This window comes from Nicrophorus vespilloides, unplaced genomic scaffold, assembly GCF_001412225.1.
Source record: "Nicrophorus vespilloides isolate i.1.1-1 unplaced genomic scaffold, Nicve_v1.0, whole genome shotgun sequence".
In the NCBI taxonomy this organism is placed as follows: domain Eukaryota; kingdom Metazoa; phylum Arthropoda; class Insecta; order Coleoptera; family Silphidae; genus Nicrophorus; species Nicrophorus vespilloides.
Genome location: NW_017099576.1, coordinates 1 through 281,885, shown reverse-complemented (window position 1 = coordinate 281,885; position 281,885 = coordinate 1). Strand labels below are relative to the sequence as shown.

The 281,885-nt window shown below is 29.4% G+C and overlaps 28 protein-coding genes and 1 long non-coding RNA gene across 59 annotated transcripts; 14 read left to right on the top strand and 15 right to left on the bottom strand.

Annotated features, from left to right (window-relative positions):
* Window positions 1-2,090: 2,090 nt before the first annotated feature.
* LOC108564774 (larval cuticle protein A2B-like) lies at window positions 2,091-9,572 on the bottom strand. 2 transcript variants are annotated; one of them, XM_017923888.1, is made up of 3 exons: window positions 9,197-9,572; window positions 2,709-2,930; window positions 2,091-2,632 (listed from the first exon to the last, which is right to left on the bottom strand). In XM_017923888.1, the coding sequence occupies exons 1-3, from the start codon at window positions 9,401-9,403 to the stop codon at window positions 2,282-2,284; spliced, it is 780 nt and encodes a 259-aa protein (XP_017779377.1). In that variant the 5' UTR covers window positions 9,404-9,572; the 3' UTR covers window positions 2,091-2,281. The 2 variants fall into 2 exon arrangements, with proteins under 2 accessions (XP_017779377.1, XP_017779378.1); XM_017923889.1 differs by lacking the exon at window positions 9,197-9,572 and adding an exon at window positions 5,450-5,616.
* Window positions 9,573-25,648: 16,076 nt separating this feature from the next.
* LOC108564775 (cuticle protein 18.6-like) lies at window positions 25,649-30,478 on the bottom strand. Its single transcript, XM_017923890.1, has 3 exons — window positions 30,327-30,478; window positions 27,279-27,449; window positions 25,649-26,023 (listed from the first exon to the last, which is right to left on the bottom strand). Exons 1-3 carry the CDS (start codon window positions 30,339-30,341, stop codon window positions 25,772-25,774), a joined length of 438 nt encoding a protein of 145 aa, XP_017779379.1. The 5' UTR covers window positions 30,342-30,478; the 3' UTR covers window positions 25,649-25,771.
* A 4,838-nt stretch (window positions 30,479-35,316) lies between these two features.
* On the bottom strand, window positions 35,317-35,965 carry LOC108564770 (cuticle protein 21-like). The gene is made up of 2 exons (XM_017923883.1): window positions 35,670-35,965; window positions 35,317-35,572 (listed from the first exon to the last, which is right to left on the bottom strand). The coding sequence occupies exons 1-2, from the start codon at window positions 35,963-35,965 to the stop codon at window positions 35,317-35,319; spliced, it is 552 nt and encodes a 183-aa protein (XP_017779372.1).
* A 22,061-nt stretch (window positions 35,966-58,026) lies between these two features.
* Window positions 58,027-62,447, bottom strand: LOC108564784 (adult-specific cuticular protein ACP-20-like). 2 transcript variants are annotated; one of them, XM_017923915.1, is made up of 3 exons: window positions 62,368-62,447; window positions 61,981-62,106; window positions 58,027-58,706 (listed from the first exon to the last, which is right to left on the bottom strand). In XM_017923915.1, exons 2-3 carry the CDS (start codon window positions 62,062-62,064, stop codon window positions 58,431-58,433), a joined length of 360 nt encoding a protein of 119 aa, XP_017779404.1. In that variant the 5' UTR covers window positions 62,065-62,106; window positions 62,368-62,447; the 3' UTR covers window positions 58,027-58,430. The 2 variants fall into 2 exon arrangements, with proteins under 2 accessions (XP_017779404.1, XP_017779403.1); XM_017923914.1 differs by lacking the exon at window positions 62,368-62,447 and adding an exon at window positions 62,202-62,344.
* An 18,885-nt stretch (window positions 62,448-81,332) lies between these two features.
* Window positions 81,333-82,298, bottom strand: LOC108564785 (cuticle protein 19-like). Its single transcript, XM_017923916.1, has 3 exons — window positions 82,247-82,298; window positions 82,040-82,189; window positions 81,333-81,969 (listed from the first exon to the last, which is right to left on the bottom strand). The coding sequence occupies exons 1-3, from the start codon at window positions 82,268-82,270 to the stop codon at window positions 81,775-81,777; spliced, it is 369 nt and encodes a 122-aa protein (XP_017779405.1). The 5' UTR covers window positions 82,271-82,298; the 3' UTR covers window positions 81,333-81,774.
* A 5,479-nt stretch (window positions 82,299-87,777) lies between these two features.
* On the top strand, window positions 87,778-91,764 carry LOC108564782 (bifunctional heparan sulfate N-deacetylase/N-sulfotransferase-like). 3 transcript variants are annotated; one of them, XM_017923908.1, is made up of 6 exons: window positions 87,778-88,119; window positions 88,189-89,418; window positions 89,484-89,646; window positions 90,399-90,581; window positions 90,646-91,319; window positions 91,382-91,764. In XM_017923908.1, the coding sequence occupies exons 1-6, from the start codon at window positions 87,869-87,871 to the stop codon at window positions 91,608-91,610; spliced, it is 2,730 nt and encodes a 909-aa protein (XP_017779397.1). In that variant the 5' UTR covers window positions 87,778-87,868; the 3' UTR covers window positions 91,611-91,764. The 3 variants fall into 3 exon arrangements, with proteins under 3 accessions (XP_017779397.1, XP_017779396.1, XP_017779395.1); XM_017923907.1 differs by having other exon boundaries at window positions 88,177-89,418; XM_017923906.1 differs by having other exon boundaries at window positions 88,168-89,418.
* Window positions 91,765-93,964: 2,200 nt separating this feature from the next.
* On the top strand, window positions 93,965-99,452 carry LOC108564783 (bifunctional heparan sulfate N-deacetylase/N-sulfotransferase-like). 4 transcript variants are annotated; one of them, XM_017923911.1, is made up of 9 exons: window positions 93,974-94,034; window positions 94,104-94,266; window positions 94,537-94,635; window positions 95,521-96,023; window positions 96,082-97,323; window positions 97,389-97,551; window positions 97,704-97,886; window positions 97,951-98,624; window positions 98,687-99,452. In XM_017923911.1, the coding sequence occupies exons 4-9, from the start codon at window positions 95,791-95,793 to the stop codon at window positions 98,913-98,915; spliced, it is 2,724 nt and encodes a 907-aa protein (XP_017779400.1). In that variant the 5' UTR covers window positions 93,974-94,034; window positions 94,104-94,266; window positions 94,537-94,635; window positions 95,521-95,790; the 3' UTR covers window positions 98,916-99,452. The 4 variants fall into 4 exon arrangements, with proteins under 4 accessions (XP_017779402.1, XP_017779400.1, XP_017779401.1 ...); XM_017923912.1 differs by lacking the exon at window positions 94,537-94,635; XM_017923913.1 differs by lacking the exons at window positions 94,104-94,266; window positions 94,537-94,635 and having other exon boundaries at window positions 93,965-94,034.
* A 129-nt stretch (window positions 99,453-99,581) lies between these two features.
* On the bottom strand, window positions 99,582-100,255 carry LOC108564776 (protein FAM32A). Its single transcript, XM_017923891.1, has 3 exons — window positions 100,166-100,255; window positions 99,892-100,098; window positions 99,582-99,835 (listed from the first exon to the last, which is right to left on the bottom strand). Exons 2-3 carry the CDS (start codon window positions 100,096-100,098, stop codon window positions 99,713-99,715), a joined length of 330 nt encoding a protein of 109 aa, XP_017779380.1. The 5' UTR covers window positions 100,166-100,255; the 3' UTR covers window positions 99,582-99,712.
* Window positions 100,256-101,589: 1,334 nt separating this feature from the next.
* Window positions 101,590-101,943, top strand: LOC108564778. The gene is made up of 3 exons (XR_001891160.1): window positions 101,590-101,665; window positions 101,724-101,805; window positions 101,862-101,943. It is a non-coding gene; the product is annotated as an uncharacterized LOC108564778 (long non-coding RNA).
* A 1,920-nt stretch (window positions 101,944-103,863) lies between these two features.
* LOC108564790 (stromal cell-derived factor 2) lies at window positions 103,864-104,917 on the top strand. The gene is made up of 3 exons (XM_017923920.1): window positions 103,864-104,019; window positions 104,150-104,512; window positions 104,573-104,917. Exons 1-3 carry the CDS (start codon window positions 103,947-103,949, stop codon window positions 104,797-104,799), a joined length of 663 nt encoding a protein of 220 aa, XP_017779409.1. The 5' UTR covers window positions 103,864-103,946; the 3' UTR covers window positions 104,800-104,917.
* Window positions 104,918-105,141: 224 nt separating this feature from the next.
* LOC108564789 (fumarate hydratase, mitochondrial-like) lies at window positions 105,142-108,594 on the top strand. Its single transcript, XM_017923919.1, has 4 exons — window positions 105,142-105,345; window positions 106,886-107,011; window positions 107,173-107,936; window positions 107,993-108,594. The coding sequence occupies exons 1-4, from the start codon at window positions 105,247-105,249 to the stop codon at window positions 108,495-108,497; spliced, it is 1,494 nt and encodes a 497-aa protein (XP_017779408.1). The 5' UTR covers window positions 105,142-105,246; the 3' UTR covers window positions 108,498-108,594.
* LOC108564787 (inter alpha-trypsin inhibitor, heavy chain 4-like) lies at window positions 108,589-112,040 on the bottom strand. Its single transcript, XM_017923918.1, has 9 exons — window positions 111,948-112,040; window positions 111,309-111,439; window positions 111,015-111,257; window positions 110,192-110,959; window positions 109,896-110,138; window positions 109,457-109,845; window positions 109,204-109,406; window positions 108,908-109,150; window positions 108,589-108,831 (listed from the first exon to the last, which is right to left on the bottom strand). Exons 2-9 carry the CDS (start codon window positions 111,426-111,428, stop codon window positions 108,614-108,616), a joined length of 2,427 nt encoding a protein of 808 aa, XP_017779407.1. The 5' UTR covers window positions 111,429-111,439; window positions 111,948-112,040; the 3' UTR covers window positions 108,589-108,613.
* Window positions 112,041-113,226: 1,186 nt separating this feature from the next.
* LOC108564791 (inter-alpha-trypsin inhibitor heavy chain H3-like) lies at window positions 113,227-124,135 on the bottom strand. Of its 4 annotated transcripts, XM_017923921.1 has the most exons (14): window positions 124,001-124,135; window positions 118,290-118,380; window positions 116,641-116,774; window positions 116,343-116,585; window positions 115,524-116,288; window positions 115,227-115,469; window positions 114,782-115,170; window positions 114,528-114,721; window positions 114,438-114,473; window positions 114,184-114,219; window positions 114,009-114,062; window positions 113,551-113,871; window positions 113,333-113,498; window positions 113,227-113,272 (listed from the first exon to the last, which is right to left on the bottom strand). In XM_017923921.1, exons 3-14 carry the CDS (start codon window positions 116,767-116,769, stop codon window positions 113,239-113,241), a joined length of 2,610 nt encoding a protein of 869 aa, XP_017779410.1. In that variant the 5' UTR covers window positions 116,770-116,774; window positions 118,290-118,380; window positions 124,001-124,135; the 3' UTR covers window positions 113,227-113,238. The 4 variants fall into 4 exon arrangements, with proteins under 4 accessions (XP_017779410.1, XP_017779412.1, XP_017779413.1 ...); XM_017923923.1 differs by lacking the exon at window positions 114,184-114,219; XM_017923924.1 differs by lacking the exon at window positions 114,009-114,062 and having other exon boundaries at window positions 124,001-124,134.
* Window positions 124,136-124,841: 706 nt separating this feature from the next.
* LOC108564800 (cAMP-dependent protein kinase inhibitor beta-like) lies at window positions 124,842-126,424 on the top strand. 2 transcript variants are annotated; one of them, XM_017923939.1, is made up of 3 exons: window positions 124,842-125,049; window positions 125,133-125,232; window positions 125,651-126,424. In XM_017923939.1, exons 1-3 carry the CDS (start codon window positions 125,047-125,049, stop codon window positions 125,932-125,934), a joined length of 387 nt encoding a protein of 128 aa, XP_017779428.1. In that variant the 5' UTR covers window positions 124,842-125,046; the 3' UTR covers window positions 125,935-126,424. The 2 variants fall into 2 exon arrangements, with proteins under 2 accessions (XP_017779428.1, XP_017779429.1); XM_017923940.1 differs by having other exon boundaries at window positions 125,105-125,232; window positions 125,651-126,416.
* Window positions 126,425-126,648: 224 nt separating this feature from the next.
* On the bottom strand, window positions 126,649-129,388 carry LOC108564799 (transmembrane and TPR repeat-containing protein 4-like). Its single transcript, XM_017923938.1, has 9 exons — window positions 129,281-129,388; window positions 128,996-129,222; window positions 128,373-128,943; window positions 128,110-128,312; window positions 127,878-128,055; window positions 127,494-127,810; window positions 127,293-127,434; window positions 126,942-127,239; window positions 126,649-126,883 (listed from the first exon to the last, which is right to left on the bottom strand). Exons 1-9 carry the CDS (start codon window positions 129,281-129,283, stop codon window positions 126,747-126,749), a joined length of 2,076 nt encoding a protein of 691 aa, XP_017779427.1. The 5' UTR covers window positions 129,284-129,388; the 3' UTR covers window positions 126,649-126,746.
* A 2,916-nt stretch (window positions 129,389-132,304) lies between these two features.
* On the top strand, window positions 132,305-137,266 carry LOC108564794 (Y-box factor homolog). 2 transcript variants are annotated; one of them, XM_017923928.1, is made up of 7 exons: window positions 132,305-132,459; window positions 134,306-134,369; window positions 134,646-134,679; window positions 135,419-135,662; window positions 135,721-136,106; window positions 136,762-136,794; window positions 136,938-137,266. In XM_017923928.1, exons 1-7 carry the CDS (start codon window positions 132,399-132,401, stop codon window positions 136,980-136,982), a joined length of 867 nt encoding a protein of 288 aa, XP_017779417.1. In that variant the 5' UTR covers window positions 132,305-132,398; the 3' UTR covers window positions 136,983-137,266. The 2 variants fall into 2 exon arrangements, with proteins under 2 accessions (XP_017779417.1, XP_017779418.1); XM_017923929.1 differs by lacking the exon at window positions 136,762-136,794.
* A 6,021-nt stretch (window positions 137,267-143,287) lies between these two features.
* Window positions 143,288-144,994, top strand: LOC108564786 (actin, acrosomal process isoform-like). Its single transcript, XM_017923917.1, has 3 exons — window positions 143,288-143,434; window positions 143,797-143,930; window positions 143,990-144,994. Exons 2-3 carry the CDS (start codon window positions 143,805-143,807, stop codon window positions 144,992-144,994), a joined length of 1,131 nt encoding a protein of 376 aa, XP_017779406.1. The 5' UTR covers window positions 143,288-143,434; window positions 143,797-143,804.
* Window positions 144,995-145,441: 447 nt separating this feature from the next.
* Window positions 145,442-148,739, bottom strand: LOC108564795 (male-specific lethal 1 homolog). Of its 4 annotated transcripts, XM_017923933.1 has the most exons (9): window positions 148,245-148,739; window positions 148,097-148,172; window positions 147,570-147,928; window positions 147,206-147,458; window positions 146,819-147,148; window positions 146,624-146,760; window positions 146,446-146,570; window positions 146,177-146,383; window positions 145,447-146,122 (listed from the first exon to the last, which is right to left on the bottom strand). In XM_017923933.1, the coding sequence occupies exons 3-9, from the start codon at window positions 147,882-147,884 to the stop codon at window positions 146,032-146,034; spliced, it is 1,458 nt and encodes a 485-aa protein (XP_017779422.1). In that variant the 5' UTR covers window positions 147,885-147,928; window positions 148,097-148,172; window positions 148,245-148,739; the 3' UTR covers window positions 145,447-146,031. The 4 variants fall into 4 exon arrangements, with proteins under 4 accessions (XP_017779421.1, XP_017779422.1, XP_017779419.1 ...); XM_017923932.1 differs by lacking the exon at window positions 148,097-148,172 and having other exon boundaries at window positions 145,442-146,113; XM_017923930.1 differs by lacking the exon at window positions 148,097-148,172.
* Window positions 148,740-148,823: 84 nt separating this feature from the next.
* LOC108564797 (transmembrane protein 256 homolog) lies at window positions 148,824-149,656 on the top strand. 2 transcript variants are annotated; one of them, XM_017923935.1, is made up of 3 exons: window positions 148,824-149,016; window positions 149,116-149,370; window positions 149,423-149,656. In XM_017923935.1, the coding sequence occupies exons 1-3, from the start codon at window positions 148,930-148,932 to the stop codon at window positions 149,564-149,566; spliced, it is 486 nt and encodes a 161-aa protein (XP_017779424.1). In that variant the 5' UTR covers window positions 148,824-148,929; the 3' UTR covers window positions 149,567-149,656. The 2 variants fall into 2 exon arrangements, with proteins under 2 accessions (XP_017779424.1, XP_017779423.1); XM_017923934.1 differs by having other exon boundaries at window positions 148,829-149,016; window positions 149,086-149,370.
* Window positions 149,657-149,690: 34 nt separating this feature from the next.
* On the bottom strand, window positions 149,691-150,156 carry LOC108564798. The gene has a single exon (XM_017923937.1). It carries the CDS (start codon window positions 150,004-150,006, stop codon window positions 149,740-149,742), a length of 267 nt encoding a protein of 88 aa, XP_017779426.1. The 5' UTR covers window positions 150,007-150,156; the 3' UTR covers window positions 149,691-149,739.
* Window positions 150,157-150,669: 513 nt separating this feature from the next.
* Window positions 150,670-153,497, top strand: LOC108564801 (serine/threonine-protein kinase PAK 1). Of its 2 annotated transcripts, XM_017923941.1 has the most exons (9): window positions 150,670-150,984; window positions 151,146-151,417; window positions 151,560-151,571; window positions 151,714-151,882; window positions 151,937-152,106; window positions 152,169-152,847; window positions 152,903-153,018; window positions 153,073-153,291; window positions 153,350-153,497. In XM_017923941.1, the coding sequence occupies exons 2-9, from the start codon at window positions 151,151-151,153 to the stop codon at window positions 153,431-153,433; spliced, it is 1,716 nt and encodes a 571-aa protein (XP_017779430.1). In that variant the 5' UTR covers window positions 150,670-150,984; window positions 151,146-151,150; the 3' UTR covers window positions 153,434-153,497. The 2 variants fall into 2 exon arrangements, with proteins under 2 accessions (XP_017779430.1, XP_017779431.1); XM_017923942.1 differs by lacking the exon at window positions 151,560-151,571.
* Window positions 153,498-155,150: 1,653 nt separating this feature from the next.
* On the top strand, window positions 155,151-182,030 carry LOC108564802. Of its 2 annotated transcripts, none has more exons than XM_017923943.1 (4): window positions 155,151-155,377; window positions 179,701-179,801; window positions 181,029-181,429; window positions 181,687-182,030. In XM_017923943.1, the coding sequence occupies exons 1-4, from the start codon at window positions 155,310-155,312 to the stop codon at window positions 181,843-181,845; spliced, it is 729 nt and encodes a 242-aa protein (XP_017779432.1). In that variant the 5' UTR covers window positions 155,151-155,309; the 3' UTR covers window positions 181,846-182,030. The 2 variants fall into 2 exon arrangements, with proteins under 2 accessions (XP_017779432.1, XP_017779434.1); XM_017923945.1 differs by lacking the exon at window positions 155,151-155,377 and adding an exon at window positions 172,560-172,935 and having other exon boundaries at window positions 181,687-181,845.
* Window positions 182,031-185,120: 3,090 nt separating this feature from the next.
* Window positions 185,121-187,291, bottom strand: LOC108564771. Of its 2 annotated transcripts, none has more exons than XM_017923885.1 (2): window positions 186,782-186,850; window positions 185,121-186,628 (listed from the first exon to the last, which is right to left on the bottom strand). In XM_017923885.1, exon 2 carries the CDS (start codon window positions 186,626-186,628, stop codon window positions 185,348-185,350), a length of 1,281 nt encoding a protein of 426 aa, XP_017779374.1. In that variant the 5' UTR covers window positions 186,782-186,850; the 3' UTR covers window positions 185,121-185,347. The 2 variants fall into 2 exon arrangements, with proteins under 2 accessions (XP_017779374.1, XP_017779373.1); XM_017923884.1 differs by lacking the exon at window positions 186,782-186,850 and adding an exon at window positions 186,864-187,291 and having other exon boundaries at window positions 185,126-186,628.
* A 1,119-nt stretch (window positions 187,292-188,410) lies between these two features.
* On the top strand, window positions 188,411-189,861 carry LOC108564773 (ATP synthase mitochondrial F1 complex assembly factor 2). The gene is made up of 6 exons (XM_017923887.1): window positions 188,411-188,571; window positions 188,639-188,832; window positions 188,889-188,999; window positions 189,064-189,244; window positions 189,519-189,634; window positions 189,689-189,861. The coding sequence occupies exons 1-6, from the start codon at window positions 188,421-188,423 to the stop codon at window positions 189,827-189,829; spliced, it is 894 nt and encodes a 297-aa protein (XP_017779376.1). The 5' UTR covers window positions 188,411-188,420; the 3' UTR covers window positions 189,830-189,861.
* On the bottom strand, window positions 189,847-191,292 carry LOC108564772. The gene is made up of 5 exons (XM_017923886.1): window positions 191,034-191,292; window positions 190,663-190,982; window positions 190,516-190,612; window positions 190,308-190,461; window positions 189,847-190,253 (listed from the first exon to the last, which is right to left on the bottom strand). The coding sequence occupies exons 1-5, from the start codon at window positions 191,218-191,220 to the stop codon at window positions 189,869-189,871; spliced, it is 1,143 nt and encodes a 380-aa protein (XP_017779375.1). The 5' UTR covers window positions 191,221-191,292; the 3' UTR covers window positions 189,847-189,868.
* Window positions 191,293-191,492: 200 nt separating this feature from the next.
* LOC108564793 (conserved oligomeric Golgi complex subunit 5) lies at window positions 191,493-194,439 on the top strand. The gene is made up of 11 exons (XM_017923927.1): window positions 191,493-191,579; window positions 191,633-191,883; window positions 191,936-192,098; window positions 192,154-192,314; window positions 192,367-192,606; window positions 192,656-193,011; window positions 193,065-193,198; window positions 193,252-193,440; window positions 193,495-193,684; window positions 193,801-194,178; window positions 194,230-194,439. Exons 1-11 carry the CDS (start codon window positions 191,537-191,539, stop codon window positions 194,354-194,356), a joined length of 2,232 nt encoding a protein of 743 aa, XP_017779416.1. The 5' UTR covers window positions 191,493-191,536; the 3' UTR covers window positions 194,357-194,439.
* A 77-nt stretch (window positions 194,440-194,516) lies between these two features.
* Window positions 194,517-197,100, bottom strand: LOC108564792 (elongation factor G, mitochondrial). The gene is made up of 3 exons (XM_017923926.1): window positions 196,926-197,100; window positions 195,045-196,872; window positions 194,517-194,984 (listed from the first exon to the last, which is right to left on the bottom strand). Exons 1-3 carry the CDS (start codon window positions 196,998-197,000, stop codon window positions 194,629-194,631), a joined length of 2,259 nt encoding a protein of 752 aa, XP_017779415.1. The 5' UTR covers window positions 197,001-197,100; the 3' UTR covers window positions 194,517-194,628.
* A 510-nt stretch (window positions 197,101-197,610) lies between these two features.
* LOC108564779 (sodium bicarbonate cotransporter 3) lies at window positions 197,611-279,406 on the top strand. Of its 12 annotated transcripts, XM_017923896.1 has the most exons (17): window positions 206,659-206,906; window positions 221,836-221,925; window positions 242,541-242,627; window positions 266,859-266,981; window positions 267,389-267,442; window positions 268,040-268,507; window positions 268,678-268,797; window positions 272,293-272,798; window positions 272,859-273,434; window positions 273,493-273,651; window positions 273,712-273,861; window positions 273,918-274,580; window positions 274,657-274,890; window positions 276,966-277,159; window positions 277,228-277,345; window positions 277,664-277,685; window positions 279,120-279,406. In XM_017923896.1, exons 2-17 carry the CDS (start codon window positions 221,895-221,897, stop codon window positions 279,122-279,124), a joined length of 3,510 nt encoding a protein of 1,169 aa, XP_017779385.1. In that variant the 5' UTR covers window positions 206,659-206,906; window positions 221,836-221,894; the 3' UTR covers window positions 279,125-279,406. The 12 variants fall into 12 exon arrangements, with proteins under 12 accessions (XP_017779383.1, XP_017779385.1, XP_017779382.1 ...); XM_017923893.1 differs by lacking the exon at window positions 277,664-277,685 and having other exon boundaries at window positions 221,843-221,925; XM_017923899.1 differs by lacking the exons at window positions 268,678-268,797; window positions 277,664-277,685 and adding an exon at window positions 271,952-272,026.
* Window positions 244,049-245,444, bottom strand: LOC108564780 (actin, muscle-like). The gene has a single exon (XM_017923905.1). It carries the CDS (start codon window positions 245,354-245,356, stop codon window positions 244,226-244,228), a length of 1,131 nt encoding a protein of 376 aa, XP_017779394.1. The 5' UTR covers window positions 245,357-245,444; the 3' UTR covers window positions 244,049-244,225.
* Window positions 279,407-281,885: the final 2,479 nt, after the last annotated feature.

Sequence of the window (281,885 nt, the reverse complement as noted above, 5' to 3'; positions counted from 1 at the left end):
TTCTCTGACTATTTTTCAGATCTTGATGTATAAACTGTGAATTGTGTTGTAGATTCTTTTAAATGTGAAATTACTAACATACCAGAACAACCTCCAGGTTTGGCAGAGGCAATTTTTGAACTTCCATCCAATACTGTATTCAATCTTTTTGGTTGTGAACTTCGATCCAATACTGAAGCACGTATTCAATTTGAGACCAAAGCAAATCTGTCGTCTTTTTGGTTGTCAAAGGCTGCAAAGGCTTTCAAAATTGCACATGAGGAGGCTGTAAAAAAATTGCGTATTGCCATTTGCAACAACCTACCTTTGTGAACAAGGCTTTTCCACTCTAATGAACATAAAAACGAAAAACAGAAATCGATTAAACGCCAAGACTGTATTCAAATTGCTCTTACATCAAAATAGTCCCAATTTTAAAGTAATTATATCAAACATGAAGCAACATCATTTTTCCAAAACCTGAAGGAGGAAAGTTTTCAATTAATTTTGTTTGTTCCAATTATAGAATTTTATTTTGTTTGTCTATTACTATTTGTTACTATTTTCATGTAACTCTTTTTTATAAATATGTAAATTAATTCAATAAATAATGTTTATTTAAAACTTACATTGATTGTTTTCTATTCAGGATGGGGGGGGGGTAATATCGATTTACGCAATAATATTTTGGGGTAATGGTTAAAAAAGTTCCCCGACCGCTGATCTAACTACATCTTGAATGCGGTTATTTCTTTTAGGGGCGGTGACACACTTTTGAATATAAATGTTAAGGCATTATTATAATTTTCTAAAAAATCTACAGGAAAGACGAATTACCAATTATTTTTTGTTGATATGCCAAGGGATAAATCTTGATAGTTTATACCATCCCATGTTGATTCAATTGACGAAGTTGTTGTCTAAAAAATTAAGAATTTCTAGACCCCCAAAGAGTTAATATAATAAACGCGCTTTAGCCATTATCTTTCTGTAAAAATATTGTTTCGTTTTTGTTATTGGAAATTTACTTTACTTTACTTTCTACCATCATTTTTACATTCTTTTATATTAATGTATTTGATATTTTTTTAATTGACATTCTTCTATCGACATTATTTATATTATATATGATATTTCTTCTCTGAAAACTGCTGATTTCTAAAATCATTTTTTTTAAATATGCATTATTACTTTTTAACATTAATGAACATAGCAATAAAATTAAAATAAAACAATATATACGCAACGTTATGCATTATTCAACACGAGTACTACATTTTTCCACAAGTATTTATACAAACGTATATCATAATTTAGAACAGAGGTTTGTAGAGCAGACATATTATTTATGTTTTATGTTGCAATAATTATATAATTATTCGTAAGATTTTTTTTATTTATACATTACTTAAATAATTACGGTTGGAAATTCATTTAAAAATTTATAAACTACATATTCTTTTATTAAATATTTGTTTTTGATTAATTGAATAATGTGATTTTTTGTCATAAATATAATTGCTTGATATCTTTAACAATATAAGTAAATACTGATTTAAATTTAATTTCATGTACAGTAATCATTTGGAATACATTAATATCTTCTAATTATTTGAAATTGTTGGCTAATAAAGTTCAATTTATAGATATCAATATTATATATAAAGTATTATTTTATTGTTGATATTCACTGTTTTTTTTTTGTATAATTAGGTATATAATGAAAAATAATAGTATTTTCCATTCAGTACACATTATTGGAATACATAAAAATGATTTTAGATAAGGTGAATAAAATATTGGTATTTTTGACATAAACATTTTATTTTTATATTATATAATAATACATTTATACAGGAAGAACACATACACAGTTTGGGGACACTGCTTTGTACACTTAAAAATACAAACATTTAATTACAAAGAAGTAAATAGAAGATAGATGGATAATCCGCGATAGTCTTGGCCATTGTCATAACTAGTTATGTCATAGAGAGAAAAAAATATATACGTATAAATAAGAAAATACTTCGAACGTTTAAATTACATGTATATGTATATAAAATAAAATATTATGTAAGAAACATTATAAAATGTAAAAATATGTTGATACGAAAAGCGTAAAGTGATTGTGTCGAGTACCAATGTTGATTGTGATTAAAGTAAATTATATAATTATAAATAATTGCGTCGAATCTGACACACCTCATATGTTTTGAAACAATGAGACGTTACAAAATGCACAGGGACAAATATATAATTTACTTTAATTGTTTTTGCAGTGAGTTTTGGTCGTGTCTTCCTAGTAATGATGACCGTAGCCGCCGATTCCAGCGTGACCGTAAGCACCCAAACCTTGTCCAGCGTAACCGTGTCCAGCGTAAGCGCCGATCGGAGCAACAACTGGGGCGGCGTGAACAACGGGAGCGGCGTGGACGGGGGCGGCATGAACAGATGGACCAATCTTCTTGACAACAGCGTTGAAACCGTTATGGTCATCGGCGACGTAATCGACGACCCTCACGGAACCGTCTGGTTCGGCTACGGTGTACGACCCCTTAACGACATCACCGTCGCGGCTCTCGTGTTGTGACTTGTGATCACCGGTCAGACCATCAGCGACTCCGTAGTTGTACGAGTATTTTGGATGGGCCTAAATAGATGCATTCAGTTTAGAAACGTGTTTTTGTTTAAGTTAATCTTATTTCGTTATGCATGGTTGGACTTACATAATAGTCGACGTCATGACCTCCTCCGTGTCCTCCGGCATATCCTAATCCAACTGGGGCTGCTGCCACGGCTATGGGAGCGGCCGCGTATCCGTGACCTGCGTATCCTCCAAGCCCAAGACCAAGTCCTGGTCCTCCCAAACCATGACCGATTCCTGCATAGCTCAAGGCTGGAGCAATTCCTGCATGGGCTGCGGCCACGGTGAGGGCAAACATCGTGATCTGAAATTCAATTTTATTACTTATTACTGAAAAATACAAATAAATAGATGGCATATAACGCTATTATACGTACAACACGCAAAAATACTTAAAAATTTTGAGTCATTGTGAATTTAGCCTATACGTATTTCTTAGAGAATATTGCGACTTCATCTTAGACTATTTCAAAGAACTCAAGCATATTGATTTGTGAACTATAATCGTTAAATAGTTACTATCATTTTGAAATACATTTATATAATTTTGTACTAAAGTTTGTAATATTTTTCCGTATATTTTGTTATTTATAATTAATTTTATTCAATGTCTTTGAATTTAATAAATACAATGATTTCTTTGTATTTTATACTTAGTTTTGTAATTATTTATGAAATAATTATTGTTTAGTGTATTAAATATGAATATTAATAATTCTATTAAAAGGCAAGAACAACTAACATTATACTAAACTTCTATATTTGAAAACTTTTACAAACTTTTGTTCATATATTTATAATACTACCTTTACATATGAATGCGTGAAATTAGTATAAAAAATAATAAATTTTCCATGAAATTAAAACTTTTTTTCTATAATGATCATTCAATTCAAATTGTCATTTATGCTGATAAATAAATAGAATTTTAAATCAGATCTGTAATTAAGTGTATATGTCTTTTATAATATTAAAATACTAAAGGCAATTTTATAAAATATTATCGTAAATTGGTACCTAATTTGAATATATCTGTAATTCCGATTTTCCTATTTTAGTAACGTGTATTTGTCTTATGCAAATTTATCCATTAATGGAGTAGCATGCATTTAACTTAGCAAATATTGATTCTCCGGCGAACAGTAAACCATGGTAGAAAATCATTTGCTTCCTAAAAGCTAAAGGCTAAAACACGAAATGCCACACACACTAGTAATTGCATGTTCTACACATCAACAAACACAACGTACCAGTGACATTTCACCATTTAGGGCTTAATTGTAAGGCACTCTAATTTAACATGATAATTATACAGCACTGTTACAAGATACATTTGGAAGTTAATGTAAAACGTAAATATGTTTGGTATCATCATTTTTACTTTTGCAAATTACATATATTTGATTAAGATTTCTTTACATACATTTTTAGTTTCTTTACATAAATTAGAGTATTATAACTTGCTTTATAAAAAAATATAAATGCATCAATACTTCGCATAGTCCTGGAAATTGGTTCCGCTAATATCCCGAACTATTTGAATCCGAACTAATCGAGGAACTAAATATTTTCCTGTATTTAAAATATTGTTAATACACGCAAAAGATTTACTACTGATGAAAGCAAATACATTTAAATAAAATTATTTTAAGTTATCAGATAAATGTTTATTTTAATAAATGGAAATTAATAAACAATTTATTTGTCAGTCATTTATTTATTCATACGAAATATTTTAATTCAAATAAATATTTATATTATTATTTATTGCATTAATAATTATTGATGAGTTTTATGAAATTAAATAATACACAATATTAAATTATTCTGACAAAATTTAAATGAAAATAATCCTTGTGAAATTTGTTTGAATCAATAATGTACGCATTTCAATTAAGTATAAATCCTATTATGACTAATAGTTTGAAATTACAACAGTGATGCTAATTATCTCGGTTGTTATTGTGCTGGATCTAAAGAGCTTATGGAAAAGACAATGGAAGTTCTAATGATTAGCCAATTAATTTTTCATATTTTTTCATAAATTCAATTTCCCCATTTACATATCGACAATGGATGCAAACCAACGATTACGATGCCCGGTGTCAATAATTATCATAATTGCGTAGCCTTTTTTCCAACTTAATTGCTGCAAATTGCGTGATGCGGATGAGATCTTTGGTAACGCTCTCACAGTACACCAATTATCGGATTATTAACAAATATACAACAATAACAAACTTTCTTTCACGTTGCAAAGCTACCAACCAACGCACGACCCTGGGAAGAAATTAGTTCCGTGCATTTCCAATCAAGACCATTTAAAAAGATTTCGTCTTCGTTAAACGCTGACTTCGCCTCGACAAATCTTTAATTAAAATGCCTTTCAAGAGAAAAAAAAATGCTCGATTCTTTGACGGGAAAGTTAAATTAAGTTTGTAATTTCTCTAATTACGCTTTAATTCAGATTGATGCAAAGAGCCGTTCCATCGCAATTTTTTTTTGTCTTTTTCTCCCTTTCATCGGCATAAAAATTAGTCGAATTACATAATGCCATTTCGTAGCTTAGAGTTTACTTATTTTTTTCTTCAGTAGATTTGTTGCGTGATGTCACAAAAGAATGCATTTCCAGTGGTTCGGTATGCATTTAGGACGGTGTGCGCCTTTTAAGGATGACGGTAAAAAGTCTTTGTTGTTGCGAGAGAAATCACGATGTCGACGTTACGTAATTGAGTTGTGCGATATGATGGTAATAAGGTCTTGGTCGGCGGTAGCAAAATTTATTAATGAAATTATTGATTGTGTGTGCTTTGGTTCGCTCACCGGGGTCGTGATATATCAACTGGATGTGTCCACCCTATCACATGCACGATTCCATTATGGTAATGCGAAATACCAACACGGACTGCACTAACTTGACACTAACTCAGCCGTGAAAAAGGATAGAGCAGCAAAACATCGATGCACATTGCACGCTCCATTGACGCCACATTGATATACAACATCTTCATGCACCTATCATGACGTTACATAACGCCGTGCGATGTTGTTATATAACGCCCTCCGAGTGTCATGAATAATTCTTCGATAAAATGAAACAATTTCAAACCTAATCGACCAAACTTTAAATTATCTTTTTAAATTTGATTTTGACAATACAAAGCTGTCACATAAAAACGGTTGTCAATCTAAATTTATAAGCAGAATTATAGAATACGTCAAAGCAGCAACTCTAATTTGTTTATATTATTTACACTTTGTTACATATTTTTTTAAAAATTAACAAATGAATAATTCTTTTTTTTTCTCATAATTAAGTTAAATTATGTAAATTTCATTAATATTATAATTAATATATAGTTGAGTTTATATTATTTAATCTATCTAGAATTGGGTTATTATTTAACTTAATTGATTTGCACAAAGCTCATGATTTGTTTTTTTTTTTTGAAAAATTAAGAAATAAACTTATTTGGAGAACTTAGGAAACGGGGGCATTTACATGTCAATCGACATGTAAATGCACTTGCAGTTATCTTCTTGAATAACAGCCTCACAACTCAACGACAGAACGGCTTCAAAACCACTGGATTTCCCAAGTTAGTTTTCAACTTGTCAAGTTAAATTATCAATAGAGAAGTAAATTACTGAATATTCAAACAAGATAGATTATAAATAAAAATATTCTAAATTGTAGAACACAACTTGAAGTATAATTTATAATAAAGTAAATATATGTATAATTAATTATTGTAAACGATATAAAATTAACTGCGTAAAATTATTGCACGCATTGAATTAAATAACAAATATTTCAAATTTTATGGTATGAATGAATATTTGTTACACAAGAAGATGATTAAGAAAAATAATGAATTCAATGGAAAATGTCGCAAGTTTCCGGCAACAACACAATCGATATATTCCTACCGCCCACTTCTTGATTACATAGTTATATTTATGCTTCCAAAAGGTATCCAATCCTCGATTTTCTCCGTCTGAACAGTCTGAACACTAAATCCTCGCCGTGCCAATTATTCCCGTCGTTGCGCAACGCAACATTACATATTGTATTTAAATGAAATCGAACGCTCGGGTTTCACAAACTGGAGCCCATATGCCCCGATCTATCCGAGTGCAACAATTAAGGCTACCAGTGTTTTTCTCTATTTTCGGACCTTAATATTGTAAATTGTTGACTTTCGAGGCACGCCTATTTACCACAGAGCGATTACATGATTTACCTGGGACAAATCCAGGCCAAAAAAATCTATACCAGCTAAATACCAATACCAGTCACTCATCTGATATACTTTTACCCATAAACATTATTGACATTCAATCTTAGATAATTTATTCGCTCAACGGATTCAGGTTAATTCCTTTACTAAATTCCGGCAAGTAAATCGCGAACCGAACGTTATGTGCGCATATCCAATCAATATCTATTTTTTTTATTTTCTCTCTCAAATAGTCGCATTTTTTATTGATTTCGTTTGTTGTAAAAGAAAGAGCGTAAAACTTTATATAAAACAATAAAACACGCATTAAATAAAACGAGAGACAGTTTTATACATCTCGAGATTTGAATTTAACATGTAACGTTTATAGTATAATAAAATTCGTTTCTTTCGATGTTCTCTAAACGTGAAAACAAATTTACAATCTGTTTGACATATTTTAATATGTTTCTCATTAAATTTTAAAATTATATAAATTTCTTTTAAATAATATAAATCATTATATTATTAATAATTATACTGTTCCATTATCCATATGTTTAATATATTTGAATATTCTATGCATATTTAATGAATGTTTTGAAATCAATATAAATATAAACTTTATGTTTATCAATTTTAATAGAATAATTTATTAAATACCCAGAATGAAACCGGACTAATCGAGGAATTTAAAATTAAACTGCAGAAAAAGAAATTTTCAAATTCGGACTATATTGAATCCAAATTGATAGAAGCATATAAGCATAGTGCGCTTATTGTGTATATATCTTCGAAAAAAATAATATACTTATTTAAAACTGTACTTATTTTATTTAATTAAATTTTATATTGGATTTTAAAAACACACTCCGAATATAATACTGAAATTTATTAACTAACTAATAAACAGAGGGCAGAAAATATAAGATAATTCAGTATTGCTTTCGAGAGTCTCTGTTTCTAAGATAGTATATGTTTGTTTTGCTTTTTCTGTGTAAATCTTCGTTGTCGACTTCCGCTTGTTTACTTGTTCCTAGTTTGCAGCGGGAATTAAATATATTAATATTTCATGTCTTCGTTCCGCTCCATTAGTTCTGGCGTTGTAGCACCAAGTTTTGAACTACCGGTAATAAACAATCGATTTTATAAGAATTCAACGTTTAAATGGCACTCTCTTTGCCACCTAAAGATTCAAGTTTATGATTTCGATTTCGTGTTTTCCGTACAATATAGTAAATTTATATAACAATATCATTGTTGTTATTTCATCTTAAAATACATATATACATATACTTACAATTTTGTTTTCTACATGAACGGAATTTTCAAATACTGAGATTATAAATTTAATTTTATAATAAAATTTGATGAAAGAAATATATTTAAAATATTGAGTAAAAGTTTTCCACAAAAAAAATAATTATTTCCTATTTAATATAAGAATTATATGTACATTGTACATTATTATATACAATATGCACGTTATATTTTAATAAATATAATCATATATACAAAACTTGTGATTAAAGAATATTATATAATCAAGTAAAATTATTATGAAATATGCAACTTTATTTTATTATTCGCATAAAATTTTATCTCAAAATGAATAAATATATCTTATTTATTATAAATATAACTCATTAATTAAATTGCATTTGGTATGTGCAAGAAATTTAAATTTGAGAAAATGTATAAAACGTAATATTTGTTATAAGTTTGTATATTTTTTTTGTTGGATTCTTATGAATTTGTTGTACTTAACATTGCATGCCGTGAAGAAAGTTTTGATCTATTATCTCTTGGTACTATTTTTTTGATATTTCTTTTACATTTTTACTACATTGTATAGCATGTAAACACATGGTTGTGCAATGTTTATTTGTTGCGTGAAATCGTTAAATTGTTTAGTAACTGTAAATTGCACGTCAATTTAAATTACTTACGTAGTAAACACGAGTGTTTAATGTATAGTTCTTTTTCTTCAAATTTTATAATTCTTTTTGTCATGCAAGTATGTATTATTGTTTTTTTTATGTGATTAATAAATAAATTGTTTAATTTATTAATTAATAATAAATGATTAAAATACGTTTATTCATTATAATTATAGATATTTTTTTATTATAAAACAAATATTTCACACTGAACATTTTTTAATTAAATATATTTGGGTATGTATGCTTTAAATTTCCTAAATATTTCAATTATATATTAAAAATCGTATTGCTTACAAATTCCATATATTTTTTTTTTAATGTAAATATTTGTTATTAATATATTTCTTTTATTTATTAAAAAAATATGTTTATACGAAATAAATGTACGTAAAAACAGTAGGACTTACCTTAAAGAAAGCCATTGTAGTAATGTGTATAGAGTGCCTAGAATTCGTGGATTCTGTTTTCTTGTGCGATACACAATTGTTACTAATCCTCAATCCCCATCCCTGCCCGGTATTTATACCACAAACCCAACTACTTCGCTCTATTCCTTCAAGGTTCCTCCATCCGCACTTTTTACTTATCGGTTTCGAAAAATCCACAAATCCCATTCTACACACTCCACTCCGCTCAGTTATGCCTACCTACCTACCTTACAGCCGTTTTCGTTGCATGCATGTACCCATTTCGATGTAAGCATTTTAATAAGGTTGAACGCCGAACAACTTTTTGATTAAACTATCCAATTGGTACCTTTAATTCATTCACACTTCATTGATCTTTAAAATACAACATTTCCTGTAAGTTTTTTTACTTTTTAATCATAGTATATTCTTGCGCAGCGTCGGAGAATTACATTAATTGAACGCAGTCTTGAACTTTTCAGGATCAATTTAATTCGCAGTTGATGCATTAATCTCACAATGTATTTCATTTAAATCGTAACAACGTCATTGCTTTTACGAAATAATATTACTTTTTATATCTAAAATAGATAAAATATGACTTATTCAAAAATATCTATTGTTTATTGATAGATTTTATGAATTAATAATAATAATTTATTGGCCATACATCAATACATAAGAAAAAAAAGTACATTCTATACATATAAATAAATAAATTCTAACATAAAATAAAAAAATATATATATTAATAGATAAACTTTGTGTGATTTTTTTTTATATTTTATAATTTATGAGATAAAGGCGGCTCTTTCAAATTCATAAATACATTTTGAAATCGGACTAAAAACATACAAAAACCGCACAAAAAGAAAATATAGGTATAAAGGACAAAAAAGTGAAAATTCGTGTATATAAAAATAATTTTGTGTATCCATTTTTTGGATTTTATTTTTATTTTGCCTATTTAACCCTCTAAGGACTACTGCTACATATATATACCATTCAGTTTTAAGCCAGGTCTAAGGGAATTTTGTATTTTATCAGATTATATTAAGTACACAACCATTTAGTGTGGTTTATCGCCATTTTCTTTAAAATTAAATATATTTTGAAATTTTCTAACCGGACAATAATGGATTACAAAATGTTTTTTATTGTTACATATAAATATATTAAAATACAATTAAAAATTTATTCAAAATCAGAAAACTTTTTGAGAAGTGAAAACGAAGAGAAGGAACTTGACCATTAGAAAATCGTTCCTAGAATTTTCGTAATATTCAAGAATTTCATTACAAGAATGCTATGATATCGAGAAAGCTGAAGATGTTTATGATGTTTTTAAATTTATAAAAGAAATATATTTTTTATAATTCTTATAAATAACAACTTTTATTATTTTTTTTTAAATAAATTTCATAATCTAGTGGCCAGAAATATAAAATAGTCATAATGAAATATAAATAATAATCACTAAAACTGTGATTTAATAAATAAAAAATATTAACAAGGGTAAGGGTTTAACAAAAAATGCAATCAATTTTATTTTGATTTAAATCTCTCGTGTTTTACTTTTTGATCTGGTGTTAAGTCCATTTACTACCTAACTTTGAATTATTATATTGTATTATCATAATCTTAGAGATTACATTAAATAGTAAATAGTAAATCTACAATATATCATAAAATTAACAGTGTTACTTTATGTACATAACATTTGAATCTATCCTATTCTTGTTTTCATACTCTATATATAGTAATACCTCTAGGTAATTGGATTTGCTGATATCACAGACTGATTTAAGACATTAATAAAACCGCATAAAAATAAACAGTACAAAATGAGCCTTGATTGTATACCGATGTATACTATTTTTTAGAATTTATTTTGATGTTGTTCAATCTAAATTTAGTGAATATTTATTTATTGTTGTTTTTGGTATTTGGATCTTTATAATAATTTATTGTTTAATTGAAGAAATTGAACAGTCAAAACATGTTAAGGTTGTATTAATTTATTTGTTTGTATGGAACATGCAGTCATTAAAGATATTGTTAATTATTTATTATTACTATCATTTGATGATAACAGCATTAAAAAATATTGTGTCACGCATAAATACAAAGCTGGTGAAAGTTTCTTGCATCTCAAGTATTTTATACATAATGGCCTAATTATAAGCAAATAAAACTAGCCTTGTGTTTCTCACATCTGATAACCTTATTATGTAAATGATATAAATTATCTTGAAATTATTATTCATAAAATCTTGAATTTTAAACAATACACTTAATATTTATAGGTAATTACTTAAATTATTTCAGTCAATAAACAAGACATTTAATTAATTACTCATATTGGCACGTGAGAAAATAATAATTTTATTATTTAATTATTACAAAAAAGTATACATAAAATCATATAACACCTCACTCAATAAGTTCGTAGGATGACTAATAAAACAACAACTTATGGACAATATTCGACTTTATTCATCAACATAGTCTCCTTCAAGAGTGATACATTCATTTCAACGCTTCTCTAACATGTTGATACCTTTCTTGTAGAACGGTCAGCTGACGGCCGTTTTGACTATGGAGTGTAGTGGTAGATCCAAGTTTCATCCATTGTTACACGCATGAAAAAATCCTTTTTATTTCGCTTCAACAGCTCCAAACAGCTCGTTGTTGTTATTGGTCCACTTTGAGCTTGGTACCCATTTCGAACAAAGCTTTCTCATGATCAAAATGGTGAATACACTGCCTTCTGATATCTTCAGGGTGTCAGCTATCGTACAACTTCAATCTACTATCGGTCAAAACCATTCTGTGGACTTTTTTTTTATATTTTCTGCAACAATTGCCGAATTTGGGCGACCAGAGCATTCAGCATAATTTGTGTCTGTACGACCAGCTTTAAATCAGCAAACCACGTCTCTACTATTTGTTTCGACGGAGAAGAGTCCCCATAACAGTTATCAAGCCATTGCTTGTTATATGGATTTGTCGATATAGACGTTCTATATGTCATCCTTCGAACTTATTATGTGAAGTTTTATTTAATTGTAATTTTAGAGGTTTAGGGTTTGTTGTGAAATGTTCAAACCGTACTATAGTGAATCCGCATTAATCGAGGCTTCATTACGTGAGGTTGTGCTATACTCAATTATTAAATATTATAATCAATAAAAATATATATAATGAATGATTTATACTTGAAAAATATAGTAATATTTTTAATTATTGTAAAAATCATGCAATTAATAGTACTCAATGCAATGCAAAAAATTAATTAATATTTCCTCAATAAATTATTAAAAAAATTATAATACCTACTTGTATTAAATGAAGCAATTTATTGTTCTTTTTATTCTTAAAAATTATTGCGAATAAACAGCGAATTCGCAAAGTTACCTAAACATAATTGTTTTAATTTTTTTCATTGTTATAGATTGGAAAGGCTGAACTGGATTTAATTGTGCTGTTGCAAGTGGAAAACATAATTGCCATTTAATTAACTTGCCAATCTGTGAGCGGGATTGAAAATTTAATTCGGTTTCGAAACTGCATGTTTTAAATTGTATATCATTTAGTTTCTTTGTAGATTCATATCCGATTGTATTTGTAAAGAGTTTTTTATATAAATTATAACATTGGGAATCAATGTGGCATTCATTCATTTGAATTGCAACATTGCATTACAATAATGAGAATAATAGGTTAACACATGTAATACAATAACTCTGTCGGCCGGCCGTGTCTATTTGCATGCCCATTGTAGGCAAACAGATTTTTTACCAATTACAAATGCATGTGGCATTTGACAAATGCACGACAGACAGGTCGTTCCAAATTTGATTTACAACAAACTTGCATTGGCCAATTCTTATCCTCTATAGCTATTATTTCTTCACAAAATTTATAAATAATAATATAAGTTTATTACCAGTATACATCCAACATTAATAATCTTTATTAGTTACAATGCAACCAAAGGGCTATCGACCTAAGTCTTTCTACCCATAAATCCAATTATATCCATATAACACTGTATTATGTTTCTAAAAAAAAGTAGTCTTGCGCGAAATCGTATTTTACAAAATATATAACTGAATTGCTTTATAATATTACATAATTTTTCCTTGGGCAAAATATCATCATCTTCTGAGCTTTCTTCAAAACTTTAGATTTAAGATTCATCTTAATTTCACTGCTTTATTCTTTGTAATAAAATGCTGTTATTTTTTATTGATAGCTTTTAGCTGAAAGATTTGTTTAAATATACTTTCAATCGAACGATTTGCATTTAGAAGTGAGAATTTTTGCGCATAATGTATATCTTTTTATGCTTTTTATGGTTAAATTTTGAACTTTATTGTTTCCAACTGTACTTTATAATTTTCTGAAATCAGTTCGTTTCTCCCAGATGCTATTTCTTTCATAATTATGAGTATACAATTATTCATTCTTAAATCAAATGTTAAATGTGGATTTTTTTCAAAAAATATAGTATAGAAATACCGTATTATTTAAAATTATATTTATTATTTTTTTAAATTTCGTTTAGCGTTTAGGATGCGTTTCGAGTAGTCCGCGTTAATCGAGGTTTTTTTTTATATAGATCACTGAATTAATAAAATTCATAATATTTTATTATTAATTTTAAAAATTTTAAATTATACTTATCTTACCATACTTTTTCATGGTTATTACTTTTATTTATATTAAATTCCGTATTACTGACTGCATACATTTGAAAAAATACCTACCTACTTACAAATACTTTTCAATGCATCACAATTATTTAATAAAAAACGACAAAAGAAACAAATGCAACAAAACAGATCCAAAAATATTATATTTTATTAAAGAAATTAACATTTTTTGTTTGGACAGTAATTTATTTAATCATTTTTATCTCCCTGTAATAAGTTAGTGCATTTAGAATTTTGTTCGTAAGTCCGGGAGTAAGTAGGGGTAAGTTCCATATTTAATGTTTTGTTAATTATATAGGGTTATATTTGTATATTGATATACAGTGGAACCTCGATTAAATTCGTTAAATCCAAAATTTTCGGATTTTTACTCGTATAGTAAAACATATTCAAAAATATACATAATATTAAAAATGATGTAGCAGGCGCGCAATCCGGGACTTCTCTTCTCATCGTCACACATTGTGCGAAACATTGCATTTTTCTTACAATTCATTTTGCTCTTTAAGCGAAATGCTCGTTATGTGAGGTGCTCATTAAGCGAGGTTCCATATTTGATTATGTTTATAATATTTATGTATAGTCTACTTTTCCAAAATTTCTCAGAATTTTAGGCGAAAAAACTTTTCAATATTTGTTTACGACTACATTAAAGTTCTTTTTATTAAAAAAATTCTACAAATTCCTGAATATGATATCATAAGGTGCAATTTCTGATAAATATAACTCCAATATTTTGTGTCAAATAGAGATAAAAATACTGACACCTGGAATAGTCGTGACGACAATCTTCCTATTAACTAATTCTGAACGTTGTCTTTAATTCATACAGTTTCGATCAAAAATTGTCTGAATTTATCGACTGGTTGTTTGATAGGAGATCATACAATCTGTATTAGTTCTTAATATCTTTAAATTTTACCCAATATATAGCATGACTTTCATTTGATGAAGATCGGTTTTTTACGGTGGATTAATGGTGGATTAATTCACTTACTCCATAATCTTTTTCGTACAACATTATTAGAAATGTCATCACCATTATTCAATTTAAAATTGGGTTTGTACTGCAAATTTCAAAACTTTACAAAATATTCGTGGATGGTGGTTTTTGATATCTCTACTAATTCATTTTGTCATCATCATTAGTTTTTAAAGCTGAAATCATTAACTCTAAACTTAGCGTATCACTTGCGATCAGATCTTTTAGCTAAAGCACCAATAAATTGTCTAATTGTCTTTGTTTTATTCCATCTTCAAGAAAATACGATATTATAATTATTATACTAAAATGAATTATGAATCGTATTGGCATTGTAATACTACACCTTGTGTCAACAATAAAGCCCATAGATAAACTTGAATGCATATCAGATCGAAATAAAAAAAAACTATTTTCATATTTAAAGTGATATAATTCAAAAAGGTGTGAGAAATAAACAACGAAGACTTTACATATTTCATCAGGATTAGTAACATTAGTGATCACTTGAATATATTCGAAATGTTTTACAAATTTTAATCAATTTGAAACATATGGTTTCAAATTATAGGAAAAAAAGAACCAAAATAAGAATATTTGTTTTCTGTTATTCTTGTTGCCTCAACTCAATATCTGGAATTATGACTCATACACCAAGCGCATCTCTAGATGCAGACTAGATCAGGCACATTATGGTGTACTATTATCATAAAACTATGCCTTGAACTTTTAGTTATAATAATTGAAGAGCTGACAGTAATATAATCTTGATCCGACACTGAACTTACCCGATTATGGGATTAATTTTCACTAGAATGAAAAAATAATGTAAATTTATGACAAATTAATTATTAAAATATTAACACAAGAAATATATTTAAAATGAAAATAAAGCATTATGATAATATATCCTAATGTAAGTTATATTTATGTATAATAAATTAATTATAAATTATGTATTATTTCAAAACATTTAAAATTAATTTAAGTTTTATTTTTTATAAATCAGAAGTTAAAGTTTCATACTTTTTTATGGTAAATAATTATCAAATCAATAGATAAACAATGATAGATATATTTGATTCAAATTCTTGTTTTGTTTGTAACGTTTTTCCACAGTTACTAATAAATATTATTATTTATTATGTTTTATTAACAAAATAATATAATATGTGTGATAAAAAGTTAATAAAATATGAAGTTTAAATAAAAAAAAGAAATACATTAATATTTATATGAGTGATATAACTATATGTATGCGAACTGCGAAGATGCTCGTCGATCCATACCGTCCATAATAATATAAATTCAGTTTCCTGCTATGGGAAATGGAAAATGCTGCTATGAATTCATTACGTTATTAAACACTGTTTAATGAGCAAGAAAATGCGATAATTGTCAAATTATAACGAGATTTGTATAACGAAGCATGGGAAAGTGCGATTCATTCATGTGCAGTTTAGAGACGTGTGAGAAATATTACAAAACGATGGCGATTGAGAATTTTAACGAGCAGCAGAGAACTCATAGCGAAAATTTGCCCTTTAACCGAGGCTAACCAATTAGATTTGCCGTAAATTTGAGAATAATTACTTCAATACTTTCATGAATTACACATTTTTTTGCTTCTGAGATTCTAGCAAAACAATTAAAGAGTGGAATGGAAACTAATGTTCCGGAGCTTCGTGACCGACCGAAGACTGTGCACGCCTATATATGAAGGCCAAAATCAATGAAAGGCATCCTAAGTTCATCAAATTTCCTGGTGCATTCATTACCGGACAAACAAAGTCCGTTTTGCAATGCACCGGACGAAATATTGATCAATACCATCATGACACATTTACGTATCTCTAATAGTAAATAAAGAAAACGAGAGAGAAAAATGAAGCAACAGTAATTAGTTTGTATTTAATAATGAAAATGTAATTGTTAGCATGACGAGGAGATTTGATGGTCAAGAACGTTTTAAATAGTAATAAATAGATTTAGGAAAGGGAACGAAAAGGAAATTACGTGCAGAATTTTACTTTCTAGCCCGAATTTAACATTGAAATATTTATGCGATTGTTATGTAATTGTTGTTTTACGCATGTGCCGAGTACGGTTTTCGGTTCTTTTTAATGCTTCCCGCTTGTGTCTGTTACTTACTGGACCAAATAATAGCAACACATACACATTTATGTAACAAAAAGCGACCAAAATGACAATACGCTTCGAGCAAAGTCCTGATTTTTTTTCTATTTCAGGCGCTGCGGTCCGTTGTGAAATTGTTTTTGATTTATTTCAGTGAATAATTCGAATGCACAATTACTGCTAAAACATGATAATCTAATTACCGGCATGCACATGCTTACTTAAATGTAGAGCACTTTGTAACCAGTATTTCTATAGTTCTAAAAATAGACCAATTTGTGGAGAAAATTACTAGGTTGAGTTACATGATTCATTTTCAAAAGATCATAAAAATTAATGTGATTAAAAACATAATTTTCATGAATGTACGTACTTTGCACTTTAAAATTCCAGATAATTAATACATATCTTAATATGTTGCAAAGTTCATTACTAAAAAAGATTTTTTAAATAATTTATTAAGAAATTATTATTTTTTTAAGTGTGTAATTATTTATGTTGAATAACATAAGATGTAAAATTTATATAAATACATGTTATAATAATAACTTTTATAGTCAAAATTATACAAAACTAAATACAAATCAATACTTACAATTTATTTACAACATAGTGCGGCTTCGATTGGTGCGGTTTCACTACAATCTAGTTTGAAAATTTAAAAAGTAAATTATGTTACATTATGTATATTAGTAGACTCAATTTTATTTTCGTGTGGTTAATTTTGTATGTATTAGGTTTTTCAACAATAAAATATAAAATTGTGAATGTTTTTTAATCTATTTTTTAATGCTTCTTATTTAGGTAACATTAATTGTGTAAAAGGAACAAAAGGATATTGATCTAATTCTGCCCTTTTTTTAGTATTATATAATTCAATATTCATATTTATTTTGTATTTTATTTCAATAAATCAGATTCCCATACGGATGGATAAGTTTAATGATTATATAAGAGTAACCTGGATTCCGTGTAAGGTTAGAAAAGTTTGATACATTTCCAATTACATAAAAGTATTTCCAATGTAATAACACTTCTAAATGCCATGTAATTCTGAATCTACGGCAACGGATGTTTCTGTAATATGCACAGCAAACACTAATTCAGACTCGAATATTGCATCAAGAATCCTTATAATGTTGACGTTCCACTAAATTACCGCTGATGTTGCAATTTAATAAAGTAATTTGGTTCTTCTTGCATTCAGGAAAAAAAAGTACAAGTGTTCCATGCTGCTGAAGTTCCATGCTATTTAATATTTTGGTCATAACAAGATTAATATGATCATCATTATTATGTCGTTAAGAATTATCTCAGTCTATAACGTTGCATCTATGAAACAATTAATTAAACATTAGAAATGTGTTAATTGCAACATTGAATTTATTATGTGTAGATATTTAATAAGCAAAAATTATAATTAGTTTATTAATCAAACTTAATCTAACTTAAATTAAATATATGTCATAAGTCTATAGTGTTTTCTTAGTTCCAATGTAACATTAATTTACAATCCTTATGTGGAATTAAAAATATTAAATTCCAATTTAAAGACAGCACCCGATAATCATCCAATACAATATGGTTAGAAATGGTACCAGAAGAAGAACATAACATCAAAAAAAATAAAATAAAGTTATACAAATACCTCAATCAATACGTTTTCAAAATGTTGATGAAGAGGATGCTAGAAATTGAATGAATTGATGATGATACTTGTTATTATATTTTTCTCTGAAACTGATGGTTCTCTTAACGAAGTAATATCGTAGAATGCGTAATATTCATTAATCGAGGTATAACTATACCTGGTTCAATATATTATTATAATATTTTTCAAATATTTTTGATAAATCAGAAATGTCGGAAGTTTTAATAAATAGTTTTCATGAAATATTTCACACTTAACAACATATGATTTAATTTTAAAATATTTTCCGCATTTAGTCTTTATATGATTAATTAAATACGATTAATAATATACATTATGCATAGTAAATAATAGGGTTGTTCGGTTTTTGAAAACCGGTTTTTAGAAAAGCGAGTTATGAGCCTAGACTTAAAATATAAAAATTAATTAATTATTTTAATTATTTGATAAAAATGTTTACACAAAATCGTCTATGTTACGTGAATTGAAAACATGAAAACTGAAATTAGTTGTAGTAAAGTTTTTAGTTAATTTACAAAATCCACAGACGTTTAGAAAAATCAATTGATAAATATCTTCAAGAACCTAAAGATGTAAATTTTGAAGGTACAGAGAGAAGAACGAATAATTTGGATAATTATTTTTATATTTCTGTAAATTTGGTATGTGCAATAGATCCATGTGAGCTATAAAAAATCAGTTGTAAAAATCCTTTTTCTGTGTTTTTTTTTTAATTCGAAAAGCGTTTAAAACCGGATTTCATGAAAAGTTGAGATTTTGTATAAACCTTAGTAAATAATATACATTATTTTACATTATCAGGAGTTAATATATCAATACTGAAAAGTAAGAGGAGTACATAATTCAACAAACTGCCACTTTTCGAATTCAAGAAAGTTCTAGCTTCAATATTTAGTGCAAATTTTTGCGTACTTTTTATTAATAACACGACTTGATAAAGATTTTTGTTAATCTTCAGTCAAAAAATAAAACACTTTTACACATTTTGTTGTTGAATAATTAAATACTCAACATTATCGTAAACTATTATTCGAATACTTAGTATTATTTCTCTGAATTTGAACTAGTGTCTTATTGTCGTAAGAGCATCTAAGGTGCACATAAGATTATCAATTAAATTGTTTTCCAAACAACAAAAAAATGTAAATATCATAATGAAAACATCATCATAATTTAAGTTTACCTATACACATGAAAATTTTGAGTCATTAAATTGAATGAATGAATGAATGAAGTTCGAATATAAAATTAAAATATAGTGATGTAAATTATTAGGGAAAAAGATTAGTATCATGCATTTAAACATTTCTTACATTAAAAAAAAACACTTTTAGTATTTTCTAGTAAGGATGCCATTCATACAAGCAGCAAAAATTACTTTTGTATTAATGACTTAAGTTTTATATTTCAAATACGTTACATTTGACAACATAAGATAAACAGAAAATTTGATAATATATAAATTGTAAAAGGTTTTTATCCCCAATGTTTGATCTATCCTGTATGTTTGATGTGCAGATTTAAAATGTATACGTTGGTTTCGTTAGACGTTAGATCAAAGGGCCTCACCAAATATTTATGAGCAGAATGTTATGAATTTCATACACTTCTTTACTAGCATCAAAATAAGGTGCAATAATATGAGAAGTCACAGTTTGTTTATTATTCTAGATCATAAGTTTAAGATTTAAATATATAACTGAGATATACATGTGTTTCCAATTTTAGTCTTTGGTTGTTTTGAAGATTATTAATTATTGTATTTTAAATACTGTATTCAAATATTGGTAAAATTATCGACTATTCAAAGCAGATTTTTACTAGCTGATATTTATTGTCAATAGTTAATATTAAGTTTATTAAAAAATAATTAGTATATTTATGTATGAATGAGTTCTATCATTGGTTAATTGTAAATTATACTTAATTATTTACAAAATATAAATGTGCCTGAAAATATATGATCAAAAGTATTATATTATAATGTTGGGGATTTTTTTATATCGAAAGTTCGTTATCAGAGGTAACATAATAACTGTTGTTTTTGTTACCTGTGATAACGAAGTTTCGGTATAAAAAGAAGTCCGCAATTTCAAGAACCCTAAAAAAATAAAACTTCAGGCCAATTTTCATGGCATTGGTATTTTTAATCTCTGAAAACTTAACAAAGTAATTAAATACTTTAATTTGATGAGATTATAAGTATTTCTTCCTTAAATAATATTATAATAAAAATTGTTGCAGATAATGTTGAAAATAAACTATTCAATAGAAAAATAATCTTATTTATAATATAATATATTTTAATTTGTCTATAAATGATATTTAGTCGGTGAGTTTTGTTAATACATCTAGTCCAACTACCATAAATTCTTGTATATTGTGCAATTAGTCAATAAAATTATGGTTATACAATCATGCAATTATAACTAATTTAATGTAATTGCAATTTCATTAAATTTAAACTGCAGAGAAACGAAATTCAGTTCGAAATAGCGTCGGAATGCAAATTATTGGATCGAGATAAATTACTTAATTGTGTAAAATAGCATTAGAGATTTGATCGAGATTTATCCTCGTCGAGCAGATTTAATGAGTCAAACATAAAGGAATGTCGTGTGGCGAAAGCACTCTGTACTTAATACAACCAACTAGGACGCAAAATAATTCCTAATTCTCGTTGCCAAACCGGGTGCATTGTCTATTTATTATGGATAAATGAATAAATTTCAAACCGCTCCCACTTTAAAGGCAACCTCATTTTTACCTAGCATCGCATCCTATGCCTCCCCCGCTCATTATTATAAATAAAAGCCGATCGAAATATAGGGCGCAATCGTGACTCCTAAACCAGACAATTTACAATGACAATAAATAAATATACCCACATTAACCAACTTCTTTATTATACCCACAACATCTGCAAATACACTTAACTCATGATACAAATAAAATTAAAATAAAATAACTTGATTCCGATCGTAACTAACGTCCCCTCTTGCTCTCTATCTCAAGTTGTTCAGATTCTGAAGGTGTGGGTCTTTCGCACAGAAAATGCTTATGAAACTGATACCATTTCGGAATCGAATTTATCGGAAGATTAAGAGCTTCGATACGGCGCAATTTTCCAACCAGCTCGGTAACCTCTCACCTTCGTACCGCTCCAACAACGTGACTGAAACATATCTTTCTGCACAATACACGCCAACTTGCATCTCTTATTTTCGTTATTGGTTTTCGTTGCTTCTATAAAAAGCACGAAATACATACAATCTAGGATTTGCTGCGGGAGTTGCGTAATGCCCGTGATTCATGGAAATTGTATAGATATCAAGGACTCCTCCGCATCAGAATTCCTCTCATTACGGAAGAACTAACGAAAGTGTTTAAAAATGCAATTGGAATACTGCAATGCCAATATAAAAAAACACATTATTGAGAATTGCGGATTCATGCAATTTAGCTAAGGTCATTCCGAGCTCAGGGCAATTAAACTTAAAGAAACAATTGTATTATTTTTTTATTTATTGCCGTTAGCGATTTTAATACAACTTTAAAAAGTAATAGAAACCATGAGAACAGTCAGAAGACTACAGCAGAAGATCATAACAGAATGATAGTATAGGAGACAATCTTTTATGCACAATTTAAATTAAAATTTATTTTTATTATTATACAAAAATATAAGCAAAAATATATTTTGTATTAATCCATTTAATTTCAATTATCCTTTAAGTATTTGCATATATTTTTTTACAAAGCAATCTATCTACAATCATAAAAAAAAAACAGATAACATGCTCTAATTCTGGGCTTAATAATGAAAAAAATTAACGTATAGGGAGTTATTTCTTTTAACACTTATGGCTTAATAATAACATTTAATTAGAAATTAGAAAACTAAGCTCTTATCCTAACAAGGGTTTCTAAATCTTCTACTGAAAACCTATCATCTTCTGCATTTACTAAATGAATATCATTTTCATTCACATTTTCTAAACCTATCGATATTGAACATTATTTTGAACAATACTTGAAATCACAAACTTTGTTATAACAGTGTTATGAAAGGTAACGCTAATCGAGGTATACTTTAGTCACACTCAGAATATTTATATAAAGATTTCCGCATTGGTTTTGACAATATTTATAAAAGATTTTAAAATTTTATTTGGAGATGATATTTTTTGCAGCTTTTGGAAAGTTTTAGATGTAATTTCAGTAAATTGCAGAGATTAAATAATATGAATATTAATTACTACAGCTATGAATTATCTTTATCTTTACTCTTATTATATTTAATAAAATGTGATATTAATAATAATGATTATAAATCTGTACTCAGAAATAAAATAATTTGAAATATAAATATTATATGATAAATGAAATAATTGAATTACTCTGGACAAAAAATATATTAATTTTATGAATAAAGTGAAAGATTAAAAACAAATATCAACAGCAAATGCAATTAATTCCAGTATCATTTAATTAAGCAGTATAAAACTAATAATGTATATTGTGAACACACGACTATCGACGTTGACGTAAGCAGTGCGTTTAATAACGTTATTAACTGCGTTATTTCTGCAGATGCAAAAGAAGATTGTCAATGCAAATGAAGCGGATGAACTTTATTTTCCTTCTAATTGGAATGCGAGTTTTTCTGCTGCTCGTTTTCTCTCATCTTCTGCTACTTATTCTTATTTTTTTTTGCAATGTTGCATCTTCTTCTCAACTACCTTATTTTTTTCTGCCTTTTTGCATTGCATTTGAATGTTGCGGTTTTGCTTAACCGCACTGCGCAGCGATTCATTCTGATCTCGTTACTGGGCAACGGTGACCTTTCCAATGCACAATTGACATTAGAACTAACTATAGGGAAAATCGATATATTTTAGTACTACGTGATTATTGTATTAATACAGAATATTCCAATTATGTAAACACTAAATATTTTTCAATAAAACGTATATAGTAATTGAAACTATAATAGTAGAAAACATTTCTCATTAACCGAGTCGATCAATTCATTATCCGAACATGAATTTATCCAAACATAGAAATCTTTTGCGAATGTGTTTGTTAACCGATGAACAAAGTAATAGCTTGCATAATGCGGGTGATTTTAATAATTCAGGAATAATTTTGTGTACTATTTTTTTAGAGCTTATTTTTATTTTTTCAATTAAAATTTAGTTTGTCTTTAAGTTTTCTAAAGTAGTATATTTAATTCGCACTGATAGAAGTTGCATCTAAATATTAGTAAATAATATCAATATTTATATTTATGCAAGAGTTACGATTATTACTTATTTGACATACAAACTTTGTTTATTAATTGACAACAATTTAAAATAATAATAAACATTAGAAAAACGTGTTTTTGTAAAAATATATAATAGTGCATATGGTAAAAACCCATATAATCTCACAAATATCCTTGACATTAAAATGTAGTAAATGTGTAGTACATAACAAAAATCATCCATGATTTCAATAATCTTTTAATTATAAAAATAATGTTATTTATAAATTATTTTGGATAAATATATTAAAAGTATATTTAAAACACAGTTGAAATAACAACATTTGTATATAATGTAAATCATTAATAAAATAGTAAATAGTGATTTGTGTGTTTGGACAAACCCATGTTCGGATAATGAGTTCCCACCGATCGGTTAACGAACATATTAGATTGTCGTTTCACGGATTATATTCGTTAACTGATCTTCCACTGTATTACTTTGAAAATCTAATGTTTACTCTTATATTAAATGTAGAAATGTATTCTACTTAATCTCTTGTTAATCACCTATCCAACAATTTCAACACACTTTTCTAATTTCTTAATATTATATTCCCCGAGAATAAATATGTGGTAAATAAAAACGAAATATATTGTTAAAAAACTTCAAATTTTCATGCATATACAAATGATGAGCAGGGGTTAATTCTAACTAACACTGTTAGTTGAGATTTTTTATATCCATAGCTAAAATAGAATATAATTTGAAGAAAATCAATTATATATTTTTTTTTATTTGATTTTAAAATTATTGCTTGGATTACTTTTTCAAAGCATTAAAATATTCAAGATCCAATAATGAAACATTTCTATATCAAACAATCTAGAAACAAAAAACATGTTTGATGATATTATCGTTTTATACTTAAAATATTGGAATTTAAACTCTCAAAGAACAGGCAAACTTTTACAAACACTTTGTTTATATTACAGATTTATATGTTTTTTGTAAAAATAAATACATTTATTAATTAATAGACAGAAGGTAAATTTCATCCTAATTCAATTTATTAGTTAGATATACATATTGACTTAATATATGTTCCAAATCCAATAATTGTTTTAATGTATTAATATATATACAATTATATAAAACAACTAATCAAATTATATCAAAAATACCGAATTAGTATGTTCAATTGAGTAATCATAAATTTAAGAATTACGTAATCCATATTCATATAATTTGGTATAATCCATTATAAAAATATATATTTTTTTAATACGGAAATAATAAATATTATTATTTATTTAATTAAGCAAAAGTAAAATAATTCAAATTGCAAATTGTATATAATTTATTTATTATATATTCTTGTTAGGTAAATAAAGACTAGTGTAGAAAACAATAACAAATTTTGAATACTAAATAGATTAAAATAAAAAACATAACAAATTTCTTCAACTATAATAAGTAATTATTCTCTTATAGATTATACGCTTTCATTAATAAACTAAAAGTACTTCATCTTATATGAATTAAGCAACAGATACAAATGAAACATGATTGTGCTAATGATAAACTATTACCACTAATTATTCAATCGATAACGAATAAAGCATCGCTTAGGCATTTATAATAAATACAAAGCTAGGTAAGAATGTATAAATTATTATAAATTAAAATTGCGGCAATCTTACTAAATACTTTAACGATTACAGTTGTAAATACTATAAGTAGTAGTGTTTTGTGTATAACAATCCGTAATTGTGACATATGAATTAAATTAAATGTTGTTAGTTATTTTGGTATGGATTATTGGTATTCGTAATGTTGTTGCTGCTGTTGAGATTCTTCCTGGCGTTTGATTGGTGCCGATTTGTGGACGACGGCATTGAAACCGCTGTGTTTGTCAGCTGTGTAGTCGACGGTGCGGATGGTACCATCTGGTTCAACCACGGAGTAACTGCCCTTGACGACATCACCATCTCTGGATTCCTGCTGCGATTTGATATCGCCGGTGTGGTAATCGTTCACTCCATATTTATATACGTATTTTGGTGGTGCCTAAAATATTAAAATGTTTTTATAAAAAGTATTATACAAAAAAAATATATTTAATCAAATATAAATTATTTAGTCATGCTTATAGAAGAATAACAAACAATGGAATTTAAAATACTTTAGAAATGTTGGTTGCCTACTTGAACTTATAGAATTATTAAATATGAATAGTACGATCTATTTGCGAATTAGTTTCCTTTTAAATTGTATAACCATCATCTTGATATTTAATGCATTAATACACAATGTCCGTTTTACTAGAATCCTAATTTTGTCCAAATGAAATACCTCTTATACATTGCGTATCTTTCGTAATTCATCAAATTATGTTGTTTTTTGAATTATTCATTTGAAAGATTTTACATTTTTCTTGGAATATGTATGTATCTTCTACTAGACGAGAGTCTTTTGGTAAGATCTTCTATCCAAATTCAATCCCGGCACACTTTTTAAAATTACGTATTTATTTCCTGACGGGTAATCGGACTGCCGAACTGTTTGAGGACCTTAAAACGGCATAAAAATAAACAGCACAAAAAGAAACTTTTAATTTATACAGGAAAAAGCCGATAGTTTATGCATAAAAATATATTTGTGTACTATTTTCTTCGATTTTTTATCTATTTTGCTCAATTACAATTGCGTTTATTTTGAAATTTTCAAGTTAATCCGCATTGATCAAAGTCGCACTATGCGAAGTATTACTGTATTACTTTTGTAAAACAAACAATATTAATTATTATTAGTAGTACAGTTGTAAATAATGAAAATCTAAAGGTAAGTCTGTATTTAAATGAAATAAACACAGAGACTTCTCTATACAAAAGAAGATGAAAAACGATCATTTATGTATACAAAAATATTTTGTGTACTAGTTCTTGAGAATTTAGTTTATTTTGAAATTTCTAAAAAGTACTATAATATTGCTGTATACGATTTATAATCATACTTATATTCATTATTATTACTTTATTAGATTGTATTGTATATTGTTATTGCCTTATTTATTTCATAATTTATGATGAGCCAACATAAAAAGTATTTCAATATGTGATAATTATAAATTTTAAAAGTTTGAGGAAAGAAATAATTAACATCGAATAAACTGAAATTTTTAGATAAATATAACTTTTGCTCTAGTTAAAAAGAAATACAAATTCTATTAATGAAAGTAAATTCTTTTCATAACATACACAAAAAAAAAATATTGTTACTTGATATTTTTTTATTAACATTTTTATTAAACAAATGTACTTACATAATAATCTACGTGATGATCATATTCTATTCCTTTGCTTTCAGCTTCAGTTTCTTGCTGTCCCGCATCGTTTTCCTCATAAGCAACTTCCTGTTGCTCTTCGTGCTGTGGATATTGAACCAAAGGCGATGCGAATGCAGCATTGACAATGACCAAACTCACGAGCGCAAACTGTAATAAATATTAATATATAAAATATTTGCAAAGAACTTTTTGCTAAAACTTATAAAAAAATGTAATATAATACGAGTTCATTGAACATTACGAGATATAACAAGTTTTATATAAATATCATATATTTCTTAGGCTTTCTTCACCAATAGATAATTTATTACATTAATTAAATATTAATTGAATTTATTATACTAAAATGTTGATTACTGGCAGTTAACAATAGTAATATTACTTAATAAACATATAGTTACAAGTAAATTCTGTTATTTTGTAATGTTGTATTTCGACTTAAAAATAATATCCTAACTAGAGTTTGTCGGTTTTTTAAAACTCTGTTTAGAAAAGCCGTTTTTTAAGAAGAAGAAATGTATATGATCCGAAAGCTGGTTTTATCCAACTTGAAAACAGGTTTCCACCAATATCTAGCACTGTTTGAAACCAGACTAATCGAAAATTTTAAAACGGCATAAAAATATACAGCATTAAAAGAGACTTGAAAGTATACAGGGAAAAGCCGATAAAAACATATTTGTGTACTATTTTTTAGAATTTATTTCACACTTCATTTCAAATTGCGATTGTTTAACAATTGTCAAATCGTACTATAATACATCTTCATTGATCGAAGCCGCACTACGCTAGGAATTTTTGTATTACTTTTGTATCTATGTGTCTGTTAGAAAAAAATCTTAATTATTATTACTAGTTCAGTTATAAATAATGAAAATCTAAAGGTAAGTCTATATTTAAATGAAATTCGAAATAAAACGTTTCTTATTATGTATATGTAATTCAAAGTTTTTATAGTTATACTGAGTAGTAATTATTAAATAATTATAAACTTGCTTTTATCTTTCGTAATCTATATTTATCTGCGTTTATGACTCATTGTTTATGATTATGTTAATGAAACGAAAGCGGCTTTAATCGACGATGTGTATACCGTGAATTCTCTCGAATGAAAGCGAAGATGAAAGTGATATTAAAACTGGCAGAGATTGCTTCCGTGAATGCAAAATAACACAGCTGATACAATCTATAGCATCCATACCTATCAGATATCAAGGTGATACTGGACACATCATATTTCATTTAATATCTATGTATAAAGTACTACAAACGTTATATTTTAATTCATAACAATATATAAGTTACAAATAGCTTTTTGTAAAAGTTATTTTTTTCGGAGATAGAAGCCGTAATAAGCGCAATTTACTTACATATTTACTATATTCTAATGTTGAACACTTTTTCGTTCAAAGCTAATTATTTATTAGTGCAATTCTAAGCGCCGAATAGAGCTCGTACTATACGTATATATATTAGCTTGTGTTTTATAGAAAATTATTCATAATTATTTGTCCATTTCAATGGTAACGTTGAACAATTTATTACGCTTTATATTCAATTAAATGACATATCCAAAACTACATTGGTTATTATTTATCAACAATTAAGTAAAATATAAAAAAACATATGAAGAGTAAGTTAGAAAGTATATATCAATATATACATATAAGAAAGTACCTATTTTTTATTAATATATACTGAACAAGAGGAAAGTAAAAATTGCAAAAGAAAACTAATTAGCAGCAATATTTACATTTATTAGATTATTAATCTTGTTATTAACCTTGCTATTTTTCAATTGAATTTCCTGTGTGGACATTTTTTAAGCTCTTAAATATAGTCTATTAACATTTAAATTAATAAATATAAGGCAATTTTTTTTAATCATATAAAGGGAGATACTTTGGCTAAACTTGTGGCCAAAATATATGTTTAAATAAATAAAAGTAGTTTATTAATATTTATCAATGCTAAATCTTCCAGTCACTATTTAATTTTGCAATTTGAGGGTCAACATTTCTCATATGCACTAGACACAATGTCTAAAGCAGAGGTCGCCAACCTTTTTGACCTAACGGACTACAAAACTCAATATTTAAAATCTCGCAGACTACTTAAAAATACAAGAATATTAAGTTTGAGCCTTTTTCGATACTGTCTAAATAAATTTATAATATTTATAATCCTCAAGAATTTTATTTTTACTCCACTTGGAGTAGTTGAAACTGAACCGCTCATATCAATTACTAAATTTATCTTAAAAGTACTTTATAAGAATAAAACTTCAACAAATAGTTTTGGATATAACAATGATAAGATGACTTGTTTTTCCTGGAAAACAAAAATAATTTTAAAACTTTGTTACCTGAACATGTTTAAACTAAAAAAAAATATATTTTCCTTTAAACACATTAAAACTAGGTTGCCTATAAATTTTTATTAAATTTCAGCAATACTTTCAATAAAAAAAAAGATGTACTTTACCCTCAGACTATTTTAAACTTAAATCGGATAATAGGTCAATTATAGTGATATTCTAATTTCAGATTACAAAAACACAAGCAATATTATTTTACAAATTTAATTTGCATACAATTTTTCAAGTGACAAATATTATTTGAATTTAGGGTTATACTCACTACAATATAGAAATTACTTTAAAGTACCAATAGGTATTTAGGTCTATTTCATATCTCTGTATATAATCTAAATATCTATTAAACGTGTTTTGATTGTTGCTCAATTATTGTTCTTGCAATATTCTTACAAGACTAATATAATTAGAATATATTCCTTGATTTCTTAAAAAATATATATTTTTAATATAAACATGATAAACAACAATGTCTTCAATTTATATGTAATATAATTAATGCTCAATTAATGCCTCAAAAAAATATCTCCAATTGTAACAAATAATTCAATTATGTACTATTATTAATATGCACAAATAAACTAGTTAAAAAAAGATAAAATGAGCAAAAGAACTATTATTATGTAAGTACTAGAGCTAATTATCATTACCTTAAAGAAAGCCATGTTCGTACAGATTTCTATTTGGAATTGATTATCGGAAACACTGGATCGATTTGGTAATGCCAATCTTCCTTCCTATTTGTGTCGTTTTATTTATTTTATTTTTTACTTTATTATGTTTTCTCTCCTGTTCTGGTATAAACTGGTAGAACAGCAACAATAACTGAATGAGGAGAAATTTCCGCGATTGCTTTATATATGCTTTCTTAGTTCCCATCCCGATGAGACGGCTTTATGTAAGCCGGATGCAGTGGACGGAGAGGGCGATGAAAGTATTGCAACGAAAAGTGGTCAGGTGGTGTGGATGCGGATTAGAGAAATGTTTCTACCACAATTTTCAACCATATACATCTGTGCCAAACGGCACTTGATCTAGGATCAGCAATCCTGTAGGGCGTCCACTCCATTTCGTATTCAACGCCATCCATCAAATGGACTAAATTTATTAGTCGAACGAACATATACGCTACATATACTTCCGACATCGCTGTTTATGGCAAATTCACGCAAATTTCCACTTAAAGAAAGTTTTTTTAGTTCAAAGTTAAGCCGTTTCATTTGAATAATATAGCACATGAATCTAATGGTTTATGATTTATAGCAATGGAAATTATTATATGGTTAGCATTAAAATTATTTCGATTATTAAATACAATGCGTTTTGTTATTTTATTGTAATATTTCTATTCTACATCAAATTATATAAATGAATAGGTAATACGAAATTATTTTATATAATCAATATATTTCATTAAAATTATGATATTAGAATATCAAAGATTATATAAATCATTCTATTATTTGGAACTAACATGAAATAGTATTAAAATTTCAATGAACTTGGTAAATGCGTTAACAGGAAGTATTTGAAACAACTTCACTCACTACAGGTATTTTTTACTAAGAGATTATATTTTCTTGCGTATTTTATATTGCTGATTGTTACAGTATAGTCAGTAGTTTTTATTTGACGACTTTGTCAGTATGAAATGCTTTTTCTATTATCAGAATGAGAAGATCAATCTAAACCAGTGGTCCCAAACTTATTTGGGCTACAGCCCTCTTTTCAGAAAAAATATTACTCAGTGCCCCTTGGAAATTATTATTTCTTTAATTTCAATAGCAATTAAACAGAAAGATATGCTCTCAGCGGGGGGGCAAAATATGTACTGTGTATGGAGAAGATGCCGTCAATAAACTTAGACCGTTGAAGGTTTCTGATGACCATTTTTACAAAGTAGATTATTTAGAACAATTGTCATTTATTTGTATTTTCGCCAAATTCAGTAAATGAAAAAGTTTTTTGGAGACATTCAAATTTACTTTGAGAACTTTTTTTGTTAAAAAAAAACTGGCGAAAACTTGGATATAATTTTGACCTATAAATATGTTAAATAAATAATAGTTATCAGTGTTATCATTTGATAGATTTTTTGAAGATAGAAAAACGAAATCATTCATACATTAAATACAACTCATTTTAAATTATTAAAATCATCCACATATGCATTATTTTACTTCCTGATATTTTAATTATAAAGGAGTAAAGATTCGATGTTATTAGACAAGAAAGTAGATAAGCGGCTCATTAATAAGAAAATAAGAAATAATGAATCGATATTATATACTTATATTATTAAATGAGTCATTGAAATCGATTGAGCAAACCGTACAAAAAGAAATTTAGTTAAATCAGATCTCACATAAGCTTATTAGGAATGGGTTTTTCTCTTTTCAATTTGGCGAAAGTGATTTTGGACTGAATCCAAGTCAGGAAATGTGTGTCCAATTTTAAATTGCACTTTCAATTTCAGTTACCTCGCGTATTTTTTTTATTATTATTTTGTTGTCCATCGACCTTTTCTATCTTCTCATAAACCATACACATACATTTCATTCTGAGTAAAAAAAAATGAAATATGAAAGCACACGCGTTCCGAATGCCAAAAGATGGTCTCAACGTATTACATACATTCAATGTGCAAATTTGCAAAGCAGTGAATCCCCTTTAACATTGACTTTCTGTAGTGTAATTAACGATGAACATATGGTTGCACATCTGCTTCTTTATACATAAAAAAATGCATAATGACCATAATGTTTGTGGAAAGTGAAATTTCAACGTTTAGAAATTTGTTTCGATTTTAAATTATCGATATTTCTTCATCGTTATTTTCGAAGTATCATTTTTTAAGTTTAGTCCGGGTAATCGATTTCCGGACTATTTAAAACCATACTAATCAAGGAACTATTGACAAAAAAAAACAAAGAAAAATAATTGAATATATAAATGGGAACGAAACAATCAATTTTGTTCAATAAAATATAATTTGTATTGAAATTTGAATTGATCAAAATTGAACTATGCAAATTATTTCTGTACTCTATTCAATATTCTTTTTGTGAATGAAGGAAACTTGAATGTCCGGGAAAAACGTTTTAGGAATTATGAACAAGTGAGTAAAACATTCGTAACGGTGTTCGTAACAATCGAGGCTGCGGGTTTTCTTCCTCTTTTAGAATGAAAACAATCGTTGTTCTGATCTGTATCTGTATGTGATTAATAATTCATTTCCCTACAGTGTGTTTATCTCCTAGTGGAAATAAACTCGAGTGAAAAAGAAGCACGAAAGATGCAAATTTCACGTACATTAAACATAATGTGTATGTAAATTTTAGCAGAATATTACTTTTAATTATACTTCACTTGTATACGGTAATAAGTAGCTACAATTAAGCTAAATTAAGAAGAATTTAAATGATTTTACACTTACAGTTTTTATCTGCATAACACATATGAGTTCTTACTGTATATGATATTTCTAGAGATATGTTATTTCCTAAGAGATATTTCTTTCATAAATTTTTACAGAAAATTTCATATGTAAGGAACACAATCTTAGTTATATTTTATACTGATAAATACGAATCAAATTTAGTGACAGTTTAACAAAGCAACGTTGATGCAAGTTATTCAAAGCAATAAGATTCTGAAAAAAATAAATTATTATTACTCCAACTTTGAACAAATAAACCATAGTTTTCTAACGAAAAATGATTTCAATGTAGAATTCACTTAATTACTGAAATATACTTAAAGATCGTGGTTTCCTAATATATTTACAATTATTTTTATCTTCTAGATGTAAATTAAACTTATATTAGACGTTCAGAATACAACAAACTCATATATAGTAAAATATAAATTATTATGAATTTTTTAGATCAATTTTATATATATTTCTTGTTTCTTTTTAAGAAAGTTTGAAAATTCAATCTCAATTTAATTTAATAGATTATATTTTGAAAAACGATAAAATCTTCAAATTATTCATATTTCTTAATTTCAATACAAATTAAATATTATACGAGATGGTAATTTTCTAATAATTTAAATTGTATAACAATTTATTATAAAAATTACTAGTAATATTTATTTTATAAATGGTTTATTGGTTATTTTTTATCGATTGACGTTCACTATTAAACAAATATGAACCTGTCATATACATTTTATTTGTCTTGTTTTGAGTGAATAATTGTCAAAATTGTTATCTGTTCGTACATATATAATAAAAAAAGTAAACATGGCAGCAGCAGCAACAGAAGATATCGATTCAATGTACAATTGCAACATCTGTAATCGCATTTTCCAATTGCAATATATGTACGCTTGCTACCACGGCCATTACCTGTGCAGAAAATGCTACAAACGCGTTTACTATAAAGGTCTCAACAGCCTCAACAATAATTCAAGTTCAACTAGGAATAATAATGTTCGCAGGGAAAGAGAAGAAATGTCCGCACGGCAGTTGCAACGCTATGATGATGAGAAATAGAGAAGTGGAAGACAGCGGAGGAGAACCAATCGAGCGATCAAAGTTAATGTTCCCAAATCCTAGTATTTACATGAAGCACAGCAACTACGTGAACAAATCCTTGTTAAGCTTGGCCACGATCTACAAGCCAAGTATCTTTAATTTAGGCTCTAAAAAGTATTATACAAATAATTGCAAGAGTTCACCATAACCTATAAATTCGTAGGCCCATCCAATGCCCACATCACGACTGCAATAAAACAATAGCGGTTTCTTCTCTGGACTCGCATTTCGAGCACGACCACAAACGCGTAGCTTCGATAATCACGGAACTGGAGGTGCGGAACGGGCTGGAATTCAATTTCAGGGATTTATACAGCAACGTCAGAGCCCTGTGCTTGGTTCTCATCAATCTCGACGACAAATCAGACGGACCCCTGTAAATTAATTACGGTATTCTATAAATGCGAACAAAAGTAATGATGGCATTTGTCGTGTAGGGATTTGGAGATTTTGCCGGCAACACCTGAGGAACACGAAATGCGAGCTGAAAGGTAAATCGATTAATTACTTAGTTTCGCTTGAGTTGCTTAAAGTTACTGGGATTTCCGGTATTGCGAATGCTATGTAGTTTCAGATCGTACAGCAGCAAAATGTCGCAGCCGATGACCATTCCGAAGCCGTTTTTTATCGTGATGGCTGCCAAAGTGACGGCTAACGATTACACCGAAGACGACGAGGAAGAGGAGCCCGATTACGGCTTCTCTCCTATAGATCGCATCATATTTTACGTGACTTCAAATATTGCTACTAATTACAGCTATACAATAGCCGTATCGACATCGGATCAGTCGATACGGGTGAAGTATTACGGACCTCTGCTTACCATGAACGAGAATTATAAGAAATTGTGCGCCGAGGGGAAAGGCTTGATCTTGAACAACAAGCAGGTTGATGGCATGGGATCATGCGGTAATAGGAACGTTTCTTTGGACGTTATTATTCACGAACGAGGCATGGATAGCTACGACTCAGATTAACGTGATGACCGTTGCTATGGCTTATAGATATATATTTTAGATAAAAATAAATACAATAAATTACATTTTTTCTTAATAAATAGTAATATGAATATATGGCACTGTATGGCAGCCGGTGGATTAGTATAGTGGCGTGTAGTAGAATTGGTAGTACTGATTTGGTACAGGAACCGCAGCCCTCGCCAAATTGTTGCTGACCACGTAGTTCTCCTCTTTGTTATTGAAGGTAGCTCGGTTCAGATTTGTGCGATCGACGTAATTAGGTTGCACATACTTCCTCGTGTCCTCCCCTTTCACCTGAGCATCTGCAATTTCTTGCTCGACGTTCACTTTGATCGGCTTCAGGTCACCTCTCGATCTCGTTTCAACTGTTGCTCTGCAATCGGAATGGAAGAAGAACATAAATGTAGAAAGAGTGTGTGTGCATCTGTTTGCATTGTTGCGAGTTGTTGTGACTCGGATTGTTCACTGACCTGTAACCTAGAGCGTCTGCGATGTAATTAACTATGTTCACGTTGCCGTCGGGCGTAACGTAGCCGTAGCTTCCTCGCACCGTCCCATTGGGATGCCTTTCCTCGTGTCGGAATTGCACGTTGTCGGTTTCTGGGTCTTCGATGTCGTATCCGAACGCATAACTTCCTGGGCCCTCCGGCTCCGGCTCGTAGTAATTCTCCCAATCCGCCAAGCTCAAACGACCCGCGGGACCCTTGCTACGGCCCTCCGGGTATGCACTCGGCATACTCCTTGACGGCGCTGCCCAAACAACCATGCTCAACAGCAACACAACCTAAATCAAAGTCATCACATTACTAAACTTGTTTCCTATTATAAATTAAATTTAAGGATCCCACAGAACAACTTTTATACACTGAAGCAGAGTAATATATGTGAACGTTGGCCTGTGTATTGCTCGATCATATTAAAGATCACCTAGAAAATCATTCAACTAAATCCTTTTATATTCATTGAATTAATTATATTACTTGTTTAGCCAAATTATATTCCATGATTTGGCTAAACAAGTATTTATCCTAAATAAATGAACGAAGAAAATCTAAATAGTTAATAATATTATATTTGGCATAATAATATAATAATTTTATTTATGAGTAAATCATTTATATAGTATAGATAAACATGTTTGAGCATAGTATGTTGCTGGATTTAATACCGTACAGTGTGCCGTGAGGTACAAAATTATTGATGTATTTATAGTGTACATTAAAAATGAAATATAAATTGAAATACGAATAATTATTTAATAAACGTCATATATAGTCTCTTATTATATTAAATATGAATGGGTATTGTGTAATTAAAATTAATTTGTCATTGTTTTATTACAAATTGTTGAGAAAGTTGTTAATGAATTACTATGAACGAAGTTTTTCTTAGAAAAATTATAATTAAAAAAGAATACATTTACAATAATTGCAGAAAAGAAACTAACAATTACTGACAATATTAAATAATTATCTGCATAACAACTTGAATTGTTAAGCTTTCACTTACTGCTACTTTTTTTCAATTTTAAGAACTTATTATTATATCTAAAACAATCGTGCAATTCACAATATTCTGCAAATATTTGTCACTTTTGGTTAATTAATCATTAATATAAATGTATAGATCAAACTTTGAAGGTGGTTGACCTACTATTACCGTTGAAGCATTTCCCATTTTTGCAGTCAATACACTTTTAATTACAACAATAAATACGTTCCCACTCGAACCTACGCATTTCGTACCAGAAATCCGCAGTTTCCATAATCTGAATTTGAAATGATTTTGTTCGCCAAATTATAAATTCGACAATAACTTAACTTAACCAAAATATTTAGAATATTGATTCATGCTATTAAATTAATATATTTAAATTATATATTATGTTATTTTTATACCTTTTATAAGTACCACCATAAAAAAATATGTTTTATATCAAATTAATTACAAATTTATTACTCTCATTAATGATATCAATCGAGGTTCGTTGCTGCACATGTATTATTATAAAACATCTTTCCAGCGCATTCGGATCTTCAGTAGATTAGTTCCATGGTATTATTATTATGCAACATCTTAACGATGCATCTAATATTACTAATTTAGATTTAATGCATTTTAAAACGCCCATTAAAAAAACAAATAGAGTGGATTCGTTCGTCTGTTGAAGATCGCGTAAAAAATCACTTATGCCGCATCTTATCGATTTTGTGCAATCTGTTGTAAAACATTATGTAAATTAACCGTAAAAAAAGAATATTGCATGATATTTAATGGCTTTAAATTAATGTTAGACATCTTTATTTCTTATGAAGTAAGCGTATTTCGCTATAATTGTTCTTTGATTGGGTAATAATTAAAGTCTATCTATGAAGCAAATAATAATAAATATACATAATTAATAATGACATATAATAAATTATCTCATTTTTAAATAAACTATGGAAAGTAAAGTAATTAATTGTATATATAAATGCTTATAATTTTAATAAATTAAAACAATTGCAATTGTCATACAAAAAACATAAAATAAACAAAAGTACACAATTACTTTATAATTCCAATGATAAAAAAATATGATTTTCTGCTAATTTTAAAATTTAATAGTTTTTATAAAGTATATATGGACAATAAGAAATAAATATTTAATTACATTATTTAGATACATACTATAGAATTCATGTTGTTGAACATTTTTCAATGAGGATATACACTCTTAGAGCTCAAAGTGTACTGGTAATATATAGAAAACTTCACGTATTACCTGCTTCGTATACTCCAATAACCGGATATTCGAGGAGTATCCTCGGAAATTTGGAATCAACCATAAATGAGATCACGCAAGATAACTTTACAAATTTAATTTTGTTACTTTTTTTATATATATATATAAAATTAAATACATGAATATACATTTCTGGTGTATTTCATATTGATGACGCTCCTCTTCTGTAGTTCTTTTTGTAATCACAGGCAGTGGCGGACTAAATATAGTTGGGGCCCATAAGCAAATTATTTTGACTTTAGTAATTTTTTTTTTGCTTAGCCTTAGCTTAGTGATTTGTTTATGTAGTAACAATTTATATAGTTGAAGTAGTTTTTTTTTTATTTTTGATTATATCTGATTCTTTTCTTATATAACCTAGTGTCTTAATATATTCTATAATGCCGTACAATAGTATACCATGATACAAATATACAAGGTACACCAGAGAATATATTAACAGTCACCAAGGCACCAAATGAGACAAGTGCAAAATCTTGAGGTTAAGAAAATGAAATATTAAAATATGTACTATTCAGAACATATGCTTATCTTTGGTAATAATTCAATAAGTCATGATATGATATAATACATAATATCAATGATGTTTATCTTGGTATATGAACATTTAGTAGTGTAGATACCAAGATAGACTAGAGTCACATACATAATGTTCTGGCTATTTGCCTACTCGACAACACTGAAACCACAAACAGGCTGAAGCATTGCAAACCACTAGATTTAGTATATACATTTAAGTAATTAATGTTCAAAATCATCATAATGGTAACTATCCAAATAAATTTACTCAATGTTCACATTGATGAACATATTGTGAATAAAATTATTACGACATAAAAAAATCTTGGTATTTGATACTTAATGTTTGTCAAAAATTTAACGGATGTAGGATGTACCTCGTATAATTGTATCATGCGAGTATAATACTATTCAGAATATTTTTTTGACCTGACATCACTTATTCTTCTGGTATGGGTGTCAATATTAATATATAAATTTAGTTGATTTAATTGTTTTATATGAGTAATATATAAGTATAAATATGTTGCTTTTTATGGATATTTTGAGTCCTCATGTCCTGTATATACTTGACAAATTTGTTTCTAAACATTATTATTTTGTAGTTTTGTTTCTTAGCATCTATTACTACAACTCCACCATTATAAATTGTTATTAGCCGCCACTGGTGAAACATTCTATCATGAAGCAGTTATAAGTAAAGAAAATAGTTTTTTTTTTACAAATTTTTTATGATTTTGATATTATCCATAATTAAAATATAAAACTAATATGTTGGTCCATAAAACTTCATTCTTCAAAGAAAAAAATATATAATAACTATATATTACCACAATAATTATATTATTATTTTTTTATTATGTTCACCTTATGTATCACATTATTTTATTGTAAAAAAAACAATGTTCAATAAGAATATGCCTATTGTTCGAAGACTATTATTTTGTATCGTATAAAATATCATTGTTAATATAAACAACTAGTTTCAAGAATGATTTATTACAAATTTATTTTTATACGGTAATATTCATTCATGTTAATAAATACGTTTCAGTTTTTTCTTTATTATTATATTCACTATGAAACTAATTAAAGTCGCATAAAACTTAACGAACAGACTTATACTGTACTAATAACCATTAGAAATCTTGAGATGTGCAGGAAATCTAATTATCATAACAATTAGAACGCCTAATTTGAGCCTGCTTTAATATCGTTCTTTTAATACGTTTCCATTCGTTCAACTTTATTTATCATCATTATCATTCAAGACGACCCACGTCCGAACAATATAATTATCATCTTCCTATACCAATAAAAAGGCATCAATTTAGTTATTAAATACAGATTAATAGCAATGGAACGTATTATTCGATAATTACATTAACAGTTACTGGTTCTCCAATAAATTATCCATCCTCGAGTCTGTTCGAGCATTCGTGAACATTTCGGTAGCGCGAATAAATAGCGTTTTTTCACTTGTAAGAAATAAATTTCACGGCATTTTAACATGGTCCTTTTATAGGCAAGGCAATAAATTTCGAAACAACTCTCGGCGACGATTAAATTACTATAAATATTTCGAGAAGAGCTAGAAAATAAGGAGGAAAAAGGAACCGGCGTAGGTGGATTATTCAAATCACACGTCCGACCATTATATTTTAATTTGCCACTTTTATTGTCGCTCGATTAATTTATGTGCACCGTAATTACCATTTAAAATAAATTTTAATTGAAATCATTAGAAAATGTCGCCGTTTCAACAATTTAGATGTCTGTGTCAAAATATTGGTTATAAATTCATATATTTATTATCCGTATTATTGCTTGTTTTACATATTTTCCAAAAGTTTATTTACATATAAATATGCTGTATCTAATTTCTATTGCATTTTTCATATAAACTTTTCATTTAAGTAATAAGAGAAGTTTCATCTTATTCGTAAATTCAAGCAAAAAAAAACATAAAATACAGAAAGTGTTAAATAATTCATTTCAACAATATTTATACACAAATACTATAAATAATAGGTAATCAAAATTCATGGAGATGAGTCTTTTATGGTTAAAAAAATCAAAACATGATACTCCAGTATTTTTATTGCTACATCACTTGAAAAACACGTGTGTATCAAATATCAATTCGATACAAAGTTATCCAGATTATTTATTCTTTGGAATGCTTTAACCATTGTTTCCCAAACTGTGGGCTGCGGTGCCCCGGGGCGCCGTGTATGTATTACAAAATTCTGATATATTAATATAAAATTCGCCCTGAGATAAACCAACGTTCTTCTGCCTTCGGGCGCCGAAAAATAATTCTGATATATTAAGGGCGCCGCAAACTGAAAACGTTTGGGAACCCCTGCTTTACATTATTTTATTTATTATTTGTTGTTTACTCAACAATTGATGATATTTTTTGATTATATACAGAAACTTTATTTGAAATCTGTTACTTATACTGATCAATATCTTTATCGTAAACCTCCAATTAATGAATCAAGAGCAATCAATATCTAAAACTTTTCTTGATACTTTATTCATATTCAACCCACAAGGCTCTATTCATGCTCATTGCATTAAAATTATTTCATTATTTTAAACGTATTTTAATACAAAGATTCACTCAAAGGCAAAATATATAACGTTAAATTTCAATACATAATTATTAATAAAATGGAATCAAAACAATTAAGAATATCTTCATTAAAAAATTGTTTATAAATTAAATTACACATTTTCAATGTGATATTTGGCAACGAATAGAAACTATACCTGCTTAGATCTCGTCGTAATTCGCTAATTTACGTGTATGTTATAATGGAATTTTCGTATTCCGTGTTACAGTATTATTAATTCAATAAAATGGAGCAACCCACATGCCAACTGTTAATGTATCAGCGCCGAAAAACCGTTCCATTTTCTTTGTTTGCATACGAATTTGGTAATACAAAAATAACATATTAGCGCAACACAATCGATACAGAATGAATAGACACGATTCATTATTTATAAATTCATCATGATTTAAATATACACTTAATAATAACAGTATTTAAAATTAATTTAATTAATAGACATTAAATATATTCATAGTTTTCTTATTCATTAAGCTACAAATTATATTAACGATATTATAATGTCAAATTTTTAAATTACGCTTTGCGATAATAAGAAATGTATATATGTACTATTTTATTTTCTTCATTTTTATTTGAATGTCTTTGCATATTAAATTAATATTAATGATTAAATACTTAATTATATATTACATGATGATGAAACTATGATTAAATTATAATAATTTTATGACATTTAAAATACAAATAATAATATTTATTAAACAGAACTTATTGAGTGAGGTGTTATCACTCAATAAGTTCGTAGGATAACATGAAGCCTCTATCGAAAAATGGCAGGAAGTACCAACCTTCAGACACTACAAGTTACAGTGGTTTTAGTGACGCTACTTTTGTAATTTTCAAAACAATGAAAAAATCTGAATTTCCTGTGTTGATAAAACATTACTTTTTTATGAGAATAATAGCATTCAAGCAAAGCAATGGCTTGATAAGTGTTATGGGGACTCTTCTCGGTCGAGACAAATGGTAGAGACGTGGTTTGCTGATTTTAAATTTGCCCAAATTCGGCAATTATTGCTGAAAACATAAAAAAGTCCACAAAATGGTTTTGGCCGATCGAAAATTGATGTTGCGTGATTCAGCTGACACTCTGAATATATCAGAAGGCAGTGTATTCACGATTTTGCATGAACATTTGATTATGAGAAAGCTTTATTCGATATGGATACCGCGTTCAAGTTCAAAGTGGATCAAAAACAACAACGAGTTAATGATACTGAGTTGTTTGGAGGTGTTGAAGCAAAATAAAATTTTCCGGCCAAAGATAAATCATTCTACAAGAAAGGTATCGAAATGTTAGAGAAGCGTTGGTACGAACGTATCACTCTTGGAAGGGACTATGTTCATGAATAAAAACAAACAAACATATTGAGTGAGGTGTTACATAAAAAGAAATATAATCATAACTAAATTAAAAAAAAAACTATTACAAAGACGATACTCTACATTTTAAAAGAATATGCAAATGTTTTATTTAATACGTTTTTGTACGTTCATGCAAAGACCTACAGAACAATTACTTTTTCTATTTTCATCGATTACTGTTGATCATACAATTATTGATTATATATTTATTATTTTATTGTCAGTTTATTACTTTTTTAAAGTCTATAAAATATGTCAGCGAGAAACGATAAATTTAACGGAATCGTCAGATTTTATAGTTCTTTTTTACATTTTTCAATATAAGTGGGAATGTAAAAAAATAGCTGTAAAATGTTCGCGTTAATTTTATTGGAATTTATTTGCAATGCGGTCAATAGCCCTTAACAATAGTTAAGTTTTAATACAGCACTATATGAGATATGCATAGTGCGACTCTGATCTGTCCTGATTTACTATAATCATGTTTGAAAATTTCAAAACAAACTAAATTTTAATTGTGTAAATTAGATATAAATTCTAAAAAATGAGTATATTCCTGAATTAAACCGGTTTCAAACACTCCGGGAAATTAGTGGAACCTATTAACCGCAATATGCGAAGTATTGCTGTGTAATATATAATAATAAAATTTTAATTATTATGTTTTCTTACGCATTAAATCTGTTAAAATCAATAATAATTTTGGTGTATCTCAGTGCGAATATTATGTGTTATTTTATATTTTTTCTTGCTTTTTTTTATATTTGTATAATATGAAAAAATGGTTTGATTTACTGAAAAAAATAGTTATTTATGTCAATTTTATAATCTGTTTATTCTAAAAACATATATATTTGTAATTATCACAATTTGAATAATGATTATGGACTACTTTTTAAATGTAGGGTGCCATTAAAGTTATTTACATGATAAATGTTCACCAAATTAATAACAATTTTCACCAATTATTGACCATATGGCGCAAAGCTATTACAAATGACATCTAATAAGCATTGAAATCATTAAAAAAGTTATTTATGCTTTGTGTTCACTAATAAATTAATTAAAATTTAAATTTAATTGCGTTGAAATCCACAACGAAATGACCTCTTATAAATCAGCTGGATTTAAATAATCGGAGTGTATTTATTTGGTTTTCTGTAGATCTATCCAATTGTGGTTAGGCCTACACTCTTTTTAGCCATAAGTGTTACATAAATTAAGACAATTCGGCGAAGGAGGAGGAATGTGGGGAAAAACAATGTGCTGAGAGGACCAAACACGTCGTTATGTACCGTGTCTGTAATGCGCGAATTTGTACACCAAACAGGAACTGGGACCCATCAACAATTCCAAACACACCACAAATGGACAAATTTTTCTGTATTGTCCACACAACATTCATTCACATCCAACAAATTCTATATTATCCTATTAATAATTTATTTAGTTCGGCAGAAAAACCAACCTGTTGAAAACTATATGTAAATTTAAATTGTTATTTATTGTACAATAAATAAATTCAACATATTCCATTAATTATTGAAAATTAATTATATTTGCTTAACAAAATAATTGCACGGAACAATAATCAAAACTGTATATTATATCAATATATTTGTTAAATTAAATTGAATGATTTTATTAATAGAAAAGTAAATACATCAATATCTCGTATAGTCTGACTTCGGATTCACTACGTTATGGTTTAAAAATTACAATTGATAAACTAAATATAAATTCTAAAAATTAGTACAATAAAAATAATTGTTTGATTTTTTAGTTTGGTTATGTTTTTACTGTTTTATAGTCCTCGATTAGTCAGGTTTCAAAAGTCTGGGATATTGTCGGAACAGATAACCCGGACTATGCGAGGAATTGTTGTATATTGAGATTAAATTCAGAAAAATAAATGTTGCCTAATAATGTTTCGAAAAGCAATACAAAAACATTATCAAATACAGCAATACCTCGAAGAGTGCGTCTTCGATTAGTGCTGAATATGCACTAAACTAAAACAAACTAAACTAAATATTCAATGAACAAAATGCAAACAATTATACACAAAAAAAAAATTTTTTGATTTAGTTCCTCGATTAATACGGTATCAAATAGAGATACCATTTATCCGTCCTATACGAGATACAGCAATATCTCGCATTGCACGGATTATTCGGCCAAATAAATGAACTAGATATAATTCAGGTTTTGAGTCATAAAAGACAATTTACATTTTATTTAACATCCATATATAACTTAAGTTTCCATTATATTTAGTGTCTATCGTATTTAATTCTATGGTTTCATTTGAATATTTAAATTAAGTGTTTCCAGCCATCATCATTAGTTAATATAAGCGGACCTTGTTTTACATCGTCAAATATTACAAAAAAAGGATATTAAACCTTTAGATTCATATCTATAATATTTAATTTATAAAACATATATATAATAAATTATAGTTTCATACTTTTTTAGACCCAAATTATTTATTTTTAAAAATGACGTCAATGAAGTTGTTGACGTTCCATATCATATGAAAATTAATCAAAGTCTGTAATATGACCAAACAAATATTGTTAATTATAGTAAACAATATATTCTTAATATTATATAAAATGCTAAATGTAACCAATTAAAAATATGTCTAAAGAAATTGGTTTCCTTTACATTTCTTATATACAACAATTCATTACATTAGAGCAATATTTTTGATTAATTTGCTATATTTATGTGTTATATTCCAAGCCTGTAGTAATATTTTATGTTATTTTTTTATATGTTTGTTTACTTTCTCGAATAAATATCATTAAGCTTTTTTATTATATCATTACATTATGTTATATGTATGTTATTTCTTATTAGAAAACTATCATTAACATAAAATAAAAGCATATTACGAATGTCTGAATTCAATTAGTTATTTTCAATTGTAAATCTTAACTATATTTAAATACCTCACATAGTACGGTAATCATTTCCGCCAATATCCGGAAACTATATACATACAAAAATATACTGTTTGGATATAGATTTGACTGATTAAAGTTTAAAAAAAACATAATTTATTTATATTTTTAACAATTTATTTTTTCTTTGTTTTCTTTGAATTTTTTATTGAAACCAGACTATAGTGAATCCAGAATGTTTGATACCGCACTATGCGAAGTATTGCTGTATTATTTTGTTGATAATTATTAAATATGATTTTTATATGTACTTACTCAAAGCACAAATTATAAACACGGATAAACAAGACAAATTATGATTTTTTAATTTAATTAACATCATTATATTTTAATAGACGGATGTACATATGTGTGATACCAAAAACAATTTCGATTTGTTTGACTTATAAACAACAAAAGTAGGCAATTTACTTTGTCGGATGAACAATCACATTTATCGTGAGTGGAATTTTGATGTAATTGCGTTGGAAGAGGAAAAAAACAACCACTTTGGTAATACGTGAGAATAATCGTAAATAATTACACGTTCTAGATTTTTTCTTCTATACGTATTCTATAATTCTTACTACGGGATTCACTACGAGAAGACTAATAATTTTAATTATCAACTAACATTAAACCGTATCCATTTTTCTATAATTGGGAAAGAATAAATACATAATTTGGGTCTTTGACCTGTGTTACAATCATCACCAACTGTACAGGAATACCTCGTATAGTACGGGTATCTGGGTTCCGAGAATATCCCGAACTATTTGAAACCATACAAATTGAAAACTACAACACTATATACAAATAAACAGAACTTCTCTGTATAGAAAAAGAATTTATTTTAGTTTTTCTTTTAGAATTTATTTATATTTTGCTTAAAATATGTACTAATCGAAACCGCACTATGCGAGCTATCACTGTATAAAAACATTATCTTCTAAGATAAAAAAATATGAAGTAGATCATAATTAAAGCATAATTATAAGTTGATCATATAATTGAGGATATTGAAAATAATAATTCCAAAGATTTTATATAAATTGAAGGAAAATAGTTCAATAAATTAAAACTATTCCATGAATTAACATATGTGCATTAAATTATAATCATTATTAATTTCATACATATATTTTAGTTCTAGTAAAATATTATTTTTTTCAGAAAATAAATAAGTTCTACAATAACTTCTTGACAGATTTTAAATTATTATGTTTGTGCGAAATAGTTGAATTGTAATATATTAAAATAAAAATACTTCTTTTATTCTCACTTCTAAAAATGACAAAAATAGTAGGGTAATGACAAGAAAATAGTAAAATACAAGAAAATATTATATATAGAACTTTTTTCTCATTATTTCTTTTATTATAATTTTTTCTAAATATTGAATTCTATAATTCAAAGTTAATTTTGCATTTTATAATAAATACAAATATTTTTCATAGATGATTTGTATAAATATTGTAATATATTTTATAATAAATATTATAAAAAACTAAAAAAAACTATTTTATGAATAGAAACTTACATATGATTTAAAGATTGTGTTCATCGTGGTGGAAATATTTTCTTAGGCTGCAATATTTTTCTTGGTACTGTGGTTAATGTGGTATGTTGTTTGGTACTAAACTTTCTGCAAAGGACAATTATACCAACATACACAGACGAATGTTTGTTAATATATGCCTGGTTTGCTCCTACCATTGAAAAGAAGTGGTGGTAGGAACCAGATTAGAACAGACCAAATTAATACGAAAAAAAAACTATATGCGAGAGCATGAATACATGTGTGTATATGCGTGTTATGTGTAGAGGAACACTCAGTGTTCTTTTGGAACTGTACATTCCGAAAAGGACCTGGTCTAATTCATATACGATATTTTTGTATGACTTTCTTAGATAAGAGCTGGATTTAAATTGACATGTAATAAATTTATATATATGGAAAACAATATAAAAATCGTTATAGTTTTACGATTTTACATCCTGTTTCATCACAAGTAACTTTAAATTATATAATAAAGATAATGTTTGATAGACTTTTATGTATTTTAATAAAGATGTTTATTATTACAAAACAAATAAAATTTATTAACAGTTATATTTCAATTTAAAATAATTTATAATAATATCATTATTACTAATAAATAAAATTACTTTTATATAATATTTAATAATGAATATGTGAAGTACGTGATGAAACATATAATTTGTAATAAATCTATAAAACCTCAGCATATGTATATTATTTCTATATAATATTCTTTGTCGTCTTTAAAATATTAATTATGTCCAAAATAATATTTAAATTTCATATATCCTTTGTATATTAACTAAATACATATGTTTTACATTGTCAACATTTCATAGAAGCTTTCCATAAAAGTCACGCATCGAAATTAGTTTGTATAAATTTATGTAAAAACAATGAATCAAATTTATTAGATGAATTTATAATTATTGTTATTAACTAATTTAATAATTATTTTCATGAATAATATTTTCAAATGTAAATAGAGATTGAGAGAATAATAATTTTAATTAAATAATTGATTATTAAGTGAATATTAGTTTAATGTAATTGTGTAGATCAGAAATTCAGTAATAAGAACACTTATTGTATGTTATTTTTTTGTATGCAATAATAAATATTATTATGAAATATAAAACCAAGTAGGCCGTTTTATGATGGTCGATTTTATGATCTCTTTAAAATTTACCAAAAATACGGAAAACACAAAATTAAAGTCAGTGATATTTTATTACACAGCAAAGTGGAGAAAGAATGATAAAAAACGCAAAAAAAAACATTAAAAAAACAACATCGAACATTTATAGATAAGATGTGATAAATTATATAAACTATAATCTTAATTGCAATAATCTGTAAACTTATCTTTTTCTTAATGTTATTATTGTCACATCTTAAAGTACGTACAAAATACTTACCTAATAGTATATGAAATACAAACTACACTAAATAAAACAAATCGGAAATCTACATGTGCTTAAGTAAGTAACCATAAACATGCTGTGGTTTGATCAGATTATCGACACATATTGGGTTTTATTGGAGTACAATGCAAAATAAATTGTATGAAAAATGGCTCCAAAATGAAACCCTTTATCGTATATTTCATTAGTTTATATGGGGAAAATTGTTTCACTATACGAGTAAAATTCCGGAAATTTTAGATCGTGCTATGCTCGTTAAGCAAGAGGTTCTTCCACTGTATATACAAAAATCGACTTAAAAAAAATCGGTATTCGAATCTACACTTTTCTAAACGTTCTGTGTATTTTGTAAATTAAGGAGAAGTGTTACTAAAACCTTAGAAAAACTAATACCCGATGTTTTGACCCTAGAAAAAATATCCGGTTTTCAAATTACATAAATTTCCTCAATAAATCGGTTTTCAAAAACCGGCAAACTTTAGTTCAAATACTATGAGCAGTAATTACGAATTACTTATTCTTTTTTTATTCTGTATAATTGTTATAATAACAATGACTAACATTCCTTTAATATCCATAAATGTATTTACTTCTTTGATTTCTTCTTTAATCATTTAAACTCTGGACAATAAAAATAATTATTATTTTAAATAATTAATAATTATTCAATTGATAATATGATCTTAGTGTTTTTCTTAATTACAGAAACAATGAGAAATGAATAAATCATTCGTTATGTGCGAACACCGTGTAATTGAAATTTATTTTTTTTTTCTCGATGGATTAAAATTAATTATTTCGAGGAGCCTTAAAACAAATGCTAGTTAAACATTTCAGAGTTTATTGCCATCGAAAGTGGGCGTCGAAAATATTTAAGTATTTGATTATTAATTAAACATATTTAAAAATTCATAACTACAAGCAATTAATTCCGAAATACAGGAGAGTTAACAAGATGTTTTAGCAGTTTACATTCGTTTTAACAACAAAAAAATAATAATAAATCAAGGCAACATAATTTAATTTACAACTATAAATATTGTGTACATATATTTTAGTTAAAATAATGTCCAATAATCTATAGTTTACTTATAAAGAAATAGAAATGAAACGTATTTGTATAATCATAACAAAAATTATAAAATAATATAATAATTACAACAGAAAGTCATAAATATTTACAATTATCTTTCTCTATTTACATGTTTATTTTTTGTAAGTTGTTAATTATTACAATAAATATTATAAAATTACTTAAATTGACGGAAATACTAATTTCTTTATTTGTATATAAAATCGTTGCTTTTCATGATTTATGTAATTAACATTTATTTAGACTTATTCTTTTTTTTATTATAATTGCATTTTTTTTCTTATATTTCTTACCAATAAATCATTAATAATAAACATAGTTTGCTGTACGCATACATAAAAAGAAAATAATTTTTATTACATAAATAATTACAAACGAAAAAGAATTAATTTAGAGAATATAAAAATAATCACGGCTATTGACCGTACGTCTTTCCGCGCACAAAAATGTAAGGTCATCAACTTAAAAATACATTCCATTCATTGAAATATTCCAAATTAATTTATACACAATTAGTACAAAAAATATGATGGAAATTAATAATTAAAAGTAATTAAATTTCAAAATATTCGGCAAAAAATATTAAGGCAGAAAAACCTATGGTCAGTATCACTTTGCAACTATTCAATTTAGTTTTATAGTTCTTATGTTATTTTGTTAAGTTTGTATTATGGTTGTTGCAATACATATTATATAAGAAATATAAGATATAAGAAATATATAAGAAATATTAGATTTTAGATTCTGTTTATTTAGATCAATATTATTGAAAAGTAGATTTTACTGAAATATATTTTTAACTATATATTTCAAACTATAAATGACATCAAGCTATTCAAGATATTAAAAACTAATCATATTCAGATAATAAAAAAGTAATAATTTCATGACACAATTTTGAATATACAAATAGTTTCTTCTATAATTACAAAATGTATTGATTATTTTGATCTAAGTTTTTATCATTTAATCTCTTTGTTAATTATAAGTCATCTTTTTATATATTAAAAATAATGTAAAACAAAATTTTATAGCATTTCTTCAATCTGATAATAAAACATTTGTTTACTAAAATGTTTGGTGTGTATTTTCTTGGAACTCTGGACATTTTGTAATTTATTAACAAACTGAAAGATTAATTTAAAAAAAAAATGAATTATTCATATTTCCTTACATATAATGAAGAATGTAAGTTACAAAAAGGCTGATTAATATCAACACAGTTGATGACAATCAGAAAGAAAGCCATCTTCCTTTCAACGCTAAAAAAAAATCTGACCGTTGCCGGTGAGTCAGACGTCCAAATTTAGCGTGTTTTTATTGAAGATAGGGCGTCTTGCAAATAAACTCTTCGATTTTATAGATACCATTCGACTATAGATTTATTAAAACAATGGCCCGATGATGTCAGTTGTTTCGATGAAACAACGTTCATCATTAAATATTTGTGTATAATTTATTGCGTTAAGAGCGCAAATACTGACAGCTTAGTGGGTGTCATTTAATTACTACAGCCCAGATAGTACTCGCACTCGTTCCATTTGGCTATGAAACAAAAGCTCATATTTGGACCGTTAACTTGATTTATCGTATATAGATGATATACGTATTTTATTGCCGTGATATTTTTCAATCCTGCACGGGATTCGAATTTAGCTCACATGGATCGCCGCTGCTGATGCAGTGCTTCCAGTTAAGAAAAGTGAAACAAAAAAAAGTAGAAACCTAGTAATTTGATGCACCGTACACACACACACAAATGCCTCTCATCTTATAATTATAACTGATTTTAATGTATTCTCTTGTACGTTATTTTATTTTAATGGTCGACTTGATGATGCAGCCATTAAAATTACTTACAATATTCCATCATTATTTCTCCTCTGGTTACGTTTTTATTTTATTTCTTTTTATATTTCTTCAGATCATCATCAAGCCTTTTTTTCTTTCTCTCTCAATCTCGTTTTGCTTCGCTTTAGAAACCTACTCAATATTTTGACCATTCGGCTGCCCACAAAGCCACACATTTCCGTCTTCAATCTCCCGAACTAATTAATTGCCAATCGCTTCTCTTCCATACAAATTACATTTACAGTTAGACAGGAGGAAAGTGCGAAACGATGTCCGCTCCAGGGTAAAGCCTAATAAGTGAAACACTACGACCTACACGGATCTGTTTATATGTGGATATGGACACATCGGAATTGCTTTTTAATAAATTGTAAATCGCCTAATTTATTGCACTAATAGTCAAAAAGCAATAAATTGGTTTACGATTTTTCACCTACGCACCAATAATTTCGTTTCTATTCCTTATGACAAGAAACCAGAAATTGCGTATTTGTATAAATATATTTTATTTGCATATTGATCACATTTTTTTTGTACGTTTTAATTAATTGAACAAATTTAATTCATTTTTTTTATTTAGAAACTTTTTTAATTAGATAAATAAAACAATTAACAAGCTAATAAAATAAGAACAAATTAACAGAATTATATTTTTTTTTTCTTATTATTCTTAATAAATTAATTCGATAAAATATAATCGTTTCATTGAATTTTCTTCTATTTTTTCATTTACAAAATTAAAATATATAAAGAGCAGATGCTTGCTTTAACTAATTATTATCGAAATTCTTATAATATCGATTCATAGTTGCGTATTTTTTTATATTTGATAATATAATCAATATTCAGCTTAGAAAATTTAAAAGAATTTCTTTATGGTGAATTAATTTTCATGCTAAATTAATAATTAAAAATGACAAAGTTTTTGTAAACAAGATTTCTATTTTTAATTATGCATTTTTCCATTAATTTTGTTGTTCAAACTATGCACAATACTGACATCTTTCATCTAACATGCAGGTGTTCATCCATGTTTGTTATAATTAATATAAATAAATATTATCATTATTTGGATCAATAATTAAACAATTTATAATTTATATGAAAACAAATAAAGTACCTACTTGTTAAATTTTAAATAAAGTCATATCACTAAAATCATCAGCTGCTTGAAAAATATATATATATTATATATTTGCTTGTTTAATAACGTGGAAACTTAATGCCTAAAACATCTATAAAATATTACCTTAGCGTTAAACGGGGTCTTACTGATATTTGTTTGCCGTATTTTCTTGCAAATTAAATACTATATTCCATACAAAAATTATTACATTCAATTTAAATTATTTAAAAAAATAGCAATAAATTTAAAAAAAATATATTGAGAGATTAGAAATAATGGTATCCAAATGACAACGAAAATGTTTATGAAATGCGTTTGTTATTAATAGGAATATTTAGAAAAACTGTTTAACAAAGAAATCACGACGACAAGAAACAAGTGCGTTTATATATTTTTAGTAAACATGATCAAGTTTTGTTTTTAAGTAAATAAATATGAAATTAAAAAATCCGTATTTTTAAATATTATAAATGTGTCATTTTTATATATTCAAGTTTTTCTTTTTAAGTTTATAATTTTTCCAATCAAAATGCCTAAGAAAGATTATTAGGGCCCCATGGTTGGTCAGGAATAAACAAATACACGAAGATCTTCATATAGATATGGTCGAAGATACAATACCAACATTTAGTAGTAGATACCAAGATAGACTGGAGTTACATACTAATGTTCTGGCTATTGGCCTACTCTACAACAGTGAAACCACAAATAGGCTGAAGCATTGCAAACCACTAGATTTAGTATATAGGGAAAGATTATTAAACGATGTATAATTTAATACTAACTTGTTAAAAAAATAATACAAATAATTAATATAATGAAACTAAAAAATAATTAAAAATGTAATGAGTAAATTAACAAATTGTAGATTACTCTATATATTGTTTTCAAATGAAAACATTATATCTAGTTATGTAAAAAACAACCAGACTTACTATATGACTCGTTTTTATGAAAGTAATATAAGTCCACTATTGAAAAAAAATGAGTTAATAGTAATTTTAGTAAGATATACATATATATAATCATACTTTCAATACAGCACGATATTTTGATAAAGTAATCAAAATCATTTTAAATATAAAATGTTATCGCAAAAATGTTAACCCTTAATTATCGCGTTGTATGTAAAATTCACTTACACCACTTTCGTCAATTTATGGTCTTTTTGTCAGACAGATGGCCAGAAAAAAAGAGAACTTTCTTAAAATACCGACTCATATTTTATTATTTGTTTGTTCAGGAGATGGACTTATCGACCAAAAAGTGATCTAATGAAATCGAGCTACTATAGAAAGTTTTTTAACTGTTTACAAAACACATGCTCATCATAATATCACGAAATTAAGGTCAGAAATATTACAAATTAATCAAACAAATTACAGATGTAGTTTTAGTACATGGTGTACAGTTTGTTACGACTATCATGAGATCAATATAAATCATCTTATTTGTTTAGGAAATATCAAATATTCATGATTAGCTATAATATATTTCTTGTTGTATATTGATTACATATTTTTTTTTTAAATATAACAATAATTTCCATTACATAATATTCCTTTAGTAATTAATAATACTCCATTAGAAGGAAGATCAAAATATGTGGGTGTTATGAACGTTTACGGTATAAATGCTTAAAAATCAAAGTACACCAGGAAGCGTTGAAGAAGGTTTTAGCCGTTTCCTGCTTTTTCCATACATTCTCTATAATATCTTCTCGTTGCTAATTACTAATTATCAATGATGTAATAAAATGAAAGAAAAAATAATCATTACGTATAAAGCACAAATAGTCCCTCTTTACTTATTCGAAACAGTTGTATCAAATTGTTCGGATATTTGTTCAAAAATCAAATATTTATCACAGACATTATTTTATTTTAAAATTATACATTCGTTCGATTCAGTGTTTATCCGTATTTCAGATCTAATAAAATGGTGGTCGAATGGTTAAGTCATCTTTCTTACATAGTTGTGAGCGCTGGTCCTTTTCGAGCCTTACGAGGCCCTTTGTGAGCACTCTCGGTGCTTGTAGCTATTAATGAATGATGTTCATCATATATATACCCTCCAGCCAAATTAATGGATAATAACAGTGTTAAGGATAGCGGCAGAAGCGCAATAGTGGAATCGCACAACAAATTTGTAAAAAGAAGAAAATAAAGGTAAAACTTCCATTGGGAATTTACTCAATGTTCACAGGAATAAATATATATTATTTAATTCCAAATTAAATAAATATTATAATATTTTCAATTATATAAATGTTTAACAATAATATTACCATTTTATAAACCATATTGTAATAAAAAATAATGACAAAAACTAAAAAAAACACTTGAAATAAATAAATTTTCAGTTAATTATTATTAAAATTTAAGAAAAAAATGCTGACAATCAACTTAAGACTTATGTAACTATATCATGTGACGTATTGATAAAGTAATGAATATTTTTTAAATTTCTTATACTTATTTATTATTTATAAAAAACATAAATATGGGGGAAGAAATCTACTACATTTTTGTATCTACTGTATATACTATATTTTTTTTGTAATATTCAAGACAATATTCTATCATCCTTTCTGTGTTTATTGCTGCTAATCTTGAGAAGTTTTTTTTTAATAAAGAATAATTATCAGGGGCGACTAAGCAGAATGGTTAAGTCGCTCTTCCCACGATCGAACCGGCAACGATTTGGTCAAGCCATGCACATTGATGAATAAAACAGATTATGAATAAAATTATACGACATAAAAAAAAATCAATTATTATTGATATAAATCCCTTTGGCTCTATTTCTACCCCTTTTCGGGTTAAAAGGCCACCACAATTTTTTGTTGGTTTTGAGGATCGAACCAACTTTGTTGTATCAGATTATCGTGAGGAGTTTTGTTGGATAATAAAAATATAGATTTCTTAAGTAGCTTTCTTAGGCACAACAATATACAATAATGTGAAGAAAATTGCCTACATAGATTTTAAATTTAAAAGTGGTGATGACTTTCTATTTCATTTTTATTTTCATTTCAGAATTATAAAACATTGATTATTAATCACCTCTACATTCTTGATTTCTCTATCAATTATACTATAATTGATATAAATGTATGTACAATAATGAAAATTATACTATGACTTACAAAAAAACTCATGTGATATTTATTATGGTATATTTATATCAATGTAAATATTTATAATAAATATTGTACCTTGATAATTTGTCCTTACCTTCATAGCCATTTCTGTATGCAATATTTGTAGATACAAATATATATATACATATTTTCTAAAAAAAAAGTTCATTTGAAATATGCGTTTATTTCATTCAAATTGTTAAAGATCGCAGAAATGGCTTTGTGGTTGTTTGTGTTTCAAGTAAATATTTTACTGAATCAACAAATTTGGACACAATAGTGTGAAGGGGGCGCGACAGCCCCAGGCGCATCAAGTGTATGGGCGCCCACGGCGCAAGTAATAGTAATATTTTTGGTGGGAAGCGGGTGCAAATGAATTATTTTACTTCTTTGATGATATTGTATTCCTTAGTCATATTTAAACATGATTTATACTTAATGTATATTTTTATAATAAAAACATAATTACCCCACTTGCAAGTTGCATTTTTATGGATTTGACATTCATACAGATAAGTAGCAACGATAACAATTTTGCAAGTAAGTCATTCTTCTTATAATGCAATCGTAGTTCTCAGAATAGTGATAGAGAATGACGTAAACCTAAAGAGATATTAACAGGAATGAAATCATCATGTAATTCTATTTCTAAATTCAAAGTAATTGATATAAACTCATTAAATATATTTATTTATCAACACCAAAGACGTCACGTTCTTAATTAACTATTTTTTACAATATTCTATTAAAATGATCTGTTGATCTTATTTTCTTATCAGTTTTATTTACTTTTAAAATTGATAAAGATAACTTGTTTATATATGAGTAGCTCAAATATGACCATGAAATTTATTGCAATCGGAAATAATTGAATTTGTATTTGACCAATAAAGCAAAGTAAATAATTTTGTCAAATAAAAAATATACAACATGAATAATACGTTTGATTCTCACCTACATTTCTAACCTTAGTATCTTCAAAAATATTTGTTTTCATTCTCATTTCTTTACTTAAAAAAATGCATTTATCTAAGATTTTAAAGTTCTAAACTTTATTATTATATATATGAAAACTTTATGTTTGCTTTGAAGGACTTTTGACAATGTTATGATTTATTCTTTATACGATGCCACTCCATAGGGCACTGAAAGTATGATATTATTTCAAAAAAAAAGAGTAAGCTGATGACATCCAAAATAAGTTGTCACTTCAAATCTTTATAGAATAAAAAAAATAAAGATAATGAGCATAGTGAATTCTGGCTTCAAACATTCGCCCAATTGACCGGACATAACATATTTTACTATTGTATTTCCATCAAGGAAATTTGAATTTCATAGTGTTAATTGCTTAACAAAAAGCAAGTGTCAGAATTGGTTTAAAAATCAGTTCTGCAGATATTTCACTTAAACACAACCAACGTTCAGGTCGACCTACTGAAGATTATGATGACTAAATCAAAGTCATGATTAAATCGGAAAGTCATATGCAAAAGATTGCAAGAATCTCGACATTCGCATGAACGAAAAATATTCACTTAACACAAAAAATATTTGCAAAATCCATCTCAAACGCAATGAAAGTTTCACTGGTGATGGAAATTGTAACTTCTACAATAATATCAATTGAAAACGATCATGATCCAAGTTTGATGAACCAGTACAAACCACATGCAGGAAGATTAATTACATCAAAAAAGATCATGCTATCAATTTGGTTACAAATGTTTTGTGTAAACATTCAAATGATATCAACTAATGAAACTTGATGATTACAGAAAAATTGCCAGATTCGCTAATTCTGTGCGAAAATGACCAATAATTACAAAAACTATTTCGATTAGAAACTTTAAACTAGGAAAGGAAGAATATGAATACAGCCAAACAACAAATCTTAAATTTACAAACTTTATGTGCCTTAGACAATTTATGAATGTGAATAATAAATAATGGGTTGAAAAATTCAATTTGTATTATGTAAGAATGAGAATACGTTTGGGTAGAGAATTAGAATTATATTTTTACAGAATAATTTTGAGCATTGCTTTTTTAGAAATATTTAAATAATTTTGGAAATTTTAAGAATAATTTTTGATTTGATGAATACTCTAGTGAAGATGATACGATAATATAGAGAGAATATTGATGAATATAGTAAATTATAATACTTTCCGCTCTTTACTAAATCCCAATCATTTTGATCAATGAAGTCATTGATCCTTGTAATCGATGGTTGTTGGAAACCAGTGAGAAAATATAAAAAGAATAATAAACAAATCTTTCAAATAATAAAAATATCTTTAATGATTAAACACATACAAAAATAAAGAACTAAATATAATAATAATTACAACAATAATACAAATGAATATAAAACTATATGTATGTAATATATATGATGTGAATATGTGTAAACCCAATGGTATGTCATGTAAATACAGTATGTATTATTTACAGCGCATTCCAATAGATTGTTTCAATGTGGATGAATACTACTTTATATGACAAGAGGAAGTGAGTAGCACGCGAATAGACGTGAAGAAAATTTTTAAAAACTGCACATGATAAAAAAATAACAACAAAAGAATACGAAGATTTGCGAAAATAGTTTTTCAAGAGATCTTTACAAGAGAAGTAATGCGAAGTGTTGGTGAAACAATATTAAAGTATCATCGATAAGATCACGTTATCAGATAATTGATAATGAGTTATGGTATGAGTTGTGAATAAATAAATAGCTTTTTCCATTCAAAGCCTGTGGTATGATGATAGAAGCGATGTTAGACATTTTCAGTAGTGGTGACCTCCTCCTCCGTAATGAGCTGCTGCTACGGGAATTGCGACCTTCTGAACCTGGGGATGAACTGCGTGGCCGGATTTGGTCACGACCGCATTGAATCCATTATGGTGATCGGCTGTGTATTTGACATTGCGAACGGTACCATCAGGTTCCACCAAGGAGTATTCTCCCTTAACAACATCTCCGTCGCGTTCCTCTACCTGCGACTTCTGATCTCCGGTGTGATGATCTTCCACTCCGTACTTGAACGCGTATTTCGGATAAGCCTAGAAATAAAAATGCAAAGAGCAGCAATTACTTCGCTTGCAATTACTTCCTCATTTATTTAATAATCCTTTCGAAATCGCCTTAAATGCAGCTTCGTGTCTCGTTCGATTTCTTGCTGCTGCCACCGTGCATAGAAAGTTCACACGCACTGATTATTCAATGAATCCCAGCTTACATCACCAAAGAACCTTTTTTCTGCAAACCTACCGAGCCTCAGCCCTCAGCGGAGGAGAAAGGCGAAGCCGAATCGTTTGCAGTTGGCATTCGAGCATTTTTCATGCACTGTTTTGATTTATGTCGGTCCGGAATTTAATAGCAAACGCAGCTCATTACGGTACTCCCTAATGGCCGTACTTTATAGCTCTAATTTTTTTCAATTTTTCCTCAAGCAAATACCCGTTTATTTTGCATTCGCTTCTTGATTGCTGCAATGTCCAGATTGGGATTATGGAAGCATAAATGTGAATTGGAATTTGCACGGCGCGGAATGCCGTTAAGCTACGTTTCTGGTAAACGCTCCAAATTTGGAGAGTTAGCTTTTATTGGAGGATTATCAACTATTACGCGACCCATTACCGCTTCCTCAATTTTTACGCAAATTATACATTGCCATTGTAATCGTTGCGCAATCGCGGCGAATCTCCACGAAATTTATGTAACCGCAAAGTGCATAAGTTCACGCTTCCTCTGCTACCGCTACTTTCCTCGCTTCCAGACGGAAAATTGTTTCTCATTTTTCATACGGCGGTAATAGCTGTATTACGTATACTACTTTATTAAGTTAATGCGACATGCTTGGAGATGAAAAGCGCTAGAGTGAAAATGAGAAAAGTATAATGCGTCTAATAAAGTCGAACAACTGGGCGAAGCCAGATGATATTATAATATGCAGACTCCACAAATTTCACGTAACTGCATTTATTTATATATACAGCACCAAACAAGATACCGATTATATAACACTGAAGCCTCGACAGTTCAAAATTTAATAAAACGAAAACTCTACTTTCCTTCTTCTAAATTTCAAATTTACTTTTGCCATAATATTAATATATTATTAATACTATTTTGACATTAGTATGAATCAATATAAAATTAATGTTTTCTTTTATTCTATACTTATTTATCTCTAATTATTTGAGTCATTAAATATAAAATAATTTACAGTGTATATAAAATCAAATAGTATATATAAATACTTAACCTATAATATTTAATAATCAATTTCAATCATTTTCTTTTACAAAAATAAACTACATCGGCAATAATTCGCTCTCTATTATTGATAGCTATAGAGAAACACTATTAGAAAGTGAAACAAAACATTATTTGTCTTCTAATTGATTCAATTATAGAAACAAAAATCACATAAAACAAATTTACCAACTCAATTCAAGTCGTTTTAAATTAATATAATGGAAACAATTACACATAATTAGAACTTACGCTTTAATTCTATCAATTGGAAATTGCACATATATTTTATATTTAATATACAATAAATATTGTTTTTATATATTAAATATGTGGATAACGATAAAGTAAGTAAAATATGTAATATGTCTGGAAAAGATAATTATGTTTTGTAAAAAAAATATTTAGATTTTGATAACGATAACGATAATATCCAAAACTTAAATGATGTATGCGTTGTAGCAATTGAACAACTGTTTTATTGATATTCAATTAATTCAAAACCGCAATTGTCTTTGCATGCTTATTTATGCATAATGAGCATCTGAACAAATCAGAAAGCTATTAACTAAATTGCCTCCCAATATTGAGCATACGCGGAAGCAGAAAATTATGAAATTTCCCACAAGATTAATTGTTGAGACAACCGATCGCATCGGAATTTCAGCTCCTTTAAGTGCACGTTGCGTAACAGTAAGAGTAATGTGGATGGTATACTTTAAGAACTTTTCTGGGTAGCAGCTGAGGAATTTCTATCAAATATTTATTGTCATAGTTTATAAATGTTATTGCTCAATGCTTTAATTACCAATCAACATTTTAACGATCATTGGAATATTACTTCATTCCATTTTTATTCCACGTATTGAAACTGTATAATTTTGCAATCATTATACAATTTGCTTACGAATATTTAGTTTTTATCTATTTTATGTATATCAACTTATATTATTTTAGGTTTACCGGAAATAAAACATTACTAAACCATAAAAAATATATTACAATTATTATAAAATTCGTAATAACTAAAATTATCAATTTTCAAAGTTTCAAATATATAACATATTTATTTTAATGACTTTACTATATATTTTTAGTAACATCAAAGTAGATTATAGCAATAGTCTATAATATTAATAGGTTGGTTATGACAATTAATTCTCTTCTGTACGGATCTTATCGACCTATTATTTAGCAAGTACACCAGAATATTTGGTTGAGTTATTATTCTAGTTTGATTTATGTATTGGCTCCAGTCGGGTTTGAATATGTAATGTATTTTATGATATAAACAAACAAAAATATTTATCAATCAATACTTTTCAAATACAAATAAACATTAGTAATTAATTTACTTTTAAATAATATAAAGTGATATAAATTAAGTCATGGTTTATTAAATTTTGCAAAATGTATATATATATATATATATATCATTTTGTTTTAGTTATTATTTAGAAAATGTATTTGAACGTGTATTTGTACTAATGATTTGAGTTAATATTATTTCATTCTAATGATCAAATTAAAACTATTTGAGTACTTAAAAAAATGTTTCACTTAATAAATTAATCTTATAATTGGATAAATATTTTCCATCGTTAGATTAATTAATTTAGTTGGTATTCAATGTAATTCCATTGAGCGACGACATGTTTTTGTATTAATATTGAACTATCCGAGATGAAATTAATATTTGGTTTGGGTAATTGCGTTTTGCGGTTATTAAGGGTGTTCAGTGGAACGTCCCGCGAGGACTAAACCCGATGATCTGTATGTTCATCGGATACCGAAATCCCACCCCTCAAAATTTCAGCTGATATTAGCATTCGATATATCATATTTAATCAGCGACAAATCAAATCGTCCGTCCAACCCCCCCTATCATTATTTAACACCCCCGGCCGTTTGCAAATAAAAAATCCATCGAATTAAAACGCTTTGCGTGTTCCCCAGTTCCAATTCCGAGTGAAATATTAATGTAGTCTATTGATTTTATTAAATATTTGCCCCGACTCTACTCGACTCAACTCGTGCACGATGAGGTAATATGGTTTTCGAGTAAATACAATTACTTACAACGGGTTCGGCTTCAATTTTATGGATCGGCGCAGCAATGACCGCATGTCCTCCACCATACAAACCATGACCATGCTGGGGCATGCAGCTGGCCAAGCTAACGATCAAACAAACCACTAATGTCACCTGCAACAAATTATTAATTATCAATCTACCTGACTATACCGATTGAGAAGAGAAAAGAAAGTTGAAACACTGCACTCGACTCATTGTTTATTTACCTTCATTTTACTGAATGTGTATTTTTTTACTAAGTAAATATCAATAGGTATATTATGGCTTTGGGCAAGTCTGGCAAAGCTAGAGCAAAGCTGTACTAGTTCGTCTGTTTAAAGTGAAACTCTGTATTACTACTGCTCTTCCAAAGTTTCGAATTTATATACTCACAATCCCCTATACGAGTATTCCCTCACCCGAGTCAGAAATCCTCTCCTCGCATGTATGTGTTTACAATCTAAAAAAGCAACAAAAGGGAAAATGCATGCATTTGCGAGCAAGAAAGAGGGATAAAAAGTAAAACGCGACGTTAGAGAGAAGCGATACATGGAATATATATATGTACGCGTTTGCGAGTGCTCCAATTTTTCACTTGCCAATTTCTGTTTCGAAATCTCGGAAATGCAAATTTTATTGACATTGGCTCATTCACGACTTGCAATTTGCGACTGCGCCCGTAATCTGGCTTCTCTTTACGCCCTTTAATCTTTTCCTTTAATTAGCATGCCGCACATGGCGAACTCGAGGAAAGGGATTTGCGCAACGGACGTGCAAATAATTAATTGCCTTCCGGAGAAAACCCAAAGAAATTGATGTTTTTGTAAAGGATTCAATCACAATCTATTGCAGCAGCATCTGAATGGAGCACACGATCTGCATAATCGAAACTATTATATAACTATGCTCTCGTGTAATATCTAATACAATTTGATTTATTAAAATAGCGTAGTTTTCTAAATATATCTACTTCTTTAAAATTAAGGTTTTCACAAAATAAATAAACCGTTTATAAATAAATATACATTGGAATCTCGTATAACGAGAATAATTCATTCCAGAATCTTACTCGTAACGCAAAAAACTCATTAAGCAAAACAATAATGCGTTCTATGTCAAAAAAATACTCTTCTTCTCTTTAATTTATTTTTTTATACTGTTTACTTGCGTCTTTTTCATCGCAGAAATTGCATAAAGTAGTTAAATTGTGCACAAAACAATCACACAATATATGTTTGAACACAAATCCAAGAGTCTCCTCATCACTTGTTATGCGCTCATTAATCGAATCAATTATATTACAATTTATTTTGCTTGTGGAACGAATTACTCGTTATACGAAATACTGGTTAAGCAAGGTTCTACTGTATATAGCTTGGTCTGTAGCACTTTACATTTTTTATAAATATGTTGGAAAAACTGCGGTCATTTGTTTATTATTAATATATATTTATAATATTAGTAAATACATTTACGTAATATTTTACCAAGGTAATCCGCACTTTACGACCTATCTTCTTAACGATCACTCGTACCTACGACCAATCCAGTTTCAACCTGTAATATGAATAAATTTAAAGTTTGTGGCATAATTTGTCGCAATATATTAATTTTAAATTAAAAAAAAAAGAAACATTAAAATTATTTATATTACTAGGATACCTGTTTTGTAATAATAAAATGGTCCAACTTTGTATGTAAATATTTAACTAGAAATCTTTTAAAACTTAAAAAATTAGTATATAAATAAAGTGTCGTAAATGTATACAATTGCCAAAACTATGTTCCTCGAAACACTTACGCAGAAAGTTATTAGGTGTTCCGTGAAAACGTTGAAAGAAATAATTACTAAATAAATAATTAATGTTTTTCTCTTTTTTTAATGTTATTGATAATGGTGCTCCCTAAAAATTTCTGGATTTAAGAAGTGTTCAGTTGCAGGAAAATTTTGGGAAACCCTGGCCTAAAATATCAATACAGCCAAGAAGCCTGAAGTGTAAAATGCATTTTATACAGCTTGTTGGGAATTATATATGTTTCCTTGTAAGAAGTGACCCAATGCTTGAAAATTATGAGAGTCAGTTGGTGCAAAGTCTGATGAATAAGGTGAGTGACAGTGTTTACAAGTCCTGCTCCTGCAGTTTGACTAACATGTGGTTAAGCATAGTTCTGCAAGAGGTATGGCCTGTCTTTATTCACCAATATTGACAACTTAATCCAAGATCCCTAAATGAATATTAGCAAAATCGCTTTTCAGATTATAATCAAGTAATATTTGTCTTTCTTTTATCGTTACCACAATAATTTTGTTTTAACCAATATCCTAAATTTTGCAAGTTTGATATAATAACAGTAATAATTTATGGAAAAAATAACTGTAGGTAATTTTTTGTGTCCGCTCAGTTGATTTTATTTCATGTTTCACTCTACTCTGTTTCCATTCTTCCATTTGTCAGTTTTCTTTGTCACATCAAGTTATTTTCATTTCTTCTGCACCATATTCATAGTATCATATGTTTCACTGTGTGTCTGTTCATTATCAGCTCAATTCATTTTCATTTATTTTGTTACATTCATTGTATCACATGTTTTTATGTTTGTTTTAGTAAAAAAATAATATCTGAAGGCTGAAAGAGGGGAAAGTCCATACTGGTCTCACTAATTTGTAATAACCTTTATATACTTTTTTTAAATAATAAAATTTATTAAAATGGAGTCTTTCTGACCTAAATAATGTATTATAATTATATTTCTCTAATAATAAGTATGCGTACCAAATTATTATTTGAGAATGTTTTGATAATAGAACATTACAACAGTATTATATCAATAACTAAATAACTAATTTTATTATTTTTAATAGAATTTGAGAAGTTGTGCAATAAATGCAATTTCAATTATTTTAATTAATAAACAAGATATTTTTGGATTATTAGTTATATCGACAATTTCTTGTTTTATTTATATCGCATACTTAACCTCAATATGATAGATTGGTAAGGCTATTTAGATTAGCAGGAAATTGTAGAATTGAAGGACTGGAATCTGTTTTCTAACCATGTCAGTTTATGTTAGTTTATTTATAATTCATTTATTTACATTGGTTCGAAGAAAAAACACGTTTTTGAAGATTATCAATATGTACGCTGCGACATAAATATTATACAAAATTAATTATAGCAGGCTGTGCAACCATAAAATGCAAGAAAATTTCTAATTTTAACATAAAACGACTATAAATTTGTTCTGGCACTTGCAGTTAGCGTAACAAATGCATTCAATTTTTTTTCATGTCCTCACGTAACTAACGTGGAAAATGCAAGTGCCGCAATATTACCGAGATCTTAACACTGTTTACATATATAGAAAATGGTATTAAAAGTTGTATATTTTTTTGCTTGTGATTTTTCTTCGTAAATAAATAGATCCCCGTCGTGCTGTATTTCATAAGTCACTTTTACCGTTAGGTAACAGATGTTTATTAATTTGAAATCTCGATTAGCAATTAATATTTAATAAAATATTTTGTAATACTTCACATCCGTAGCGATTCAATATTGGTAACGAGTTCACGTGCAGCACATTTGAAAGGAAAAGGCAATATTTTAGAAAAATGTATACATTATTTATGGACTAATTCTGAAAATTTTTATTGCATTATTCTATCATTTGTAAAATTTTAAAAAATGTTTATAATTATAAAATTACATAAATAATAACAAAGAAAAAATATGACAAAAGACATAGCGTTAAACGAAACAGATTTATAGATCATTTTATCATTAAGCAAATGTTGGTAGCAGGTGATAGCAACCAAAACTCTTGTTCTTGTTTTGTACTCCTGTCAAAATTTGGATCTTTCGCTACAATTTTATCAACGGTTTCTATTATCGTTTCTAAATTTTCTGTAGCAAGTTCTTTTGGTTCATCGTCTTTAGAATCACTATTTCGCGTTCTTCAATTATTCTGCCAGTTCTTGAAGGTCGCTCTTGGCAAGTCCTTCACATCTGCAGTACTCCTTAATATCCTGCTCATCTACATCTCAAAAAAGCATAGATTACGGGGAAGCACAGGGGCTATAATCGTATTATATACGAATCAATGAAATGCTGCGATAATTTGAATTATAGAAAAGCAGCGTTAATCGAGGCAGCGATGTTTTATTGTACATTGAAAAGTTTTAAGAAATGAACAGTTAACTTACACACAAAATGAAAATATCTGTCTAAACTTGATTCCTGTGCTGCTTTAATTGTATTATATTGTAACAATTTCAAATTCCTACTGAAAATCACTCAGTAATTTCTGCTATAAACTATTATTTATCTTAAAATTTCTACTACTCTTTCATTAATAAGTAATATTTTTTTCATAAAACTATATGACAAATTAGTTTTATCTAATCTATTTGCAATGTTAATGATTTAATATATAAATATTTGAGTACATTAAACTGAAAGCAGGTGAAAAATTGAAAAATAATAGTAGCATTATTGTTCAATTTTCGGATGATCAGAATTTTCCTATAAAGAAAGCAGCACAATGTTTCATCTTCATAGATTCATTTTCGTTTTAACTCTCACTTTTCAAGTATGGGAAAGTAGATGTACGCATTATATAAACTTTTTTAATCCATTTTCTTTCTTTAATTTTATTGCAATATCCAAAGTTGAGCCTATTCCGCAGCATGGTAAAAAACATCTTAAATGAAGCAATACCTTGCATAGTACGGATTAACTGTAGTAAAGTTTAAAAATTTCAAATGAAATTTAAGTTGAGCAAAAGAACACATATTCTCTTTTTGTACTTTTTGTACGAGTTTAAAGACCTAATTAGACAGGTTTCAAATAGTGCGGGATATTGGTGGAACCGATCACCTGCTCTATGAGATGTATATTCGATTATAACTTCTTTAATAATAAATAAATAAAATGTAAGTAATAAATACTTGATATTATTCGTATACGAGAGTGCAGATACATTATTCATAAAATAAATTATACAAACCCATCGCTTCTTCGAAGCTCTTAACATTGTAATTGTGGTCACATCACTTCCTACATTTTTTATCGCAGAGCTTTCGACCATCTTTATACCATCGTCTGATTTATGGCAACGTTACATAACAAATTCCTTAATTGAGCCGTTTCGTGGGTGAAAGAAAGAGTCGTATTTATTTTAAGACGCTAAGCTATAATACAAAAAAATAGCAATATACCATTTAAAACAACTATTAAGCCTTAAATGAATTGCCAAGTATCTTCTTCAAGTTACAATTCTTTCGTTTTAGACAGAGCTGTTCTTATTTCAAAATAGTTTCGATCTGCGATAGTCTGTTTCACTGCGTTGCGTAAGTTGTTTTTGTTTCTACCTAATCTTTTCTTCTTGGGAATCGAAAGTTCTAACTGGAAAATAAAAGAAATAAGAAGGCGATCTCCGGGGACGCGTTTCAGTCGAAATAGTCTTTTCCTTATGGCTTGATTTGAATGCGAACGGGGAAAGAAACAAAAGGAGGATCCGCGGACGGCGGGCGGTGAGAATAAAAAAGAAAAGAAGGAATATAAACGGTTGAAGAGAAGGTAAAGTAAGGCCATGCAAAGTGTATGCAAATCGACAATTGACCAGACGAGTGTATCGTCGCCTGCCTGATAACTTCCTGCATTTCTCCGGTTACTGGAGAGTTCTGTTGTTTTGATGTACATACACCTAGTCTAGATTAAGTGGTTTTATTTGTTGGTTAATTCATGAAAGGACACACGTCGACCGGCGAATGCGTTTACCATAAAGCTCCCCAGAATGAAAAGGGAAAGTGAAGTTTGATACGTCGGCGCAAATAATAAGGAGAAAAAAAGGAAAGAACGCAAGAATAAAAAAAAAGATTGAAAATGGAGTGATACACCGGCAAAAGAAAATAATAATTGTGGAGCAGACAGCAACAGGACCGTATTCAGATTACTTTGGAACTGCATATGCAAATTATGAAACTTCTTATGATATACACTTGAAATCTACATTCATATATTCATAATTTCTGATTATTTTAAATCAACTTAAAAACCTCTAACATTGATATTCAGTGTCATTAAATGTATTCATAGTCTGTCATTGTATTTACTTTCAGGAATATTTCTTATTTGAAAAAGCAATTTATTAAACTTTTTGTTAAAGCTTCTGTACTTATGAAAATTATTTTTAAAATCTGCATTACAGGTATTCAATGATCAGCATATTAAAATTCTAATCTTCAGTAATGTGGGAATGATTTGTATTTTTATTTATACATCAATATTTCTTCATTGTTTTAACAAAATTTGAATAAACGCTAAATTTTATTACTGTATTAAACACAGTTCACATTTTTTATTTTATTTGTAATTATCGACATATTATTGTCATAGACTTTAAAAATCTACTTTTCAATAAAGTAGAGATGACTAGTATTTTTTATGTATTCTCTATACTACCATGCTTCGGTTAAGGTAACCTGGTTATGAAGCCTCGATATAACGAAAGTCCAGATTCAATCTTTAAATTTAATTTGGCCACATTATGGTCAGAACTTGTACTAGAAGAAGAAAATAGCATTCAAGAAATTAGTAATGAAGATATCTTGATGATTGATTGACCAATAGTTTTCGAAAATAACGATGATGATGAAGATTTTATGACATTTATTAAATTATTTCACTGAAAGAAAACTTAGTTATCAACAAAGACAAAGAAAATGAAGATGAAATTAAAAAAGTTCCTACCGTAAAAATGTTAACAGCCAAAAATGACATTGAAAAAGTTTTCTGATTTAGAAAGAATTGTTATTCTTAAGCAAAACTGCTAAATGCAATAACTCTTTATAAACATTTATTAAATGAATGAAAATATTACACAAACAATTGCATTTAAAATGAAATTTCTCTTTGTTATTGTTCGAAAATAAAAGCTTTTCATCTTTATGAAGAAACATATCCCCACTCTGTTCATAGTCTTTTTAGCTCTGAAAACGAAGTTTTGCTTACAAAAGTAATTTCGTGGAACGCATTCTATTCGTTAATTGAGGTATGACTGTATTTTAAATATATATTGAACCTATCAGATAAAATTATCTAAATATAATTCATAAATTGAAACAAGATATTCTATTTTATAAGTAAACCTACATTTCATTTAGGTCTTAGATTTCATTTATTCAGCATTTAGCAATATTGCAAGTATTAATTTGGAATTTTACACTTTAGTCATTAATAATTTATATAATTGTTGCAAAGAAATTTTGCATATTCTATATTTAAATATTTTTTAAATTATTTTGTAAATGTACATTCTCAACTTAAGATTTGAAATAATATTATACAAGAGTTGTGCAAACATATATAACGTTAAAATTAAAGAAAACATCTTATTTAAAATAAAAGAGAGGAAAGAAATGGCTAAGTTGTCTATTGAATGAAAAATATCTTACGATATAAGGAAAAGGAAGAGCAAATTACCACATGCAGTCAGTATATGAGTGGGAAGTTTGCCAATGAACTGTATAGAGAAACAAAAAGAAACTTGAAGCATTGCATGGAATACCTAATGATGTTAATTAAGAAATGGAAGTATATATCAAGAGTTCCAATAAATTATAGCGGCAATTCCCGGTCCCATAAAATACTTAAAATAGACGATCTGTTTAATTTACTTTAAAGTGTTTATTTCTAGCAGTAACGAATTTCTTCATCTTTCAGACCATCCATCAGTTTTTTTTTTTAATAGTTGATACAATTAATACTTGTAAATAATACCGGGTACAAACATTCCAAACAAGTTGTTTTAATTGATAATTTGTCAGAATGAAAATGTTAAATAACACGTAATATTAAATTATATATATTTTTTATTATGTTCTTTATAACAATGATAATTTATTAATTTAGAAAATTTGAATTAAATTTGATTGTTGGGTTCCCACATCGGTCACTGATTAATAGCAAATTTAATTATCAAGAAATACTGTCAATATTTATAACATACATTTTTTATATTGTTCTCTTTTTGCTTGAAAATAAACCTTAATATATAATTCCTATATCAGTTCATAATATCATTTAACTTATTAAGCAAAGACAAATTTATCAAAGAATGTTGCAATAATAATATTTTTTTTATAGAATACAGGAGTCCCTGAATATACGCGATTTTCTGTTCCACGTGTATATTTTTACGCGAATGAAAATCGCGTAAATAAAGTCTGTAAGTACAATAAAAAAATATATGTTTTGGAAATACATACTTATTTCATTTAGCTTAACATAAAATAATTATAACATTTTAGAAAACAAGAGTAAATTTTATTAGGTGTCACTATCGCTATTTAAAACAAACAATATTTTCGTTATAATTGCCATAAACTCATCATCTTCATAGCTGGAAATATTTAGAAGTTCGACTTCATTATCATTATTAATGTGAATTTTTCGTATAATTTTATCAATATTTTCTTTTACTAAGTTTTCATAAATTTGCTGATATTCGCTGCAATGTTTTGTGTACATTGATCTGAACAATCAATAAAGACTGATGAGTTTTTGCAAAACGTAAAAATTGGGCCCCGTTATTTATTTAAATGAAATACCGCGTAAATACAGTTCTAATTTACGCGTAATAAAAAATAGTACCGCGTTAATTCAGGGACTGTATCTGCCATAAAAGATAATGTAAATATCAGAAAATAGTTTCACGTAGCATACTCGGTTCTGCTTATATAATTTTACTAATACCATCTTTTAGTATTTTACAATAGTTCTTTAAGAATGTCAAACAATCTTTATCCAAAAACAAACAGTGAATATTTTTTCTAGATCTAGGTTGATGATGTTAACAAGTCTATTAACATTATCCATTGTCTTATGTTTATAATTAATGTGAAATTGATGACTAGTTTATTTATAGGTTGTAGAATGAATTAACCATAAGACGCACCTTTTCACATAGAAATCGATTCAAAATTGGAGTACGTTTTATAGTTCTGTCTACCTTATCGACCGAAAAATACGGTACTTTTGTAATATCCATAAAAGATTTATCGACCATAAGACTTACTTTATTATACGGCTAGATTATAACCGGATGATTTTTCGAATAACTTTCCAACAAATTAATTGAGTCTCTCAAAGTGTTGAAACCGGTCCTGCATATTATATATACACATATCTATCGAAGTAGACACGCCGTGGTAGATCTAGATCGCGTCTACCTAGACCAAATATATATATACTTGCACATTTCTTCTTGCAAATATAAATAAAATAACGTCCATTGTATAAAATATACGCGCCAACGGTGTTGGATAATGAAAAGACAAGTTCTATATTTGCGCTCGTGAATGTACCTGAGGCCACTTCCTAATGCTGCGAACTCACGTAAAAGCCTGCTACCACCGGTCCCATTAGATTATCTATCCGTAATTTAATTGAACACAAGCGAAATGTGGTCCGCTGCTGCTGCATTTTAAAACCGCCTGCCTCTCCTCCGCCACCTCCTCATCCATTCTGCACGTCGGACGCTTGGTTACGTAACGCGTGCGTTACGTTACGTTGCATTCCCTCCCGACCGTCCGTGTATCATTATTTACGCCGGTTTGCCCACCACATACATGCATACCTCTCCTGCCTACTAAGGCAGGCCAGGCCTCCTCCATCCTCAATTTGCTCCATCAACAAAAAAACGATACGTGATCTACTTTTTCCCTTAATTCTCTGCTTCTAGCATATTTGGAGCGGATATATATTATATGTAACTTTCGTATCCAATTCGAATACAAAAACAAAAAATAGAGTAAATTACCCGAATGGTTGGAAACATATCGAAATATACAACTGTTGAGTACATATGCGCTGCATATTCATTAACGTCCAATCATTTGTTTTTATAGGAATTTAGACAAATATGGCACAATAGACTTAATCACATGTTATTATTTATGTTTCCACTATTCTAAAATACCATTAAATTATAGTTTACATCATATGACACATAGTATTTTTTATTAAAATTAACAATAAATAATAATAATCTTTATTGTTATAGTCATGTAAAATAAAACACTCATTCAATAACAATAATAATCAATAAATTTATAAATGTTTTAATTCATATTGTAGTTGTATGTATACTTTTTGAATTTAACAAAAAGATATTTATAGTACAGGTATCCTCCAACTTACGAACTAGTTCCGTTCCAAAGAGTTGTTCGTAAGTCGGGGGAATTTTAAAAATTCAAAAATATACTTATTTTATCACACTTTATCATGATTTTTACTTTTATATATGTTAAATTCCGTATTACTAAAAATAGATTAAAATAAACAAAATACTTACATACAAATACTTTTCAATATAGACATCACAATTATTTAATAACAAATCCAACAAAACAGATAGTACATCTTCCAAAAATATTATATTTTATTAAATAAATTATCAATTTTTGTTTGGTCTGTTTATTTTTTATCACTATATAACACCTTGTAACAAGTTAGAGCTTTTAGAATTTTGTTCGTAAGTCGGGGGATACCTGTATTTGCAATAATAAGTTAAAAAAATACTGCAAGGTTGTTATTAACAAATAATAAAATACATTCCGATACAGTGACTCAGCACTCAATTGCACTTTGACAGTAATAATATAATTTAATTACCATCATCAACATAAAACACAGTTACTATATTGTGCACAATGCAACAAAAAAATAAAATAATATTATTTAAAGAAAGAGCTATAAAAGAATTATGTGTATTTCTTAAGAAGCAATAGATTTACTTAAAAAAAAACTATAACTCATTTGAAGCTGCTATTCGCTATAAATTAAATAATATAGAAATACAGTCGATTCCGCTAATCGGAACACATCGGGATCCCGATTAAACGGAATATTCTCCTGAAAAAATGAAGTAAATTTGTTTTATTTCCTTAGTTTTGTTTCCGTTCTTTATGATTTGTCCCTAATAACCGGTCTTCCAATTAAGCGGAATGGACTATATTTCTTTATTGATTTTATCATATAGTAAATCTAAGAATAAAATATAGCAACTAGATATTCAAGCAATTAATATATTTACTAGATACTTAAATATTCAATACATTAGTTAATGAATTTTATAAATACATTTTATTGATAAATTTAAATATTATCATATTATGTTTTTTTCACTTATTATGCAATGACTGTTATAATAAATATTATTATTAAAGTTTCTTATATTCAATTTTCAAGAAAATATAAAAATTAAATTTAGTTTGAGCAAAAAGTCAATGGTTTTTAGGTCAAATTAAGTCAAATACAAATTTGTAAATGATTCATGAATTTATTTATAAAATTTATTAAGAGCAGGTAAATATCGAAAGAAAAATGTATATATGTATAACAAAAGATTACGTCAACACATAGATATTAATTAATATGCATTTACCAATAATAATAATGTCTATTTAGCAATAACTACTATGAAATATGTGACACGTGCATAAGTTACAACATAGGAAAATATTAAATATATTTTTAAATGTATATATTTGTTATTTTATAATGAATTTATGAAAATACCGGTATTGCGCTATTAAAGAGTATATATTTTGAAAATGAGAACGAAAGTAAAATGAAATCGCGATATGAAATTACAATTTACAACATCTTTATAATTGTATATTACTTTGTCATGCATAAATTCTACAATATACTACAATATTTTTTTTTCCTTTCTTTGGAGGCATCGACAACTAGGTCATTATTAGGCCATTATACGTACATGCATATCCACGCAGTGTTAAAAATGTTAAAATGAACACAAACGAATAAATAAATAGATAAATAAATTGAAGACATAGGGAGTTAAGCAATCTGAATTGATAAGAAATTTACAACAATGAAACAAGGGATCCAACAGTTAGCGTTAGAACTAGAGTTTAAATCCAGTATTGAATTTGAAAGGCAAATTTTATCTGCAAATGACGTAGATTTTATAATTAGTGATGTCAATATGAAGATGTTGGAGGATTTTCATATCTCCATGGTAAATCAGGTAGAAACTGTCAAAGCTGAGATATGCGCTCTCAGAGAGAAAATCAAGTCTCTTAGAAAAATTCTTGATGAGGATTTACAAGGCTATTTTTTTCCTCCAAAAATAACCCGGAAGTAATTAATATGATCAAACTAGACAGTACAAGACAGACCACTTATTAAAATTGTTCAAAAGATCACAAAAGAATAAATAACATAAATTGGTTAAAATAATACCTAAAACCACGGTTGACCCAGCACCCTCAACACCGACCAATCCGTCCGTGAACACCAGCAAGGACTCAGAATGCCCCCAGTAATCTCCTCGAAGACCGCCATATAAGTATCCAGAGATGCGCTCCCCCTGTTGAACTGATGCAAGCTCAGACAGACATCAGGACAAAGCAGCCACGGAGGATAATTACTGGATACATTCTGGGCAGATGCAAATTCAGTCGTCCACTCAGCTCGTGGGCACGAACAGCGACGGGTCTTGTGGCCTACGTGCGTATTTCTCGTATTTGTCAATGTCATTGAAGAGGGAACTGTTGATATGTTTCGGGTTAGACAGCATCGCCACTTCGTAGCGCAGGAGGAAGCGGTTACGCCTATACACCAAAGACGGCAGGCCTGAGAGCGAGGTACGATAAGCCACCATTGCAAACTTTATTCCCTAAGTGTGAATGGTGTCCAGCAATTTCAGGGCAGATCTACGTGCCAAATAGTACACGACACATCCATAATCCATCCTGGATAGAATCAGTCCCGGCACTACGATAGAAGCACGTCAGAGTTTGCACCCGGTGGTAATCGCTTCTTCCAGCCTTCTTGTTATAAAAGGGATGGTATCTCCTGCTGTGTATATTGTCGTCGACATACAAGCATCAATCAATCGATGCGAATAACGCAACGCTCGACGTCGAACCCTGCGGAATACCATTTTGCAGTGTGTGCAGCTCAGAGAACGACAATCCGACGCGGACCCTGAAGAATCGCCGTGATAGAAATGATTCTCTGAAACCCCACTCGTGCAATTTTTGTATGATTTGATACCTCCAGGTTATATCAAAAGCCTTTTCTATGTCGCAGAAAATAGCAACCATGTGCTTCCTTTACAAAAAAGTGTCCTGGGGCGCATTCTCGAGAGGAACCAGGGACCTGCCTGGTGCTCTGCTATTAATCCACGGAATTCCATGAACCATATAAGTCTATTGCTCCAATATTTTGCTGAGACAGGAGATTGGACGGTAACTGGATGGGAGACTCAAATCCTTTCCATATTTTAACACAGGTACAATTATGGCTTCTCTCCGCGTTTCGGGGTAGATTCCTTTCATGCAAATGAGGTTGTATATTTCTAGGAGTCTTACCATTCCACGCGGCGGTAGTCTTCTGATCAGATCGCTTGGCACATCGTCCATACTCGAAGCGTTGCTCCTGGATAATTTAATAGCAGCATATAACTCCACCGCAGAGAAAGGCCAATTGTATTGTTGGTTCTCAATGTCTCCTCGAGAGCAACCTCGAGCATTGGATTTTTGTACAGAAAATCTGGATTGTATTTGGAATCACTGCTGCTGGACTGAAATGAGCGAGGTTTTCATTTGTAGGATGGTTCTTAAATTTGTTCAGTGCTTACTTCTTCAAACTTATTGCCTCTCTAAAGTGTTCATTCCACCAAGGCAACGACCTTCTAAGCGATCGGTTCTTTTTCTGGAGATATTAATTTCAGCAGATCGTGTAATGCTGTCAATACAGTCCTTTACTGTTATATCAATATTATATGAAAGGTCAGGAATAACTAAATTATCATAGTAATCACTTCCATATAGTGAGTCAAGGGGATGCCACCTAAGATCTGGAGCGTTGGTCAACAAAATGTTAAGTCTATGGACGAGAAAGAGCCGTTGGCTGCGTAGAAATGAGTCGATGAAGTTGAATTTAGCAAGATTGCATTAGATTCGTCAAGCATCCGCTCAACAAAAGCTTCTCTAGGATCTCTCTGTATTGAACCCCACATCAGGTTATGTGCATTAAAATCTCCAAGAAGTAAATAAGGTGGAGCAAGCTGACCTCTGTAACGTTCTTTCCTTTCAACTGCTCTAGTATTACCTCTTGCATAAAATTGAGTAAATCAGGACAGTATATTACTCCTTTGCTTTAGCGTTTTATGCGGAATTACTTCTACCGCCAGATCTCCGAAAGTTATTAACGATACTAGTCTGCCAGATTGTTTGTTAGTGGAGAACTATACTAATAATCCTTCCCTTATTTTCTTTGCCGACTTTACTTCTCCAATTATTCCATAGATGGTATTTTCAATTTAAAACGGATTAATCTTGTCTAAATTGGTACCATCCATTTTTTAATGATAAGGAACCGTAGTTGTAACACCACCGTCTCCAAATCACCAACTTTTCCCTTTTTTTTTGGAGGTGGGAACCTCACTTGTTTTTTTCTTTAGGCTACCATTTGAATTCCACGAGTAGGCTCGCAAAAGATGTCAACTGCAGTTCACCAAGTATCTGGAGGCCACCATTCAAGACCCACTATTGCAGGGCCATACACCTCTCAGCACTGTACGGATAACACTTTGGGTTTCAGATTTTTGAAAACATTTACTCCTTACAAAAAGTGGTAACTGATAGCGTCGACATTCGAGCCCGGTTTTTAACAGAAGATAAGTTTTTGTCAATTTGCGTTCCATATGAAACAGCAAGTCATCTTCACGGTCGTTCTCTGCTTAATTATGGTTTTAATTTAAAGTTTACCCTTGTCTTCCCATTATTGTTGTATCACAAGAATACTGCCCCTCCACTAAGATGCCATCTCTAACAAGACGACCTCTCACAGAGAGGACGCCATCAAACCAAAACTCGAACGAGTATCGGGAGCGCACACAAAACACGTGCCTTCTCCACATCGAACTCGTTATTCTGATACCGTCAACGTTCAAGCCCGATTTTTAACAGAAGATTAGTTTTTGTCATTTTCCACTTATTTTTCACTTATTTGTATTATTTTCATTTATTTTTCACTTATATTACTAGATAAATAAAGTTTATAATTTTTCCAAAACACATAATATGTAAACTTTGTTAATTATTTAATAAATGTAACGTTGAAACTACTGTTCGCCTTTTATATCTCGCATTATATAAAAAGCAACATCAACAAAAAAAAACTAATTGTTGAGAATAAAATGAACTTTTGAAAAGTGTATTTTCCGTAGAGCAGTGCTAAAAAAAGTGCAGCAGAGTGTGGTGACTTTAAATGGGAGCTATGAAAACCAATTATATTTAATTAACGCAGACGGCCTTTAACAAAATGAATCCTTTTCGCTACTGCCGCCGCTCGTAAAAGCCGTTTGCTGGCGTTTTTAACGAGTTTAAGTAGTTATTTTCCGTATTTTCAGCTCTAATTGCTTTGTTACGCCCCGGCTGTCAGATTATCATGACATCTGCACACATTCTGACTGCATTATAAGTTCACGCATCACATAATTACGCAATTTGTATACGGAATGCATAGGAAAACGACAATGACAGAAGTGAATACCAGAAGATGCTCAGCATATTTTAAATACCGATGCGAAATGCAAGCCGTTTTCTATACATACTTAACGAGTAGACAAGGAAATGCAGAACTGTAATTATGTCAACTATTTACTACTTAATTTGATTTAATTTCTCAATTTTATTTTACTTTTTTATTTATATAAACAACTGAATTTATACTGGAAAATAATAAAGAAATATAAATTCCAAAAGTAGAAATAAATTAAAACTTTTATAAATTTATAAATAAACCTTGAAAAGATTTTTTTTTACATATTTTAAAATTAAATTATCCACAATAGTAAGAAATTCAATAGAGAAAAATAACTGAAATGTTTATTAAACACTTCAAAGCTATTAATTGTTTAATAATTTGTTGCCGTCAGTAAATTTCTATAGTGGAAGCAACAAGATATGATTATTGTTATTTTACTATGAATGTAAGAAAAAATATATATTTTAACCTTAAAATATAATTGCCTTTCCTATAAGATAACAATCTAATGGAGCTTCATATTCAATGAAAGCCGTAAGCACAGAAAGAAAGTATGAGTGGGTGACTTTACAGGCAAAAGAAGATGGAAAGTTAACCAGGAAGTTAATGAGATTGAAAATGAAATTATAAAACACGAAAGCAGTGCATTATGTAACGGACTTCACTGTATAAGCTAATGTAAGCTAAATTTTGATTGACACTTTTAAACATTTTTAATTAGACATTTTTATCCCAAATAGAAATTAACTATTGTAACTAATAAATATTATTATTATTAGAAATGTCATCAAAATTGTAATAAATTTGTATATTATCAAATTATATATTTCGAATCTGATATTTATATTGTATTGATGCTGTGGTGCACACAACATCCGATGGAATTTTCCATCCATAATCATCTGGTAATAAAAAGCTTGTCTACATAGCAAATATGTTCCCTTCCTAGAACCACATGCATTTTCTATAGAACATACTCTTCATCTGTCTCTTGTAACTTCCTGTGCCACCTTTTAGGACACCCTTAGGACCCTCTGTAATATCTACTTAACATCCTTTTTTCGTCGACTAACAACATCTACAAGCAGCACTCCATACAACATGATCAATGTGACTGTCTACGAGTGGAAAATCACCTTGACGTTAGGAATTCTGCAAAAATAGAAGCAAATATAAAATAATTTGTTTTTATATAATAGTCTATCTTTAAAATTAGAATTATAACTCAATGTTCAAATTATAATACAGAAATAAATACAACTAACAATCAAACTTGAGAATAATAATATTTATTGAAGCATTTAAACGTATAAAATCATAAAGTTAACATTAAACATACTTCGTAAATTATTTTGTTTCATTACGTTAATCTGTATTATTATAAACCTTTCCCATATTATAATTATCTATTCACACCTAACACATAATAGCATATGGCCATACCGTATAATCCAGATGGTCATTTTCTACAAAATTAGTGTGATCTATTATCTATTACTCATTATAATAATAAAGTATAATTAAATTATGGTGATTCATTCTGGTGATTCACTTCCATACAAATAATGAAAAAACTTTATCAAGCTGTACACCCTACTATAATGTAAACACGAATATCAGGGGGAACTAACAACTCAATATTTTTGGTCGATCGTAAATAATTGAAAAAACTTATTATTTCAAATGTGACGCTAGTAACACAAGACAAAAAAATAAACTATATTTCAATTTCAACAATCATATCACACTATTTATGCATAAAATTCGATCCCAGTCGCTTTTTAAATAGAAAAGTTTTAAGAATAAACAACGTTGGACGATCTTGATATTTATATATGACAAAATTATATGTCAGCAGCATCTGTAACTATAAGAAATATATAATATTTTAAGTCCATTCATACTAATATATAAAATTAATTTAATTTACATATATCTTTACAAAATTTTAAAAAGATATTTTTTAAATATTTCAATTTCATTAAGATTGTTTCTTAAATTTTACACATTAAATTCTAAATATAAACAATAGCAAATAGACTTTTTACATCTATTAAACATAATTACTAATATTCTCAGCTTTTTATGTTTACGTAACCATTCATAGAACACACAATGAATTAATAGTTATGTATGACGTAGATTACATTTTCTTCAACGACCAACACGTATTTTATATTTATGTTTGTATTTTTTAGTTCTTAGTCTTGTAGCCAAGGGTGACCTAAGAATTTGGCACCTGTGGACTTCTAAGAATAATGCGCCTCTGTTTATAAGTTATAGCCCTTGGTTCTCTTATGGTCAGGGTGGCCCTGCATATTCATTTTACAATGTGCATAATCTAACTTGGTTTAAATAATGCCTAATAGTTTTCGATAGATTCCGTAAGTTAATGCACCGTGCTGACAATTTTAAATTTGTAGTATTTACCAAAATGTACACTGTTTTAGGATTTTTTGTATGAAATCAATAAGTGTTATTTGAATCTAGGTAATAATTTCATAATCAATTTTAACTAACATAGATTTTGTATATTAAGAGTTTTTTTTTTAATGTAGGTATCACTAGTATTCTCCTAATATCAAAATAATTAATATAATACTAATAATATATATTGTTGTATCCCGGGATTGAAATATCTCTGGACACTGTGAAATATTTCGTAATTATGTCGTTGTGAAATCCAAGTGATATTTTTAGTAATAGGCTAGATAAAAGTCATTGAACACAAATAATAATATATATCAACACTATAAATATGAGTTCTTAAACTAACTTCCAGTTACTAACTCGTAGCTTGGGTTACCCTTCTAAAACTAAGACTAGCTACTAGCTAGGACTAACTTTGTATTACATAAACATCCTATTTTATTGTAGGGAATTAACAAAGTGGGAGTACAATATTTAGTAAGGGAAGATAGTATATAATCATTAAGTGTTTAGGGAGATGTATATATTTGTAGTCATTATCGAATGGCTTTCTGTGTACAACAGTAGTCTTTACATGATGATTAACAATAGTGATTAAGAATAGTCATTATACATTGATTAGTTAGAATCCACTTAAGTGGAATTTGTACATTAAGAAGTACGTAAACATACATATACATGCATACAATAATAAGGATTAAACCTTTGCGGACGAGAGGCGACTCTCGGTCGCCACAACGTTTCTGCAAAAAAACTTAGAAGGAAGATCGCTATCATCACGGTCGCTTGGCAAACATGGTCCAACGTCACAAAATTATATTATATATGTAAAAAAATTCGGCTCGTCCTGCTACCTGACCCGGCTGAAAAATCGTCGTCCGCAAAGGGTTAATATAATAACTGTCAAACGTGAATAAATACATATAAATAAAATCATAACCAAACCGTTACAAAGGGCTACTGATCATATATCATTCCGCCTAATTAACATATTTAACATATTACCGGTGTATTCAATATTTTAGGTAGAAAGAATCAATACGATTGTGAGTAGAAACATTTTTTTTTATTTTACACTTTTTTGTCTCTAATTATTTAAGAATTATTTCAATTCTTTTTAAATACATTTTATCAAGTAATGTTTTATTCATTTGAATTGGGGTAAGTTTATCAGATTAAATAATAAAAACAATTTGTAATATATTTATTAATTATTAGATAATATGACGTTATAATTAATATATAATAATATGAGATAGATCACATTGAGAGAATGCATGCAAGTAAATTTTATTTATTTAATTTCTCTAAAGATTTAATATATGTTAATGATATGTTCACCTTGATTGATTTAATTGCAAATGCAAATGTTTTGTTTTTACGTGCAAGTGAATAATTAATGATCGAGACAATCTCGTATTCGAATTCATGTATTCATATTGGAGAGACATAAGAGACCCAAACTGGGTATAGATACGCGTTCAACATTCGTAATAGTTAATTTGTATTGTTTGTGTTTCAGCTTTTGGTTGGATTCAATTAATAAACTAGCAATTTATAATCACAGTTAGTGTTCGTGTAAACGAAGACGACGACGACGGTAAAGGCAAGCGTCCTCAGATCTCCTTACAATTCCGTGAAGCTACTGCACAATACGTTAATTGTTTACGGTTTCTTGCTCTTTTATTTTTTTTGTATGTTATTCATCTCGTTATGGCTGTGGCTTTTGTCGTGCTATTATTATCTTGTCATTTCGCGTCGTTGCAAAATTAATATAGTGTCACTAATGATACTCTACTGTCGCTCGGAATCCGTTCTTCGCATCAGCTGTGTATCGCACCACACGCATGCTTCCATCAGCTTGAAGAACTTTATATTCCCCTTGGACTGCATCGCCGAGACGAGTCTGACGATGTTGCTGGTCATTACCAGTTGAAGGATCTTTCACCCCATAGGAGTAACTGTAATCCGGCTTCGCCTTTCATCCACGAAAACAGGTAAATTAAATTAATTCGCTTATTTTGCTAGAACTTCCAACTTTAACTCACCACGTAATCGAGCTTATCCTTCACGTAAACTTCGCGTATTTGTCCGCTCACCGGTCCACTAAAGTTATGGTACGAGTAAGCACCTGATGCTGACGCATCATCTTCCTTGACCTCGACCGCTGTACATCCGACCAACGCGAAAACCAATACCTAAAACTCATTTATTGTAAATTACACAGATAGTACGCTTAAAAATGTTTCAAATACAATTGCCGAAACAAGGGAATTCATTTTGTTCTGAATGCAGATCACCGACTGATTAAACTGATTATCCACCATCAGTCTTATATAGTTGCAAAAAGCGATCCCAAATCCGGAAACGAATTGATTTCGTGATTGCGTTATTCTGTTCTGTTTCTCAAACGTTCTTTGGGCTAAAGCGTGTATAACGATTATTATATGGATGGAAAATGATTTTTGCCATTCGATAAACAAAACGCGCCAATGATTATAAATAAGCAAGCATCCAATGTAAACCGCAAGGATTATATAAAACAGGCCGTGCATGACTTGATCCAAAAGCGAAACCCATTGATGATTGCTCGACGATTTCCTATGCAATATTAAATAATATTTTGATGCAATTGATTTCTTAAAGGGAGCTGCGTTTTGCAATATCTTTAGTCTAGAGTTCCATTCAATTCCGGCTTCAAAGGCATATTTCACCTGTAAACTTAAGTAATTGAAAAAAAATTCTTTGATCTCGATGAACATAAAACTAAAAGAAGTATCAAAAATAATTAGTAAATTAATTATAGATGTATTTACAAAATCTAAATATTTATAATATTAGTAATATTTTGAAACCATTAAAATTAAACTTATAGTTTTGAATACTTCATATTTAATTGTCATCAAAAGGATAAATAATTTACAATTAATATTGACAAAATATATAAGGAATAAAGTTATCAATATATTAATAATATTTAATAAAGATGAATGTACTAAGTTTGATTAAAAACTTATGATTCAAATTAAAACTTATTCGATTTGAATACATAATACGGATGTAAATTTTCATTAATATTCAATTTATTTTGCGACAGGTTAATAACCTGTACCTGCCATAATTTAACAATTAAATGTATATTCATATTCACATTAATATTTTTAGTAAAATTTATTTGCATATATAACAAAATTATATAAAGTTATAATTACCAAAAACTGACTGAAGTTGAAAAGCTGTAGTACATAATAAATTTGATTTATTTACTAGTTTAAATTGATATTAATTTTGTATTATAATACGTTTCACAAAATAAACTGACAGTCCCAAAGAAACTTTATAATCATACTTAGTTTCACTTCATAGAAATTGATAATGCTATCACAAATTAGATATTTTGATTTTAGAGAATCTATTATAAAGTAATCTAATACTTATTATAGATCAATAGAATATTATATAAAAAATATATTATTAACGTAATATACATAACATGATAGAATAGGAAAAAATCTTTCTTATGCTTCACTGATTTTATCAATGTGGAAACATAAAAAATAAGAAATATTATTTTTATCAAATTCTATATACATTTTTCTTTAGTCCGTCATATAATTGATAAAGTTTTTTTATTACATTGATTGCAATTCAGTAATTTTAAAATTTGATTTAATTACAATATATTTATGTATATAGATAATTTATAAATAATTTCATTAAAAAAATACATAATAAACATAATAATTTATATTATACTATTTCTTCCTCTCTTAACGCAGTCGTTTGAAAACGTTTTAGAAAAAGTATGGCGTAAATGTGTACAATTATTTCTACGTTATATAATTTTTAAAACAACACCTCACTCAATAAGTTCGTAGGATGATTAATAAAACAACAACTTTTGGGCAATATTCGACTTTATTCATCAACAAGTTTCCTTCAATACATTCATCTCAACGCTTCTCTAACTATTCGATACCTTTCTTGCATCAAAATACGCTTCAGGTACGGCAATCACTTTTTAAATCTTCAAACAGGTAGTAGTCGCTGGCCAGATCTGGAGAATACGGTGGACGAGGGAGCAATTCAAAGCGCAATTCGTGCATTTTTGCCATCGTTTTGATTGACTTGTGACACGGTGCATTGTCATGGTGAAAGAGCACATTTTTCTTCTTCATTTGTGGTCGTTTTTTCGCAATTAATTTCTTCAAACACACCAATACGCCATATAATATTCGTTAATGATAGTTTTTCCTTTCTCAAAGTAATCAATGAATAAAATTCCATGCGCATGAAATTTGATATTGATGAAATTTCGATTTTACGAAGAAATTAAATTTCTTCTTACTCTAACTAATTGCACCGTTGGTGCTCTCAATCTAATTCTGGATCAAAATCTGAATATCTTTTGTCAATAAATTGTGTTGAAAGGGAACGAAAAAGTATTCATATGATGGCGGCATATACTCTCAAGACATATCTGTTAAAATATTTATTGTGTCTTCCTTTTGATGTACTATTTATGGCTACATGGAATGAAAAACATTTTTTTTGTCAGTTAGACCATACATATTTCTACGCGAATTACAAACAGTATACTTTTTAGTAATTACAAAGAAGACAGAACACAATCAATTCGTCTGAAAAAGCGATCGTTTGCGGTATATATCAATAGAAATATTATTGTAATATTAATTAAAACAAATAAAGAATTATGAAATTGAAATGGAACAACAATTTGTTTTATAGTCCCACTGAGAAATCATCTATATTATATGCAATAAATTGAATCTTTGTATAAAATTCATGCCGAATGAGTATGCAACCAAACGTACCTAAAAATCGAAGTGACGGGAATTCGTTGCAGCGGGTTTAGTTCAGTTCAACATAGGACGAAAAGCAGCGCGTGTGCCGAGGAAGGGTCAGTGTCAAACCGATTGTGAAACTTGACAGTTGGTGTTGTTGTAGTCCGAGTGTTGTTCAACTTGTAAATTGTGAAGCAAATTTGTTTGTGTGCGGCCCACAGATTGTTGTTAGCATGGAAACGAGCTGAAAGTCAAGTGGAATTAGTATGGAACTGTTATAAATAAACATCACGATGCAAAGGCTTTATTAATGCGGTGAGTTCGTGCTTTCGAGTGAAGAGAAAATAGTCTGTATTACATGTATATACACAGCACACACACAGAGGCAGCATTTAAAACAACTTTGATTTGTTTGGGAGGCTGTGTAACATTAACCTTGCGAGATCATTATCAATTGGATTTCAGTTGAATAAGCACACTGTGCTAAGTAAAGTAGACCAGGTTTGTTGAAACTATTGTTTATATTGATAGTTAGTATACTTGCATTACTTAAGTTGTTTTTTATTTTACCATTTGTACCATTCTAATGTAAGCTGTAAATATGTAACTAAAAACTGGTGGACTCCCTAAGCAGTGTGTGTGTCTGCATGCCTTAAATAGCTCATAAAGTGGGCTATTGTCTGTGGGAAACAACATGTGTTTCACATTTGGGGTAAGGTTAATTGGCCCTTAAACTTTTTTAATTATCCAAATATATACACAAATTATCTTTTAAATATTTATTAAAAAGAAATTCAGCTTTTTAATATTTGAAAGCAGGCCAAAATATTTCCATTTCTAGTATCAACGAGATACAATATATATTTTTTGCAGTCAAAGTTCACACATCATAAATTCACAAACAATTCCCCCCGCGTGGGGCTTTTGACTATCAACTAACGTACATACGTTTATTTTATGAATTCTTATATTTAGATTATGATCTCATCATTTGAGAAGAAATTTTTCTTCGTTTTTGCGCAAAATATTGCTCCTCTAACTTATATATTTCAAATATAATTACAATCTAATTTTGATTACGAGATATGAGAAATTATTTAATTCCAATACATTATTAAAAATCAAACACTATAAGATTTAGTGTATATACTTAGATATGGAATGTAGTAATGGAAATTTTATATCTTGTTGTTTTTATATAAATTCGTCTCTTGATAGATAGCCTTGACGAAAGAATTCGCGTTGCATTATTTATGTTATAAATTTAAATATTTGCAATAATTTGTAACACAAATAACATGCATTTATGCCTTATTCATGTTATTCTGTCTCGCCTCATTCTCAGATAGCGGTGTAAAGTAAGTTAATACCGAGTTTAACACTGCTTTTATATTCAATGTTTAATAATAAATAATAATAAAGTACATGAACAATACACAATTGTAATTTAGTTTTATATTTCCTGGAAATTGGTATTGGTAATGGCTGTAAGGACCTACGGTTCGTTGCAATTGTTCAGATATTTTTTTATTTCAAACTTTTGTTTGTGTATTTATTTATGTTATTGTATGTTTATTGCAATAAATATTGTTATTATTTTAAAATTATTTTAAATTTATCCTCGTCAGTATTGTTTGGATGCACAATTATAATTAACTGATTTTTTCCCATCCATTTATGTGGATATTTTGATTTCATATTATGTATGTATGTTGTATTCAAAGAGTCGAACTGGAACCGAACCCTAAACCGAAATTAACTGCAACGGGAATGTAAAATTGTTCAATTTAAAAAGCAAAACTGGAAAAAAAAAATAACGGTATTTTTCTGCTGACATTTTCGGCATTGAAACTTATTTTGACTGATAAAAGAATTAATCTATCAGAGGCAAATCTATCTATTAATTATTAATTTTCATTTTAAATTTTCCATATTATTTTATTCAACTGAATGAACTAGTTATTTTTTATTGTTTTTTTTTATAAGAAAAAAGTTTGTTTTTCCTTTTCCTGTTACTTATTATTTTTGTAAGGGAAAAGATATTATTTATTAACGTTTTTTCTTTTTTTTAATTGTGATTATATGAACTGTGTCATTAATTATTTTTGTATTTTTTCTCCTAATTTGTTAGAGTTTTATTTTATATATGTGCAATGTTTTTGTATTTCTTAAATATGCACATTCCAAAATTGTATTTTGTTTTCGTTTTTAACAATAAAGTAAACAATTTTTAATTTTAATTAAAATTTAATTTTATAATTTAAAACAAGAATAAAAAGGTTTAAATTTTGGTTTATTTACACCAAAATTTAAACTGGTAGACATTTGATTGATACTCGTCTTGATTTATAATTTTAATTAATATAAATTGTTTTTTTTTTTTCGATTTTAATTTTAATGAATGAAATTTTTAAACGAACCGAAACAGGTACGGAAATTTCGGTTTGACTCTCTGGTTGTAATAATTGAAATAAATCAATATATTTATATTTGAGTTTTTTTACTTATTTACCCATTTACATAATTTTAAAATGATCCCATTCGGCGATGATTTGGTTTGCTTTCAACAATTGTATAAAATAATGTAATTTCGCGTTTGCAATTCAGACGACTTATCAATTTAGGTCAATAGACTTTGAAATATCAAAACACAAACGTTGCTAATCTCACTTGCAGCACGTCCTCTACATCCTTTCATCCAGATAATGATGACCAGTGCTCATTTTTCTCTTTGTTTCAGATATAATTTCATTCTTTCTTCAACCTGCATAAAAGTCGAAAAGAAATGTATTTAAAAAACTCTCTTGTAATCCTCTCAGCAAAATATGAATACGAGGGGGAATGAGGAATACGATTTCGAACTGTGGAAGCATTTCAAGTGGAGACTGCAGCGCATTTTGTTATGAGGACAGTGAAATAAATAAGCAGCATTCCAAATAATAATAATAAATAGAAGGAAAAAAATATATAGATAAATATTAATTTTTTATACGTGTATTTTGTTATTTTACATTTTACAATACTGTGCCATACATTTGTTTAATTTGAAAAATATCGTGCTTTTTTCGTGGGATGACTAATTTTAAGATGAATATTGACAAATTGCGATTACCTCTGCTCGGCAAGGAAGCCACCATCAAGCGAAAAAAGAATTGCATGACGCAATGCCTAAGGAATTGGATACCGACCAGGCTTTTCCCGCACCGAATCAGCAATTTGAAGATTTTAATCCTAGCCGTTTTAATTGTAGTTTTAATTATTATACCCATTTACTATTATCGGTTGTCACAATTCGATTTGAAGTACATCAACATCAATTACAGGTTCGTTATTATCATGTTGTGATTGTTGTTATGAGAAGTTGTTAATAGTATGTCTAGTTTTCATCGCAGCACCAGGCCTACTCCGAACATAAGATGTAGCATGATAAACGGACCGAGGCTGCCGCAGAACCACGATCACAAAACTGAGGCTCGATTACGGAGCGATCCGAAGGTATTAGTTTTCGTAGAAACAATGTATTCGAAGCTTGGCAAGGATATCGCCGAGCTTTTGGTTCATACGCGAATCAAATACAAAATCGAGGTGGCCGGGAAGAGTGTCCCAGTTTTGACGAGCCTCGATAAAGGAAAATACGGCGTTATTGTTTTCGAAAACTTAAACAAATACCTTCAGATGGATAAATGGAATCGGGAGCTTCTAGATAAATATTGCCGGGAGTATTTCGTCGGGATTATAGGATTTATAAATCCCAGCGAAGAGACATTGGTCGGCGCTGAACTGAAAGGTTTCCCGATTTTCATACATACGAACATCCAGTTGAAGGATGCGGCGTTAAACGCCGCTTCTCAGATATTAAGGCTGACTCGTCCCGGGGAGACGGTGTGGGGTCCATTGCCTGGCGATGATTGGACGATTTTTCAAGCCAATCACTCTACTTATGAGCCTCTCGAATGGGCCCATAAGATTGATGATTACGGACACGAAGGTTTGATGAAAACCCCATTGACAACGATAGTTCAGGACCACGGCCTCTTCGATAATATTCAACGCGTGATCTTCGGTTCTGGTCTGAAGTTCTGGCTCCACCGACTTTTATTCCTCGACTCTTTAAGCTACCTCAGTCATGGACAACTAAGTTTATCTTTGGAAAGGAAGTTTTTAATTGACATAGATGACATATTTGTCGGCGATAAAGGCACTAGAATTAAACCTGAAGATGTCAGTGCAATGCTTTCTACACAGCGAAGAATCCAGAATATGGTACCCGGATTCAAATTCAATCTAGGGTTTTCCGGCAAATACTACCAGCATGGAAATCCTGATGAAGACAAAGGCGATGATTTAATTCTTGAAAATATAGATGAGTTCAGATGGTTTAGCCACATGTGGAACCACCAGCAACCCCATCTGTACGACAATCTGACCCAACTGATAGACGATATGAATTTAAATAAAAATTTCGCTAAAGAAAAGGGTATACCGTTTGATTCAGGTTATTCTGTTTCGCCGCATCATTCCGGAGTTTATCCAGCTCACGAACTGCTCTACACTGCTTGGAAAAGGGTTTGGAACATTCGTGTTACCTCAACTGAAGAATATCCGCATTTGAGGCCGGCAAGGTAAATGTTTGAGTTCTCCTAAACCAATTTATCCATTGCTTAATTACTTTATCCTCTTCGTTTAGATTGCGCCGCGGATTTATACATCGCAATATAATGGTGCTACCTAGGCAAACCTGCGGACTATTCACGCACACTATTTACATAGATAAGTATCCTGGTGGCAGAGATAAATTGGATGAATCCATACAAGGTGGTGAACTCTTTCAGACAATAGTATATAATCCCGTAAGTTGCACATGCTACTTTTACTTCACTATTTTCACATTTTTTATTTATAAATAAAGTTCAACAATCCATTGCTATTTTATGTTTCATTTTCAAAACTAACATATTGTGATATTCTTTATTTAATTATTATACATATATTATTAGTATATCAGTAACACATAATTTAAAAATCATTCTATTTAATGAAAAACATTTAATTAGACTTTTATTTATTTCCGCAATTTTATATTATTTCTACACATATAGTTGTATTAATTATATTTTGAAATTGTAATTCTAAGCAGAAAGTCAATAGTCTCATAATTATCAATTAATTATGTGTATATTATAATTATTAATGAATTGTACATTAAGTTTTTTTTATGCCGTATAATTTTATTCACAATCTGTTCATTTATGTGGTTAAACTTGTGTTCTTAAGCAACTTATAAATATTTACATAAACGTTATTCAAATAAAAACATACTGAATCATTGCTATCACACAAATTTTGATACATTTTTTTATTATTGAAAGTTCAAATATTTGATTCTCAAATTCTGAATGATTTTTTCTTTAATAATTTGTAAATAATAAATATGTATATATATATGCGGAGAGACTGCGGTTAATAACCCTTCATATTTTGTTATACAATAAATTTTGTTTATTATTTATTTACAATTTTTTATTGGCGTCAAAATGGCTTTACATCTAAGTTTTTCTGCTTATGTTTGATTTTAAATTTATTATATTTTTTGTATTTGTAGATAAATATTTTTATGACCCATATGTCGAATTATGGAAACGACAGACTTGCCTTATATACATTTGAATCAGTGATTAAATTTCTGCAATGTTGGACCAACATAAAACTAAGTTCGGACACGCCTCTGCAATTAGCAGAAAGCTACTTCAAACTCTACCCTGAAGAGACTGACCCTATTTGGGGGGTAATTATAATACACTTATTGTTTGCAAATTATTTCTTTATTCACAATATTTTTCTTTGCGCAGAACCCGTGCGATGATCCTAAACATCAAAAAATATGGTCTAAAAATAAATCATGCGATTCACTGCCAAAGTTTTTAGTTATCGGACCGCAGAAGACGGGAACCACGGCCTTATACACATTCCTCTCAATCCATCCATCGATCGCCAGCAATCTACCGAGTACAGAAACTTTCGAGGAAATACAATTCTTCAACGCTAATAATTATTACAAAGGTCTCGATTGGTATATGAATTTCTTTCCGGTGGACGTAAACTCCTCGCGCTACATGTTCGAGAAAAGTGCCACGTACTTTGACGGAGATTTAGTGCCCAAAAGGGTGCACGCGCTCCTACCTCATACCAAACTTGTCACCATACTGATATCACCTGCCAAACGGGCGTATTCTTGGTATCAGCACATCAAAGCACACGGAGACACGATTGCTAATAATTACAGTTTCCATCAAGTTATTACTGCCGGTGACACTGCCCCAAAGCCGCTCAGAGAGTTGCGGAATCGTTGTCTGAACCCCGGAAAGTATTCGCAGCATTTGGAGAGGTGGCTCACGTATTTCCCGCCTCAACAACTGCATATCATTGACGGCGAAATCCTGAAATCTAATCCCATTGAAGTTATGGACGAACTGCAGAAGTTCCTGAAGATAACACCGCAATTTAACTATACCGGACATTTGAGGTAAAATGAACACCAATCGAGTTTATTTTCTAATAATTAAGTTTGATTTATGATGATTTCAGGTACGACGAGAAGAAAAAGTTTTATTGCCAAGTGCTAAACGGAGAGCGTACTAAGTGTTTGGGCAAGTCTAAAGGTCGACATTATCCTCCTATGGAGGAGAAATCTTTAAAATTGCTTCAACGTTACTATTTAAGTCACAATACGGCACTGGTGAAATTGCTGAAACGCATTGGCATGCGGAATGTCCCTCAATGGCTACAGGACGACCTGACTGATTCCCCGACGTGAGTCGCCCATCGGTCCTATACTGGCAGTATTTGTCACTGTTGTGAGACAAACAGTATTAGATTTTTAACAAACAGAAACAATTTGGTACTTAAACCCGACTAACGTGAAATAATTACATTACATAAAAGTCAATATTTCAAGAATGATAAAAAAAGGAAGTCAAGCGATTCTAAACATTTCTATTGATAATATAACTTATAATGGTAGGACTTCAATCTTTATTTTTTGTCGGTGTTTATATCAAATCCACACTATAAGCATATTAACGCATGAAGCGGAAATTAGGAAATCAATATATGTGATCATTGTATATTTAAAATATTTATTTTTTAATTTATATGTATTTATATATATTTTTAAAATGTTATCCGTTTACAACTCAAATAAGAGAAGCAGCATCGCATTAATCATCCAGTTGGCAGAATTGATTTATTCAACATCACTAAAAAGCAATACTCATATTTTTCATTCGTTAAATAATGGTGCAACGCGAAATCAAACCAAAGAACAGTTTTTATATCCATCACTTAATGAAATGCAATGCTATAGGGGTCCAATTTGCCATGCTATTTGACATATCAGCATTGAATTGAAACAAGACAAAATACATAAAAACAATTCTTCTCTTTAATTTCAACGTTAATAGTTACCATGTAAAAAGCTTAAATGAATGTTTATAAGATTAGAAAATAAAATTGTATTTTTGGTTGAACATACTTAATTTAAACCAAATCCATTTGAACACACCAATTGTAAATAATTGCGTGTTATATGTTATTAAGCGCACAATTCGTGTTTTGTAAAGGGCATATCTGGATAAGGTATCTGAATGTTAATATATACTTTCCTTGATGTTCCTTCAAAAAGTAGTATTAATAATTGTTGTTATTAACTCAATCATTGTTTATTTACATTGTTGCATGTCATTTTCCCCAAAGAAGTTACTGTAAATATATGTAAAAAAAAGTAAGTTGGAATAAAAATAGATTAACCATAAATATAATAATTAGAATAATACAATATTTACAAATAAAATTTCTATTTAGTCCAGGATATTTGGGTATATCAAAGTGTTCAGCTAAGTTGTCCAAGTGTTGGTGTTGGTCTTTATTCAATATCCTTTTGGTTTGCTACCAAATAAAAAATAAGTTAATTTTGATTGCATGAATACATTCATTACACTAACTTTAAATCCTCTTCTGCCTGATTTACTCCGAACATATCCTATCAGCCAGGCGTAAATTATGCTCATTAGCCAAATGTGCTGCTCCACAATGAAGACAACTCCTGGGCAACTTATCTCTGGGCTCTTACATATGACTTTGGTGTGTACGTACAACTCCACCGATCTTCCATTATGAAAGATAATAGAAAGAATTAGAACGTACTTGGGACTACCGTCCTCGTTCATAGTCCTCAGATTGATTCTATCTATTCTAGTAGCGTCCGCACACCTAATCTCCTCAATCATCTGCGTTTGAGAAAATTCCCTCTAATGATAGATATCCCTGCAACAAGATGCGAAGGAATTTCATTTTTCGGAAATGCGGATGTGAGGAAAGCGTTAGATATTATTTCTTTTTTAACTTGTTGCCCATAGCCATGGACCAAATGGTAGACTCATTATTCTCCGCATGTTCCAAGTTTATTGTAAACGGTCCTATATCATTATTATAAAAAAATAGTTTACTTCCTATTCAGCTTTGCAATTTCCACAATTACATCTATGATCAGAGATGTGCTTTGCATAGTTTTACCGTTTGTTAGTGTATTTATTTGCTGCTAAAATCAGCGGTATTTTGCTCCTCATTTCTTGCTACATTTTTATTATTAATAACAATAAATTATTATTAATTTATTTGATTTTGTTGAATTATTCATAATAAATACCTAAACATTATGAAATAATCTCAAATACAATTATATTATTATTTTTTTAAATTTATTATTAATAACTATTTAAAAGTGACCATGCTCCGGAATAATTTAAAAATGTTATTGTACACATTTTCTATACAGTCGGGATTATGGTTGCCGGGATTTCGAACGTCGGGATTTTGATTGACAGTATTTAGGTTGTAGGGCTTGCGATTGTCACCGCTCCAGGACACACGTGTACTCTTGGTTGCTCGAGACAAAGTTGGAAATTGAATTGAAACATCATTATCCTGGAATTCCTCAAATGATCAGTCTTTCAATCCAACTGGGAAAATAAATTATAAAAGTAATTTATTTCTATGTGGATGATGAATCACTTTTTTTTTAATTGCCTGATACAATAAATTCTATGCTAAAAAAGTATAATAGAATCTAACATTCATGTTGAATTGGTATGCAACCAAACCAAACGTACACACGACCAGGGGGCCTATACTATGAATTAGGTCCCTCTGATTTTGATTTCGACATTGATAAAACAAACAAGTAAGTAACATTTCTTCAATTATTCTTTCTATATATATGTATGTACAATTAATGCACGTTGTGAATTAGGATGGTTTACAATTGTTGCGTCCAAGGATGTTTAACTAAAGAAGACGACAAAATAGGGTTGAGGAAATTTCCACCCATTGATTCTTTCTTATTTAAACAGTGGAAAGTTACTACAAGGAACGATTCGCTAAAACCTTGACGATCTGTATATAAGGGAAAGAGAGTATGTAATCTTTATTTTACTGCAGAAATAAGTATTGTTGCTTATAGTACCAGAACTATTCACAACAATATTATTGCTTTGGATCAACTGTATAATAAAACAGTACAAGTTGAGACTTAATTGAATACCCATATAGAAGATATGGAATAGATAGTGCATGTTATTAAGAATGGTGGTTTAAAAAAATCTGGAACAGATTGTAAAATTTGACATTCGATGTTCGAGTGTTGTTCAACTTGTAAATTGTGAATCTAATCTGTTTGTGTACAGCCCACAGATTGTTGTTAGGATGGAAACGAGCTAAGTCAAGTGTACTTAGTATGGAATTGTTATAAATAAACATCAGAATGTAGAGGCTTTATTAATGTGGTGAGTCTGTGCTTTTTAATAGAAAGAAAATAGTCTGTATTTCATGTATATACATTGCACACACACACAGAGTCAACATTTAAAACAACTTTGATTTGTTTGTGAGGCTGTGTAACATTAACCTTGCAAGATAATTATCAATTGGATTTCAGATTTAAGTACAACTTGCTAAGTAAAGTAGATCAGATTTATTGAAACTATTGTTTATTTAATAGTATATTTGCATTACTTAAGTTTTTTTTTTGAGAGACGTGTTGCATTATTTATGTTATAAATTTGAATATTTGCAATAATTTGTAACATAAATAACATGCATTTATGCCTTATTCATGTTATTCCGTCTCGCCTCGTCCTCAGATCGCGATGTAAAATATGTTAATACCGAGTTTAACACTGCTTCTATATTTAATGTTAAATAATTAGAAAGCACATGAATAATGCACAATTACCTAATTTTTCATATATTTTTTATTTCATTTTGTTACAATAAATATTGTTAATTAAATCTGGTCAGCATTGTCAACATTTTTTTGCTTCTAGTTAACAATGCACAATTGTAATTTTGTATTATAACTAACTGTAATTTTTTCCATTTATTTAAGTAATTTTATATTGTTAAATCACATTATGTATGCTGCAAGTATATAGAATTTTATTGAAATAGATTTCAATAAAATACAATCCCAATCGGCGATGATTCGGTTAGCTTTCAACAATTGTATAAAATAATGTAATTTCACATTTGCTATTCAGATGACTTATGAATTTAGGTCAACAGACTTTGAAATATCAAAACACAAACGTTGCTAATCTCACTGCAGCACGTCCCCTATATCTTTTCTTCCAGATAATGATGACCAGAGCTAATTATTCTTTTTGTTGCAGATATAATTTCTCTATAATAGTCGAAAAGAAATGTATTTGCAAAACTCTTGCAACCTTCTCAACAAAATATGAAAACCAGGAACAATGAGGAATGCGATTTGGAACAGTGGAAGATTTTCTAAGTGGAGACTTCAGCATATTTCGTTATGAGGCGACTGTGAAATAAATAAGCAGCATTCCAAATAATAATGAAAATTGAAGGAAAACAATATATAGATATATATTTATTTTTTATACGTGTATTTTTTACAAATCGTGCTTTTTCGTGGGATGACTAATTTTAAAATGAATATTGACAAATTGCGGAAACCTCTACTCGGCAAGGAGGCGACCGTCAAGCGTAAAAAGAACTGCATAACGCAATGCTTAAGGAATTGGATATCGAATAGGTTCTTCCCGCGCCGAATCAATTGGAAGATTTCAATCTTAGCCGTTTTAATTTTAATTACACTTATATACTATTATCGGTTGTCGCAGTTCGATTTGAAGTACATCAATTACAGGTTTGTTAATATAATGTGGTAGTTTTTATTGGAGAAGTTGTTAATAGTATGTTTATAGTTTTCATCGCAGCACCAGGCCTACTCCGAATATAAGATGTAGCAGGCTGAACGGGCCCAGGCTACCCCAGAACCACGATCATAAAACTGATGCGCGATTGCGGAGTGATCCGAAGGTATTAGTATTTGTCGAAACAATGTATTCGAAGCTGGGCAAGGACATCGCCGAGCTTTTGGTTCATACGAGAATTAAATACAAAATTGAGGTGGTCGGGAAGAGTGTCCCAGTTTTGACGAGCCTCGATAAAGGAAAATACGGCGTTATTGTTTTCGAAGACTTGAACAAATACCTTCAGATGGATAAATGGAATCGAGAGCTTCTAGATAAATATTGCCGGGAGTATTTCGTCGGGATTATAGGATTTATAAATCCCAGCGAAGAGACATTGGTCGGCGCTGAACTGAAAGGTTTCCCGATTTTTATACACACGAACATCCAGTTGAAGGATGCGGCCTTAAACGCCGCCTCTCAGATATTAAGGTTGACTCGGCCTGGGGGGACGATGTGGGGTACATTGCCTGGCGATGATTGGACGATTTTTCAAGCCAATCACTCTACTTATGAGCCTCTCGAATGGGCCCATAAGATTGATGATTACGGACACGAAGGTTTGATGAAAACCCCATTGACAACGATAGTTCAGGACCACGGCCTCTTCGATAATATTCAACGCGTGATCTTCGGTTCTGGTCTGAAGTTCTGGCTCCACCGACTTTTATTCCTCGACTCTTTAAGCTACCTCAGTCATGGACAACTAAGTTTATCTTTGGAAAGGAAGTTTTTAATTGACATAGATGACATATTTGTCGGCGATAAAGGCACTAGAATTAAACCTGAAGATGTCAGTGCAATGCTTTCTACACAGCGAAGAATCCAGAATATGGTACCCGGATTCAAATTCAATCTAGGGTTTTCCGGCAAATACTACCAGCATGGAAATCCTGATGAAGACAAAGGCGATGATTTAATTCTTGAAAATATAGATGAGTTCAGATGGTTTAGCCACATGTGGAACCACCAGCAACCCCATCTGTACGACAATCTGACCCAACTGATAGACGATATGAATTTAAATAAAAATTTCGCTGAAGAAAAGGGTATACCGTTTGATTCCGGATATTCTGTTTCGCCGCATCATTCCGGAGTTTATCCAGCTCACGAACTGCTCTACACTGCTTGGAAAAATGTTTGGAACATTCGTGTTACATCAACTGAGGAATATCCTCATTTGAGACCGGCAAGGTAAATGTTTGAGTTCTCCTAAACCAATTTATCCATTGCTTAATTACTTTTTACTCTTCGTTTAGATTGCGCCGCGGATTTATACATCGCAATATAATGGTGCTACCTAGGCAAACCTGCGGACTATTCACCCACACTATTTACATAGATAAATATCCTGGTGGCAGAGATAAATTGGATGAATCCATACAAGGTGGTGAACTCTTTCAGACAATAGTATATAATCCCGTAAGTTGCAGATACTACTTTTACTTCATTATTTTCTCATTTTTTATTTATAAATATCGTCGAAATGGCTATATACCTAAGTTTGTCTACCAGTAAATAATATTTGTGCTTATGTTTGATTTTAAATTTACTATATATTTTTATATTTGTAGATAAATATTTTTATGACCCATATGTCGAATTATGGAAACGACAGACTGGCCTTATATACATTTGAATCAGTGATCAAATTTGTGCAATGTTGGACCAACATAAGACTAAGTTCAGACACGCCTCTGCAAATAGCAGAAAACTACTTCAAGCTCTACCCTGAAGAGACTGACCCTATTTGGGGGGTAATTATACACTTATTATTTGCAAATTATTTCTTTATTCACAATATTTTTTTTCTTTGTGTAGAACCCTTGCGATGATCCTAAACATCAAAAAATATGGTCTAAAAATAAATCATGCGATTCACTGCCAAAGTTTTTAGTTATCGGACCGCAGAAGACAGGAACCACGGCCTTATACACATTCCTCTCAATCCATCCATCGATCGCCAGCAATCTGCCGAGTACAGAAACGTTCGAGGAAATACAATTCTTCAACGCTAATAATTATTACAAAGGTCTCGATTGGTATATGGATTTCTTTCCGGTGGACGTAAATTCCTCGCACTACATGTTCGAGAAAAGTGCCACGTACTTTGACGGAGATTTAGTGCCCAAAAGGGTGCACGCGCTCTTACCTCATACCAAGCTTGTCACCATACTGATATCACCTGCCAAACGGGCATATTCTTGGTATCAGCACATCAAAGCACACGGAGACACGATTGCTAATAATTACAGTTTCCATCAAGTTATTACTGCCGGTGACACTGCCCCAAAGCCGCTCAGAGAGTTGCGGAATCGTTGTCTGAACCCCGGAAAGTATTCGCAGCATTTGGAGAGGTGGCTCACGTATTTCCCGCCTCAACAACTGCATATCATTGACGGTGAAATCTTAAAATCTAATCCTATTGAAATTATGGATGAGTTGCAGAAGTTCCTGAAGATAACACCGCAATTTAACTATACCGGACATCTGAGGTAAAATGAACACCAATCGAGTTTATTTTCTAATAATTAAATTTGATTTATGATAACTTCAGGTACGACGAGATGAAAAAGTTTTATTGCCAAGTGCTAAACGGAGAGCGTACTAAGTGTTTGGGCAAATCTAAAGGCCGACATTATCCTCCTATGGAGGAGAAATCTTTAAAATTGCTTCAACGGTACTTTTTAAGTCACAATACGGCACTTGTGAAATTGCTGAAACGCATTGGCATGCGTAATGTCCCTCAATGGCTACAGGACGACCTGACTGATTCCCCGACGTGAGTCGCCCATATACTGGCAGTATTTGTCACTGTTGTGAGGCAAACATATTTAAATAACTTATAATGGAAGGACTTCAATCCTTTTTTTGGTCCGTGTTTATAACAATTCCACATTATAAGTATATAAACGCATGAAGCGGAAATTAGGATATGAATATATGTGATCATTGTATATTTAAAATATTTATTTTTTAATTTGTATGTATTTATATATATATTTTTAAAATGTTATCCGTTTACAACTCAAATAAGAGAAGCAGCGTCGCATTAATCATCCAGTTGGCAGAATTGATTTATCACTAAAAAGCAATACTACTAATATTTTTATATCCATCACTTAATAAAATGTAATGCTATAGGGGTCCAATTTGCCATGCTATTTGCCATATCAGAATTGAATTGAAACAAGACAAAATACATTAAAACAATTCTTTTCTTTAATTTCAACGTTAATAGTTACCATGTAAAAAGCTTAAATGAATGTTTATAAGATTAGAAAATGAAATTATATTTTTGGTTGAACATACTTGATTGAAACTAAATTCATTTGAACACACCAATTGTAATTTTCAAATAATTGTGTGTTATATTTAGATATTTGAATGTTAATGTTATACTTATCTTAATGTTCCTTCAAAAAGCAATCTTGATAATTGTTATTAACATATTCTTTATTTACTTGATTGCATGTCGTTTTCCCCAAAGAAGTTAATGTAAATAAAAGTAAGTTTTTAATAAAAATAGATTAACAATAAATATAATTAGATTAATACCATATTTATAAATAAAATATAATTTCTATTTAGTCCACGAGACCTTGGGTATATCAAAGTGTTCAGTTAAGCTGTCCAAGTGTTGGTTAAATTTTTCCACTCTCTCTTTATGAGTCATACAGGCTTTTTCCAATATCCTCTTGGTTTGCTACCAAAAATAATATAAGTTAATATTGATTGCATGACAATTTTTAAATATGTTACATTTTTTTCTTGCATCTTTTTAAAAGCTAATTCAGCTTTGGTTCTTTTTGAATCAGATGATTCTTCTGGCTTCTGAGGTACTGATTCAGCAACCATTGAGACCTGATCTAATAGATTTTTATCTTTCTTCTTTTTCTTCTTAATGCTAGAGTCTCCTTTCATCTTCATCTTATCTTTTACTACAAGCTCATATGGGTCTTCAGCCATCTACAAATTTAGAAATCCATTTATGCTTTAGATTAAGTACATATACAAAATATAGTAATATTATTACCCAAAATATTGACTTTTGTACTAATCAAGCGAAGATTATTTGTTTATTATTAAACGTCAAATTATTCTAGATTCCAAAAATAATTATATTATTTGTATTCATTTGCCAACCTTAGGAAAACTATAAATCAATATGAATGTAGTTTGGTAGTGTTGAAAGCAGTTGAAAGACTAACTTGAAAATATGTTTAAAAGTTATTTTTTAATGATAATTGTATGATATATTTACTATAGCAATTGGAAAGAAAAAGATTACTATATAAAATTAAAAAAAAGGAAATATTTTATCAAATCTTATTCCAGATGTAACAAACTTAAATAAATCATTATTTTTCATTGATCTAAACATATCTTTAACAAAATATAGATTCAAATATCTTCACATTTTATCGCCATTGATTTCAGGCAAAACATGTACTACATGTTGTTCAAATTTAGTACTATAATAAAATATCAGAGGTAAAATGATCACATGCAGACCTGTAGATTCACATATATATATATTAGTTTTTGAAACATGTGAAATAAAAGATATTTTTAGTTGAGTACACTCATACAACTTTTATTTAACAGGCTGAAATATTAGTGACAACGTCCAAATCATCCCATTATATATCATAGAGATTTGACAATTTGTCAGATTTTGTCAAATTTCAGTTAATTTAAACAATGAATTGTGAATGCAGCCAATAAAAAATGCCAAAGCCTAGTTTTTGTTGCTTATGCTTTGGCCTTCGGAAAGCTGATTCCGTGATTTCCGTAGATTCGAAATTGAACGAGCCTTACGAATACGTGGTCGAAAAACTGGTCATCAAACGAGTGCCTGTTAGCAAGTTTACAGCCGATAACGAATCAACTAAACTCTATTACGGAAAATCCGATAATACAGCGAAATTAAAGACGAGCGATAAATCGATAATAACATTCTCTTCCTACTGTCAAATGGTTCCTCCCAAAATGAATGAACAGATTCGAACTCATTCAAATGATTTAATACGATGCAATAAAGAGATTGTGCATGAAGAAACTGTTAGATTATCAAAACCTGAAAGTCCAAAAGAAGAAATGACTACTGGTAGGAGGAAGCAGTTGGAGCAATGTGCCACAAAGAAGTGGGCAATGGCACCAATACACTCTTCTCCAGTAAAGAAGAGCACATCATCGACGATTACAAATATCAGTGGTGATACAAATAAAGTACTATTTGTAAAAACTATTACACGGGAAAATTCGCCAGTTCGATCAGTAGAACGGCCAGTTGATCCAGCGGTTAAAGAGACAATTGAAATTTTAGCTAATAAACAAATGCAGAGTCATGCAAATAATCGTCGGTTAATACAAAGGGATCCAGGTATAATATAAATAAATGATATTTATTATTAAATTTGAGAATAATGTTCTAGACACAGGGCAAATAAAAGAAATGTTTCAAAATGTTAGCCTCGAAGAACCATTAAAATTGGAGAAGATTTTTCAAGATTATAAAACATCGGTTCGCCCCGTTAAGTATTACCTAATTTTGAAATAAATTCTTAATAGAATGATTTAATGATTCGCAGGATATTTCCAGTGATCAAACGGGAGGCGAACCAAAAACTCAATCCGGTTTGAAATGGAAAATTATTATTAAACATAAAAATGGTAAATCCATCGATAATTATATACTTTCAATTTAAATACTTTCAATGATATTTTAGATAAAGAGTCTACTAATCCTTGCAGCGGCCAATGTTTAAGTGATTCTGAATACTGAAATAATTGTGTTTGTCCTTGTGCGCGTCATTAAAAATATTATTTGATGTGGCGCTTCTTCTTTGAGAACGCGTTAAAGTTATCTTCAATTATTACAGACTCGCTCTCGGTACTCGTTTGGGGCGTGCTTTCAACATCGTTCTGCAAATCAGTGATACTCTCTAGAAGAATAGTAGCTACTCGACTGTTCCTAAAAACCGGGGTGTTTGTGGTTTGTCGCTTCTTGTTAGCATTCCTTGTAGATGGGTTATATATAAATTCGGTTAATTCCGATTCGCTATCATCCATTTCAACTTTCCTTTTAACATTGTTCGGTATATTCGTCGTTATTTGCTTTAAACCGACCTTCTTTTTTGCTTTTGGACTGGCCTGAGTAGCAACAATAAGTTTGATGTCTTCATGATGAATACTCTTAAAAAATCGATTTGGTAATTTTGGCATAAATCTATAGAACAATCTATAGATCATAAAAAGCACGAAACTTAATAATATAATACCAGCGATTATAGCAAAAAGCAATTCCTTAGTAATACCTAAAATCAAGAAATACTATTTCGTTTACAAATGCTTTACATAATTTACCTAAAGTTGTTTTAATTCCACAAAGTTTTGCAATCTCTAATGAGTTGTATCCGCAAAATTTATAAAACTCGCACCTCAGTTCCGAACTTAGACACAGATTTCTATTGTTTATTCTACAAAGTGTCTCATATATTTTACAGGAATTTCCGGGTGATAAAACTGAACAACTTAATGATAATTAGAATGAAATAATAGAATGGATAACATTTACCATTTGATGATGATGCCAACAAATTCAAACGTCCAAAGTGTTTCCGTCTTATGGTAATTGAAGTTTTACTATGATTGAAGACATCTACTATTGCCGACTTGTCTTCAATCAAATATTTGCAAGGGTTTATTTTAATTTGCCCGTCGAGAATCTATAGTTTAAAAAAGTTTAAGAAACATTATATTAAATATTAAAACAACTCACGATGCTTAAATTGTTACATGAATCAAATTCATCCAGAATTAAAATTTGATGGATATCTTTTGCACTGGGTTTAGTATATAAATTTATTGTGCAATTTAATCCCTTGTTAGCAAAGAGAATATTAATCCCATCAGCAGATCCTAATCCATTAGTTAAAAAGTAATTTGACTTTAAATTATTCTTGCAGTCAATGCTCAAATCTAGTATTTTATTACATTACTTTGTTTCCACTGATTTATATTATTTATTTTACCTATGACATCCACATTTTCAGAAAAGCCAATGTTGTATATAACTAGAAACCAAATTATGTTAATTTGCATTTGCAACATTTTAATTCATTTTTTGTATTTGACATTGTCACATTGATATATTATTTTTATAATTATAAACAAATGTAAATAATATTTATTGAAACAGAAAATAACAAAATAAAAAAAAATCAATACAATAATATAAATATCATAAACAGTTTATTCCAAGGGCTAAAATTTATTATTAATACACAAATCGTATTACATAAAAGTCGTAAAATATGAACATTTTTTTAAGTTATTACTTTCTAAACTACTATATATATTATGTGGATTTTAAAAACATCATAATTGAGGGAATGTAGCTGTATAATTCTTAAAGATATAATTAACTATTTATTTATATTTTTTGAACAATTATATTGCAAAAATAGATCAGCGTTTCTCGAACTTTTTGGTTACACTTACAAATTTGGAAGAACCCCCGAAGAATGGGTATATGTTTGAGAATCACGGATCTAGACTAGACTATAAAATTTTAATGCTAAATTAAATAATTTAAATATATTTATTGGACTCGATATTTCCAATGCGCTATAGCCACTATATTAAAATTTAAATGAATATTTCAAATTTAGTTTTTTAATGTTTGTGACTCTGATTAACTTATTGATATATTTTATTACATGTTGGCAACTACCACTGACAGTTCAGTAGCAATTTGGTGGGTTGACGAGTGTTGTTAAGGTTTTTTTTCTTGTCAGCAAAATATATAGAAAATGAATTCTTCTACTTGTTTATTAATGGCATTGATTTGCTGGATTACTGGGAATTCAGTTACTTACACACAAGGTAATTGTAATTCATAAATTCAATTTAATTGCCAATCAGAAGCGGCAATACAGTCGACATCAATTGTTTGGCACGTTCTGATTGGTCCACGATTCTTTCGCGTGGCCTTTAAAATTTTTGAAAATTTCAGCCGCCAAACAGAAATATGTAACATGTGGGTCCCTTATAAAGCTGTTGAACACAGATCACAGAGTTAGATTGCATTCCCATGATGTTAAGTATGGAACAGGTAGTGGACAGCAATCAGTGACTGGTACTGAGGTTCAAGAAGATGTTAACAGCCATTGGGCAGTGAAAGCAGCCACAGGAAAGAATTGCCCACGAGGACAACCAATAAAGTGTGGATCTGAGATCAGATTGGAGCATATGGCAACAAACAAAAATCTTCATTCTCATCATTTTGCCAGCCCATTGAGTGGTAATCAAGAAATCAGTTGCTATGGTGATAATGGAGAGGGTGATACTGGTGACCATTGGACTGTAATTTGCTCTGGTAATTTATACATTTATATATTGATGAGAAACTAGTAATAATATTTTTTTATTTATGAAGGTGATTATTGGATAAGGGATGATAGTGTGATGCTTAAACATGTTGACACTGAACAATACTTGGCTACATCTGGGAAAACGTTTGGAAGACCTATCAATGGACAGATGGAAATTATTGGATTGAGATCATCGACTGGTGCAGTCCATTGGCAATCCGTGGAGGGCGTATATTTGCATGCATCAGATGCAGCTGAAAAACATTTTCATGAAGCACATACTGAACTCTAGTCAAAGTTAGTCTGATTAAAAGACTTTCTACAATAATGTTTCTATACAATATTTATTAATTACATATTGTGACTGTGTTAAAAAAGAACTATTCTAGCAAATAATTTTTCTTTGTAAAGTTTCGAGTATTTATTAAATAGGCAACCAACCACACTCCTTGCATAACAACCTCATTTTATGATGAAGTTCATTAATATTAAAATTAGTTTTATTAATTTTAAAAGGTGATTTTTAATTATATTTATTGCTTTATTTTCTATAATCCATAGATACATAACTTCGAGGAATATAAAATCAAATATTGTAGTAGCTAACTTCATTTGAAATCCCTTATCTGGAATCAGCTGTGTTATGTCAGTTGCTGTTGGGACTTCGAAGAGGAAACATCTCGGCGGAAGGTTGTGTTGAGGTCGAACGGTCAGGGACAGGAAAAAAATCTATTTGAACATGGCTTTCACACAATTCTATCCCATTCGCGCCGCTTCCGCTATCAGGAGTGTTTGTTTCAATAGCCGGGAGTATTTTTCCACTAGAGCTGCGCTAATGGTAAGTGTTATGTCATCACATTGTGAAAAACTGGATTCGTATTTCATTTGCTAATATATTCAATTTCACATAGTTAACAACTATTTTACATTCGAACGAATTTCTCAATAACATTATATTCATATTGGAAATCTTAGTAACAGCTGTATCGAAAAATCGCATTCCAATTGGATTATCATAGATTGTATATCTACTATTTATTAAATATTATCTAATAATCGTCAATATTACTAAATTAAGTATAATTTAAAGTTATGTGTTCATTATTGTTTCAATCTTTATTGTATTTGATTAATAAGAGAAATTTGGCAAAATTCCAAAAAAAGATATTTTTGAAATTTGTTATTTATATTCAAATTTATATCATACTTGCATAGTAATGGATATCTACTCTTTTTTATTATATTTATTTTAAAATGATAATCATCAGGTTTATTTTAAGTATTTGTTGTGTCAAATTTTTTTGAAAACTACAGTGTAACTTCGCTGATCGAGTTTAATCCGTTCCAAAATTTCCGGATTTTTACTCAAAAATTCACTTAATATGTGTACACAAGTTTTAAAAATGATGTATCATCGTTACTCGTTATGCAAAACGTCGCTCGTTAGAGTAATTTTTCTTATTCTGCTCGTTAAGCGAATTGCTCGTTATGTATTTGCATTTTCAACATACACATTTGTAAACTGGTCAAAATATAAGAATTGTAATTTATGTGGACTAGAGAGCACGTAATTGTTGCTGTCAATCATTTTATAATATTTGATAACGTTGATTTAGAATAACGAAGAGAACGTGCGATATGTGAACAGTGAATTTAAATGTAACATTGATTGCACATGAAAAGCATAAAGTATTGTAAAATAAAACAAACAAACAAAATTCAATGAATATTTGTAATAAAAAATCAAGATTGCGTTAACGACACATTATTTGAAAGTTGTTTCCACTATCAAGATTTAATTAACTAGTGTATTGTACAATATTAAGGAACTAAATTAAAATGGCATTGAATATGTTGGAATTAATGGGCGAAGTATATTCCTAATTTCATATTTGACGATGTTGATTCAGAATTAAGAAGATGTGAGAATGTCCGTGTATGAAAAAAACACATCTGGTTAAACGTTTCTTTATTTTTGGAAATTGTGTAATATAAGTATTATTAACAAGTATTCAAATATTCTTTATTAAAAATTAATGGGAATAAAATGTAAGTTATAATCATTATTCAAATGAATACTAGTTCTATTTTAAAAAATGTCATTACATCTATTGTAGCAGTAGAACATCAGTACTTGACTTCTTCGGAACTCGTCGGATGTTTCGTTAATCGATACCCATTCTCACTATGAACTTGTACTTTTTTATCTCTACAACTTAGTTTTTTCTATCATAATAAGTTTACTATTGTAAAATCAAATTCAAAGATTTCAATGAATTTTTATGCAGTTACATCTTTAGGGGAGATCTTCATACATAATTCATATAAATGTCAGATTTTTATAACCGAGTTCATTATTATATTTTGTTTGTTTTTAGGCTAAATTCAGGTCCGAAAAAGACACCTTCGGTGAACTCCAAGTACCAGTCGAGAAATATTATGGCGCGCAAACTGTTCGCTCCACCATGAATTTCCCAATTGGCGGTGAATTCGAAAGGATGCCTGTAAGTTAGATTTTTTTCTAATTACTTACATTTATAATTGAAATCTCAAGTATAAATTAATTATTCATACTGCATAAACATGTATTTGAATAAACAAGTTTAGTTTTATTAGTCAGTGTTGTAATTGAATATTGTTGTTGTAATTAAGTATTGTGTTTTAGTACCCGGTTATTACTGCAATGGGTACTCTAAAGAAGGCTGCCGCTTTGGTAAACAAGGATTACGGTTTAGATCCGAAAGTTGCTGATGCCATTTCGAAAGCCGCCGATGAGGTGATCAACGGCAAATTGTACGATGATCATTTCCCATTGGTAATTTGGCAAACCGGTTCCGGTACTCAATCGAACATGAATACCAATGAGGTAATCTCGAACCGCGCAATTGAGATCATGGGAGGTGAATTGGGATCCAAGACCCCTGTCCATCCCAATGACCATGTCAACAAATCTCAAAGCAGTAACGACACTTTCCCAACTGCGATGCACATTGCCGTCGCACAAGAAATCCATCACACCCTCTTGCCAAGCATGAAGATGTTGAGGGACAGTTTGGACTGCAAAGCTCAGGAATTTAATAAAATCATCAAAATTGGAAGAACTCACACTCAAGATGCCGTCCCTCTAACTTTGGGCCAAGAATTCAGCGGATACGTGCAACAGATGTCTTTCGGCATTTGCAGGATCGAAGACACCCTTCCAAGATTGTACATGCTGGCGCTGGGAGGAACCGCCGTTGGAACTGGACTGAATACCAGGAAGGGATTCGCCGAAAAGTGCGCTGCTAAAATTTCTGAACTCACCGGATTACCGTTTGTGACGGCTCCCAACAAATTCGAAGCACTTGCCGCTCACGATGCTTTGGTGGAAGTTTCTGGAGCACTCAACACCGTTGCTTGCTCAATTATGAAAATTGCCAATGACATCAGGTAGAATATTTACTTCTAAAAATATGATAACAAAATATGATGTTAATGTATTTTAGGTTTTTGGCTTCCGGGCCAAGATGCGGATTAGGAGAATTGTCTCTCCCTGAAAACGAACCCGGTAGCTCAATCATGCCTGGTAAAGTGAACCCAACTCAATGTGAAGCCATCACGATGGTGGCTGCCCAAGTTATGGGTAACCATGTTGCTGTGTCTGTGGGTGGTTCAAACGGACACTTCGAACTTAACGTATTCAAACCAATGATGGTTGCCAATGTACTCAGATCTATCAGGTTGTTGGGCGATAGCTGTAAATGCTTCACAGTAAACTGCGTTGATGGTATTGTTGCTAACACCGATAGGATTGAGAAGATCCTCCACGAAAGTCTTATGTTGGTAACGGCTCTGAACCCACATATCGGCTACGATAAAGCCGCGGCAATCGCCAAGACCGCCCATAAAGAAGGAACAACTCTTAAGGAGGCCGCACTTAAGTTAGGTCATCTCACTGAACAACAATTCAACGATTGGGTGAAACCAGAAGACATGTTGGGACCTAAGTAAAATAGTATTCGTTTCTGTTGACACATTTTGATTAAGTTAAAAAAATGAAACATTTGTATAACATACAAATATAAAACAAAGTTAATTTTTCAAAGAATATGGCAGTTTTATTTCTATCAAATCATATTATTATTTTTTGGACAACAAATTCCACCAAGTCGACGATCATCCAAATTAATTGCACAAAAGTAACTTTTAAAAGTCTGTTGGTTAACTAAAATTGGATATAGAATTTCGCAATCTCGTATAAGTTTGCAAGCGCCGACATCACTGCGAGGAGTTATGCATTCTATATCATCTGCCGAGGTTTCGTTAAACCCAAGAGTATATGGATCTATAATAAAATAATTAATTAGATCGTGTAGTTCAATATAATAAAGTTCTATCTTGTTGCTTTAAACAAAACTTACATTTAAATAAGGTCAAAGTTCCGTCGCTTATATCATATATATGCTCCAAAATTGGCAATTTAATTCTAAGTTCATCAGGTATAGTAATTATTTTAGGCGTTGATAATTTTGTTTCTATTAAGTGATCCATGTTGTAGTCAGTTTCTCCATAAGAGAATAACATTTTAACATGATTTTTATTATTTCTAAATGTATTGAATACTCTATTCGTAGGGAAATAAAACTGTTGGCTTGCAAGTGGATCTATAAATGAATATTATCAAGTAAAAATATAATTAATTACTTAATATAATTACATGGAACTAGCAAATCCAAGGTCGGTTGACTCGAAGCTTCCTCTAAATCTATTACGTTTGTCTCATTCGGTTTTACCACTACCAAAGATGTTACCGAAGTTACAAAGGAATACTTCAAAGCCAACTCGCGCGCTTTATTTTCAGCTTGCGTTAAATTGGATACATCATCAAGATACCTCTTTACAGTCATGTACGCCCATAGTCTGAAAATAATAATAATAATCATCGGATGCAATTAATTAATATAATATACCTTTCAAGTTGGCCAACGCTTTCAATAACGTTAGGTTTTAGTATAATAGGTCCACGTATACCCCAACTATTCACAGATGTATCATCTTTAACAATATTTCCAAGAGTTTTACCAGTAACTATGATCTCGGAACCACTAAACAGTATGGGAAATTCTGTCTTTGTAAGGCTCACAAAATCTTGTGTATAGTAAAATGACACGTTCTTAAGAAGCAACGAAGATATTTCCTTGTAAAAATTTGATAATTGCAAGTAAGAATCCGAATCTTTGTAAATAAATCGTGCGAAACCGTTATTATTTATTGAAAGTTCCTTGATTAAATCACGATCCGCGTCATTACCGAAAGCGAGGCTGATTATTGGTATCTTGAGTATGTTCTCCTCGGAAATCTGAAAGTAAAAAATGAATAATGCTTGCTTTGAAAAACTTTTGATTTTACTTTGGACATGATAGTGTTTGAATCTGTTATACCGACTGTTGCGTCTCCATCTGTTAGGAAGATAATTAACGGTTGTACTTTATTGTTCCCAGAGACTTTTTGAAATACTTGAATTAAATGTAAGCCTACGCTTACAGCATGATAAATGTTTGTTCCTCCCCTAGCATTCATATAACTGATTTCTTCCATAGCTTTTTTTATGGTGCTATTTCTCACTGGATAAGCAGGCGGAAAATTTATACTCTAAAATCATTTCATTACAGACAACATCGTACAGTATCATCAAGTATTTTTACGTTCATATCTTTAAATATACCATGCTGAGAGTACAAGTCATTCTGATTCTCCGGGTAAATGGTAGTCTCGTGAGGAATATCCAGGTTCCATACATAAGCAACATTGTTGAACTCAACAATATTAAAGTAATCGTCTGGATTGAGATCGCCAACGATACTCTTCATCGCTTCCTTAACTTGATCCAATTTATTACCATCCATACTAACACTTGTATCAAGTACAAATACGACGTGCTTAGGAATAGGCTCCAAATTTGTCGGGGCAAAAAAGTGTACGAAATAACCATCTTTTACTATAATCGTACCACCGTTTGTATCCCTTTGCACGTCGTATTGTACCACAAACTGCCCAGCTAAACCCTCGTCTTCCTTAGTCCCCAAAACATTAGCAATTTGCTTCTGCTTTTCATAATCCGGCTTGAACTTAATAACCGCTTTCCCTAAACCAGGTCTCTCAATAACGGCCCGTGCATCCAGTTTTTCATTTTCCTTCACAATTTTATTACCTGATCGAATTGGTGGTGTTTTTACTATAGTTATTGGTACACTTTCGTCTATACTAACTTCCACATTTAATTTTTTTACCAATTGCTTGGGATTAATATTGATCACCAATTCATAAACTCCTTTTTTCCTCTCCAATAATTCTTCGTATGTCAAATAAAATACAGCCTTGCTTTCAGCCTCTACGTTGATATTCACGCAAAACAGATTTGAATCTCTTGCGCTCACTTCAACATGAGCAGCACCTGCTCCATTGGAAACAGCCTAAATTATATATAGACTATAGTTCATATTAACTTCCTCGATGCTCATTATTTACCTCAACATAATTTTTCTTGGCTTTCACTTTTTCTTCTACAAAAGCAGTGTAATTTTTACCAGACAATTCCATAATAAAACTGGAAATAAATGCTTGCTCAGGAATAACTATGAAAAATGTTGTCTCTTGCGCTTTCGTTAACGGATTTTTCAGTTTACTAGTCACAGTTGTTTCGGCAAACCGATTAGTTATATTTGTTCTTATGCTCATTTCAGTTATTTTTGGTGGCTGTGTTTGAAGACTCTATAATGACAATATGTTTATAATATATACAACCTTATAATACATTAATACCTCTTTACTAGGCGCAGTAATTGCAGGTTCAGATACTAAAATTAAATCTAAATCTTCAGAAACTGCTGTTGTCAATACCCATGATGTAAATGCAAATAGAACGTATACTTTTCGCATCATATTGAAGTTACCTAAGAAAAAAAATAGTATTGTGAATAAATATTTATATTATCACTGTTATAATCACTAAAATGAGGTAGAGTACAAATTTGAAAACAAAATATTGGCTAAGAAACATTCTATTTAAAAAAAAACTTTTCAATTGAATGAATCAAACCACAAAAATTAACGTCATTTATTAGATGACGAATAATTCAAATAGAAAAATGTAATAACAATATTTATTTTTAATTAAACTGAATATTTTACAAATTGAAGTAAAAATTACTGCTTTGAAAATAGATTTGTTTGAAAAATGTTCATTAATCAATTATTCAATATTTATCTCCTGTGTTGAGGCAAAGGTTAAATGTACAGATAATTGTACGCAACTTCAAGAAATATTACGAACTTGATAACAGCGTTTTAGTATTGATTTATATAACTAAAATTTCGAATAATAGTGAGTGTTCATTTACTAATTACTTAAGAATAATTAGTTTAATTAGATATAACTAGATAATGCATTTATCTACTTACAATTTATTTATAATAAATATTTATATATCACAGAAGTCACGACAATTCCTTAAGTCACACACACACTACTCAATAGACAACTTAATCATTAAACCTCCCACTACTCATATTTAGTTTAAATAAAAAAATATTGAAGTTTTATCGTAACGAAAGTCATAATATTCAATATCTCTGTAATAATCTACAAACATGTTCCATTTTCATTAAATCTGAAATATTCAGTTCTGAAATTATGAAAATGAAATTTGTTGACTTCATTTATCAAACTACTTGAGATTATTTTATTAAAATCCGACATAGAATAAATCATTAGTGCTACTAGTAAAGTCAAATGTAATTGAACTACTGTTATTTCAAATATTTACAATCGACATGAAACAAAAATATTGTGTAAAAATAAATTGTAAAATTGATAGTAAATATGTTACGGCAGGAGCGGAGTTAGTTCAGCGCTTTATAATTTTTGGCCCCGAGCCAGCCAGAACAGGCCAGATTTTTATGTCTGTCTGTTAAACATAACCCGAGATCAGGACCGTGTTATCAAATAGGTACTGTGCCACGATACTTTATATAATTTATCTAAGTACATACTTATCTAACTAAGTTGGTAAATCTGAAGATTTACCGATTTTGTACTTTTACCGTAACATATATGAGAATTTTTTGGTATCTGTGAATTACCAATTCTTGTTTCTGAGAGGAGTGGGATACATAGGCGATGTATGAAATTCATTAAATAAATAATTCAAACAATCTTGTATTTCTTGTTATATTTATTCTTAGATAACATGCGCACTGTTTTTGTTCATTTAAACAGCTTTGGTTGTGAAATTAAGGTAATTTTATAGTTGAATTGACGTGAAATATTAAAATCGAGTTTTTTTTTACAACTACATTGTTGCCAGTATCATTAATAGATATATATTATATACTAGAAGAAATATGGAAATAATAACATCATCATATAATTAGATATAGCTTCAATATAATATATAAAAATTACATAAAATCATATAATTTACATTTTATATGATTCAAAGCTTATAAAATATCAATTACTTAATTTGATAATTGCACTATAATCGAAAAAAATCATAATATCAAGAAATAAAGTACCACAAAATCTAATTGATAAAACTATATTTTTTTTTTACTTATAAATGGAAAATTACATTTAACATGAATACATAAGACAATTTCTAAAATAAATTTGAGCTAAGAAAAAGATATAATATCATAAAATAAATTACATGTTTTTGTTAATTCAAAAATTATTTTACCGCTTTAAGTTTCATTTCTTTTTCGGGCAGCAAACTCCGGCAAATCTGTAACAAATTCATTTATTAAATAGACGTATTTTCTGCTATTGGTAATTTCAAATTTACTTGTTTTCGATGGAGCAGAAATAGTCTTTGAAGGATTGCTCGTCGATCAATTTTGGTAGAAGAATTTCGCAATCCTTAACTAACATGCAGAAACCTTCCTCGCTCTGTGGATCTGTGCAATCAAGTCCAGCAGGTGATGTTTCATTCAAACCCAGCGTATAGTGACCTAAATGTATAAATGTTGATCAGCACATTGATTTAAGAAATTACGATATTACCTTTGAAGAACGTTAAGGTTCCATCTACGTTAAATTTAGTTTCCATCCAAGGTAGTTTTGTTTTGATTTCGGCAGGAACAACGAAAGGTTTCATTGTTGTCGTTGAAAAGGCTTCGGTATGATTTATGACACCTTCATCACTGTCCAGTTCAAACACATGGTTAGGGACCATCGCAAACCCTGTGGCAACCCTATCATAAGAAGGTTGGTATGTGCTACCAGGAAGTACAGTAGCCAACGGATATTGCTGTGCAAGAGTAGAAGTCAATAATGGATATTGCGGTGCAGGAGCTGACAAAAATGGTCTAGACAGGGCAATTCCTAAAAAGAAGAATATTATATTATCACAACAATTTATAGTTGATACTAAAATATTATAATTTTCTAAAATTGATATTATTTTATATTATTTCATGCCTGAATAATAAATTAAATCATGCATTGTAAACATAAATAACCTGGTCGTGTCCTAGTATTGAATTTCCTATAACCGATATTTTTCTTAAAAGAACCTATAAATATATGAGTTATTATATACAAAAGTTTATGCTAGTGCATGCATTTTATAGAACTTGATTTTATACTCAAAACATCTAATATTTTTAGTAACATTATAAATGGATAATAATAAACCTGATTTTGTAGATAATCTGACTGGGTTTCTGTGACCTGCGAATCAGGATTGAAAATATATTTTTGTTTAATATTCTTTAAATAGTCGGAAAGACTGCGGTCAATAGCCCTTTGTAGCTAGCTACACAATAAATTTTGTTTATTATTGTTCTTTAAAATGTTTTTATGATACTATTTATATATATATATACAAAAACTGAAGGTTTCATTATTAAAGATAGAATTGAACAAAGTCTTTCCAAATAAATACTTACCACCGAATCCGACGTTGAGAGGTGCACCTGGTGCATCTAAAATTGAATAATTAGAATAATTTATAAAGAAAAATAAAATAAATAACGTACAATCTGGACTTGAGGAAGCTTCTTCGGTATCCACGGATTTTGTGCTATTGGGTTTAACAACCACCATCGACGTTACTGGAGTTACAAACGAATATTTCAAAGCTAAATCGAGAGCTTTCTTTTCAATTTCAGTAGCATTAGTTGATGTTTCTTTTTCTCCTAACAGTTTTTTCACAGTCATATAAGCCCACAATCTAGAAATTACCAAATATTAACAGATTAAAGACATTTCTATAATACAACACAAACAGTACCTTTCTAATTGGCCAACGCTTTTCTTAACTTTAGGCCGGTATAGGACTGGACCTAAGATGCCAAAGCAGCTCACAATTGGTTTGTCTACATTGACATTTTCTGGAATTCTACCGGAAACTACTAATTCCCCTCCTTGATAAAGAATAGGAAAATCTGTTCTTGTAAGGCTAACTGTATCGGGCGTGTATGTAAACTTGATGTTATTCAACAGGGGAGATGAAATCTCTTTATAGAAGTTCTGCAACTGAAGATCCGAATCAGAATCTTCGTAGATTGTGCGTTCGAATCCGAAGTTCTTTTGAGAGAGTTTTTTCAGCATCTTACGATCCGCTGAATCACCAAACGAGAGACTGACAATGGGGATTTTGATGCTATTTTCGTCAGATACCTGAAATACAATTAGCAATGTAGGTTTGTCTTGTATGATTTTGCGATTTAACTTACACCAGCAATAATTTCATTTTCGCTAACTTTTCCAACCGTTGCTTCTCCGTCAGTTAAGAAGATAATCAATGGTTGAATATTATTATTGCCAACACGCTTCTGCCTCAATTTGATTAAATGGATACCGACTCTGATTGCCTCGTAAATGTTAGTACCTCCAGTTGCGTGCATTTCCATTACGGCTTTGTTTGCCTTATTTATAGTGGTGTTTTTAACTGGATAAGCTGGCGGGAAAGAGACATCCTAAACGAGAACCAATTACCTATCTGAATTAATATTTGATTAATATTTACTCACTTTAATTTCGTGGACTTTTTCAGGGTGTCCCCACAAGTTATCGTCATTTGGGAAAGTGGTGCTTTCCTCCGGAGCGTCCAAATTCCACACTTTTACATTACTATTAAACTCTACCAAATTGAAATAATCTTCTGGATTGAGATCACCGAGAATATTTTTCATTGCTTCCTTAAGCTGTTCGATTCTCCTACCGTACATACTTCCACTAGTATCCAAAACAAATACGACGTGTTTTACTAAAGGTTTTAGATTTGGTGGTGCAAAGAAATGAACGAAATATCCATCTTTCACCAATATTTCTCCTCCTTCCTGATCACGCTCGACATCGTACTGCACGATAAACTGTCCAGAAAGTCCTTCATCTTCTTTAGTTCCTAAACCATGAGCAATGCGCTTTTGCTTTTCGTAATCCGGTTTGAATTTAATAACTGCTTGCTCGGGTTTTGGAGTATCGATCTGAGCTCTGGGATCCAATTCATCGTTCTCTTTCAGAATCTCGTTTCCAGAGCGGATTTGCGGGGCCTTGACGAAACTCAACGCACGCGATTCGTCGATATCGACTTCGACATTCAAATCTTTCACCAATTGCCCTGGGTGGATGTTGATCACCAATTCGTAAAAGCCTTTCTTTCTTTCAAGCAATTCCTCGTATGTTAAATAGAATACTGCTTTGCTTTCCGGTTCAATGTTAACATTCACTGTAAATTTATTTGAATCTCTCGCGCTGACTGCAACATGAGCTGCTCCGATTCCACTGCTTACCGCCTAAAAAAAAGTACTTTAAATAAGTGAAGACTTTATGCAATCATTCTACTCTACATCTTCATAGGTCTTCTTAGCCTTTTCCTTTTCTTGAACATAAGCTGTATAATTTTTCCCATCGATTTCCATAATAAAGGCGGAGATAAAAGCTTGATCAGGAAGAACGACGAAGAATACGGCTTCTTGTGATTTAGTCGCATGATTCTTCACTTTACTAGTAACCGTTGTTTGCGCAAACCGATTCGTTACATTCGTTTTGATGTTCATTTCTGATATCTGTGGTCGCTGATTAGTATTACCCTGAAAAAAAATAAATATTTAACCGTTCTCTGTTTACAATGATTATATAGCTTACCTCTTTAGTAGGAAATGTGACATTAGGAACATCAGTTACAACCACCATATCTTTATCCACAGGAATAGCAACAATGCAAGAAGCCGTCAATGCCGCAAGGGCGAATATCTTAAATACGGTGCAAACCATATTTTCTGAAATAACACAATAATTTTAAATGTGATTATTTTGTGGCTGTATAACGTGTTCTATATAATTATCCAAGAAGTGCAAATAATGAACGTAACGTTAATTGTATAATCTATTGTTAACATGTTCTAGGAGTACTTAAAGAGCATACAATATTATATAAGCAGTATAGATTATTATAATGTTGTCTAGGTAACGCGAACAAATGTAAACAATATATGCACGCATATAAACGTAATTGATTTTTTTGGACCTTACATAATTATAATATAATTTCTATAAATTGCTTTAAAAAATAATAAATTAATAGTAATAATTGTTAAGAATTAAATTTAAAATTAATTACAGTTATGCTTATTTACATTGATTTCTAGCAGACTGTATAAGAGATAATAAGTTTTATTCGTAAACTGGTTTTGTCCTGCTTCATCCTATATGCAATACAAAAGCACGCCTTTTCAGACGTTTGTTTTATACACAAACTGGTTTCATTGGCTCAGAAAAAAAGTAAGGTTTTGTAACTAACATTTTTAATCAATTTTTTTTTATCAGAAACTGTACGTCTGTGTAAAATGCTTCGTAAATTAATTAGCAAGTAACAATGAATAAAATTAAATAAAAATATAATTAAATAAATGTGAAATATCCTTAAATTGCAAAGGTTTGTTTATGTACTGAAACATAAATAATAAATTTGCAACGTAATAGAAATGTAAAACCGCTTGAAGCTAATGACCTCATAATAATAAATTATCCTAACAACTATTCAAATAAGTAATGTAAAAAAAATACAATTATAAACACATATAATTTTATGCAAGAAATATATATTAATCAAAATAATTATATTAATATTAGCAGTATTATCAATAAATAACAAATGCATAAAAGCTAATTTCCAGTGGTAGATCACCTTGAGATATATTTTATATACAAATATTTATGAACATTTTAAGATGCACTTTCAAGTCTTTTGTCCAATGAAATCTATAATTGTAAAACTTTCTGAATATATTAATGAATCAAACAAAACTATTTCTGTGAGAGATCGAAAAACTTTGGTTAAAAATAAATAACTTTGTAATTATAATTAAATATCTAAGAAGTCTGAAACGCTGACTTGTTCATATTTTTATATATTTTTGTGTGTCTATAAACAAAATATTAACAGTATTATATATGATATAATATTAAATTATCCATACAACAGATGATATAATTTGAAGAGCACTTTGGGCAAGAGATTGGGTAATTAAAATAGCACTTATCTGCAGAGGTGAGGTGAAGGTTAAAAGCGAAGATAATTGTCTAGCGACTTTATGAACAAACACAAAACATAAACAAGATTCGCCGCAATATAAATTCGAATCATAAATACAAATGGTAATTTTCATTTTTAAATTAGAATCTCAATTGAATACAATTTATAATGAAAATGATTGAACGTAAAGTAGACATGTGATGCAAACTGTTATATATATACAAAAAAATAGTTAATATTGTCAACCATGCACACTTACGGTTTGTTTATTATGTTTTTACTATGCTCGTTTGTTGACCACTTCTCCACGGCAACTGATGATTCTTGTCCGCTTTGCTGCAGCTCTGAAACTGACGAAAAGAAGTTACTTGCTGTGGCCTTATCCCTCTACTCCTACTACTCTGGCTTTTGGGTAATCCCAGTATCGGTTTTCTGGGTATTCGCTTCACTAATGATCACAAAAAAAGAAACTTATAAGTTCATTTCAGATAAGTTTTATTTAAATATCGTTTTGATGCAAAACAACAGTACGAGCTCAAAGATGGATATTTGAATGAAAGAGATTTAATGCATTTAATTAAAAATCGTAACATGTTGCACATCATATTATCGTATGAAGTAATTTATGTCATGCGGAAAAACCTATAATTCACTGGGGAAAAGATTTTTTTCCTTCTTCTCATTAGGGGAATTATTGGAAGCCACTGAACTTGAATTTATTGACGTTGTTTTGTATTTTTTTTTTAATATTTTTATGTAAAGTAATGAGTAAAACAATTATTCTATGACTAACATTTAAATATTATTTATTTCAAAACAGAAACATCAATATCTTTCTTAAATAAAAATAACGAAAATTCAACTTTTTATTTTTGTACATCTTAAGTACAATATTGTTAATAAAAATGACTAATCTATATTAAAAAAAATGCTCCTTCATATTATTTATCGCACTTTCTCTGCTCAAATACATTTAATTCAATTTTAAGAGTTAACTTTCATAGTCATTTACATTTCCTAACACGTTATTTTAATTTTTAAAAAAATGATACAGCGGTGGCAATCGCAAGCCCGACAACCGAAATATCGTCAATCAAATTCCCGACGTTCGAAATCCCGACGTTTGAAATGCCGACTGTATCGAAATCCCCAAGTTTGAAATCACAACTGTATCAAAATCCCAACTATATTAAAATCCCGACAACCATAATCCCGACTGTATCAAATAACATTTTTAAATTATTCCGGAGCGTAGTGACTTTTAAATTGTTATTAATAATAAATAATAACAATTTATAATCTAATTGTATTTGCGATTAATTCATAATGTTAAGGTTTATTATGAATAATTCAACAAAATCAAGTAAATTAATAATAATTTATTGTTATTAATAATAAAAGTCCTTCTAAATCTCCAACCTTACCTCATCAGCATCATCAAAAACCTCCTAAATAATCGTTCCCTTAAAGTTAAGATCCGCAACTCCTCCACTTCCCTTTCCCCCGCTTCAGGGTGTTCCGCAAGGCTCCCCTCTGACTCCTCTGTTATATATCCTTTTTTGTTGTGTTGTCTTAATATCTTTGATCCCAACCTCTATGTCCTCCAATACGCAGATGATACTGCATTGATTTCCCAAGCCTGTTCCCTTCAATCCTCTATTATTGGCCTTCAAAACCTCATATCCTTGATCATTTTATGTTTTAAAAAATGGCGCTTCAAAATTAACCCATCCAAGACCAAACTCCTTATTCCCTACCATCGCATATCCCCTTCGTTTCCCCATGTTACGTTAAATAATCATTCCATTTTCCTTCACCACTTGTTAAATATCTTGGAATCTTTATTGATGCTTAACTCAATCTCAATGCCCATTCCAAACAACTCAAATCCAAAAAGTCCAACATATTTAAATTTTGGGAGCCTCTATAAATTCTGTGTCCCTCGAAACCCAAATATTCTTCCAAAATTTAAATATCCCACATTATCCCTATTCCAATACCTATTGTCCCTCGATTGATACACACTTGTTCCTACTTCGCTGCTTTTTTTTCCCTCATTCTTCTGTTGTTCATTTGTATATTATTATTATTTCAATATTGTATTATTCCATAATTAAATTTATGTTCCCGGGCGGAAAGACCTCGCCTTTTGGCCAGCCTATTAATATATTTGTTTTTATTTTATGTTAGAATTTATTTATGTATAGAATGTACTTTCTTTCTTATGTATTGATGTTTGGCCAATAAATTATTATTATTATTAATAAAAGTGTAGCACATGGTAGATTACGCTCCCAAATAATTAAAAAATGTTATAGTAAAAATTTTCGATATAGTCGGGATTATGTTTGTCGAGATTCTGATACAGTCAATATTATGGTTGTCGAGATTTTGATATAGTCGGGATTTCGAACGTCGGGATTTCAATAGACGGACTTTTGGTTATCGGGCTTGCGATATAGACCCTAACTTACAATTATGCAACAATTAATCAACATAATAATATAAACTCAATACAATAATATAAAAAAAATGAATTAAATTGCTGCAAAACTTACAATTATAATAATGCATTCTATATTAGGATTTCTTGTTTCTTTGTAATATTAGAAAAAGACATTAATGATAAGTATATAAATCATTGGAAAAACCTTATTAGCTTAGTTATTATATATTATTTGAGAGAACGCGATGTATAATCTGGTTTTTCACCAGAAACATAACAATGTAATACTTAATAGTGGGTATTTTATATAAATTAGCGACGAAACTAATCATTTGTGATGTACGACTGTCATCAATAAGCGATTTGATATTATTGTAAAAAACTTAATTATGATTACAGTATGCACATGCACAAATATTTTATGAATATTTTCTCATCTTTTCTAACGTGTTTTATGGGTTAATCGAGCTATTTATTTTACCTAGATTAATTGACTGCATTTATTTTATCCACATATTATTTTCGAATGTAGATGCAGTAGTAATATTTTATTTAGTTCTATCTACCTGCAATTTTCTTAAAAAAAAATAATTATTACCGCATTGAAAAGTATTATTAGAAATGTCATGAGACAAATTTTACAAAAACATTTAACTCTGCAGAAGAAAACAGAGTATGGAAACCATGCAGTAAATTTCATTGAAAGGCATTCATCAGTAAATATTCCATCTACTGAATGTAGAAAAAAAAACAAAGAATTTGCCATGTATGCTCAAATTCTGTTCGAGGTGAATAAAAAGAAAATATATTACAACTTGGTCTCCCGAGTATAAAATAGGACTTTAAATAAAGGACTGTTACAAAATTTAACGCACAAGAATAAATTTTTAAAAACTTGAAATAAAAATGTTCAAGTTATTCATAATTCTGATTTAGTTTTTCATTTTTGATGATAATATTGTGTTATTTATATTTACAAAGTTTGGAAATGAAATGTAGTTCACAATATATAAAAATATATAAAAGATATACAATATATAGTAGATAAAGGGTTTTAGTATATTACTATAAATATTTAATTTAAACAAAGTTTTGTCAGGAAATAAATAATAATAAAATATAAGAATGGACGACCCTAAAATATGACAAATTTAGTGACATGTCAGGTAGTTTTTACCTGAATGGCGCCTTTCAAATGGAAACTTTTAAAGTTTTCTTTAATATCGTATTTTTTAAGAGTACTGGCGCCTTCATAGATACTAAGGTACCTAAACAACCAGACTGATTACAAGTGCACATTGAAAGTGAACACTTGTATAGATATCCAAGCGATTCTAAAATTCTAAAAGCTGTAACTTGTTACAAGGAGATATATAGTGATAAAAAAAAGTAAACTGTCCAAACAAAAATGTATCATTTCTTTAATAAAATATAATATTTTTTCAAATTTATGCAGTCAGTAATACGGAATTTAACATACATAAAAGTAAAAACCATGATAAAGTATGGTAAGATATGTATATTTTGAAATTTTTAAACTTCCCCCGACTTACGAACAAATTCGACTTACATCATTCAGTACTTGTTTAAGGGTACAATGAACAAGACTTACGAACAACCCTTTGGAACGGAACTAGTTCGTAAGTCGGGGGATATCTGTACTTTCTTATATTTTTTATTTATATATGCGCTAATTTCGATAGCCCACATTTGGAGATCTTTCGGTTTCTTATATACAATGAATTAATAATATTCCCAATATTTCATTCTTATTAATATAGAAAACACGCGCATACACAGTTGAAGTATTGTACAAATAGTATTAATTACCTTCTCCCATAAGAGTACATGTATTTATTTCCCTATTAGTAATGATTAAGCAGTGCATTTAATTTGTAATTGTAATACAATTATAATCCCCGCAGTAATGAGAAAATAAAATGTAAATTCCATTGTTCTTCTAAACCGTTTAATAAAATAACATTGATTTAATATATTATACTGATAATATTTAAATTTAAATCGTGAACATTGTCTTTCGAAATACTATATTTTATGCATTGAAAACATGGGAATTTCTGGATATTAACACAAACACGATTTTCTAATTAATGTAACTGTATTTACAGAACTAGAAGTCGAGAGAGAACGATAAAAACACGATTACAAAACAGTTTCCCAATATACTGCATAAATAGAGAATTTAAAGATTGAAATAACTTTAATGTATATAACTATTATCTTGTTTGTTAGGACAATTTTAACACAAAACTAAAACATTAAAAATTAATTCATTTAATTGCAGCAATACCACGCATAGTGCGATTTACATCAGTCCGGTTTTGAAAATTACAAAAGAAACTAAATTTGAATTGAGCATTGAGAAAAAAATAGTACATTTTATACATAAATGGTCTTTTTTCTTTCTTTATATAGTCATGTCTCCTTTTATACCATTTGTTTTTGTACGTATTTAGTTATTAGTTTAGATTAGTCAGGTTTCAAGCACTTCGTGATATTGGCAGAACCGATTATTATTTGTTTTGTGATAATGTGAAACTTACACGAAATATGTTTCAATATTGTTGTAGTATTATCACTTAAAAACATATGAATATAATTAAACGAAATGTAGTGGAAACAGCATAATAACAAATTATATACAATAACAAAATATTATTCATGAATACGTCGATTCTAAATCCAGAAATTCACAGAGAATGGAAGTAAGCAGAGAGGTCGCCAAGAGGTTTGTGTAATGAATACAACAAAGCTTGAAAAAAATCGTTATTCTGCCATTATAATAATGCTTGGAAACAAGTTAATGTACGTGAATGAAGTAAATTAAAACTAATTGAGAAGTTATTGGACATAGAGAATGACATTTAATATAAAAATAAACGAAATATAGAAGACAAAAAACATGCAAAAGATACCACGACTTTAATCAAATTCATTTAATTCAAATAAAAGGTTGATGGCCTCTTGACCCATGAAAGATAATATGTAATATTAAGTATATATGTTTATGTAATTATTATTATTTATTATTATAGAAATATGTAAGCTTCCAAACAAGTCAGATTATATACACTTGTTTATTATATACACTTAAAAAAAAGTTTATTTAAATTAATATAACTCTTGTAAGAAATGTTTAATATTTAACGCGGTTTCTAAGAATTAATTTTCATGCAATGTTGTTGTTTTCTCAGCTACACAAGCTACTGGTAATTAAATTGAAGGAACATACCAATTGAGTGTTGCGAATCGTTATATAATCATCAGAAATGCAAAATTCTGCATAACAACGTTTAAAAAATAAAAATAATCGAGAATCATTGTCATTAATCTTTTAATTCTGATAGTTTCAAGTATTAGTTGTTATTATAACAAACGTATACAACCAATTGTACAATAAATATTTAACAATGTTGTTGTATTTAATTATACACATTTTATTATGATATTGTACATCTAAATATGCCTGCCCGTTTAATGTATTAAGAATAATAAAATATTACCTAACATTTATAAAAACTGACACCACATTTAACAACAGGGAGTGACCGATCTATAATTGTTGACACAAGCGCTAATAAATATATGCATTTAATAAAATTGTAAACTTGTAACATTCAATTCCTCGAGATTAAATTATACTTTTAACATTTGACTGTGTTAAAGAAAACTATGAAATTACGCAGCACAGCTTGTAGAAACACATGCGCATACAATGTACGACAGTTGAATAGCTCGGTCGATAGGCTTAGTTGTTAAACTTAAAAAATAGAAATTGTCACACGATTATACAGAAGAAACACTTAATTAATGTTGGATTTAAGTATTTTTAATTATATTTGGGGAAAATATTTACATAAAATTAAATATTTTGTTATATTTCTTTAATCATTAAATTCTGCATACGGTTCTCAAGAAACTTGATAGATTAAAAGATTTAATTTATATTATTTGTACTTGAAATATTCTAAGCTGAGACAACAAACAACATTATTAAAATAATCAGGAGTTTTGTTAAATTTTTGTATAATATATTTATTAATAATAGAAATTATAAAAGCTTTACATTTATTGTTTAAAATAATACCTATTATATAATATAATTTATATTAATTGAAAATCATTACCAAGATTATGTATAAATATTATAAAATCATCATTAAACATATAATACAAAATGTATCAATGAATTTGTTGATGTGTGTGTGTGAATGTGTTTCTCTATTGAATTAACTGTCGTCAATCAAAATAGACGAATTTTTAAATAAATTAATATAGAGTTGCCTATAGTCTTCTGCTAGTTACATATTTATGCTAAAAGAGGTCGTAGTTGGATTAATCCATTCAACGATTGACGTTGAAAACGTCAAATCGGTGTGGACATCGTGAATAAGTAAACCAATTAAAAAAAGTTTATGTAATTTTTCTGATTATTTCAATGATTGTGACGCATACTACAAAATACAAAAAACAAGTTTGATCTACACGGAATACGAGTAACAGTAAATTCGAGGTTGTCATACAACCCAATACAACCTCTTTGCTCTGAATGGTAGGTAAAATGTGTGTGTTGTATTTCAATATTATTTAATCTGTCCTCTATTTAGAACGTTGAATACCTTAATTGTTTTTAAGTTAGTTAAGTATATAAATATGCCAGAAAACAGTAATTTGTGTCCTACATCAAAGCCCAAAAGTCTGAGAAACAAATCAAGGAAATTTAAGAGAATAAAAGGTATGCTATTATGACTGGCATGGCTTGGTCAAGGCTTTAGTCAAGCATGCACCAGAAAAGAAAAAGGGAATCAAAAGAGCAACATGAAAAACTAACACTTTCTCTTTTATTTATATCTGCATGTCTTTTTTATTAATTTTTAATATTAATAATATATGACTTTATTGAGGTGCTATCAAATACTAATTAGAGCAACACACATGTTTCAATATTTCATGCAAATGAGATTAGATAAGATGAAATAGCTGTGTGATAAAATTAGAAATGGGGGAATATTTTTCCAATAAAGTTTGAAGGTTGCTTCTGAATGTACTACATTATATTGATTCATAACTGGTTTAAATAAGTTATGAAGTTCAGCAATGAATTTGATCAATATATCTTGGCTAAAAGTAAAATGTTTTTGTTTTGATTGTAGTATTAAAGATGCTAGCAGTGATGGAGAGGCAGCAGGGAGTAGTACCGGGTGAGCCCGTAAACTCGCACAGTCAAGAATTTTTGACTTCTGGTCGTACAGGTCGCAGGAATGCTCTGCCTGATATTTTGAGCGAGCATGCGGTTGTCACGTCTGCAGACTTACCCGCACGTCTACAGGCCCTTTCGACACGTGACGAGGCATCGACTTCTTCGTATAACGCCCCCAAAACACCAGAGGGGGCGGGGCCGAGCAAACAAGGCGGGCAAAACAATGCAGCGAGTTGAGATGTTTGTATTGTTGAAAGTCGACGTGATGCTTGCCGTGGCAAAATCTCTTTAAGGGAAACACAATACAAATATATTTTTTATAATTTACTTAAGAAGCATTGACTTGCCGGTCGGGAGCTTTAATTGTTTGTTTTTTTATTGTATAACAATTGAGGAACAGAATGTATCTCCGTGTTTTCTTAGATCACACACATCTGGAGCATAACATGCTCAAAGCATAGGCTTTTAAATGGATGAATTATTTGAGTGCTCAAGTTGTGTGGATTTACTCTTTAGAAACTTGTCTTGAACTATGAGATTATGTCTTATGATGATGAGTTAATGTATACTAATCATCATAAACTAGTACAAAAAAAAATGTTGATGAATATGCAAAAACAACAAAATGAAATATATTTATTGGCAGTATATAACATATATTTATGGATTAGAGTTTTAATGTGTAGAAACTAAGTACTAACTACTTCCGCACAGTATTACTATGTATTTTATCTTTGTACTAAGATGAATATTTATACTATAATATATTATAAATGGCCTCGAGTTTAGTTGTTTAATATTTTTGGCATCGATTATACATTGTGATATTATTTTCGTTATGTTTTAGTTCGTTTAGTTGGCTTTGTGTGTTTTAAACTTGAGTATTTTAAGTATTCTAAAAGTTGTAATTTTAAATGTGACACGTACATTGTATACTAAAATAAAATGTCCTTTACTCTATTCCCGTCTTTATTGCTTTAAAACAGGTGGAATGTTACAATTTTTAGTTCAAATAAATAAGAAATAAATTACAATAATACTAGACATACTTATATGGTATCATTTTGAGCATTCATCAATTTTTTGAGATTATTCTCGGTGGTTTTCATCTTGGGATCGATTTGCAGAGCTCGTTTGTACATTTCACGCGCTTTCTCAGTCTTGCCCCAACGATGATATAAAACACCTTAAATCAATTACAGTTAATACATTTTGATAATAGATGCTTTTCCAAAGAATTTTACCTAAATTGCTGTAATATAGAGCATTGTATGGATTGAAATTAAGAGCCTCGAGAAAATGTTTTTCGGCGTTTTCAAATTTCTGCAATTTTCCCAAAGTATTCGCTAGGCTGAAATGTAGCGCCGGAGACTTTGGATTATGCATTAGAGCAGTCCTTCCTAATTTCAACACCCTCTCATATTTGTTTAAACTATCGAGAAGTACGAGTGTATTACTCCAAGCTGCAGTATGAGTAGGACGATAAAATACTGCCTTCTCCCACGCTTTCAAAGCTTCCTCCATACGTTTCAAATCTAAATACTGAAATACGAAAATTGTAATATTCTTATTACATCAAGCTTCTAGATATTTACCAAATTTCCTAAATTATAGTAACAATCTGGATACTTTGGTCGGAACGTTATTGCTTTCAAAAAGCATTGTTCAGCTTCTTTGGTGTGATTTAAATTTGTCAACACTATTCCCAAATTCATCCATGCTGCAGCAAAATTCGGCCTTAAATATTTTTGTTATAATTAAAAACGTCTTCACCCATTTACTGAATTCAGAGCTACCTAACTTTAACAGCTTTTCGTAATAGAACTTCGGCATCTTCAAATTTCTTATCTTCCCTCAATAGATTAGCCAAATTATTCATAGCCTGTTCATAGTTAGGGTTCAACTCGATCGCCTTTTCATATTCGGTAATCGCCAGTATTTTGTTGTGCCTATCTGCAGCTACTTTGGCAACATTATAATGGACTTTGGCATTTAAAGGGCAAACGTTCAAAGCTGAATTGAACAACCTCTCCTCACTTAACCAATCGAAGTTTCGTTGGACTGTCCGCATGGAAAGCAATGCACAGATCAAATAAAATATTCCGTATGCAATCTAAAACAAAACGTAAAAATATATGTGATTTCAAATGTGTCTATCTAGTTTGTTTAATAAAATATACTTTGTTGTTTTTCATTCCTCCTATCAGTTTTGTGAAACCAATAACAACAAGTAAGCAAAATCCCGCACTTGGCAACAACAAAGTCCTTTCTGCAATCACAAATCCGACCTTTACGAATAAATTGGATGCCGGTATGAATGGTAGAACTATTAAAGCAGCCCCCATAATTGTAGGTACTCTGTGAACAATCAAATTGAAAATTTTTCCTAACTACCATTTTTGTAGACATTACCTGTATTTGTTATAAGAATCCTTTTTTAAGACTATATAAATTCCAGTGAAGACAAATATCCACAGGATGAAAATAAAAAAAACCCTAATATCACAAATACTTTCAATTAGTGGGATACAACCCATTGCCCAATCAAAACACAACCATTGGGGCCACAACAGTAGAAGTATGTTCAGAAAATATATATAATTGTACGTGAATATCTATAATATAAAAAATATATTAATATTATATTTAAACCATTTTTCTTTATATACATATACCTTTGAAAATGTATCATTGGTGTATGCTGCAGGGTTATCAATTTTCGTAAAAATTGGCCCTTGGAAATTCATCACAGATAAACGAAAATACATTATAAGAATTCCCAACGTTACTAAACCTAATAATCTGTACAGGAAACTTTTGTTGTTTATAACATCCTTAATTGAGCCAGTTGTATGGAAAAAATCATATACTATGCAAAAGCCTAGCACTGTTATTGCAGTCTCTTTACAAAGCACTGCTGCAGTTACTAATATTGAAATAATTAAGAATAAAGCCAATGAGTTGTTCTTGAGCAGCCTCTTGTAAAAGATGAGGGTTGTAAAAAATAAAATTGAGCTTAGAATATCAGCTCTTCCAACTAGTCCAGCAACCACCTCTGTATGAATTGGATGCACAGTAAATAAAATTGTTGACAGAAAAGGTACATCAAATAAAACTTTTCTGCTGCCAGCAGTGAGAGTTTTAAAGATTGGTAAGAGCATTAGACAAAGTATTGCATATAAGATTATATTCGTTGTATGGAATTGGTAGGCATTCAACTTATTATTTGATAACAGTACATTTATCCTAAAATCACAGATGATAAACTAAATACCTGAATTGAAAATGCAATGTTTACCTGTATGTCATAATTGTTAGAGGTCTGTAGGATTTATGGCTTGAATTTAGCGAAATATTTGTGCCCCAGAAATCATTCTGGAACAATTGGAGGATTGGTGTTTGAGGCATAACATCTTTGTTTTTAACTATTGCCTCACTATCATCGAACACAAATGTGCCAAACAAAGTGTTAAAATAATTGATGAAAACCAAACTTGTGACCACAAAATATTGATGTTTTCGCTCCTACAAAGAAAATATTTGATATTGCTCATATAAAAAAGAAAATAAAGTGAAAACTAACCATTTCAAGCCATTAAACATACTTCTAACTATAGTACATATCTGCAAACCAACACAATTGGGGAAAACTGTGAATTGTACTTGTCAAAACTAGTAAACAAGAAATTTAGTTCACTTTGGTTATTGACCGGTGTTGAGGATATCACCGGTTGCATAACAACAAGTCAGTATTTCTTTTATGTAGGCTACAAACTATACAAATGTTAAATGATTAATTTAATAAATTTTGTTGGTTGATAATCATCAATTTGTGATAAAAATAGCAAAATAAATAATTATTGGCATTTAATTTCTGTACATATTATTATTTATGAATTAATTTTAAATCAATATTTCAGTTTCAGAATATTATATACATCTACTTCATTAAATTCAAATCTATTAAAGAAGTCTAATAGTTTTCTATCTAAGTGAAAATATGTGTATTGTCAATAGACATTCATTGTTCTATTTACAATTTTGCAGTAAACACATATATTCTGGAAAATAATTGAAGAGTTCTTATCGCCGTTGAATAATGTGTTATATTTCCTTATATTTATATTTAAACAAAAACAATGAAGTAATATACCTATTGTAAATTGTACTTATAAGACAACACATAAATAAATAAGTTTATTTTAATAATAATTATACTTTATGTTAAACTTGTACAAAGTAAATTTCAATTCACTTGTTCGTTAACTGCGCATAATATACACAATGCAGTTTTAAACGTAAAATTATATTCTACGTAATTTTAAAGCTACACAAATATTTTTTTTCAAATCATGAAGCAAATCATTGTGGACATGATCTTCACGGGTGGCTGCAACATTACATGACCTGGAAGAACCAGTTATATTTGAACGAGGTCAGTCTTTGGTCAAGGGTCAAAGCGGGAACAGAACAAAGAAAAGGGCAGACAAAATAACTATGTGGGGATTGAAGTACGTTAGTATCAAAGGTTCAACTTCAAGACCAATAAAATTTTGCTTTAGAGTTCAGATAAAACGGAATATGGTTTCGAGAAAACACTCATTTTTTATAGAGAAGTAAATTTTTGTATAATAAATGTTAGTTTATTTATGTTTTGTTAATTATCTAGCATTATATAGGCTATTTGTTCAATTGGAGCAAGTTTCTAGTTTAACTACTGTCGTGACCAAGGGAGGAAAATATGGTCATTTTGAAATGTTTTCTGGCGTTGTCAGTAGTTAGGAATATAATTAAATTCAAATATTTCTCGTTTAAAATTTCAACTGAGACTAATTCTAAAAGACTGATTTTACTTCTAAAGTTAATTATTAATATTGAATGGGAATTTTGATTGGATTTGATTCATAAATTGATGATTATCCGTTCCCTCGGGAATCTGCATGGTTGTTTTAAATTAATTCGCTACTGGCTCAAATCTCTTACATTTATTTATATGAAAAAAGTATATCGAAATTCTCTTAAGTCTTCATAATTTATTATTTGCTATCAATACAAATTATTATTCAATATAAATGATTTTTGAAATTACGGTAACAAATGATTATAAGAAAATGTATATTTCTTTCATTTTTATCACTTGTATGACGAAGTCTACAAAATTTGGATTCATCCTATATAATTTTAAAATTTTCTAAGGTGATGAAATATATACTAATAATTATGGTATTTAAAATATCTTATTGCAATGTGATTAAATAAGTTTGTACAATAATTTAAACATAAAATATATCTATTTAGAATATTAAATAGATACACATAAAACCATGATTTTTTTTTTATTTCTTTGAAAAAAAGTTGAAAATAACTTATCTATATACTATTCCACCAAGTTGTGTACCTAAACATAAAATTGCCTTAATTCGCAATATTTCTGGAAATAACTAGTATAATAAATCGTATATGTAGCAAACAAATACACAGTTGACTTAAATACAATTAATTAACAATCTAAAACATTTCGGTATATAAAGACAGAACTCCCCTAAAATAACGTGACAAAATGCTATAAACTATAGCTATAAGTTAAAGCAGCCAATAAAATACATTCCGTGCACGAAACCTTGTTAAAAAATGTCTACAATTTCTATTCAGAAATGTTTTTAAAAATTTTTAGCAGCTTTTTCAAACGTTAAATTCTCGGAACATCCATATTGATGCAAAAAAAATGCATGAACTATGCTCGATATCAGTTTTTAAAGCTATTCTCGGATATCGCTGTAGATTTCCGCAAAATCCGAACCGAATTTTCGCTTACGCAAATACAAATAATGTTTTGCATAATTCGTCAAAACATAAACACGCGATATCACTCCTCCCCCCAAAATGCATTGTTGGATGCTGCCTTCCCTCTCCCAAATCTAGCCCTTTCTTCTCCGACCAGACGAATGTTAATTATGCTATCGATTCCCAATATTAATAAACCTCAATATTATGCGTCACAGGTGATTCGAAATTTTAACCTGATCTATAAATAACTTCTTATGGAATGCTTCCGTCGGTGCGGCATTTTTGCGTTACATGAGTACATATTTTTTATTAGAATCTACGCTGGGTGCCGAAGGGCAACACGAGGTTTGGTTTTATGGAAACCTTGTCCAACGTTGAATGAATATGAATAATAAATGCTATTTTAAAAGGAATTATGTAATTAATTAAATTGTTTGGTTTAAATGTTATGCGGTCTAATAAATTGTCTCCGATAATAATCGAATATTGAATAAAATGATGTAGATTTTTTATATATATCAAATTAATTGAGTAATTTCTAGTGATTTCATTCCATTTAATGTGAATCAGTACTGGAATAGATCAATTTGTTGAGGAAAAATCACTAAAATTTCAAATATTTGGCGCGGTTTGTAACTTGCATTTCCGATAAACGGCCATTGTTTTTCATTAAATGACTTGCGCGGTGAAAGTTCGGATGGATGTATCAAAGAAGTACGTCATATCATCGTTATTGGTTTGTGTGAAAGGGTGATGGTGATAGACTTAGAATGACGTAGTTTGTTGCGATAGGTTGGCAATTCTATAAAGGGGAGCGCGAGATCGTTGTGCGGACAACAACTGAAACAGCAGGACGGAAGTTAACATCTCGGAGGTAGCGGAGTGACAACATCTTCCCACCGGCCCTTAACACCATGGCTGAACCGGAACAGGCGCCAGAACAACCGAAGGCGACCGTGCAAAAGCATATTATCGGTAAGAAAACCCTACGAAAGCGTAAGGACGACCGTAAACGGAATCCTTGCGTTTTTGTCATTTTTTTTTTTGGAGCCGAACTTTGATGGCTGTCTCCGCGCGATCCGTCATTTTGTAGCCCGCCACCCGGCGTCCATGTTCTTCAATGCGGCCAAGCACATGGTTTAAAAACCATCATAAACAATTCCCAATCATTTGCATAACGCGCCGCAAATACCGTAAACTAGACATAGCTCATTGATAAATCACATCTTCAGTCCAATTGGATTCCTTCTCGCCCCCCAAGCGTTGCATCTCTCCCTCATAGCATCCAAACAAACGCCTAGCATGCTCTGAAGCCGCCATTCCGCTTTATTTTATTTGTTTTTTTTTTCTTTTATCAGTAAAATCACTATTCCATTTAAAACCATGAAGCATTTAACAGGCATTATCAAGTATTTCAATAAATATTCTAATCTTCAAGCAACAACATTCTATTCATTAGAAATAACTATTTTTCATCAACGATAAAAGCCTTTTACGCATTTACAAAATTAATCATTGAACATTTCGTATACTTTTTTGCATTCAAACATTTCTCCTCTATTATTTAAATAAACTTAAAAGATGTCACAGTTGTTAATGTCAAGAAGAAAGTATAATTAATGTTAAAAACATTTATAACCACGTAGAAAATGCATCAATATTCTTCTTCTTCAATCAATCAAATAATTATTTTTTAAACTAATATTATGACTTCATAGAACAGATATTATTCTATTTTTTTTATTTCCAATCAACGTGTATCATAATAAATTGCGTTTGTTCGTTGTTTTATCGTTACAAATAAAAAAAAACAGTCGTTCCAATTAGAACTAGTCCAACTGTGTATTGGTTTCGTTCCGCTGCCATTCCTAACTATTTATTTCGTCTTCAATTGTTCTCATAATTACATCTGCATCTAATTGCATCCTGTTCTTCGGCTGATTGTAATCCTTTGTTTATAAATTACCTATGCTCGTAATTCAAGGAACCATTTGCCTTGTTCTATAACGAAGGCTACACGTAAACTGACTAATTAATCTGGCCTAGCTAGGCATCTCCGCAACTCCATTGAAGTGGGTAGCGAAAAAAGGTCAACAATTGAAAAGTAACGCCGATCGGTCAAATCAACGTTGCGTTCCTTTTGTAGGCGCGAAATATTATGTAATCGTAGTAAAATTAGTAAGCTTACGAAATCGAAAGTCGTTGTTTTGCTATTTTTTTTATTAAATTTATTACTTATTCGATGCACTTCGTAATATTTTCAATGACACCGGCCAAATTGGTGTGCTCAATGAATTATTAATTGTTTGGTATTCTTCGTGTTCCTTTATTATTCACCACACATTAGCCTTATTTATTCGACGTGCGACTCTTCCTATTTCATGTCTATTAATAGACGTTTATTTGTAGATGAACCCATTTTATAATTATACGAAGATTAGTACAATCCGGAATAGATTTTCTGGTTCGTGAAGTGATCTGTTCGTCTTGTCCATTTCTTTTAAATCATTTTTAAACCAGTTTCAATTCGAAACAAACATAAATATATACACGTTTCTTACTACACGACGCGAGCTAATATTGGTTCTATTGCGTAATCTCCATCCACAGTTTGGTAACCGAGTTTGTCGCGTTTAACGAACTGATAATGTTAAGTTTACATAACAAATTTGGAAAATAAGAGACTTATTCAATAGTAAGGATACACTTCTAGATACAAAAATGTGCATTGCGCCAAATTGAATCGAACCGCGCATTGTAATATATATTTTAAAATTGTGTATCTAAATAAAATATTAATCTTTTTTAATTTTATTTATAGCTAGCAAGGTTACCGGCACCGTAAAATGGTTTAACGTAAAAAGTGGATATGGGTTTATCAATAGGTAAGTTCAGTTATTTACTTTCATAGATTATTAAGAAACTTATCTTGTATCAATGTTGTGATGAAATTTACGATGTTGTTCTTAATGTGTTGCATTATTGCTGCACAGTACTCAAATCAGATTAGAGTTTGTTTTTCTGTTAGTTCTTTAGTTATTTATTTATACTTTGTAATCATGATTCAACATTTTGTTTATTTGTTTGTGTTATGCAAATAATAACCTGAATGAATTTAAATTTTACTTCAATCATTAATGCGTATTTTCTTTTTATTATAGGAATGACACCAAGGAAGATGTGTTCGTTCATCAAGTAAGTTATATAAGATAAAGTTCAAATTATTAAGATGTTTATTATATTATATTGCATAATATGTTTTGAAAGTGCTTTGTTAGCAATTTCATGATAACTCTGTTATCAAACATTCAAAATCTTCACGCACGCTCCTTAGATCCGTTTCCCGTATTCTCTAGGAAACGCTTGAGTCATAAGTGTGCAAGAATACGATACCTCCGTTTGTCTGCAGTTATTTCAGGTGCACTTGGATTAATGAAAATTAATTATTACCATAGCGCGTTTGAACATGCAGATAAATGGGGAACATTCATTTTTTCAAGCTTTTACATTCATTTTATCTCGAAAACAATACAAATGGGACAAATAAAATAAAACTAGTAGGAGAAATACTATTTGTATTATTAAAAGTACATACGGTTACTGCTATATACTATTATAATATCAATATTTAAAATAAAGAAGTCTGTTGACTAAAAACCGTCATACAATATTTAATAATAAACATAATTTATTACATATATGTTTACATATTTATAAAAGGCTATTGACCGTCAACGGAATAATTTACATGTATTTAAATTTTAAAATGACTACCTATTTTTTTTTTATTTACACATTTTTATTGGTCTATGTCTTTCCGTCTAAAACAACATGTAAACTTGTATTTACTGACTTAATTCTTTCGAAATTATTCCTCGCTTTATAATATGCTATTAAAAATATGTATAATTGACGCATATTTTTATTCTTATAGTCAGCTATAGTGAAAAACAATCCCAGAAAAGCGGTGCGATCAGTAGGCGACGGAGAAGTCGTTGAATTCAGCGTAGTCGTAGGGGAGAAAGGAAATGAGGCCGCTAATGTGACAGGCCCAGATGGAGAACCAGTGAGAGGCTCCCCTTACGCGGCCGACCGTAGGCGCGGCTACCGTCAATGGTTCTATCCAAGAGGTCGCGGTGGCGGCAGAGGACGTGGACGTCCAAGGGATAACCAAACTGGTATGTGCTATCTGAAAAACTTTTCAGATTTGTTATGTAATGTCTCTCTGAATTATAGACGGTGAAGGCAAAGAGGGGTCCGGTTCGGGCGGTGACGGCCAAGAAGGTGGGCCAGGACGCCGTTATCGGCCTAGGCGTGGACGCGGTGTATACGGAGGATACTACCGTGGACCTTACCGCGGCGGACCACCGCCCCAAGGCGGCGAAGAAGAAGTTGGCGATGGTGAGAACAACACCAGAGGCCGTGGAGGTCCACCCCGTCGCTTCTTCCGCAGAAACTTCCGCGGAGGAAGAGGCGGTGGCCGCAGACCCCGCTCTCAAGAAGGTGGTCCAGCGGAGCAAAGTGGTGAAGAGGGACCTCGTGGACAACCGCGACCCCGCTTCCGCAGACGCGGAGCTGGACGTTCTCGCACAGATAACTCCCAATCTGATTCCGCAAACAAGGTATTTACGTTTTCATCACAGCTGCATGTCATTTTTTACCACTCAATTATTTGTATTGCATCATATTTTCTATTGTGTTAGATTATTCTTCAATCCATTAATCGCTTAATCCTTTCACTCTTTTATGTCTACAATTTGAACATCTTCATTAGTTACTAACACTCCAAGGTCAATTACTTTCGTAGATGTTTATAATTGTTTTATGTTATCACAAATCAAATTGTTATTACATCAAAACTCACGCACGCTCCTTAGATCCGTCTCCGATAATCTATGGGAAACGCTTGAGTCATAAGTGTGCAAGAAAAAGATACCTCCGCTTGTTTGCAGATATTTCATTTGCATTTGAATTAATGAAAATTATTTTTTTTTGATGCTTCTGAAACTGTAGATAAGTGGGGAACATTTAATATAGATTTAATTCCTGTTATTAGTGCTTGGCACTATTTATAAGCTTATATCACAAAAAAATTACATATCAACTTGAAATGTAATTTTTCACCTTCAATTCACAATTCATACATTAATTGAAAAGTAATAATAATATTGATATAACCATCATCGTTAATATTCATATGGTTGACACTAACCATTTTTTTAATAAATTAGTTTAATTTGCACACATTTCTGACTTCTTGTCTTATCTATATTACAGGCTGAAAATGCCACAGGAACTATCAAAACGGAAGTAAGTAATTCCCGTCCTTGCATTTATTGCTTTATTTTCCCGTAGTATTGTTTGTACTCTTACTTCGTTCCTGCAAATATTAACTTATATCCTATTCTATTTGGAAGTAGCAAAAATATTAATTATAATTTTTGTAATTCTAGGAGAGCCAGCCTGTGCAGAATACAACCACCGAGAGTACAGCTTAGATCTCGAGTGGTATAAAAAAGCAAGAAGAAAAGAAGAAAAAAAACATAATATTAAAAAGAAAAAGTATAAAAAAAGAGAGTATCAAAAGATTTGATTTTTTTTAATTCGTCAAAAAAAAAACAAAATTAAACCAAAAAAATACGCAAAATCGTGAATTTTCCGGAGGAAAAATCTCTAAGGATGGGTATTTTCAAGATTTGTTATCATAACTTAGCTTTTTTCAACAGTGTTCAGCCTTTGATTTTTTATGTGGGTGTTTAATTAATATACTTATAATTGGTGATTACTTTATTTTTCCATTTTCTTATGATTTTTGTTGCAGTAATTGTTTCTAAAGAACATATAGGTTTCTATAAATTATTGTAATTTTGACCATTTGAATGGATTGCAATTGTATTTTTTTTGTGTACTGTTGATAAAGTAATAAATATCTATTCTTACCAAAAAAAAGGAATCGTATATTAGATGACTTTATTTTTTCACCGGATTGATGTGGGAGTGTAGTATCGGAAAAGAAAATGTGTATGGAAGTGTGAAGACAATTTTCCAAAATTTGCATCGTATTATCCAATCGTACTCTATAAAAAAAAATAATTATATTTGTATCTTTGTAAAAGACTTCATCCAAGTCGAATTATGTTTTCTAAATAAAAAGTTTCTAATGAATTAGCAATATTTCATTGTATTTTCCCTATAATTAACATTTTTATAAATCTCCATGTTTTATAGAATTGTGTATCAAAGATGATCTAATTTAAATCTTAACATAGACCATTCATGAAATATCAAATATTTAAAAAATATTTAACATTTGATATATTATATAAAATGTTTTTTTTTAATAAATCTGTTGGCTATCTTCTATAAATTTAAATTATGTAAATTACATAATTTAAATTTATTCAATCAGTTTCATAGGTAACGAAGTTGAATAATACAAAATTATATTTGTCAATTCACAACTCATTGACAGCATGTTGTAGATTATAAAATATTTGTATTTAATTGGACAAATATACAACTACTACTACTGGTTGAAAGTATAACTACATGTTACAAAATTAATTAGAAATCTAGTACTGAATTTATATGAAACTTTTGTCTGTGAATCAATTACGTTTCGCTCTTCTATAAGAATAAAGGAAATCAAAAATTAATGTTATTAAATCTCTAATCAATGGTTAATCCTAAGTAGTTTGTATGGTTCATTGGAATCGGCAATCTTTTTAAGATTATGGTTGATCAACAAATATTTAGAGCCGCACGCAGTGATGAATAACATGGGTCGACCGAATAAACGAAAAAAGCCGCAATTACGTATTCAAAGAGTCGCTCCGGGTTGCCACCCTTGGGCTAGCCCAATAATTATAAATATGTTTGTTGTAATTATTTATGATAATTGAGTGGAGTATATATATTGTAAAAATCTAATTTTCTAACGAAGAATATTCGTACAAAGTTATATCAAAATTTATTAAAATATTTAAATGTTGACTTAAAAGGGAAGATTTCGTTCTAGTAATATAGTAGATTACCGAAATTGATTGATTGATTCTTTACTAGTACTAGGAAATATTGCAGTTGTGGATGTTATTAATGATTTTTATGAAGACCGATAATATCGGTTTGGACTTGAATGAAAATTAACGAGTATCAAATGAATATTAACGTAGCTAAATGCTAGAGGCTCTTCCTAAAGGGAAGAAGTAGGAGGAAGAAAAAAAAAAAGAATATTTAGAATAATATAAATGTATACAATTTTACTCGACAAATTGTACACTAATGTGTCTTTATAACAGTGTTTTTCAAACACTATAATTTTCGTAAGGATGATTTTTTTTGACTCGGGGTACTCGTCAAAAAAAATCATTACTTTAATTAATGTCGAATGGATAATTTATCCATACAATATTTTTGTTTAAATCAGGAAAATAGTTTTTCAGGCCCACTTGTAAATTCTCTAAATGCTGTGTTATCAGGAGTATCAGGATCAATTTTACCAGCTGAAATTGTTATAAACTCATGAAGATAGGAAAACGAGTCCACTTCTCCATTAGCAACTTTATTTTGCCACAAATAGCCAACGAACATCGGTATGAAAAAGAAGCTGTGCATTCAAAGGACGGCATTTCATGTAGTTAATAATTTTCACGCTTTCATCCTGAACTTTTTGTAGATCAGCGGTCATCTTACGTATTGCCAAAGCCTCTCTGTCAATGCAACAATGTGTGGATATGAGATTTGGGACAATATTCTGAATTCTTACAACGGGTCCTTTATTAATTCCGACCATATATTTTGCTCCGTCTGTGCTTATTCAAACATATATATTCAAATCAATTTTGTTTGCATCTAAGAAACGCCATACAATTTGCAAAAATTGTAATATTTTCCATTTCGGGCGTGTAAAAAAACGTACCGCGTACCTCCATCAAACTCAAAAAGAAACTAATTCATTGCAGTAAATCATGCATACTCATGTTCATAGTAAGAAGGGGGTGTCAAGTTCCGAAGCCGTCAAGTACCACTGCAATGACCAGAACTAATTTTAAAAAGAAAAATGCATGTTCAATTTTGGTAAACAGCAAAAGCACCAAATAACGAAACAATTCAACGATTCTAGTCTAAATACTTTAGAAAATTATCTATCAAAGTACGCTGAATAATAAATATTGTTTTATTTCATAATTTATTGGATTAATAATTTAATAGGTTTCAATCTATAATATAATCCCAATGAACGAAATCTTGAGCAAAACAAATCCTGCAATGTATGTCAGTATTAAAATTCATAATCATTCATACAAAGTAGAAATTGTATAAAATAAAACACAAAATAATCTACATGCTGACATTGATATACGTCTTGTAATGCAGACGCTCCAATTGTTCCGTGTCTGCATGTATTTCCGTTAAGTACTTTATTTAATTTCACATTTGTCGAAAGTTCGAGTTCCCACTAAAATAGAATCGAGCTGTGACAAACATCAGCACGCAAATCCTAAAGACACTTAGCGTGCTCTAATCGAAAATGAAAAGCACATAAATCATGCCAATTAACACACGCAAATCACGTTCTTCTTGTACGATTATATCTAATCGATACAGCAAAGCTTTCATCAGATTCTATATATTTTTTCGAATCCCCCTGCAATATTTTTCTTTGCTTTTAGACGAAACAAAAAAAAAAGAGAACGTGTATTGAGAAACATGCGTATGCACCGTTCCTTATTTTGTAAGTATAATTAATGGTAATTAGATAGTGTAATATTTTTAATTCTGGTTTAATCTAATGAGCGCATGTTCAAGTAAACGCTCCACTTGCGTACATACTCTAACGTTTTTTATTCATCTGCTGTGGTTTCCAGAATAAAATGAAATAATTTTTGCTCGGTCAAAACACTACTTTCGGCATGTGTACAACAAATGCACACCCAATTACACATCAATTAAACAAATTCCATAAGAAATTCCCAGATGTAAAATTAGGGAGAATAACATATACTTGCTTTAGGGTAACAATTTCTAGATCATTTAGAATCAAAAATTGAATTAATATATCATTTACAATCTAAAATAATATAATGTTTTAATTTCATAATTTCCATAGATAATACAAATTGTTTTCTGCGACTAAAAATAAAACTACAATAATAAAATTATAATTATATATCCTCAATTACTGTTAATATTATATATATATAATATGAAGCATTATTTATTAAGTAAACTAAATAAATTTACATGCAATATTTTGTTTCAAGCAAAATACAAGTGTTTTAAAGTTAATTAATAAATATAAACTTTCACAGCATAATTTTCATTTTCACTAGTAGCACTCGCAATTTCACTGATACCAAAAACAAATGGTACAAAGAAAGGTACATTAATTTCTTTAAATGCTTTGTTGTAAATATCTACATTTTATTACAATTTACATCCATTCAAGTTCATACGTTTTATTTATGGTACAAATTACATTTTTATATAGTTTGAGTTGCATACTGCATAAGCTCTTTCAACATACTACATCCATTCACAGTAACTGCATATATCGATTAATACCTCGCATAATGTGTTGAAAAGTTAAATTGTATTTTTTTACGATTTTAATTTAGGTCCTAAAAATAATCCGATATATTAAGGCACGGATTACCGCATCATGAAAAGTGGTAGATTTATTTAATAAAGAAACATTGGATATGTGAGCTGACTTTTTTATATAATATTATAACCAAAATGTTCTATTGAAAATATAAAAAGTTGAACTAATCGTTACGAGAAGATGAACAAAAAAATCTAATCGTTAAATTCATCAAAAAAAAAACTTGACAATACTTGTTCTGTGAAATACTTTTATTTCAACAATTTATTTCATCAAAATTTAATCTTAAAATCATCTAGATGACGTTTTTATCTGTTTATTTTACTTTTTACTGTATTGATTTAATAAACAGTTATATAATTTACTAAAATATTCAATGAATTGTGGTAATTTATAATACATATTAGAGCAGTGTTTCTCAAACTTTTTGGTCCGCGACCCCACTTTTGTACTTAAAAAATAAACCCCTGCCCCGACGTCCCGACTGTCATTAATTATAAAGAGTATAAAACTTAATTTAAAGACGTCGGTCCGTAGCACTTTGGTCCAAATTGGGATCAATAAAAATGATTAAATTTATTGCATAAATTACATAATTTAAAAAAAATTCTAAATACAATAACAAAAAATAAAATAAAACTTAACTGTCTCAAAGGGTTAAAGGTCTAAAAATAATAAAAATACAAAAAACAAAAAACAAAATTATTCATTAATTGCAATTTAAGTCATGTTTTATTATTGGTTTTCAAAAAAAACAAAATAAATAGCATGGAGCAGAACGATTTCCCATCGGAAATCTTCCTATAAACAATATAAATTTAACTAAAAAATTAATTCAATGACAATATCAACACAAGAAAAAATCAATTTGAAAAAAATATTCATTCTAATGTACAATGAAACGAACTTTTAGTTTCTAAAGGAGGGGTCGAGGGTGTTTTGTCTCTTTAGTCTATGAGGGGTGTCACTATTATCTAGCAGGGATAACGCGAGACTGTTGGGGTGGTTTTCAAGTCTGTTCTGGTAACGGGCACTGATCATGGGGATTTCACTTTTAACAGTGTTCATAGACGGAATATACAGTTATAAATTATATTTTTTTGTATCCTTAGATTTAAATAAAACGAACTAAAGAAAGTAAAGCTTCGCTAATCCTCAGTAATTGCAATATGTTCATATAATGAATGTTCGGATTACGTATTAATAAGATAAGATGCCTGAAGAAATATAATTGACTTAATGGTACTTAAACTAATTGCACAGTAAATATTGATGTATTTTCAATTGACTATTTCTTTATTAAAATAAATCAAATATACCTATAGACTACTCATTAAGGAATACATCAATACCTCGTACTGCTTCACTATAGTACGGTTTGAAAACAAAATAAAAAGAAATTATAACAAATTAGTACACAAAATTATTTTTTTATACATAATTTGTAGTTTTTCACTTTATTTATACAATTATTTCAATGTTTCGGTCACAAAATTAATATTGGTACTTGATTGATCTTTGTAATAACAAAACTGCATTGCATGTATTATCAAAGGTAAGAGCTCAAATATAAATACTTACATTAGAATGACCAGACGTTCTAATTTTTCGGGATTTGTTAGTTTTGCTATGTAAAGTAAAGATATTAAAACAAAATCTTGTGAAGAAACGTAGTCATATGCCAATTTTTGAAATTTATAAAATTTCGTACTTTATTATTCAAATATTTTGTTATTCATCACTGAATGGAATAACATTATCTTATATCTTGCTCTATTAAAAAGAATCTTAACAGAATAGCAATAAATATGTATTTTATTCAAAACTAATAAATACTAATTAATCCAACAAAGAAAAATTACAAACATGTCTGATTATCTAGAAAAAATATGAATAATTAATGAACTACTATTAATGATGATTCTTTATATTTTGCAACTTATTAACGTTATATAATATCAAAATTAGTATATACTAATTTTACTATTATAATATAGAAGCACTAAATTGAAAATAATATTTAAATATAATTGGTGTATTACGAAATCGGAAAGTATTAATTAATTAAAGAAGTCAGTCATACGGATTGTTTCTTTGAAATGACCGAATAAAATCTGAATTTTATATATTAAATGACCGTTTTACAATTAGCAAGTTTATGTAGTTTATAATTAAAATACTGGACGTGGTCTGGTGGGGCATTCGGTGTATAAAAGAAAACTGTAATGAGATTGTAAGACAGTGAACTACTAGCAGTGATCAAAAGCCGACCATCTATCTCTCTTGATATAAAGAAGTCTTGTCTTGACTTTGGTTGTGTTCAGAAAATAACAATACAACTTAACGGTAAGAAACCGATGAGTGGATCATGAATAGTAATTGAGCGGCAAACTTTAATTACAAAATCATAAAAACCAGTGACCAAGAAAAGTAAATTAAGGAGATTTTAATTAAATTCGTAAAATAATACATATATCCGAAAACAGTTCAATTAGAAATAAATTTCAATTAATTGCTCCTATTGTCGGTGATATTGATGGTTTTAAGGAAGTAACAATGAAAAAATGCTGATTAGTAAATTTTCGTTTAATTATCGTTAACTGTAATCCATTCTTATTATCTCATCAACATCATCGTTGCGTTCAATCATCATTTGTTGCGGTCTTGATTCAGTAAGCGCATAATAACAAAATCTCATTTTTTTGCAGAATTAACAATGTGCGACGACGATTTGGCCGCTTTAGTTGTAGACAATGGATCCGGCATGTGCAAAGCTGGATTTGCTGGAGATGACGCTCCAAGAGCAGTATTTCCTAGCATCGTCGGAAGACCTCGATACCAAGTAATATTACCTAGTTTAAAAACATATCAATTAACTAAAGTTACTGTTTGATGTATTAGGGAATTATGGTGGGAATGGGACAGAAAGACTCGTACGTAGGCGATGAAGCTCAAACGAAAAGGGGTGTCTTAACAGTGAAATATCCTATCGAACACGGTATTGTGAGTAATTGGGATGATATGGAGAAAATTTGGCATCACACGTTTTACAACGAACTACGTATCGCTCCCGAGGAACATCCAGTATTGTTAACCGAAGCCCCTCTGAATCCTAAAGTGAATCGCGAAAAGATGACTCAAATAATGTTCGAAACATTTGGTTCCCCAGCAATGTACGTCGCGATACAAGCCGTTCTGTCGCTCTACGCAAGTGGAAGAACAACTGGTATAGTGATGGATTCTGGAGATGGCGTTTCTCATACGGTTCCAATTTACGAAGGCTACGCACTGCCGCATGCTATCTTAAGATTAGATCTCGCTGGCCGCGATTTAACTGATTATTTAATGAAAATCTTGACGGAGCGCGGTTACAGCTTTACTACAACAGCAGAACGGGAAATCATACGAGACCTCAAAGAAAAGATTTGCTTCGTCGCTTTGGACTTCGATCATGAACTCAACCAATCCGCCGTTACGAGTTGCCACGAAAAGTCTTACGAGTTACCAGACGGTCAAGTGATTACCATAGGCAATGAGAGGTTCCGTTGTCCGGAGGCAATGTTCCAGCCATCCTTGTTGGGAATGGAAACACCGGGTATACACGAAACCACGTATAACTCAATCATGAGGTGTGATGTTGATATTAGGAAGGATCTGTATGCAAACACGGTTCTTTCGGGAGGTAGCACGATGTTCCCAGGCATTGCAGACAGAATACAAAAGGAAATGGCAACACTTGCACCATCCACAATGAAAATCAAAATAATCGCACCACCTGAAAGAAAATATTCAGTGTGGATTGGCGGTTCGATTTTGGCCAGTTTGACCACTTTCCAGCAGATGTGGATTTCAAAGCAGGAATACGAGGAATCTGGTCCGGTCATCGTCCATCGCAAATGCTTTTAAACAAGTCTCTTATATTTAGAATGTACTATTTATTATTTCTTTACAATATTCATAACACATTTTTATATAATTTTTATCCTTATGAAGAACTAATATTTACAGATTTTAAAAAATAAAACTTACTTTACATTTATCCATTTCAATATTAACTACATCACATTGACACAAATGGTTTATGGATTTGTAGCAAAAGCTATTGGATTATTCAAGACGAATATGATAAGAAACAACACATAATAATAGTGGAATGGTTTTCTTTTCCCAAATACTTCAAAATTGACTAGAAAAATATTGGTCTTCAAGATTCTCATAGACTTGACATAAAAAATAAATAAAATTGTCTTGACAAGAATTAGAATCAAATTGAAAACAATAACTTAACCTAATTTCAGAAATTACCTAATAATATCAATGTAAATTCTCATTAATTTAGAGTTTTTATACTAAATATCACAAATTACAAATCAGTTCGTAAAGTATTCAAGAATTGAGAATTATATAAGAAAAAAAAAATAAAATATTCTTGAAAATAATCCAAACACTTTCGCTTCTATAAACTGGTAAATTGCTATTCAAAGTACTGCATCTAAGGAAGATAAGATGCAGATGAAGGATGACACTAAAATTATAAAGAAATTATCTGAATCTTAACTAGTGCAGTCCGTAGGGTAATGTTAACAGTCCATAAGGTAATAAAATAAATTTTACATTCTATACAAGTTCCCCATCTGCATATGTATATTAAACATTCATTAGTTAAGTGTGATGCTTAAAACAACTAATTAAAAGTTTCAGAGATCAAATTGCGTTTTTTTATCTAGGATACATTACAAATAAAATGATTTAACAACTTTGAAATGTGTTCAATATTGCTAGCAAACAATAATAACATTAAAATAAATTTAATATTCTGATGTATTTAACATAAATCTGTTTTTTGGGTCTGTTTTACAAGAACTTTGATATGATCTTTATTGAGAAAATTTGTCATTGCCGAAAGAGAGAAGGATTAGTAATAAAATAAATAACTAATATACTTATCGTTTGGTACCTCTTCGTCGCCCACTTTGTTTTCTTGCTATTGTTTTCTTTATTGCTGGATTTGTTAGCCAAGGTAAACTAAATTCGCTAAAAAGAATACTCATATATAAAGGTAATATTTTCAGAATGAGTAAATTATACCTTGGAGGTAATTTAGGTAGTAAGCAACCAAATGCAGACACTGGAAGCGAATCACATAATTCTATATATTTAATATCGTCAATACACGGCCATAAGGAATCCACGGTCTCTGTTTGTTCGGATCCTCTATTATTGGCATCTATTCTATCTTGCCTTTGTTTTAATTTTTCTACTATCCTCTGTTCTCGTATCCTTTGGACATCCCATCTTTAATAGAAAATTAAAAATGATCTTTATAAATAACTATTATACTAGTTTTCAAATTATACCGTTTCCTTCTCCGCTCATCATTTTCTAATCTAGTGTGTCTCCGTAAAAAAGCCTCATCTTCCAAATTTTCAGTTCCTTCCATTGTATAGCAACTTGTATAAACTTTCACTCGCCACCGCGGGACCTAATAATATGATTTTAGTGAATAAGTAACATAAATAAGACTTTGGTAAATACCTCAAGGTTTGATGTTGCAGCTTTTGCAGCTTCTTCAGCTAATTCCTGGCGTCGAATAATATCTAAAGATTCATCTCCAACTTGCGTTACATATTGCTCATCACTCGTTAAAAATTCATCGTTTTTCGCAATAGATCCTAAAACAAGAGAGAAATTAATAATGAATGTATAAAATCTAATTAGAAATTTACAAACTTTTCCGCCTTTTTCTCGAGTGTCGTCTACAATTTTTCTTTTCCTCTGATGCAGAATCATTATTGGACACTGCTGAAGAGTTTGAATAAAATCTCTTCCGACGAATGCTCATTTTTAAATTCTTCATTGGATCACCACTAGTTACTGTATTTGAGTGTATAGTATAACTAGCTTCTGCAAAATTAGCCAGGTTGCCACTTTCAGAATTATCTCTTCTCTGTGCAAGTGGTTTATTATCCTCTTCAGTATCTTCAGAAACTACAATCTCTGGTTCAACAACTGTAACTTCTGGATTTACTTCATCTGGTTCTTCCTTAACATTCAATTCTACTAACATTTAAAATGAAAATTTATTTATTTTATAATAATAATTTCTATTTAACTTACCAGGCTGTGTTTGAGAATCATCATTTATAGAAATATCATTGTATACTTTGGCTTCATCTACAGTTTCAGAGGGTAAACATAGTTCTGGTACTTGTGGTACAAGTTCTATATTTTGCTCTTCAATTGGACCCAAGTCTGGGGTCATATCTTCTGTGGAGCTAGCTGGGCTTGAGTGAGGAGACTTTGTAATTTCAAAATTAGAACTTGATTGACCTGCAAGTCCACTTTCCATGCAATTCAATTGCTCACGAAGCTGTAACCAAGCAACAATGTTTTGTTTTGATATTGTTTGTTATGACAACATTTTAAATTTAAATTGTGATTTGAACTGTATATTCTTTCATATAAGTGTTACCAAACTTACCCTTGCATTCTCTTGCTGCAATATAAAAATAGTATTTTCTTTATTTATAATGTCATCATTCTGTTGCTGGATTAAATCCAAATGTATCAACAAGAATTCTTTGAGAAAGTTAACCTCACTTTCTGACGTTTGACAGGTCGTTTGCGGTTCTTCTGTTATACCATTTTCTTCGTGGTTCGTAGCATACATATGATCATAGGAATGATTTATTTCTTCCCCACGTATACTATCACCAATGTCTTGTTGAAAATACTCCAAATTTTCCACCGAATTTGATAATTTCGCGTTATTTTGCTCACAGAAATGATCGGACATCTTCGCCTCAGCTCGCTCCCTTATGTTATGCTCATTGTTTCTCCCTATTTCATTTTGAATATAAAACAGAACAAAAAAAAGAAGAAAAAATAATAATAATAAAAGCAATAAACTCAAGACAATAAAAATCAGTCAAATTGGTACCAATCAATTATTGGCGCGAAAATTTCTGAGTTATCCTTTTTCTAACAATTTGATCATCAACAATGCACCTTATTGGTTGATAACAGGAGAGGCGAATTGCTATTGGCCAAAACATTCATTCAATACCACCACTTGTGATTGTCCCTTTAATTGGAGACACCAGCATATAAATAAAAGAGGCTCAATAAGATATTCCAGTAAAATATCCAATCTTACCTCTTGTAGAAGGATAAACAATTCCGAACATAAATGTTCCGATCCAATTAACAACGAACTGAACAATATTTCCTTCTACATCACTCCATAGATAAATATGCTAAATGTCAAAACCTCTTGTAGGTTATGTTTGTTTTGTTGTAACAAAACAAAAGTTCCGACTACCCGTCTCTACTCCAGTGTCATTGGAAAATATAATATAGGGAAACTTATTGATGATAAACCAGAATTTCTCACACAATCAACACTGAGTCCATTTCGCATTGCGTTTATTCCACAGCACACAGCCGCAGACTAGGCCAAAAACAACGCGCGATATATTTTGATAATTACTTCCGGATTCCGCAACTTTAAGCGCCAACTTTGAATGTATTACCTGTACACTGATAAAACTTGATAACTATAACCGTGTAACATTTGAAACAATTATTTTGATAACTATAATTCTATAATTTAGTTAGTTTTTATTTTGTAGTTAAGATTATAACCGTAAAGTGTGCGATTCGTTTACAGATGCATGAGATGCATCCTCTGGCAATTCTAACGGTTGGTAGCACTGTAACAACAAAAATCAATTCCGGTTATTGTGTCGGCGCAAAATTTCCCATAAAAACTTAGATCAGATCAGAAAATCGCGAACAGTACATACTCCCATAAAGAAATTACCGTTTTATAAATATCTACAATGGGCATCTCGGAGACAATGAACTACGTTCTCTACGAGAATCCAATTTCTCAAAGTATCCAGAATACAACTAAGAGCATCATGAAGGTTAATATATAACATTAATAATCATGAAGTAATTTATAAAATATTGCATAATTATTTGTCGTTTATTAGCCAATTTTAAATGGAACTACTGGATTTCAGTCATCACAAGCACCAGTCCAAATCATTACTAAGCCAGAACCACTGTGGCAACTAGCCAATCAGTCTGGTCCATTCATTAAAATAGCTGCCCTTTCTGGGGCTCTGGCAGTGGCCTTGGCTGCATATGGCTCGCACAAAAAATACCCAAAGGACCAAATTGTTGAGTTGAAGGGAATATATGAAAACGCCAACAAAATTCACTTTTTCCACACCCTAGCACTCATTGGTGTACCAATGACAAGATCTCCAAAAATTGCAAGTTTTTAACAATGTGTATGTAAATAAAAATTAACTATTGTTGTTTTAGTGTGGCAGCTTGCTTATTGCTGGGACTGTGTTATTCAGTGGTCCCTGTTACTATCATGCCTACACAGGTGAAAATAAATTTGGCAAGTTGGCCCCAATAGGTGGGACTATACTCATCCTAGGATGGTTGGCGATGGCTTTTTAAACTAGAAACAATATTAAGAAAAGGTGATTAGCCCAATTAATATATGATATTAATACCCAAAGATTTAAAAATAAAATTACTGGAATGTTTGTTTATTATTATTTATTTGTTTTAAGGAAATAAATTGATTGATGTTTACAAATTTAATTTTTTTTGTCTATTTACATTAATATCTAATGATAGTTGTTGTAACCTCTATCATTGTCCCTCTTATTATAGTTGTAATTATCTCTGTTGTGATGATGTCTGCTTCCATGTCCTCCTCGATGCCTGTTGAACCTGGTTTTGCCATACCAAGGGCTAATTATTGGTGGATTTGGTATTCCTTCATGATATACTTTCATGTATTCTGTATCTGCTTCAGTGAATCTATGTGCAAAATCGTAATTGCATTTCTCTAAAAATGCCAATTGCTCAGAACTTAAACTATCTGAAGACATTTTATAAACACTTTTCTAAGTATGTATATTCGTTGGGTCTGAAACTTGCCTTGCTCGAACAATTGAAATAAAACTTTGTGTAACTGTCAGTAACTGCGATTTTATAGTAATGATAGTAATGCTGAAAAATCAACAAATATTGTAAACATAACCACACATTTTTTTGACAGTTGGCATTAGAATAAATTCAGCCTAAGCTTAATCTAAACCTTTATCTTCCTCTTTTTTTCAAATATATTTTGCTTAAAATGTGAAATATGCTAATTAATAATAATGAATAGAACTTTGCTCCAGATGGGAATAGTATATTGAAAATTTAATTTAATTTTCAAGAATTGTTTTTTTTGCATCATTGTAATTATTGAAGAGAAATAAGTAATATTTATATATGTAATAAAATCGTGTTTCTTTCAGAATTAATTTTGTTCATTATAAATTTAAATATGTTTAATTTTGATTCTTGACACGTTTCAATATTTATTCATAGCAGACGTATATCCCGTTTCCTGTAGATGGAAGTTTTACTGTAAATGGAAACGCAGGATGGGATGTCCTGTGTATTTTTTAATTGCGGATAACTTTCATTAGTTGTCTATAGAAAAATTGTGCCCGATGCCGTATGCCGTGTATTTTTATGTCAAAAACCTGTCATTGCTTGTCATACTGTAGGAGCGTTAGTGTAGTACTAAATATATCAACTGGCGAAATAAAGAGAACGGCCGGACGTACGTTCGCAATTTGAACAAAAGGATTTGCGTGTGACTGAGTGGGAGAGAGATATGTGGCGCGTTGGTGGAATAGATTCCATTTGATAATCGGCAATGGTGGATCCTAACTCTTTAATGTACGGCACAATTTCAAAAGCGTTTTAAGCCTGGAAGTCGATTAAATGTGGCGGATTAAAGGAACCCGGTAGTTGAAACAGTAACTGCATACTCCATTTCAACAATTTTTACAATTAGTGCCTGTTAATATCAGGTAAAAAATACTGTTTTTTATATATGGCTAGCTGGTAAATCCTAGTGTGTATAATTTTTCATGAAAGGCTGACGCATACTTTTCGTCCCGCCCATGAATTTCTAAACAAATCAACATCTGAGTCAACCCTTGTACTATCAAGGACTGATATTTGATTTCAGCCAGAATGTCTTCAGACGAGGAGAAGCCTCCTGCACCACCTGTCCGGTTAACATCTAACCGAACCATGGATTTAACCAGTAATTCCTTAGCTGTAGATAGACCTTTGCCTAAAGAGCCTGAAGATGCAGAGAGGAAGAAGAAAACAATCAAGTCCAAAATTAAAGGCAACAAGCTCTCAATCATTGGTTCAGATAAACCCCATATATCTCATCCAACAAACTTTGAGCATACAGTTCATGTTGGTTTTGATCCCGCCTCTGGTGAATTCACTGTGAGTATTCAAAAATACATATATAATCTTCCTTTCCTTATATTTAATTTCTGTTATATTTAAATTCTGTAGGAGCTTAGTTTTCTATTATTTTTTGTACTTCCGTATTTAATTATTAACTTTGTACAAATTCTGTTGCAAGCTGCCTTTGAAAGTGAGTATTGTTAGTGTTACATTTTCATTTGCCATTTTAGACTAGGTTATAAATACTCAAACATTTGAATAGTACACATTGACACAAACCAATTAGGATATAAATTATTATCTACCAGTACTTAAATTGGTTTTTATTCTAGGGAATGCCAGAGGCTTGGTCCAGATTATTGATGACTTCCAATATTAGCAAACAGGAACAGAAAAGCAATCCTCAAGCTGTTTTAGATGTTTTGAATTGGTACGATAGTAGTACGAAGGAAACTCCAAACACCAAGTATATGACAAAGACTACTAATACTACACATTCAGGTAAATGTTTATTTCTATTACACATAATTGATTTAATTTAATATTCAATTTTAGGTTCCTCATTAAGTAGAGTATCTAGTTCAAGCCCTAGTAGTACTACCCCTACTGAGGCAGATGGTACACCACATTCTTATCATAGTCCAGCTCATGTTGTGAGTTCAGAACTTGAAGAAGACGTTCCTCCGCCTCCGATCGCTAGTAGACCCGAACGCACTAAAAGTATTGTAAGTATTTTAATATCAACAATTTTAGAATCGTGTTTCATTATTATGACTCTTTTTTATAGTATACTAAACCTATTGAAGATCCACCTCCAATTAGTAATAATAGTGTACATACCCCAATACATAGTCTGAGTCCGGCTCACACCACGCCCACCCATGTGCCCAATACTAATACAACAACGCAGGCTCCGCCTCTGTTGGATAGAAATAAGAATCAGGCCGGCCCTGAGGTATCTCGTCCTGCCTCAGAAAAACGAAAAAAGAAGATGTCGGATGAGGAGATTTTGGAGAAACTTCGCAGCATCGTCTCTGTCGGAGATCCAAACAGAAAGTATACCAAAATGGAAAAAATTGGCCAGGGTGCTTCGGGTACAGTTTATACTGCAATGGAAACCTCGACCGGGGTCGAAGTCGCTATTAAGCAGATGAATCTTTCACAGCAACCGAAGAAGGAATTGATTATTAACGAAATTTTGGTAATGAGAGAAAACAAACACGGCAACGTCGTCAACTATTTAGATAGTTACCTGGTGAATGAGGAACTCTGGGTTGTAATGGAATATTTACCAGGCGGTTCTTTGACGGATGTTGTCACGGAAACTTGCATGGACGAAGGACAAATCGCAGCCGTTTGTCGAGAAGTATTGCAAGCCCTCGAATTCTTGCATTCCAATCAAGTCATTCATCGTGACATTAAATCAGATAATATATTGTTGGGCTTAGACGGATCAGTTAAATTAAGTATGTTTATTTTATAAATTAAATGCATATTATTAATTAATGCTTTATTTTGTAGCTGATTTTGGTTTCTGTGCTCAAATTAGTCCAGAACAATCCAAACGAACTACTATGGTTGGTACGCCTTATTGGATGGCTCCAGAAGTAGTGACCAGGAAGCAATATGGGCCTAAGGTAAACATATTATTTACATGTTAGGATTTACTAAAACAAACATCTTTTTGTTAGGTCGATGTGTGGTCTTTAGGTATTATGGCAATAGAAATGATTGAAGGGGAGCCACCCTATCTTAATGAAAATCCACTTAGGGCCTTATACCTTATTGCCACTAACGGCAAACCTGACATCAAGGAAAAGGAGAGACTATCAAGCGGTTTCCAAGATTTCCTTGATCAATGCCTTGCTGTCGAAGTAGAGAAACGAGCTTCAGCTAAAGATTTACTCAAAGTAAGATTGATTATCATATCAAAGTATCTTAATATTTATACTTCTTTTATTATTTTAGCATCCATTTTTGAAAGTAGCAAGACCTTTAGCTAGTTTGACGCCTTTAATAATAGCTGCTAAAGATGCAGCAAGGGGTCACTAGCATTAGCTTTAGGAGTTTTTTTTAAGAAAGAGGCTGCCGAGATGAGTTAGTAGCGAGTAAGTGATGAGAAAATAATAACAAAAAAAAACAAAATCTTGTATAACATAAATGCATATATACAAAAACATTTTATTTTGTATATTGTTTAAGATGATTTTATTTTGCATTTACTGTTACAGAAAAAAATATGAAGATTATATATTATATATAAAAGAAGGAAATGAAATATACAGACATAGATAGGGACTAATAATTTAGCCGAGCTATTAATGTAATTATTAACGATGAGGTTTTTTAAATATTCAGTATGCAATGCATTTATAATATGTTCTCTAAGCGCTTAATATTTATATTCTATAATTTACTTTCAAAATGTATTTTCCCTCGATTTTGTTTTCTTTTGAATGTGATAGTAAAATAATAATAATAATGATATAATATGGCTGCGTGTATTTAAAAAACCGAAATATTCGTAGTTTACAGTTGTGCCTAAATTATATTAAAAGAAGAGAAAGAAAATAAAAAACAGGTTTTATATATTTAGTGATTGCATTACAGTGAAGTACATTACTATTAAGTTATAGATTTTTATCTTTTGTTTATTTTATCATCATTTTATAATTGGACAAATTGATTGAAATTACATAGGACATATCATTGGCAGATTTTCATTTTGACTAAGCTAAATTTTTAGTTCCTATTGTTAATTTTGTTTTGTTTATTTTTACGATTATTTTATTCAAGTAATGTTTATAGTATTTTCTTAATTTTATCTTATTTTAATGACGACTTATTTTTATTAATATTAATTGTTTCCATATCTATACATATGTAATGCTTTTCATTTATTTTTTAATTTAATATATTTTTATTATGTATATTTAATATGATATATAAATATTGATAAAAAAAAACACTATGATATAACCAATTTATGAGAAGCAAATAAAAAAACTAAAATGATTATTTTTTTATATTAACTAGTATGGTGGTAACAAAAAAAAAGATGATATGATATGAAAACTAAGTATAAAAAATATATAGCGATCGTTTGTTCTTTCTTTCTAAATTGCTACTTTATTTTTAAAATTTGTATTATATAAAAGTTTATTATTTTTAATTACAAAGAAACACAATGGACTGTATAGCTTTTAATTTGTATTTAAGATATGTTTCTCTAGCTATTAAAAATAATAAAGATTTGTAGCTCAACGAAACGATAAATATTTTTCTTTTGTTTTTTTTTTCTTTCTTTTCCGTTTGTAACTTTACTTTAGAAAATGTATCGCATCTTATTTATTCAGTAACTGCTTTAATGTTTCTATTATGTTGATTTTTTATTGGATTATATATGAGGATTAATATAATTATATATAAATGAAATGGGGATGGGGCGTCGATGGGTTTTATTTTTTGGATGAGTTGTAAACTTGGCTATAGTATTTTTGCACTAGTATTTTAAATGGATGAGTATACATGATATAATAATATGGAAGATTCATATTGTGATTTGGCTCTAGTATTTAGTGTACTCGTGCATTGTTATGTCAGATTATATAATATATATATATATATATGATATTATTGTGTGGTCGAAAATAAATCCTTTTATAATTATTCTTTCTAAAGAATCGTTTACTGGAAATAATTATCTTACTTAAATTACCTGCAACATTTATTTTAATTATTTAGTTACCTAATTTGACAATGAGAAAATATATTTACTGGGTGCCTCACATTTATATTGGCAATGTTTATTGAGATAACGTTTGATATCGCATGAGAATCACCTGGGGCTCATTTTCATTCGATACTTTCACTGAGGCAGATTTCACTTGTTTATCATCAATTGAATGGTGATTATCTGTGACCCACGATGAAACGTGAGGTAATCAACAATCTTAATCGACAAATATCAATAATTATTAACTTAATGATAATCAGGTAAGAATCAGTGTTATAAATTACTATTTCGTTGAATGGTATATGGTGCCGGAGAAATTGCCTATTGAAATCCCGACAACCATAATCCCGACTATATCAAAATTCCGACAACCATAATTTGTTTGGTCTAGTTTAGGAATGTCTGCCCCCTCAAAGAGTTAAATCCAAATATAATTTTATTCATATATAGTTTAAATAGTTTCGAATTTGATTTTTAAAATTAACATTGTTATTGTATCATCAACCAGATGAATTATATATTTGTTTATTAGGCATTTTGATAGAGATATTATGTATGTTTCTTTTGCACCACTCAAATGGATACCATACATCCATACTGAATGCATGCCAAAATGTTTGACTTTCGTCCATTTCGGCAGATCTTAAGTGATATGCACGGATTTCATTTAATAAACTGATATTCTCTAATGTTTAATTCCTATAGTTCATATATTTTTTCCCTGCATTTAATCATTCTTATCCGATGTCAGATTTGTATATCATCAGTGAATGTTACATTCGTAAGTTGCTAGTTTTAGGAATATTGTATGCAAGTTATAATAGAGTTCGTAAAAAAATCTCGATCTATTATTTTTTTCCTGAAACATTCTATTATACAGATATAATTTGATTATTTTATATGGCAAGTTCTTATTTAACTTGTGTAATCGAGGTGTCACACTTTGTCTAATAATTGCGTCTTATACCGAGCTGAATTTTTATTTTTATGATCTTGGTTGATGTTAATTTAATTTACTTGCTTTCAAGTATAATCTCATACACTATTTATAAGTTGCAATCAATTTGCGGTTAAAATAAATAAGTAAATAAATTTATATTGTCATATATTTGTTAACTTACCATAAGATTTAATTAAATTGATCGAGAGTGAAGTAATAAATTGGGTTATTGTTGAGTTGTTCATCTATAAGACAATTATACCGCCAACAAATTTATTTAATGTCATTAGTGTCGCAAATCACAGGAAGTAGTATTATTTTATCTTTAAGTCTATTGTGTAATATCTATCAAAATGTATATATTATTAGGTTAAATATAGATGTATCTATAGATATATAATTGTATTTCTAACTAAATTGTTTAACAGCAGTGTTGGTTTATAATTAGAATTTTTTTTAATGAACTTCTTTTTTTGAGAGATATTCAATTATGAATTTGTAATTATGTAATTCAAGTTATCGAGGTTGCGAAAATTCTCGAACTTAATTCTGATATTTTTATGACAAGGATGTTGAATAGAAACATTTTTTTTTCTGTGACTATATTTATTACATAAGGAAATCGTAACTTCGCAACTTCCTTTTGTGGATTTTGCAAACTTCCTATTTCTCTTCCTCGGCATCGAAGGAGAGAATACTGTTGCTTCTGCAAAATTTCCTATTAACCTTTCAGCGTTCAAATTAGAAATTTTTGCACAAATTGGCATATTTCAAAATAATAGTCAATTATAGTAATAAGGTTTGTAATAATCGAATCTAAAATCTCAGTTGACTCGATCAGCGGAAAAATCCGTAGAGAGCTGGATTCTCCGGCAGGAACAACCGACGGTCGATCTTATCGAGTTACGTAACGAGGCGTTACCCAACCCAGACGGCGTGATTTTTTTGCTTTGCATCGACGTTTTCCACTTGCGGTGGGAATTTTCTTTGCACTCTAATTGTTTGGACCGCGGTGAAAGTGCATCATCGACGAATTCTCTGTCTTTACGTCTAAAATGAACAATATCGATGTTATCGTTAATTCGGGTCAGTTTGCGCTCCTGATTAGTGCAATGTAACTTTGAAAAAAAAGAGAACTTTTTAAAACGTTTCATCATGAATCGCCTTGAGATGTAAATCATGAAATTAAAATGGATCATCTCGCCTTTATTTTTAATCATCGGCGCAGAAATAAAAAAAAAGCGCACAGAAGAAACACGATCGAAAGGAATCTTGAATCAAACAATCTGAACTCCCGTCGGTATTATTAATTATTCCATGGCTGTTGCAGTCTTCTCGCGACATTGAACCAATCGGATTCTTCTTCCTTTTTAAAATTGTTATTGGATCAAGGATGAATATGTTGTATACATACATACGTATAAGACTTTAGCTTAATTTTGAGATGTCTCAAGTGGAACAGTAAAAGTGAAGATAAATGAAGTAATCCTTGTAATTCGTGATTGTGGATCTCTCAAAAAAATATAAAACTAATGAGAGCATACCGTACAATATTTGATCCCCTTTTTTTTGTTGCTAATCACGATTTTAAAGTTACCTCATACATTGTAAGAGTTTCTGAGAATGAGCATTAATTAACTAAAATTGGTCTGAGTCATTTCACTTTTGCTTTTTGAATCCATTCGACTAGGAAATTATTGCTTCCATTTCATAGATTAAAATGCAATATTATTATAAATGTTATATAATCGATTTAGTCTTGAAACATTCTTCTATATAGAATATATTAATGAATCTATTATTAACTACTATTAGTATTGAGGTAGCATTTATGATTATTTGTTTTAATATTTTATTCATTATATTAGTTAGAAAAAAAGTGTTAATCACTCATCCGAGTTGCTTAACTTTCTTATGCTGTAAAATATGTATGACTTCCACCTTGTGTTTGTTTTCTTTATAATTCTTAGAACTTGCCACTTTCTTCTGTTAATATTTGATTCAGATAGTTAATGAAGCTCATAAATATATTCTAAAATTATGCTTGGCATATATTGAACAGTATTATATAAATTATTCGATGCTTTTGAATTACTTTTTTCATACTAATGTCCATTGTTATTCTTCATTAAATTTGTTTATTATGTAGGTTCATATAAATTTGTTTTATTGTTAATTAGAAAATAAACTATCAACTAAGGACTATATAATATAAATAATATTAAATATTATTATAACATATATAGATTTATGTAATTCATAATACGACATAACTTGTATAATCCGGCTTCGATCAGTCCGGTTTGAAAATTTCACAACAAAAAAATTATAATTGAACAAAATACAAATGTAGTTTTAAAATATTCCAAGATTTTGCACCATGCGAGGTATTGCTGTATTTCTTTGAGATAAAATATTTTTCAATAGAAATTTGAAAGCGAATATAGAAGTAGATAGTAAGATATTAATGTTGTATATAATGTTAATTTCTTATCTCAATATAATATCGTTAAACTACATTGTTATCATAAAAGATTAAAGAAAGCGAAACAATATATAATATATATTCGACCTTTTTTGGGTCATGGACAAATCTTCACTTTCTGTCGCAAAACCAGACGTTGTTTTTATAGTCTTTCCTTTTCTTTTGTATTGGAATTTTTGAAATTCCAAGGCGTGGCACGGAAAATCATATCTAGAACGTAAACGAAAACACAGATTTTAGGATGTTTTTATCTAATTTAAGACGCCTACGAATCGAAGAAATGGCCAATTAACAAGACAGATTTGCATGAAAAGAATATAATTAGTAAATAAATTTAATATATGCACCAAAAAAACATTGATTTTCTTTCTGTGATATACTTTTTTATGCACAACTTTCCAACTCTGGAGAATTAAATTAGGACTAAAAAAATAGCTATTAGATTGTTTTCTAAATTAGATTATTATATAAAAATAAATCGTTCGGTTTTAGCAATAATTTATTCAGATAAAATTTTATTATGAAGTTTAATGTACTCAATTTTATATCTGTTAGTTCATATATAATAGTTGGAAATATGATTATTTTTTGTCAGTTTTTATTTACAATCTATTCAGCTGAACATTTATTAAATCGGTTTGCTGTTGACATTAGGAAGTCGCTGCCCAGTGTCACCATTCAGTGATGCTTTTATATAATATTGGTTTATTTATTCTTTACTTAAATCTAAATTGAAAATCGAATGGCTTAAAGCTCTTTAATCTTCTTGTTGTCACGCCATTGTCGAGAAGGTTGACAGCCAACGGGTTCGTATGCGAATCAAGCCTGTTCGTGAAATCTTTAGCAACCTCTTCCACTATTTTTATTACAAAGTCCTGGTGAAGTCTCTTGTTGGTGATGTACTATAGTGCAGCCGCGAATATTCTAATACATTTATATTGAAATACTTGGATTTCGATATAATTGGATACCGAACGTTCAGACTGGTTTTAATATTACTTTGTAATAGTAACTTGTTGCTAGTAACTTGTTCTCCAAAGTCATCTGAGAATTTGCGCGCAGCAGCCAATACATCTTTCTAAATTTTATTTCTAGTTGTTCACGTTTTGCCTGGATATGGCCCTTCCAAGTCAGTCTCGTGCCCAGGTGCATTCCCAAGAATCTCACCATTGATGCTGGAACTATTTTGTTGTAGAGTTTGACTGGGGGACAGGTGTTGTTTTAAGGTTAAAGTAACTTGCACCGATTTCGACTGGTTTATACCAATTCGCCATTTCTTGAACAATATCTCGAGCAGATTGAGCTCTTCTTGAAGGTGTTGAGATGCAATTATGGGACTTTTGTCTGATTCCATGATTGCTGTGTCATCTGCAAATGTTGCCATTTTTGTTTTATCTGTTGTTGGTATAGAAATATGATGATATAAACATCTTTTTCTGATTATTAAAAATCTATATCCTTCGGAATATCAAAGAATATGGCTATACATTAAATAGAAATATTATTACTTCTATTTTTTTCTATTTCCATTATATAATTTTCCACAATTTTTTTTGTATACAAGAAGAAAACTATAAGATTTCTTTATATTAGATATTATCATGATAAACGTGTCATAAAAGACTAAAATGCTTATTTAAAAAAATCTTATTTGAGAATAATAGAATGATCAATTCCGCAAAGGGCTATTGACCATAAGGCTATCTGTCTAAATTCACCAATAATGATTTAATTAAATTGTAACCAAAGAAATAATTTACGTATTGGTGAACATAATTTTATAATTAGGTGATAATATCAACAGATTAGATGTAATAATTGATCCTAGTATGGAAATAAAGAAACTTCTATCGATGCACGAAATATAAATTAATATAACAGAAGGTGTGCATTCGCTTGTCAAGTTTAAGAACAAAATTTCACCTTCTTTTAAAGCAAACATTCGTTTTCTTTCTCTTACTATTGAAGTCAGTGTATTGCGTTTCAGGCGTAACAATTGACAAAAGTGTAAAAGTTCAAGTGAAAGTTATATGCGTTTATTTTTTTGTAACTGTAATTATTATTGTATGTTCCACACATCACTTAATTGACGAAAGTATAATCGTGGTATTCCTTTATTTTATTTTGGATACAACATTTTTTTTCAAGAGTTGTTTACATCCTTGACATGTATCTGCATATAGACACGTTACTCGCAGATTGTTAAAAAAATACGACAATAATTTAGTGATTATAAAGAAATACCACGGATGATTAGTCCAAACAATAAACGATTATATGAAATGCAATAAATCGTTTTGGAATTTCATGATGCGTAGGCGAATTAGAAGGATGAACACACAATGGTATAATCATATTGTTATACTTTTTTTTGCTGTTCTTATTTATTCCACGGACTACTTAACTGCCGTTCATCCGACAGCGGCAATTTGTTCTATATTTGTCGATGCATCCTTGAATACTTAATAGATTTGCGAAGAATAAAAGTCAATGGTGTTCGAACAATGTAATGAAGAATTACGTAAAGTGGAAACAACAGAAACGCTTCCATTAAATGCAGCAAACGACGATAATTATAGCTTATTACTGCCAATATCTACACAATTTTATCAGCTTTTGTCCCCAATTTTCTTTACATCACAATACTTGTTTTATGCGTCAGATAACAACATCATTGTGTGAGTAATTGTTTAATTAATTTATTCATTTTACACCTTTTTTTGCTTTCGTTTTCTGTAATCATAGACTAGGAAAGCTGGAATTACAATGGAATGGGAGACATTTGTCAATTTTATCACATGATTATACCGAGGACAGAATATATAAATTTTACATAATTAAGCAAAATATATGAAAATCTTATTTTCTATTTAACTGATTTATTTTTCATTCATTATTTATTTTAGAGAAATTGTATTAGAACTCTTAAGGAAAAAAAAAAAACATTGCATTTATATGCAGTAAATCATTAACTAGGCTCTTAGAAGTAAACGAGAAAATGCTGTCACTTTCGATTTTTTTTTACGTTGACTTTCATTTAAATCTATTGATTAGAAGCAGATGTTAGATTTTAATGAATATCTAATATTTGCAAATAAGTATTTAAATAATCAGTAATTGAATTTATATTATAATCACTTTCGAATTTAGGATGGTAAAGTAATTCTTATAAATAATGACAACATTTATTGATGTATAAACATAAATTATTATAAATATGAAAATTTCTAAACTAAAAAAAATGTCATATCTTATTTCAGTCACTTCTTAACTAGGATACATTACAGAATGTTCATAGCTTTTTCAAAGAAAGAAAAGTTTTATTAGATAATGACAAACTTTTTTCTAAATAAGTATAATTTTTACTAACAAAATAAAACTGGAAAGAATAAAAGCTTTAATTGTTAATATTTTTTTCGACAAAAAATTATTTAATTTAATCTTAATTTTATTTGTCTTCGTTGCAGCAAGGTTTTCTTGTCTCGTCATATTTTGGTATGACTGTAGTTTTATTTCGATAGCTTCAACAATCATTTTACTAATTTCAGGAAACGAAAAGCATGTTTTTTCCTTGATTTAAAATACATAGACCTTCTTCAACATCGGAAGTGTTCTCATGAAGTCCTTGAGAAGCTTGAATTTATGTGTATATTTTTCTTATATATATACACATAAATTGGAGATTACAACAAATTGATATCAATCTTATTACTTTCCCGTAATTTGTATATTAATAATAATTATTATGAGTAAGAAATACTTTATGTTATAAATTGTTTTTAACTTGGCCCAAAAAACCTATAGTTATTAATCTATAATCATAATCTATATAATAATTTAATTTTCACCTAACAAAATAAACAGTATACTTTTAATTTTCTATTTATTTATGCACAGTGCATTTTATAGTCTAGATAATTCGCGCAGTTTAATTATCGTTCGAGGATTTCTATTTTTTACGTACGCGATACAATTCCATGCATCCAGTTTAGATACGTACTTCAATTTTATATGGTAATGTGTTGCGTGCTTTGAACACAAATACAATCATTCGTAACTAAATATGTATTATGTATTTGTTTTTCAATGTTGAGAAGTGGATACAATATATAATAATTTAAAATTCTGAAACATAATTCACATTTGTAAAATAAACTTTATTAGATTAATATCTATATGAATAAGACATAGGTTTGATTTAATCTAATTGTTTTAATAAATGTAAAAAAAATTGAAGTTACAGCGCATAAGCTATTATAAATCTAGGTAGTTAGTAAATATTAAATATTTTCTAAAATATTATAAAGAATAGTGTACGTTTCTAAATCTCAAAACAATGAGTAAAAGATATTATCATATAGATCCATACATTTTATATATTAATAGAATTATTTGATATTAAATATCATACAAATTTGGATGAATTTCTAAAGAAAATTATTATTTTTATATATTTTACTTACATTTATTCTAAATACTATCTATTTAGATCTTTTTCAATGCTTATTTAATGGTTTTTATTTATTTTTATTAAGATTCGAATTATATTCAAATTTTATTAATTATAACTAACATTTATTGAAAACTTAAAAATATATAGTTTTTTCATCTATATTATTTTTTTAGTATTACAATAATTGAATAGTAAAAAGATTGGGTTTTCCGATACTTCGTTTTTTTTTTCAGGAAAATTGAAAGTCAAGTCTTTTATAAATTAGCATATATATTTATTTATTTATTTATGTATATATCATTATAATCCAAAACCTTTCTCTTTAACGCAACTGATTAATGATTACACTTTCTTAGATTTTCTCAAGTTTTTTCAAATCATATAATATGGACATAATTTTGAATAAATCTGTTATTAAATCGATATCATTTTAAAAACTTAATTATCGAAATTCGATATTTTGTGAAAAGATCGCATGCGTTGAATAAGTGTTGTAATTGGTAACCGCAATATTGAATGTATTTGAAATGAAGGTAATATTCAGATAGCAGTCGGTAAATACCATACATAGAATTTTCCAAATATGGTATAATTTCAAATTAGCAATCTTCATGGGATATAAAGCTACAAAGAATCGTTATGAATACTCTATGGAATTCGAGCTTAGATAGTTACATTATATATAATTATTACGGAATAATACACATTGATTTAATATATAATTAGCGTCAATCAGTCAAGTTTATTAATCAAGCAATGAATAAAATATTTTGTATTACGTCTATATTTATTTAAATATTTACGTTAAGAAGACATGGTTAGAAGTAATAAGATGTGTATTTTTTTTTACACATATTTGAAATTTCATATATTTGCTTGATTTTAATAGAACTCACTAAAGTATTGTAATAATAAATAATTTTCTATTAATATTTATATTTTATTATCAAATAATTCAAATTTTTTTTTTTTGCTAGAAGTAAATGCTTTAGATTTGTAAGGTTAACATGGACTTAATTTCAATTTCTATAGATTTCTACGTTAATTATGACTATTTATTTGTGGCAACTATAGTTTACAACAGAGTTTCTTAACCCAAAAGTGATTTGCATTAAACGTTGTCAAAATGACAGCTGTCATCTTATGTCAAAGATAGAAACTTGTATGGTTAATATACAACGAAAATTTTCCTTATCGAAAAGATAACATTTCTTGACTTATTTTCAATTTCTATAGATTTCTACGTTAATTATGATTATTTATTTGTGGCATCTATAGTCAATAACAGACTTGCTTAACCCAAAATTGGGTCGCATTAAATTTTTAATAGAATGCCAAATGACAGCTGTCATCTTGTGTCAACTACAACTACAAACAAATATATTCGATATCGCGAAGCAAAGAGGTTGAGAAATGCTGGTCTATAATGATGGGTTTAAGTATATTTTCTTTAGTACAGCAAAAAAAAAAGGATTTTTTTCTGCTATTTGTAAATCAATATTGTTTTTGAAAGTAATTTCTTTATTTCTCTCTAGAAATATACAATGCTTCTAATATATTATTAATTATTTTTTATTCCAAGATAATCCACAATAATAAAAACAATGTTAACTGTAAATAAAAGATTATACAAAATTCGGTCAATAGGCATTAAGGCCAAGATAATTCGATAAATATCCATATTATTAGAGATTTATATCAAGGTTATTGTTTTAGTATTTCTTTACATAATGAATACAAATATGATTAATAAGCACTTCCCTCCATTATAAAAAAGACTCCATGCGATTTAAATACATTAAGAAGCACTTTCTTCAATTGTATCTGCAGTTAATTAAATTACAGATTAAAATCTTTATGCAACACGCGGAGAGTAAGCAAACACTGTTTAGTTTATCAGTTAATATACAATGAATTTCTTATTTCTAGAACGAAAAGAATTTATTTAATATTTACAGTAAAACCTCGCATAGCACGGATTTGATCAGTCCGGATTCACTATAATTCTGTTTGAAAATTTCGAAAGAAACTACATTCGATTTTTCTTACAATAAATGTTGTTATGAATAAATCCTAATAATTTGATTTAAATTTTTAGTATTAATTTTTACGTTTATTTATAACAGTACTACAGATCATAATAATTTGATATCAGCACTAAAAAAAAACAGTTAGTTCAACATTTATTGCTTTCGATTTTAAACATATGGTGTGATCTGATTTAGTAGCTACGATGTTCCAAATTCTCCACTCCTACAAAAATATTTATTTGTTTACAAATTACTAGGTGTATCTCAAAAAAAGTAGTTTATACGTTTTGTGTTGATTATACACTTATTTTAAATGACTTAATTTTAGAATGCTACAAGAAATGATAAACAATATGAATACAGTCAGAAAGAATGGAGGATTTATCCTTATAATTAAATTGGCCTGGTTGCGCATCGATCCTTGGAACCAAGTAAGGCATCTCAGCCAGTGTCAAGGCAGTTTCGAAAAAGCCTCAGATGATGATGTAACGATGCTGCACATTTGATGGAGATGATCGATTGAAGAGCAGATATAAAACACAGGCTGCAATTTCGATTATCGAGACTTGTGCAAACTCTCACGTTTCATATTTCCATTTTTCGGTTTGTACACTCTCGAAATATCATATGTAATTGTTCATTTCATATGAATGTGCTACGCCTAAATGAAATCATTCCCATGTATATAAATTGCTAGTTGAGAAATGCAATTAAGTTTACACATTGAACGTTGCGTGGCCATCCATTGAGAAGCACGCCTTGTACAAAAGGAAAAAAATAAAATATTGCGAACAATTGAAGTAACAAAGTGTTTATATGAAGTTTTCACATTATTTTTTCTCCGTGAAGCAGGAATTTTCATGGAACGAATAAAATAATGATGCTGTTTTCATATTGAAATTATCTTTTTTAAAGCATAGGAAATAATAATATTACAGTATTATTCATTGTTGCTTTTCTGAATATTATTCTTATTTGCTAGAAATTTGTTCTATTTATGTTACTTTCTTTAAAATTTCAATTTTGATAATAGGTGTAACAGATGATAAATTTGTTACTTTATATATGTTAATTCTTTAATATATTCTAAACTTAACAAAATTATTCATAACTCCAATTCTCTAATATTGAATACTTATTTTAATTAATCAATATTATAAATCTTCCATTATATCAATAATCAATTTATCAATATTATACTCAATAAAATAATATAAGTGAATACTGTTAAGTTTTCCATCTGTAAGACTATTGATTGTAGATAAAAATCGTGTATGTTAAAAAACTATATTGTATTTAACAATTAAATAATCTTCATAAATATCGTAATGGGTTGAATGAATCCATGTTGTTTTTGCATTTTTTTTATAGTAAATTTTAACAAAATTGAATTAGACTGTCATAAAAGATGTATTAGTTGCAAATTCTATACTATAAACAAATTTTCAATAAGATTTGCATACCAATATATGATTAATTTATTCTGTAAGTATCTTCAAAAAGGGGAATTTTTGTATTATAAAAACAAAGAGAAATCATCACATTTAAACATAATTCATCTTAGAAACAGATATATTTATTATACATTACCTCTTTCATCTATGAAGAATAAACGTTAAAAGATGATATTACGTTTTGCATTAGACGAATTTTCGATTTTTTTTTTCGAAAACTTTTATTAAACAGTCAACTTACTTTCAAAATATTAATGATTATTTTCTTTTTCAGGCAATAGCGTTTTTTGCTCCGTCTTTGTCTTCATTTTATTTATCTAAAGCTAAATCTTCCACTGAAAAAACATCATTTTTTGCATGAAACTTCATTTCTAATTTCTTAAATGTTAATGCGTTCTTCTACAACTTTTGCCGCCATTTAAGATTTCGTTAGTGTCTTCTTTCCAAGAAATATGAATTTTGACAATTAGGGACTTCGCAATATGTGAAGTATCTGTAACCGAGGTACTGCTGTATATCATTATCGAATATTATCACTGTATTCAATTACATTACTATTTGAGAAAATATTTAATTATCTAATATATAAAGATTTTTTTTGTACAAGTAATAATTCAACGTAAAAATATAACATTTGTTAGTTAACTAGATTTGATAATTATTTATGCTGACATATGTGAAGATCACATTAAAGTAGCGAGTGTCTTCGATTGGATGAGGAATGTTTATATAAATAAGTAAAATGAGGACAATACTCGTAGCAAAACTATCAATACGAAAATTGATGGCATTGTACAAGCGAATGCACAAATCAAAGTTGCTTCAATGCTTTCAAGTGATTTACTAAAGTAGTTCAAAACTTAATGGCACTTAAAATAAATTAAACAGCAATCATTTGTTTTCTATTCTCGCAGTTCAAATATATAATTAATATACAATTAATTTATCTTTATTTATTCATTATAATTTATAACAATAATAACTACAAAAAATCAGTTATTTTTGCTTCCTGGTTCAACCTGTTTTTATTATCACCAACTGTCACTGCTTTTACCTATTATTACGTAGTACAACTGAATTAATATTACTAATTAATAAAATATGCAAACAAATCATATATAACGTTTTAAAAAACTGCTTCCTAATGGGGAATGAAAAAATAATTTCGAGTCGATTCGTAAGAAAGAATATTAAAAACGGAATCAAATATATTCGTCATTGAATGTAGTATGTTTTCCAAATGTTCAATGTTTTATGTCAAAAAATGCAAGAATGTTCCAAACATTAAACTTAATTGTGCAACAATCATTAATAAACAAGTATTTAATTTTTATAACACAATGAAATTATCTTTTCATTGATTTATTGTATTTTTATAGGGAAAATTGCACAATATAAATTCTATATTAATTGGAAATAGTTTTGCATAAAACTAGCCGTGTCATATCTACATATAGTGTTCCTATTGTACAACTCATTGGATTTGTTTCCCATCACAATTTCCTGCCATAAGTTGTTCTCGGATACTAAATCTCTTCCTGCTAAAAGCAACAAAAATACACAACACTTTCGTCTTTTAAAGACAATGGCATCCGATAAGTCAAATACTTTAGCGTCCCAAGTATTTTGAGCGCAATGTCTGTCTACCATAAGAGGTAGAAAGTAACAGATTTCGAACTTCCTGTTAAGAAATATCAACTAATACTGTATGCACAGCAATCGATAATTAGTCTATGCATGAAATTATGAATTCAAAACAAACACGGCGCGACGTCCAAGAAGAAAGTTCGCGTGCTTTACTTTAACAATGCCTACTTTTTTTCCAAGTTCAAAGCGAAAATATTATTTCTGCAATATAATCCAATACAATATTTAAATTACTTAATTTCATTACTTAGTTAGTCATTCGGATGAAATTACTATTTTCATTATTTTTTAAGAGAAAAGTATAACGCTTAATTATACCATCAATAGAATTTCTCCTAGTTTTATGTCGAAAGTAATTATTTCGTTTAATAGTGAACAGATTATTTGCGTATCAAATGGACGTAGTGCAAATATTTCGAAGAAAGTTCCAATGCAAATTCCTTCAAGAAGTAACAGTTTCTTCGTTTTTATCTGTAATCGCAGGATTAAATCTTCTGCAAAAACAAACTTTCAACGCAGAACGTGACATCCTGTCATCATGAATAGCAAAAGTTTTTGCTTCTTGGACTATTAAAATCACATGTGTATACCTAAAAAATATTTATATTAAAACATCTATACAATTATTATTCGCGTTTTAATTAATAATATTGCTATTTTCTAATTTATTTTTTCTTATAAATAAAACGAATTTTCTGAAAAATATTAAACTGTTACTAATTGTTCAATCTATGAATTGACTTATTTTTTAAATAATTTGTGATGTGACATGTGTCACCATGTGTCAAAGTAAACTGGTGAAAAAGTGTAGCAATTGCGTCGCAGTACAACTACAAACAAATAAGTTGGGTCATTTCTGCCGCATGCTGAGAAATACTGTTATAGGATACACATAAAAACATTTGAAATTTAACCAAAATAATAAGTTTTGAGATAGATTTACATTGAGATTTGATTTACTGAATATTTACTAAAAAATATCATTCTTATTTTCTATATTTATGGTAAACATGTTTATTATTAACGTTATATACGTATTATTGATAGTTTATATAATGAATGAAGGATATTCTGGTCGTAAAGCTTTGTGCTTTGTGCAATTATTGGTCCAACCTAAAATTTCAACATAAAGGAAGCTGCACAATTAGAACATTACCATTAAAGTAATTTCCGTTCCACGGTTTTTCTCTGCCCTTAGTTTTTATAAAAATTGAAACAATTTGAAGAAAGATTAGATCACCAAAACTATTGTAAATGTAACACAAAAATTCTTATCAAAATTAATATAGTATTTTCTTATTGTGCAGATTATTTTTAAAGTCCGCGGTTAATCCTATTTCAAACAGTCCAGGGTATTGGCGGAACCGATTACCAACACTATGCGAGGTATTGCTGTATATATTGATTAGTGATGATTATTATTTATATATATATATAGCAATACCTCGCATAGTATGGCTTCTAGTATTTTCTACCAGTATTCGTAATAGTCTGATTTGTACATTTGAAAACAAACTTAAAATCAATGATAATAGCACCACAATGTTAGATAAATAATTGTTCAAACCTTAATTATTGTTTTACAGAGATAATAATATTTATTTGAAATAATTACATGTTGCAATAATTCGTATTTTTTTACTTCACACTTTTTGACTGTAAATATTTAAATAACTGTTACATCTAATATTAAAAAAAATGTGAATTTAAATTTAAAACAATAAAAAAATTATTATTCTCTCTATTGAAATTTATTACTGAACCAAAAATAATACATGTTAATTAAATTAAGTTTTTTTAAGTTCTCACTTTACTAATTCCCAGAATTATTGTAATGAAGAAATTAGTGAACTCGGGAACTACCAGAATTAATCTAAAGTAAATTATACTATAATTGTTAGCGTATCAGGAAAGAAAGTAGTTTCTAACCGTGGCTAGAAAAATACAAGTATTGTTTCACATCACAATGCGCAGTTTCGGCAAATTTAGAAATAATGTCTTAATTGCATCTCTCCATCGCGGATGCGAAAACAGATAAATCTTCTTGAGACTTCGCAATCCTCCGACGAGTCTCAAAAAAAGAGGGAAAAAAAAAATATAAGAAGTCTCTCTTGCTTGGTTAATTTTTTATATATGCTCCATTCAGGAAAATCGACATAAGTAGCAAAACACGAGTCGAGTTGCTCAACGGATTTGAGATTAAAATAAGAAAAAAAATAAACAATTACGCAAAAAAAATATTTATAAGGTAAGTTTGAAGTTGGATCTTATTATTCGAATGCTCATTTTCAGTTTAATCGTGTCACAAACGTCGGTAATCACTTTCTAATTTTGCATTTTATTTATTTTTTTATTACGAATTTAATATTTATTACCTAATGAACGCTAGTTTTGCTTACATTACAATACTTATAATGAAATAATAGCAAAAAAAATATTTGTTTAATACAAATTTAACATTGAGTATAAATGATAACTAGTTTTATGTATTGCTATACTTTTTGATAAAACAATTGCAAAAAAAAGACGCGAAAAATATTCAGGTTTTGTACATGCATAGTTTAAATGTTGAATGAAACTTAATGAATAAACATTCGTATGTTTGATATCGTTTAACGGTTCCTCATGATATATTTGTCCAACAAAACCTTGCTTTCTATTTATTAATAAACATGAATTAAAGGTAAATTCAGAATGACGAATTTGCATCGAATTTATCTTCTGTGGAAAGTTTGCTATTCAATGATATTTTCGCAATCTAAATTATTATCACGTTAATTTTCTTAATTGGTTATCGAATGTGATCAATTATAAAAATCATTTGAATCTTAAAATCTGAAAATTATGTGAAAGTCGTTGTGTTAATGATTTATTTAAACTTTAATGTATGGATAATTTTCTTACAAATTCTGCATGGAAGATAGTAACAATGTTGCAATATTGAAAATATCAACATTCCTTAGATTTTTTTTGAAAGCATTTGTATGTTTTCTTCTTATACACCAAGAATCATTGGCATATATAAGTATATGTGCAAATTTACAGAGAAAACAACTTAACATTTAATTAAAACAATTCTCTTGGAAATATCAAAAAAAGATAAGTTAAATACATAATAATGAGTTTTCTTTTTATTGAAATTATTTTCATTAAAAAATATCGCAATGATTTATTTGATGTATATTGAAATAAAAATACAATTAACTTGCAAATTTAAATGTATTTATGAACTCTTCGTGGAAGCAACAATGTTGTAATATTGAAAATAACGTTCCTTAGATTTTATGAAAGCGTTCATTTATTTTCTTCTTCTACACCTTCATTAAGTACGTATTTGTAACCAACGTAATTTAACATTTGATAATAACAATCGTTATGGGAATCAAAACAAAATTAGCATTTTCTTTTTTACTCGCGATTTTCAATTATATTTGTTAATTAATTTGGTCTTAATGATATAATTAATTAAATTAAATAAATAATTCACTTACAAATTTAAATGTAGTTATGAAGTCTTAGTAGAATGAACACTATACTATGTTGTAAGAATAATTGCATATTTATATACATCATAAATTGACATTTAATTGAAACAATCGTTATGGAAACTGCTCAAAATATATCTTCGTAAGAAAATTTTGTCTTTTTATTAATATAATACAATAAATGAAATATCAAGATAACTTACTTGCAATTTTAAATGTATTTATGAAGTCTTCGCGGAAGAGTGTTATGTAGCAATATTAAGAATATTAACATTTCTATTTTCTGCATTTATTTATTTTCATCTTCTACGCAACTCTTCTTCAGTATATGCATATGTATAAACGACACAATTAAACATCTCAATGGAAAACAAATTTCAATTATTTTTTAATTTAATTTATATATTTAATAAAATCAAATAAAAAAATAAAATAAAATTTACTTACAAATTTGAATGTGTTCATGAACTCTTCGTAGAAACAACACTTTTTCAATAGATTTTCTGAAAGCGTTCATTTATTTTATTAAGTGAAAATTTCTAAACTTCAGAATTTGACATTTGATTAAAACAATTACTTACAAATATGTTTAATAACTTTTTATAGACAAATAAACAATTACTTATGTTGTAATATTAAGAATATCAACATTTCATAGATTTTCTGAAAGCATTTTTTTATTTTCTTCTTTTACACAACCCATTATCAGTAATTACCTATTTGTATATATAATTTAACATTTAATTAAAACAATGGTTATGAAAATACCAAAAAAGGTAAGAATTGAACGTTTTTGTTTAATGTGATTTATGGTATATTAGTAATATACAATTAGAGGAAGATTCTACACATTATAGAAAGTGAATGTCTACATGCGTGCGCTTCAACTCCATACATATTTTTTTAATATATTAAATTCGTTTGTCTCGGCGTGTTGCAACTTGGTTGAAGAATCCCGTTCTTCACTTACTTTCGATTACATGTAAAATTCATATTATTGTTGAAATAAACTTGGTGAGTTATCGAGAGATAGTGATAGTAGTGCTGAGCCGGTGAGGCTTGATTTGGTACTCCCCACTAGAGGAAGAAGAGGATGAGGCTGATCCGATGGGACTCCTTCGTGAGGGGCAAAGAGGATTATGTAGGTTAGCAGACGTGGGGATGTAGGCCGGCTATATACACGCCGCAAAACACCAACAAGTCAGTAGTATTCCCAAAGAGTGGAGTGCTTCAAGACACTCATCCAAACACACACAAAAAAAACAACAAACTTTCCCTGCGTTTAATATTTCTGTTTTCGTTCCGATCTTAATTTCCTAACGAGGTGAGTGAGTGTTATCGTGAACTATTTATTTCTTTGTCAATATAATTATTAAAACTTTTTATGAAAATCAGTAGAATATATTTTTGTTTTTGTTATTTTCTGGTTACGATCATGAACTCGAAATACGTGTAATTAATTGCAATTTACTGCTTTTTAAATTATTGTGATTGTCTGGCATTCTTTCACTCGTACAGTATAATTATATATTCAAATTTTCAAATGCATTCGTTTCACATCTGGAACAAGTATAGGATTTTAATATGGCGTGTAATTTGCGGTGCTCGTTGCATTTCAGAATATTTCATTTAAAACTGCTTCTTTACTCACGTAGAACATAAAATGCATGCAAATCTAAAAATAAGAAAATTTGCCTTAACAATTTTTTTTTAAAACTAATTAAAATAATGTAAACATAATGTATAAACATTATTAATAACACAATATAATATATTATACTCAAATAATAATTAATTAGAAATGTACATATTTGGTATTACTTGAATGAAAGAAAGTAATAAACAAAAAATCATTAATTCACAGTATTAAAACGCAGCAACAATTAATATGTAAATTACATAATTTAAACTTAAATTTATATTTCTAATGCAATGATTCTCATTTATAAAGAATTTATAAAAAATATATAAATAAATAGAATTTCCCTAAAATTATTTAATAATTATCTTAAATACTTTCATATTTAGTTATATTTAATTTGAGGGAAAACATATGTATATTATTTTAATATAAAATTTTGAAACACAAACAATTGCACTTATTTTATTTTGAAAAACATGAATTAAATATTTATGTATATTTAAAATTATTTTAATATATTAGCATTATATTTACTCAAAAGTATTATTTTATTCGACTCTATAAAACGTGATTGTGCAACTGTCTACTAAATTGAAATACCGTATGATATACGAGTATCATAAATTGAAATAAGTATCAAATTATTCCATAGAAAATGTATAAATGCATTTGAAATCATTTTGATGATTCATATAACTGTTTATTTATATTTTAATGTATATATATATTATTAATTATTTTAGTTTAGGCAGAAAAATGTCTCTTTTGTATATGTATTTTTATTAAAATTTTATATAATAATAGTTTGTTCACTGATTGTACATAATACAACTTGTTTACAATTACGTTTTATTACTTTTCTAATAAATGTTTAAAAAGAATATAATTGTTCATTAGAATTTTGAGATTATATGTTTTTTCATAAACAAAGTTAATTTAAATTCTATTCTGTTTTGCAGACATGTGTTTCTTTGACATTTGTTGCTTTATTCACGGTTTTGGTATTAAGCAAACGCAATATCAATGTACAGTTCTAAGCTTTTAAATACACAACAAAAACTGTATTAGCATGTATATGCGTAATATAATATTAACAACGGTTACGTTTTAGAATGCAGATTTTAGAATTTGTCGAATAATTTAGATAACAACTATGATTTTTTTTTATTTCCACTTTGGTCTATGTGATTCAGTTTATTGCAATTTATTTGATTGTTCCGTTCATTCATCGATTGAATGCTGACCGGGTCAACAGTTCTGCGGCCGAGCCCAAAAAAAATAAACGGCCGATGTGTGGTCATGCATTGAAAAAAATGGATTGCGTCCGTGAAAAGAATGTTTAAAAAGTGTGCCAAACCCACCGAAATAAATAGAGAACAAATGAAATAACTAAATATTGTGTTCGAAGGAAAGTTGCCAAAAGAAGAAATCGTTCAATGATCATCGATTTATGTAAATGAGATAAAAAATGAGAGATAGAAAGAGATGACAATGGTTGGATACATATTTGTTTAACACGGGGACTTTCCTTTAAAGAAAACAAAGGTAACGTGATGGAGAGAAGAACAAATGCATGTTTCCTGGTTACCCAACTGGAGGATACACAACTTCTGTGAATCTGTTCTGCATTAATCATAGTTACGTAAGGGAATAGAAGGAAAAGGTTGTTGCTGCTGTTGTTTTGTTTATATTTCGTGGGAGAGGATGCTTGTATTTCGTATTGCGATTGCGAAATATGCCTTCTGGTTCTCGTGTTCCAGTTTTTTTTATGAAATTTTGTCCAGGCCGCGATGCGAACGGCAATTATAATAAACATAATAACAGTATTCATTAATTAATTACTTCTTTTTCTACACATGAATAAATGTGAAGTTAAAGTTGCGCTACTCATAATTATCTGATAATCTTGCGTTAAAGCTATTACGAATTGCTGTAAATTTTCATTAAAATTTCCTACGTATGTAGGTAAAATGAAGTAACATATTTTCCTGCGATTAAATGCAGAAGATTTCACTTACATAAAAAAATATCCCAAATTATGTTTTGATGCGAAATAAATGACAATATTATTTTCGCAGTTTGCATCCCATCTTCTTTTTCTTTGTTGGAAGCATTAATATTTTCATAACTTTCTACATTAAAGTGGGACATTATTTATTTATAAGTCTTCCAAAAAAATGATGAGATGTATTGAATTCGTTAAAACGATCTTGCGAAATCTGTTTGTGGTTATTGAAGCATGTAATTCGGGATGTATAGTTGTTGTGAGATGAAGTTGCGTCAGCGGTAAAAATCCATTTCATATAAAAATTTAATTGGGAATTGCGAGAAATATGTTTTTTTTTATTGAACTCGGTGGAAAATGTCATGACACAATTCAGCTGCACGTGAACAAAGTAAATAAACATTTCCTTTTTATGTGTGTGTATATACAGGTACATTTAACTCTTTTTATATAACATTAATTACATTCGAAATGTGTTTAATCCTTATGCAATAACGGAGAATCGATCACTTTAGAAATGAAGAAACCAATGAGGTTAGGCAAGACGCATCCAACGATCTCACGGAGATTCATTTCGTTTATGAATATTAACTTTTACTTTTTTTTTCTTGCTCGTTTAATAATAGATGTATAGGCTTTAAATCATTATTAACTAGCAATAATGAAGCGTCATTAAATAACAACAAATGTAACATAATTATTACCTTGCAAACATGTACATGGAAATGACGTAACTGTGCATGATTACTTCTTCAATGAATATAGTAAAGAAAACATTTGCACTTCTACTAAATTATTTAAACTTTTAGTCAAAATGTTTATATAGTTATCTATATACTTGCAAAAAAAAGCAAGATATTAATCATTTGCCGTTATAAGTATCAAATAATTAAAAGTTAATCAAAATAAATTCAATTATGGGTTTTTGCTTGATTTCTTCATTGCTCGCTTTAAGTATAAATTATTTGTTACGTCCTACTTAAAGTTCGAATAACTCCAAGAATTATTTATTTTTCTGGACATTTCATGCATTATCATGTATTCAAGGTTTGATTAAATATATTTTATATTGAAAATTGTTGACTCTTCTAATTCAACTTTTAAATATAACGTCATATTTAAAAGAAACATAATTTGACTATATCTATTTGAAAAATAATTATTCAAAAAGTCTTAAGAACATAATCAAAGTTATTTAAATATGATTTGCTTTGATTTAATTAAATATAAACTAGTGTAATTATAAAATAATTGATAAAAATATCATACATTGCTTAGAAATTAAATAATAATGTGTATATTTAAATACTTCATGTTGGATAACATAGATAACGTATGTTAAAATATAGGATATCTGAATAAATATGAAGAAACCATCCATTGAATGCATAAGATGATTAAGGATCATCAAAATAACTATCAATTGGTATAAAATGGATTTCTTATTTTTTAATGCTTCGATTATAATAATTAATTGAATGGTTTCTTCATGTAGTAATTTCAATTATAATGTATATGTTATTGGTTTGTGTTGTTCAATATGCCTATAGTAACTGAGGATTCGCATTTCAATTGAATTGAAATGCTTTGAAAAAAAAAATCTCAATCACGTTTTTATGTGTCTATTTTTATTTGAATCCGGTATCGATTTGAGGGAATACGACAACGTGATTTTTTTATTTCAATGCCAAGTGAAGGATTTGAAGAAGCCTACTATACTATAACAACAATATTTCGCGTGGATTTCAGTTTCAAAACATTTCGTAATGCTTTTAAATGAATATCAAATTAGGTGATGGCATGTACGTGTTGCATAAATTATTCCAACTTATCCTGGTACCTCCATGAAAAGAAAACCGCGCACGGATTGGCGCGATTCGGCTCTCTCATCCGCAACAGTTCTTTCGCTACCAGCTGTGTGTTTAGAAGGGTGGATTGTGTGTCAAGAATGATGATGTGTCTGACGTTCGATTGTCCTGGATTATGTTTCCTTCCAGATCTGGGTCAACTGTTGACCCGAGGCTCGGTCGGTCCTCTTTTACGGTCAGAGAGCCGAAGATGGCCACAGAACGACCCATCGGCCGATAGACAGACGGATAGTCACATCATCACAAATCGATCGATCGAGTTGCATCAGATTATGGCAATTATGTAGACGTATAAGTAATTGGGACCGCCGTGGCCCTGGAATAGTTTCGCATTTTCAAAAGAGGAAACGCTTCGAATAAATTTGCATGTTTTCTATTTCGTTTAGGCATTCCGACCCCGACAAGTTCATTGTCTCGGCCTGAGTTCTAGGTCAATGTTGTGACTAAAAAGTAATCAACCTGCGACGCGTATCGATACATAATCCGCAAGGACATATTTGTTGTGCTGGTTTAGTTTCAAAACCTCACACCTCTTCCGTCTATTAGCGCTTTCCGTGGAAGAAAAACGGCAACCAGTCGCAGAAAGAATGAAAGAAAGAAGAAAAAACGTGCAAAGCACCTGCATATTTTCGAGAATTCTCATTTTGCACGACGACGTGTGCAGCGGGTAATACGTAACGATTGTTTTCGGCGTTGCGCAAGACGGTCTCGTCGATCATTAAAGTCGAGCGCATTCACTTGATGGTCCACATTTTCCTACTGCACTGATGAGAAGCTTCCTTGTTGGTTTACCTAAATGCCAACTACTTTACTAAGGCACAATCGCGCCTGAAATTAAGCGGAGAAGAAAAGAGAATGCAGAAAAAGACAAACACCAGCACGAAATAACAGATTTCAACATTCGAGATTCTTCAAGCTTCCTGGTTTTATTTGTAACATCGCGTACTCTTACTTGCATCCACTAATTATTAACTTAATCCATCATTACTTCACATGATGTGCATTTCGTTTATATTCCAAATACGGCTGCAATCATTATAAAACTTACGCAATACACATGAAAACGTTAATTTGAATTTTCAAAATAATCATTTTATTAATAATAATAAAATTTTTAATATCTGATTTTTTTTCTCTTTACTTATAAAGATGAATACAGTAAAAATATTAATATTATTACTATTTAATTAATCTATTTATTCAGAAAGTAATATCCAATAGAAAATAACATTATTTAATTGCAATAATGATATAAAAATGAAATCTTTAAACCTAATACATAATATTTTATAAGAAACGATATATTTTATTTATATATAATTAAAACATCAATTGATGTTCAATTAACTGACTTTCTAATAATTAACTGCAGATGCAAGTCATTATACACTATCTAAGAATCTTAAAATTTCATCTCTATATAGTTCTTTCTAAAATTCTAGTGCAGTGTTCTTATATTAAATTGTTAGTTTCTTGCTATTACTAATTTATTATACTGTTATTAAACTGAACAGTAACTCCTGTTTACATATTGAATGCCTACTTATAAGTTAATTTGAAATATGTTAAAAGCTTGTCACTAACTTAAGTGACGGACTATTATTGTGCCTTTTCACACCTGAAATGTAGATGACTTGCATATAATATATTTTAACATCTTGTTCCACTAATTTGTTCTTTTCATGTAACAATTTACACAACAAGTATTAACTGTTACATCATGCTTTGCATTTATAATAAAAAGAACTATTTAAAACACTAATATTGTTTTAAAATTCTATAAAGTTAATATTATTTACAGAATTACATATGACGCAATGCTTCTTAGAAAAATAAAATTTCCAATGAATCAAGGTTATATTACACTTCACTGTATTAGTTCATATTTTATAAGCCTGTTTATTTTGTTATGTCAAAATTATATAAAAAGAACTATGATAAAAATTATCCTCAATTTTTTATTTTTTAGTATTCATTATTTGTTGTTTATTTGGGGTAAAGGTCTAAAAACAGAAGAAGGCTTCTGATTTTTTTTTTCTAAATTACTGTTTTTCATATGAGTTTCATTCTATCAAAATATCTAGAACTCTTTAAAAAGTTAATGCTGTTCAGTGGGAAAACTAAATTTAATAAAAGTACATTATTAAAATGATTACAGGTTAAAAAAACTTTGAATTAAAAAATTATATTTTCACCGAGGTGAATTCGAATTTTGTGTATTTAAAGAATATAAAGGAAGATCACTAATTTATTTACTCTTATATGTACATTCTATTACTATAAATCAAAATTTCTCTTCGAAATATGAATGAATATCTATACTTGTCAAAGAAAATCCTTATTTAGATAGCGGTAATTTCAGTTAACATTTCCATCGTGACATTTAAATATTAAACTGAGATGCGAGAGAAGTAAATGTACTCTCGCGAAGCAGTGAAATTCGCCGGGTTTATCCCCACAGGGCTTTTCCTGGTGAGGCGTTCCAAACCTACTTACTTACAAAACCGAAGCAATAAACTTTAACTATTCCATCGAAATGAAATTTCATTTAGCAATGTCTTTCTTTTTCCGCAGATTCAAGATGATGCGCCAACTCGCGCTCCTTATTTTCGGAGCCGCCATGGTTATGGCCCAAAGGAGATTAGCACTTCCAGATCCAAGAAGCTGTGCAAATAGTAAGTTACAGTAAAATCTTAAATTTAATACACAATCAAGGACAAAGCTCATTTCTGATAAACGCACATAATTTTTCTCGATTTGATTTGAAAATGCATAAAACTTTTTTAATAAAACTTATTTTTTATTTGAAAAAAAAAAACTATAATGTTAAATATTACTGTGAGTACAATTTGTACTTCATTAATTAATGTAGTGATTGTTATCCACGCAAATGTCCGTAGATTTCTAAAGATAATGAAGTAGCTATTTGATTAAATATTTAAAACTAAGAAGAGGTATTTTCTCTTCGTACACTTGTTATTACGTGATTTCATTCTTCTTTAGAAAACCGCCCGTGAGAGACTTAATTGTTCGTGTGGAAAGTGAAACTCATTTATGGATTGAACGAGACATAAGCTATGTAACGAAATCAAGTGTTTCGGTGTTTTCACACGTGATTTAACTCAATTAAATCGTCGAAGTTTGAGGGCATTGAGCAACAGAGTTTTTGGTCGTAATGAGCGATGCTGAAAAATGCTAAGTGATAGAATTGTTAAATTTAATGTTACCGTGTTAAAAAAACTTTCTAAGTAATTTCAATACGTTCGGGACACGTTTGGAATACGTTAAACAATCAATAAAATTACAATAGAAAGTTGCATGCATTTCTTCTTCAATTTCGTAAAATAAATGTTTCCATTAGTTTCTCGTATAGATTTTTTTATATTCAGAATAAACGTAATAAAAATAATAAAAGTAACTCCATCTATCCATTCACTTGATACTAAAATTGATGTACACGGATTACATCTTTATTTGCATTTTCAATTAAAATATTTCAATAGGTAACATCGATATAGGAATAATAAAAGTAACTCCATCTTTCCATTCACTTATACTGATGTACAAGGATTACACCTCAATTTGCATTTTCAATTTAAATGTTTCTTATTTCGAGAATCATTAAAGTAACTCCATCTATCCATTCACTTTATACTAAAATTGATGTACGTGGATTTCGCAATGATATGTGAAGAAATCATTGCTCAAATGCTATCCTTGACATGTGCAATATTTATTACATTTGCGTTCAATTTGCAAATGGCACGATGATCGCCGATGCGCGAAACAATTGGTCAAATTCCATAAATGCCTCGTTTGCAAAATACTTCAATTAGCATATCGTTTAGAAATGAATAAAATTTGCGTTAACGATGCATTGAACCTCTTCTATTTTTTTTAAGGGGTACGTCATGCGACCTACAGGGATGCCCGTGGTGTCACCCATTCTTACTTCTTCAGTTGGGAACATCAAGCTACCAAGGGATTGGACGTAGATTGGTTAGATGCTCGTAACATCTGCAGGAGACATTGCATGGATGCCGTGTCTTTGGAGACACCGCAGGAGAACGAATTCGTGAAGCAGCGCATCGCCAGAGGAAACGTGCGCTACATCTGGACTTCCGGCAGGAAATGTAACTTCGCAGGATGCGACAGGGCCGATCTTCAACCAGCCAACATCAACGGATGGTTCTGGTCCGGATCCGGAGCCAAGATTGGACCAACCACCCAAAGGAACACCGGCGATTGGAGCCACACCGGAGGATATGGACAACAACAACCTGATAACAGAGAAGCCGCTCAGGTAAAGTGCATTATTTGAATAAAAAAAAAACTTAAATTCAATCCCATTTCCGCTTCGCACAAAAAAAATATTTGAACTTGACTAACAGTCACTGACCTAGAGATCTTATAAAACAGGTTTTTTTTAATTTAACAAATTTAAACTGTTATACGCCTGCGGTTTTTTCTCCGTCGTTCCGATGCTTGCCGATCATTGCACCCCAAATCCATGACTAATCCATTTTTATAATTTGATTTCTATGTTACTACTTTTTTTAGGGCAATGATGAATCTTGCTTATCCATTTTGAACAACTTCTACAATGACGGACTCAAATGGCACGATGTCGCTTGTCACCACGTCAAGCCTTTCGTCTGCGAAGACAGCGAGGAACTCTTGAACTTCGTTGCTAACCGCAACCCAGGAATCCGTCTATAAATCATCAACTCCGAATCATCTGAAGAAGAGCAAATTAATAATGATTAGGATTAAGTTTGTGGCATTTTTTTATACATATATTTATTTCCGCATGTGAATAATTCGCTTCAATCTACGTCTTTCTTCTGATTTTTTTTTCTTGTATAGAGTAGAAGAATATTGGATATAAAAAAAAGATTATATGAAATTATGTACCTCTCATATTATTTTATAACTTAAATTATATTTAAATATATTATTTTTATTTATAACTCTTGCCTTGTTCATTTTATTGCCCACTTTTGTGCATTTTGATGACGATCCAAGTCAATCTAAAAATATAGCCTCATTCTAAGAATAAAGTTTCTGAAGCAGGTGGTTTTCCATTTTGCAGTCGCGTCTCAACATTTTCAATTGTTGAAAATATATACAGATTTTTAAAATATTTATTAGACAAAATATTCATCATCAATGAAAATATCAAAACGCTAAATTTGTCAAACACATTTTCTAGCTTAAAATTGAGACCAATAACATTATTATTCTTCATAAATTAGCTTTTTTTAGGCAAAAAGTTATTGTTTTTTATAATACATACTTATTTATTTCTATATTTTTACACATATATTGAGTAAACATTGACTAAATACTTATTTTCATTTATTTAAACATATTTATTGGTTATAATTAATTTATAATCAAACAATAATTATGGAAATAACAAAAAAAATATAGATTTTTATCACTGTCTAATTATATTTCAATCAAAAAGTAAAACTTATAGAAATGCTATGAACAGTTATTATCTTTCAAGATAAATTTATCATCCCATTGTACATTTCTTTAAAATATTACAAACAAAAATATATACACTGATAAAATACTGATAAATATATTTATAGTCATTAAATACTGCTATATAAATGTAAATACTTGCGGTAATTGTATATGTGCATACGAATTGTTATCTAATATTCACTCATTCAAGCATGATAATTTAAATTCCTTACATATAAGTAAGTTTATTAAACTGTGGATCTTCAAGGATGGATTTTATTTTAAAATTTAATAATTACATGAAGCGAAGCGTTTCCAATCCATTATATTTTCAAAGTCGAAGAAGTGGAAATAAAATTAAATGTTAAGGTTAATAAATTTACTTACAAATATGTATTTGTATTAAGTTTTTACTTTGTTATTTCTGTGAATTAAATATTTCTCAATTATTTTTGACAATATTTTCTTCACAAATAATTTAATTGTAAATAGTAATTAACAAACAATAATTATAGTTTTCGTTGTTGATAGCAAACGTACAGTTTTTATATACCACCTTTTGAACATGCCTAGAAAATTTACATTTACCTTTAATTTGGTTGGTTTGTCAATGGATACCATTCGATGTTGATTCAGTTATCTGAAAGAGTTAAATCAATAGATAATCTTAATTTTTGTTTAAAATGTTGAATTTATTGTAAATTATCCTTTAATTAACCCTTTGCATTTGGATTTTGTTAAAACATTTTAACACTTTGGAGTTTATTGTTTTGTATAAATCGTGATAAGGTTTTGATGTTGTGTATATCACTAGAAAGTAGTATTTTTAAACATGATAGTTAATTGTGATAACAACTTGTCAAGTTTATCTCTAGAAACTAATTTTAAATTACATTTTATCGTTTGATTTCTTGAGACTGGCTTGCAAATTGGATATTCGGCCACATTCGCCGATTTTCTTGCTGCGACTCTGAGAACCTGGATAAATTAAAATTGGTAATTACCCTAATTGGTAATCGATAATAGAAGATTATTGATTTCTATCTATTTATTATACAGAAACGATTTTGAATCGATTGCAAACAGTTGAATAAACTAATTATTTCGAATGTGACGCTAGTAAAATAAGATAAAAATCTTAATTTCAATAGATATATAGTATTCTTCTCTTAATGACAGATTGATATAAAATTCTTCATTCCTTGTATTCCAGTTACGGTAAAAATAAGTAATTACATTAATTTTTAAGCACATATAATAACAGATGGTTCTACTTTTCTTTTTTTCACTAGTACCTATTCTAAATCTCTTAAATGACCATCGGCCACAGGTTCCATCTATCTTTTGTGTGTTGGTTTTGGTTAATTTAGTGTTCAAATGTCCTTGGCCCAATAAGTTTTGAATAAGCTTAAATAAGTTATAATACAATACACTCACTTAGAGCATTTATGAAATGATGTTTGTTTTGTACAATGTAAATAAAGCTTACCGAAATATTTCTAAATTTACACTTGAGTACATTTATATTTACATCTACACCATAGTAGCTGTTTTTATTTTCCATTTTCCATTTTTAAATATATATTATTTAAAAAAAAATTTCTACAAAATCCTGCCAATTGTAAATATTACATTATTTACAATAGCTTCCATTTCAAGTTCATATCTTGTAAATGAAGAAAAAAGCAAAGTTAAATTTACTTTATTTATTATTCTTGAGTGTGTATGGACTATAAATAGTTTGGATTACCTCCAAAGCTTTTGCAAGCCGCTTTACGTGCTGCACAATAATATTGCATGTCAACAGAATATGCAAATGTTCTATTTTTGAATATTTAGTAGTGAAATTATAAGATAGAGATGACGGTTAAATATTTAAATTTCTTCGCGACGTTAAAATCTGTGTCAAATCATTAAAATAAAAAATGCTAAATGGTGTTAATTATATACTTCCTATTCGTTTTTGTCTGTTTGACACGAATAAATAATAAATTTTCGAGAATATATTTTTTATTGCATTACGACTTGTATTTATTAAACGAATAAAACATCTTTAAATAAATAAATATGTGGTTATTATTTTATTAAAATTAAGTAGAAATGTAAACGTAATTTTAGTAAATTATACAAAAGTTAACAATGAAATGTAATCTCATGCAATTCTGCTAAAGAATTTATCTTGATTTACGTGTTTATTTAATAAGTATTCTGCGTCATTTCTAATGTAAACAACTATGAGAAAAACTTGTGTTTGTTATTGTTACAAGATGTATAATTTAGCAATCAATACAACTATAATTATTTCCGTAAAATATAACTGAGTAATGCATCGAAACATTTAGTAATTTCATGAAAATAATTGGTCACTTAATTGTTTGAAATAATATTGGTATTTTTCTATTTTACCTGAATTGATAATAGGAAATAAAACAAAATTGTTAATAGTCTTGTAGTTTTATTCTTTTGTAAATAAAGTATGACAATTCGTTGCTTTCAATTTTAATAATGTCAATTGTTCTTAATACTAATTCAGATATAAAAAAAGAAATATATTTAATTCTATATTATTTGATTAACATCCCAAATAAATTTGAAGAAGAAATGTAATACTTAAGTTTGATTCTCGTATGTTAAATATACTTTCCTATGAGGTTTTCTTCTGGCTTTGTGAATATTAATAAGTAACTTATCATATAATAAATAAATAAATATATATGTATATATAAAAAATAATAATTGTATCAATTTAAACTTCATAGAAGCATAATCCTCTTAACACAGATCCGCATCCCTCGTCGATAAATTGTATCACAGTCGATTCGCTTTTGTTCTTGTACAGTTTGTTATACATGTACTTGAGGAGGATGGACTCTCCCTTCTCGTATTCGATACAAATCAAGTATTCTTTGTACGCTTCGAATAAAACAGGTACTGGAAAGGTGATCCTCTGAATATCACCGTAGGGTAGATAATTCTCTTGATTCTCATACTGGAAAATCAAATGGGACAAATTCTTCTCGTGTTTCACGTAAATATAAATATTAGCACCTCCGATATAGCTACTCGACCTGACGTGAGCAGGTTGTGATTTCGTTGAAACCGCCACCCCGAATACCAAGCAATCCTTGTTGCAGTACACCGTCGGAGACAGTAATTCGTTTTGATAGATCGGCAAGCACTGGCTGTCTTTCAGCTCCATCCGCAACTTAAATTGAGGCTGTTTCCATTTATCACCGAGCTTATTGTAAATTGACGTCTCGAACGGAATCCCACAATCCATGTACAATTCACGTGACAATTCCACTATGTTTTCTAGCAGGAATATTTGTTCTTTGGACAATGGTTTGAAGATACCGTCGTTATAGAAGAATTTGAACTCCTTAAAGTGCAACTCATCCAGAATTCCGTATTTCTTGAACAGCGAGTATATGTTATCTTTTGTCGACGGTATCCCCTGGATAGCGCACTCCTCCAGACCCCAACTGATGGCCAACATTAAGAGATTTGTAGAATTACCTTTAGCCGCTTTGAGAATCGACAGAAGTGTCGATACGCGCAGATGGTAATTGGAGTAAAGCAGTACACCTTTGGAGTATAACAGGATATCGTCCAAACATTTATCCAACAGCACTTTTTGGTTGTAGAGCATCGCGTACTCGTAACTTAACAGCAAGTTATTAATACTTAAATTATTTTCAATGTAAGTGGTGCAAAGCGCTTGCAGCTCCAGCAGGAAATACTTTTGGCTTACGTAGACGAGATTCCACGCTTCCAGAACAGATTCAATGCACAATTTCTCCGTGTAGATGTATTGAAGGGTTTTGTTAAATATATCCGAGTCGATGTCTGCAATTATCACTTCGTTGGATGCCATATCGCCGTAGAACATGGATTCGAAAACCGGACTGGTACAAGCCAAAAGGAACCGATGAGCCTTAATTTTCTCATCGTCTATGATGAATGTGCAGTCGGACCAGACCTTGCTTTCGAAGAGGTCCAGGTATTTTTCGTTCCGATATTTCGACATCTACGAACAAATAAAAACAATTGGATGAAATGACATTGAATAAACAACTGGAATTGCAACAAACAAACGTAATTAATGTTAATTATGATTCGTTAGTTCCACGAATGGGTAGGTTTTTATGTGTAAATAAATAATGGATGTTGTTGGTCTTGCCTTAGTTAGTGTTAATCCGTACAAGTATTAAAAGTTAGTGTGTGTGGTTAAGTTTCTGGCGCTTCTGTCTCCCTGGACTTACCTTGAAGATGTGTCTATTGCGCGTGCTAGACGACTTGTAATGTAATTGTTTACAGGCTTTATTTCAGCGTATTCGTAATAAAAATATCCTTGAACTCGTGCAAGAGCATTTACCAAGGCCGGAAAGCCGAGAGTAGCGACGATCCGATTGGCTACCGACTGTTTGCGGTACACGCAGCCCGTTCGAATTCAACCAATCGCGCGCGTTATGTAATCGCATAATCTTCGCTCTGCCTCCTTTTTGTCTTCAATTTACAGTTACGGCACCTACATTTCGGTTCATCTGGATGAGATCTCGCGGAACTGGTTCTTCTCTTTGGACAGTATCTGGGACTCCGAGCGGTGGCGGAGGCGACTTTTCGCTCGGCTGCGCGAAAAATCTAATTCTATTCTAGGACTTTACGCACGCTCCTTCCAAACCACAGACATTGCGATGTTGTCGTCATTCCATATTTGTCAGACACATACTTTTTATCCAGATCAAACATTAAACTACTGCATAATTAATCCTGACATATGACTAAGACATATTTCCCATTCAATTTTACAAACTATGTATAACATTTATCATTTTTACAGATTCCTCACCAGTTATTGTTTAAGAAGATCTAAGACATTTCTTATGTTTCGCAAAGTTTCAATCATTCTACTATAGAAGAGCAAGAATTTAAAAGTTTTATTAATTCCATGTTTCAGAAAAAGTGTTTTCCTCTTTTTATTTACATAATTGACTTCTTGTAAATTATATACAATGGAAAATCATGTGATTCATAATTATAAATTACGCTATTCAATCTTTTACCGAGAATGGATTTCTCCAATTTATAATAATTATCGGGTATCCTAATGATCTCTGGAAGCTATTAAAGACATAATAAAAAGGGACTATATCTATACATATTATAAAATAAAAGTATTTAAAAGGTATCTAAAAGGTATTTATTTTTTGACTTCTGAAATAATTGCTATTTACAGTTTAAAAGTAAATTGAGATTACAAATGTAGCTAACATATTAATAATATTTATTTAATGTCCGTGAAGGTGATTACGACAAAAATCATTAAGTGAAATAATTAGTTATTAGTTAGAATTATTTTGAACTGTAATGCAATATATTTTAAAACTGAATATCTTATTGTATACTCATATGTGTAATAGTATAATATATACATGTTTTAAGAGTTTAATGTAATGATCTTTTAAACAATTTCTATTAAAATTATAATAAATTATTTAAATTTTCATGCCATTAACAAATTCTAAACATTTTAAAATCTATGTTTATCGTTATTTTTTAAAATAAATATAGTAAATAGTAAATATAACATTGTATATTTAGTTTATTATATTTAACATTTATTTAAAAAAATAAGTTTTTGAAGAATTCAGACCAGTTCAGACTAAATATTACATCAAATCACCACAATTCTACTAGGGTAGCAATCTATAATTTATAATAATAAATTATGATTTATTATTATATAAGTATAGAATTTTTATGAAATCATGATCAATCATTTCGAACATTGACAACACTGTGTCTTGAGCGCATGGTTGATGCAAGTTTATGCAAGATTGTCTGTGTCAAATGAAGTGTCAAAGATGTTTTTAAAAACAAGTTTTTGCAGTGTCGGTCGTGCTCTGTGGAACAAAAGTACCGTACTGAGGCCTCAATTACCGTTACTAAATCAAACGGTAAGATCAGTAGGTAATATTCCGATAATTTCATTGACCACTGATCTTTTTTTAAATTCCTAACCTCAATTCACTTTCAGCTACGCGAAAGAGATTCTACAGGAAAACCGGTATTCTCCACAGCGGTAGCAATTTCGAGATCACTTTGGATCAGCGCAAATTGAAAACGCCCCGAGGTAATCTGTTTCTCGTTGATAGTGAACCTTTAGCTTTGGCTGTTGCTGCAGAATGGGATGCACAGAAGGAAAATATTGTACAAACTTCCATGCACTTGGTAATCCAATTAGAATTCTTTTTTGATGTAGTATAATAAATTTTGTTGTATTTTAGAGTACTTTGTGCAATACTGTCATCGATAATCCCAACAACTTGAATAAGTTTGATATTGTTCAGTACATGTTAAATTATATTGATACTGATTGTATATTATTTCAATCTGGAGTAAGTTGGTTTTGTAATGAAAAACTAGTCAATATGAAAATACTTAGTGAGTTGCAACTTCTAGGATGAAGATGATTTGTATAAATTGCAAGTGGCTGAATGGGATCCAATAATTCAATGGTTTTGTGATAGATTCAGAGTAGATTTGCATAAAACAAGGAACATTGGTGGACCCTCAGTCAAAGAAGAAACTAAGGCTGTACTTAGTAAATATTTGATGTCTTATAATTTTGCTGCTCTTAATGGTAAGATTAATATTGATTTTATATAAACAAGTATGTAAATCATTCATTCAAAATATGCTAGAACTAGATTGATAGTTATAACTTAATATGAGTATAAAGTTAAATATCATAACCATATTTATTATTTGTTGAATAATTAGTAAGTAATAAGATTAAATCACTGTGAAACTTCTCACAAATTAAGTTTTAAGAGCTCTTTGTATTATAGTAAAACAATTTTATGTAATTATCCTTGTTTTCATAACTGCATAACTTATATTAATTTTTATTTTAGGTTTTGTTTATGGTGTGGATACTTTAAAATCTGTGATTTTAACATGTGCCTGTGTAGAGAAGGTAATCTCTGTTGAAAAGGCTGTTTTGCTCTCAAGGCTTGAAGAAGAATTTCAGGTAAACAATTACTACCAATTGTTCATTATTCTTATTCATTTTTTTACCTTTTAGTTGGGATATTGGGGACGTGTTGAATGGGCCCATGACCTGAGCCAACACGATCTTCAGGCTAGATTAGCATCTACAGCACTATTTATACATTTCAATAGTACCTCAAATAGTATCCAAATAAAGAATGAGATGACAGCGTAAATTAAGTAAAATTTATTTTAGAAAAGAAATAAATATTATTTATTTAGTACCTAGTAGTTTCTGTTGGTTGCTTTTTACCAAGGCTTCGTAAAATTGCATGTACTGCTTTTGACTTTTCGTGAGCATATGCAAACTATCCATTGTCATTCCTTGTTTTTCCAATTCTCGAATTCTCTTACTTGTGGTCTGTACACTGTGCAAGAGGATTTTTGGTACTCTGCATATGTGATACGGTCTGAAGCCTTGCGAGTATAAGAAATCAATGATTTCATCCATCTTCTTCATACTTTTGTTCATCAGTGCTGGCATTTTTACCATCAAACCTTTTGCTTCATCCACACTGCAATCCAATCTTTCAGACAAATATTCTGCTAATGTATAATTTCCTAATATTAGCTTGTTTTCCGAACGCCGTTTAACGTAGCTGAAAAGGAGAAGACAATTAAAACTATTAAAGAATTTGATAGTGAATGTTTACTTTTCAAATATTTCCCTTTTACTTCGGATCATCCACGTCTTTATCTTTTCAATATTATTTTCTTTGACTATGTTGATTCTTTGCTGTATTGTTTTTGGATTATATTTCAAGACCCATAAATCATGCAATATTTCTTCACATGTAACCCCATTTGCTATAAAAATAAATCATATATGTCACAGATAAATATTTATAATCTGAATCAAACCTGTCAATATTTTTGCATTTTCCTCCAGTCTCATTAAATCTATACATATAAGAAACACCTTTGAAACAAAAGCTTCATAGACTTGAGCAGTGTCAGTCTATAAAGAAGAAATAAATTAAAAATTAATTGTGCAATGCTATTTCTTACCCCCAGTATTCTATTAATTGTAACTATTCTTAAATTTAAATTTCGTCGCCTTTCTTCCATACTAGTCATTCTTTCTAAATCTTTCATCTTGATTGTTACTAAAGGAGCTGTTACATGAATATCATGAGGGAGCTTCTTTAGCATTTCAAATCTTTCTTCTAAATTATCTTGAACCAGGATTTCAGGGAATTTGATGCACATCTCATTGGAGACTTTCAATTTTTGGCAAATATCATAATTAGCTTTCATTGTCATACCATTAACTTCACATAATTTCTTATTCTTCAGCACTAAGTCCAAGGCTGTGTACCTTCGAATACCTTAAATAATAAATATAAATTACATTATAATACTAACATAAACTACTTTACCCAATAGTTCCTCAAGTTTATTAACTGCATGTCTCTTTCCACATTTAAAGTCATTGGTGAATCTTTCATTACTCTTTTGTTTATAAACTACACTAACCACTGTCCCATATTGACTTTTAACATGCATAAAACTTAACAAGTTATCTCTTAATATTTTCCGTAGAATATACATTCCCATTTTTACCATAAAACATTTAAATAAATTCCTAGTATTTTATATTCTACACATACAGACATATTTTCAAAGAATAACAATAAAAGTTAGGTTAAGTGATGGAATTCCAAACATGTAATTTTAATAAAATGGCTTATTTTAACTATCAAAAACATTACATTTTATAATGTTTCAAGATATATTTACAATTGATATCTGTTTTTAGATTTTACTAATTTTATTATACCCTAGAGTTAATCTAATCTTATGCCACTTGGCATAATTTGGCATATATTATTAGGTTATGTACAAATATTATTGTTCAATACTTTTTGAATAAACTGAAAAAATGTCTGAAGAAATTGATATATTAAGAGCAATTGAACAAGATGGTAAGAGTGTAACATGATAATAATTACGTATTATTTAAAATTATATTTTGTAGATTTTTATAAACCATTTCTACATTCAGCTGCCAAAAGCAGTTTAAATAAAAGTTTGAGTATTACTGAACAAGTTACTAAACTTGGTGAAGGCATTGAATTGCTGACAAAAGAGTTGCAGAAACAGGTTCTTGAAAAACATGATGATTTGCTGAAGCAAGCAAATCATGCTACTAAGTTGGAAAATGTTTTGAACACTATGAATAATCATGTAGAGAATCTCTTTGCTAATGCAGAACGATTAAAGACACAAGTAAGGATTGAATTTCTTATAAGCTTAGATCTACAGCTCATATTCTTTACAGATTGCTGGTCCTTATGAGGCCTTGGAAAGTCATACTAAAGTGTTATCCAGGTTACATTTGGCTAGTCATATATTAAGGCAAGTTAGCAGGATTCAACAATTGAGTAAAAGGTTGAGTAATACTAGTGATCCAGTTAGAAAAGCCACAATTTTACAGGAGCTGGGTTTGTTTAGGAAGCTAATCTTACAATATTTTTATGTTCATTGGTTGTGTTTTAGAACAATTGGCTTCAGATTCTGACTTAGTTGATGTTGATGCTGCTACTTTAGCTTTGAGAAATGTTAGATCAGAGCAACAAAAGGTTGTTAAACTTGCAAACAGTTTGTTAACACAAGGTGTGATTAATGAGAATTCTGCCCAAACCTCAACAGCCCTTCAAGTAAATAATTTTTATAACATTTTCAATTATCTTATGTTTTAAACATTTCCAGATATTTTCTAATTTGGGAACCCTAAAATCAGCTATAGAGAATGTTGTATCTATTGCTGCTGAGGAATGCAGAGAAAGCTTGAAAACCACATTTGATGCTAGGGTTAATGTTGATAGTTTAGCAAACAAAAAGGCAGGTCCTGGTAGGGCAAATTTGACATCTTCACAAGGTTTTAGAATTAGGATTTGGGCGGATTTAGAGAAGGCTTTTTCTGAGGAGATTTACCAGCAATGCAAACAGGTGAGTAAATTCAAGAAGTCAATGGTTTATACAATTTGTTATTTTGTAGATTAAATTTCTTCAAATTAGCCTCACGAGTATGCACTATGATATGCCCGATGTTGCCTTAAACTTTTGGAATTCTCTAGGAGACATAATTACGAGTGAAATAAAGAATGGATCCGCCTCGGTGCAGCAAATGTTGGAAGAAGACTACCCGAAGTTGCTTAAGTGCTATTATGATATGATGCAAAAGTTGAACTATGATAAATTCAATTACTCGAGGAGTATTTTGGAGAAATGCGAGAATGCATACTTAACCAATTCCTGGACGCGTTTGTTGGAGCCTACGCAAAGCATGTTTGTGCAAGAAAACGCAGCTCCCAGTCACGATCAAATAGATTCTTTAATTAGAAATATTACTAGGTACATTGTTGTGTAAATATGAATATTCTTTAATATAATATATATATTTGCAGTGAAATCAGTGTTGCTTTAGTTGAAGAAACTTTGGTGGAAAAAATCGCGAAGAATGTTACCAAATGTATCAAGTTATATGCAGTTAAAACGGAACAACTTTTGGCTACTGGCCCAGATGCATCTCAAGTTATAGGTAAAGTTATATCAATAAAGGAAAGGTGGCAGTCTTCACAATGTGTTTTATAGGAGGGGCCCCAAACGGTGGTCAACAGTTAAATGTCCAATTAGGGAACGCTATGTACTACCTACAAATCCAAATACAACGAATGCTTATTAACATGAAAGAGAGCTTAACGCAGACCAGCATTGGTATTATTAATGACAGTCTGTTAGTTTTGGATAATTTAACAGTCGCTATTTTACAACCTTTGATTGGTATTATTCAATTAATTTGTTTAAATACAAAACAATAATAAGATATTATTTTAGCGTCAATAAATAGCACGATTGAAACGATCTTGGTTACAATACATTTAGAGACCGATTGGAATAAGTTGCAATCGACAAATCGGACCAACATTCCATGCAGTCCATATATGAGAGAACTAATTCAATTCATAAGTCGCGTTTTTCCAACGTATTTAGCGCGATTTGATAACAAGGAAATTCTGAGTACTAAGTAAGTTTAAAATTTTTAATTATATAATATGATATTTGAATTAAACTATTTCCTTAAATGGAATTGATTCGTATATTACATTCAAGGCAGATTTAATTAAGTTTAATGTCTTGCAGATGCAGTGATATTGCATTGAGATGCATCGAGTTGTTAGTACGCCACGCTTCGATTCTACGACCGATTTCGCAAGGAGGTCGTGCTAGATTGCAGTCAGATTTCAACCATTTGGAGCAGTCATTGAAATTGCTTTGCCCATACTTGACTGACCTAGGAAGACCATACAGGCTATTCAAATCTATGGCCACTTTAGTGGCACTAACACCTCAAGAGATCGTCGCTAGTCAAGAAGACGGAAGTTCCGTACCTCACAGTACTGTTCTACTTTTACTTTTCTCATTCGCAAGTTTAGATTTAGCCAGTCCTCATCAAAATACCGGTTGGAGTTTACCTAAACTATCTGCGTGGTTAGATGAACATACTTCTGAAGACGAAAGGTATGTTTTTAATTATATATAACAATTGTTGCTATATTGGCTACATTTCAGACTCGATTTAATTGCTGGTGCACTTCAGAAGTACGAAAGTACCATCAGAATGAAGAACTTGACTAACTTTGATTCTGTATATCCAATTATGTCGGAGTTTTTGGCGCAGGCCGTCAAAAAGAACTGAACTTATTTTGATTCCATATAAATTTCAATACAATTTATATATTTTAAATTATATATTTATCACCAATTTTAATAAATAAAATTCTATATTAGCTACATCCTTTTTATATCTTGGTAAAAGCAATAGATGAGAATGAAATAGTGTAAATAAATAAATTATTAAAAAAAAACAAAATTATATTTAAACGTTACACGTATATACAATATGACTAAATGGAATCAATTTGTCTAATTGTATGCAATTAATAAATATTACTTTAATAACACCAGTTATTAATTCTTTCCCTTCTTTTTCGCCTTGTCTTTGTCAGGTAAGAGTCCCATCGATCTTTGATACTCGTCGATTAATTTATCTTGCAGTTCTTGTGAGCACGGTGAATATCTGCTGTAGTCCATTGAGAATTCACCCTTACCTTGGGTGCTGGATCTCAACTCTCCCGCATATCCAAACATATCGTTTAATGGTACTTCCGCGTAGATCGTGCACCAACCCTCGGTGCCGTCACTTCCGGTAACAATTCCGTGTCTTTTGTTTAGTTGCGTAATTAAGGCGCCTTGGAACTCATCGGGGGCAGTAACCTCTACTGCCATGATTGGTTCTAATACTTGCCAAATTCCATTTTCGAACACTAATGGAATATGAATAAATTAATTTTTCGGTATTTTTTCTAAAAAATATATATATTTACCTTCTTTTATTGCTCCTTGTGCAGCCAAGAAGAAGGCCAATTCACTTGAATCTACGATATGATGAGCACCATCAATTAACCTGAATTTCAAACCGGACAATTTATTTCCGGTCAATAAACCCTTTTCAGCCAATGCGTGGTAACCACGCTTCACTCCAGGTACAAACTGTTTTGGTACGTTAGTACCGACTGTTTCATCGGTAAATTCGAGCAATGTATTCTTCTGTGGCGGCAGAGGTTCTAAGATACCACATACCCTAGCAAATTGTCCTTGACCTCCAGATTGTTTCTTATGGAGATAATCAAATTCACAGGGGTTGACCAATGTCTCCCTGAATGCCACCTTTGGTTTTCCCAATACAACTGGGCAATTATACTCGCGTTCCATTCTTTGCGCATAGATTTCCAAATGCAATTCACCCATACCAGATACTATAGTCTCTTTGTTATCGTTATCAAAGTAGAAATGGAAAGTAGGATCTTCCTTAGTGAATCTAGCGACAGCTTTGGAAAAATTGTCACGATCCTTCGAGTTGCTTGGATTGATAGACATGGAAACGACCGGGTCAGGGACGTAAATACTTTCCAATGATAATTCTTGTTTGAGATCTGTGACAAAAGTATCTCCACTAGCACAATCAACTCCAAACAAGGCAAATATATCACCAGCAAACACTTCATTCACATCTACCATAGTATTTGAATGCAATCTGACCAATCTTGATATTCTCACTTTACGTGTCGTACGTGCATTAAATATAGTTTCTCCTTTCTTCAACATACCTTGATAACATCTCATATAAGTCAATTGACCAAACTTGCCAGCTTCCAGTTTAAAAGCTAATGCAACAAATGGATTTACGTCATTCCTTGAAGGATCCAAATCGATTTTGATAGGTTCCTTTCCTGGAGATTCTTTTAAAGCAGTGTTCATTACTTCACCAGGATTTGGCAGATACCTTAAAACTGCATCTAGCAATGGTTGGATTCCTTTGTTCTTCAATGCAGTTCCTACAAGAACAGGAGTGAAAGTCCTTTTCAAGCAGGTCCTCCTCACAGCTTCTTTAATATCATTTTCGCCAATCGCCTTCTCTTCCAAAAACATCTCTCCCAATATTTCATCAGCATTAGAAAGATGCTCAATCAATTCGTGCCTTCTTTCGGAACTCTCTGTACGCATATCTTGAGGAATCTCGTCGTACCTAAGCTCTTCACCATAAGCTCCTTCAAAATAAATAGCTTTCTGTTCGATCAGATCAACGAGACCTTTGCAGTTCGATTCAACTCCAATTGGAAGTTGAATAAAAGCCGCATTGTGGTTCATTTTCGAGCGTAACTGGGATAAAACCCTATAAGGATTAGCTCCCATTCTATCAAGTTTATTTATGAACGCTAAGCACGGTACACTGTAGCGTTTCATTTGACGGTTTACAGTCAAGGACTGACTTTGAACTCCACCCACAGAGCAAAGGACAAGAATAGCTCCATCCAAAACCCTCAAAGCGCGTTCCACCTCAACAGTAAAGTCAACGTGCCCAGGAGTGTCAATAATATTAATGTTATGATCTTTCCAGACTGTGTAAGTAGCAGCAGATTGAATGGTAATGCCCCTTTGTCTTTCCAACTCCATTGAATCCATCACAGCACCTACATTATCTTTTCCTTTAACTTCATGCATCTCTTGGATTCGACCAGTATAGAACAGTATTCGCTCAGTGAGGGTTGTCTTTCCAGAGTCAATATGAGCTGATATACCAATGTTTCTAATTTTATCTATTTGCATATGTTCTGCATATTTCGTTCCATTGGAATTCATACATTTCGAGATCTAAATGAAAAAGGCATGATTTTTATGTAAATGATTTTACTAATAAAACTTACCTCTGATATACTTTTTACGTAACCGGTCAATTTATTGAACCTATGCGGTGACTTGAGAAGATTTAAAATTGTCATCTTAGATGACTGTTATGTAATATATTAATAAAACTATTAAATTGTTTCCAATAGGGTTGCTTATTATCTTTCTAGGTTAGAGCATGTCTGCAATATAGGCAACACTATATGATTGTCACATATTTATTGTTAAGTGCCATCTATTAGAATGCGCTTTGCACGTTAAACTTTTAAAACTACAATTATCTAAAAAATAAATTATAATTGATTATAATGTATATTATATTGTTAATACATACATAAAGACATATTATTTATATTAATATAAAATAATTATTTTGATAATAAATACACAATAAACGAAGTACTTTTTGTTATTAAAAATTATAAATATTTGTTCTTTCTATTATAAAACATGACCGCACATGCCCAAAAACATGTATTTTTGTGTTTCCGGAATTTGAAGTGAATACGTATCACATGTAATAAATAATTTCAGTTAAGAAATGTCTTATTTGCATTTATAATGCAAGAAAATTAGTATCAATTGAATGGAAGTAGATAGAAAAATCTTAAATAATGTAGCGCATAATATTATCGTGTTCAACGCCTATATGGACGTAGATCAATATATAGCGCAGTCGCAACACCGGGAGGTGAAAACTGAGGGAAAGCCTGGTTATTCAGTAGGCAGCAGCGTTCAAGTTTTTCCGGGTTGGGACATCCGCTTTTCCGACCATCGACACTAGATTTTCAGTTTGCACTTGGAAAATAATAGCACAAATTATATAAATCGTGCAAAAGGTTCAACGTTTTCATTCATGTTTTTCGATTTTAACTGAGACAACATAAACATGTCGGCGAAATCAATTAGCAAACTAATCAACGTGTGCGTGAACAAGATCAGACTATTCCGAAACCGAAGGGCCCAATTCAACTACGCACACTTCTGAGACGAATCCGTACGTACACTTCGTAGCAGCTCAAATGAATGGTAAGTCAACAAATATTAGACGCACAAAGGCGCGAAATCTTAATTGACACCAATTAGCGACAACATCTGTTTTTTTAAATTATTGTTATTAACACAAATTTTAAAAAAGCTCAAATTATTACGTCAAAGATTTACTTCCTGTTACTTGATATCGCAGAAAAAACCTCAAATACTTACTTCTACTAATAAACAAAACATTTTTCAGAAAATAATAGCTGTTTCGTTTCGTAAACATTCTGAATTTATTATAAATTGCGATATTAATTTTCTTTTTGTGAAATCATCGACGCCGACGAAATCGCTTTATAATTCGTCCAGCATTGCAAACAATAATTATCTTTCGCGTTAGTTCATGCAGAGGGCAAATTAATAACGTTGAAAATATATTTGGATGTTTCGTATAATAATGCGCTTGCTATTTTAGTTCGAACACAAAAGATCTCGCAAGTCAGCTTCAAGTCCGAGTCATTGAGCCTTTCTAAAATATATTTCCGGAGAAGGTTCCGCAAGGGACATTTACATTTTTTTCCCTGAAAGAACAAAAATAATTATACCGTTTGTACGTTTATTTTAATTTAATATACATTCTCAAATTTATAAATACTATAAAAATTACGCTATTATTTATTCTATAAATTATATTAAAAAACAAACAACAAATAAAGAAATAAAAATTACTATAATTATTGTAACAAAGCTATTTATGAAATAATTATGAATGTAACTAACAACACTATGAAATTTCGGTTGAATACTACTCTCAGACAGACACTCCTATTACTCATTTATGATATGATACTATTTACATGTTTCTTCAGACTACCATTGAAACTGTATATGTTTGGAGGTTTCTCTACTAATTATCTATCGACCGTAAGGTTCATTAGCATGAACACTTGATACTGCAGCAAATTGTAACCGAAAAATGTTTACTTATAAAGTTTACTTAAGAAAAAATAGTTTATATTTTATAATAATTGATAAATATTCCTATTGCAACTAAATTGAAATATACTTATGTGTATATGATAAATGTTTGGAGATGCGATGGATCAATAGGTTGTTTGCCTCTTAATCCTACAGGTCTACATTAAACTTGACTTGACCGTCGCTGCTGTTGACCAACGCCAATTGACGTCGCCCAGTTAGTGCATAAAACACCGAATTTGTTTTATTTCTAAAATCTTTAAATATATTCTCACTTCTTGTAATTATATCTGTATATTATCTTGAGTACATTTAATTATATTTATCTTTAGTACATTTTCGCAATTTTTAATTTGTCAAGTGCAGATAGTGTCACTATCTAATTATAAATGTGGTAATTTTATTTGGAATAATTTGATATTTTTTGATGCTATTATTGATGAAAATTTTGCTTTATAAAATATTTTGAATAATTGTTACATTTTGGATTACACAATCCAAATTCAGTATTTAACATAAGACATAAGAAAAGACAAGAAATATGTAGAACCGCATTTTCGAACCTTTTTACATCGAAAAATGGACTCAAATTTTGGGTGCGTAATATTAAAATATTTTTTTCTATAAATCTCTAAATTTGAAAAAAAAAAAACACAAAAGACTTTCATATAACGTGAGGTATAAACTAAATGTGATCAATTATGCATAAAAATATGGAAACGGAGCAACAGAAAGACATTTTGGTCCACCACCAATAGAGAAAATGCTTCGAGAATGGTCCAAAGGTTCAAAGTTTTCAATAAATCTCTAAATTTGAAGTGTATCTTACCGTTCGGTGCGTCTTATAATCCGAAAAACTGGTAAATACAAATGATAAAATATAAAAAAAATGTATAAAAAATAATAATTATATACAAATTATGAACTCTAGGAAAGTAGAAAATATCTATATAAAAAACCCAAATGCATCAGACCAAAGGGCAAATCGCAGAAGACAAAGGTGGTTTGCTATTTCTTCACTTATTTTATTATTTTTTTATTTTAACATCTTTATTGGTCAAATATTGACCAAACAGCTCTTCTCTTATATTACTTGAATTGTAAGAATATTTCTGAACTTAATATATATTTGAAATTGATAGTTTCTAAAGTTGTGATTCTTCCAGTTTTTAAATGATAAATAATATTACTAGAAAACTTTCGATTGTGATGGGAAAATTAAGCATAGAATGGCGCCATATATCCGTACTAATAATATACCTTACCTTGGCAATTCATTCAGGATCTTTCCTTGTAATAAATCGTATCCGGATGATTTTTTTTAGTATCATTCTGAATGCAATTGTATATGCTAATAAATAAGCAGAACGATATCAAATAACGATTATAATTAATAAGATTTCTTCGATTCATATAGTAAGTTGCAATTTTGCTTTCATTTATATACAATCTGATTGCATCGAACGGTGATCTCTTAGTCATCAGATTTCTTCTCGAAAGAAATTTCTTGATGGATGGATGAATTCTTTTGTTTGCATTTTGTTCTTTTTAACTCACCGGATAGAAGTTGAAATGGAAATATAGTAAATTCCATATTGGTGATAGACGCTCCATTTACTTTTACGTAAATACGAACAAAGATATTTCATCGCAATGAGTATAATTTTCTGCTGAAATTAAATTTATTGTTCGTGGAAACTTTACAGAAGTTTCAAATTTACATTATATCATTTATAACTTTTAACTTTTGTAATGTTTCGACTTTATTAACATTTCAGAAAATTAATTTAGACAAAATGTGGTTAATAACTGGATATATGGGTTTTTATTTTATACTTTGATTTGTCTGAAATTTTTTATTTTTAATACACAATGAATAACGATGCGATACTTCGTTAATCAAAACATCGTTTTAGAGGTAATGTTAATTGTATATAATATTTATATTTAACGATATGGAATATTAATTATTTATTTGTTAAATAATGTAAGATATATTATATATATTATATATATTGAATAAAATCAGCTATAATCAATAAAATATTATTGTTTCTCTTTAAATATCAACAAACCGCGATATTTATCAATGAATATTAAAGATTTTGTTATTTTAATTACTTTACTTATTTAACTAGTTTATATTATTATATTATTATAGTATATAATTATTATTATCATGTCTGTTTAATGGTGGAAAATTGCTAACAGAATTTAACTTGTAACCTACAGACTTTAACCAAAACACATTAAAATGTATATACGGACTTTTCCACTAATTCTCTTGATTTATTTTAGTAGTGGCAATTAAATGTCGACGCGTGCCGCATCTAATTTTTGATTATTATTAACAATAAACAATGGCCATTTAAGTCTATCTCAATTAAAATGCAAATAGCAATGTGAATTCGAAAATTACGACTAAATGTCTCAGTGCTGAAGGTTGGATTAATCCAGATCTCTTAAGATTAAGATAAATTGTAATTTCAGACAGTTTACGAGAACACTCACAATTTCCATAAAATGGCCTATTAACTGATATCTACGAATGAAGGATGATTATTAACTCCTTCATTTAATTATGAAGATTTCCACGAACGAAATTACTCATTCATATAATTAATTAGTATTAATGTATCATTATCGTTTAATTTACCATTGACATGCAATTTAGTATACATCAACTGTTTGAAATAATTAATAATAATTTTATTTTTTTCTTGTGATTTTCATGTTGGCGTGTTCGCATTGAGCGGAATAAGGCATTGAACTTAATAATACGTATTTTTAGTGTGTCTGGAAGCGGTCCAAACATCTTTTTGTCTGTTTACAATTTATTGCAACTTTTCTTAAAGTTCTTTCACCGCGCATTGCATTTTCCATTGCCAGGATATAAAACGCGCTTCATCCATTCTGGATGTAAAATTTATTATAGCTACTTCCTGCAAAGTTGAAACGTAAAACAATTTATGAATGAATGAATACTGTAATACATACAAATAATATACAAACTTATATCAAATTTATAAAAGTACAACTTTACTTAATATCTTAAGGTGATTTCAATCGTTACAATATATGTGTGCGAATAGAGCCTTCATATTTCATATACAAATTTATATTTATTTTCAGTTATTTGTGTATTATTTTTAGCTATTATTTGCCGTGTATTTATATATTTATGTGTATTTATTTCTAACACCTTATCTCAATTGGAGTCTATTTAGTTTTAGCTAAATCTAATTTTATTTTCTATATTTTGAGCCATATGCATTGAGTTATCATTCATTACTAATATTATATTCAGCAAATATGATTATTTTCATTCAATTTATCAAACTAATTTATCAAAAAGCAATGGACTAAAAATACAATTTTATAATGTATATGTACATAAGTATCTTGCTTATGTATGATTTTGATAATTTATAAAGATTATTTTAGATATGATAATGATATTTCAAGTAAACAGAAGGCACTCAAACTTGCCATTTAAGAGATATTTCGACTTTTAACTTTTTTGAGTTAAATTTTTCCATGTGAATGAAGATACTTGAAACGATATTGCTAATTAAGAGTTGTCACTCGAATTTATTCTTTGTTTAAACTTTTGGATTCTTACTTTCATTTTTAATAATATTTTTCGACTTTGAAAACCTTTAATCACGGTTATTCTGATGTGTCACATTTCATCATTTTTTAATTTAATTATTGAGTTTCAAGTTGGAAGATGAAACCGCTTGAGGTTGTAATTTATTAGGTCGGCAGAAAGTACTTTCATTTTATTTGGTGTGAAGTAAAACTGTTTCTTTGTATACAAAGAATGAACTTTAATTAATTACATATTTTCTATTTTGACCGAAATATGACCTTTTGTCATCTTTCTGACAACTTCATGTTTCCGGGTTCATAAAACTGCTGGTCCTTATCAGCAAAAAACTGAACCAATTGTGATTTTAGGTAATCATAATCAGTGAAAGTATTACCATTCAAAGAGTTTTCCAAACTTAGAAATAAATAGTAATGTCGAGGCTATATACCAAAGATGTGTGAGGATTTGCATTGTTTTGGTGAAACACGATTTGAGTGCTTCCTCCACTTTCATTAGTTGTTGGCAGTAAACATCTTAATTGATCGTTTGGTTTATTGGATGCAGCTCAAAATACAACCCCTTTGTATCAACCAAATTAGCATGATCTTTTCAAGCAATTCTGGTTTCGATGTGATTTGTGCTAGATCATCACGCTTGGATCATGATCGTTTTTGATTGATTACAATAACATCAATTTCATCCATTTTTCATTACCAATGATGATATGCTTAAAAAAGGTAACAATTATTGTGTTCAGCAAACCATTTTCAATTCATGCAAATATCGAGATTCTTAACGTATCCAAGACAGTTACAGTTGCTGTGTGATATATTTAAAGAAATTGTTTCTTGTATAGTTTTGTCATATTGTCGATGCAATTATGACTTTAATTTGGCCATCATGAACTTCAATTGGTCGAATGTATGTCAACTCTTAGTGAACAATCTCCAAAACGAATATTTTAAGACCCATTCTGATAAGTATATTCTCAACACATATCGCTTTGTGGGCCTTATCAGCTTTCTTGCCTTTAGTAAAATGTTCATTTTCGTACTCCTGCTAAAATTGAGTCAAAACTAACAGTTTCAAACAAAATTACGCGCCATTGTCTTCTAAAGGAAGTTAAAAATGACATCTTTCAAATGATAACAGGAAAACAATCAAAACATTGACAAAAGTCCTTCAAAGTTAAAATATAATTTTCAAATTAAATAATAGATTTTTTTATTGAAGCTTTTTGTTTTGTGATACATATATAAGCACAAAGGCTAGAGTATGCAGATTACTTCATTTGAAACACGGTGATTGGATGTTGACTGCAATGTTGTGGAGGAGATAGCCTTTGCCGAAGACATGTTAATTGAAATTCCAGAGCCCAGCATGTGGAATCGATTGTTACGGGACAAAAAAACAGTTTGTAATTGAGAAAAAGTACGGACAGAATAATTACAATTTAATTTCTAACAGGAAACAATTTGTTTCAGAATAGTTAATGTGTTTAACTGCATTTATGTTATTGTAAAAACGTAAAGAAAAAGTAGTTACTGTGCGGTACACCAATGCATGTAAAGCTATCTATCGTTTACTTATTACGCATAAAATTATCATAATATTATAAAGTAGACACCCACACAACGCCGTTGTTTAATGACCCTTGAACGAAAGGATACGCAGAAAGTTGCATATTTTAGTCACAGCAGGATGTTTATTATCTTATTAAAATATCTTTCGCATTATTAATATGATAACTTTCAAAGCCCTTCCTGGCCGATATATTCAATAGTTCTTCTTATGCTTGATCATCATTGCAAAGCGTATTTAAAATATATGTTATAACATTTTTTTAATTAGTTATAAATATTGCTTCAACTAATTTATAAATCATACTTGTTTGATAATTCTTTTATATCTAATTAATAGATGTACACAATTTATTCATATATAAAATACACCTAATTTATCAAATATTACATTATAAAATATTTTTAATATTAGTTCAAAGATATTGATACTAATTTTTTCTTAATTAAAATTTTATATTTGATTAATAAAATATATTTAAAATTGATATTTAATTATTAAATTAACACATTATTTGCCATTTAAAAATTGATACCACTATAATTTATTATCTATTGTTTTATTTTTATAATTTAGGTAATAAGTCAAAGTTTCCCCATTTTATAAACCAACCGAATTGTGTCCTATTGTTTTAATAGTTCTTTCTAAATCTCGTCGGTCTACGGTTCCTCGCATCAGTAGGTTTGTTGGACAACTTTCAAACACTTGCATATCTTTGTACACATTGCGTTATTATTCCCATCTGATTTTCATCTACACTTTCATTTTTATTTACATCATTCAACGTCCATTCGTCATTCAGTATTAAAAGAATATTTCCACTAATTACACTAGAATTTTTTTATAGTTCTCTATTTTCTCTTAGTTCCCCATGATTTACAGTTTTAGAAACGTAATATTCATTAAAATATATTATTTCCAAATTATTCAACTTGTTTATTGATGTGTAAAACATTTATTTGTAATAAAAACAATTCTAAAAATATGATGTAACTTATTAGATAAGATATAGGTTAAAAATTATACAATTATACCCATAAACTTTATTATTGATATAAAATACTTACAAATTAAAGTAACTATGCTGCTCAGATTACTGTGAATTACTCAATTGGACTAATCTAATCTAAACTACGTTAACCCATTTACTCACATTTTTATGATTCTGAAGTATTAGGTTTCGCAAAAAATACTGTATTAACTCTATGTACACTCAAGAGATATGCATCAGACTTATCATATTTTACTGATTGTATCTATAGTTTTGTTTATCTACATTAAGGTCATTACATCAAAATACACAAAATGTAATGAATTAACGAAATGAGAAACATCGTTGCTATAAACTAAATCAAATTAATTATATCTTAATTAGTCAGTATTTAAATAATATATATTGAACGATTTCCAATTTAATTAATAATTAATTAGCGAAAACTAATCTATCACCGGATACGAAGAACTTTTTGCATAAAAGAAAAAACTATTTAACATAACTTTCGAATGAATATCTTCAAATACATATAATTCTAATAATTTGTTAATTTAATTAATGATATATTTTTCTCTAAATAAATTTACCTAGATTAAACATCTTTATGACCAAATGGGAATAGAACGAAGTCTCGATAAAAGGATAAAAGTAATAAGCAGAATTCACCATTGGGCAAATATGGGGTGCATATGTTTCATTTTCAGTACGTGCTTTTCTCCTGTTTTCTAAAGAAACATATTTATTTTATTACTTACTTTTGTTAGCTTGCAAAGATCGTCAGAATTGCTTTGGTTTGTAATGTTAGAATATTGTATTTTAAATAGAGTATTGAAAGTATTTGCATTTACAATAGAGAATAGTAGAAAGTAAATTCTTACAGTTATTGTAATTAATTAAATACAATATATTTGTATTTCGTACATAATGAAACATTTAGATATACATTTATTGCAGCTTAGATTTAGTAATAAATTAAGTTTGTTTGTAGTATAAAAACGGAATTTATTATTAAACATATATGTTTGTATGTTAATAATAATAGTTTACTCCTGTCTTCTTCTTTGTAATCATGTATAATGTTTGGTATTTCATATCGGGCAATAAATATTGTTGTTAATAAACATTTAATTGCGTAATAAAATTATGTTTTATGAAACCGCTTCGGAAGGCTCATTGAACTGTTATAATGAAATATTTTGTATTCAATTTGATGCAGCGAATATTAGAATGTAAATAAAATAATAGAAGTGCAATCTTATTTTTGGAAGATGCTTCAATAAATTTAGAGAGGAAGGATCAGGTAAACAGTGCCAACTTTTACATTAACTTTGAAATCGAAGGAAAGTCTTCGACGAAATGTTTACGATGAGCAGACGGAGTTTGGTGTCAAGGAATGAGCGCTAAAGAAGTAGGGAGAGGAGTTCTGGTATTAAAACTCCATTAATACATATGAATCGCTTGTTGTTCTTTTCAATAAAAAAAAAGACACGAGGGAATGTGTGCTTCGTATATCTCGTTTGAAGTGTTGGAACAGAGAATATTGTGTGATGTTGTGATATCAAAGTTCAATATTTATCGCTACAATACAAACCGCTCGTTTCACCATTTGAAACGTGCTCCGTAAGTCAGTGTGGTCAGTATATCCTCGACAGTTGTTTACTGCAGTCGTGGTCAATCCTCGTGGGCGTACGTAAATATACAGACGCACGCACCGTGCATTTGTTGTTGTTGTTGAAAAGTTTTCTACATAGAATCAAAGACATTTAATTTAATTTTGGTATTCTTCGTAAAAAAAACAAGGAAAATTCTGCTGCAATTTCCTCAGGATTCGGTTGTGATTTTTGACAGTTCTTGTTTGTTTTTATATCCATACTTCGGGTAAGCTTTATTTGTTTTATTCTATTTTAAATCTTTCCATGGAGACATTTATTTTCCGATTTTCAGATAATTTAATACAATTTCCTTTAAAAATTTGTGCATCTTTTCAGATTCATTTTTTTTTAAGAATATAAATATAATTAAATTAATAAATTTTACTAGCTTAATTTGCAAAGGTCAATATTTTATTAAATACATATTTGTAATTATCCAAATTGACGTTGCATATTTATTTTTAGAAGTTTAAAAAGTAATTGCAGTGACTGTTTTTGTGAAAAAATTAGGTTGGTAATTTTTTTTTGAATAATTTATATCAATTAATTAAAATAAATTGCGTCTAAATATAGAAAATACATTAGCAACAACATGAGTATTGTTTTTCTTTTCAATAAAATATAATAATAAACAATTGTTCGATTAAATTATATTTTTTAATTACATAAATTTAATTTACACATTTTATAAGAATTTTTAAATGTATTCACATCGACTTTTGTTTTCAAAATAAAACTATTTTCAGTAAAGTTAATTTCAACAAAATTTTCTATTTATAACAGATTTGTTAATTAAAATTGTCTTTATATAATTTATATATTTTTTTAAATTAGTTACGTAATTTGTTTAAATGTACGATTAAACCTACATTCTTGGTATTCAACGGAGCGAATAAATATTTAATTTTATTTTTGGCATCCAATTCATCACACTTTACATCATAATATATATTTATAATTTTAAAGCGTATATCAAATCTATTACACGATCTTCACAAAAAGTAAAAGTTTCATCTCAGAACAATTTAATTTACAAATATCTTTAAATTGGTACATTTTTAATTAATCAGTATTAGTAAATCACACGAGAACATCTCTTTTCATAAATATTTTATTATAATAACATTTATATTATAGTAGATTATATTATATACAATATATAAATTATAGAAATTTTTTTTTTTAAATAAATACAAATTTAGTAAAGCATATAAATATGTTTTCTTAAACGTTTTTGATTAACTTTGTTTGAACAATTTGCACTTAGTTTAATATTTTATTGTTCTTAAATCTTATCGCTTTTTAACGATTTTTTTTATGTATTTTTATTGGTTATTTTACGTCAATTGTAATAAAATATATCTTATTATTAATAAACACATACAATTTTATATAAGTTTTCTAAAGTTCATATTTCTCTTTTAACATGCAAATTGCTATCACTTGGTAATATAGATATTCAATGAGTATCAATGAATCTTATTAATAGTCGTTGCTTAATCTTTGATAATGTCCTTTGAAAAACACTATTGCGAAACCTCGCATAGTCCGGGTAATCGGTGATTCTAATATCCCGGATTGTTTGAAACCGGATTAATCGAGGAAAAATGATGATTATTTATGTATAAAATATAATTATGTGTACTGTTTTTTTTTTAAATTTATTAAGAAGATTTTGCTCAATTCAAATTTAGTTCGATCAAAGCCGGACTATGCGAGTACTATACTGTAGTTCATTAAAAAAACAGAAAAAATAAATTACAACGTTATATAATATTCCTTATCAACATCGGCAGTAATCTAATATTATGAAGTTAAACAAGATTTATATGTATGTATTAATTCAAAACATTTTAATAGCTTTCAATTATAGCATTTAGATTTTGTTCGTATAATTTAGGGAGCCAAGGTTTGAATTTAAGAAAGTAAAAATTATGATTTTGTAACTTGTTTTTTTTATCGAGTCTTATTCGAAGGCAATTACTTATAATGATATTAGATTTGTGTTTTGTTTCGTCTCATTGTAATCTAATATATTTTAGTAAATTATCTAATTGGTAATTATAGAATGAAATCTTGCAAGGTAAATCCTTAAATTATTCTTTAAAAGACAACCCTTAGGTTTATTGATCAAATAAAAAAAATAGATTTTTTGATTTGTGATTTTTCGCTGGAGAAGCATGACTACTTAGGTTATTTGTATCAATATTTCTATTATTTCATTTAAGTTAATAATGTAAAAAGAAATCTGAAAAGCATATTTTTATTTCTTTGTGACTTACGCGTTAGAACAATGAGTGTCTTTTTTTTGTTATTTTGGGTACAAATTATTCTTGATATTAATATACAAACTCTCAAATAATTTAATCAGTTTATGTAAACTAAACATGAATTGTGGTGAGATAAGTTGGAATTACACATATTTGAATTGGAGACAAGAACAATATTATATCGTATAAACTACGAAACTTTATCCAGACACCAACGTCGGTTAGGCTGTGGTAATCCCATTTATAATCCAATATACCTAATGCACCATTAAAAGAGATTTAGACGTGCTCTAATTAAATAGAGTGCAGGTATTTTAAATAACGTATTTTGATGTCCGGACACGCGTAAACCGAACGTCTCCGCAGCTAGCAAAGAAAGTAAGGTGTTCTTCAGGTCAATCCTTTCACCCGACACGATTGATTCCCATTTAACACAGTTAATGCCAACGCGTTACGTCATCACCGGATTAAAGCCTTCTTCGGCAGAATCCGATCCCAGCGGATCCGTATATCAATACAAATTTATTCCATCTCTTTTTTTTGCCCTTTATTTTTCCCCACCGTTCCGATTCCTATTTACCATAAGAGCTATTCCAGTAAACCAAATACAATATTCATAAAATACAGCTCGAGCAAATGTTACGCAACGCGCGCACGAGGAACGGTGCAGGAAATATACGTAAACATCGTCTGCGCAAAAAGGAAGTTACATATACAAAAAAAAGTGAACCATCGTCAATGAAATACACGGACAAGTTTAGGAAGTAATTCGTAATATCAACAACCGGTCGGCCTTTTTCATTTGAACAACACGCAGTTTAAATTTGTGTAATTTATTCTCTGTGATACCAGTTACCAAATCTTGCAAGGTTATCCAAACGTTTAATTGTGTTTTTCCTACAAAAAAAAAATGTTACACTTGGACTTCGGGTATGGAAAGGGCCTTGCCTGTGGAGATCGTCTTGTTTACTGTGATCATTGAGATCTTTCTGTAATCATGACCTTCTCGTTATACTCATCTTCATAAAGCTATATATACATAAAATAAAATTGACGAAGAAGAAGGAAAAACTGGTAGTTTCCTTTTTTAAAGCGAAATCGTTGATTGTGCTGGAGTACTTGAATTCTTATTTCTGGAAATAAACGGATTCAAATAGAGCGTGAACGTTAACCTTTTTATGCCGGTGGTATATATCTGGAGAGCAGATTTTTGTTTAAATATTAATGAATCATCCGGATTTATGGTCGCTTTGATGAGGAATCTTCGTATTTCTTTCTTCGTTGAAAAGCGAAATTTATGCGACATAGTCGCATTAGCTCCCTTCAGCAACTGAAGAATGCTTTTAGCACTCGTAGAAAATACACTGTATTCATTATAAGGAAGGAAATAAAAAAGAGGATTATTTAAATTTTATTTACATGGTGTGTATTTCTCCGGTGATTCAATAAAACACGCATTTCTCTCAGGGGTGCTAGATTTTCAACGAAGTCGACATGGAAATTGCTCCACATAAACAGAAACCTATGAACTGTGTCATGTAACATCAGATTTATGTAGAAAAAAGCTGATTTATAAAGACATATTTATAGTAAAATATATTACATATAATACAAACAAAATCTTACTATTTATACCTTTTTGAGAAAACAATTTGAAGAAAATATATAGTAAGTTAATATAATATATATAAATGAATAAAGGTTTTTTAAATTTCATTTACAAGGTGTGTTTGTTAAATTCTTGGAAATTGCTACCAAACGCATTAACTGAAGTATACGAAGTGTATCAAAAACATCAGATAAAATAATAATAAAATATCAAAAATGCAATGCAAAATTATTTTTATATAAAGTATGATGAGACAGAAACAGTATTACATAATTAAAAAATGGGTTTCGTTTAAATACCTGGGAAACGCATTGTTTTTCGATTAATTTACATACATTTTAATTGTCTTCCGCAATTTAGAGGATGATAACAAGGAATTCCATTTCGTTCTCTCACTAAGTAATACAAATTCATTACTCATACCGCATGCGTCGAAATTGAACATCGTGTATTTGAACATAATTACTGTTATCTGCGGCACGTGATGCACATTACATTTTTATTTTCTCCCATTTTCGAATTCGTTTGCATGCGAATAATGTCGTTACTTATTTTGAATATTCGGATCTGTTTTCACGTTTGTATTTTGATTATCTAAAATGTTCAATTTATTGTAAAATATAGAAATTCTTATTGTATCTACATTTTTTTATAAAAAAATAAATATTTGTAATTTACTGATGTAGCTGGGAATAATAATTAAATTGGTGATCGATGCTCAATGCCAACTACTAATATTTCAACTTTATTACTCTCTCTCTAAGAGAATTAGCTAGAACAGGGTTTTAAACTCTGAACTGAAATAACTTATAAAAACATAACTCAAATTCACTAAGAATTACATATATGAATTGTAATTTATTATCAAACATTTTATTTAATTTACTTTCATTTTATGGCTGCAGAGATAATTGGGAATTAATGTTAAAAAAATATAATAATATTGAAGCTTTCATTTCTTCAAGGTTCAATTACAAATTGATTTATACAAATATATAATATAATTTATATATTTCAACATCACGATTTTCGTTAATCCTTCTCGAATAATTCATTTTGCGTCGGATATGTTTTTTTTTGTATTATTTCTATTGAAAATTACATTATGTATACGTTCGAGGCGGTGAACAAAATATGCGAGTAAAAGTATTTTTTCGTTTTAGTTTCTACATTGAAATGGACCACAAGCAGTGTTTTGTTTTTACCCACTCAATGTCAGTAATCCCCATATTTATGGAATGCTAAAATACAAAACACACTATAAATAATGCATGGGTCACATAAAAACAAACAGAAAAAAAGCAGTCCGTTGTATAACGTTTCTATTAAAATGAATACGATTGGCCAGGAATTCTGTTGTCAAGTTAACATTTATGTTAGTGATGCCAATAAATTCCTTATCTTTATTATAGTTTAAGAGCAGCAATAACTAAATATGCAAAATTTCATCGAGTTCAAGGTTACATTTACAGATGTTTTTGCTCTTATCTGTGCAGTGAGAAGAACAATAATATTAACAAAAATAAAAAAAGAGCTAAACATAGAGTTTTTAATAAGGAAATAATGATTTAAATAAATAGAAAATGAGATATTTATATGAAATTAATAATATACAGTAAAACCACCATTATCCCTGACAATTCGGGAACAAAGCACGGATAATTAAAAACACGGTAAATACAAACATCGGTTTTACACATTTTTAATCTTCTTAAAGGGTAATCTGTAATTTTTTATTATTTTCCTTGTAAAATTATTAATTAAAAGTCAGATTTGCGGAGATAATTTTATTGTTTAGCTTAAAAAATATGTAAAAACTAAGACATCTGCTACCACAGTTAATCCGAACTACGATAAATTGAGTCCCGGATAATCGGCGTTTTAATGTACTTATTATTAGATTATAGAAACAAACATGTTAAAGAGAAATCCATGAAGTATTTTAGATGTTACGCATTGTTAAATAAACAAATACATAAAATACATAAGTATAAACCTCCGTCGAGTGTATCGATCTGGGGACACTTTAATATAAACAAAGGGGGCCATGCAAAAACAATCCTATCGATACGTAGGAATGTGGATACCTCTTTGAATACTCAGAATTCAAGTACTTTCATAAACATATAAGAATAATAATCTATACTCTTGTTTCATATAAACAAATGTAAGTTCCTTATGAACGCTTAATCATTGATATAAGTAAAGCCTTACTCCCAATGAACTCCCACCCCATAATAATAATAAGAATTAATCTCGTAAGTTGAATATCTATTTTGAATTAGTCTTAGTCAATGTGTTAAGGAACTACAGTAGAACCTTGCTTAATTGTAACACATTTTTTTTTATAGAATTAGAGACAGTAGTAAGTTTTGAATTATATAAATCATGTTTTCAAAATATATAAGTTTGTTGGTGCGTGTGAATAATATTGAAAGCGGAACTCAGCGAATGGAATATTTATAAATGATCAAAGATGCAGTGAAATTGTTTATCACCAGTTCAAACATATTTTTCCTGTATCTAATCAACTACTACACAGTCTTAGAAATAAAATAAAAAATAAATTCTCTTCATTTTCTGATTTGCTCACGCGTGATATCTTCTATTGAATTTTTCAAATATTCTCATCTTATCATAATATTTACGAACCACTTTATCGTTGTAAGTGGTCAAATTAAACACACGCGTGTTATTGTTCGTATTTTTTAATTATGTTTTAACTGTATGTAGAAATTTAATAAATTTTATTAGAATTCGAATATAACTTTTTTTTTCCATAAAAAATCGATTATTGATATGAGTTATTATATCAATTTTTGCATTAAAATCAATCACTTTTAATGTTGCGTATAAACATGGTTTTCTAAGGAATCATTAAACGGATATATTATCAAGGTCAAACTCATATAATTTACACTGATTTTTACCAGGTGTTTTTATAGAGTTGAACGCGAGGTTATCTTGGGTATGTTGAAAGCTTATGGAATTTTTGAATCTTTTTAGATAAATCTTGCTTAATCGTCTGTAATAAGTAACGGTTATTGACGACAATTAATTAAATACTTCTTAGTTTCATTGTTTTTCAAGGATCCGACATATGTTACAACACTGCAACTATTACACTTTTTTTTATTCTTTGTTGGATAAATTATAAAAAATTGCGAGTAACGATATTACTATTAAGCTTTGTACTTTACTTGATTTCAATATAATTTCTTAAAGAAAATGTATCAATATTTAAGAAAAGGAAAGCATAGTTTCATTGCGAAAACTTATATTTTTTCAGATTTGCGTTTGCATAAGAAACATTTTGAATGTGTGTACGTCTGGAATCCTCACAACTGTTATAAATACTTAATAGAGAGTATACAGATGAAATACTTATAGTTCCTTCTATTTAACGCATGCGGTGGGACACGCATTGTCTCAACGCCCTAAACATGCCTATTGATGCATTATTATAATTTTCTAAAAAATGTCCAGGAAAGAGGAATAATCTCTTGATAATGTTGATTCAGTTGACTCAGTTGTTTAGAAATGTTAGGTCTAGAAATTCAGGATTTTTTTAAAGTTATTATTAGTTTTATTACATATTATTAAATTTATTACAAACTAAATTCGTTAATACAACAATATCTCGCATAGTGCGGTTAATTGGTTCTTAAAAAAAAACGCACTGTGTGAATCGAGGACATTAAAACCACAAAAAAGGAAACTTAACTGTACAAGGGAAAATAAAACGATCAAACGATTATGTATAAACAAATAATTTTGTTTACTATTTTTTTAGAATTTATTTTTATAATTCTTAAATTGGTGAATTTTTTCAGCTTATTAAACATATGCGTTATTCACATTTTATTTGGCATATTCGCCAAATAGCTAATTAATTTATTAATTAATGTTTTTGATTATGAGATTGTTGCATATGTCTTTTTAACACTGTAAAATCATATCCGGAAATGGAAGATGCAAAAAAAATCAATGAACTGGGAAGTGAATATCGAGAAATTTATTTTTGCATAGCCGAAGGCGTTTCTCTCGAATGTAAACTGCGACCGCGAAACTCGTTCTCTTTTTTTTTTCGCAAATGAATTTCGTTTTCCGACTTCTTTATTTTCGTACTCGTAAATAAACAAATGTTACGTCGGCGTTGCCACATTCCGGTATATTTTTTCTTCCTTCGCATTTAATTTTGTTCCGTACCATCGTGTTCTTGAACGCAAAATCCTTCTTCCTGTTCGAAGGAAATGCAGGAGTGGGAAACAAATCACGGACTATTATTTAACAAACAATCGAACTGACTTCCGCATGTTTTATTTTTATTTATTTAGTTTTTTTTTATTCTTTTTGTCCGGCAATCCGGAACTTTCGAATTATCCAGCGAAAATAATTATCGGCTGTTTTGCATGAATGTCGCTAGCGACGCTCGATTTGCAAAATAATTATTACGACCGGTTTATTGCTGAGAGGCGGTTGCGGCAACGGCGGACAAGTTCATGGATATTTTAGTAATCCGTTAATGAATGCACAGGATTCGGATCAGTTTGAATATTTCAATTTCATATCTTTTCTACTATCGTTACCGGACACATTAATACCATAGAAAAGACATAAATTGTTAGAATCTAAGATCGAACCTTGAGGAACTGCGGAAGTAGAAGTCTAAGTCTTTAATACATCACCGTTATTTACTATTAACGATTAAGTATTTATGATTTAAATAAAGTGCAGAGGCGTTTCATAGATAATGTAAATTGAAATATTACTATAAGTTTAAAATTTTCTATATTTTCTATCTACACTATATGCACCAATATTTTCTATTATTATAATGCAATTTATACCTGTATGATCTTTTGACATTTGGATTGGGACTATTTATTGAATTTATTACAATTTACATTTTTTAATCAGAATTTTTATTTTTAAATTTAATACTTTATTACAGGAGAATTACAAATACAGTGGAACCTCGCTTAACGAGAATAATCCGTTCCAAAATTTCCGTATTTTTACTCGTATAGTGAAACAATTTTCCCCATATAATGCGTTCCATTTTGCTTACAATTTATTTTGTTCGTTAAGCGAAGTTCCACTGCATTACAAACCTGGTAGTAAGCTCAATGGAAAAGTCATAATTTTATCTATAATTAAATTATTCGATGTTCCAATTAAAATTCATGATTATAGTGTAATTAAATAGAACGCGAAGACACTTAATATTAGAAATATAATTTTATTGCTCTAATTTAACAGTTTATACAGAACGGTACATAATAATTCTTAGAACATTGTAATTAAGCTGAAATTAATTTATTTATAATCAACTACAAACAATTAACTTTAGAATTTATTTTAATATCAACTAATAGACTGAAAAATGCAATAATAATATTTGTATTTCATTATTTATCTGAAATCTATCGTTTTAGTAGTATTTTGATATAACATACATATAAATAAACAGTTGAAAGAAATTTGATACAATAAGTGGTTTATCGATGGACACTAAATAATTTTAGACCAAAAAATATCTGAAATTGAGCTCACGTCCAGTTGTCAATATAAACTTAGATCATGTTATAGGATTGCTTCTAAGTTCAGTGAAGAGATAACTGTCACATCATACTATTATACCGATGGAAAACAAACTGATGCATAATAATCGTATGGAATATAATTCATATTACTTAATAGTTTAAATATAATTTTATATCGATGATAATTTATGGCAAGATTTAAAATAATGATTATTAATTATTATAAGTTTTAATTAATCCGATGGAATACCAATGTATTAAAGTTACGTAATACAATCTTGTTCATATGTTAATCTTTTAAAATAATTATTTCAGTAAATAATGAAAGAATTTAAAGACAATTTCAGCAGAATGTGGAAGATTTATATTAGGTGCAGTTTGATCTGAGAACGTAGCTTACTATATTAATTAAATATGACCGGTATATTTGAATATAACGGTAAGCTAAGAAGCAGAAGATAAACGTCATCTGCAATTCCAACTTGAATTTACATCTTTTATAAACTTTATTTTTTTCTTGTATCTTTTTGTTATTACAACGCGATGTTTAATTCTTATTTCATCTAACATTCAGCAAAAAATGATAATCCTCAAATCTATTCGAGTTCTTTTCCGGCTTCTATCCTGAAGCGTATAATTAAATAAAACTCCTTCAAACTGCGACTTGGAGGCACGGAAAGCAGAAACGAGATGAAGAATATTACTGCGTTGGCATTATTTAAGAGATGAGGATGTGAGAAAAGAAACGAGGCAGTTGGAAAGTGGGTGATGCATATGGTTTCAGATAACTGTAGTTATCCCACATCTTGAGAAATTGCTTCTAATTTGCGCGCATGCAAAATAAATCGGTGACGTCGATCTCATTATCAGTTTTCTGTAATTACACGTTATCATATACGCATGATTTATGGCGTAATATATTATCACAATTTATATCTGGATTTGAATAGAAGTTCAAGTGAATCATATTACCAATTAGTTTAGTTTTCATTGTAATTTCTATTCCCAAAAATGTATATACTTTCTCTGAAATAAAAAAAGGAAATAAAAGAAAGAAATTTTGTAGATGATATTGTATAGACGTGTATATAATATATTTAGAGAATTTCTTAAGGAAAATATCCATAAAGCAAGTAATTACCTCAAGTGACATCAACCTTTAAGATATTAAAGAATGCAAACTATGAGAAACTAAAATATAGTAAGATTACTGAAATTTAATTGAATATAATCATGTTTTAAACATAGGCTAAACATTTAAAATTTAAATATTTTTTAAATATGTATTAAAGAGAATTATGTTTATAATAAATGAATCTATATCAGAAAAAATGTAATCTCAAAAGAAATAATAACATTGTATATAAAAGTTATTATATAAAAATATAACAATAGAATATTTCTTTTTCATTAATGTTGAAAGAAAAATAAACGAAAAAGCATATTTCTGCTCTTTGCATGTTATTTTTAAAGAAATATCCATGTACTTGAAATCAATTTAAATTATACAATTAATCTGTGTAAAATGGTAATATTATGCAATACCCAATGAACCGATAAGTAAGGACGTGAGGCTAGATAATAAAGATCTATAAACTTGAAATTAGTCAGCGAGCACACGACAAAATATGTTTATCACACAATAATTTGTTTAAATTTAGCAGAAAGACTTTGGTTGTTTGTTCTTTGGAACAATAATTATTTATACATAATACATAATACATAATTTATATCTAAAATCTGAATTATATAATTTAAGCAACTATAATATAATTGTAAAATCATTTATTTTCTTATTCTGTTTAAGTATTTTAAATTGATTAATGTAAAAAAATCTATAGAAAGAATGTATAAAATTGTCATTTGATTGAAATATCGTGTTCAGCTAAAGTCGAATAATCAATTAGAAGCAATAATATACGAGTGGAATGAGTCGGATTTTGTAAAGTAAAATATTTAGCGCATTGAAAGGCTCATGAAAGTCGCATTGCCTGCATTTATTTCCTTTTTAAATTTGTTACACATCCTAGAGTTTATAAATAACCGACATTGATCGAACAAAACAATAAATACCAAATGAATGCGGTGACTAACGGCATTGAAACAAGAAGCATTTCATTTTGAAATCATACATTTACAAGTTTAGTATCTACACACTTTGGTCATTCGATGCGTAATCAAAGTACGTGGATTATTGTATTTTTATTTTGTGCTCGAATATCATACTTTATTAATACAAAGTCTTGTATACAATATTTATTTACAAAATATTCAAGCAATTAGTTTTGTATTGGTATTGAGTATAATTTACTGCTGGCTGACAAATTTAACTGTTGTTATATTAAAGAACAATGTTGAAAATCTGATCATTGAAATTTTTATTTCTTAGACCTTATTTCAGTCATTTGGATTGATTTGGTATTTTGATGACTTTTAAAATGGAATACTCTAAAGAGCTGTGTTTCACAATCTTTTCACAATACACGTATCCCCCGATTTACGAACTAGTTCCGTTCCAAAGAGTTGTTCGTAAGTCGAATTTGTTTGTAAGTCGGGGGAATTTAAAAAATTTCTAAATATACTTATCTTACCACACTTTATCATGGTTTTTAATTTTGTATATGTTAAATGATGTATTATTGACTGCATACATTTGAAAAAATAGATTAAAATAAACAAAATACTTACCTACAAATACTTTTCAATGTAGACATCACAATTATTTAATAAAAAACGACAAAAGAAACAAATACAACAAAAACAGATCATTATCAACAGAAATTATGATTTTTTTTTGGACAGTTAATTTTTTATTACTACATATCTCCTTGTAACAAGTTAGAGCTTTTAGAATTTTATTCATAAGAACATTTTTATAAACTTTTTTTTATTAGAATATATTAAAAATCATATTTAGATAAGCGAATTACATAATTATTAATATATATTTTTATATTTTGTCTTTAGAATATGATAATTACATTTCATAAATCATAATGTTGACAGCAGAGTAAATTTGTTATTTAATTTGGAAGTTAATCAGTGCGCAATCGATATCACTTTCGTAATTTACCATCATCAAATATGACAACATATTACGCAATGATCAACATATGCTTCCGTCAAAATATCTCTTCATATATTTAGTAAATTATATATTTGCATTCTACTAATTAATTATTAGTTCCAAATGCAAATCGAATGGCTTCGTTAATAATAATTAGTGAAGCAGATTATGTTATCGACTTTAACAAATAACAGCTATTGAATATTACGTAACAACAGTACTGTAATATTTTACATAGTGCGGTTTCGATTAGTCCAGATTAGTCAAATTTGAAAATTTCAGAAATAATTACATTTTGATTGAGAAATCTAAAAATAATGATACGCAATTTTTTTTTTGCAGTCAACACTTCTTTTGTGCGTTTCGATCAGTCTGGTTTTAATCAATCCGTATTATCGCATAATGCGACGTATTGATGTAATTGAAAGGGATATTACTTCAATTTGAGAAATTAAATAATAAAAACAGACATTCTCTTTGTATTTAGGTTTGTGTATTTATGTTATATGACATTCTATTTTATAATTTACTTGTATAAAGTTTTTTTTTGTATTTTTTAAGCACAAAGCATTTACGTTTGTTAATTATTTTAAAATTACATAAAATGAAAGCACAGACCTTTTCTATGTTTCCAGTTCATCATATTAATTAAAAACAATGCAAGTGGTCCGGATGTGCTTGTCTCTTGTTTATTTTCGTTAGGTTGCATTAATAAAGTATATATATATAAAAACAACAACGTGAAATAACGGTTATGCAATTTGTAGTTCAAAATTGATTGTGGGTCATGAGCGTTTCGACACTTGTTTCGAATATTTGGGCTGTCGTTTAAAGGAGGTTTAATTTTTGAAAGTATTTCCCATTCGTATGCCAATTCGCACACCACATTCTAAATTGGTACAATTGTAACGTTTTCGCATTCCTATGCGTTTCATCCATTGTTTATCTTAAATTAAATTATCATCAAGTTGTTATTCTGTTCTAGAAAAAAAAGTAAAGAGTCAAATCAAATTATCGAGTTATTAAAATTAATTTATGCGATAATTAATATAGTAAAATAAACACACATCACATCTTAATTAATAATATTTAACACATAGATATTCTTATAATACGCCGTATATTCTCAGACAATATGATTTTCATATACTTTAATTGTTTATCTTAAATTAATATATTGTTATTATTATTTAAATTATCAATCTATGCTAAAAATCTATTTTGACAACCAATTAAGATGTATATATATAGTCATACTTCGGTGAACGAAGCTATGATATAACGAAGTCCACAATTTCCAGCCCCATTTAGTAAAACTACTTTGTAATTTGTAATGAAGTTCTACAGACGGCTCAATCAATAAGTTTCGAAAATATCTACATACACTTCATGTTAGAACGTATTATTAGCAACGAAGTATGAGAGAAAATGAAGACAAATAAAAAAGTTTCTGGAGAAAGCATGTATATTTTAAATGCCTGGTTGTTAATTTAAAAAGGAGTCTATATCGAAATCCCGACTGTATCAATACTCCCGACACTATCAAAATCCCGACAACCATAATCCCAACAGTATCAAAATCCCGACAGTATCTTTTATTATTTGATATAGGGCTTATTCATAATAAACCTTAACAATTATATTATTAATTCGCAAAAAAATATTTTTAAGAAACTCCCCTACAATTATTATTGTTGTCGGGATTTCGATTGCCACCGTTTAAAAAGATGCTTAAATGACATTGAAAATGTTTTTTTTTTCTTAATTAAATGTCATTGTTAAGCGATCATTGTTAAATGCAGTAACTCCGTGTAATCAATTGTTAAAGAAAAGAGAAGAAGAAAATACAATTAATCAACTTTAAAGTCATATTTTAAGATTTCAGATAAGTAAGTTGATTGTTTATTTAATAATTCTTTTTCGAGAAAGCATTACATCTACTTTACGAAAGATTCTGGCTATAGTATTTTCACTTCTGAAAACGATTTTTTTTTAAAATTATATAATATCGATGAACACATCCCATTCGTTAATCGAGGTATGACTGTATAAAAAATGAAAAATTTAATTTGAATATTAATAAATTATTATACAAAATATAATTACATAAATTTAAAGTACATAAAATACGTCGATGTTTCATTACATTGTGTTGTCAATAATTATTTTGCTGATTTATATTCGTAATAAATTTGATTAATTAATAATTTATAGTAAAAAGTATTTTCATATTATAATTATATGTTTAAATATAAATAATTTGTACATTAATTAATAATATTTAATTAATGTACAAATATAATTACATTAAATTGTAGCCCATGAAATACGTCGATGTTCCATAAATAATTTTGTCTCGAATTCATACATTCATTTTCTAATTTATATTCGTAATTAATTTGAATATTATTGAATATATTCCTGTTTCGGATGCAATAATGTATTTAGATTTTTTTGTATCGATAGTCTAGACTTCAGACTTAAAGAAAAAAAAACAAAGATGAATTTAATTTTAATGATTTGTTATTTTATAAAGGATAGAAAATGTACTATCGTCCTTATAGTATTGATTAAGTCTTTTAATGATATTTCTAAGAAATAACTTTAATTATTTTATAATTATTGCAAATTTTCTTATGATCATATGTTTTTTTTTACAAAAGGTGACAAGTTCGAAGCTCACCAACAATAAAATCCATTGTGTGTATTCAATAAGCACAGAATGGGTGGCAGAAATAAGGCCGTAGATATAAGTAAGTATATGCAAATCTAAATTGTAATGTTAAACTAATGCAATGTGTACTTATTTTCTTACTACTTTTTTGTTAATAATTTTAAATTTTTTGTGGGTTTAATATTGTTTTAAATATGAAAATTATTCTATTTAGTAAGTAACTAATTACAACTATTTGTGGTTTTATTTGGATGATTATACAATGGAAGTCATTTGTAAATGTAGAAACTATCGATAAATCTGATGCCCAGATAAACTTAATGGATAAGCCAAGAACATTTCCATAGTTGTAAAATGCAGATCTCTAGTCTTGCAACTTTGTATAGAAAAAATAGAAATCCGTAAGATTGTATAACTAGGTAGACTATTATATTACAAAGTAGTCCAGTATAGTGTTCAGAAATGCCGTCTGTATTTCTACACCATCGATTTATGTCCAGTGCGTCGATGATTAATTTAGATACTCGATTTAGAGAAATTGTAATTCAATAAACTATGTTTCATTTATGATTTCAAAGAATAATATTCTTTTTACGCAGGTGTTTCTCAGATCCATCTTTGTAAACAGTTTAGATACTTCATTTTATATATAAATAAATAAAAATAAAATGACCTCCACTTAATCATGAACACAAATCAGGAAACGCCAAACCTTAGTGGACTATAAAGTAAGGATGTCACTATTTTTATAAATATAATATTTGCTTCAAAGACAAAACATAATATAAATTTATACCTTCGGGTACAGTCTGCGTAATTGGATTAGCTAATATCCCGGACTGATTGAAACCGGAATCGATGAAGTTAAGTATTAATATTTTAGTATTTATTTTATTCAATTAAAAAGTGTATCCGCACTGATAAAAGTCGGACTATTCGACTATTGATATATTTGTATCTGTGATAAACCGGTCTACAATATAATACTACAGATGATCTGTTAAATCACAACGTTTAGAAGATGAATAATTATGCAACATACAAACAAAAATAATTGTTGCTTCAATCTGAAATGAGTTAATGGAATAAAAGTATATTTCCATTTAAGTTAAATATTTTGAATTGCACAATTACAAGAATTTATTTGTCGTAAACATAAATAACAAAGTGACGTGCATGCAACGCATTAAAACAATTGTTGTACAAATGTTTCCTATTGCTGTTAATGTAAATTTCAGACGTGATCGAACCCACAATTCTTTAATTTATTTGCATACAATTATCATTGAATACATATGAAAGCATATTTGAATATCGGACTCTTAAATCGTTATCGTGCTCTTAAAATCATGTGCAAAATATCTTATTTTTAACTGATTTTGGATAATATGAGTAGTTAAAGTAACGATATAAATAATAATATAGAACTATAAAATCATATATTTATATCAAATTTAATTAAGATTTGACAACATCCTGGACTAATCAAGAAACTAAAAAATAAACCGCACAAAAATATTCTATGTAAAGCAAAACACGATAATTATTAATTTTTTAAAATATATTTTTATTTTGTTCAATTAAAATTTAGTTTGTTTTGAAATGTTTAAACCGGACTATAGTGAATCCGTAAAATGCTTATATTGGTGTATTAATGTTACACTAATTGAAGCAGTTTTTTTTATTAACAAAAAAATTACAGCGAAAGTGTTACGAGTTTGTTTTTCGTTGAGAAATGTTCTTGTTTATGTCTTTTAAATTCAGTATTTTGTTTTTCTGCAATCTATCAATCGTAAAACGGGTCACACTTAGAAATGGTATGAGTATCTTTCGTGTTATATAATCACGTATAATTATAAGAATTAAAAAATATATTTTAATTTTAACAATTATTAATTAATTTTATTTTTTTCTATTCTGTTTTGTGCACAAAATATTAGAATATTTTTATTTAAACTTACTTTAGTTGATATTCATAAATATTCTAAACATGAGGTAATTAGTTAACCTTCCTAAAAAGTATTATATCATCAGTGTAGATAGTTATGAGCAGCACATTATTTATTTACAATATTAAACTCTTAATTTCATAAATAGGTTGTTTCTTTAAATAGACTAATATTTTGTATATATAGTTTTGTTTCTCAATAATAGCACAGAATAATTTATTAAAATGCTTTTAAGCATTATAAGTGAATTTCTTTGTAATTCTGATAATCTTAGTATTTCGAAAGAGATGAACTTATTACATTTTATCTCTTTGGTTATGAAATCTCCAATAATAGACATTTTAATCGTTGCACTTTTTGGATGTTGAACCTAACTAAAATAATAAATTGTTGTTTTCTTTCTTTCCTAAGCTTTATAATTTATGTTTATTTATGCTTATTTATTTATTATTGATATTTGTTATGTTACAATTTATATTTATTTTCAATTTATGTTCATTTTTATCTTACCAATAAATTATTATTAGTAAATAATTTACAACAAAAAATTGCATACAACCCACACAATCGTTAATAAAAACTAAACTAAATGATGTTTACGTCTAGATAGAAAGGTCATCGACCCACACTTTCCTATTTGTTGTATAATTATTCAAATTTTATAATTTATTAAGATTACTATTAATTATGTATAATATTAATAAAGTCTTATTATACATTTAATAGCCTTAAGATTCAAAACTATATTTTTATTTATTAGTAATATTTTCAAACTTTACACGCGGAAACAACATTTTTAAAAAGAATTACTTTTATCTTTATATTATTGTTAAATTATCGATATAACTTTTGAACTGTAGGAATAGTTTCCCAATTTCCCAGTTAATATTTTATTTTATTGTTGTGATTACATAAATATTTTTTATTAATGTCGACTAAAATTTAGTATACACATTTACCATTTTGGTTGGCTTATTACAGCAAGGAGTGTTATAATGATACTTTGAATTGCACATAACTTTAGCTACTTTACAACTACATTTTTTGCAGTTGCATTTCTTAAATCCTTGCCCTCCAGTTACATACTCCTTCGGAATAACCTTTCTTACTGATACTTCAATATTTGGTATATCATGAATAGATAAAAAATGTTAACGTAACTTTACCAACATCATTAGATATATGTACTCATTTTCCAGAAATGGTGGGTAAATGTAAGTCACATTTACCAAAAAAGCTGGTAGATGTGATATATCGCTAAATATATGTACATATACATAGAATATAGAAAGACACTCCTGTCTGAAAAACAGGAATAGGAACAATTAAAATATTAACAAATAAATATTATAATCTAGTTAATAAGGATGAAATAGAAAGAAATTGATTGCAAATATGTTTTGTTTTATAAAATAATGTATCGTCAACTCTTGAACAACACGGTTAATTGGTTCCGTGCTATTCAAAACATTGTTTTTTGATACTCCATATATATATATATATGTAAATGATCATTACCTTATAGATTCTTATTTCAAAACATGTTCTTAACTGTATATTTGACTGGTCCGCTATTGTAAAATGGTGCAACAGTCTCAAATTTTTGACCGAGTTATGCTTGATTAATTTTAATAAATATATTATAAAATTTGAGGAAATACTGAATGTAAATGAAGTACTAATAGATTGAAATGATATAGTAACAATAATTTTGAGTTAATATTTATTTCGAAAACACATTTATGAATTATTATTCATGCATAAAATTTCATCAACGTACATGGATTTAGTTTTAAATAATATACATTGTATAATATTGGAAGCTACGACAGAATTGGCACGACGTGTGCCATTTATATTTCATTTGATTAATCGATAGGAGCAGAAATAAACGCATTTCAATTCAATACCGAAATGCAATATCGTCAGATGCACATAGAATAAATGAATAGACCGAAACCGTGATTTTCGCAGTCGCACGTGGTCAGAGAGAAGGGGAGACGCGTTACAAAATATAGCTATCATTAAAATGTACGAGACTTCGTCTAATATTCAAAGAATCAATGCATTATATCATCAACATTTTAGTGCCTCTTCGAAGTAACTCCGGCACGTTGTTATTGATTCAGGTTAGATGAAATCTGGAGGAGGAGAAGCACGCCGAGCTTCTTATTTATTAATCCCATAACATTGCGGTTTCCTAAAGATAAACGATTTCCGATCGTTGCAACATTATCTGTGGCAACTAACAACCAGATCTGACCACATCAATAAGAGAATATCGGAATATATGGACGTACAAAGTGAATATAAATTAGGACGCGTTTATTGTTTACTAAACTTTTTTTTTTCCTTCTCAAATTATTATTTTATTGCCGCTCGACGTTGCTTTCTCAACTGACATTTTTTCCACTTTATTATTTAACGTTATGCAAATCCAAATTATATTCATCGCATCGGTGATCCGCGTTGCGTAACTGCAATTGAATTAGTGAGAAGAAGGCGAAATATACATAATGCAATTTCATTGCGAGTCAAATGCGAATTAAATTGTGATCCGTTCTTTCGTATGCAAAGTATCTTCTACGTTTAACAACGTGCAATAAATAACATAAATATGTTGTTTTTATATAACTATTGCATATTTTTAATAGACAAACAACAATATTAAAAGTTTAGTATAGTCTATTTATTGGAAAAACTTTAAACATTGAGCGAAAATGATATAAATATGTTTAAATTCAATTTCAGAAGTTCTTTATTTAAACACAATAATCTTCTGGCCAAAAGACTTAAGATATCTGCCTGGAATATTTATGTAAAATATTCGGATTTATTTAAATGATATTTATACATACATAAAGTGAAAAATACATATCGAAAAATAATTTTAAAATTTGCAATAATTTTATTATAAAGTAAATTTTTAGTTCAAATCTTTCGTAAATGTAAAGTGTTTATTTTTATTATTCAGTTCCCCTGAATTTGCTGACTATTACTGGAATATATACTTTAATTTCTACAGAAATTGAAAAACACATATTTATATTTCAAAAGAAATAATTTTAATATATATGACCAATTTAGTTCATTTCACTCAGGAGTTCTAAACACGCGGTTAGTCATAAGTATGGTCATAAATTAGAATATTTTAAAACAAATCCATGTTTTGATTTTGAATTAGAACTCGTGGAAATGAAAGAAATCGCATTATTTAATGAAACATTTCTCATGTTAGAAAATAATCCAGCAATAAAATCAATTCTAAATATAGTTTATGTTAGTTTCAATTATACGATTTTCTTTGGTCTATAAAAAATCTGAGATAAATTTATAATAAAAATAAATTTAAAGATATATACTTCTATTCTCACTTGAAAATAAGTTTTATGATGCATTTCATGTACCTATACTAAATCCATATATATTTTTGCGAATCTGCAGATTGTTTTCTTATAATATGTGCGTAGATTTTATTTAAAACTGAAATACGAGTTTAATCCGTTCCAAAATTTCTGGATTTTTACTCGTATAGTGAAACATATTCAAAAATACACAAAATATGTGTACACAAGTTTAAAAAAATGATGTAGCAAGCGCGCAATCCCAGACTTCTCTTCTTATCGTCACTCGTTATGCGAAACGTCGCTCGCCAAGCGAGTCATTTTTCTTACAATTCATTTTACTCGTTAAGCAAAATGCTCGGTAAGCGAGGTTCCACTATACCAATATAAATGAATACCAACAACTTCCTAAATATATAACATTAACAGAGAACAGTCTAATATTAACTCTGCTGCTATTCCAATTTATTGAAATACTGGAAAGCATAAAGAAGGTCTATTCAATTGGATGAATGGTTGTTCAGGCGGAAATCGGTGCGCAATAAGCGTCATTCGGAGATTTCGATCGAAGAACGAAAGTGACCTTTGCATATATATATTTAGCTTTTCGAATCATCCTCGTATTTATATATTTTTCTTTATATTTCCTTATTACACTTTTCGTTGTTAGTTTATATTTTAATATTAAAATTTAAATCGTATAAAATATTGTTTGGTAAAGTTTGATTGAACGTTTCATAAGTTTAAAATTATAAGCAGTTTCATGTTTTATCTCATGAATGGAAATTTGTGAAAATTATTGACAATGTTAATAAATATTAAAATTTCTGTAGAAATTAATGAAAAAATATATTCATTTGTGTATTCTTTTTATTAATTTGCTACTAAATTACTTCAAGTAAGTTTTTTTTTCAAAAATAGAAACATCTAATATTTATGTCTTGAATCAACAATGATGAACCAGGAAAAAATGAGAAGGACGGCCAGAATGAAAGTGATGTTTTCTGAAAAAAAGATGCCTATTACTTTTCTTGTATCTAAGAGTGAAAGTTTTCTCAACTATTGTATTCGAAACTACTAAAAGTATAAAAAGTTAATTACTTCCACATTACTACTGATTGTGGAAATTACCGGTAGATCGTGTTCCGGATATTAAACGATCTAAATTTCTACTCCGCAGAACCTAAATCCATTTAGCATGCCCTCAATTAACATCACGATGAAGAATATATCTAAAACACCGCAATGTATTCTGTATTATTCACATATTATTAATTGATATTTTAAAGCCAGTTTATTTAAACAAAAATTGTTTATATTAGGTAACATAAACCCTATTTAATGCCCAATATTATTTATTTTATATAAAGGTATAAACGAGGGTTTTCGAGGTCGAGCAAAATCCATAATGTCTATATTAAGTATTCATTATGTACATTGTACACAAACTTTTTCCATTTCCCCAGTTATTGTGATGAGTTCACTTACTCATAATATAGAAGAAAATCGATTATTTGTCTTCTAAGTTTAGAATTACTTTAAAATAGGACCAATAAAAATGTTTAAAAACATTTTTTTATGTAATAATATTTAAGTCAATAAATAACAAAAATATCAATTATGAAAAAAATTGCAAAAATTGTGTATTCACACACATGTTTATTTAACGGATAGTAAATAACAGATACATAGGAATAATAGAGATCTTACAGTATAGCGAGCTCGAGGCCCAAGAGCAAGAGATACAGAGAATATTACCGGATATTGAACCAGAGAGAAGAGTGTCAAAAGAGGGGATACCATGAAGAGGTAGTCCTTCCTGGAATACTCCAGCCCGTTTATTTGATATATATATACGTCCGGTACGATGCGTCCCACTCTAGGCCGAAGCTGGATTTTTCTGGAAGGACAGATAATAGAGCATTTAAGGTGTAGCTTATCTATAATCGCTCTCTTCTCTTGTTTCTAACATGAAATTTAAAAATAATATAAATAGGCTGAGCAAAGGGCTAACGACCGAGGTTTAATATCAAATAAATTGGAAAAACGGTGAAATGATAATGCTATAAGTCATATAATAAGCAGATTATAGATAAACACGAAAATGTTTATAATTTTCACTAATGCATCTATTTAAGAATCTATGTCGAATAACGGAGCATACGTACATATTAATCTGACACTTTACTATAAAAGTAGTAGTATGCAATTAATTGAATTCACGTATTAATAAACATATATGAAAGTTGTTTTTATCAATAATTTTATAAATACAAAGTATTTATGATTTTACTCAAGTAGTCATTCATAGTACAAAACAAATGGCGTAAAAAAATTGATGATTACATTAAACCATAATGTTGTTAATAAAGTATAAATCTTATTTTACAGATGATTATGTATGGTTACGTCAATTATTTTTAAAGAGTATGGCATTTTAAAATTGTTCTTTTTAACTGTTTCCGTTTCTTTGAAATGCTTAAAACAAATGGTTAAACTAATGTTTTCTTTGTAATGCTTTATTAAATTGTAGTAAATGGTACTTACATAATTACATTTTATTTTTATTTACATTTAAATTGTATAAAACACCAATAAGAATATATTAGGTAATTGTTACTGTATAACTTTTTAGTTATTTAGAATGTTTTAACTTATCTAAGAATATTTCTTAAATTATAAAAAGTTATTTCCTCTGTAATTATTTAAAGATTTAAAGTTTATAAAAGATCAAAAATATCATATAAATAAATATTAGTGACTCCGTTTATTAAAAAAAATTGAGTCATATTAAAAAAATATAATTGATAATTAATTCAATGTAAATGTTATTTAAATTTAGTCAAAACATCAATAAGAATACATTAACAATTAGTTAGTGGATTAGAACGTGCTCAAGTGACTTTCATATTTCATGCAGATGCTTTATCGTACCTAGAAATGATGAAATATTCATTAAACAAATACTGTTATTTCCGACTAACGAAGTACTCAGAACAGCATAATTGATTTTATAATTTGACATTTTGAATTGCGTTCGATAAGATTATACGGATCTATGATTTCTTCCATTCAATTTGTGTAATGAAAAATATTAGTAATGAGAGATATCATAAGTTTATTGACCAATAAAGGGAATCGCATCATCTGGAACTGCGCTCGGACTGAATGAATAAAAGTTGTACTTTATGTGTCGTTTATGATAAGGTTCATGAATATTCATCAACCCACCCATGTGTGTTTTTTTTACTATTATACATAACTGCATACATATACTGTTGTGTTGTCTGGACAGAAAGATGTAAAAAAAGGGATTCGTAATTATTCTTTGAGAGAGTAAGAGACAGCTGTTTCGATATTGATCACTGAACCAGACAGATAGCAAACATGTAAATTCCTATGTGAATGGTCTTTAAAAGCACTCAGGCGACTTTTGTTCCTCTACACCTCGCATTCGCCGGGACTTGAGCAAATAAGATTGTTTGCATACGATGTATACTATAAGTACACTGTAATAACCCTTTTGAGATTTCCAAGTGAAATCTATATTTGCGCCACGCGGAAAATCATATTATGCTTGAAGTAGATTTAACTGAAGTTGTAAAATAAATATTCATTAAATTTCAATTGTGAAATTAAGCTATTTTTTTAAGTAGATTTATATTATTAATTATAAATTAATCATAAAAAATAATGAATTGAATTATTATGCAATTTGAAACAAATAAAGTAAATCCTGTTTTTATGCGGTAGAAAGTGGATACAGAAAGTGGATGCACGAAAATAAATAATTAAATTACACATGGAAACATGTTAAAGCATTTAATTTCTCATTGTACATATGGAGAAATTTTCAAAATGCACGAACATAATTCACTGCTACTCGTATTAATACAAAACGCGCATCTTCTTGTGATGAATCGGTTCAAAATCGATTAACAGTTTTATATATGCAAACTGATAGAAAACATTATAATCGCATAAAAAGGACCGCACAAAAACAGGTTCTACTGCACAAATGTTCATTCATTATCTTAAGTTAATTTTATTAACTATAGAGTTAAAAAATTATATTTATTATTTTTATCTTACTTTTATATGATTAACGCGTATGTAATTCAGTGACACAAGAAAATCTTCTATAAAGAAATATTTTCAATATGATAGATGAATTCCAATTCTTTTTTTTTTCATGAATACACTAAAAGTTCTCATCACCCCTAAGAATTCAATTTTATCCCATTTGGAGTAATTTAGCCCGGTTTTTGGATCATAAAAATAAAAATAAAAAATGTATAACATTTATATAACCGAATTAATTATGCAATTTTTCTATATCATGGAATTGGTAATTGGCCAAAGTTCTTAAGATGTAATTTATAAATGTAATATATTTATTATTTTTTTAGTAATTAATTTTGCTCAAATTTTGAGTTAGTCATTATTGATGTTACAAATTAAAATACTATTTAATATTACCTTCTACTATACATATAGTGATGTTACAATAAATCCAAAATAAATATAAATGTAAAATACAAAAAAAATAATAATACATTTCATTAATGGTTAACATTTCTAATATCGAATTGTTAACATTTTTAAGTTTCTTTAATGTAATAAATATAATAATATAATAAAGCAATTTCACGTAGCAAATTTGTGTAGTTTTTAGTAATTGTTTTCCTTCCTAGTTAATACAGGTTTGGCCGTATGTTCATAAAATACCTATCTACAAAATTTGAATTATTATCATATTAATAATAATAATCTCAGTGACGTTACAAGATTACCATTTTTTATAAAATTTTATAAGTTTCTATATGGATAATATAAAAAACAAAGGTTAACATTGAAAGTAAGTACTTTTTATGAATATCATAAAATAATTTTAAGCAGTAAATTCTTAAACTGAACAATTTTTATTGGCTCATCTAGAAGCTATCGATTTTTGAAAATTAATTTAGATTGAATATATTCATTTCTAAGGATGAAAATTTATAGATATTATAGAATATTCTTCTAGTTTTGTTGAGGCGCAAGGCTAATTGAAAAGTCGGTTTTTAAAGTACTATAAAATTTCAAAATGTAGAGCTATTTTTTTAATATTTCTACCCCTTCGCATAAAAAATGGATATTTATCTGTCCGCAGTAAGTTTAGGATTAACAAACACTGTTTTATATGTTGTTCTTCAAAGAGTAAGGCTGTGATTAAGTTAAGTCTGAGTGGTTGAGAAGTAAATACTTTAAGGGTCATTATCTAATATTTTTATGAGATCTCTTGTTAATGGATTTATGCTTAGTGTCTAATAAAATAGTTACTTTGGTCCACTAAATAGACTTGATAAGAGTGTTGACAAGTTTATTCAGTATAAATAATAATTAAATTGTTGATCACAGCTTTTTGTATAATATTGCCTAGAATACTTAGATTTTTTCAGAAAGTGTTATTATTGTGAATGCTTACAAACAAAATACTCTATTTTTACTTGCATTAGAAAGTTCCTTAGCGAGTAAAAAATGATTACTAAATATTATTTTTCTACTCACTTCTTGTAAAATTCTCTGAGATTGCCTCGTTGATTCTATTTTTCCTGCTGCGACTGTGCCTGCTCCACTTAAGAAATCGAAGTAGTTCAAACAAATGTTTTCTTTATTGATGGCAACTATTTATAATTATATACCAATATTGTGCAATGTTGATTTTTGCACCGCCGGATAAGAAGATTGGAAAAGAAAATACTTTATTCAAGTTAACAATAACAAATATAATTTACTCTTACGTATATACGAAGGGAAGCTATTGACCGCAGTTTTTCCGCTCATAACTTTAATATACTATTTTAGTAACGAACTTAAATATTTTATATCAGGGACAGACATCTTGAGATCGACTTTTCTACATAAAAACGGATTGCGATCAATATTTTAAAGCACTCATAATTTTAATGTAATAAGCGTTGGCCACCCCTGTTTTATAGCATCAGCTGTGAAAATTGTGTTAGTGTTCAATATGCTAAAATTGGAAAGTTTGTGACTTGAATATGTAGAGCACGCATTGGAAAATAATCCGATAACAATCTGATAAAGGAGCATTCAAAGAAATGCACTCTTCTCATATTTTCTCATTTTATATTATTTTTCCTTTGGATTGAGATTGCCTTTCATACCAGATTGATCGCATAAGAAGTCACTTCTACAAATATTTACTAACAATTTCCTAAAGTACATTTATAAGGATTTATATTTTTCTTTCATATGTTTTCATAGAACAATAAAATTAATTTAATTATGAAAATTATTAATAATTTATCAAAAATAAATAAACTAATTATATGATAAAACAAATGTTTTTTGTTGACAAGTATTTAAAGAAAAATATTTATATGCAGGAATTTTACAAAATTTCATATTAAATGTAAATTTTCTTGCTATTTAAATCTATTTATAGTAAATTTTGGTTTTTAATTAATTATGAAGAATTGTTATTTCTCTAGTATATAATTAATGATTTTTTATAAAGAATTTTTATATTTTTAATACTTCCTATATTTGGAATTTATAGTTCATTCAATATATATTGTTTATATTATTATAAAGTTATTATTAGTAAATGATTGAAGCGTGTATTAAATTATTGTGAGATGAATAAAATTATAATCAATTAACATTAAATTGCTAATGAATTGAAATTATATAATTGATGAAAATTGAAAGCAGCAACGTGTGCAATTATCATGTGTTAATTTATTAAAAGGTGAAAAAATAATATGTATGAATGTGATCATAGCTGCTAAACGATTTATTGGAAAATAAATATTTAAAAAAAAATACAAAACTAAATTAATTGCTCAAATGAATGATTGCATCGTATTTGTAATGAATGGAAATGCAACAATGCAAACAAGCGCTGAACCTTTCAATATTTATGAAACGATCCGCGTCTCGGCAGAACATGTGCGAGGGATTAGAAGGTCATGGAATGCAATTCAGTAGAACTATGCAAATCATTTTCGCATTATGTAAAATTTTTGTTTCATTTCGTAATTGCATGCACGTTTTTAGATCACAATTGAATTCTGAAAAAAAAAATCATTTAGTTTCCATCTCAATATAAATACATTTTTTCTTAGAATTTGGATAGATGGATGAGGTCCTGCGTGTTTACCTATATAGTAATTATTGTTAAATTGATATGAAAGGAAACGTATTTGACATTTTGAGGACGAGCAATTAACGGAACGATTCATATATGAATTAGACTTTTACGTTGTTATAAATATTGGTATCTTTTTTATAGGAAATGATTGGATTTTTTAAACGTAAAATATCAAATGCGATATGATTCATAATCTATTATCTCATGTTTTAAATACTAATAATTGAATACATAAATAATTGTATAATTGTAATTTTTTGTGGAACCACATCAAACATTTATTTAAAATAATAAATATTGAACAATGATTTTCACTAATGGGATACAAAATTGTTTAAAGGTAATTAAATACAATTTTTAATTAATATGTATCACTCACCTACTTTTGTTTTAAAATTTATCAATTTCAATATTCGGACTATAAATGTAAAAATACGTTCAGATTATATAATATCAATTATTAAGAAAAATAATTTAAAAAAGGGCACGAAGTATTAAGTAAATATCTCTTTGTAACATTTTATATGATTATATAATTACCTATATTAAATATGTACTTTTGATCCTGAAATACAACAAATTTGAACGTTAATTGAATTCCATTTTTCATTAATATATATCACTTAACTATAATTATTTTATTAAAGTAGTAAATAAAAGCTAAGAAATTGTAAAAATAAGAATAGTTATATAATAAAAGAATGCATTTTCAAATCATTCATAATGTTGAACCAATAAAATAAAAACTATTAAAATTAGTATTAATAGATGTAAGGACATAAAAACTCTTTCTACTGAAACATTTAAATAAATAGCATTTTATATTTATATGTTACCGTTAAACGTGTAATTCATTATTGCGTAAAATAACTAGTTATTATATACTAGTATAATTCTCATTTATACAGTTATTATATAAAATATGGACTGCGCTCTATTTCAAGTATGTAATGAACTGTCATACGAAATAACAATAATATTATAAAACGTCCCTATTGACAAATAACTGTACAGTGGATCGAAGAGGTTTTTTTTTCAAACCATTCAATCTTTATCAAATTTTTCCCCACATTCACGAACACACCTTTTATTCATCCGATATTTCATGTAAACCTCAATTAAATAAATAAAAAAAACATTTTAATCAATAAAGAAACTTTTAAAAATCATAAAAATCATGTACAGTGGATCCTCGTTTAACGAGTTTAATCCGTTCTAAAATTTCCGCATTTTTACTCGTAAAGTGAAATACTCGTATAGTGAAATATATTAAAAAAAACATAATATAAACAAGTTTTAAAAATGATGTAGCAGGCGCGCAATCGGGGACTTCCCTTCTCATCGTCACTCGTTATGCGAAACGTCGCATTTTTTTACAATTAATTTTGATCGATATGCGAAATGCTCGTTATACGAGGTTCCACTGTATATTTAAATAATTTGCTGTTTGTTATAAAAATATCGTTCAATTATTTTATATATAAGATATTTTACCACTTTTACAGTCTATATTGAAATCTGGACAACCGAATCATGTCAATCAAATTTCCGACATTCGAATATATATTAAAATATTTTGATACAGTTGGTTGTCGGGAATTTGATACTGTCGGAATTTTTATACAGTCGGGATTTTGATACAGTCTGGATTTTGAATATCGGTATTTCGATTGCCATACACTAAATAAATTTCCACCAGGAATACGTGATTAGTTACTAAGTACGATTTTATTAATATGTGGAACTATACAAAATAGCCATAATAACAGTTATACAAAAAATATTGTGATTATATAAATACATTTTTTTGTTTATGTATATTTAATTGTTTCAATAACAAAAATTATTATTTAAAGTTGCCATTATGACGAAATAATAATTAATTCTAGAAATATTTTATAATTAATAGAAAAGTTTGTCATTTAATTTTGTCTGAAAATATGAAAAAAAAAAATAGATGGAGTAGTGCAATTTCTTTCAAGATCCTAATAGTTCTTGTGTTAATGAGGGCAGGAAACTATAAATTTAATAAAACTAGTATAATACAGAAAATTAATAAAATAATTAAAAGGAATTTCAACCTTTAATATTATACATACAATAAAAAAAGAAAACGGAAGCGCATATTTTCTTATAAATTTCTAAAATATGAGCCTGCATGCATCAAATTACCGGAGTATAATTAAAACTAATTAGAAAACAATTTTAATTACGCAATTAAAAAGGAACATTTTCTTGATTATCGTACATTGTAATCTTAATTTGCATAATGTCTATGTTATAAATATTGATTTTAGAAAATCCAATTACCAATTTCGCATGAAATTAAAGCGAGTCGAGTTTAATTAAATGAAACGACTGCAAAAAAAAATAATAATAAGGAAGTAACATTCAAGTTAACAAACATTAAAATAATAAAGTTCAAGTTTGTTTGGTGAATGCGTACGTACGTTTTCGTTTTCATATGTAATTGCGAACGCAGTTTTCGAAACAATTTTCTACCTACGGAACAGCGAGAGTGCCTGCTGTGTTAAAAGGAAGTTCTTTATTATACAAGCGTTGTTTAGAGTTTAATTTTGTGTGTTCCATAATTGAGGCAGCGAGGCAGTTAAACGGGAAAGTGAACATCCTCAGGATTAAATTTAATTCATGCGATCGCTCCAATTCGGGACTGGATCAATTAATTTGATTAAACGCTACAATCAAGGACCTTTGACGTAATGAATTTTTCATATGAAATATTTGTTGTAAAATTAATCAAGTAATTCGTTTGTTGGGTTAATATGAGGATTTTGGGACGCGCGTGGTATTCACGTCATAATTAATATCTACTGTCAAGCAATATCCCTTCAATATCTCAGGACTAATTGAAAACCTGACTAAACGAGGAACTAAACACATATAAATACGAATAATTTTCTAAAATTTATTTTCTTAATTTCCTTTTGAAATTTTCAAACCGGATTGTAGTAAATCCACACTGATCGAAGGTATTTTTTTTATGCAAAAACCAGTTTTATAATTTAAATATACCGGTATTATCCTATTTCGAATTTGCTCTTAATTTTTTTTTTAAATTCACTTCATGTTTTATACAAAAATCGGTTTACTAATTTAAATATACTGGTATAATCGGATTATATAATTTGTTTTTATATTTTTTATACTATGCATTGGGCCAATGGGCAAACGACCAAAGTCATTCTTCCTAAGTATTTTAATAGTTTGGAACTTCTTAAAATTTAACAAAATAAAATATGCTTTATAAAACCAAGTAAAAAAAAAATAATTACAAAATTTTACTTATAACTTTTATGTCTTCTGTTCTTTTACTTCAGGAAATATTTCAAAAGAATATGTTTACTAAATTATGACTTAACCTTTTTCTAATTTTACTTACAAAATTTCCTGAAAAATATATGAAATAAAATGTTAACATTAATTTAAAATTATTTTGTTCTAAAGCAAATAATCAATAAACAATTATAATATAAGATAACATAAAGTTTTATTAAATATTGACTTTGCTAATGGAATATAAACTACTTGCAAATAAATATTTATTCTGAAATGTTTAGTAATAATTTGAGTTGCAATTTGGTTGGGAGCTTCATGAGCAAAAATTCGCGTCTAATGGTATTGTTACTTACACAGAGGAAAAATTTGCGAGTCGACATAAAGAGAAATCAATTAGCATCAATTTGGGTTTGCGCGAAAAAATAATGATAATTTAATAATACATGCTGAATGAAATAGCAGTTAATTCTTGTATAAACAAAAGCAGAGTGATTAAAACTGTTTTGTTAATTGTGTCCATGGGTTTCATGGAAATCGCCAATAAAGATATCAGAAAATATCCCCCCACTATTATAGAGTATACTGGGATAATACAATTTGCAATTTTTACCTAAATTCTTTGACTCCTCAGTCACATTCCAACCGAGAGACATCAAACATTGTTTCATATTTTAAAAAGTTGATAAAAATTGTTTAGCAGTTTCTCCGTATCGAAGCTTAGGTAAATCCACTTTCTTCTATTAACTGTAACGTATAATTTATTAATGTTTATTCATTAATGATTTATAATTACTTTAAATTAAATAATCTTGTATAGATAATCAAAATTAGTAAATTTTAATTATTTTTTACACATTTACATATATTTAATTGCCTTGATTGAGTACAAATCAATATTATTTTGAAAACGTTACATTTTATTTTAAAACTATATTAATTATAATATTTAGTTCTTTTTACATCATTCAAATTGATATTTTTAATTACAGCATAAAAAAAAAATACGTTTTTAAACACATTGATTATTGAATCTAAGAAAGTTTGTACAATCAAAAATATTTCAATTATGAACCATTTACGTTCACTTTACTTGAACAAGAATTAGCACTTTTCTAGATATTTTTGGACGTGTGTTTATTTATTAACATTGAAGTTATTTTTAGAAATAGTTCAATTTTTATTCCCTACAGTGTTTTAAAAACTTTGAGTTAATAATTTATTAATATTTTCTGAAAGATAAATTCATCAATTATAATAATATTTTGCAAATTAAGTAATAATATTATTTTCAAAAAATGCAATTTTCTTAATGTAATGCCGCATTCTATGGCATACACGTATTATTTGCTTTGTTAGTTTAAATGTTTAAGTAATATGTTAACAGGTTACCTCGTGTATAAATGGTTAGGATTTACTTTAATTAAACAAGCGATTTAAATACTCTGATACTATAATTCCTGTAAGATATGTTAAATTACTGTATTTTCAGTTTCAAGTTTTTACACCTTAATTTTGATGAGGTTATCATTAATGTGGCTTATATGGAGAATTACATTATTATTAGAATACTTCCAATACGTACTATAGTTTAGATATAAATTCACTAATACTTATAACTGGATAATGATTTTCTATTGAAAAACACATAAGTTATACCAATAAGTCATACTCAGAACTATAGGTTATATCTTAAATTTGATTTCGACTAGCGATAAATCACGAAGTTTTGCTTTGTTATTTAGTATGCTAAAGAAAGCTTAATAATTAAAAATATTTGTAAATTAAAAATTGATTTAATTATGAAATATTATGTATTTTTACTAAATAAATAACAAAAAATGGATTTCCTGTAAAAATACCTGACATAGTGCTTGTAATTTCGTCAATATACCAAACTGTTTGAAACAGGATTATTCTTTGAATTAAAAAATAATAATTTAATGTACTAATTTTTTTATAAAGCTCAATTAAAATTTAGCTTGACTTGAAATTATCAAACCGTGCTATAGTGAATCCGCAATGAACGAAGCCACACAATCCCTGGTATTACTATAGAAAACTTTTTAAAGCATAAGTTAGTCACTATAGTTATAGACTAACAATATACATGTAAATATGCGTAAGTTTAAATATAAACATCTTGTAAAATTCCGATGTTTGCGTTCAAACTGACCTTTTTTTAGGTTTTTAAAAATATTCTGAAATAAACAAAGTGATCATGGTTTTACGTTTAATTCCAATCCCAAGCGAAAGGAATAAAATAATGCAAGGATAAAACATAAATTCATTAATAATAACAAAGGATGCGAATTATTAAGTTGTTTCATTACTACCGTAGATAAACCAAAGTGATCTTCAACATTTTTTTAAATTGAAACGCGTCATTTAATTGCCTTTATTCTTATTACTTCATTCTGTTTATTTTTCTATACTCGTTGCAATGGATGCCGTTGATGCGTTTGCATTATGCAAGAAACGATAAATTTGCGACAGTGATGTCACTGGTAAATTTATGTATTTTCCCTCGAGGCTTATACTTAAAATCTATTACGAATTGCGGTTGTCCTACTTGACCTACCCTCTTAATACTATTGTTAATTATCTATGTTTTTTTTTTGTAGCCGTTTAACGTAAATTGGAAAAGGCGCAAAGCAGAAAAGAATGTACATGAAAATATTTATATTTTAAATTAGCGCACGGCCAAGAATTTGAATTTTATAGTCGCTTCCTTGGCTGCACGTGCTAATAGGAAAATGTAAATTCTTACAATGGATTCTGGTTTACGCTTTTATACGAAGATTATCTGGTACTTTAAAGACATTCCATATACCCACGTAAATCCATATCATTAAAGTTTAATATGTTATGTAATATAAATTTTCCTTTATAAATATTTATTTGCAAAGCAATAATTTTGAAGCCGAATTTTGGGACTGACTTCAAACTAAATTTTAATTGAGCAAAATAAAATGAATTCTACAAAATTAGTACAAAAAATGTATACAAAAATGATTATTTTTGTTTTCCAAGTTATTATATTAGTTTGGTTTCAAAAAGTCCGGGATATTGGCTAAACTGATTATCCGTACTTTCTGAGGTATTGTTATATGTAAATGTTGAAGTTCAAACTTTTATTCTGAAAATCATATTCTTTGTATTACTATTATATTACTCTCGAGTTAGCAAACTATTTAATAACCTATCCAAGTACCCCGTAATATTCATTGCTTAACTTTCGTAACTATGATAGAGCAAGAACTCTGGAACATAATATTATATCATAGAACGTGGGTTTTACAGAAGTTATGAAACGTGGCTTGTACTTACCAATTCAAATAAAAGCCACGTTTAATCGAAATATAGTAGAAACGCATTTAAGAAGATACCGATTTTAAATACTAAGAAGTTACTACAGTTAGTAGTACAACATCATCGCTGAATAATAGTAGTATAGATTTTGAAAATTATTAAATTGAATGATAATAGTTACTTAATAAAAGTAACTATTGTTCAATTAAAATATACTAATTTTGACTATATGTTATATATTAGTATTTATTATGTTTATGAAATCAATGCTAAATATTCAACATATATTATTTTCATTTAATGTTACAAGTATGATTTTTTAAAGTTTAAAATATGTTTTCGAATAAACTATAAATAGTATACAAGTATGTTGCAATCAAGGTGTTCATCTCGTGAATTATTGAGAAAATCATTGAAATAAACCTTATACATTTGACTTGCGGCTGGAGGCTGGCAATAAACCAGCAATTATAACTAAAAACTTGTTATATTGGAGAATGTATGAGTAATGTCTCGGACATCGGAATAAATCTTTTACAAAACAATAACTTTTACATCTAAATTATTACTTAAACACGACTGTAAAATGGTCTAAAAATAGTTCAATACCGACAGTAATTCATCTCAATTGTTTATTTGATTGAGCTTCGCTTTGTTTTTCAATGCGAGCAATTGCATATATCAACTGGAATTTATTATTAAACAATTGGTAAATGCAGGTATAAATATTTATTTTTGCGTCCTTTGTTGAATGCATCTTGTATAATTGTTGATAATAATGATCTAAATAATTATATTTCAAGTAAAACGTAATATATTAGCATATTTATTTATTTAACATACATGTTATGAGTCTATTAAAACAGAGTAAAAGATTATTGCCCAAGGTCTTTCTGAGTTACAATAAAATATTAAGTAAATAGAAAAATATACATAATTAAGTTACTTACTGTATTTTCTTAGGCTGGAATAATTAAATATTTTTATTTGCAATTACATATTTTCTTTTATTAATGGAAAATGCTTAAAATTTATTTCCTTTATCAGTTATTTTTTATTTTTAACTTAACATTTGTAATCTTATAATAATGTAAATTTTGTTTGTAATTTATTGTATATTGAGGGTTTACAATAAGTTGCAATTAATCCATATATAAGATTTTTTTAAATAAGGAAAAACATTTGTTTATATGATATGTATAAATTGTGACAATATTTGTATGATTTATTTCCTTGCGTGAGAGTTCGTACTTTTTTTCGTTACAAATATATAAAAAAGCGCAGAGTTGGGGAAAAACTAGGATATCATAAGGTTCCACGTGCAACCTACCCACCCACAAGTAGAGCATCTTGGGCTAAATATATATGTGCTTAGCATAATTCCACCATTTACATTTACGCAGCATTACACAAAAATATAAAACGATGCGAATTTCATTACGGTAAAAATGTTTGTTCGTTTACGGACAACTCTACCCAAGGCTGCATCCCGCATTCTTCGCGCCACCTTTTATCACTTTCCATCGGATCGGGAAGGAGCTTAACCTAAAGAGAGGTCCAGAAAGGAGTCCGCCCTTTTCCGAATTGATTCGAGTGAAATGTACTAACGACTTCTAATTCTCTTGTATCCTTTCAGAGCCCAGGATGGATCCACACGATGACGAAGCGCCGAAGGACCCGGGAGCTCAGAACGTGGGGCCGTATGACGAGAAGGACTTTGAAGGTAAATCAATTCATAATCCGAAAATAAACCGCAGCCGCCTCATCTATTCCAATCATTTGCATTGGCGACATACTCTGAATGGCATGGCTCGTTAATGAAGTTGGCCTGCTGTAAATCCACAGTGGACTACTTCTAATGCGATGAGAGCGACAGATATAAATGAATCAATTCTTCAATTGTAACGAGTATTAACTCTATAACAGTTTTTCATAAAGCTTATAAAACCATACGTATATAACATTAATATATAATTGATCAGTGGATAAAAAAATATTAATTTTTTCTCACAGATTTATAAATATTCTAATAAACTAATACTGCTAATACGAGCGATTACATAGTCAATTTTTTTTAAATAACAGCATCTTATTTTATAGTAACAAAATCATTTTATTATATATTTAGTCAAATATAATTTACTATATATTCATTTATTTAAAGTAGATTGTAGATTTATGTGATATTTGCGATTGTATTGTAAAAAAAGCTATTTATTAGTATACTGAGCATTGGTTATATGTATTACAATTATTAATAAATAAACAAATAAGATGTTATAGAACAGTGTTTACTAGATAAACTAGTATTTGTTCCATAGATATTCACATAAGTTACTTACTGAACTAATCAAGTGGATGTGCTTGATGTGTTTCTTATTTTTAGTAAATGTTTTATATGAAGATTTTATTATCGAATAAAAATATTAAGAGTATTAAACTGTGCATATGGTTGCATATTAAAGCAGAGTTTTGGTATTCGAAGTTCCAATCCTATTCATAATATTTTTAGACTATGCAAGATATCTGGATTACAAGTATTTATAACAGCGTGATGTAATATATTCTATGAAGCGCATCCCGCGTTCAATGTGAGAATCAGGCAGGCGTGAAGGTATTCGATAATGTTTTCGGTATACAACCAAAATTACAGAAATTTTCAGGCCTGTGAAAGCTTCTCGGGCATGGCCCGTTGTACGTGTGCAACCTTCGGGATTCATTTACTCGGCTAACGAAAATAACTGTGAAAGAATCCTTGGCATAAATAGCGTTTGGCTATTTAGAAAATGAAGCTAAACAAAATTTCCGAAGGGGGGTAATTATATAGGTGGCATCTAGATAATGTTAAATATATCTATACTTTGTTTTCTTCTCCTTTTTCTGCGGTGTATGTGTGCAGTTTGGTAAGAGAGTCTTGCGTGGTCCTCGGGTATTTATAGATTTTATGTAAAAGGAGCGAAGTCGGGATGGGTCGCGGGGCGTTGGAAATTTGACAAAAGGCATCAAATGTTGGCCGGCTATTTTTGATCCTCAATGAAATTCTTTTTATTATTTGTTTCGCAATTTGTTTTGTTTTTGCTGCTGTTGTTGTATGTTTGGGTGTATGTATATGGATGTTTGTATTTAAAGAATGAAAGAAAATAATGATGGTGGTCGGTATTTAATTATATCGTATATTCATAAATTTACAAAAATAATCATGTTATTAGATATAGTATAACAGAGTCTTTAAGATGTTGATTGATTTTTTTTTATGATTCATTAAAATTGAGTAATAATAAAAGAAATAGTAGCTTGTAAGGTAGAGTAGTAGATGTTGATTTAGAAGCACTTGCGGTGGACGATGCCTGGGCCGGATTCGTCGTATTCTTGCTTGGAGATCCACATTTGCTGGAAGGTGGAGAGGGAGGCCAAGATGGAGCCACCGATCCAGACGGAGTATTTCCTTTCTGGGGGAGCGATGATCTTGATCTTGATGGTGGATGGGGCCAAGGCGGTGATTTCCTTTTGCATGCGGTCAGCAATACCTGGGTACATGGTGGTACCACCGGAGAGGACATTGTTAGCGTACAAGTCCTTACGGATATCAACGTCGCACTTCATGATGGAGTTGTAGACGGTTTCGTGGATACCGCAAGATTCCATTCCCAAGAAGGAGGGTTGGAAGAGGGCTTCTGGGCAACGGAAACGTTCGTTACCGATGGTGATGACCTGTCCGTCGGGAAGTTCGTAGCTCTTTTCCAAAGAGGTGGAAGCGGCGGCGGTGGCCATTTCCTGTTCGAAGTCGAGGGCGACATAGCAGAGTTTCTCCTTGATGTCACGGACGATTTCCCTCTCAGCGGTGGTGGTGAAAGAGTAGCCACGCTCGGTGAGGATCTTCATCAAGTAGTCGGTCAAGTCACGGCCAGCCAAGTCAAGACGGAGGATGGCGTGGGGAAGGGCATAACCTTCGTAGATTGGGACGGTGTGGGTAACACCATCACCGGTGTCCAAGACGATACCGGTGGTACGACCGGAAGCGTACAAGGAGAGGACGGCTTGGATGGCGACGTACATGGCCGGGGTGTTGAAGGTCTCAAACATGATTTGGGTCATCTTTTCGCGGTTAGCCTTTGGGTTGAGGGGGGCTTCGGTGAGGAGGGTTGGGTGTTCCTCTGGGGCGACACGCAGTTCGTTGTAGAAGGTGTGATGCCAGATCTTCTCCATATCATCCCAGTTGGTGATGATACCGTGTTCAATTGGGTATTTCAAGGTAAGGATACCTCTTTTGCTTTGGGCTTCATCACCGACGTAGGAGTCCTTCTGTCCCATGCCGACCATGACACCTTGATGCCTTGGGCGACCAACGATGGACGGGAAGACGGCGCGTGGAGCGTCATCACCGGCAAAGCCAGCTTTGCACATACCGGAGCCGTTGTCAACGACCAACGCCGCAACATCGTCGTCACACATGTTGATTGTTTAGTTGTTTGGGCACTACTGGTTCGACAGAAAGGACTCAGCTACTGAGCTTGTAAACTGCGAATGACTGCAAAAACTTAAATCCCTCGTTTTATAGTGCCTGCTAGGCTGGCTATGAATAGTTCTTGTGGACTATGTATGGTTCGGTAGCGCCGCGACGCAGAGGCGTAGCGTCGTCGATATAAGGCAGCCGCGACGCTAGCTTCACTCTGGGAGATAGTTTTCATACTTTTTTTGGCAAACTCTACGTTCAGGAATTCGCGACCCACAAGCCTCGTATTTTTTACATAAAAAACACACTTCCAAATCCGGTAAACATCAATCATCAACCCCAATAAACAACAACAATAGAAATTAAAACCCACCCCGACTATTTCATCACTAAAATATCTGAACTTGTTCAGCAATTCAATACAGTGAATTATTTCATAGATATCCAGACACCCTTCGCCGGCTAACCAGACAGATCAATATTGTCTAGAGTTTTGAACCCTTGGCAGACACCACAATTCGCCCCCAAAACATCTTATACACATCCACAACAACAGAAACGCTCAATAGACGCAACAAAAAATGCATATCAGATACATATTTCATAACATATTTTAAACAGTCAACCCTTTCCAGACTAACAATGACAATTAGCCTACATTCAAATTTACATATTTTTAATTAAATTTGCATGTTAAAATTAAAAATTGAAATCCAGGATAAACGCAACCAATCTAGATAAATAAATATTTCGAGTCGTCTATTTTTAGCATTTGAACCGACTTACATTGAAGAAAGCGGTTCATGTTATTCGAGACAACAACCAGGTCCAATAGATTTATTTTAATAATTTTGTAACGAAGACTTTATTAATGTTATTATTTCAATGAAATTATATCCCTTCGATTTTCGATCTGTGTAGTTCCTTGTAAGCATAGAAACCGAAAATGCGGACGTTACTCTAAAATTCTATTTTTAAACGTCTTTATGCTCGCATTTAGGATTAGCCAATAATTATTTAAATCATTCCATAAATTACACCATTTGTAAGAAGAGACAAGGACGGGGATAAAAATAAGTAATTTTTTGTATATTGTATATACATTTATTACGTAAACAAGTTACTACTCAATGTCATTATATCTAAATATAATGTAAACGATAGTAGTCAATTCATATATTTTTTAAAAGAATATTGATGTTTTCATGAATTAAATGAAAAATATTTCTCTTAGAGTTTGGTTACATAAACAATCCTTGATTGTATATTTATTTTAATTTTATTCCAATCAATATGTGCGAAATGTATGTATACTGTGAAAATCTGATATATTCACTAAAGTTCTAAATTGAACTTTTATTGAATGAATACAAAAAATATATAGCAAAGAGAAATATACAGTGGAACCTCGCATAACGAGCATTTCGCTTAACGAGTGACAATGAGAAGACAAGTACCGCGCCTGCTACATCATCTGAAAAAACTTGTATACGCATGTTATGTGGATTTTTGATTATTTTTCACTATGCGAGTGAAAATCCAAAAATTTTTGAACGGATTAAACTCGTTAAGCGAGGTTCCACTGTATAGTAAAAAATAGTCCAAACTGGATTCATGGAAGCTCCAATCAATAATCGAAGGTAGCAAAAAAATTCATTATAATAATCTAGAGTGGCACTCGAAATATGTTTGGTTCACATCGCGAAATAGACTATGTGGATAATTAGAGTGTTCTTGGATTACTCGATGATGCATTGTTTTCAAACAATCACTTAATTTACTTGCAGCGTAATAAATTCCAGCACGATTTTTTTCTCTCCAGCAACAAAATTTTGCACTAAATCATGGTATACTATAAATAATAAGGTAACAAGTCTTTTATTAACTACGTTCGTTGTTTAGTATAATTTTCTAGAGATTAACAGTTTGTTAACTACAATTATGTCCAATAGATATGATATAATTTATAAACGTTTAATCAAAAATTTAATAATATTCTAGTTATATTTATAAAATATTTTATGAAGCACACATTTGAAAACTTAACTTCTTATTAAGAATAAACTATTGCTTTTAAAAAGTGCACTGAATATAAGTTTGTTTAAACTTAATACAATTTATCATATACTTTGTCTCCACTTGCTTCAAAAGTGTCTATGAAAATGCTGCATTAGAAATATATTCTTTATCTATTATCTGAAATATTTATAATATTATATCAATCAAATCTGTTTATTACTGATCTTTTTACACTGTATATTGTAACAACTTACACAGTTTGTAAATTAGGTAAAGTTTAAGTAATTTTGGAATTATGAATGTATTTTGTAATAAACAAAAATAAATTTGAATTAATCGTATGTTCCAAATAGCACAAAAAGAGACTTTACATTAAAATGGAAAAAAACATTTTGCTTGTATATAATACAAATATATAATTATTATTTGGGATGAATTGATGCGGTCATTGTAAACTGTTTAATAATTAATAAGTCAAAAAAGTATTAATATCTGCAATTTTGGATAAGTCACAAATCAAAATACTTGAGGTAATTTTTGTTTTTGAAGCAAAAGTCGAGATCAATAGAAGACTTAAAAGAATTTGGCCTTCGGTAAACTAAGTGACTTGGTGAAGGTGATATACTTTGATTCCAAGGCATACTACCTATATGTTTTGTTATTGTTTAAGAAGAAACACTGACATTGACGCAGTGTTAACAACATATCTGTTACCTAACTAAGCGAAGAAAGTTCATGAGTCAATTAATATTTGTCGATAAACCTAATTTTAATATTAAAACATGAATTCATCAAATAGTTACTAATATACTGTAAAATTGACAGCTTCTAATAATTTCAGTTGAAGTATTTTGAAGGTATTGTTGAGTATTTGTGGATGGATCTTTTGATGGAACGAGTTGCTAGGCAGCGCCCGGAGTAAGTGTTCCAATAAACGCAATACGATCACACAAAAAAGAAGAAAGAAAATTCGTTGTAGTATTTCGAACGAGACTTTCGTAAACGCACAATTTCATTAAACGTTTAAAAAGCTTTTAACGGGAAATATTCACTATTAAAGTTTTCTATTGGAATGTTAACATTAACAGCACACCCACGACAATCCATATGAGAGAAGGAAAGAAAAATCGTAGAAAAATAACAATAAAGAAACAGGTCTGATGTAAATATAAAAATTGCAGTGGAATGTGAACGAGCAAATACAGCGTATTTATTGTGAGACCGATTTTTATTATTTATCCACCAGATAACAGACAAATCGACCTTCGATAGTTAAACGGGGATTGTTTATTGAGCGTATTTTCTTATTAAGTGGAAGAAACATGGTGATTAATTTGAAACAAAGAAAGAGCAACGACGCATACGTTCTTACAGAATAAAACGATTATTTCCGTTCTTGGTAACAAAATGATTGCTCGTTACATCGTTGAAAAATTCCTTTCGATTTGCGGATAAAAAAATGTAAATTATAATACAAACGTGAGGTTTTCTGAGAATATTCTTGATTTTAAAAGTTTGTAACTTATTCAAATATTAGTGTTTTTGATTTTCCTATGAATTATTAAAAAAATTGGGAGACGTAACGATCTTTCGCAAATATTGGTGTTGAATATCGACGAATTTAATTTATTCCGTGCGCGTGTTTTGGAATTACACTTTTGTTTAATTGACTCATTAGTCGGTTCACTCGTGGATGCCAATTAGCTGATTATCCTTTCTTTTTGTGTTCTCTATAACATTCAACAAATACGCATCATGAGATGAGATTATAAAATTACTGTTACAAATATTGACACGTCTATCTATGGGCAATATTGATTTAGTCTGTTATTTATTTTTTAATAAAATTATTCTAAGTATGAATTTTAATCAATGTAACGTCATGTCAGGTGACAGTAACAAGATTATAAAATGTTGTCAATATTTGATGAGTTCTTCATGAAAAAAAAAACAAATGGTTTGTATTTGAAATCTAGAAAATATCTAAGTATTATTTTCTTGTATGATCGGCTGCCTAGCATCTCTATACTTCAAGATACGCTTTACATTTGAATGTAGATTTAACACATTTCGTGTATATTTATTAAAAGCTAATTACTATAATTATTATTTAATTTATTTAAACTTTATCTTAATCTTGCCTCTAAGCAAGATTTTAAATCATATTTCTAATAATAATAATAATAATTTGTTTAAGTATTTTCTTGTTGACAATTATATTTTTTATTAAGTATTTTTATTGCATTCTTTGTATATTAGAATTAAGAATAATTTGTTACTTATATCTATAATCAGATAATGATATTGAATAAAAAAGTAAATGTTATATAATTACGAAAAAAATAATTAGTAACTTTGACCACGCACTGAATAAAAGTAGAATAAGTAGTGATATTCATAAATAACGTGTAATTATATTTCATAAGAAAGTACAACTATTATATAACTGAACTCAACGAATCGATTCAAATTCAAAACAAGTATAATAAAAAGGCTATTATACCTTTTAATGCAATAACCATAAAAAATATAAAATTAACTCACTTTTATTTGCTATTGTTTAAATGATGATTAATTCATAAAATTTGTTAACAAAAATAGTATTTATTAATTACTAATGAAGTTAACCTACAATTCGACAGCCAACGAACAAATTAAAAAATCAAATCATCATAATGATAACTGTCCACCGTAAAAGATTATCCATTTAATGTCAACCGCGTTCTTAAAATTACTCAATGTTCACATTTATGAAGATATTGTGAATAAAATTATACGACATAAAAAAGAAATATTAAGTTAAAATGTTGAAAGTTTTTTAAGCTTTTAGAATTGATTAAAAAAATGGAACCATCACTTTATTTGATATTTACTGATTACTATCTTTCTCTCTCCATATTATTCAGAACACAATGGCTTTTAATCGATACTCTTTAATCAAAAGGATCCCTCTTTCGCAAGCTTAATCAGACAATGGGATATATTTAGAATACGTCTTTGAAAATACCAAGGAGAGCATAATGAAATTAATTTCTAAGGGATGAAATTGTGAATCATCATGTAAATAGATTAATTTTTCCTAATGGTATAGACAACCCAAACCACTAAATTTAACCCAAAACTAATATTAAATAAAATATTACTTCTTCCGTCCGAAAATATGGTACTTATTTCGTGTCGGAAAATTTAATATATATTTACATTTTTTATTGATAAAAATGATAAATATCTAGTAAAACAAAGAGACGGAAGCAGTATCAAATATTATTTAGTTATTCAAACATATTTAGGTTGATTTCCTAGAGATTTTTTTTGGTATTTATTAATTAAACTTATGATTTATTAAATGCTTAAATGAGATATGGAATTGCGTTAATGACTGCTCTTGAAAATCTCTATGGAAGTAATTTGTTTACCGTCGTTATTTTTATACGAACAATTAAATATTTTCTCAAGAAAACTAGGTCACAAGAAATTAACGGTTTATATTTGTAATTACAAATACGACACTGCACTTTTATTTAAATTTAATTAATATTTTTTAATTCATTTTTAATATATTGAAATTTATTACTATCATTTGAAGAAATTAAATAAATTGTGTCATTCGTCGCATGAAAAATACAACATTAATGACTATTATGATATATTAGTATTATGTAATTAATATTTGTCGTACAAAAAAAATATATACAGAAATAAAAAGAAAAAAATAAATATATATATAATTTCAAAAAAGTTAACTGATACAAAGGGCTATTGACCATAGGTCTTTCTGCCCGTAATAGTTGGTACTATATTAGTAAATCTATTAAGTAAATACACCAAAGGATTGATTTATATTTTTTTACCAATAACTTTAAATTATATCCAAAATAATGTTTTATAAAGTGAAGTGAAATAGTTTTCTTTTCAACATTGCTACAATTTATGTCACTTTCAATTGCGATCAATTGATATTATGAAATTAGATTGTTTAATTACAAAATTATTAAATGTATCATTGACTTTAAGCTTTAGTAAACATTGTGGTATAATAAAATCACGTTATAAACGAAGATGTAAATGTTAAAGTTTTGAGATTACATAATGCTAAGTAAGTTGTTGGCAATTGTTAAGTATGAATTCATTATGTGCAGAGCATATATAAAGTAATATTATATTGGAATATGCAAATGCATATTAAGATATTACATCAAAATTGTAATTAATATTTTTATTGAGACAATAAACTTATTTCCAGTAATTACGACCGTACATATCAATATGTCTATCGTATATCTATTTTTATTTCTTTTTATATGAACTTAACAAGAATCACGCGAACAAAACACGAAAACGCCATAATAATTTAATTATTGTTTATTGAACAGTCGATGAAAAAAAGTGTAATTATCTTATTAATAGTATCGTGTATTTCATGTATTAGAAAACTCATGAAATACCAGAATACGATCATTGAGTGAACACTTGCATAACGGTAGGAGTATTTTTAGATAGAGTAAAAGATTTATATTTAATATTTCCCATTTACAGTTTGCACCAACGAAAGTTAACCGCGCTGCCAAAAAAAGCTATTGACGTGAGTCACCGCTTTATAAAGTTAGTCATTTTCAACGAGCGTAAAATTATGTCGTTGACATACCGTCACAACGTCCATTCGGTTTTATAGCCACACCAATTTGAACGAATTGAAAGTTGATTTCGCAACGTTCGTTAACAATTAATACCATTGATTTCTAATTGAGGCATTTTTACCGCTTTTTCGATTGATTTTCCTTGTCCGCTTTTATGTGAGTGTTTCGAATTGTACGAAACATAGTAAAAGTGAAAAGACTGGTTTAATAATAAAGATAAATTAAGTTAATTACTGGAGAGTTTCATATCCTTTTTAAATCTCATTCGAGATTGCTTGAAAGTATTTACTCATTTATACAATTAATTAACAATTTGTTAACACCGATTAAAATGTATTTAATCTATAATTATCTGTTTGTTTTACTATTAATGTAAGATGCACATGAATCACATTTATTTATTTGTGTTGTCATTATCCTTGAAGCTTATTGTATAATAAGTTATTACATTATATTTTGGCTTGGCGTAGTGCAAATTCGCGCGAAGCCAAGTCTCTAAATTAGTCAATGTTTACATAAAATTGTATTCGCTACAGGCCAAGGAGAACACTAACAGGTTATATATCTATTCAAGGAAGGTTTCACGTGCACGATTATTTGCATCCAGGAAATATTCGATTTCCATAGAAGTAAAGAGAAAAACAAATATGTAAACTAAATAATCTACTAAACTAAATTGGTTCGTTTTGCATTAAATAATGTAAATACTCGGAACAAGCATAATATGTATTTACGTGCAATTAATTCGTTTATATAAAGTAATGGTTTGATCACATTATTTATTCAGTATGCACATTCGCACGGATTTTACCCGAAATTAATTAATACTCGTGGAAAAGAATATATTTACGTTAATTATTTATATATAACTGATTTAATATCAAATATATTTTATTAAAAACAAATAAATGGAGAAAAATTGCTCTAAAAATATTATCGAAATATTTGAGCTATTATTTCTACTTATTATAAACTTTATAGTTTGTTTTTTATTTATAATTTATTATATATTATAAATAAATAAAGTATGATTTAGTACAAACATTTTGCAGCAAGAGTCATAGTTACTTGCCTAAATATTACGAAAAATCTGAATCACAGAATTGTTGAGCCACAGTTTGACCACTCTGGATTTCGTAGACTCAAATCGAAACTATATAATTTGAGATTCAAAATAATATACTGATATAATATTGGGACATAAAGTTTTTGGTATGAAATATTTAAAAAAAACCGAAATACAGAATTTTTGAGCCATAATAAAACTCTTGAAGAGTTGAACCAAAGTTGGGTACTTTTGATTTAGTAGACTCAAATCGAAACTATGTAATTTGAGATTCAAAATAATATAATGATAATTTTGATTGATCATTTATTTGTAACAATAACGTCACAACCATTCTTTTTAAATTATCCTCGTTTTCATACAAAAATATGTAAATACAGAAAGTCCGGTTTAAAAATTTCGAAACAAACTAAATTTTAATTTTAAAAAATTATAAAAAAAATGTATAGAATATTATATTTTTATAATTTTAATGAGAGATTAATTTTGCAGATTATTTAGTTTATTGGTATGTGAGGCATTTAAATCAGTTAATATTTTATTGTTAACAAATGTTTATTCATTCAAATTTGGACAAATTTACCAATTATTTATATTAAATATATTAAATAGGACGCATTGTATAACATCAATATGATGAAATGAACATGCTGAGTTATATGACTCGATAAAAAATTCATAGTCTTAAATAAAGGGGATATATAACTTATCGTATTCTGAAGATACATATAATAATATTGAATGTTCAAGTCGCTATACATCATTTTACCGAATTTATTTATTTTTTATTAAACTTTCTTCTACTATATTTCGATATTTGATATACGATATATTTCTAGATCCCAGGGGAGATCGTTAGTGCTGGTGATTAGAGGAATTCATATATGCTCAACCCTGGACATACATTTTGATAGGTTTCATGCTTTTACCGATATTTCATTTCCTTCTTTTCTTCCCTTATAAATATTATAATATCAAGTTCATTAAGTCGTTTGATGTAATGATATTATTACAGTTTATGGGATGAACACGTGAAACTTGACTAATTGATTATCAAGTCGCGACAATTTGTTTATTAGTAAAGATGTAATAATTGAATTGACAAATGTTAAAATAATCGTTGAAATATTTCTTTTACAATTTGTAATAGCTGGAATTCTTAAATTTTATCATTCATCATATAAAATAGACCGCTGTTCTGGAGTTGCGATTTTTTAAATGAACAAATGTGCTTATATGTTTTATCAGGTTGCCGCCATTCACTGATTTAATGAATTTGATATTTTTTCTTGGGAGCTTCGCTTTATGAAGTAATATATTTATTTTATTTCATAGGTGTTAGTTTTTATTACTTGTAATATTTCAATGTATTTCCAGATATTTGAAAGGAAATTTTGTTTCTTATAACAAATAATTGGACTCTCAGGGAAATAAATTACATTATGTATTAAAGGTTTCGTTGTTTGAATTGCATAAATATATAATATAAAAAATATATTTTTTTTTGTAAAATGGAAAATAACTATTCTTTTATGTGTTAATGTATATTAAAATTATTCTTAACAAACATAATTGTTAAATGGAAGAAAATAATAAATAGATAAAGAGTTTACATTTTATTGCTGAAATTTTTAAATAAATAATTTTATTTAACGGTAAAAATGTACCCAAATTAGTAAAAAATTGTGATTAATATTTTAAGTACATTGATCCTGAAATAGCGGAAAATATTAATTTAAGTACAACAATGAGTGTAAAGTACCCCGGAACATATGAATTTGACAATGATTCAAATGATGAACAAATAAACAATAATTTAACGCCAACAATGTGCCGCTGTTGTTACCTATTAAATGTAATTGCGAAATGTTTATTAAATGATTTCCCAAAATTCAAGTGGGAAATTCGCGTCGAATTTATACATTTGTGTGTGACATAAGACTTCCTCGAGAGTGAGGAACTTTCAATTTCATAATTTGTTTTAATAGATTTGGCCTTTAATGGAGTCGCCAGAAACCGGACGGAGCGTTGCGAAATTACGTAAGGAGAGTGCAATCAGTGTGGTGTAATAATAGAGTTGCAAGAGTTTTCGAGCAAAGCTTTGCTAAGAAGGATCGAAGCGATGATCTTAGGAAAGAGGTGCTGTGCTGGCGGTTTGAAGAAAATGGACAAATATGTCGGTCCGTGCGTATGCATCTCATCTAGTTCGGAATGGAACGGAGTGGAGTGGTTGGGGGGATGATATAAATAGTTCCTTCGAATTTGGTGGTATGCGCGAACGTTGTTGGGACGTCGGGCTTTCGCGTGTGCAGATGCGCGCACCCGATTATTTCGACTCCCAACGGCCGGCTACGCGCGGTGCAAAAATAAAATTTCATATTCGGACAGATGACACATGAAACTCTCACTCGTCCTATTCTCTCCTCGCCTTCTTCAACGCTCTCATACACGTCCGTCCACGAAACGAAACTGTGCGTAACATTGTTAGTGAACCGTTGCTATTTTTAGTCCAGAAAGGGCCCAAGCATCGATTCAATAAATTACGGTCGAAAGAGGCAAATGGAAAGTATTACCACAAAAAAATGAGAGTTTAAGTGATGGGCACTTGAGGAAAATAAGGCATGACATGCTAGAAGCAACTTTCCTCGATGGACGTTTAAAAAGGAAATAAAGATTGGCGAGGATTTTCACCAGACGATAAAAATAGATTCTTATAACTTGACAAGTGCCCTCAGTATATTTTGTATACTTGATTTACAATAGTTGTTAATACAATGAAGAATGCATACATTATCAATTTGTTTTTATTTATATTGGTTTAATACATTTTCTATGTTTGTTTTAAACAATGCAAAATATTAATAACAATAAATATTATTGAAAATTTATTAATTAATCTTTAAGAAGAATTAATAAGTACAAAAACAAACATTCAACTATTAAAATATTTGTATGTATCCTCTAAATTTGATGTGCAGAGAATTTAGTTGATGTATATTTTCTTTCAGTATTTTAATATTTTATCAACTGCAAGACGCATGCAGTGAAAAGTTGGAAATAGAACTTGTTTACATATTTAAATCTTATTTTCAATGCAGTATCTGCATTTGTTAAAAGAGTTATCACACCCAGTTGTCATCGGACTCGAGGTCCATCAGCTGTGTGTATACTGTGAATCTGTACGATGTAGACGTCTCTGTTCTACTCAAGTTCCATTCAATTTCTTCCAAGATGACAAAGGGTACTAATTATATAATTTCTATAAGCTATGAAACGTTAACTATAAAACAAAGAACAGTTTTTGCTACTGAAATTTATTACAATCTTTTTTTTACATTTGAAAGAATTATTCAAATATGCTATATTAAATAATATAACAACTGTATATTAACAATTAATTAACTTATTATATTTTAATATATTTGAATATGAACAAATTTGTTAATAAAATGCAACGAATGTTACGAATTCCTTTCTTTTTTTTTTTCAAATTTTATAAATACGAACTACTTTTATTTTTACTCATCCTCAACATTTCCAAATAAAAATAGGTCAAGGTGTTTTTATTCAAAATCTCTTAGTTGCGTTGGTATTTTTTTGTAGTTGCAAATGTTATGACAAATTTAATTGTCCGCATTTCCCAATAACGTAACATTCTTCGAATATTTTAACTAATTTATATTAAGAGATAAATGTCTCAATTTATTTTTATATTTCAGCAAAGTTGATATAATTATGTAATTTTTGAAATATAATCTTATAATTTATAATAATACTATTATACTTCTAAATAAATATATTACTGAATTCCAACTTTACTAAAATTTATAAAGAAAAAAAGAAAATAATATACCTGGATTTTTTTAAAGAAATATTTTTTTTTCAAACAATATACAATATATACTAATAATATATAAATAAATCTTTTTTTGTCAATTTTGAGATTGTTATTTTGATTTTACGTTATTAATTAATATCGTACTCAATCAGTGTTTCTCAATGTAGTGCGAGGCCGTGAAGGTTTTGTTGTAGACCGTGAAAAGATAAATTCATTGAAACTCTGTATATCGTTTTTATGATGGCGCCAGTTTTTCGTCTGGATACTTATTTTTTTTTTCAAGTGAAAGTATGAAAAAATTAAGATCTCATAAAATTATTTTTCTGTAGTTCATAATAACGAATGTAATAATAAAAAGTACTTCAATAGCTTTTCTTTCTCAACCAATAAAAATATAAATTATGATAATATTAAGATTTTTAATAGATTGTCATATTTCATTTCTTAATCATAATTTTTTAATTTAGATACAAAACTAGATTAAACATTTTTTTCGTCACAATATCTAATTAATACCAAGAAGATAGTAATTGGGTTTTAATTATGAAGATAAACTGATGGTCGCACATGTACAAGTTTTACGTACTAATAAAACATAATTTGAGTACTTTAGAAGTTATATTTTCTCGGAAAGAAAAGTTTTTTAAACGACATTATTTTTACGCGCTTGCTGTTAGAATTTTAAACAGCTTGTCAGAGTATGTTCAATGTCGTCGCACGATAATGGTCCTAAAAGAGAAACATTATTTACATGGAAACTCAGATATATTACATAATAAAAGCAAATGTTACATTAAAGTATTCAATTCTTGAAAATTATTTTTACTTTTGCAGCGATTATTTTACCTTCTAATTAAGAAAGTCGGATAATATATCCTATATGTTTATTTAGGTTAATTAGAGTCAATACCATGGGACAAACCAGTCATCCAGGCTCTCCTAATAGCTTTGCTTTGGGAATATACATCTATTGACTATTAATTCAACAAGTTGTGATAGGACTTTACATTTCCACTATAAATTCCGAGGATATTTACTGAATAAATATGGAAACGGATAACCAAACTGTTTGATCTGAATTATTATATCACAAAACTTATTGTTTTACCCTTGAAAAAAATAAATATATAAAGTTAATACCAATGTTCTTTTTTTTATAAATGATAGTAAATCTAATTATATGGACTTTGTATATTCCATCCAATATATTCTTAAATTTCAGTAAACTGTAAGTAAAATAATGTGGACTGAGTTTGAGCAACATTAATTTGTAATGGTTTAAATAAATTAATATAATATCAATTTTATTTTTTGTTATTGTGTTAAGTTATTATTAATTAATGAAAATATTTATTGAAAATTCTATAATTTCATAAATTATACGCTTATAAAACGGAGTTTCCTATTTATTATAATTTAACATAATTATTATCTACAATACACTATTATCCATATATTGCAATTATACGTAAATAAATATTCTTTTAAAATTAATATAAAATGATAGATAATTATTGAACTTGGAGGAAATCATTTTCAATCAATTTTTAAACGATTTAAAATTGTTTCAAACTAAGATTACCAACTCAGCAAAGGAAATTGCGTGTTAAATTGAGTTTGCAGCTTTTTCGTCTTCTATTACCGGTGAAATATTTCTTATTACAGTAAATATTATTTTTTTATTTGAATTGAGATTGGTTTTTATGATGAAAGTCTTCAGTAATCTTTGATTACTTACTGCAGTAAGTTTTAGAACATGTCTTTAAACATGTAATACAGAAATTTCTCGCATTCGATCAGTACGGATTCACTATAGTCCGGTTTTAAAATTTCCTTAGAAACAAAATTCTAACAAAATAAATTCTAATAAAATGTTTGTACTAGATTACTGAGGTTTCAAACAGTCCGGAATATTGGCGGATCCAATTTCCCGTAGTATAAGCAGTATGTATTATAGTATAATACATTTTAACTGGTCTTCAATTAAGAATTCATTTAAACATTTTTATGGTATTAATGTTTGTATTGTAAATGACTATTATAATACAATTGTATGTGTTCAGGGTTGAAAAAGTGCATACAATAATCATAAAATAAGTAATTTTTGTAATGACTTTTTCTTTGGCTTTTGTTAAAATAATATATATTTTTCATGGTATAATAACAGAAAATGTCACTTAATGTAGAAATTAATTGTCTGTATAATTAAAGAAAAATTATCCACATTGTGAACGTGCCATGAAAAGGGCATACAAAGACAATAGTGGTTAATGTCGTGTTTTGAAGGAAATAGGGCACGGTAAAAAGGACTCAACCCTTTTTATTCGAGCCGTCGTACAAGCGAACGTAGATACGAATGCAGAGGAATTACATCAAGGATAAAAAATACACATAACACAACTGAATGATTTCTAATGAATAGGAACTGGAGACACGCTGATTAGTTCGTATTCACTAAGGCGAATTGATTAAAAATGAACGAATCGCTTTATAAATAGACGAGTGTATATCCATCCACCTATACATAGTGTATTATAAAAAAAATATAATATTATTTAATTATGTTTGTTTCGTTCGGTTATGCAATGCTTTTACTAATGAGGTTTGTTTTGTTCGGTTATGCAATGCTTTTACTAATGAGGGAGGGGGTGATGAATTGTGTGCAAATAGTGAACAGATCATTTCTGTAAACGAAAATAGAAGATTAGCGATGTTGTTTACGTGGAAATACCGAGTAGACCATGGAAGTAAATATAATTTGAATTAATTGGAAAACGTATAATTAATTAAGGATAATTTTCAATTTACTGTACAATTTATTTATTTAGAAACAATATGTGTTCAATCTGTTGAAAAGCAAATTGATGGATTTGTTAATACAAATAAGCAGATCTTGGGTGAGTAATTATGTAGCAGAGATTTAATTATTTTTCACACGTTTAATTGCGCATGACAAAGTTTGTTAAGAACATGCTTAATACAAAGATCATTTTAACCATTAACTACTCGCGCCAGTGTTAAAAGTACACCTATATTCTAAGAAATGATACCACATTATTTTTGCCCCATCTATGACACTTAATGTAACCTATGCCCAAAGTATTTACTAAACAATATTGTGCTCGTTCGTTCTTGTTCTGTACTGTTGATGTAATAGCATACGATGCTGATACTTATACTGATGAATATATAAAGGGCAATGACGACAATAGTAATTCGAAAATTATCATATTAATTATTATATTAATATATTACAAATAGTTATGAATCTGTTAAAAAGCATTAGTTAACATAAAAAAGTGTTTTCTTTTCGTAATACAATCATTTATACACTCCGTCTGGCAGTAATACAAGTGGTGTATAAAGTACACCGCGCGAGTAGCACATAGAAATTTCAGGACGTGAGTAGGTTAAGGAAATACTACTGATATTCTCAAAATTCTATCAAAACAGCTCTATGCACTTATTTAACTACTGTTTAAAGTAGTAATAATATTTATATTTTAATATCAAAAAAAAGAATAAAATATTAAAAAATATATTTTCATTAAACATTTCACAAATATTGCTATGAATGACAAAACTGATATAAAATGAGTTTCTAACAATCATGTAAAAGAAAAAAATAACTGAAAATATCAATAAATATATATTTTTTTAGCAATACTTTAAAATTCAGTTTGTACTATTTTATTATATGGCATGTAGTAAGTAACTATATCAAATTTTATCGAAATCATTTATTATTATTTTGCGGTGAAAATTTTCAATTAATTTTGTCTCAAATCGTTCGTTTCAGGTCGAAAATATATGCATTCCTACGCTTATAAGCAGCCTCATAAGTTCTGAACTACTGAATAGATTTAAATAACAAACAAATTATGTTTACCTGTAGATTTATTCCACATAAGATTATTGTCCCTATAACTATTTAAAATTATGTTTATTGATTAATTATGGTTCAATATTATATAGCATTTTTTAAAATTTTAAATATTTAATTGATGATTTTATAGTGAATAATAAATACAGAAGTTGTTGTAATAAAGTTTTACAATTGCTGTCTTATTTGTAGAAGAATAAACGGCTTTGAATTTATGCTGAGAATAGGCAACAAAACACAAACAGTAGAAGAATTGATGAAAAGAATTAGTATCATATAATTAGTAGCATAAATATTATATTTAAACCCCAAAACGAACTTCGTCACCGACCATCGACGCTCATCCAACGGCTCGCAGTGTTTCTACTCGGGCAGGGCAAATGCACACTCGGCGGCCGAACCGACAGCCGTTCGCCGAGTGTGCATTTGCCCTTATATTATATTTAAAAAGGATATTTTTCATATGTTTCGTTTTGTTTCTTTTTTTGTTGTAATTATTAAATTATCACTATAAATGTATGCAGTTCTATAATTATAACTATAAAAAATGTTCCAATATAATTTTCAGTTTATCATTGATAACATTTGAAAACTATTTATAAACACTAGACAAATACATAATGTATATGCAATAATCAATACTCATATTGAATAAATAGGCATGACATATTTGCATACAAAAACTAGTGGGTATGACCCATTGTTAAAAAAAAATATATTGGCAATCGTGCCAGTCATTCAAGAGTTATACAAAATGCAAATTAACAGAATGATATTACTTAAAGTGAATTCGGCAATTAGCTTTTTGTACCACTTACGAAGGCGGTCACACAAAAAATAATACAATGTAGAAAGGAACGTAACAAGTTGTTATTCCTCTTTATTATTTCAACGAAGATCAAATTTAATGAACTGAAAAATTGATCATGAATGATTGATATATTTGTATATTGAATTTAAAATTATGTCGCAGCGATACGCTGTGTACTATTGCTTGTATTGGTTTCCTATGGCGACATTGGAATCAATAAAAATACGTTTTATTTGTGTGTACTAAAAATATCACGTATTAATGATTCTACGTTGCATTGAATTATTGGTTTTGTCGAAACGGTGAAAATGTGTCGTTTTCTGTACCCGATTCATATTGATGTCAGAAGCCATCAGTATTCAAGTGATCGTCTCAGAAAAGTGGAGGAGCTGCAAAATAACCGAACATTTCCTTCTCGCTTCACGCATTCTCTTATTTGTCTATTGAGGAGAGCCGAGATGAAAACATGATACCATTGAAAATTCAATGCTTCCTATTCAATTTTATACATTTTATATTATTCTATTTTCTGTATATATAATGCATAGTTATAAGGATTACAATAAATCTTCGTTTTATCCAATAGTTTATTATATTATATAATATTGTTTTAACCAAATTAATCTTTGTTTTAGTGACCTATAAACGTACATTAAATAATAGTTCAAAACAAAAAATAAAATAGAAATTTGTGTTAAAAAGCACCAAATCACAATAGTTTGTAAATAAATGGCAAGAAAAGATTTATTTAAATATACAGAAACATGATGATTATGTACATTTCATAGTTAACAAAAATAATCTTGTACAGATAAATCCTCCAGTAAAACAAGTTTACACGGAGTCTTGAATAACACAGTCAAATTTCAGTAAAATATCAGATACCTCACACCTCACTGAATAAATTCGTAGGATGATATGGTGCCTCTATCGACAAATCCATATGATTTTTAGAAAGTACCAACCTTCAGACGGCGTCTGTCAAAATTTCATGGCAATCTGACGTTTTGTTCATAAGTTACAGTGGGTTTAGTGATGCTACTTTTGTAATTTTCAAAGCAATGGAAAAATCTGAATTTCGTATGTTGATAAAACATTGCTTTTTGATGGGAAAAAATACCGTTCAATCAAAGTAATGGTTTGATAAGTGTTATGGGGACTCTTCTCCGTCGAGAAAAATGGTAGAGAAGTGGTTTGCTGATTTTAAACGTGGTCGTACAGACACAAATGGTGGTGAACGCACGGTCGCCCAAATTTGGCAATTGTTGCAGAAAACATAAAAAAAGTCTACAAAATAGTTTTGGCCGATAGTAAATTGAAGATTCATGAGAAAGCTGACACCCTGAAGATATCAGAAGGCAGTGTATTCACCATTTTGCATGAACATTTGAAAAACCAATAGCTAATATTATATGGAGTTATTGGTGCGTTTGAAGGAAGAAATTGCGAAAAAACGACCACGAATGAAGAAGAAAATAATGTCACCGTGTCACAAGTCGATCAAAACGATGGCAAAAATAAATTGCACTTTGCAGACTTAAAAATAATGTTCAAGGGAAAGAGATTTGGCTCCAATAAAGAAGTGATTGCCGAAACTAAAGCAAATAAAGTCGAATATTGCCCAAAAGTTGTTGTTTTATTAGTCATCCTACGAACTTATTTTATATCCATTTGTATATGTATTTGGAGTATCGAATAACAAGAGTAACAAGAAGCACAGATCCAATTATTCAAAAGTTGACTGTGGTCTCAATTATTTTTTATTACATTGATTTTTCACAATTGATAAATACAGTTAATTTTTAAACTGAATCATATATACTTGATTATATTAATATAATAATAATTTGGAATCCCATAAAAATCAACCGCACAAAAAGAGTATAGTCAAGTCTATTTTTGTGCTCTTTGTGTGGGAAAAACGATAATGTTTTGTATAAAAATAAAGTATCAAAGGGCAGAAACTTGTTGCAACAGGATTTTCAGGAACAGAAACCCGGATCCAAGCTGTAGCTAAAAGCGAGTTCAAGTCACATTTTGCGAATTCATTATTCAGATTCAGAAATTCTTCCCCGAATTCTACTTGAATTCCAATTAAGGCGTACGTGCATCGTGACCCAAAGTGTGAACGGAATGATTAAAGTATGATTAATATTCTCACGTCAAATCCAAGTGAAAACAACGTTAAACCCGAAAAAAAAAATACCAAAAGAATCTACGAGAAGGAAATTATTTTGGCAATTGCGTGTTGAACAAAAATTACGTTTGTAGCCTTAATATATTCCTTTTCAATTTCCCAGATTTATTAGAGAGATGTAATTTGATGAAGGAACAGTACATGTACATTTGATTCGATTTTTACAAGAGAAACGTAATAAGAAAAGCACTCTTTGTGCAATGGATATTTGTAAAATGAAAGAACAATACAATGGAAGCAATGTTATTTCAGTCTAATTGGAGGCAAAGAAAAAGAAAGATGTATAGCAGAAACGCAGACCAACTTTGAACAGAAACGCTTTGTACTTTGTCGTAGCACAATAACGAACAGGAATAATTGCTTGTCTAGCGAAATTATTAATTAGGGCGAGTATCGAAAATATTTAATTAAATAAATTTCGTTTAGATGTGTAAAAACAAAACCAAATTATATAGAAGCACGAAACAGCGAGAAAATAGAATTTAATTAAATCAAGTAAGATTGTAGCATAGATGAAGAGACACGTATGATACGAATTTAACATTTTCTTTGATGTCCTCATTTCTACTGCAAAGAAGATATGAACTACAAATGTTGAAGTTCATTTGCAAATACTAAGCTAGATATTTCTGTGATAAATCTGATCAATAAAAAGGAAATGATATTTCACGATCGTGTAAATATCACAGCTTAAAAATAAGTAAATGTGTACTTTCATATATAATAACTAATAATAAAATCATGATTTCTTAATAACAAGTATTTATTTGAACGAAAATAACAATTAAATATATAAAGACTTCTTTATTTACAAAAATCTATACTTATTTATTTTTCGAAACCAGTTTAGAATAATACTTTAATTTATTTGATAATTACGTCTATTAAATATACACATGTTATTACATCTCAAATATATTACAATAATTTAGTATTTTAGTGTAATGTCCTTCATACTAAAAGTAAAAATTATATAACACAAATGAAATCACATATTTTTGTTACATCATTGCGTGCATGCAGCATTCGATCTTGTTGGCAATACGCTATAATTTTTTATTTGCGTATTTGGATAAACGTAAAGGAAGGGAATACCTTCATGCTCGTAAATAATCCATTACTTAAGAATCGAACGGCGTATAAGACTGTTACCGGTAATTGAATAATTTATCATTGGGAAATAGAACAACTTCGATTATTATCCACGAGAAATAATGATCTAATTAAAACTATAATTTACTTCATGGAATGCCGTTTGGTAAATTAAATAAATCACTGATATTTGGTAATAAATTACTTTAAATTTCGATGTAATTTTGTTTTGAAACTGCCGTAAGTAGTAATAATGAGGGTACATTATTTTTGAATCATGTTTTTTTTCAATTTCAATTATAATCAATGTTTTATTACGTAAACTTTCAAATAATACGAATTATCTTTGTGTATATTAACTCTACTGTTTGTGTAGTATTATTTGGTTTATTGATTTTATTCTATATATTTTAAAGTCCTCAACGATCTTTCGAATAATAATAGGTGTGTCAATTGGCGTTTAACTTAGAGTAATTGCAGAAAGCAACTTGGAAAGTTCATAAAAATATTGAAAGTTTATAAAAACGTACAATAGGAAAACATATTAAGAATGCATGAATATATAAACTGAGATTAAATTTGCTTATAAATTACTATTTTGTTGAATAATCAATAATTTACACAAATTATTCAATTACATTTGACTGTTATTTAAGTCAAATATAATAAATAAAGAAGAATCAATTTAAAAATATATAATAAATTTACATTATTATAAGCCTGATAGATGATAACCTGAAAATTATACCGAAAAAGTAAATAGTTTGATAATGTGATTATCCGACCAATATCCATAATTAGTAAAGTTTCGATGATATAGCTAATTAGTGGAATTATATTATTTTCTGAATATATTAATTTCTAAGAGATGCATAGTTTTGTTACCAAGGAAGTTTGCTTCAAAACTTTGATGAAACCGGATTATCTCTTTGGGGGGACTCACCACAGATATAATACGTAAATTCAGTATAGTGATTAACTAACTTTAATGAGGATGACTATAGTTTGTATTCATTCTACAAACATCTTGATACTGATATATAGGATTCTCAAGGAAATAGACCAAGTAAAAGCGAAATATTTGAAAACTCGGACAAAGTATATAAAATACATAATAACCAATATATATAAAAAAAAATTCAACAACATGAATCAATATTTAATAAGTACTTGTTAGTTAAATAGTTTTTTTTTAAGAAAGTATTATTTATTATTATATATTATTTATGAAAATAAATAAACATCGTTTTTATAATTTTCTAGTCATGATGCGTATAGTATGTGTTTCTTAAATATAAAGAACTTATTTTTGTATTTAATATGAAAAATATACAATTGATAAATATCTTAATATATTGAATATTTTTATAATAATATGTTAGAGTCATGGAAGTAGTAATATGAATATTCAATACCAATATTAATATAACTAATGCACAATATAATCACATATACCTCACTAATAGGAATATAGAACAGGGCTAACAATAAAGTAAGTAAAGAAAACAAAATTAGAGTAATAATTATATAATTAATTAATATTTATAGAATTCGATAAAATTATTACTATGTAACAAGGCATTATATATAAATAATAAATTTATGCTTTTGACTACAACAGGAAAATTGCTTGCACATTTGCTCATGATTATTCAAATTGTGTATTGATTATAGATAACCAACATTACATTATTGAATTGATTTTTTTTCTCAAACTTATAATTTGGAACTTAAATAATTTTGGACAAAGTTCATGAAATAAAGTAATTTGTTAATGGACTTATTTATTTCTAAATGAAGTGTTACTATTACACTGATCAGTTGTTATATGAAATCGTATGTATAAAAAATGGTTTTTCAAAAAGTATAGATGTTCTATAGACTGTAAAATAGCCTACTGTGTGTAATATGTGTGTATGTTACGCATGTATATCTATCCTATGTAATTTGCATTACAGGTCACAGGGCACATTCGGTGTTCGTTGGTGTGCACATCCCCGTGGAGAGGCGACATTCTCATCGCCGTCACAAACACCACCATCGTTCTTCAGAATGTAGCGCACCAGAGGATGAAAGGCCCAGTAAGCTTATCTATTATAAACCGAAACCAGATTATATTAATAGGGGAACGAAATTACCTCACCCCGCAACCCTGAACAGGTTGTTGTATATAACGTTAAAATCCCCATCCCCTCGATCCGATTCAACTATGATTCAGTAACCACATCGATCTGTGCGTGAAGCTCGTTCGGCCCCGATTTTAAACGTTTCCCCATTTATTTTTCTTTCGGCTGCAAAATCTAAATCCAATCATCTCTGATTCAATTCGATCGGAATTCATACACGAGAAGGGTCGCGATAATTGGGTCACCCGATTCAAACCCTTTATGGACGTTACCATATCCAACCACGTACTGTTTCGGTTTAATGCTAGTTATTTATGTTGCGTGCCTAAAATCTACCCTTTATGCTAAACTGATCCTTTCAGGACTATTAGTGACAAGACGCGCTCGTCTCAGTATTTCAGAGGACGGCGAATTATGTAAGCTAGTGTGTTTTGCAACCGTTTTCTGTTTCTACGTTCTTATCTACTATTTCTTCTATTTCTCTACTAATCTCACTCATTGTTCTACAAACGTCATCTATTTTCGAACGTCATAAATCATAGCAAAAACGGAGCACCTACTTATACATGTCATGAGTCAAACCGACTATAGTCATAGTTTGCATGTCAACTGTTTTATACTTATTTGCGAAATGGCTTCTATAAAGTTCATAGCTTACAGTACTTAATAAAATGCCTCTTATAAAATTATATAGTCTATACCTTATTAGGTATAAGCTTTAAATACTGTTTTTGAATTATTTTTCACTAACTATATCAATGTGCTTTCAACTGAAAAGTCGCTTTTGTTATTTAAAGTGTTTACTAAGTTCTTGAAACTGCGGAAATTCCATCATTTCCTTTTGCATGCAATCTTCGCACGAAATGTGTTTAGCTGCGTTACGTAACGAGAAGTGTTTGTCGGTGTGAATATAATTTACTATTTTTACGTTCGCAATTGTTTTTCATTTATGCTAATTGTTGGGAATCCGTCGTTGCGTCAGTGCGTTTATCTAACGTTCAATTAATTTCCAGGTACTCCGCCAGCTCAGAGGGTCCAATTCATTTTGGGCGAAGAAATAGACGATGGCACCCAGAGCCATCCTCTCTTCTCCGAAATGGAGGAGTTGGTCGGTGATGGTGATGACATGGAATGGAAGGAGACGGCTCGCTGGATCAAATTCGAGGAAGACGTTGAGGAGGGTGGAAACAGGTGGTCGAAGCCGCACGTCGCTACCCTCTCGCTGCATTCTCTTTTCGAGCTACGCAGCCTTCTCCTCAACGGAACTGTCCTCTTGGATATGGAAGCAATCTCCGTCGAGCAGATCGCCGATTTGGTCATTGATAACATGGTCAATGCAGGTACACTTCCAGCGGACAAGAAGGAAAAAGTAAGGGAAACCCTCCTCAAGAGACACAGGCATCAGCACCAGCGCAAGAAGCACGTCCTGCCGCTGATCAGAAGTTTCGCCGATATCGGAAGAAATCATTCCTCGTCTAAAAGTAAATATCATATTTTTAACTACAACAAAACACACTAATCTCTACTAATTTCAACATACAATTAGCATAGTCTCAAACATATAAATTATATATATTTTTTTATAAATCTTGAAGTTTTCGTAAGGTCTTTGATACATTCTTTTCTTGTGTCGTTGGTGACGCTTTTACAGATGGATGTTTTAATTTAATGTGTGTTCAGCCGTCAAGGAATTCGTCATCTCTTAATGTTCACGTTGTGGAGGATATGACAAGCTCGCAAAAACGAAACGGTTCTTATATTTCCGTTCCAGGTTAGACAAAACAGAATGGGGAATCCACAAAAGGAAAATCTCGTTTTCGAAATTCCGTACAATAATCCTAAATACGCGAGTATAACCTGCAAATAAACTGCTTGTTGTTCGTTAAAAAAAAACAAACAAACAATGGACAACAATCAATATAGATTTGAATTTACAAGTATGCTTGGAATTTGGTGGAGGATTTGGTTCGAACTCAATTTGTAATATTTCAAGTAGCTACAATAATTAAATTGGTAACAAAATATTATTAATCTTAATTGAAAGATTATCTTTTCGCAATAAAACTTTCGTTATGTTTTTTTCTATTTTTCCGCGCGCCTGTTCTTCCGGAAAGGATTCATTTTAAGCTCGAATGATTTGGAGAATATTCCGGATTGAAATCCGATGTGACCTAAATGTCATTAAAATTAATCTCACAGCAAAAGCATTCAAGCTTTAAATTAACTTTTCTAAACAACTATGGATATTTGATTAAAAAAATCCATACAAATATGACGAATATTAATTAAAGAAAAACATTTTTTTTAAAAAGCCTTCATTAAGATAAAATCAATTATATATAGATATTAATATTTCAATTGATCGATTTAATGTAATAAAAATGTCATCTAAATTTTTCTATTAACTGGAAAAAAAAAACTTATCTTAATTTAAGCCAATTAAAATCATATATATACATATGAATATAAAATACAAGTTTCTGCCAGATAAAATATCCCCAACTTCCCTTTTAAATGCAAATTTATGACTTTCCAACTAGTCTAATTAACTAAAGACCCTGGAAAATAATAGTACTATTTTTTCTCTTTAATTGATGAACTTTAATATGTAGTTTAAAATAATTATAATAGATTACATCTCTTTGATAAATATTTTGTACCAATTATTCTTAGTAATTTTTAACCCGGCGCATCCACCTACACTTATTTTAATTTATTAAATCGTTTATTACGGAAGTGTATAAATTTGCTTGAAATATTACAATCGACTTGGACTGTATATTCTATAGACTAACAAAGTAGATGTAGAAACACGCATATAATTCTATCGTTGGGGAGATTGTCTCAGTGTCATTGAATAAGCTGAATGTTACATCGAACGTGTCTCGTTATTATCGTTGCTGTTTGGTGGTGGTCGTAGCGATTTGTTTCCATCTAATATAATACAACGTGCGCCTGAGTTGAATGCTAACTGCGAGAAGTTGAAAACGATGGTTCTAGAGAGCTTTTCACATCACCTAGTTTCCACATCAATAGTCGCTTTCGAAACGCAAAGAAGAATTTGTCAAATCTCTTTAATTGCATGTGAATCATTTCATCTTACAATAAGAAAAAAAAAGAAAATTTCTTTATTATTTTTCTCCTTTCCTATTGTTACATAAATCAATGAGAGGAAATTTTCTTTTCTTTCCACAGCCGTTTATAGCGCACACGTCATGGGTTTCACAACATGGTATTGGTTTAGACATCACGGCAAAGGTTTGCTTCTTACCTAACGCACAATAATATCAATAAAATATATATCTTCAAAGTCAATTCTCTTTTACATTTTTTGAGTATTGGAACTTCTTACATTCTATTTTCTTTTCCTTCTGTCAGTTAACTGTTATGCCAATACGAACATAACATGTAATTTCTATAGTGCTTGCATTTCATTTATTTTGTTTATTCTACTCTCTTATACCACGTATTCTGTATGACTAATATATCTCTTTCGGTGTCGTAATAATCAGTGCACCGAGGCCGAATAAAGTATTGTGTGATATGTAATCTACTTTTTGAAAATTTACAGTTATTTTTCGTGAGATTCGCTGTGAGGATTATTGTAATCCTATCGGGAATTTACATATCTTAATGAGTTTCACTGTATCATACTTTACTTTGTCTCGCTGCACATAAATATTTGTATGAAACTGTTGAAATATACGTACATTTCTTTTTTAACTAATTTTTTTAATATACTTTTTACACCACACGACACAACAGAAAAATCTACATATAAATTAAAATAATTATATTTATTTGATTGGATTTTGTTAGCGCTTCGGAAGCCGTTATAAAAATCATCGGAGGAAAAATATGATAATCTCATCAAATTCCATTAGGTTTTTCCTTTTAATATTCATAAGATCGACCGGATAAAATTTTAATTTGTTCGACCTTCCTCTTACAATTTACATAGTCGAATCGCATAACATCTGCGATTTCTTCATAATCTCGTCCCCTACGCTGACATTCAATTTTTTAAATGGATCATTTATACTTTATGCAAATCGTTTTTCTAATTTTCTTCTTATTAAACGGTTAATTTTTATTAATTTCCTACATTGTTTGTAAATAACAACTTTTGATATGTCAAAATATATGGTTTATGTTTGGTTTGATAATATTTAATAAATTGTTTTCTACTCATTTTAATAATTATTTAGTAAATTTGTAAGGGTGCCCAATTTGAAGTTGATGTTTTTTTATGTAAAAAGTTGCGTCTAGTGATTCTAAAAATTGCAGAAAATGTATTAAAAAACAAATCCTAATAAATTTAATTAATATATATAAACAATGAGATAGAATATTATAATACTAGAATTGATAATTCCCGTATTATTGTTTACTCGAAATTATAGAACGACAAAAATGACGTAATTGTCAATAATATATGAATTGCGTTTCTTATTCTGGAATTGATAGATTTATGTGCTGTAAATATGGGGGCTATGACGTAGATGGCAGATGAGTTTGTTGTTACGTGGCTTATTAATGGATTGATTACGAAATGGATTAAATACACTCTTTCCTTCATACGAGGGTTGCAAACTCATTACGTATTCGCGTCTCTTCTTGAAATTGAATTATTCCAGCCCCGTCGTTTCCACGTGGGCCGTAAAAATTAATCTTCCATGAGCAAATTTCAACGGAGTACACTCAACTACATATATATATATGTTCAAATACATATACCAGCTTGTGCTTCAATTTATTTTTGTTCTGTAATTATTTATTTTGTTATACATATATGTGTTTCTTAATTGCGTGTGATTGCTTCGTTTACTATCATCATATGTTGTTACTGTTATGTCTTTAATTTTCGAAGTATTCCGCTGTTCACCAGAAGCAACGTTCTTGATCTTATGTGATTTGCTTTGCAGTTGAAGAACAGACCTTCGGGGATGGTCTTGGGAAGCAACCGGATTTTGGGAAATTCTTAACGATTCCCGGCCAGGGTAAAGTGTTCGCTGTTACCAATGAAATCCTGCCGCAAGCAATTTCGAACATCCTTCTTTATTTATGTCAGCATGCTTTTTTATCATAGCGTCATCATAGAATGCAACATTTCGTAGCAGCATTTTTTTTTCTTTACTTGTTGATCCATTCTTTTTTTTTATGTATTTTGTTCTATGATTTCTTGTTGTTTTATTCGATGTATTTGCTTTTTGCCTGCTCGATGTAATCGTCGCTTTCAGTTACTAATCTGCATCTGATGCTTTAGGAAATGACAAGACACCGTCGCCCGACAGCTTGACAAAGAGTTCCAGCGCTCAATCCATCAGCAGGAATCACAGCTCGAATAACTTGGAGGGTGCCAACGGCGATATTCCGCAGCACAATTTACAATTCATGAGGAAAATACCGCCGGGTGCGGAAGCCAGTAACATCCTTGTAGGAGAAGTTGATTTCCTCGATAAAACCGTATCAGCTTTTATCCGTCTGAATGCTGGAACCGTTATGGGGGATTTAACCGAAGTCCCTGTACCGACGAGATTCCTTTTCGTCCTGCTGACCCCGAACAATGGCAACGCGGGATACCATGAAATTGGAAGAGCTATGGCCACTCTCATGTCAGACGAGGTTTTCCACGAGGTGGCTTATAGGGCTAAGAATCGCAGCCATTTGCTGGCCGGAATTGATGAGTTCTTGGATGCCGTCACAGTTTTACCACCCGGCGAATGGGATCCTGCTATTAGGATTGAACCACCTGCAGCGATACCATCACAGGTATAGTCTATAGTACTCTATAAAACGTGTAATGACTAATAACGAAATTTCATGATATAGGACGTCAGGAAACGACCACCTGAAAAGCCAACGGAAGAGGTCGATGAGCAGGAGGAAGAGGCTAAGCAGCGAGAGGAGTCCGGTCTTGCACGCAGCGGTAGACTATTCGGAGGTTTAATTAACGATCTCAAGCGAAAGACACCGTTCTATTGGTCGGACTTTAAAGACGCGCTGTCTCTGCAATGCATCGCATCCTGGATTTTCTTGTACTTCGCATGTCTCTCCCCGATCATCACATTCGGTGGTTTATTGTCGGAAGCAACAGGCAAGAATATGGCCGCTATGGAGTCATTAGTTTCCGGTTTCGTCTGCGGATTAGGGTACGGCTTGTTCTCCGGTCAACCCTTAACGATATTAGGTTCGACCGGTCCAGTACTCGTCTTCGAAACTATAGTGTACGAGTTTTGCCAAACGTTGCACTGGGACTACCTTTCCTTCAGATTCTGGATCGGAGCATGGATTGCAGTCATTCTCCTCATCCTGGTAGCTGTCGATGCTAGCGCCTTAGTGTGCTACATCACTAGATTTACGGAGGAAAATTTTGCTACGCTCATTGCTTTTATTTTCATTTACAAGGTATGATTTAATTGTATCTTAACTATAGGTTTTTAAACTACGTTGGTATGTTTTTCAGGCCGTCGAAAATGTAATTTTGATTGGCAAAAAATTCCCAATTAACACGACCGGACTGGACGTAATACCATTCGATTGCGATTGCTTCATAAATGACTCTGTCAAAGAGAATTACCCGGAGGTTGGCAACTGGTCGAACGTGAATAAAACTGCGTGCTTGGTAAAAAAATCCTGACCTACTGTTAGCTATAATTCCATTATACTATATTTGTGATTTTAGGAATTTAACGGAACATTGATTGGTGAAGGATGTTTTGCGCCGCATTACGTGCCTGACGTGTTCCTGATGTCGATAATCCTGTTCCTCGGCACTTTCATACTCTCCGTTCAATTAAAGGACTTCAAGAACGCGCTCTTCTTTCCGGCCAAGGTAAGCAATTACATTAAAACTAATCGTATCAATTACAAAAATTATTTCTCTCTCAGGTCCGTGCTTTTATAAGCGACTTCGCCGTAATTATCGCAATCCTATCGATGTCCCTAATGGATTACGTGGTGGGAATTTCAACCCCGAAACTAGAAGTTCCACATGAATTGAAGCCAACTTTACCAAACCGTGGTTGGATTGTGTCGCCTTTCATGAACCCGATATACTCTATATTCCTGGCTATCCTTCCCGCCCTCCTCGGAACAATCCTCATCTTCATGGACCAACAAATCACGAGCGTGATCATCAATCGTAAAGAGAACAAATTAAAGAAGGGCTGCGGCTATCATTTAGATCTCTTCATTTTATCGATTCTGATTATGATTTGCTCCCTGATGGGATTGCCTTGGTTCGTGGCTGCAACGGTGCTCTCCATAAATCATGTGAACAGCCTGAAGCAAGAATCGGAATGCGCTGCTCCCGGCGAAAAGCCCCAGTTCCTTGGTGTCCGAGAACAACGTGTCACTCACATTCTCATCTTCTTAACAATCGGCTTGAGCGTCTTCCTCACTCCCATGCTCGGCCACATACCGATGCCAGTACTTTTCGGAGTCTTCCTCTATATGGGCGTCGCCTCCCTCAAGGGTTTACAATTCTTTGATCGAATCCTTATCATATTCATGCCAGTCAAGTATCAACCGGATTACATGTTCTTGAGACAGGTAAAGAAAGCGTGCTGCCATTAACCTCGAAAGATTCATTGATAAATTGCGTTTCTTTTGATTGTTTCTCTTTTAGGTTCCTCTGAAACGTGTGCATATATTCACATTAATCCAGATAGCTTGCTTGGTTTGTTTGTGGGTAATCAAATCGTTTAGCACAACATCAATCCTGTTTCCACTTATGCTCGTTGTGATGATCGGCATCAGGAAGTCATTGGACTTGGTGTTTACACGCAGGGAACTGAAGATCTTGGACGATGTCATGCCGGAAATGAGTAAACGCACGGAGCTGGCAATGATCGATGTTGAGGTGGGCTGGAAGTCGAAACTTAGGAAATTCTGTTGTAGCAAATCTCTATTTAATAGCAGCAAAACCGAAAAAATAATCGTTGACAAAATTTAAAATCATATAATATATATTACGTACATATATATACACACAACTATATACATATAAATCTATAAATTTAATAACATTTAGAAAGATTAATCAAGAGGTATGTACTTAGGTTTTTTTTTCTTGAAAAATTCGACAAAATTCTAGTCATTCACATCAAAATTCACGAAATGAAAAAGAAAATATAATATACCTCACCTCATCTCATTAACAAACTACACGACACAAATTGTATTTGTTTCGCTTCCACTTCTTTATTTCTTGTTTCATTGATTTGTCGAAACATACGGGTTAGAAAGAAACGAATGAGCCAATTCTTCCGTTCCGTTCCACATGCAAAAGGAAGAATTCTACTCTCATTATGATTATAAAATAATATTTTGTATTATTATTTTTTAATTTATCTCTCTCTTCCCATTTATCTATTTTTTTTATCTATTAGTGCAATTATTTATAATTTATTATATCCTTAGTGCAAGATTTTTCTTTTAGCTCTTGCACATATATTATATATGTGAACAACAATAGAATGTGTTTAAATTATTATTTTAAGGAGAAAGAAATAGCAGTATTCTAGTGATTCTCTTCATGTAGCTATATTATTAATATTATTATTTTTGTTTAGTTTATTATCCTTATTTATCCTTATTTTAAGTTAATAAATATACAGCAAACTCATCACAGTTGTATCACAAAACATCTTTTTTTTTTTTTTTTTTTTCAGCTCTCATCTTTCCTTGTAACCTAAATCATTCGCTCGATGTTTAACACCTAGTATATTCGCTTTATTACTAGTTTGCTTGAAATTGATAGATTACCATATATATATATTCCTTTTCCTATTAATATTTATGTTTTTATTAATGAACCTATTTTGTTTCATTGAATGTCAACCTGTTTTGTGTTCTTTAACCATAAAAAGTAATTTGTAACTAGTCAAGAATTGTTTTTGTAATATACAAAAGACAATATTTACGCTTAACCCATATAAACTATATATTTTTGTCCATGTTTAATGCTATTGCATCTTTGTAAGTTAAGAATCGGAAAAATCGAAACGTTGGGTTTTTACTATTTTGTTTGAAACAATTTTGCTTTATGTAATTTCAATTGATAACCATTCATAACTACAAGAAATATATACATGAAATACCCAATTCTTGCATTATCATCCTTTTTAACATCTTTAGTTTGTTCATCCTTCTGCTCCATAACACTGAACACTTTTCATACCATATTATAAATTAAATTTAGTTAAAATATTAATTATCAATTAGAGAATGTCAGTATAATTAATCAACAGCTAATCAAGCGTACAATTTTGATAGGACTCTAATTAGAGCCGTGCGTGATATCACATTATAATTAGATTTGGTATTGAAGAACAAATTGCTCATGAAGAATCCATTGATGTGACATCAATTTGTGTTCACGTATCGTTGGGTTGAGCCTCGAGGGGTTTTAAACCCTATGTAAATTTCCAATCCAGATTTACTAACTGGACATAATATACACGGGAGATGTGTATTGATTTTTTTTTATTATAAAATAACAATTTGATGTTGAAATATTTATATAGTAATATTCTTTAATTATACAATATTTAACTCAAAGGAATTAACATAGATTAGTAAGTATCATCTTTATTATTTCTCGCTTTGTTGTATTAACGTAATGTTTCTTTATTTTCTTTGGAATGTTATGGAATATTATTAACAAAGAGAGAAAAAAAATCATAATAGATAATGACAGAATTGCTCTGATTACGTCACAGGATTTCTTATAACTGTTATGCAACGCGTTTCGGGCTTTTATTCGGAAGGCGCACTGCCAACTCGCATTTCTATTTTCATTGAAGCGATTTTTTATACGCGAGGCGAGGCTCGAGAAAAATAAGATTTGGTGCTAAAAATAAACTTTATACGATACCTCGATGATATTCGGACATACGACCCAGTAATACCAGCAAATGTACCAATTATTTTTAGGGCAAACCTTTGGAGATCGAGAACTCGGGAAACCTGAAAATACCGTTGGCCAATGGTAACGTCATGAATATTCCCCTATCGGCGATCAACATCAGCGAGGAGGTCAACAAAACAGGCATATGGAAGCAGGTGAACCAGTCCAACAAGCGCGAAAAGGAGAAGGAGAAGAAGAAAAGTCCGCACAAGGTGTCTGGGTTAGTTTGTTGCGACTCGCTAGAGACATTCGACTGATTGTATTTCTCTTGTTTGCTTTTGCTTGAAGTCGCTTCAAGAAGAAGAAACACAGCAAGAAAGATGATAAACCGAAGGAACGCAACAGATTGGAGAAACGGTTGAGCACGATGGATGAGGAAGATGAGGACGAGGGCATCACTATTAAGGTGACAGAGACGGTATCCCTCCATATGTAAATTGTAAATAAGATATGTGACACTGCACCAAACAAAAAATCCTAACAATACACACAAAAACACACACAATACGATATAACTATAGCGTTTATGTGAGTATGAATATTGGTAACACAAGAAACTACAAGATAATCCCCCTTATTTATTGATATTACTTTTTTTTTTGGTATGTGTTTTTTTTATTATTGGTATCTTTCTTACTTCCCCCTAATTCAGTAGATAGTTTATTTATTTTCATGTGAATTTGAAGTTTCAAATTTAAATATATAAGGAAATGTGATTTTACAGCTTACATGTGCAACGGAAAATGGTACTAAAATATTAAGTTAAATGGCTTTTGCATGCTGCTGCATTGAATTGAAAAAAAAATGGTTTTTTCAAATGTTTTACAGTAATTCAAGTAGTTGCATGTTATAAGTATGATAATTTTATTTAAATATTGATTCATCGTTTCAACCGATTAAGATGTTATATTATAGTTTTCATCACCTTTTTTTCCAAAACTGATAATATTGTTGGAATGTTTTCAAGTGTTAATATTGTTCACAATTTTATCTTCTTCCGATACAAATTTAATCTATATTATCTTATATTATTACGGAGAAAATCATTAACATTATTTTTCAATTTATAAATGTACTATCATAATCTTATATTGGATAGTACAGTTGCTAGAAGGTTTTCAAAAATAATCAACAACACAATTAATGTGCTTAAATGAAACAAATTTCCATTATCACTTATAAGGAATAAATTATTAACTAATTACATAATAATGTACATAAAATGATGTGATCACATTATGTCACAATAATGATTTTTTATCTGCTATTATTTCAACATCTTCCTAGATATCAAATTGAAAGTGTATATTCTAGACCAGTAGTCGGTTGCGGAGCCGCATGCGGCTCTTTCATTGATTAGTTTTGGCTCTTTTAGTTATTAAACCACTTATTTAATAGAACCAAGAGTTCGGTCTATGGACCATAGGTTGCTCATTACTGCATGCGGTTTACTCTTTTTATATGATAAAATCTTAAAAATGGATCTTCACTCCAAAGAGGTTGTCGATCCCTTGTTCTAAACCCGTAGTATAATACCACAGATTTTTCATAGACTTTGGATAATTTTTATTTAAGATTTACTAATTTCCCTCAATAATATGTTTGTTATTCAATCCTAAATGGTGTCTATTTTTTGTAAATTTACATTTTCATATGAGTTTTACTTCAGTTGTTTAAACACATAGATTAATATTATAATTAGCAAAAATTATATTTATAGTGATTTGCTTAATATTATTCCACTCAAATTATTATTTTTTAGTTATATATTAAGTAGATAACGAGACGTGAAGGAAATTATTAATATAGTTCTGGTTGGCGTTTTCTTCTACGAGAACTAATATAATATTCATATTTTATTCATAAAATAAACTTTAATTAAATGATATAAAGAAATACATTATTCATAATAATCAATTAAAGAAAGTTTAATTTTAGTTTTTTATATCTTATGAATTTAAAACTTACTGACAATAATATATCTGGTAATACTAATCAGTATTAACAGAATTTTAAAATACTTATCGAAGATATTGATAATTGTGAAAAGAATGAAGTTTGAAGAAATATTTATTGCACCTTTTATGATTTTTTTTTGTCGCGTTCGAATCTCAATTAGCTGAAATGTTCCAACCCACATGCATAGTTTTAAATATATTTTAACATATTTTTGTTTGCAGCGTGAAGTTTGGCTTGTGGATAAATCGAAATGCAATAACAAAGAAGAGACCTGCGTATAAATGCGATAGTTTATACATCATTATTAAACAGAATGGCTGTGTGCAAATACCAAATTATTAACCAGATGATACTAACCAAACAGAATGAACGTATGCATCATTTTCATATAATGCAGAGTGTGTTTACCTTAATAACTGCAATAGGCTGAAATTGCGTTGATCTCACATTTATTTATTACAGTTTTTTGATTATTTTTTTTGTTGATTTAAAGGCCTAATTTGTATAATTTTGAATGGTAATTGAAATTAATGCTTTATACAAAAACGGTTGTTTCCTTATTATTATTTTTTATTAAAAAAAAACAGACACACTCTGCATGCATATATTTTTTAAATGTAATATTAATAAACGTTTGAATGTTTTTCATCCCTTCAATGTTTGTATTTATTGGTGTATATGATTTTAGATTTATGAGAAGCGTGTAGAATTTGTGTATTTTTTTGCAAATGCACAGCAAAAGAAATACTTGAGTTTTATGCCGATTTTGTGTTCACGTGAATGTGTAGACAGGAAACGATTGCTCGTCGAAATTTATTTTAAATGTATTTCAACGTTACGAAAACCCAACTGCATTTTCTTTAAAATATATCATTAATTTGTACCTAAATTCATTACAACTAAATCAACTTTGAACCAATTTACTCTAACTGTAACGACTTCTAGAGTTTTAATCATTACTTTGAATATCTTGTATCAATATTATTTATTTTAAACTCCTGACCACGAGAAGTGCCTAAACAAGTCGTTTTTGCAAAATCTTTTCACTTTAGTTAAGAAATACTATTAGACGTGAGATCGGTTGGTGTTTTCGGCGTTGATTATTGTCGGTTTTATAAATATATATATATTTATCTATGTATGCCAATAATGAGAAGGTAGATATTAAAATTTAGAATGCCTTTTTGTATGTGTCTGCGAGACAAAAAAAAACATGATGTATTATGTGTAGAATTTACCTCTTATAAATAAAATATAGATAATAAATCAGCGAGGAAGTTAGCTCAAGATATATATATATTTTACGTATCGCTGAATCGATGTGTCTAAATGTTGTATTTACTATTTACAAGAAAAAATATATATTGTAACTATTTATATGTCTGCACAATTTAAAAGTATAACAAATGTGAACCCAAAACTACAGAAATAAATGGATAAAAAAAGACTTTTTTTGAATTTGTCCTATTCCATATTATTGACTTATTATAATAGTATTTGCTTTGTCCAGTTCCATTTTAAAATTTGGTGGAAATATTTAATAATTTAATTTTTGTATCATTCCTCGTGAATGCCAATTGATTTTTATCCTTTGTTATTATCTTTTTGATTTTGATACCAATAAAACATCAATTAGTATATATAGTATATGTCAAATATTAAAATACCGGTAAAAATCATAAGACTGAAAGTACAACTTTCAACAATTGTGAAAACTTTATTTTCTAGATAATCCGTTCCAAAATTTTCGTATTTTTACTCGTATAGTGAAACAATTTTCCCCATATAAACTAATATAAGATATGATAGTGCGTTCCATGCCGGAAAAAAAGTATAACTTGATCTCGCTTTTTAATGATTTTGCTTTTCATATCTTATAAATTTTGCACAAAAAAAAATCACAAATAACATATTCGAACACAAGTTCGGAAATATGTGTGTTCATAAACATTACTAAGATGTAACTAGAATGACTTTTAACACCAGGAATTGTTTTCCTATTCACATATGTTGAAGTGAGTTTACACCTGACTCCATTTGTTTATATTGCTTTGTCGTAACCCAGGGATGGAATTCTGGACACAGTGGAATATTGTCTGGTGTTCTCGTTGTGGAGTCTCAGTTGTAGGAATTAAATAATTCAATTAGTGATCAATGATCGTCTTTTTCTCAGCTGAAGAACAAGTAATCGTCTTAGGTTTTTATGAGACTTTACTTGTCCTCAAAGGTTATTCTGAGACCATATTCACCTTTAAAAGTTTTACTGAGACTGATTCTAAATACTTATTCTACTTACAAAGTTAATTCTTATTAATACGGGAGCGTTCCCACCGGATTTGGTCTTGGTGGTTTTGTTTATTATAAGACCGTAACAAAATCTTATGTATTTGTTTATATGAAGAATATGATCGATTACGATTGTACGTGTAACGATCATTAAGTGTTTATAATAAGGATTTGAATTCGGAGTAAAGGTATAGGAGTATCGATGGGAATGTTTACGCTTGGTCCTCTTTGATTATATTAAAGTGTATCGAACTAGAATCACGGTAGAGATTCCTTTATGCTGATGTATATATTTATATAATAATGCAACCAAGAGACGCCGTGGATGTCTCTAGTTCGTTAATACACTATATTAACAATAACAATTATAATAATAATGCTTGTATCGATCCGGAGTCGGAGGTCTCTTTATACTTTTTATATTTGTTTATATAAACAAGCGTACATAATACATTTTTTTTACTTTTACATCAAACAATTTTATTCACAAACTGTTCATCAATGTGAACATTGAGTAAATTTAAGATTGAGGTTGACATTAAATGACATTTCCCGGTGGATAGTTACCATTATAATGATTTTGAACATTAATAATTACTTAAATATATATAATAAATGTGGTTTGTAACGCTTCAGCATGTTTGTGGTGTTGTGTCCAACCATTATTATTGTAATTATTAGTATAGTGTATTAACGAACTA

Coding starts and splice junctions, on each gene's coding strand:
- LOC108564772 (XM_017923886.1), bottom strand. CDS start 191,220: ATGGTAAAAATGGGAATGTATATTCTACGGAAAATATTAAGAGATAAC. Junction 190,613..190,662: donor CAATTAATAGAATACTGGGG/GTAAGAAATAGC, acceptor TCTTCTTTATAG/ACTGACACTGCTCAAGTCTA. Junction 190,254..190,307: donor AAAAGGGAAATATTTGAAAA/GTAAACATTCAC, acceptor TCTCCTTTTCAG/CTACGTTAAACGGCGTTCGG.
- LOC108564802 (XM_017923943.1), top strand. CDS start 155,310: ATGAAACGTGAGGTAATCAACAATCTTAATCGACAAATATCAATAATT. Junction 155,378..179,700: donor ATTAACTTAATGATAATCAG/GTAAGAATCAGT, acceptor CTTTTTCCGCAG/ATTCAAGATGATGCGCCAAC. Junction 179,802..181,028: donor TCCAAGAAGCTGTGCAAATA/GTAAGTTACAGT, acceptor ATTTTTTTTAAG/GGGTACGTCATGCGACCTAC.
- LOC108564776 (XM_017923891.1), bottom strand. CDS start 100,098: ATGGCTGAAGACCCATATGAGCTTGTAGTAAAAGATAAGATGAAGATG. Junction 99,836..99,891: donor AAAAGATGCAAGAAAAAAAT/GTAACATATTTA, acceptor TATTTTTGGTAG/CAAACCAAGAGGATATTGGA.
- LOC108564793 (XM_017923927.1), top strand. CDS start 191,537: ATGTCTGAAGAAATTGATATATTAAGAGCAATTGAACAAGATG. Junction 191,884..191,935: donor CAGAACGATTAAAGACACAA/GTAAGGATTGAA, acceptor TATTCTTTACAG/ATTGCTGGTCCTTATGAGGC. Junction 192,099..192,153: donor CACAATTTTACAGGAGCTGG/GTTTGTTTAGGA, acceptor GTTGTGTTTTAG/AACAATTGGCTTCAGATTCT.
- LOC108564775 (XM_017923890.1), bottom strand. Junction 26,024..27,278: donor ATCATCACGTAGATTATTAT/GTAAGTACATTT, acceptor TTAATATTTTAG/GCACCACCAAAATACGTATA.
- LOC108564785 (XM_017923916.1), bottom strand. CDS start 82,270: ATGAATTCCCTTGTTTCGGCAATT. Junction 82,190..82,246: donor ATTCCCTTGTTTCGGCAATT/GTATTTGAAACA, acceptor AATGAGTTTTAG/GTATTGGTTTTCGCGTTGGT. Junction 81,970..82,039: donor AGGATAAGCTCGATTACGTG/GTGAGTTAAAGT, acceptor CGTGGATGAAAG/GCGAAGCCGGATTACAGTTA.
- LOC108564773 (XM_017923887.1), top strand. CDS start 188,421: ATGCAAGTTTATGCAAGATTGTCTGTGTCAAATGAAGTGTCAAAGATG. Junction 189,000..189,063: donor GTATATTATTTCAATCTGGA/GTAAGTTGGTTT, acceptor TGCAACTTCTAG/GATGAAGATGATTTGTATAA. Junction 189,635..189,688: donor GGCTTGAAGAAGAATTTCAG/GTAAACAATTAC, acceptor TTTACCTTTTAG/TTGGGATATTGGGGACGTGT.
- LOC108564786 (XM_017923917.1), top strand. CDS start 143,805: ATGTGCGACGACGATTTGGCCGCTTTAGTTGTAGACAATGGATCCGGC. Junction 143,931..143,989: donor TCGGAAGACCTCGATACCAA/GTAATATTACCT, acceptor TTGATGTATTAG/GGAATTATGGTGGGAATGGG.
- LOC108564794 (XM_017923928.1), top strand. CDS start 132,399: ATGGCTGAACCGGAACAGGCGCCAGAACAACCGAAGGCGACCGTGCAA. Junction 134,370..134,645: donor GGATATGGGTTTATCAATAG/GTAAGTTCAGTT, acceptor TTTTTATTATAG/GAATGACACCAAGGAAGATG. Junction 136,107..136,761: donor AATCTGATTCCGCAAACAAG/GTATTTACGTTT, acceptor TCTATATTACAG/GCTGAAAATGCCACAGGAAC.
- LOC108564797 (XM_017923934.1), top strand. CDS start 148,930: ATGGGCATCTCGGAGACAATGAACTACGTTCTCTACGAGAATCCAATT. Junction 149,017..149,085: donor CAACTAAGAGCATCATGAAG/GTTAATATATAA, acceptor GTCGTTTATTAG/CCAATTTTAAATGGAACTAC. Junction 149,371..149,422: donor TGACAAGATCTCCAAAAATT/GCAAGTTTTTAA, acceptor TTGTTGTTTTAG/TGTGGCAGCTTGCTTATTGC.
- LOC108564795 (XM_017923930.1), bottom strand. CDS start 148,275: ATGTTCGGAATTGTTTATCCTTCTACAAGAG. Junction 147,459..147,569: donor TGCAGCAAGAGAATGCAAGG/GTAAGTTTGGTA, acceptor GCTTGGTTACAG/CTTCGTGAGCAATTGAATTG. Junction 147,149..147,205: donor TGATTCTCAAACACAGCCTG/GTAAGTTAAATA, acceptor TTTAAATGTTAG/TAGAATTGAATGTTAAGGAA.
- LOC108564779 (XM_017923893.1), top strand. CDS start 221,895: ATGGGTGGCAGAAATAAGGCCGTAGATATAA. Junction 273,435..273,492: donor CTTTTATTTTCATTTACAAG/GTATGATTTAAT, acceptor TATGTTTTTCAG/GCCGTCGAAAATGTAATTTT. Junction 274,891..276,965: donor TGGCAATGATCGATGTTGAG/GTGGGCTGGAAG, acceptor AATTATTTTTAG/GGCAAACCTTTGGAGATCGA.
- LOC108564800 (XM_017923939.1), top strand. Junction 125,233..125,650: donor GAAATTTAAGAGAATAAAAG/GTATGCTATTAT, acceptor TTTTGATTGTAG/TATTAAAGATGCTAGCAGTG.
- LOC108564771 (XM_017923884.1), bottom strand. CDS start 186,628: ATGTCGAAATATCGGAACGAAAAATACCTGGACCTCTTCGAAAGCAAG.
- LOC108564799 (XM_017923938.1), bottom strand. Junction 128,056..128,109: donor GATTCTTATAACAAATACAG/GTAATGTCTACA, acceptor GATTGTTCACAG/AGTACCTACAATTATGGGGG. Junction 126,884..126,941: donor TCTATATTACAGCAATTTAG/GTAAAATTCTTT, acceptor AATTGATTTAAG/GTGTTTTATATCATCGTTGG.
- LOC108564784 (XM_017923914.1), bottom strand. Junction 58,707..61,980: donor AAATTGAAGCCGAACCCGTT/GTAAGTAATTGT, acceptor TTTTATTTCTAG/GCTTATCCGAAATACGCGTT.
- LOC108564770 (XM_017923883.1), bottom strand. CDS start 35,965: ATGGTTGTTTGGGCAGCGCCGTCAAGGAGTATGCCGAGTGCATACCCG. Junction 35,573..35,669: donor GCAGACGCTCTAGGTTACAG/GTCAGTGAACAA, acceptor TTCCGATTGCAG/AGCAACAGTTGAAACGAGAT.
- LOC108564798 (XM_017923937.1), bottom strand. CDS start 150,006: ATGTCTTCAGATAGTTTAAGTTCTGAGCAATTGGCATTTTTAGAGAAA.
- LOC108564782 (XM_017923906.1), top strand. CDS start 87,869: ATGACTAATTTTAAGATGAATATTGACAAATTGCGATTACCTCTGCTC. Junction 89,647..90,398: donor AGACAATAGTATATAATCCC/GTAAGTTGCACA, acceptor TTGTATTTGTAG/ATAAATATTTTTATGACCCA. Junction 91,320..91,381: donor AACTATACCGGACATTTGAG/GTAAAATGAACA, acceptor TGATGATTTCAG/GTACGACGAGAAGAAAAAGT.
- LOC108564789 (XM_017923919.1), top strand. CDS start 105,247: ATGGCTTTCACACAATTCTATCCCATTCGCGCCGCTTCCGCTATCAGG. Junction 105,346..106,885: donor CCACTAGAGCTGCGCTAATG/GTAAGTGTTATG, acceptor GTTTGTTTTTAG/GCTAAATTCAGGTCCGAAAA. Junction 107,012..107,172: donor GTGAATTCGAAAGGATGCCT/GTAAGTTAGATT, acceptor ATTGTGTTTTAG/TACCCGGTTATTACTGCAAT.
- LOC108564791 (XM_017923921.1), bottom strand. CDS start 116,769: ATGGTTTGCACCGTATTTAAGATATTCGCCCTTGCGGCATTGACGGCT. Junction 113,499..113,550: donor AACCTTAACGTTCTTCAAAG/GTAATATCGTAA, acceptor TTATACATTTAG/GTCACTATACGCTGGGTTTG. Junction 113,273..113,332: donor TTCTGCTCCATCGAAAACAA/GTAAATTTGAAA, acceptor AATTTGTTACAG/ATTTGCCGGAGTTTGCTGCC.
- LOC108564801 (XM_017923941.1), top strand. CDS start 151,151: ATGTCTTCAGACGAGGAGAAGCCTCCTGCACCACCTGTCCGGTTAACA. Junction 152,107..152,168: donor CCGAACGCACTAAAAGTATT/GTAAGTATTTTA, acceptor TCTTTTTTATAG/TATACTAAACCTATTGAAGA. Junction 153,019..153,072: donor GGAAGCAATATGGGCCTAAG/GTAAACATATTA, acceptor TCTTTTTGTTAG/GTCGATGTGTGGTCTTTAGG.
- LOC108564792 (XM_017923926.1), bottom strand. CDS start 197,000: ATGACAATTTTAAATCTTCTCAAGTCACCGCATAGGTTCAATAAATTG. Junction 196,873..196,925: donor ACGTAAAAAGTATATCAGAG/GTAAGTTTTATT, acceptor TTTTTCATTTAG/ATCTCGAAATGTATGAATTC. Junction 194,985..195,044: donor ACAAGGAGCAATAAAAGAAG/GTAAATATATAT, acceptor ATATTCCATTAG/TGTTCGAAAATGGAATTTGG.
- LOC108564774 (XM_017923888.1), bottom strand. CDS start 9,403: ATGGGATTTGTGGATTTTTCGAAACCGATAAGTAAAAAGTGCGGATGG. Junction 2,931..9,196: donor CTACAATGGCTTTCTTTAAG/GTAAGTCCTACT, acceptor ATTGAATTTCAG/ATCACGATGTTTGCCCTCAC. Junction 2,633..2,708: donor GTCATGACGTCGACTATTAT/GTAAGTCCAACC, acceptor GCATCTATTTAG/GCCCATCCAAAATACTCGTA.
- LOC108564787 (XM_017923918.1), bottom strand. CDS start 111,428: ATGATGCGAAAAGTATACGTTCTATTTGCATTTACATCATGGGTATTG. Junction 109,407..109,456: donor AGCGTTGGCCAACTTGAAAG/GTATATTATATT, acceptor TATTATTTTCAG/ACTATGGGCGTACATGACTG. Junction 108,832..108,907: donor AACTTTGACCTTATTTAAAT/GTAAGTTTTGTT, acceptor ATTTTATTATAG/ATCCATATACTCTTGGGTTT.
- LOC108564790 (XM_017923920.1), top strand. CDS start 103,947: ATGAATTCTTCTACTTGTTTATTAATGGCATTGATTTGCTGGATTACT. Junction 104,020..104,149: donor TTCAGTTACTTACACACAAG/GTAATTGTAATT, acceptor TGAAAATTTCAG/CCGCCAAACAGAAATATGTA. Junction 104,513..104,572: donor TTGGACTGTAATTTGCTCTG/GTAATTTATACA, acceptor TTATTTATGAAG/GTGATTATTGGATAAGGGAT.
- LOC108564780 (XM_017923905.1), bottom strand. CDS start 245,356: ATGTGTGACGACGATGTTGCGGCGTTGGTCGTTGACAACGGCTCCGGT.
- LOC108564783 (XM_017923913.1), top strand. CDS start 95,791: ATGACTAATTTTAAAATGAATATTGACAAATTGCGGAAACCTCTACTC. Junction 97,887..97,950: donor AGACTGACCCTATTTGGGGG/GTAATTATACAC, acceptor TTCTTTGTGTAG/AACCCTTGCGATGATCCTAA. Junction 98,625..98,686: donor AACTATACCGGACATCTGAG/GTAAAATGAACA, acceptor TGATAACTTCAG/GTACGACGAGATGAAAAAGT.